The sequence below is a fragment of the Ranitomeya imitator genome, chromosome 7, assembly GCF_032444005.1.
Source record: "Ranitomeya imitator isolate aRanImi1 chromosome 7, aRanImi1.pri, whole genome shotgun sequence".
NCBI lineage: Eukaryota > Metazoa > Chordata > Amphibia > Anura > Dendrobatidae > Ranitomeya > Ranitomeya imitator.
This window is the reverse complement of record NC_091288.1, coordinates 4,615,036-4,857,246: the sequence shown is the minus strand read 5'-3', so window position 1 is coordinate 4,857,246 and position 242,211 is coordinate 4,615,036. Positions and strand designations below refer to the sequence as shown.

Here is a 242,211-nt window from a genome sequence, read left to right as displayed (position 1 = left end):
GCAAACCCCAATACAGTAAACTGCCCCCCACTGTACAATGCAAGCCCCCACTACAGTAAACTGCCCCCCACAGTACAATGCAAGCCCCCAATACAGTAAACTGCCCCCACTGTACAATGCAAACCCCCAATACAGTAAACTGCCCCCCACTGTACAATGCAAGCCCCCACTACAGTAAACTGCCCCCCACAGTACAATGCAAGCCCCCAATACAGTAAACTGCCCCCACTGTACAATGCAAACCCCCAATACAGTAAATTGCCCCCGACTGTACAATGCAAGCCCCCAATACAGTAAACTGCCCCCCACTGTACAGTGCAAGCCCCCAATACAGTAAATTCCCCCCACTGTACAATACAAGCCCCCAATACAGTAAACTGCCCCCCACTGTACAATGCAAGCCCCCAATACAGTAAACTGCCCCACTGTACAGTGCAAGCCCCCAATACAGTAAATTCCCCCCCACTGTACAATACAAGCCCCCAATACAGTAAACTGCCCCCCACTGTACAATGCATCCCCAGTACAGTAAACTGCCCCCACTGTACAATGCAAGCCCCCAATACAGTAAACTGCCCCACTGTACAGTGCAAGCCCCCAATACAGTAAATTCCCCCCCACTGTACAATACAAGCCCCCAATACAGTAAACTGCCCCCCACTGTACAATGCATCCCCAGTACAGTAAACTGCCCCCCACTGTACAATGCAAGCCCCCACTACAGTAAACTGCCCCCCACAGTACAATGCAAGCCCCCAATACAGTAAACTGCCCCCCACTGTACAATGCAAGCCCCCAATACAGTAAACTGCCCCCACTGTACAATGCAAACCCCCAATACAGTAAATTGCCCCCCACTGTACAATGCAAGCCCCCAATACAGTAAACTGCCCCCCACTGTACAGTGCAAGCCCCCAATACAGTAAACTGCCCCCCACTGTACAATGCAAGCCCCCAATACAGTAAACTGCCCCACTGTACAGTGCAAGCCCCCAATACAGTAAATTCCCCCCCACTGTACAATACAAGCCCCCAATACAGTAAACTGCCCCCCACTGTACAATGCATCCCCAGTACAGTAAACTGCCCCCACTGTACAATGCATCCCCAGTACAGTAAACTGCCCCCCACTGTACAATGCAAGCACCCAATACAGTAAACTGCCCCCCACTGTACAATACAAGCCCCCAATACAGTAAACTGCCCCCCACTGTACAATGCATCCCCAGTACAGTAAACTGCCCCCACTGTACAATGCATCCCCAGTACAGTAAACTGCCCCCCACTGTACAATGCAAGCCCCCAATACAGTAAATTCCCCCCCACTGTACAATACAAGCCCCCAATACAGTAAACTGCCCCCCACTGTACAATGCATCCCCAGTACAGTAAACTGCCCCCACTGTACAATGCATCCCCAGTACAGTAAACTGCCCCCCACTGTACAATGCAAGCCCCCAATACAGTAAACTGCCCCCCACTGTACAATACAAGCCCCCAATACAGTGTACTGCCCCCCACTGTACAATGCAAGCCCCCAATACAGTAAACTGCCCCCCACTGTACAATGCAAGCCCCAATACAGTAAACTGCCCCCCCCCCACTGTACAATGCAAGCCCCCAATACAGTAAACTGTCCCCACTGTACAATGCAAGCCCCCAATACAGTGTACTGCCCCCACTGTACAATGCAAGCCCCAATACAGTAAACTGCCCCCCACTGTACAATGCAAGCCCCCAATACAGTAAACTGCCCCCACTGTACAATGCAAGCCCCAATACAGTAAACTGCCACCCACGGTACAATGCAAGCCCCCAATACAGTACACTGCCCCCCACTGTACAATGCAAGCCCCCAATACAGTACACTGCCCCCCCACTGTACAATGCAAGCCCCCAATACAGTAACCTGCCCCCACTGTACAATGCAAGCCCCAATACAGTAAACTGCCCCCCACTGTACAATGCAAGCCCCCAATACAGTAACCTGCCCCCACTGTACAATGCAAGCCCCAATACAGTAAACTGCCCCCACTGTACAATGCAAGCCCCCAATACAGTAACCTGCCCCCACTGTACAATGCAAGCCCCAATACAGTAAATTGTCCCCACTGTACAATGCAAGCCCCCAATACAGTGTACTGCCCCCACTGTACAATGCAAGCCCCCAATACAGTAACCTGCCCCCACTGTACAATGCAAGCCCCAATACAGTAAACTGCCCCCCACTGTAAAATGCAAGCCCCAATACAGTGAACTGCCCCCACTGTACAATGCAAGCCCTCAATACAGTAAATTGTCCCCCACTGTACAATGCAAGCACCCAATACAGTAAACTGCCCCCCACTGTACAATGCAAGCCCCCAATACAGTAAACTGCCCCCCACTGTACAATGCAAGCCCCAATACAGTAACCTGCCCCCACTGTACAATGCAAGCCCCCAATACAGTAATGGCAGGCACGGTACCGCATAGGGAAGGTGCCTCTGACTGCGGAGCCCCTTATGGAAGAAGCTAATAGGAAACACCGTGCAGTGCCAATTCCCCCCTCCCACTACTCCCCCAGGTGATGCACTAATTGGGACGCCCAGCTGACCAACGGGACGAGAGAGGAAGGGGCACCTAGCCACTCCCACAAGGGTTAAATCCAGGTGCCGGGGTCAGTCCCTTCCTCTTTCTCCCCGGCTGACCTTCTGGAAGCAAATGGAGGGAGGGGCGAAGCTTCGTAGCTGCTCATTGGCTAGCCGCCTGTCGGTCGCAGACTGGGCCCACGGCTGTGAGCCCGTTGCGAAATGTAATTTGCCCCTCCCTGCTTATTAATTTAATAAACTGTGACCGACTAGTTCAACCCATCCGAGCCTGTTTGTGTTGTCTTTTCGGGACTGGTGGTAAGGGGGGGAAGGCACTAGTTACGACACACGGGTCTCCGCAGTCACTGCCCCACTGTACAATGCAAGCCCCTAATACAGTGTACTGCCCCCCCCCCCACACTGTACAATGCAAGCCCCAATACAGTAAACTGCCCCACTGTACAATGCAAGCCCCAATACAGTAAACTGCCCCCCACTGTACAATGCAAGCCCCAATACAGTAAATTGCCCCCACTGTACAATGCAAGCCCCCAATACAGTAAACTGCCCCACTGTACAATGCAAGCCCCAATACAGTAAACTGCCCCACTGTACAATGCAAGCCCCAATACAGTAAATTGCCCCCACTGTACAATGCAAGCCCCCAATACAGTAAACTGCCCCACTGTACAATGCAAGCCCCCAATACAGTGTACTGCCCCCCCACTGTACAATGCAAGCCCCAATACAGTAAACTGCCCCACTGTACAATGCAAGCCCCAATACAGTAAACTGCCCCACTGTACAATGCAAGCCCCAATACAGTAAATTGCCCCCACTGTACAATGCAAGCCCCCAATACAGTAAACTGCCCCACTGTACAATGCAAGCCCCCAATACAGTGTACTGCCCCCCCACTGTACAATGCAAGCCCCCAATACAGTAAACTGCCCCACTGTACAATGCAAGCCCCCAATACAGTGTACTGCCCCCCCCCCCACTGTACAATGCAAGCCCCAATACAGTAAACTGCCCCACTGTACAATGCAAGCCCCAATACAGTAAACTGCCCCACTGTACAATGCAAGCCCCCAATACAGTGTACTGCCCCACACTGTACAATGCATCCCCAATACAGTAAACTGCCCCCACTGTACAATGCAAGCCCCCAATACAGTAAACTGCCCCCCACTGTACCATGCAAGCCCCCAATACAGTAAACTGCCCCCCACTGTACAATGCAAGCCCCCAATACAGTAAACTGCTCCCCACTGTTCAATGCAAGCCCCAATACAGTAAACTGCCCCCCACTGTACAATGTAAGCCCCAATACAGTAAACTACCCCCACTGTACTGCCCCCCACTGTACAATGCAAGCCCCAATACAGTAAACTGCCCCACTGTACAATGCAAGCCCCAATACAGTAAACTGCCCCACTGTACAATGCAAGCCCCCAATACAGTAAATTGCCCCCACTGTACAATGCAAGCCCCCAATACAGTAAACTGCCCCACTGTACAATGCAAGCCCCCAATACAGTGTACTGCCCCCCCACTGTACAATGCAAGCCCCAATACAGTAACCTGCCCCCACTGTACAATGCAAGCCCCCAATACAGTAATGGCAGGCACGGTACCGCATAGGGAAGGTGCCTCTGACTGCGGAGCCCCTTATGGAAGAAGCTAATAGGAAACACCGTGCAGTGCCAATTCCCCCCTCCCACTACTCCCCCAGGTGATGCACTAATTGGGACGCCCAGCTGACCAACGGGACGAGAGAGGAAGGGGCACCTAGCCACTCCCACAAGGGTTAAATCCAGGTGCCGGGGTCAGTCCCTTCCTCTTTCTCCCCGGCTGACCTTCTGGAAGCAAATGGAGGGAGGGGCGAAGCTTCGTAGCTGCTCATTGGCTAGCCGCCTGTCGGTCGCAGACTGGGCCCACGGCTGTGAGCCCGTTGCGAAATGTAATTTGCCCCTCCCTGCTTATTAATTTAATAAACTGTGACCGACTAGTTCAACCCATCCGAGCCTGTTTGTGTTGTCTTTTCGGGACTGGTGGTAAGGGGGGGAAGGCACTAGTTACGACACACGGGTCTCCGCAGTCACTGCCCCACTGTACAATGCAAGCCCCTAATACAGTGTACTGCCCCCCCCCCACACTGTACAATGCAAGCCCCAATACAGTAAACTGCCCCACTGTACAATGCAAGCCCCAATACAGTAAACTGCCCCCCACTGTACAATGCAAGCCCCAATACAGTAAATTGCCCCCACTGTACAATGCAAGCCCCCAATACAGTAAACTGCCCCACTGTACAATGCAAGCCCCAATACAGTAAACTGCCCCACTGTACAATGCAAGCCCCAATACAGTAAACTGCCCCACTGTACAATGCAAGCCCCAATACAGTAAATTGCCCCCACTGTACAATGCAAGCCCCCAATACAGTAAACTGCCCCACTGTACAATGCAAGCCCCCAATACAGTGTACTGCCCCCCCACTGTACAATGCAAGCCCCAATACAGTAAACTGCCCCACTGTACAATGCAAGCCCCAATACAGTAAACTGCCCCACTGTACAATGCAAGCCCCAATACAGTAAATTGCCCCCACTGTACAATGCAAGCCCCCAATACAGTAAACTGCCCCACTGTACAATGCAAGCCCCCAATACAGTGTACTGCCCCCCCACTGTACAATGCAAGCCCCCAATACAGTAAACTGCCCCACTGTACAATGCAAGCCCCCAATACAGTGTACTGCCCCCCCCCCCACTGTACAATGCAAGCCCCAATACAGTAAACTGCCCCACTGTACAATGCAAGCCCCAATACAGTAAACTGCCCCACTGTACAATGCAAGCCCCCAATACAGTGTACTGCCCCACACTGTACAATGCATCCCCAATACAGTAAACTGCCCCCACTGTACAATGCAAGCCCCCAATACAGTAAACTGCCCCCCACTGTACCATGCAAGCCCCCAATACAGTAAACTGCCCCCCACTGTACAATGCAAGCCCCCAATACAGTAAACTGCTCCCCACTGTTCAATGCAAGCCCCAATACAGTAAACTGCCCCCCACTGTACAATGTAAGCCCCAATACAGTAAACTACCCCCACTGTACTGCCCCCCACTGTACAATGCAAGCCCCAATACAGTAAACTGCCCCACTGTACAATGCAAGCCCCAATACAGTAAACTGCCCCACTGTACAATGCAAGCCCCCAATACAGTAAATTGCCCCCACTGTACAATGCAAGCCCCCAATACAGTAAACTGCCCCACTGTACAATGCAAGCCCCCAATACAGTGTACTGCCCCCCCACTGTACAATGCAAGCCCCAATACAGTAAACTGCCCCACTGTACAATGCAAGCCCCCAATACAGTGTACTGCCCCACACTGTACAATGCATCCCCAATACAGTAAACTGCCCCACTGTACAATGCAAGCCCCCAATACAGTAAATTGCCCCCACTGTACAATGCAAGCCCCCAATACAGTAAACTGCCCCCCACTGTACAATGCATCCCCAATAGAGTAAACTGCCCCCCACTGTACCATGCAAGCCCCCAATACAGTAAACTGCCCTCCACTGTACAATGCAAGCCCCCAATACAGTAAACTGCTCCCCACTGTTCAATGCAAGCCCCAATACAGTAAACTGCCCCCCACTGTACAATGCAAGCCCCAATACAGTAAACTGCCCCCACTGTACTGCCCCCCACTGTACAATGCAAGCCCCAATACAGTAAACTGCCCCACTGTACAATGCAAGCCCCAATACAGTAAACTGCCCCACTGTACAATGCAAGCTCCCAATACAGTAAATTGCCCCCACTGTACAATGCAAGCCCCCAATACAGTAAACTGCCCCACTGTACAATGCAAGCCCCCAATACAGTGTACTGCCCCCCCACTGTACAATGCAAGCCCCAATACAGTAAACTGCCCCACTGTACAATGCAAGCCCCCAGTAAACTGCCCCACTGTACAATGCAAGCCCCCAATACAGTGTACTGCCCCCTGTTATGACCTGGTGGTTAGGACAATATTGGACCTGGTGGTTAAGAGCACACGGAATGACCTGATAGTTACTAATAATATAGGACGAGCTCTGAGACGTGGGAACTCTGCTGACCGCAATCCCTAATCCTATCACACACACTAGAAATAGCCGTGGAGCGCTCCTAACGCTCCCTATGCAACTCGGCACAGCCTAAGGAACTAGCTAGCCCCGAAGATAGAAAAATAAAGCCTACCTTGCCTCAGAGAAATTCCCCAAAGGAAAAGGCAGCCCCCCACATATAATGACTGTGAGTAAATATGAAAATTACAAACACAGAGATGAAATAGATTTAGCAAAGTGAGGCCCGACTTACTGAACAGACTGAGGATAGGAAAGGCAACTTTGCGGTCAGCACAAAAAACTACAAAAAGACCACGCAGAGGGCGCAAAAAGACCCTCCGCACCGACTCACGGTGCGGAGGCGCTCCCTCTGCGTCCCAGAGCTTCCAGCAAGCAAGACAACAATAAAAATAGCAAGCTGGACAGAAAAACAACAAAGAGAAAAACAAGCAGGAACTTAGCTTCTGCTGGGAAGACAGGTCACAAGAACGATCCAGGAGTGAACAAGACCAATACTGGAACATTGACAGGTGGCATGGAGCAATGATCTAAGTGGAGTTAAATAGAGCAGCCAGCTAACGAATTAACCTCGTCACCTGTGGAAAGAAACTCAGAAGCCGCAGCCCCACTCACAACCACCAGAGGAAGCCCATGGACAGAACCAGCCGAAGTACCATTCACGACCACAGGAGGGAGCTTGACAACAGAATTCACAACAGCCCCCCCCACTGTACAATGCAAGCCCCAATACAGTAAACTGCCCCACTGTACAATGCAAGCCCCAATACAGTAAACTGCCCCACTGTACAATGCAAGCCCCCAATACAGTAAATTGCCCCCACTGTACAATGCAAGCCCCCAATACAGTAAACTGCCCCACTGTAGAATGCAAGCCCCCAATACAGTAAATTGCCCCCACTGTACAATGCAAGCCCCCAATACAGTAAACTGCCCCACTGTACAATGCAAGCCCCCAATACAGTCTACTGCCCCCCCACTGTACAATGCAAGCCCCAATACAGTAAACTGCCCCACTGTACAATGCAAGCCCCAATACAGTAAACTGCCCCACAGTACAATGCAAGCCCCCAATACAGTAAACTGCCCCCCACTGTACAATGCAAGCCCCCAATACAGTAAACTGCCCCCCACTGTACAATGCAAGCCCCAATACAGTAAACTGCCCCCCACTGTACAATGCATCCCCAATACAGTAAACTGCCCCCACTGTACAATGCAAGCCCCCAATACAGTAAACTGCCCCCACTGTACAATGCAAGCCCCCAATACAGTAAACTGCTCCCCACTGTTCAATGCAAGCCCCAATACAGTAAACTTCCCCCCAATGTACAATGCAAGCCCCAATACAGTAAACTGCCCCCACTGTACAATGCAAGCCCCCAATACAGTGTACTGCCCCCCACTGTACAATGCAAGCCCCAATACAGTAACCTGCCCCCACTGTACAATGCAAGCCCCAATACAGTAAACTGCCCCCACTGTACAATGCAAGCCCCCAATACAGTGTACTGCCCCCCACTGTACAATGCAAGCCCCAATACAGTAACCTGCCCCCCACTGTACAATGCAAACCCCCAATACAGTGTACTGCCCCCCACTGTACAATGCAAGCCCCCAATACAGTAAACTGCCCCCACTGTACAATGCAAGCCCCCAATACAGTGTACTGCCCCCCACTGTACAATGCAAGCCCCAATACAGTAAACTGCCCCCACTGTACAATGCAAGCCCCCAATACAGTAAATTGCCCCCACTGTACAATGCAAGTCCCCAATACAGTAAACTGCCCCCCACTGTACAATGCAAGCCCCAATACAGTAAACTGCCCCCCACTGTACAATGCATCCCCAATACAGTAAACTGCCCCCCACTGTACAATGCAAGCCCCAATACAGTAAACTGCCCCCCACTGTACAATGCAAGCCCCAATACAGTAAACTGCCCCCCACTGTACAATGCAAGCCCCCAATACAGTACACTGCCCCACTGTACAATGCAAGCCCCCAATACAGTGTACTGCCCCCCACTGTACAATGCAAGCCCCCAATACAGTAAATTGCCCCTCACTGTACAATGCAAGCCCCAATACAGTAAACTGCCCCACTGTACAATGCAAGCCCCCAATACAGTAAATTGCCCCCCACTGTACAATGCAAGCCCCCAATACAGTGTACTGCCCCCACTGTACAATGCAAGCCCCCAATACAGTAAACTGCCCCCACTGTACAATGCAAGCCCCCAATACAGTAAACTGCCCCCACTGTACAATACAATCCCCCAATACAGTAAACTGCCCCACTGTACAATGCAAGCCCCCAATACAGTAAATTACCCCCCACTGCACAATGCAAGCCCCCAATAGTGTACTGCCCCCACTGTACAATGCAAGCCCCCAATACAGTAAACTACCCCCACTGTACAATACAATCCCCCAATACAGTAAACTACCCCCACTGTACAATACAATCCCCCAATACAGTAAACTGCCCCCACTGTACAATGCAAGCCCCCAATACAGTAAACTGCCCCCACTGTACAATGCAAGCCCCCAATACAGTAAACTGCCCCCACTGTACAATACAATCCCCCAATACAGTAAACTGCCCCACTGTACAATGCAAGCCCCCAATACAGTAAATTACCCCCCACTGTACAATGCAAGCCCCCAATAGTGTACTGCCCCCACTGTACAATGCAAGCCCCCAATACAGTAAACTACCCCCACTGTACAATGCAAGCCCCCAATACAGTAAATTGCCCCCCACTGTACAATGCAAGCCCCCAATACAGTGTACTGCCCCCACTGTACAATGCAAGCCCCCAATACAGTGTACTGCCCCCACTGCACAATGCAAGCCCCCAATACAGTAAACTGCCCCCACTGTACAATACAATCCCCCAATACAGTGATCCTGTGGATCTTGGTAACTTCATCTCATCGGACAGCTGTGACTAATCTGCTACTTTCACACATCAGTTTTTTGCCTTCATGCATAATCCGGCTATTTTTAAAAAAAAGGATCCATTATTTGCTGGATCCGTTTTTCTTCCCCGGGCCTACAGTTTGGACTTCCTGTTCCGGGGAGGGGGAGACTCCAGAATGGAAAACGAAGCTACGGGGCATGCTCAGTGCAAAAATATCGGAATTGGTAGCTGGATCCAGTCAATACACCACACGTTTCATCCGTTTATCGCTGGAACCGTCGCTGTACGCTTTTTCCGTCTGCCGGCAAAGAGCGTATGAAACGTGTGACCATCAGGCGCAATCCGGCGCTAATACAACTCTATGAGAAAAAAACGGATCCGGTGGGAAAAAAAAAGATCCGTTTTTTTTTTTTCAAAAATCGCCGGATTGTGCCCGATGGCAAAAACCTGATGTGTGAAATTAGCTTTAGTGGTTAGGTCCGTAAATAAAGTTGTATGAAAGTATTTGCCCCTTCCTGGTTTCCTATTCTTTTGCATGTTTCTCACACTTAACAGTTCACCAAACAAATGTAAATATTAGACCATGATAACATAAGCAACCGCAAAATACAGTTTATAAACTAGTTTTTATTATGACGGGAAAAAGAAGTCCATACCTACAGGGCTCTGCGTGAACACTGCCCCTAAACCTAATAACTGGTTGGACCGCCCTTAGCAACAACAACTGCAGTCAAGCGTTTGTGATAACTGGCAATGAGTCTTTTCCAACTCTCTGGAGGAATTTTGGCCACTCATGTTTGCAGAATTGTTATAATTCAGCCACATTGAAGGTTTCCGAGCATGAACCGCCTTTCTAAGGTTATTACAGCATCTCAATCAGATTAAGGATGGGACTTTGACTAGGCCACTCCAAAGTCTCAGTTTTGTTTTTCTTAAGCCATTTGGAGGTGGACTTGCTGATGTGTTGTGGAACATTGTTCTGCTGCATAATCCAAGTGCGCTTCAGCTTGAGGTCGTGGACAGACGGCCGGACATTCTCCTTCAGGATTTTGTGATAGACAGCAGAATTCATGGTTCCTTTTAGTTGGTAGGATGTTCCTTTTCGGAAAAGCTGTGTTACTTCTACACCAGATGTAATGGGACATACACCTTCCAAAAAGTTCAACTTTTGTCTCCTCAGTCCACAAAGTATTCTCAGAAAAGTCTTGGGGTCCTCAAGTTGTTTTTTGGCAAAACTGAGACAAGCCTTTGTTCTTATTGCTCAGCAGTGGTTTTCGTCTTGGGACTCTGCCATGCAGGTCATTTTTACTCAGTCTCTTTCTTATGGTGGAGTCGTGATCACCGACCTTAGCTGAGCCAAGTGAGGACTGCAGTTTTTTGAATGTTGTTGTGGGGTCTTTTGTGACCTCTTGAATGAGTCATCGCTGCGCTCTTGGGGTAATTTTGGCCGGCCGGCCACTCCTGGGAAGGTTCACCACTCTTCCTTGTTTTCGCCATTTGTGGATAATGGCTCTCACTGTGAATCACTGGAGTCCCAAAGCTTTAGGCTATGTGCACACGTTGCGGATTTGGCTGTGGATCCACAGCAGTTTTCTATGCAGTGTACAGTACCATGTAAACCTATGGAAAACAAAATCCGCTGTGCACATGGTGCGGAAAATACCACACGGAAACGCAACAGTTTATTTTCCGCAGCATGTCAATTCTTTGTGTGGAATCCTCAGCGTTTTACACCTGCTCCATTATAGAAATCCGCACAAAATCCACAATGGAATCCGCAACATGTGCACATACCCTTAGAAATAGCTTTATAACCTTTTCCAGACTGCTAGATCTCAATTACTTTTTGTTTCTCATTTGTTCCAAAATTTCTTTGGATCGCGGAATGATGTGCAGCTTTCTAGGATCTTTGTGTCTACTTCACTTTGTCAGGCAGGTCCTATTTAAGTGATATATTGATTGAGAACATGTGTAGCAGTAATCAGACCTGGTTGTGGCTAGGGAAGTTAAACTCCGGTTGTGATAAACCACAGTTAATGTTTTCATAAAATCCTAGAATGTTAGAGTTGGAAGGGACCTCCCGGGTCATCGTGACCAACCCCTGCTCAATGCAGGACTCACTAAACCATCACAGATGACTGTGCGGCCTCTGTGTGAAGACTTCCATTGAAGAACTCACCACCTTTTGTGGCCGCCTGTTCCACTCATTGATCACCCTGTCACCCTTCTAATATCTAATCTGTAGCTTCTCCCTTTGTTTTCTTCCATTGATTCTCGGGTTTCCATGTGCTAATGAGAATAAAGATGATCCTTCAACAGTGTGGTGAAATATGTGTATATGTATCTATATGTGTGTAGTGACATATGTCTAGGGTTATATGTGTGACTAGTGATAATGTAACATCTGTCCTGAAGGCAAGTCACACCTAGGTGTTAATAGATACTTGCTTGGGACTAGTAGAAATTGTGTCTCCATATCTCACCAGGAGGTCTAGCTAGAGCCAAGAAGAAGGTAACATTTGGCACCTCTTAGGTCTTGGAGGGGAGATGTTAATTGCGGCCTGAGGGTACCTATTCCTGAGAACGTTTTCACAAGTGAGAAAAATAATATATTCATTAGTAGCCCGGCCGTGGCCAATCAGAAAGCCAACAATTAGGATATTAACCTGAGGGGCCGGTCTAGAAACCTAACCACCAGACCAAAGTTATAAATTTAGGCTGCAGAGAGAATTGTGTTCACATGATGGGGGCAGCCTGAGAAGCTGGTGTGATCCAATCTACATTCGTCCTACCCTCAGGGAGCAGAAAGCAACTACCAGTTAGATAATTTCTGTAAGTTCTCTTTATTTTATACTGTTTTGCATAAGTTGAATGTCTTTATTATCATATTTTTATACCTTTTTCTTATTGTAAGCATTGAACCTTTTGTTATCTACTATATAATTGTATAAGGGTCACTTTCGTCTTTCTGTCTGTCTGTCACGGATATTCATTGGTCGCGGCCTCTGTCTGTCATGGAATCCAAGTCGCTGATTGGTCTCGCCAGCTGCCTGTCATGGGTGCTGCGACCAATCAGCGACGGCCACAGTCCGATTAGTCCCTCCTTACTCCCCTGCAGTCAGTGCCCGGAGCCCGCTCCATACTTCCTGCAGTTACCGCTCATACAGGGTTAATGCCAGCGGTAACGGACTGCGTTATGCCACGGGTAACTCACACCGTTACCGCCGCTATTAACCTTGTTGTGACCAAGTTTTTACTATTGATGCTGCCTATGCAGCATCAATAGTAAAAGGATCTAATGTTAAAAATAATAAAAAAAATAAAAAATCATTATATACTCACCTTTCGCCGCCTTTCCCGCTCCTTGCAACGCTCCGGTAACCGCTCCATGCAAGCGGCAGGTTCCGGTGGCAAGGATGGTATGCGACAAGGACATGCCATGAGGTCACGGTCATGTGACCGCGACTTCATCACAGGTCCTGCGCGAGAAAGACCTGCCACGACGTCACGGTCACGTGACTGCGATGTCATCACGGGTCCTGCGCTACCAACCCATGGACCGGAAGCTGCCGAGTGCACCACACACAGGCGACATGACTACAAGGGCTCCCTCGGAAGGTGAGTATATGTTTATTTTTTAACCTGTGACATACGTGGCTGGGTAATATACTATGTGGCTCTGTGCTGTATACTACATCACTGTGTAATATACTACGTGGCTCTGTGCTGTATACTACATCGCTGTGTAATATACTATGTGGCTCTGTGCTGTATACTACATTGCTGTGTAATATACTACGTGGCTCTGTGCTGTATACTATGTAACTGGGCAATATACTACGTGACTGGGCAATATACTACGTGGCTGGGCAATATACTACGTGGCTGGGCAATATACTACGTGGCTGGGCAATATACTACGTGGCTGGGCAATATACTACGTGGCTGGGCAATATACTACGTGACTGGGCAATATACTACGTGGCTGGGCAATATACTACGTGACTGGGCAATATATTACGTGACTGGCCAATATACTACATGGCTGGGCAATATACTACGTGGACATGCATATTCTAGAATACCCAATGCGTTAGAATCGGGCCACCATCTAGTTAAAGTATAAAACTTCAACAAGTTGAACCTTGAATGTTCTAAAAGAATCCATAGCCTAAAGGTGTGTGAGCCTTATGAGTGATAGACATTATTAGTATTATTAGTCCGGGACTCATCGCCCGTTCGGTGAGTGGTGGCAGCGTGTATGAGCGGGTGTGTGGCCTGGGTCGGTGTGTGATTTATGCTCCCATTACAGCATAGGACAGAGGTTGAATGCTGGACTGAGAGTGGGGAGATAGATTAACCCTTGCAGGCACAACCCCAAGTCACATGTGAGAGCAGGCACGTGACGAATAAGTGACACCACGGAGAAGGGATCCGTGACATACAGTGTGACAGCTCTTTAGATATTTGTAGACCTCTATTAAGTCTCATCTTAGCCTTCCTTTTTGCAGCTAAACATTCCCAAATCCTTTAACCGTTCCTCGTAAGAAATGGTTTGCAGACCGGTCACCAACCTGGTCGTTCTTCTCGGACCCCTTAGTGACAGAGCCAATTTTTACAATTCTGACCACTGTCCCTGAGGTGCTAGCTCTGGAAAGCTTCACCGTATCCCCCTGATTCTGAGACTGAGTTTTCGTGACATATTGTACTTCGTGTTAGTGGTAACATTTCTTTGATATTACTTGAAGCTCATCAAGAGAATGCCAAGAGTGTGCAAAGCAGTCATCAAAGATAAAGGTGGCTACTTTGAAGAACCTAGAATATAAGACATAATTTCAGTTGTTTCACACTTTTTTGTTAAGTATATAATCCCACATGTGTTAATTCATAGTTTTGATGCCTTCAGTGTGAATGTACAATTTTCATACAATTTTCATAGTCATGAAAATACAGAAAAATCTTTACATGAGAAGGTGTGTACAAGCTTTTGGTCTGTACTGTATATATATATATATATATATAAAAAGCCTCCAGTTCATCTGCCTTGTGCTGTAAAATCACTGCAGGAGCCGACAGGATAGAAGAGATGGATGACATACAGTAAATACATATAGAATATGTAGATGTCAGTGACAAATACAATTAGTGCAGTGTTCGTGCAGCTTACTGTACATGTATTTAATTAATAAAAGTTTTTTTCTGAAAAAAATGGCATAGGCTCCCGCGTAATTTTCTTAACCAGCAGAGGGTAAGCCGAAGGTTGGGGGCCAACGTTTATAGCCTGGGAAGGGGGATAATACCCATGGAATTTCCAAGGCTAATAACATCAGCTCACAACTATATACTTAGCCTTTACTGGCTATTAAAATGAGGGACCTAAAAAAAAACAACAAAAAACATAGGGTCCCCCTATAATTACCGTATTTTTCCGACCATAAGACGCACTTTTTTTCCTCCAAATTTGGGAGGAAAGTGTGGGTGCGTCTTAGGGTAGGGATGTAGCATGTGGGGAGGGGGCAGCAGCGAGTGGGATCGCACTGTGATACTGTGATCCCACTTGCAGGAGGCAGAAAAATGTCCCCACTGCTGGAATCCAGTGCTGGGGAAACCACATGGTCCTTATGATTAAAGTGCAGTGAATATTCATTAGCGGCTTCCCTCCCACCTATCAGCTGGGCAGTACATGAATACTCCACTGAAACACACATGGTTTCCCCAGCACCGGATTCCTGCAGGGAGATCTGTGTCCGGAGGAGGAGGGGGCAGCAGCAGGGGCCGGAGGGGACAAGATGGCTGCATACCTGCCTGGCTGTGCTGGATGCTGAGGCATAAGGACCTGTGTGATGTCATGAAGTGAGCGGGCTGGAGCATCACATGGCGGCACAGAGCCCTCCCTCTTCTGATGTCATCACAGGTCCTTCAGACTCCCCACTAGAATCTGCACACTTCCTCTTATGACCTGTGGTGTGGAAAGGCAACAAGAGGGAGAGCTCTGTGTGTGCGGTCATGGGATGCTCCAGCTCACCACAGTGGCTGGCTGGCTGCCAAAATTAAATGGTTAGTCTTTACAACACACAATAGAGAACTCTGCCACTCCTGTGGTGAACTATAACTCCCAGCATTCCATAGGATCTGCAGGACATGCTGGCAGTTATAGTTCTCCCAATGGGATCTTAAAGCAGCACTCCAGTGTTATTTTTCAGTTCTGGAGTGGTGCTTTAAATATAAGCCCTGTGCCCCCATTCTTATACTCACCCTCGAGCGTCTTCATATAGTACTTTACAGATCACAAGCAGTGTTTGCCGCGCTGTCATGCATATGACAGCGTGTCAAACACTGTATTGTCGGCCCCCCATTCAAGTGAATGGGGTTCGGGTCCGCTCTGTTGGATGACAGGCTGTATGGATGCATCATGCAGCCTGCCATCTAGATTTAGACTTTGATGTCACATCCGGCTGTCCTTGACTTTTCTGCAGCAAATACACTGCAAAAAAGTGACCCTGCGTTTTTGCAGTGTTTTTCACCATTCACTCAACTCAATAGGTGAAAAATGCAGAAAGAAGTGACATTCTCTATGTCAAAAAAATGCTGCAAAGCACAAAATCCTGATGAAAAAACCCCAAAACAATGTATGCATGCCTGAGATTTCTGAAATCTCATAGACTTTGCTGGTGCTGTAAAAAGCAGCTGAAAATTAACATAAAAAACGCTGCAAAAACACCCAGTGTGAACTAACCCTTATACAGTGTTTGAGGGCTGAACTATACTGTGTGTGTGCACATGTGGGCTGCATTATACTGTGGGGGGTGCAATATACTGTGTATATGGGGGCTGCATTATACTGTGGGGGGTACAATATACTGTGTATGTGGGGGCTGCATTATACTGTGGGGGTACAATATACTGTGTATGTGGGGGCTGCATTATACTGTGGGGGGTACAATATACTGTGTATGTGGGGGCTGCATTATACTGTGGGGGGTACAATATACTGTGTATGTGGGGGCTGCATTATACTGTGGGGTATACAATATACTGTGTATGTGGGGGCTGCATTATACTGTGGGGGTACAATATACTGTATGTGGGTGCTGCATTATACTGTGGGGGTACAACATACTGTGTATGTGGGGGCTGCATTATACTGTGGGGGTTACAATATACTGTGTATGTGGGGGCTGCATTATACTGTGGGGGCTACAATTTACTGTGTATGTGGGGGCTGCATTATACTGTGGGGGGTACAATATACTGTGTATGTGTGAGCTGCATTATACTGTGGGGGGTACAATATACTGTGTATGTGGGGGCTGCATTATAATGTGGGGGTACAATATGCTGTGTATGTGGGGGCTGCATTATACTGTGGGGTATACAAAATACTGTGTATGTGGGGGCTGCATTATACTGTGGGGTATACAAAATACTGTGTATGTGGGGGCTGCATTATACTGTGGGGTATACAATATACTGTGTATGTGGGGGCTGCATTATACTGTGGGGTATACAATATACTGTGTATGTGGGGGCTGCATTATAATGTGGGGGTACAATATGCTGTGTATGTGGGGGCTGCATTATACTGTGGGATACACAAAATACTGTGTATGTGGGGGCTGCATTATACTGTGGGGTATACAAAATACTGTGTATGTGGGGGCTGCATTATACTGTGGGGTATACAATATACTGTGTATGTGGGGGCTGCATTATACTGTGGGGGTATAATATACTGTGTATGTGGGGGCTGCATTATACTGTGGGGGTACAATATACTGTGTATGTGGGGGCTGCATTATACTGTGGGGGGTACAATATACTGTGTATGTGGGGGCTGCATTATATTGTGGGGTATACAATATACTGTGGGGGTACAATATACTGTATGTGGGTGCTGCATTATACCGTGGGGGTACAACATACTGTGTATGTGGGGTTGCATTATACTGTGGGGGTTACAATATACTGTGTATGTGGGGGCTGCATTATACTGTGGGGGCTACAATTTACTGTGTATGTGGGGGCTGCATTATACTGTGGGGGGTACAATATACTGTGTATGTGTGGGCTGCATTATACTGTGGGGGGTACAATATACTGTGTATGTGGGGGCTGCATTATAATGTGGGGGGTACAATATGCTGTGTATGTGGGGGCTGCATTATACTGAAGGGGTACAATATACTGTATGTGGGGGCTGCATTATACTGTGGGGTATACAAAATACTGTGTATGTGGGGGCTGCATTATACTGTGGGGTATACAAAATACTGTGTATGTGGGGGCTGCATTATACTGTGGGGTATACAATATACTGTGTATGTGGGGGCTGCATTATACTGTGGGGTATACAATATACTGTGTATGTGGGGGCTGCATTATACTGTGGGGGGTATAATATACTGTGTATGTGGGGGCTGCATTATACTGTGTGTGTGGTGATGCATTATTCTCTGATGGGGCTTCATTATATCCTATGAGGGGGCTGCATTACACTATCAAGGACCATGGGGAGTGCATTATACTGTATTGAGGACTATCTGTCCCCATCATTCTTCATCAACCGGTGTAAAGAAACTCGGGGAACAAGTGTCGAACGACTTCAATATTGTCGATCGCTTGTTTAACGGCCTGAACTCAGCGCATGTTAATACAACAGAAATATTTCTGTGTGATGGTGCAATATGTGAGCATTTGGGGCCCCACTTTAAACTTTTGCCCGGGGCGCCACTTTGTCTAAAACTGATCCTCAACCCACAGTCAGGCCGAAGCAAACACTTCCTGCAGCAAATCAACAGGTCCAACCTGTTCTGTATCCTGATAAGTCCATGAGTGACTGACTGAGAACAGATGTAGCAGAGCCAAGAACGGTTGTAGCAGAGCCGAGAACAGATGTAGCAGAGCCGAGAACAGTCCATCATTTAGAAAATCTCATAATATATTCACAAATTGTTATCTGTGGTGTTACATATGACTGCGGGGGGCATCCACTACATTATCTGTGGTATTACATAGGACTGCGGGGGGCATCCACTACATTATCTGTGGTATTACATAGGACTGCAGGGGGCATCCACTACATTATCTGTGGTATTACATAGGACTGCAGGGGGCATCCACTACATTATCTGTGGTATTACATAGGACTGCGAGGGGCATCCACTACATTATCTGTGGTATTACATAGGACTGCGGGGGGATCTACTACATTATCTGTGGTATTACATAGGACTGCGAGGGGCATCCACTACATTATCTGTGGTATTACATAGGACTGCGGGGGGATCTACTACATTATCTGTGGTGTTACATAGGACTGCGAGGGGCATCCACTACATTATCTGTCCCCAGTTATCACTGTGTTATCTGTTGTTACATAGGACTGCAGGGGGATCTACTACATTATCTGTGGTATTACATAGGACTGCGAGGGGCATCCACTACATTATCTGTGATGTTACATAGGACTGCGGGGGGATCTACTACATTATCTGTGGTATTACATAGGACTGCGAGGGGCATCCACTACATTATATGTGGTGTTACATAGGACTGCGGGGGACATCTACATTATTTGTACTCAGGAAGTTATCACTGTTATCTGTGGTGTTACATAGGACTGCAGGTGACATCTACTACATTATCTGTTCTCAGAGATTTATCACTGTGTTATCTGTGGTGTTACATAGGACTGCAGGTGATATCTACATTATCTGTACTCAAGAGAGTTATCACTGTGTTATCTGTGGTGTTACATAGGACTGCAGGTGACATCTACTACATTATCTGTACTCAGAGAGTTATCACTGTTATCTGTGGTGTTACATAGGACTGCAGGTGACATATACCTCTCTGCTCAGACTGGAGCCAGAAAACTATCATGGATCAGACCCCAGACTTTGCCGCAAGCCTTAGGTCCCTGATGAAGGCTGAGGTCGAAAGTTCCCTAAAGACCCTGTTAAAGAAGGGGAAGAAAAGGGCTATGGTGATTCCCCACTGTCGGAGGGAAAATATTGCAGTGAGTCCACACCCTCCTCGGCCAGTGATATAGGGGCAGACCGTGCTTTCCAGCTGAGGATTCGGATAGGCTGGTCAGAGTGGTTAGGTCAACAATGGGCCTGAAGAAGGAAAGAACATCTACAGTCATGGCCAAAAGTATTGACACCCCTGCAATTCTGTCAGATAATACTCAGTTTCTTCCTGAAAATGATTGCAAACACAAATTCTTTGTTATTATTATCTTCATTTAATTTGTCTTAAATCAAAAAACACAAAAAGAATTGTCCTAAAGACAAACTGGATATAATTCCACACCAAACATAAAAAAGGGGGTGGACAAAAGTATTGGCACTGTTGGAAAAATCCTGTGATGCTTCTGTAATTAGTGTAATTAACAGCACCTGTAACTTACCTGTGGCACCTAACAGGTGTTGGCAATAACTAAATCACACTTGCAGCCAGTTGACATGGATTAAAGTTGACTCAACCTCTGTCCTGTGTCCTTGTGTGACCACATTGAGCATGGAGAAAAGAAAGAAGACCAAAGAACTGTCTGAGGACTTGAGAAACCAAATTGTGAGGAAGCATGAGCAATCTCAAGGCTACAAGTCCATCTCCAAAGACCTGAATGTTCCTGTGTCTACCGTGCGCAGTGTCATCAAGAAGTGTAAAGCCCATGGCACTGTGGCTAACCTCCCTAGATGTGGACGGAAAAGAAAAATTGACAAGAGATTTCAACGCAAGATTGTGCGGATGTTGGATAAAGAACCTCGACTAACATCCACACAAGTTCAAGCTGCCCTGCAGTCCGAGGGTACAACAGTGTCAACCCGTATTATCCGTCGGCGTCTGAATGAAAAGGGGCTGTATGGTAGGAGACCCAGGAAGACCCCACTTCTTACCCCGAGACATAAAAAAGCCAGGCTGGAGTTTGCCAAAACTTACCTGAAAAAGCCTAAAACGTTTTGGAAGAATGTTCTCTGGTCAGATGAGACAAAAGTGGAGCTTTTTGGGCAAAAGCATCAACATAGAGTTTGCAGGAGAAAAAAAAGAGGCATTCAAAGAAAAGAACACAGTTCCTACTGTCAAACATGGCGGAGGTTCCCTGATGTTTTGGGATTGCTTTGCTGCCTCTGGCACTGGACTGCTTGACCGTGTGCATGGCATTATGAAGTCTGAAGACTACCAACAAATTTTGCAGCATAATGTAGGGCCCAGTGTGAGAAAGCTGGGTCTCCCTCAGAGGTCATGGGTCTTCCAGCAGGACAATGACCCAAAACACACTTGAAAAAGCATTAGAAAATGGTTTGAGAGAGAGCACTGGAGACTTCTAAGGTGGCCAGCAATGAGTCCAGACCTGAATCCCATAGAACACCTGTGGAGAGATCTAAAAATGGCAGTTTGGAGAAGGCGCCTTCAAATATCAGGGACCTGGAGCAGTTTGCCAAAGAAGAATGGCCTAAAATTCCAGCAGAGCATTGTAAGAAACTCATTGATGGTTACCGGAAGCGGTTGGTCGCAGTTATTTTGGCTAAAGGTTGTGCAACCAAGTATTAGGCTGAGGGTGCCAATACTTTTGTCTGGCCCATTTTTGGAGTTTTGTGTGAAATGATCAATGTTTTGCTTTTTGCTTCATTCTCTTTTGTGTTTTTTCATTTAAGACAAATTAAATGAAGATAATACCAAATAATTTGTGATTGCAATCATTTTCAGGAAGAAAAGGAGTATTATCTGACAGAATTGCAGGGGTGTCAATACTTTTGGCCATCACTGTAAGTCCCTAAAGGATATAATGTTCGGAGGGTTGGAGGACAGGCTAAAGAGCACCTCTCTGGTAGCAAGAGCCAAGCGCTCATAAATAAGGAGTGGAAAAAGTCGGCAAGGTCTGGTACCTTGCAGTCATACTCAAAGAGGACTCTGAAGATTTAACCACTTTATCCCAGATCTCAAAGGTCGGCTCTGCCCTTTTGAGGATTCTGGGGTACTTAGGGATCCACTGGACAAAAAAAGCGGATGGGCTTCTTAAGCACACCTGGGAGGAAGCAGCTGGGGGTCTGAAGCCGGCACCAGCTGGAAACTACTGCCCATTCCCTTATGTTCTGACTGCAACAAATCAAGGAGCAGCTCAAAGGGAACCAGTCACCAGGTTTGGCCGATATGAGTTACGGCCATCACCTTTCAGGGCTTATCGGCAGCATTCTATGCTATATATAAGCCCCTGATCCGTCCTGCAAGAGAAGAAAAATAAGTTTGATTATACTCACCCGGGGGGGCCGTCCAGTCCAATGGGTGTCACAGGTCTTGGTCAAGCGCCTCCCATCATCTTGCGATGCTGTCCTGCTTGCTTCATCGCTCCCCTGCGCAGGCGTACTCTCTCCTGTTGAGGGCAGAGCAAAGTCCGGCAGTGCGCAGGTGTTGGACCTCTCTGACCTTTCCCGGTGCCTGCGCACTGCAGTACTTTGCTCTGCCCTCAACAGGAGAGAGTACGCCTTCGCAGGAGCGCGATTCCGGGGAGCCTGTGTGGATAACGCAGGGTCGCGTCATCCACAAGAAGCAAGCAGGAGGACGACATCGCAAGAAAATAGGAGGCACCGGACTAGGACCTGAGACACCCATCGTACCGGACCGCCCTGAAGGTGAGTATAATAAGTTATTTTTAGGCAGCACGGTGGCTCAGTGGTTAGCACTGCAGCGCTGGAGTCCTGGGTTTAAACCCCACCAAGGACAACATCTGCAGGGAGTTTGTATGTTCTCCCCGTATTTGCGTGGGTTTCTTCCGGGTTCTCTGGTTTCCTCCCACATTCCAAAGACATACTGATAGGGAATGTAGATTGTGAGCCCCATCGGGGACAGTGATGATAATGTGTGCAAACTGTAAAGCGCTGCGGAATATGTTAGCGCTATATAAAATTATTATTTTTCTTCTCTTGCAGGTCAGATCAGGGGCTTATCTACAGCATTATAGAATGCTGTAGATAATCCCTGAAAGGTGGTGGCCGTAAATCATACCGGCCAAACCTGATGACAGGTTCGCTTTAAGGACAAGACCCCCCCAAGGGATAAAATCCTGGCCAATTTGCCCTCCCACTGATGTCAGGTCAGCGGTACTGGGAAGGCTCTCCCTCTTTCTCCCTGCCTGGCTAAACATCTCCCCAAGTCGCTGGGTCTAGAATATTGTAAAGGAGGGTCTGAAGATAGACTTTGTCCATCTGCCTCGTCAGACCTTCATAGTAACATCCCTCAGGAAGTCACCAAGAGAATAACTTGCCCTGGAAGCAGAGATCATGGGACTCTTAGAAAAACAAGTTTTGTGCAAGATCCTGGAGGAAAAAAAGGGAACATTTTATTCCCCACTCTTTTTTTGATAAAAAAAAACCCCAGATGTTTCCTTCAGAACTTTTATCAATCTGAGGAACTCAACCAGTGGATTGCAAATTGCTCCTTCAAGATGAAATCGGTGAACACGGATGTAAAGCTGTTATACCACAATTGTTTTATGTCTGACAGACCGAAGATCCAGTGTCTCCCTCCCCCACACCACCTCCTCACCTCGCCCCGTCTGTCGGTGTTCCCCAGGGCTCAGTTCTAGGACCCCTACTCTTCTCCATCTACACCTTCGGCCTGGGACAGCTCCTAGAATCCCACGGTTTAGTCTCATCTCTATGCCGACGACACGCAGATCTACCTATCCGGACCTGACCTCGCTTCCTTACTGACAAAAATCCCACACTGTCTGTCTGCTATTTCATCCTTTTCTGCTTGCTTTCTAAAACTGAACATGGATAAAACAGAATTCATCATCTTTCCCCCATCTCACTCTACCCCTCCACGAGACCTATCATAGTAACATAGTTAGTAAGGCCGAAAAAAGACATTTGTCCATCCAGTTCAGCCTATATTCCATCATAATAAATCCCCAGATCTACGTCCTTCTACAGAACCTAATAATTGTATGATACAATATTGTTCTGCTCCAGGAAGACATCCAGGCCTCTCTTGAACCCCTCGACTGAGTTCGCCATCACCACCTCCTCAGGCAAGCAATTCCAGATTCTCACTGCCCTAACAGTAAAGAATCCTCTTCTATGTTGGTGGAAAAACCTTCTCTCCTCCAGACGCAAAGAATGCCCCCTTGTGCCCGTCACCTTCCTTGGTATAAACAGATCCTCAGCGAGATATTTGTATTGTCCCCTTATATACTTATACATGGTTATTAGATCGCCCCTCAGTCGTCTTTTTTCTAGACTAAATAATCCTAATTTCGCTAATCTATCTGGGTATTGTAGTTTTCCCATCCCCTTTATTAATTTTGTTGCCCTCCTTTGTACGCTCTCTAGTTCCATTATATCCTTCCTGAGCACCGGTGCCCAAAACTGGACACAGTACTCCATGTGCGGTCTAACTAGGGATTTGTACAGAGGCAGTATAATGCTCTCATCATGTGTATCCAGACCTCTTTTAATGCACCCCATGATCCTGTTTGCCTTGGCAGCTGCTGCCTGGCACTGGCTGCTCCAGGTAAGTTTATCATTAACTAGGATCCCCAAGTCCTTCTCCCTGTCAGATTTACCCAGTGGTTTCCCATTCAGTGTGTAATGGTGACATTGATTCCTTCTTCCCATGTGTATAACCTTACATTTATCATTGTTAAACCTCATCTGCCACCTTTCAGCCCAAGTTTCCAACTTATCCAGATCCATCTGTAGCAGAATACTATCTTCTCTTGTATTAACTGCTTTACATAGTTTTGTATCATCTGCAAATATCGATATTTTACTGTGTAAACCTTCTACCAGATCATTAATGAATATGTTGAAGAGAACAGGTCCCAATACTGACCCCTGTGGTACCCCACTGGTCACAGCGACCCAGTTAGAGACTATACCATTTATAACCACCCTCTGCTTTCTATCACTAAGCCAGGTACTAACCCATTTACACACAATTTCCCCCAGACCAAGCATTCTCATTTTGTGTACCAACCTCTTGTGCGGCACGGTATCAAACGCTTTGGAAAAATCGAGATATACCACGTCCAATGACTCACCGTGGTCCAGTCTATAGCTTACCTCTTCATAAAAACGGATTAGATTGGTTTGACAGGAGCGATTTCTCATAAACCCATGCTGATTAGATTGGTTTGACAGGAGCGATTTCTCATAAACCCATGCTGATATGGAGTTAAACAGTTATTCTCATTGAGATAATCCAGAATAACATCCCTCAGAAACCCTTCAAATATTTTACCAACAATAGAGGTTAGACTTACTGGCCTATAATTTCCAGGTTCACTTTTAGAGCCCTTTTTGAATATTGGCACCACATTTGCTATGCGCCAATCCTGCGGAACAGACCCTGTCGCTATAGAGTCCCTAAAAATAAGAAATAATGGTTTATCTATTACATTACTTAGTTCTCTTAATACTCGTGGGTGTATGCCATCCGGACCCGGAGATTTATCTATTTTAATCTTATTTAGCCGGTTTCGCACCTCTTCTTGGGTTAGATTGGTGACCCTTAATCTAGGGTTTTCATTGTTTCTTGGGATTTCACCTAGCATTTCATTTTCCACCGTGAATACCGTGGAGAAGAAGGTGTTTAATATGTTAGCTTTTTCCTCGTCATCTACAACCATTCTTTCCTCACTATTTTTTAAGGGGCCTACATTTTCAGTTTTTATTCTTTTACTATTGATATAGTTGAAGAACAGTTTGGGATTAGTTTTACTCTCCTTAGCAATGTGCTTCTCTGTTTCCTTTTTGGCAGCTTTAATTAGTTTTTTAGATAAAGTATTTTTCTCCCTATAGTTTTTTAGAGCTTCAATGGTGCCATCCTGCTTTAGTAGTGCAAATGCTTTCTTTTTACTGTTAATTGCCTGTCTTACTTCTTTGTTTGTTATCCATCAATGTCAATGGCTGCTCACTTTCCCCAGTCCCGCATGCTCAGTGCTTCGCGGGGATCCTCAACTCTGCCCTCTCTTTCAAGCCACATATCCAAGCCCTTGCCTCCTCCTGCCGTCTCAAACTCAAAAATATTTCCCAACTCCGTGCATTCCTTGACCACGAAACCACAAAAACACTAGTGCACGCCCTTATCATCTCTCGCCTTGACTACTGCAACCTCCTACTCTCTCGCCTCCTCTCTAGCACTCTGGCACCACTCCAATACATCCTACACTCTGCTCCCCGACTAATCTACCTGCCTCCCCGCTATTCCCCGGCCTCTCCTCCCTGCCATGCCCTTCACTGGCTTCCTATTGCCCAAAGGCTTCAGTTCAAAACCCTTAAGGTACTGTCACACTCAGCAACGAGAACGACAACAATCCGTGACGTTGCAGCGTCCTGGATAGCGATCTCGTTGTGTTTGGCACGCAGCAGCGATCTGGATCCCGCTGTGCCATCGCTGGTCGGAGCTAGAAGTCCAGAACTTTATTTCGTTGCCAGGTCGGCATGTATCGTCATGTTTGACATCAAAAGCAACGACGCCAGCAACGTTTTACATGGAGCTAACAACCAGCGAGAACGAGAAGTGAGTCGCCGTTACGTCACTGGATCGCTCCTGCATCGTTCTGGAGCTGCTGTGTTTGACTTCTCTACAGCGACCTAAACAGCGATCTAGTTTAGGTCGGCTCGTTGTCTATATCGCTGCAGCGTCGCTGAGTGTGATGGTACCTTTACAATGACATACAAAGTCATCCACAACCTATCTCATCCATACATCTGTGACCTTGTCTCCCGGTACTTACCTACACGCAACCTCCGATCCTCACAAGATCTCCTTCTCTAATCCCCTCATCTCTTCTTCCCACAATCGAATTCCGTGCTTCCCCTATACTCTGGAACTCTCTACAACATATCAGACTCTCGCCTACCACGGAAACCTTCAAAAAGAACCTGAAGATTCGCCTCTTCCAACAAGCTTACAGCCTGCAGTGATCCTCAACCTACTGAACCGCCCACGACCAGCTCTACCCTCTCCTAGTGTATCCTCACCCATCCCCTGCAGACTGAATCCTCGCGGGTGTGTGCCTTGTTTTGCTCATGTTTATTGTACTTGTCTGTATTTGCCCCTTTCACATGTAAAGTGCCATGGAATAAATGGCGCTATAAAAATGTATAATACTCAATACTGTGGTGTTACATAGGACTGCAGGTGACATCTAGTAAATTAATCGTACTGTCTTGTGTATGTAGTTACATCTACTAATGAATAAAAAGCAAAGGGCAGATGTAAGCTGTGGGCAGGGGAGTGATCAACTCCACTTCACGTGCTTTCCTCCCATCCATGTCCAGCTCTGCCCCCACAGGGCGGTGATCGCCTCCACGCCAGGTAGTTTCCTCTCCTCCAGCTCCACCCCACAGGGGGTGATTGCCTCCAGTAGACATGGTTTCCTCTCTGCTGACACCTTCAGCTCTGTCCCTGCAGGGCAGTGATCACTACCATTCCATATGGTTTCCTCTCCTCCAACATGTTCAGCTCTGCCCCTGTATGGCGGTGATCGCCTCCACGTGAGGTAGTTTCCTCTACTTCTGCCCCCGCAGAGCAGTGATGGCCTCCACTTCATGAGCTTTCTTCCCATCCATGTTCAGCTCCGCCCCGGCAGGGTGGTGATCGCCTCCACGTCAGGTAGTTTCCTCTACTTCTGCCCCCGCAGAGCAGTGATGGCCTCCACTTCATGAGCTTTCCTCCCATCCATGTTCAGCTTCGCCCCAGCAGGGTGGTGATGGCCTCCACTACACATGGTTTCCTCTCCATGTTCAGCTTCGCCCCGGCAGGGTGGTGATGGGCTCCACTACACATGGTTTCCTCTCCATGTTCAGCTTCGCCCCGGCAGGGTGGTGATGGCCTCCACTACACATGGTTTCCTGTCTGCCAGGCCTCTTAGCCCCATCCCTTATTGTGCCGATTACAAAACACATGGATACGTACAGAATTGATTTTATTCATTAGAAATTATGCGGGTTTGGTCAGGAAATCTGCTGCGGGGTGACAACTTCTAAACAAAACCAACTTCAGCAAAACAGAATAATAAAGAAGCAAACATAAAACGTGTCTGTGCGACAGGACAGCCGGCAGGTGCACGGCGACAAAGAGGGAAAAAATGGGAGACAGTACGACACGGGGTCCTCCATAACATTATATGGACACACCCTCCCTCATTTCTGATTTTAATTAACATTCCTGTCACTCTTCAAGTCTTTAGATTAGTTTTTCATTGGTTTCAATACCACTGCTTGCTTTCTGTGAATCACAAAATACAGATAAAAACCTAGACTAAAACTTCATTTTGACCCAACACTTAGCCTATGTTCGCACAGAGTTTTTGCAGCGATACTTATGCAATTAAGAAGTGCCTTTTACAAAAGCTCTGAGATTTCAGAAGGCGCCTGCACACGTTTTTTCAATGCTTTTTTCCTGACTGAATTTGAGACCAGCAGCGTTATTGAACGCTGCAGCTTGTCAATTCTGTTTGTTTGTTTGTTTTTTCACCCATGGAAAGCAGCGAGAAAGTGCAAAAATATTCATCAGAAAGGGTTTCCTATGTTTTTGGTTAATGAAACCAACTTTATGAGACATGTAGTGTGGTGTGATTACACGTAATCAGCACAAAAATACGCAGCAAAGATGCCACAAAATCTGCATTCTGAACACAGCGGTTTTACTGCCAAGAAAGCAGGTTTTGAATGCAGAAAAATACGCTGTAAGTGAACAGAGCCTTACAGCGATGTAAACTCCAGACTGATACATGGTAGCAGGAAATATGGGCTTCCGATGTCTGCACCTTGCAGAGGACGCGGATACACACTTGGATTAAAACTGCTGGTCCCTTAAGGTAAAGCAAGAGAACCCCACACCGGTCACCGAAATAACCCGAGACCGACAAAAATGATGATTTTCAATGTAAATTTATTAAACAACAACAATAAGAATCAGACTTCGCTTTTCTGCTTGTGAATTTTGGTTCAACAGAAAAATGGAAAAAAAAAACCTAAACTAATGGAAATGTCCTGGACACCAGTGGTGGTTCCCCTAGAGAAGATTGAAATTCACTTGTCCATAGGGACGTGTGAAACTAAGCTTGTAATCAGTCGCCTATTTACAGGGTGAAAAGTAGTCACTGTGCTGTTTGGTATCATGGTGTAAAACACTGACCACGGAGGACGGGAAGCGGAGGAGAGTGGTCTCAGGTGAGAGAGGACATAACAGACGAACAGTAAAGGCGAAGACGTCTCCTACAGTCAGATGTGACTACAGCTGCACAGATTATCCAGAAGGGTAAGGTCTATGGGGCGGTAGGCCACCTCCCTGGACGCAGCCGCAAGAGGAAAACTGGTGATAACACGGATAATATGAATGGGAACCACAGAGCCCAGAACAACTTCCATAGAGATTACAGGAGAACTATGCGGTCAATGTCCATCAGTGTCAGGTCGCACCATCCGGCGCTGTTAGGGCCAAAGTGGACTTCAAGGAAGACAGTCAAGGAGGAAACCACTTTGCAGCATCACATCAGCTGGATGTTCACAGACACAAGAATGAAGCAAAGAACACAACATTGCACCTGTCGAGACACATGGAGGAGTCGGGGACGTTCTGGCTCTGCTGTATCTGACACATGGAGGAGCCGGGGACGTTCTGGCTCTGCTGTATCTGACACATGGAGGAGCCGGGGACATTCTGGCTCTGCTGTATCTGACACATGGAGGAGCCGGGGACGTTCTGGCTCTGCTGCATCTGACACATGGAGGAGCTCAGAGATGTTCTGGCTCTGCTGCATCTGACACATTGAGGAGCTCAGAGATGTTCTCGCTCTGCTGTATCTGACACATGGAGGAGCTCAGAGATGTTCTCGCTCTGCTGCATCTGACTCATGGAGGAGCCGGGGACGGTCTGGCTCTGCTGTATCTGACACATGGAGGAGCTCAGAGATGTTCTGGCTCTGCTGCATCTGACACATGGAGGAGCTCAGAGATGTTCTCGCTCTGCTGTATCTGACACATGGAGGAGCTCAGAGATGTTCTGGCTCTGCTGCATCTGACTCATGGAGGAGCTCAGGGACGTTTTGAGGCAGCTGCATCTGACACATGGAGGAGCTCGGGAACGTTTGGGGGCGGCTGCATCTGACACATGGAGGATCTTGGAGACGTTTTGGGGCAGCTGCATCTGACACATGGAGAAGCTCAGGGACGTTTTGGGGCGGCTGCATCTGACACATGGAGAAGCTCAGGGACGTTTTGGGGCAGCTGCATCTGACACATGGAGGAGCTCAGGGACGTTTTGAGGCAGCTGCATCTGACACATGGAGGAGCTCGGGAACGTTTGTGGGCAGCTGCATCTGACACATGAAGGAGCTTGGAGACGTTTTGGGGCAGCTGCATCTGACACATGGAGGAGCTTGGGGACGTTTTGGGGCGGCTGCATCTGACACATGGAGGAGCTTGGGGATGTTTTGGGGCGGCTGCATCTGACACATGGAGGAGCTTGGGGACGTTTTGGGGCGGCTGCATCTGACCCATGGAGGAGCTTGGGGACGTTTTGGGGCGGCTGCATCTGACACATGGAGGAGCTTGGGGACGTTTTGGGGCGGCTGCATCTGACACATGGAGGAGCTTGGGGACGTTTTGGGGCGGCTGCATCTGACACATGGAGGAGCTTGGGGATGTTTTGGGGCGGCTGCATCTGACACATGGAGGAGCTTGGGGACGTTTTGGGGCGGCTGCATCTGACCCATGGAGGAGCTTGGGGACGTTTTGGGGCGGCTGCATCTGACACATGGAGGAGCTTGGGGATGTTTTGGGGCGGCTGCATCTGACACATGGAGGAGCTTGGGGACGTTTTGGGGCGGCTGCATCTGACCCATGGAGGAGCTAGGGATGTTTTGGAGCAGCTGCATCAGACACAGTACAATGAAATCTCAGGATTGTCTAGTCACTCTGGAGAGAAATGTTCTGCCCAGTGTCAGCAAGTCTGAGCTGCCGGTCATGGTTCCTAGAACAGGAGATTGACCTAAGACGGATAGGAATATTCACGAATGGCTGAGAGCAAAGCATCAAACTCTTCTGAAGATGCTTCTGATGTAAATCCTACAGAACCTCTGTGGACGGAGCCGAGACCTGTGGTCTGAAGATGCCTCCTCACCTGAGATACCTGTAGACAGGGGCAGAAGTGTCACCAAGAGGACCAGAAATCCTCTGTGTGCAGTGATCTCACAACGGCGTGCAACAAAATCTAAAGTTTTGAGACCTTCATTTGTGTCTGAGCTGGGACATTAATTGGTCTGTTGAGCTAAAATTCAGCAGTGAAGTCTGATTCTCATTACTGATATTCAGGAATGGTCATTGATAATCACGTCTGTCAGTGTCCGGTTACTTCGCAGACCATTGTGGGGTTTTCTTACTGGACCAGAAGGGAGCAGCAGTTCTGGTCTCTATACGGTGACAAGGTCGGCAGCTGTTACAAAACCTCTACATGACGTTGGATTTTTAGGTATTTCACTGACCAGAAGCAAAGAGCTTGACTATTGTGATGAACAGAAATACAAGTGTATAGAAAGCAGGAGAACGTTTTGTCCTAATCTTTCACAGAAAACACGTTTAAAGTCAGAGGAAAAGGGGCTGTGGGACACGTGATGCCGCTCATCTCTGGCAGACGTCGGACCATTCATCAGGTGGACTCTGCATCCACAATGTGAGGCCGAGCACAGACAACTAGTGACGGCGTCCCAGACCAGACCCGAAAGACTCCACACAGAACATTAGGGCCGACGCGTTAATCACCACGCACCAGCACAAGGGTCCATCACTTCTAGAAATGACAAAATGTGGGAGAATATTCAGAAATCATCAATATGGCTACTGGAAGACTGATAACGCCGGGCTGGGGTAATACTGTATGGGGGAGGGGAGAAGATGAAGGCGGTGGGTGATTACCACCAATACTGCCATCTGTAACCTCATTCCCCATCGCAGAGGCGAGCCTGCACACGTCCCGTGGTCGGAGCCCACCTTACATCTTAGGATTAGCCCCAGGTCATGAGCGCTGCCATGACCAGTGTAATGGACAAGCGCCTCGCTTTTCTAGAGTCCTGAATGGATCATATATACGACTGTGCAGAAGGACGTTGTTGGATTTACTGTTCAGGACTCTGGAAAAGCTGATGGGATTATTAACTCCAACTTTTTTCTGGTGAGATTATTCCCTGGTTTTAGGGGGAATGGCTCTAATAGCGGTTTAGCGCGAGCAACTGGGTGGGACCCCCGACAGCCCCCAGGGGCCGTCACCACCCGCACATTAAAGCTTCAGACTTAAAGCTCCACAAGGAGAGGTGAAATAATAAGTACCACTAAAGTGGTGAGACAAATGAATATAAAGTGCAGGGGCGCGGGGTCACAGTGTCCCCCTCATACAGCCATCACTATGAGGACTGCCGAAAAGTCACAAGAAACGAGGGTGAGGACCACCAACCTCTGGGCTCCGGCCCCAAACTACAAGACCACCATCATCACAGGGTGTAGCCTCGTAAAATGAAAAGCTCTAACGAGGGCGTCATCTTAGCCAATAGTCAAAAAGGACATGAATGATGCAAATCACACATGACCATTTGTTACAATGTATCAGTCAGGAGTCCATTCTGCACTGACACACTGTGACAACAGCTCTGCGAGAAGCTCTAGAGAAGGGCCGTTCAGTCACTGACAGCAAGCAGAGGTGATCCGAAAGCTGCAGATCTTCCCACTAGACAATGACGAAGCTTAACAGGTGGCTGAGAGTGAACACTGTGCCTCATCACTACCTGGGCCCCCATGATGAGGGTCCGGACCCCCATGACGCGGGCCCTCAGATAGGGATACCCACCGGGTGATTTAGCAATCTGGAAGCCATTTTTAAATGTGGCAGCATTGTATGACCATTCTAATAAGGAGCAATATCAATAACTTACCCATCACAGAGTGATGCAAGTGCTACATTTCGGTTTAAGTGCTTTAGCTGAAATGTCACAATGGACATGGATTACAGAACATCGGGAGCTGCGGTGGCACCGCGAGCGGCCATGAGGAGACACGGGGCTGAACACCGAAAAAGGCGCCCACAAAGACACCGTCCTGACCGGTCTCTAAAGTGCTAAACGTAAAGAGCAACTCCAGCCATGAAATCGCAAAACCTAACAATATCCAGAATGTCCATACACATTGATGATATGAACGGGCAGAGTGTGGGGGAGGGGCAGCGACAATAGATCCACGCCATTCAGATATGGTTGTCAGCCGCAACTTGCCCAAAACAGCAATGAAACAGAAGTATAAGAATGATGCCCGCTACGGCCCGGACTGCGGAGCGGCTGCTGTAAGAGGGCTGAAGTTGCTCTTTATTACTATGCAGTAGCGGGTTTGAACGTAAATAGAAAACACAAAAAGGTGATTGGTAATGGGAACTCGTCACCTCGGGAAACGCAATGGGGCTGATCTGCTGTTAATTAGCGTTACTGCCGCCTGGCAGCAGACTGAGAGGGCAGGCACCGCGGACGGGGCGGCCGCAGGCACCGAGCACGGGACGGCCGCAGGCACCGAGCACGTGGCGGCCGCAGGCACCGAGCACGGGGCGGCCGCAGGCACAGAGCACGGGGCGGCCGCAGGCACAGAGCACGGGGCGGCCGCAGGCACCGAGCACGGGGCGGCCGCAGGCACCGAGCACGGGGCGGCCGCAGGCACAGAGCACGGGGCGGCCGCAGGCACAGAGCACGGGGCGGCCGCAGGCACAGAGCACGGGGCGGCCGCAGGCACCGAGCACGTGGCGGCCGCAGGCACCGAGCACGTGGCGGCCGCAGGCACCGAGCACGTGGCGGCCGCAGGCACCGAGCACGTGGCGGCCGCAGGCACAGAGCACGGGGCGGCCGCAGGCACAGAGCACGGGACGGCCGCAGGCACCGCGCACAGCACTGCTCAATAATCTGTGACTGGCGGGTGTTACCGCACTCTGGGTCTTTGATTGACAGCCGTCTCTGCAGAGTGAGCAGCACAGCAGTCACACAGTACCAAGCTGCGGTCACAGTACATGGAGCAGTACAGTGCGCGGCGTCTGCAGCTGCTCTACAAGTTCCAAAGACGGCGTCTTCCGTCACTAATCAGCTAATTGTCTCCTGGTAGCCGCACTTTCAGTATGGTGGCCAGGCAGCAGATTAACCCTCTAACTGCAGGGACATAGCGTGTTGGGAGGCGATGCCCGTACACGGAGCAGGAGAAGCCTCTGGCCAGCGGTTGGGCCGTCTGCCTCATGTACTACATGTATCAGAAGCTCCTCCACCATAACACTGGAGGATTTCTGATACGACGGTCTTTGGATGCGGATACGAGTGACTAAATAAACTACCATTGTAACAAATAAAAGCTGAAAAACAAACTTTTTTTTTTTTTTCTATAAATCTTATTCCTGCGACTAACATTAAGACATTGCAGAAAAAGCTAAAAACATTTAAAAGGTGCAAGTGGGGACGGGGACTGATCTCTACCGGGATGCAGCCTGCATAATCATCAACACAAAGATTAATGGTGAGCCCATGTCCAGAGCTACAATGTAACAGCTGTCCATACATATAAGTATATATGTATCCATGTATACCGTGCCTGTGCAACAGGTACAACAGCTTCATGGCTCACACAAAACCAGAATCCTCAATCTGTGCACAGGAAAAAATAATAATCCAGAAACAAGAGTATAAATGAAAGGCAAGCGCTTCTCCTCTTCACCTGCAGACTATTGCACCGACATTACACAGGTCTCAGAGCAATGCTCTGCAGATACCAACAGGTGAGAGCGCCGGGAAGATGGGACACCAAAAACATCCCAAACCCTGATGGCTTCCTTCAAAGCTCCATTAACCTGCGAGATCCCAGGTTGTAGAGCTCGCCCTCCTGGCCTTGACCACAACTTGAAATGCTTTCTTTAAAGTGCCATATACGTAACTTTTTAAAGTTTCTTGGGGGTAAAGTCAGCATCTCCAGTGGGCCCCTAAGGGTTAAACACAGCAGAGAGCACAGCAGGACCAAACCCTGCGGTAACCAGGTTCTGTTACTGCCGGGGATGACTGCGGTGCTGTAAGTGCAGCTTCTCTTATCCCATACTGCACGTATCAGGATGCAGAGCGGGGAGAGACAAAGCCAAAGTGACCCCAGAAGAAGGTGCCGGCTGCATCACACAAGACCAGGAGAAGCAGCCAGCGGTACGGACCCCAGAAGAAGGTGCCGGCTGCATCACACAAGACCAGGAGAAGCAGCCAGCGGTACGGACCCCCAGAAGAAGGTGCCGGCTGCATCACACAAGACCAGGAGAAGCAGCCAGCGGCCCGGACCCCAGAAGAAGGTGCCGGCTGCATCACACAAGACCAGGAGAAGCAGCCAGTGGCCCGGACCCCAGAAGAAGGTGCCGGCTGCATCACACAAGACCAGGGGGAGCAGCCAGCGGTACGGACCCCCAGAAGAAGGTGCCGGCTGCATCACACAAGACCAGGAGAAGCAGCCAGCAGCCCGGACCCCCAGAAGAAAGTGCCGGCTGCATCACACAAGACCAGGAGAAGCAGCCAGTGGCCCGGACCCCAGAAGAAGGTGCCGGCTGCATCACACAAGACCAGGAGAAGCAGCCAGCAGCCCGGACCCCCAGAAGAAAGTGCCGGCTGCATCACACAAGACCAGGAGAAGCAGCCAGCAGCCCGGACCCCAGAAGAAGGTGCCGGCTGCATCACACAAGACCAGGAGAAGCAGCCAGCGGCCCGGACCCCAGAAGAAGGTGCCGGCTGCATCACACAAGACCAGGAGAAGCAGCCAGTGGCCCGGACCCCAGAAGAAGGTGCCGGCTGCATCACACAAGACCAGGAGAAGCAGCCAGTGGCCCGGACCCCAGAAGAAGGTGCCGGCTGCATCACACAAGTCCAGGAGAAGCAGCCAGCATCCCGGACCCCCAGAAGAAGGATGCCGGCTGCATCACACAAGACCAGGGAAAGCAGCGAGCGGTACGGACCCCAGAAGAAAGTGCCGGCTGCATCACTCAAGACCAGGAGAAGCAGCCAGCGGCCCGGATCCCCAGAAGAAAGTGCCAGCCGGCTGCATCACACAAGACCAGGAGAAGCAGCCAGCAGCCCGGACCCCCAGAAGAAAGTGCCAGCCGGCTGCATCACACAAGACCAGGAGAAGCAGCCAGCGGCCCGGACCCCAGAAGAAAGTGCCAGCCGGCTGCATTACACGAGATCAGGAGAAGCAGCACTGCCAGCGTCACGGACCCCCTGGAGAAAGCGCCGGTCTGCTGCATTACACAAGATCAGGAGAAGCAGCACTGCCAGCGGCACGGACCCCCTGGAGAAAGCGCCGGTCTGCTGCATTACACAAGATCAGGAGAAGCAGCACTGCCAGCGGCCCGGACCTCCTGGAGAAAGCGCCGGCCTGCTGTATTACACAAGATCAGGAGAAGTAGCACTGCCAGCGTCACGTACCCCCTGGAGAAAGCGCCGGTCTGCTGCATTACACAAGATCAGGAGAAGCAGCACTGCCAGCGGCACGGACCTCCTGGAGAAAGCGCCGGCCTGCTGCATTACACAAGACCAGGAGAAGCAGCACTGCCAGCGTCAAGGACCTCCTGGAGAAAGCGCCGGCCTGCTGCATTACACAAGATCAGGAGAAGCAGCACTGCCAGCAGCCTGGACCCCCTGGAGAAAGCGCCGGCCTGCTGCATTACACAAGATCAGGAGAAGCAGCACTGCCAGCGTCAAGGACCTCCTGGAGAAAGCGCCGGCCTGCTGCATTACACAAGATCAGGAGAAGCAGCACTGCCAGCAGCCTGGACCCCCTGGAGAAAGCGCCGGCCTGCTGCATTACACAAGATCAGGAGAAGCAGCACTGCCAGCGTCAAGGACCTCCTGGAGAAAGCGCCGGCCTGCTGCATTACACAAGACAAGGAGAAGCAGCACTGCCAGCACCCCGGACCTACAGAAGAAAGCGGCGTCTGCTGTAACACTACACGCGGGTGTCTGCTGTGACACAGTGACTTCTTGAAAGACTTGTTATGTTTAGCAATATGCAACAATCCTCTCTGACGGCAAAAGGTGAAGAGAGTGAATTAGCCAAAAGTCTGGCTGGTAGTGGGGCCAGGGGGAGAAGCCATCTGGGTCCTGCTTTCATTAACATTAACCAGGGAAAAGTCTGTAAAATCACTGCTGGTGGCCGGCTGCCGCAGGTTCACCTGTCCGCTGGCAGCACTGAACTGGGGTGATATTCCAGGCCGACTGCCGTGGTACTGTGCCCTAAAGGGCGGCTCGAAAGTATTAAGCTGGTAGGTCTGATGGACACTCTGAGACTCAGTCTTCTTCTGTCCGGTCACTTGATCTATAAAATCCTGCGTGGAAGAGGACGATGCAGGAGATGTGTGGCTACCATCGTCCGCTGTAAAGCTGAAGGCGTTCTGGGAGTCGGCCACGATGAGGCCGAAGTGAGACTTGTCGGGGGACACTCTGAGCGGTGTGCTCAGTCCTGCTCGGAAGGTGCTTATGGGTAGTGTGGCGTAGACTTGTTTGTCCAGCGGTGGGAAGGTAGTTGTGCTGGAGAGGCTCTGGGCGTCAGTGACAAAGTTAAGGCTTGTGTTGTTCAGATAGACGTCATTCTGGCTTGTCCGCTCCAACGCCTGCTGCAAAAACTTACTGTACTCCTGCAGCATGCTGGCCTTGTCAGATTGGGGGACCTGAGTGGAGGACCCTAAAGTATCTGGCTGGCTGGATTCTCCCACCTCTGTAGAGTTTATAGAAATACTGGAGGTGACTTCAGCGTCTCCTACACTGAAAGCCATCTCGTGCTGCCCGTTGGCTTTGTGCGTGTAATGGTCCAGGAGCGTCTGTAACACCTCATCTGGAATCACATTCTTGTCATGGTTTGTCTTAATGTCCACACTCAGTGCCTGGGCATCTATAAGGGCAGCAGTGCCGCTCTCATCTATGACGCTAGCCACTGCTGCCTGGGTGGCAGACGGCTGAGACGCCATGGTGCCCACGTTCAGAGCGTACTCTCGGCTGTTGGTGCTGGCGGCCAGCAGATAGCGCTTTTTCTTGGAGAACTGCATGGCCTCGTCGTAGCTGACGCTGCTGTTGGCTGGTTTGGCGCTTCCTTCTTGGAGCGGATCATTGTGATCCATGTCTGAATTGCTTCCCGAGTCCAGCAGTGCCTGCTTATCTACAAGTTCAAAGGTGTACTTAGCCACTTTGGCATCATCAAAGGCAGCGAGTCCTGTCATGGCCGGGCTCTGCTCCAGGGCTGCCAGCTTCATGCTCTTCTTGCAGTTCACTTTCTTAATCAGCAGCTTTGTAGGACTGATATCTCCCACCACCGCCTCCTGCAAGTGCAAGTCACTGCCCGAAGCGTGCGGCATCTCTACCCCGTACTCGGCCACCATGAATTCATCCTTCACTTTGGTGTTGTCTGGGAAAAGGGGGAGAAAGTCATTCTTCTTCTGCTCGGCTTTCTCTAGAGGGTTTTCCTTAGCGCTCAGGCCCAAGAGCTTCATCTTATCGGCCCTCTGCTTCTTCTTGGGTAATGCCCCATCCTGACACGTGGGAGAGAAGCAGATGTCGCCGTCAGAGGGTAGGAGGGACGATTTGCTGGAGCTTTTGTCCAGTTTCCTCTCACGGTTTTCATGGCACATGCGCTTGTGTTTCAGTACACGGTCGGTCCTGGAGAAATACTGTAAGAACAAAGGTCCGGTGAGAACAGATGCCGAAAACAGGAATTTATCTGCACAAATCCTCAAAAGACTCACACGTTCCCACAGTGGGAAATCAGTAACAAAAACTGATTCACTGAACATATGGTCAAACTACATCGCAAAAATTCTCCACTGTGTGAATGATGTTCAACAAAACTTCATCCGCAATGTTGCTGCTACATTACACAGCTAGCAGGGCTGCTCACCAGCGGGCGGCGTTACGTCATCAGTACGCGGGCGGCAGTACACGGGTGCGGGCGAGCGTCAGTACGCGAGTGGCGCTCGGGCATCAGTACTCGGGTGCGGGCGGGCGTCAGTACGCAGGCAGCGCTCGGGCCTCAGTATGCGTGTGCGGGTGAGCGTCAGTACGTGGGCGGAGCTCAGGCCTCAGTACGCAGGCAGCGCTCGGGCCTCAGTACGCGGGTGGCGCGCGGGCCTCAGTACGCGGGGGCGTCAGTAGGTGAGTGGTGCTCGGGCGTCAGTACTTGGGTGTCGGCGGGCGTCAGTACGTGGGCGGCGCTCGGGCCTCAGTACGCGGGTGTGGGAGGGCGTCAGTACGTGGGCGGCGCTTGGGCCTCAGTACGCGGGTACGGGAGGGCGTCAGTACGTGGGCGGCGCTAGGGCCTCAGTACGCGGGTGGAGCGCGGGCCTCAGTACGCGGGTGGGTGCGGGCGGGCGTAAGTAGGTGGGTGGTGCTCGGGCATCAGTACTCGGATGTGGGCAGGTGTCAGTACGTGGGCGGCGAGCGGGCGTCAGTACGCGGGTGGCGCTCGGGCGTCAGTACTTGGGTTCGGGCGTCAGTACTCGGGTGCGGGCGGTCGTCAGTACTCGGGTGCGGGCGGTCGTCAGTACTCGGGTGCGGGCGGTCGTCAGTACTCGGGTGCGGGCGGTCGTCAGTACTCGGGTGCGGGCGGCATTAGGGCGTCAGTATGCGGGCGTCCATACTCTGGTGCGGGCGTCAGTACTCGGGTGCGGGCGTCAGTACTCGGGTGCGGGTGGCGTGAGGGCGTCCGTACTCGGGTGCGGGCGGGCATCAGTACGTGGGCAGTACTTTGGTGCGGGTGGCATTAGGGCGTCAGTACTCGGGTGCGGGCGGCGTTAGGGCGTCAGTACTCGGGTGCGGGCGGCATTAAGGCGTCAGTGCATTGGCGGCGCTTGGGCCTCAGTACTCGGGTGCGGGCGGCATTAGGGCGTCAGTACAAACCTGTAGGCAGTATTCACACTGGTACGGTTTCTCTCCGCTGTGCGTCCTCTTGTGTCTTTCCATGTGGTATTTCTGAATAAAGCGCATCCCACATTCATCACAGTGGAAAGGTTTCTCTCCTGTGATAGGAGACACTTTCTATTAGTGGAGTGTACACAGTGGCAGGACACAACCCCCGCGCCCTGGTGTCTGCAGGTGCAGCGTGAGAGGAGCACATGATGGCCGCTCACCTGTGTGGATCTTCTCGTGTCTCTGCAGCAGGTACTTCTGAATGAAGCGCATATCACACTGACTGCACTGGAACGGCTTCTCTCCTGCAACGACACAACGCAGCCCATCAGGTAAACGCCGACCTGGTCTGTACTCTGCCATCACTGCGGTGACTGATGGATCACACTGCATTACACCCAGCGGCATCATTTACTGAAATCCGGGGGTGCGAGCAGTGCGACAGAACATGGGGTCCGCTCTGCAAAACATCTGAGAACACAGGCATTACAGTGGCATGTAAAAGTCTGTGCACCCCTGGTCAAAATGACTGTTATTGTGAACAGTGAAGAAAGTTGATGATGAAATGATCCAAAAGTGATAAAGTTACAGATGACACATTTCCTTTGTATTTTAGGGGAAAAAAAGTCATATTTTACATTTTAAAAATTACAAGAACGAAAATAAGCCAATGCAAAAGTTTTGGCACCCTTTGAGGTGTGTGTGCTTAGATAAGTTTGACCAAGGTTCCAGACCTTAAAAAGCCATGTATACCAGGAAGGGGGATATTAGTGTAGAACTGGGGGACATTACCCCTATAACAGTGTCAGCAGACCCCCCCAATAACACTGCATCATTACCACATTTTTTGCTTCAATTTATTTTTCTAATTATCGCCTCTAAAGGCTAGGTGCATCTTATAGTTCAGAAAAATATAGTTCTTACCGATAACGGTATTTCTCTGAGCCCATGACGGCACCACGGAGAGAGGGGATCCGCCCACCAAGGACAGGAAACCTACAGATAAAAAGGGCGGTACCACTCTCCCGCATCAGTTGTTTACTAGACAACGATGGGAGACTATGGAACAGCTTATTAGTTTCAATATTACTTAACTTAATTGAGATACCGCGTGACCTGTCATAAATAAACTATGGCACTATATTAACGTGCACACCCATGAGTGAAGGGAGGGAATGTACGGGTGCCGTCATGGGCTCAGAGAAATACCGTTATCGGTAAGAACTATATTTTTCTCTGTCGCCCATGACGGCACCACGGAGAGATTTGCATAGATAGTACATTCAGGGAGGGACCACCGCTTCCAGAACCCTTTACCGCAAGTAAGGTCCGAAGAGGAGATAAGGTCCAATCTATAGTGCCTATAGAATGTGGAAGGTGATGACCAAATAGCAGCTCTACATATCTGGTCAATCGAAGCTCCGGCCTTCTCCGCCCAAGAAGCTGCCACTGCTCTCGTTGAGTGAGCCTTGACCTCCACTGGAACAGACATTCCACTTGATGAGTATGATAGGCTGATAGCATCTGTGATCCATCTCGCCAGAGTAGCTTTGGAGGCCTTTTTCCCCTTCCAGGGATCCTGAAAGCACATAAAAAGAGAGGCATCCTCCCTACTCTCTCTGGTGGCTTCTAAGTACTGTATGAAGCATCTCCTGACATCTAGTGTATGCAATGATTCCTTCTCCCTATTTTTAGGGTTAAGACAAAAGGAGGGTAGAGATATCTCTTGAGTTCTGTGGAACCGGGATGCCACCTTCGGGAGGTATGCTGGATCTATTTTGAGAGTAACACTATCCTCTAAAAATCGTGTATAAGGAGGGTTAGCAGATAGTGCCTGTATGTTGCTTATTCTACGAGTAGATGAGAGGGCGACGAGCAGGGATGTTTTGAGGGATAGGAGTTTTAATAGGATATCCTCTAAGGGTTCGAAGGCGGTTTAGACAGGGTTTTAAGGACCGAAAATAAATCCCATTGAAGGGAACTTTACTGTAAGTGGCCTCGAACTACCTGCTGCCCTGATGAACCTGGAAACCCACCGATTCATAAAGTGATGTTCTAAGGGACAGATTCCCAGAGAAGCCTCTGACCGGGGTTCAAAAGGAGGTTTGGATAGGGATATAATATCCAAGTTTAAATTCCAAGGAGGAGTAAACCGAGAGGGGATGGGTCTAGACCTGGCCAACGCTTTGATGAACCTGGATATCCCAGATATCCAGCCGGGTCGTAATTGTACAGGGCCCTTAAAGCCAAGACCTGAACTTTTAAAGTATTTGTGGCTAGTCCCTGTTCCAATTCCTTGCAGAAACTCTAAGACAGTTGTTATTGGAAACTCCCTCTTCTAACTTGGAACCTGAAAGCAAGTTCCTGCAGGTATCCCCCCCCCAGCAGTTTGGTGGTTCCTATATGGTCTTCTCTACTCCTGGAAACATTCACGATCAATATTATGGCTAATATTCTGAGGAGTTGCACCAGAGAAGTGTGGGTGACCAGCCTTTTGACCATTGCCACATATTAGGGCTCTGAGTACCGGCCCCCGACCACCTGCTCTATATTTCCACGAGGAGGGGACTTGGAGAAGCAACATGTGCCTGTTCAGACTGGATTACCCAGTCATGCACCGCGACGTCTGCTTGCGTCATAAGGGCGCGTTCTCACCCCGCACGTGCGCACTAGCCTCCGGTCCTGGACTGCGGGAAGATCAAACCAATAACCGTTAGTACATGGATAATGGCAGAGCATTAGGATGTACACACATTACTCATCCAGGAGATGACGTCTATTCCGAATCCTTAGGTGTCTAAACCCTAAACAAGGGTTGGATGTTATTGCAACTAAGGAATACACAATCCGGCAGGTAATATTTCCTAACATCACCAGAGTTGGCCTTCTCATTAGAAATGTTGAAAGGGAAACGTGGATCATCACTCCTATTTTACTGACACTACACGCATATACATATCCTAAGAGGCAAGCTTGTCAGTATTATAGACAGCCATGGAGGGAGTAGCTATACTCTATGGATAGAGAAAAGCAGGATTCTTCCCACCAGAGAGATGCTGATTCGCCACAAGGTGCCAAAGGCAGACATGCCGTCCCTGGTAACCATAATGCAATGTACTTATGGGACAAGAATCTGTCTACTGGATGTTAATCAAGGAAACCAGCCCGATTGTCACATGTGGAATTGGGAAGGATTTTTTCCTTCCACCTCTTGGTATTTTCTGCTCCTAGGACAGTAGTCTGTCTCTTTATAGGTTGAGAAAAACTGTTCCATACGGAAGAACTGCTAATTTACTCAGACAATTAAAGCAAAGCTGCTTGCTAAGCCCTGTTGTAAAGAATGAATCAACAGAAGTTAGAACTGGGTACAAAACCACTAGGACTCTATAAGCCAGGGTTGGGGCCCAAGACAAAAAATGTGAAATGGTAGACCAACGATATGCCTTGTGCGTGGCTGCATGCCTAAATCAGAGCCAACCGAAGTACTAGCATAGGGGCACTGAAGCAATATGATGCAATAAGATGACCGTAAGCACACATTTTGATGCATGGAGGCGCTATTGAGGCAATGTGAAGCAAAAGCACAATGAAGCATCACGATGCAATATGATGCAATACAATGCATAAAGGCAATATGAAGCACTATGATGCGACATGATGTAATATGATGCAACATGATGCACAGAGGCACTGTCAACTATGATGGACAGAGGCAATAAGAAACACTATAACACATGATGCACAGAGGCACTATGATGCAATATGATACACAGAGGCACTCGATATGATGTATAGAGGCACTAAGATGCAACATGATGCACAGAGGCACTCAATATGATGCATAAAAGCACAATGATGCAATATGAAGCAGAGGTACTCAATATGATGCATAAAGGCACTATAATGCAACATGATGCACAGTGGCACTCAATATGATGCATAGAGGCACTTAATATGATGCATAAAGGCACTATGATGCAACATGATGCATAGAGGCTCTCAATATGATGCATAGAGGCACAATAATGCAATATGAAGCACAGAGGCACCCAGCATGATGCATAGATGCACTATGGTACAATATGACACCCAGAGGCACTCAGTACAATGCACAGAGGCACCATGATGCAATACAACGCGCAGAGGCACTCAATACGATGCCTAGAGGTACTATGATGCAACAAGATACATAGAGGCATGCAATATCATGCATAAAAGCACTATGATGCAATATGATGCACAGATATGCCATATAATGCATAGAGGCACCAAGATGCAATATTATGCACAGAGGCACCTAGAATAATGCATAGAGGCACTATGATGCCATAAGACACACAGAGGCACTCGGTAAGATGCACAGAGGCACCATGCTGCAACATGATGCAGAGCACACAACATAAGGCATAGAGGCACCATGATGCAATATGATACGTAGAGGCATGTAATATAATGCATAGAAGCACTATGATGCAATATGATACACAGATATGCCATATAATGCATAGAGGCACCAAGATGCAATATTATGCACAGAGGCACCTAGAATAATGCATAGAGGCACTATGATGCCATAAAACACACAGAGGCACTCGGTAAGATGCACAGAGGCACCATGCTGCAACATGCTGCAGAGCACACAACATAAGGCATAGAGGCACCATGATGCAATATGATACGTAGAGGCATGTAATATAATGCATAGAAGCACTATGATGTGACATGATACAGAGACACTCGATATAATGCATAGAAGCAATATGATACACAGACACGCAATATAATGCATAGAGGCACTGTGGCACACAGGGGCACTCGGTTAGATGCATAGAAGAATCATAATGCAACGTCTTGCACTCAATATAATGCATAAAAGTATCAACATGCCATGTGATGTCCAGCCACACACAATATAAAGCATAGAGCTACAGTCATGCTTGAAGATGTCAAACCGGCCCATAGTTAAAAGCAAAAGAACAATCTCTCAGAGATACTGATAAGCCTCCACTGAATAGTATATCTCATTTGTCCGACTGACCCCACCCGAAGGAGCTAATTAATGAGCCTCAGATGAAGGGCAGTCTTCATGGAGACAAAGTGCTTCATTAACACTATATGTCCTCCCAAGGCATAGAGTAGTTAAGTTGCAAAGAAAAGTGAGACACCTGTTTATATGGAGTCCAATCATAAGGCTCTGCGCAGACAAGACATGCAACTAACTTAAGCCAAATCATGAGATGTAGCCTGGACATATGGCCTTATCATAGCCTAGAGGTCCAAGGTCTGGCTGTGTATATGTGAAAAGATACCTCGCATATGAAGCTCTAGCACAGCTTAGCACAAAGGCATGAGCTATCAACAGAACATTCCGCCATGCACTTACCTGTGCTGGCTCCATATCTGCTAAAAAACAGGGGGAGCTGATAACACCGAGAGCCCATCATGAGGGGAAGCGGCGTCCCATCAGGAATGCTGTATTGCTGTCAATGATTTTCTCTCCCCCATGAGGTCCAGGCATGGCAACCAAAGTAGCGGTGGCTTGCCAGTCGGCGTTGGCGCAGAGTGCCTTCACTGCGGGCGGAAGCGCTCCACCCAGGAGTCTCTTCGCTGGGCTCTGTGGCTGAGGAACTCCCCCCCCGGAGGGTTTCAGCCCTGGGCTCAGCTCCTGTGTTTCTCTGGAGAAGATTCTGGGAGAGGCAGCATGCAGCTTTTTTTTTTTTTTTTTTAAACGCTGCACACCTGGGGCCCCGGCTTTTGCAGATTGCAGGCTTAAGGCCCCGTCACACATAGCGAGATCGCTAGCGAGATCGCTGCTGAGTCACAAGTTTTGTGACGCAACAGCGATCTCATTAGCGATCTCGCTATGTGTGACACGTACCAGCGATCAGGCCCCTGCTGTGAGATCGCTGGTCGTGTCGGAATGGCCTGGGCCATTTTTTGATCGTTGAGGTCCCGCTGACATCGCTGAATCGGCGTGTGTGACGCCGATTCAGCGATGTCTTCGCTGGTAACCAGGGTAAACATCGGGTAACTAAGCGCAGGGCTGCGCTTAGTAACCCGATGTTTACCCTGGTTACCATCCTAAAAGTAAAAAAACAAACGCTACATACTTACCTATCGCTGTCTGTCCTCGGCGCTTTGCTTCTCTGGTCTGGCTGTGAGCGCCGGTCAGCCGGAAAGCAGAGCGGTGACGTCACTGCTCTGCTTTCCGGCCGCTGTGCTCACAGCCAGACCAGAGAAGCAGAGCGCCGAAGACAGACAGCGATAGGTAAGTATGTAGCGTTTTTTTTTTTTTACTTTAACGATGGTAACCAGGGTAAACATCGGGTTACTAAGCGCGGCCCTGCGCTTAGTTACCCGATGTTTACCCTGGTTACCGGGGACCTCGGGATCGTTGGTCGCTGGAGAGCGGTCTGTGTGACAGCTCTCCAGCGACCAAACAGCGACGCTGCAGCGATCCGGATCGTTGTCGGTATCGCTGCAGCGTCGCTATGTGTGACGGGGCCTTTACGCTTCAGGAGGGAGAGCGCCACTCTCCCCGTAACCACAGAGGGACCCCCCTGTATGTTTATCGCTGCTGCGGCATCTCTTTTTTTTTGTGGCTAGTGCTGCGGTTTGCGCTGCGGCCTGTGCTGCGGCTCGCCCTTTAACAACTGATTACTGAAGCAGCCTCTTTTTATGCGGCGGCGATTCCCGCCGCTTGATCCAATTATGCGCCTGCACAGAAGCGCCTCTTCCGGCGCCTGTGCAGGAACGCTGTCTGCCGGCGCCTGCGGAGTGTGCCATTATCGCTCTTTCCACCAGCTCGCGCACGCGCAGTTTGCTCAAGATGGTGCCGCACATGACCCGCTGCCCACTGGAGTTCCCGGTCTCTTTGCAGCCTGCCCTAACGCGCAGTTCCCTGCACGCCGGACGGCTATGCAGTGTGCAGGCTGACGCTTCCAAAGGGAGAGCCACGCTGCTCCTCCCGCAACCACAGAGGGACCCCCCTGGATGTTGCCGCTGCTGCATCTTACCTGGGGAGGTGACCGCGAACTCCATGTCACCTCCCCCACACACCCTAAAGGCCTACTAGCCCCAGCGGTGGTGCCTCGGGTCACCACACCAGCCGAGGCAGAGGGACCCCAGCTGCCTGAGTCGGACAGATTGGCCCCGGAATCCCACGACGATCTTCCTTCTGGTAAGTCTGTAGGTCTCCCATCAAGGACAGGAAACCAACTGATGCGGGAGAGTGGTACCGCCCTTTTTATCTGTAGGTTTCCTGTCCTTGGTGGGCGGATCCCCTCTCTCCGTGGTGCCGTCATGAGCTCAGAGAAAATAAGGTATACATTTCTGCCTAAAATAAAGGAAATGTGTCATCTGTAACTTTATCCCTTTTAGAGAATTTCATCTTCAACTTGCTTCACTGATCACAATAACAGTAATGTTAATGTAGTGCTGAATCTCCTGTGCCCCTACCACACGCGTCTCCTGGGCGCCCCACAGCCCCCGCGTCTCCTGTGCCCCTACCACACGCGTCTCCTGGGCGCCCCACAGCCCCCGCGTCTCCTGGGCGCCCCCCACAGCCCTCGCGTCTCCTGGGCCCCTACCACACTCGTCTCCTGGGCGCCCCACAGCCCCCGCGTCTCCTGTGCCCCTACCACACGCGTCTCCTGGGCGCCCCACAGCCCCCGCGTCTCCTGTGCCCCTACCACACGCGTCTCCTGGGCGCACCACAGCCCCCGCGTCTCCTGGGCGCCCCCCACAGCCCTCGCGTCTCCTGGGCCCCTACCACACGCGTCTCCTGGGCGCCCCACAGCCCGCGTCGCCCCACAGCCCGCGTCTCCTGGGCGCCCCACAGCCCCCGCGTCTCCTGGGCGCCCCACAGCCCCCGCGTCTCCTGGGCGCCCCACAGCCCCCGCGTCTCCTGGGCGCCCCACAGCCCCCGCGTCGCCTGGGCGCCCCACAGCCCCCGCGTCGCCTGGGCCATTACCTGTGTGGATGAAGACGTGTCTCTGCAGGTGATAGTTGGTTCTGAAGGCGGCGTTGCAATGCTCACACACGTGACATTTGGGGATCTTCAACCCCAGCGAGCCGTCCTCATTAATAGTGAGGATCTGAAAGACAACAGCAGTGTGCGGTGACATACGGCGACTGCCTGCTCTGCACCGTCCTTGCGCACCACTGGCTCTGCTTTACCTTGGCTGGGGATCGCTGCTTCCTTTTCTTCTTTTTCTGCAGATCGACCGGCTCCAGCAGCTGCTGGTTATCCATCATCTGAGCCTCCATCTCCTCGGTGAATTTCATCTCCTGCTTCACATGGACCTGATGTTAGGAAGAGGAAAACCCTTGAGGTGCCCTGTGCTCCGCACCAAACCCCAATGATGAGGGTGTAGTACATACACTATACAACTCGGCTGCTGCAGAACCTCATCATACACATCTCAGCCGCTGCACAGCCTCATCATACATACCTCAGCCGCTGCAGAACCTCATCATACACCAACTACTGTAGAGCCTCATCATAAATGCATCAGCAACTGCAAGGCCTCATCATACACATCTCAACCGCTGCATAACCTCATCATACACATCTCAGCCCCTGCATAACCTCATCATACACACCTCAGCCGCTGCACAGCCTCATCATACATACCTCAGCCGCTGCAGAACCTCATCATACACCAACTACTGTAGAGCCTCATCATAAATGCATCAGCAACTGCAAGGCCTCATCATACACATCTCAACCGCTGCATAACCTCATCATACACATCTCAGCCCCTGCATAACCTCATCATACACACCTCAGCCGCTGCATAACCTCATCATACACACCTCAGCCGCTGCATAACCTCATCATACACACCTCAGCCGCTGCATAACCTCATCATACACACGTCAGCCGCTGCATAACCTCATCATACATACCTCAGCCGCTGCATAACCTCATCATACACATCTCAGCCCCTGCATAACCTCATCATACACACCTCAGCCGCTGCATAACCTCATCATACACACCTCAGCCGCTGCATAACCTCATCATACACACCTCAGCCACTGCATAACCTCGTCATACACACCTCAACCACTGCAAAGCCTCATCATACACAACTCAGCCACTGCCAAGCCTCATAATACCTGCCTCAGCTGCTGCAGAACCTCATCATACACACCTCAGCCGCTGCACAGCCTCATAATACACCTCAACTACTGTAGAGCCTCATCATATATTCATCAGCTACTGCCAAGCCTCATAATACCTGCCTCATCATACACACCTCAACCACTGCACAGCCTCATCATACAAGCTTCAGCTGCTGCAGAATGTCATCATACACACCTCAGCTGCTGAAGAACCTCATCATACACACAACACTATTCCTGGCTATGGTATAAAACCTAAATTACAGTTGTACAGCAAAAAAGGCCAGGTGTGTAGAGGATGCGCAGAGGGACAGTACTAACCATGTACTGGAATCCTGGGGGCAGCAGCCTCTCGTGGGGGTCCACATCCTCCTCATCATTTTTCACCGTTTCCTCTTGTACCATCAGCTCATCTTGTGACATCATCTCCTCACGCACCGATAAAGTAGGACCCTCCAAGCCGAGGACGGGGTCTATCCGTGACAGCGCAGAGGAGGAGAGCTGCTCAGTGCCCCCTATTCCCGGCAGAGCCCTGGGAGGACGCTGCAGGACGCCTATGTCCCCACATTTTAGAAAACCATCGATGCCGCTGCTGCTTTCAGTGTTCATAATTCACACAGAGACCTGAGGAAAATACAGAGAAAATGAATGGTCCGATCCTGTGAAGAGAAACCAGGACAGTTAAGAAACAAAGCCCGCAAACATAGACCTGTATCTGTGGGGACCCCAATATCCACGAAGAGGGGCTCCCAGCGTTATGAATGGGAAAATAATGCATCAAAAACCGTAACAAACGGCGCACACAATTTATGCGGCATTCTTCTTTGGTGCAGGAGTATCTACAGTAATGTGTGCACGCGCCCCGAGCCCGGCTTATAGGATATACCGTGCTTTATGTGACCGGGAGATTTAATGCAATAGGTTTTGTGTTATTTTTTTTTATGAAAATATCTGATATTTGATGAGATTTAAGAAAAAAAGCCCTCACAAACCACCTAATTAAAGGACGTCTCCATACCGGCACTTCAGGTCACCATTCTTCCTTTTATTTTGCTAGGATGTTAGAAGTACTGAAATTAAGCAACTATTTTTTTCTACAGATCCTATTTTTTCTGGATCCATTCAGTATTGAAGGGATTTCGAGGGGACGATGTATCGGAAACCCCCCAAAATGATAGAACTTTAAACCTCCCCCCTCGGGAAACTTGGTAACCCTTCAAGCGGGTCACAGGACGCAAGGCAGAGACGAATGAAACATTGCATTGTTTTCTGCGAAAATATTGATTTAGCCACAAATCTTTCACTTCCACAGGGAGTAATAGGAGAAAATGGAGGAGGCCAATGTGAACGATGAGATTTCTCCCACACGTGGTGCTGTCCCACGCCGGACGCTGCCGTGTGGCCGAGCAGGAACCTCTGGAGCACAAACTCCTCTACAATAGTTTATGGGCGACATTTCCGGAGTCTGGAACAAAAGTGACCCCATATTGGAAACGGCCACAGTGACGATTGTGGCCCCAGAGGTATTCTCACTCTGTATCAGCCACTTCAAGCGTTCTTTCTGCAAATCTGCCAGTTTATTGCCCCCATACAGTATAGCATAGTATATACTATACAGTATACTGCCCCCTGTCACGTTAATGTATAAAATGGAGTCTTGCACCAAGAGAACCAGAGAAATGGATTTCTGAAGCGTGTGGAATAGCTAACCCAACACAGACTCATGAGAAAGCTAAATTCAACATAAGATGACTGATGTGTGCCGTTACTCGGCCAGGTTCTCCAGGGAAGATGATGATAAATTAGGCTGACATCTGTAACTGAGGAGAGGGGGGGCGATGGGAACTGAACCCCCTTTAGTGATGTCACAAGCCTGCAAGTATAAGTCACTGCCCTCAGCCCGGCCTTCATTCTTGCACCAAGACCCGCTGATGAATTGGGGCATCTGGCTCTGCCGACCAGCATGGTTCGCTGTATTATTAGCATTGGATGTAAAACTTAACTTTCACTTTCCTATTAAAACGAAAACACAATGTGAAAAACTCAAACCACCTAAGGCTTCTTTCACACTTCCGTCTTCCAAATCCGCACAGGATCCGTCAAGACGTTGAAATGACGGATCCAGTGCAGATTGTGGAAAACGTGTGCACTGGGCCCGTCTGACAGACCCGTCGAGGCTATGTGCACCTGTTGTGTATGCGTCTTCGTAGCGGTTTTCTGCTGCAAAAACGCATACACAACACAAACCAGGTTAAAAATAAAATAAATAATCGCAATATTCTCACCTACCGGCGTTCCCGCGCAGTGTCACCGAATCACCGATGTTCCCGGCAGCTGGCGTTACTTCCTAGTAATACGTCGCGAAATCTCGTGAGAAGTTGCGATCTCACGAGACCGCGACTTCTTGCAAGATTTCGCAATGTATTACTAGGAAGTAACGCCAGCTGCTGGGAGCATCGGTGACGCTGCACGAGAACGCCGGTAGGTGAGGATATCGCGATTTTTAAAAAATTTTTTAATTATTTTTACGATTATATCTTGGTACTATTGATGCTGTATAGGCAGCATCAATAGTAAAAAGAGAAAGAGCGAGAGAATTTCCCTAACTGGAAAGTCTTCCACACATGCTCAGATTGAAAAGGCGGCATCCGTCGCTGGATTCCTGCTTTTCACAGGCAGCGACGCATCCTGCGCCCATAGACTTCCATTGTAGCCAGTGACGGGCAGCGCAGGACCCATCGCTGACCGATTTTCCGACGTGCAGAAAAAACGTTGCTCTGAACCTTCTCTCTGCCCGACGGACCGTTTTTTTATGCAGGATCCAGTGAAAGACGGATGAAACGGATGGCCATCCATCACAATTCGGATACGATTAGAGAACACGGCACTCAGTAAATATGAGGATTGGCGGTGCTCAAGTAGGGTGTCCACCCCGTAGATAATAGATGAATAAAACTTGGCACTCAATTTGAGAAGAAAAGCTTCTTAGTTTATTGATGCATCCAGACAAACAAAAGTGCTAAACGTTTTCGGTCCAACACTGAACCTTCGTCAGAGCGTTTCTTTGACATTGACTATGAAACATATAAATGAATACAGTGTCACATGATGCGGAAATATACGTCATATAATGCAAAAAACGAAAAAGAGATCTAATGGTGAAAAAACAAAAATCTACGTGATGCTCCATCTGGTTCAGGGAGACATGTGCCAGAGAGATGAGTCTATCCAGAACAATAGGTGCTCCGTGCGAGGTGGAGATATAGTCCGTGCTGAGATGCTGGATAAGGGAAGTAACAATAGTGCTGGAGATGGAAGGACGCTGGTAATAGTGCGACCTCAGGCCGAGAGGGTCTAGCTCAGTGAGGAGAGTAAACAAAAGGATACATAGCAGAAATGCACTCTACAGATACTAGAAACGCAGACATGAGATACAGAATACGCCTCCAGTGAAGCTATATGGAATAGCATAGTGGATGGTCTAACGTGAGGACCTTTCCCCTCGGCTTTGGCTTTTTGCAGCATACTGCAGCTCTTGGATTTTCTGTTCTTGCTAACGCTCATCCAGGCTTTTTGGCTTCCTCATCCAGGTAGTATGTTGCTCCCACTTACTCCATTACTCTACCTCTCTTCTGTGTGTAGCTCCAGACGTTCATTTTCCGTTAGGCATCATTTACATCATTCTCCTTTTCCACTTTTCTCTTTCAGGACCCATGTTACCTACGTTTTTTGTTCTCTCTTCCTCATTCATTTTCTTTTTTTTCCCTGTTTTCTGGGATGCCCACTTACATTTATGTGCACAGACTCACGTATCCCTTATTCTTCTAGGTCCTCACGTTAGACCATCCACTATGCTATTCCATATAGCTTCACTGGAGGCGTATTCTGTATCTCATGTCTGCGTTTCTAGTATCTGTAGAGTGCATTTCTGCTATGTATCCTTTTGTTTACTCTCCTCACTGAGCTAGACCCTCTCGGCCTGAGGTCGCACTAACCGAGACATGGTTAGATGAAAGCTATGACTGGGCAGTTAACTTACAGGGTTACAGTCTGTTTAGAAAGGATCGTAAAAATCGGAGAGGAGGAGGGGTTTGTCTCTATGTAAAGTCTTGTCTAAAGTCCACTTTAACCCCTTCCCGACCTTTGACGCCACGTAGGCGTCATGAAAGTCGGTGCCATTCCGACCCATGACGCCTATGCGGCGTCATGGAAAGATCGCGTCCCTGCAGATCGGGTGAAAGGGTTAACTCCCATTTCACCCGATCTGCAGGGACAGGGGGAGTGGTAGTTTAGCCCAGGGGGGGTGGCTTCACCCCCTCGTGGCTACGATCGCTCTGATTGGCAGTTTCACTTTCAACAGCCAATCAGAGCGATTTGTAATATTTCACCCATTATAACGGGTGAAATATTACAATCCAGCCATGGCCGATGCTGCAATATCATCGGCCATGGCTGGAAATACTAGTGTGCCCCCACCCCTCCGATCGCCCCCCCAGCCCTCCGATCTGACCGGTACACTGCTCCGGCTCCCCTCCGTCCAGTGCTCCGCTCCCCCCCGTGCTCTTGTCCGCTCCCCCCGTGCTCCAATCACCCCCCCTGCACTCCGATCCACCCCCCCCCGGTGCTCCGTTCCACCCCCCCCCGTGCTCCATTCCAGCCCCCCCGTGCTCCGTTCCACGCCCCCCGTGCTCCGTTCCACCCCTCCCGCACTCCGATTCCCCCCCCCGTGCTCCGATCCCCCCCCCCCGTGGTCCCCCCCCACCCCATCATACTTACCGATCCAGCCGGGGTCCCGTCCGTCTTCTCCCTGGGCGCCGCCATCTTCCCCCCTTTGTCACCCCCATAGGTAGGGACAATAAAAAAATAAAGAAATTTTTTTTTTCCACTAATGTTAGAATAGGGTTAGGGGTAGGGTTAGGGGTAGGGTTAGGGCTAGGGTTTCGGTATGTGCACACGTATTCTGGTCCTCTGCGGATTTTTCCGCTGCGGATTTGATAAATCCGCAGTGCTAAACCGCTGCGGATTTATGGCGGATTTACCGCGGTTTTTCTGCGCATTTCACTGCGGTTTTACAACTGCGATTTTCTATTTGAGCAGTTGTAAAACCGCTGCGGAATCCGCACAAAGAAGTGACATGCTGCGGAATGTAAACCGCTGCGTTTCCGTGCAGTTTTTCCGCAGCATGTGTACAGCGATTTTTGTTTCCCGTAGGTTTACATTGAACTGTAAACTCATGGGAAACTGCTGCGGATCCGCAGCGTTTTCCGCAGCGTGTGCACATACCTTTAGAATTAGGCTATGTGCACACGGTGCGGATTTGGCTGCGGATTCGCAGCAGTGTTCCATCAGGTTTACAGTACCATGTAAACATATGGAAACCAAATCCGCTGTGCCCATGGTGCAGAAAATACCACGCGGAAACGCTGCGTTGTATTTTCCGCAGCATGTCAATTCTTTGTGCGGATTCCGCAGCGTTTTACACCTGTTCCTCAATAGGAATCCGCAGGTGAAATCCGCACAAAAAACACTGGAAATCCGCGGAAAATCCGCAGGTAAAACGCAGTGCCTTTTACCCGCGGATTTTTCAAAAATGGTGCGAAAATATCTCACACGAATCCGCAACGTGGGCACATAGCCTTAGGGTTAGGGTTGGAATTAGGGTTGTGGTTAGGGTTAGGGGTGTGTTGGAATTAGGGTTGTGGTTAGGGGTGTGTTGCGGTTAGGGTTGTGATTAGGATTATGGCTACAGTTGGGATTAGGGTTAGGGGTGTGTTGGGGTTAGTGTTGGAGGTAGAATTGAGGGGTTACCACTGTTTAGGCACATCAGGGGTCTCCAAACGCAACATGGCGCCACCATTGATTCCAGCCAATCTCGTATTCAAAAAGTCAAATGGTGCTCCCTCACTTCCGAGCCCTGACGTGTGCCCAAACAGTGGTTTACCCCCACATATGGGGTACCAGCATACTCAGGACAAACTGCGCAACAATTACTGGGGTCCAATTTCTCCTGTTACCCTTGTGAATCAAAAAAAATGCTTGCTAAAACATAATTTTTGAGGAAAGAAAAATGATTTTTTATTTTCACAGCTCTGCGTTGTAAACGTCTGTGAAGCACTTGGGGGTTCAAAGTGCTCACCACATATCTAGATAAGTTCCTTGGGGGGTCTAATTTCTAAAATGGGGTCACTTGTGGGGGGTTTCTACTGTTTAGGCACACCAGGGGCTCTGCAAACGCAACGTGACACCCGCAGACCATTCCATCAAAGTCTGCATTTCAAAAGTCACTACTTCCCTTCTGAGCCCCGACGTGTGCCCAAACAGTGGTTTACCCCCACTCATGGGGTATCAGCGTACTCAGGAGAAACTGGACAACAACTTTTGGGGTCCAATTTCTCCTGTAACCCTTGGGAAAATAAAAAAAATTCTGGGCTAAATAATTATTTTTGAGGAAAGAAAACGTATTTATTATTTTCACGGCTCTGCATTATAAACTTCTATGAAGCACTTGGGGGTTCAAAGTGCTCACCACACATCTAGATAAGTTCCTTTCGGGGTCTAGTTTCCAAAATGGGGTCACTTGTGGGGGGTTTCTACTGTTTAGGCACATCAGGGGCTCTGCAAACGCAACGTGACGCCCGCAGAGCATTCCATCAAAGTCTGCATTTCAAAACGTCACTACTTCAATTCCAAGCCCCGGCATGTGCCCAAACAGTAGTTTACCCCCACATATGGGGTATCAGCGTACTCAGGAGAAACTGGACAACAACTTTTGGGGTCCAGTTTCTTCTGTAACCCTTGGGAAAATAAAAAATTCTGGGCTAAATAATAATTTTTGAGGAAAGAAAACGTATTTATTATTTTCACGGCTCTGCATTATAAACTTCTATGAAGCACTTGGGGGTTCAAAGTGCTCACCACACATCTAGATAAGTTCCTTTGGGGGTCTAGTTTCCAAAATGGGGTCACTTGTGGGGGGTTTCTACTGTTTAGCCACATCAGGGGCTCTGCAAACGCAACGTGACGCCCACAGAGCATTCCATCAAAGTCTGCATTTCAAAACGTCACTACTTCACTTCCGAGCCCTGCCGTGCGCCCAAACAGTGATTTACCCCCACATATGGGGTATCAGCGTACTCAGGAGAAACTGGACAACAACTTTTGGGGTCAAATTTCTCCTATTATCCTTGGCAAAATAGGAAATTCCAGGCTAAAAAATCATTTTTGAGGAAAGAAAAATTATTTTTTATTTTCATGGCTCTGCGTTATAAACTTCTGTGAAGCACCTGGGGGTTTAAAGTGCTCAATATGCATCTAGATAAGTTCCTTGGGGGGGTCTAGTTTCCAAAATGGGGTCACTTGTGGGGGAGCTCCAATGTTTAGGCACACAGGGGCTCTCCAAACGCGACATGGTGTCCGCTAACAATTGGAGCTAATTTTCCATTCAAAAAGTCAAATGGCGCGCCTTCCCTTCCGAGCCCTGCCGAGTGCCCAAACAGTGGTTTACCCCCACATATGAGGTATCGACGTACTCGGGAGAAATTGCCCAACAAATTTTATGATCCATTTTACCCTACTGCCCATGTGAAAATGAAAAAATTGAGGCGAAAAGAATTTTTTTGTGAAAAAAAAGTACTTTTTCATTTTTACAGATCAATTTGTGAAGCACCTGAGGGTTTAAAGTGCTCACTATGCATCTAAATAAGTTCCTTGGGGGGTCTAGTTTCCAAAATGGGGTCACTTGTGGGGGAGCTCCAATTTTTAGGCACACGGGGGCTCTCCAAACGTGACATGGTGTCCGCTAAAGAGTGGAGCCAATTTTTGATTCAAAAAGTCAAATGGCGCTCCTTCCCTTCCAAGCCCTGCCGTGCGCCCAAACAGTGGTTTACCCCCACATATGAGGTATCAGCGTACTCAGGACAAATTGGAAAACAACTTTCGTGGTTCAGTTTCTCCTTTTACCATTGGGAAAATAAAAAAATTGTTGCTAAAAGATAATTTTTGTGACTAAAAAGTTAAATGTTCATTTTTTCCTTCCATGTTGCTTCTGCTGCTGTGAAGCACCTGAAGGGTTAATAAACTTCTTGAATGTGGTTTTGAGTACCTTGAGGGGTGCAGTTTTTAGAATGGTGTCACTTTTGGGTATTTTCAGCCATATAGACCCCTCAAACTGACTTCAAATGTGAGGTGGTCCCTAAAAAAAATGGTTTTGTAAATTTCGTTGTAAAAATGACAAATCGCTGGTCAAATTTTAACCCTTATAACTTCCTAACAAAAAAAAATTTTGTTTCCAAAATTGTGCTGATGTAAAGTAAACATGTGGGAAATGTTATTTATTAACTATTTTGTGTCACATATCTCTGGTTTAACAGAATAAAAATTCAAAATGTGAAAATTGCGAACTTGTCAAAATTTTCGCCAAATTTCCGTTTTTATCACAAATAAACGCAGAATTTATTGACCTAAATTTACCACTAACATGAAGCCCAATATGTCACGAAAAAACAATCTCAGAACCGCTAGGATCCGTTGAAGCGTTCCTGAGTTATTACCTCATAAAGGGACACTGGTCAGAATTGCAAAAAACGGCAAGGTCTTTAAGGTCAAAATAGGCTGGGTCATGAAGGGGTTAAGGGAGGATATTAGCGAAGGGAATGAGGATGTCGAGTCCATATGGGTCGAAATTCATGGAGGGAAAAATGGTAACAAAATTCTCATTGGGGTCTGTTACAAACCCCCAAATATAACAGAAACCATGGAAAGTCTACTTCTAAAGCAGATAGATGAAGCTGCAACCCATAATGAGGTCCTGGTTATGGGGGACTTTAACTACCCGGATATTAACTGGGAAACAGAAACCTGTGAAACCCATAAAGGCAACAGGTTTCTGCTAATAACCAAGAAAAATTATCTTTCACAATTGGTGCAGAATCCAACCAGAGGAGCAGCACTTTTAGACCTAATACTATCTAATAGACCTGACAGAATAACAAATCTGCAGGTGGTCGGGCATCTAGGAAATAGCGACCACAATATTGTACAGTGTGATGAGGGAACAGCCGCCATCTTGGAACAGGCATGCTATCAGATTGGCGTGACTCCATTTTGTCTCCTGGACACAGGAGTGCTCCTGGCCCCCACCTTTGCTAATGAATAGAGTTCCTATTAGTATGCTAACGGGCTGAGCTCATTGTAAACTGTAGACGGTAGTTCAAAGCCCCATGAGGAAACCACGCCACCAGGGGGCTTGGAAATGCTTGGGGGCTTAATTAAAACACGCATGCCAAGTGGCCACTGGATACACATCTATTATGGCAGCCCAGCCAAACCGTATCCAACATGGAATTGTGAATTATGGACGCATCGTCCGAGGTACAGGCTCATAAAAAATATTCTCATTACCCTAAAGAAATTGTACATCCAACAGTGTGACTCCCGTGACGGTGGAAGGTCTGAAACCCGAGATATAGGGATCAGCCTCCCACAGGGACCGAATGGGTCCAGGTTTGATCCCAGTACGACCGGCAGAACAAACCACAGGCGCTGGTACTGCCCGTGTGCTGATCCGATCATCCTGAGAGAAGTTATCCCATTTATTAGATATTGGAATAAATCTTGCAGGGAGACAGAGGGGGTGGAGATTGCTAAGCCCACCCAGCTGCAGGCAGGGGGGCTCAGCCAGGTACAAGAAGAAGCTGAGGTCACTGGGAGGGTCTCACTCCACAGAAGAAGATGATGATGATGACGACATCTTAAGGAACAGGGTATGCCAGCCAGAGGGGAGCAAGCACATGCTTTCTGGGGGCTGCCCGGCAACTAAATTTTTGGACCTGCGGAATGCTATGCCCCCCGGCTTCCACAAGCGACCTTCGACCTGGTAAATTGACCTCCAGCTTTATACCTTTAAGCCTTGTATTATTGTTGTTATATTGTACTCTTACTGTAACTCTTGATATATTGTGATTGTATATTTCTTGTAATTATCTAGTGCGCCCTTAAGGAAATTAAATCATAAATTAATTTTGGGCTGATCCTTTTACTCTGATTGCGAATCTTAGAATACCCAGGGTGGGTAACAGGGCAGTCTCCCCGGCGGCCATTTGCTCTAGGTGCAGTCCCTTTACTGACCTGAGAGACAAAGGGGGCGCCGGAGAGCTGGACCTGTGTAGTGACGTCACGGATTGGTGACGTGGGAGGAAGGGGTAATCCTTCACATACAGTTTCACCTGTCTTTCACTAGGGGGACTTGTCAGGGAGTCACAAAAACATTGAACTTTAGGAAGGCAAAGTTTGACCAGCTTAGAGATGCCCTTAATCTGGTAGACTGGGACAATATCCTCAGAAATAAGAATACAGATAATAAATGGAAAATGTTTAACAACATCCTAAATAGGCAGTGTAAGCGGTTTATACCTTGTGGGAATAAAAGGACTAGAAATAGGAAAAACCCAATGTGGCTAAACAAAGAAGTAAGACAGGCAATTAACAGTAAAAAGAAAGCATTTGCACTACTAAAGCAGGATGGCACCATTGAAGCTCTAAAAAACTATAGGGAGAAAAATACTTTATCTAAAAAACTAATTAAAGCTGCCAAAAAGGAAACAGAGAAGCACATTGCTAAGGAGAGTAAAACTAATCCCAAACTGTTCTTCAACTATATCAATAGTAAAAGAATAAAAACTGAAAATGTAGGCCCCTTAAAAAATAGTGAGGAAAGAATGGTTATAGATGACGAGGAAAAAGCTAACACATTAAACACCTTCTTCTCCACGGTATTCACGGTGGAAAATGAAATGCTAGGTGAAATCCCAAGAAACAATGAAAACCCTATATTAAGGGTCACCAATCTAACCCAAGAAGAGGTGCGAAACCGGCTAAATAAGATTAAAATAGATAAATCTCCGGGTCCGGATGGCATACACCCACGAGTACTAAGAGAACTAAGTAATGTAATAGATAAACCATTATTTCTTATTTTTAGTGACTCTATAGCGACAGGATCTGTTCCGCAGGACTGGCGCATAGCAAATGTGGTGCCAATATTCAAAAAGGGCTCTAAAAGTGAACCTGGAAATTATAGGCCAGTAAGTCTAACCTCTATTGTTGGTAAAATATTTGAAGGGTTTCTGAGGGATGTTATTCTGGATTATCTCAATGAGAATAACTGTTTAACTCCATATCAGCATGGGTTTATGAGAAATCGCTCCTGTCACCAATCTAATCAGTTTTTATGAAGAGGTAAGCTATAGGCTGGACCACGGTGAGTCATTGGACGTGGTATATCTCGATTTTTCCAAAGCGTTTGATACCGTGCCGCACAAGAGGTTGGTACACAAAATGAGAATGCTTGGTCTGGGGGAAAATGTGTGTAAATGGGTTAGTAACTGGCTTAGTGATAGAAAGCAGAGGGTGGTTATAAATGGTATAGTCTCTAACTGGGTCGCTGTGACCAGTGGGGTACCGCAGGGGTCAGTATTGGGACCTGTTCTCTTCAACATATTCATTAATGATCTGGTAGAAGGTTTACACAGTAAAATATCGATATTTGCAGATGATACAAAACTATGTAAAGCAGTTAATACAAGAGAAGATAGTATTCTGCTACAGATGGATCTGGATAAGTTGGAAACTTGGGCTGAAAGGTGGCAGATGAGGTTTAACAATGATAAATGTAAGGTTATACACATGGGAAGAGGGAATCAATATCACCATTACACACTGAACGGGAAACCACTGGGTAAATCTGACAGGGAGAAGGACTTGGGGATCCTAGTTAATGATAAACTTACCTGGAGCAGCCAGTGCCAGGCAGCAGCTGCCAAGGCAAACAGGATCATGGGGTGCATTAAAAGAGGTCTGGATACACATGATGAGAGCATTATACTGCCTCTGTACAAATCCCTAGTTAGACCGCACATGGAGTACTGTGTCCAGTTTTGTGCACCAGTGCTCAGGAAGGATATAATGGAACTAGAGAGAGTACAAAGGAGGGCAACAAAATTAATAAAGGGGATGGGAGAACTACAATACCCAGATAGATTAGCGAAATTAGGATTATTTAGTCTAGAAAAAAGACGACTGAGGGACGATCTAATAACCATGTATAAGTATATAAGGGGACAATACAAATATCTCGCTGAGGATCTGTTTATACCAAGGAAGGTGACGGGCACAAGGGGGCATTCTTTGCGTCTGGAGGAGAGAAGGTTTTTCCACCAACATAGAAGAGGATTCTTTACTGTTAGGGCAGTGAGAATCTGGAATTGCTTGCCTGAGGAGGTGGTGATGGCGAACTCAGTCGAGGGGTTCAAGAGAGGCCTGGATGTCTTCCTGGAGCAGAACAATATTGTATCATACAATTAGGTTCTGTAGAAGGACGTAGATCTGGGGATTTATTATGATGGAATATAGGCTGAACTGGATGGACAAATGTCTTTTTTCGGCCTTACTAACTATGTTACTATGTTACTATTACCAGCGTCCTTCCATCTCCAGCACTATTGTTACTTCCCTTATCCAGCATCTCAGCACGGACTATATCTCCACCTCGCACGGAGCACCTATTGTTCTGGATAGACTCATCTCTCTGGCACATGTCTCCCTGAACCAGATGGAGCATCACGTAGATTTTTGTTTTTTCACCATTAGATCTCTTTCGTTTTTTGCATTATATGACGTATATTTCCGCATCATGTGACACTGTATTCATTTATATGTTTCATAGTCAATGTCAAAGAAACGCTCTGACGAAGGTCCGGTGTGGACCGAAAACGTTTAGCACTTTTGTTTGTCTGGATGCATCAATAAACTAAGAAGCTTTTCTTCTCAAATTGAGTGCCAAGTTTTATTTATCTGTCATCCATCACAATCCGTCGCTAATACAAGTCTATAGGAAAATGCAGGATCCTGCATTCTCAAAAAAACGACGGATTGTGACAGGAGCTGAAAGACAAGTGTGACGCCGGCCTAAGTGAGGGAAAACTCATACAATGGACTAACAGGACACGAAAGGAAATATTCAAAGAAAAGCTGATTACAACAGGGGCCTACAATCAGACCGAATAGCACATGTGCTGTATATCCCTCGTCTGCTAGATTTGTGGTGGTATGTATTCCCAATACCAGCCTCAATCTCCAAAGAACCACGAAAAATGCTTGGCCCATTGTAGCCATGAGCTACCACCGAAAGAGCCGGGGACACTTGTTAATGTGTCAGCCCCATAGTAATCAATAGCGTTTAACGGACACGATTGATCAGTGCCGCTTTGTTCCTGTTGCCTTCATAAGTTAGGCTATTGCCATACACCTTCTGCCCAAATAGGTGCTGCACCCTTATGGTGGCCAAGACGAGTTTACTTGTTATTGTCTATCAGCCTATAAACTGCAGCAAATTACAAGAGGCCCAGAAAAAAAAAAATATTCAACCAAAACATTATTGAGCCAGGAATCACACATATATCTCAGGTTTCTGATTCTTCACTTGTAAACGTCCCGTAGAGATTTCTGGCACATTAATATAAGCAGGTCATTATATTGCATTTTATACCAGTTGTTTGCAGTGCGGTTAATTTAACCCCAAAATGTGTTTGGGCAACAACGATATGGTTAGATGTCACCCATTTCCTACAAAGAGTATGTCACGTTACTCTGATCGAAGGGGAAGCGGGCGAAGGGCGTCTAATCCCCGGACCGGCTGCGTTACATATTCCCCGCTCGTGTCCTTTACATCGTAGAGGACCAGAAGTGCGTCAGAGGCCCCTGTGTATGGCCTGCGACTCCCTGCCCGTCCTTGGACCGCACCAAGTGCGCCTGGCAGTGCATGGAGGGCATAACCCCTAGTATTACCACGCAGACGCTTTCATTGTGCCCGTGCAGTGCATGGAGCCCATAACCCCTAGTATTGGCACGCAGACGCTTTCATTGTGCCCGTGCAGTGCATGGAGCCCATATCCCCTAGTATTGGCACGCAGACGCTTTCATAGCTCCTGTGCAGTGCATGGAGCCCATAACCCCTAGTATTGGCACGCAGACGCTTTCATTACTCCTGTGCAGTGCATGGAGCCCATAACCCCTAGTATTGGCACGCAGACGCTTTCATTGCACCTGTGCAGTGCATGGAGCACATAACCCCTAGTATTGGCACGCAGACGCTTTCATTACTCCTGTGCAGTGCATGGAGCCCATATCCCCTAGTATTGGCACGCAGACGCTTTCATTGCTCCTGTGCAGTGCATGGAGCCCATAACCCCTAGTATTGGCACGCAGACGCTTTCATTGCACCTGTGCAGTGCATGGAGCCCATATCCCCTAGTATTGGCACGCAGACGCTTTCATTGCTCCTGTGCAGTGCATGGAGCCCATAACCCCTAGTATTGGCACGCAGACGCTTTCATTGCACCTGTGCAGTGCATGGAGCCCATATCCCCTAGTATTGGCACGCAGACGCTTTCATTGCTCCTGTGCAGTGCATGGAGCCCATAACCCCTAGTATTGGCACGCAGACGCTTTCATTGCACCTGTGCAGTGCATGGAGCCCATAACCCCTAGTATTGGCACGCAGATGCTTTCATTGCTCCTGTGCAGTGCATGGAGCCCATATCCCCTAGTATTGGCACGCAGACGCTTTCATTGCTCCTGTGCAGTGCATGGAGCCCATATCCCCTAGTATTGGCACGCAGACGCTTTCATTGTGCCTGTGCAGTGCATGGAGCCCATAACCCCTAGTATTGGCACGCAGACGCTTTCATTGTGCCCGTGCAGTGCATGGAGCCCATATCCCCTAGTATTGGCACGCAGACGCTTTCATTGCTCCTGTGCAGTGCATGGAGGGCATAACCCCTAGTATTGGCACGCAGACGCTTTCATTGTGCCCGTGCAGTGCATGGAGCCCATATCCCCTAGTATTGGCACGCAGACGCTTTCATTGCTCCTGTGCAGTGCATGGAGGGCATAACCCCTAGTATTGGCACGCAGACGCTTTCATTGCTCCTGTGCAGTGCATGGAGCCCATATCCCCTAGTATTGGCACGCAGACGCTTTCATTGTGCCTGTGCAGTGCATGGAGCCCATAACCCCTAGTATTGGCACGCAGACGCTTTCATTGTGCCTGTGCAGTGCATGGAGCCCATAACCCCTAGTATTGGCACGCAGACGCTTTCATTGTGCCCGTGCAGTGCATGGAGCCCATAACCCCTAGTATTGGCACGCAGACGCTTTCATTGCTCCTGTGCAGTGCATGGAGGGCATAACCCCTAGTATTGGCACGCAGACGCTTTCATTGCTCCTGTGCAGTGCATGGAGGGCATAACCCCTAGTATTGGCACGCAGACGCTTTCATTGTGCCCGTGCAGTCCATGGAGGGCATATCCCCTAGTATTGGCACGCAGACGCTTTCATTGTGCCCGTGCAGTGCATGGAGCCCATATCCCCTAGTATTGGCACGCAGACGCTTTCATTGCTCCTGTGCAGTGCATGGAGGGCATAACCCCTAGTATTGGCACGCAGACGCTTTCATTGTGCCCGTGCAGTCCATGGAGGGCATAACCCCTAGTATTGGCACGCAGACGCTTTCATTGCTCCTGTACAGTGCATGGAGCCCATATCCCCTAGTATTGGCACGCAGACGCTTTCATTGTGCCTGTGCAGTGCATGGAGCCCATAACCCCTAGTATTGGCACGCAGACGCTTTCATTGTGCCCGTGCAGTGCATGGAGCCCATATCCCCTAGTATTGGCACGCAGACGCTTTCATTGCTCCTGTGCAGTGCATGGAGGGCATAACCCCTAGTATTGGCACGCAGACGCTTTCATTGTGCCCGTGCAGTCCATGGAGGGCATATCCCCTAGTATTGGCACGCAGACGCTTTCATTGTGCCCGTGCAGTGCATGGAGCCCATATCCCCTAGTATTGGCACGCAGACGCTTTCATTGCTCCTGTGCAGTGCATGGAGGGCATAACCCCTAGTATTGGCACGCAGACGCTTTCATTGTGCCCGTGCAGTCCATGGAGGGCATAACCCCTAGTATTGGCACGCAGACGCTTTCATTGTGCCCGTGCAGTGCATGGAGCCCATAACCCCTAGTATTGGCACGCAGACGCTTTCATAGCTCCTGTGCAGTGCATGGAGGGCACAACCCCTAGTATTGGCACGCAGACGCTTTCATTGTGCCCGTGCAGTCCATGGAGGGCATATCCCCTAGTATTGGCACGCAGACGCTTTCATTGCTCCTGTGCAGTGCATGGAGCCCATAACCCCTAGTATTGGCACGCAGACGCTTTCATTGCTCCTGTGCAGTGCATGGAGCCCATAACCCCTAGTATTGGCACGCAGACGCTTTCATTGTGCCCGTGCAGTGCATGGAGCCCATAACCCCTAGTATTGGCACGCAGACGCTTTCATTGCTCCTGTGCAGTGCATGGAGGGCATAACCCCTAGTATTGGCACGCAGACGCTTTCATAGCTCCTGTGCAGTGCATGGAGGGCATAACCCCTAGTATTGGCACGCAGACGCTTTCATTGCACCTGTGCAGTGCATGGAGCCCATAACCCCTAGTATTGGCACGCAGACGCTTTCATTGCTCCTGTGCAGTGCATGGAGCCCATAACCCCTAGTATTGGCACGCAGACGCTTTCATTGCTCCTGTGCAGTGCATGGAGGGCATAACCCCTAGTATTGGCACGCAGACGCTTTCATAGCTCCTGTGCAGTGCATGGAGGGCATAACCCCTAGTATTGGCACGCAGACGCTTTCATTGCACCTGTGCAGTGCATGGAGCCCATAACCCCTAGTATTGGCACGCAGACGCTTTCATTGCTCCTGTGCAGTGCATGGAGCCCATAACCCCTAGTATTGGCACGCAGACGCTTTCATTGCACCTGTGCAGTGCATGGAGCCCATAATCCCTAGTATTGGCACGCAGACGCTTTCATTGTGCCCGTGCAGTGCATGGAGCCCATATCCCCTAGTATTGGCACGCAGACGCTTTCATTGCTCCTGTGCAGTGCATGGAGCCCATATCCCCTAGTATTGGCACGCAGACGCTTTCATTGCACCTGTGCAGTGCATGGAGCCCATAACCCCTAGTATTGGCACGCAGACGCTTTCATTGTGCCCGTGCAGTGCATGGAGCCCATAACCCCTAGTATTGGCACGCAGACGCTTCCATTGTGCCCGTGCAGTGCATGGAGCCCATATCCCCTAGTATTGGCACGCAGACGCTTTCATTGCGCCTGTGCAGTGCATGGAGCCCATAACCCCTAGTATTGGCACGCAGACGCTTTCATTGTGCCCGTGCAGTGCATGGAGCCCATATCCCCTAGTATTGGCACGCAGACGCTTTCATTGCTCCTGTGCAGTGCATGGAGGGCATAACCCCTAGTATTGGCACGCAGATGCTTTCATTGTGCCCGTGCAGTGCATGGAGGGCATATCCCCTAGTATTGGCACGCAGACGCTTTCATTGTGCCCGTGCAGTGCATGGAACCCATAACCCCTAGTATTGGCACGCAGACGCTTTCATTGCTCCTGTGCAGTGCATGGAGGGCATAACCCCTAGTATTGGCACGCAGACGCTTTCATTGTGCCCGTGCAGTGCATGGAGCCCATATCCCCTAGTATTGGCACGCAGACGCTTTCATTGTGCCCGTGCAGTGCATGGAGCCCATATCCCCTAGTATTGGCACGCAGACGCTTTCATAGCTCCTGTGCAGTGCATGGAGCCCATAACCCCTAGTATTGGCACGCAGACGCTTTCATAGCTCCTGTGCAGTGCATGGAGCCCATAACCCCTAGTATTGGCACGCAGACGCTTTCATTGTGCCCGTGCAGTGCATGGAGCCCATATCCCCTAGTATTGGCACGCAGACGCTTTCATTGCTCCTGTGCAGTGCATGGAGCCCATAACCCCTAGTATTGGCACGCAGACGCTTTCATTGTGCCCGTGCAGTGCATGGAGCCCATATCCCCTAGTATTGGCACGCAGACGCTTTCATTGCTCCTGTGCAGTGCATGGAGCCCATAATCCCTAGTATTGGCACGCAGACGCTTTCATTGTGCCCGTGCAGTGCATGGAGCCCATAACCCCTAGTATTGGCACGCAGACGCTTTCATTGCTCCTGTGCAGTGCATGGAGCCCATAAACCCTAGTATTGGCACGCAGACGCTTTCATTGCTCCTGTACAGTGCATGGAGCCCATATCCCCTAGTATTGGCACGCAGACGCTTTCATTGCTCCTGTACAGTGCATGGAGCCCATATCCCCTAGTATTGGCACGCAGACGCTTTCATTGCGCCTGTACAGTGCATGGAGCCCATATCCCCTAGTATTGGCACGCAGACGCTTTCATTGCTCCTGTGCAGTGCATGGAGCACATAACCCCTAGTATTGGCACGCAGACGCTTTCATTGCTCCTGTGCAGTGCATGGAGCCCATAACCCCTAGTATTGGCACGCAGACGCTTTCATTGCTCCTGTACAGTGCATGGAGCCCATATCCCCTAGTATTGGCACGCAGACGCTTTCATTGCGCCTGTGCAGTGCATGGAGCCCATAACCCCTAGTATTGGCACGCAGACGCTTTCATTGCTCCTGTGCAGTGCATGGAGCACATAACCCCTAGTATTGGCACGCAGACGCTTTCATTGCTCCTGTACAGTGCATGGAGCCCATATCCCCTAGTATTGGCACGCAGACGCTTTCATTGTGCCCGTGCAGTGCATGGAGCCCATATCCCCTAGTATTGGCACGCAGACGCTTTCATTGCTCCTGTGCAGTGCATGGAGGGCATAACCCCTAGTATTGGCACGCAGACGCTTTCATTGTGCCCGTGCAGTCCATGGAGGGCATAACCCCTAGTATTGGCACGCAGACGCTTTCATTGTGCCCGTGCAGTGCATGGAGCCCATAACCCCTAGTATTGGCACGCAGACGCTTTCATAGCTCCTGTGCAGTGCATGGAGGGCACAACCCCTAGTATTGGCACGCAGACGCTTTCATTGTGCCCGTGCAGTCCATGGAGGGCATATCCCCTAGTATTGGCACGCAGACGCTTTCATTGCTCCTGTGCAGTGCATGGAGCCCATAACCCCTAGTATTGGCACGCAGACGCTTTCATTGCTCCTGTGCAGTGCATGGAGCCCATAACCCCTAGTATTGGCACGCAGACGCTTTCATTGTGCCCGTGCAGTGCATGGAGCCCATAACCCCTAGTATTGGCACGCAGACGCTTTCATTGCTCCTGTGCAGTGCATGGAGGGCATAACCCCTAGTATTGGCACGCAGACGCTTTCATAGCTCCTGTGCAGTGCATGGAGGGCATAACCCCTAGTATTGGCACGCAGACGCTTTCATTGCACCTGTACAGTGCATGGAGCCCATAATCCCTAGTATTGGCACGCAGACGCTTTCATTGCACCTGTGCAGTGCATGGAGCCCATAATCCCTAGTATTGGCACGCAGACGCTTTCATTGTGCCCGTGCAGTGCATGGAGCCCATATCCCCTAGTATTGGCACGCAGACGCTTTCATTGCTCCTGTGCAGTGCATGGAGCACATAACCCCTAGTATTGGCACGCAGACGCTTTCATTGCTCCTGTGCAGTGCATGGAGCCCATATCCCCTAGTATTGGCACGCAGACGCTTTCATTGCACCTGTGCAGTGCATGGAGCCCATAACCCCTAGTATTGGCACGCAGACGCTTTCATTGTGCCCGTGCAGTGCATGGAGCCCATAACCCCTAGTATTGGCACGCAGACGCTTCCATTGTGCCCGTGCAGTGCATGGAGCCCATATCCCCTAGTATTGGCACGCAGACGCTTTCATTGCTCCTGTGCAGTGCATGGAGCACATATCCCCTAGTATTGGCACGCAGACGCTTTCATTGCTCCTGTGCAGTGCATGGAGCCCATATCCCCTAGTATTGGCACGCAGACGCTTTCATTGCACCTGTGCAGTGCATGGAGCCCATAACCCCTAGTATTGGCACGCAGACGCTTTCATTGTGCCCGTGCAGTGCATGGAGCCCATAACCCCTAGTATTGGCACGCAGACGCTTCCATTGTGCCCGTGCAGTGCATGGAGCCCATATCCCCTAGTATTGGCACGCAGACGCTTTCATTGCGCCTGTGCAGTGCATGGAGCCCATAACCCCTAGTATTGGCACGCAGACGCTTTCATTGTGCCCGTGCAGTGCATGGAGCCCATATCCCCTAGTATTGGCACGCAGACGCTTTCATTGCTCCTGTGCAGTGCATGGAGCACATATCCCCTAGTATTGGCACGCAGACGCTTTCATTGCTCCTGTGCAGTGCATGGAGCCCATATCCCCTAGTATTGGCACGCAGACGCTTTCATTGCACCTGTGCAGTGCATGGAGCCCATAACCCCTAGTATTGGCACGCAGACGCTTTCATTGTGCCCGTGCAGTGCATGGAGCCCATAACCCCTAGTATTGGCACGCAGACGCTTCCATTGTGCCCGTGCAGTGCATGGAGCCCATATCCCCTAGTATTGGCACGCAGACGCTTTCATTGCGCCTGTGCAGTGCATGGAGCCCATAACCCCTAGTATTGGCACGCAGACGCTTTCATTGTGCCCGTGCAGTGCATGGAGCCCATATCCCCTAGTATTGGCACGCAGACGCTTTCATTGCTCCTGTGCAGTGCATGGAGGGCATAACCCCTAGTATTGGCACGCAGATGCTTTCATTGTGCCCGTGCAGTGCATGGAGGGCATATCCCCTAGTATTGGCACGCAGACGCTTTCATTGTGCCCGTGCAGTGCATGGAACCCATAACCCCTAGTATTGGCACGCAGACGCTTTCATTGCTCCTGTGCAGTGCATGGAGGGCATAACCCCTAGTATTGGCACGCAGACGCTTTCATTGCTCCTGTGCAGTGCATGGAGCCCATAACCCCTAGTATTGGCACGCAGACGCTTTCATTGTGCCCGTGCAGTGCATGGAGCCCATATCCCCTAGTATTGGCACGCAGACGCTTTCATTGTGCCCGTGCAGTGCATGGAGCCCATATCCCCTAGTATTGGCACGCAGACGCTTTCATAGCTCCTGTGCAGTGCATGGAGCCCATAACCCCTAGTATTGGCACGCAGACGCTTTCATAGCTCCTGTGCAGTGCATGGAGCCCATAACCCCTAGTATTGGCACGCAGACGCTTTCATTGTGCCCGTGCAGTGCATGGAGCCCATATCCCCTAGTATTGGCACGCAGACGCTTTCATTGCTCCTGTGCAGTGCATGGAGCCCATAACCCCTAGTATTGGCACGCAGACGCTTTCATTGTGCCCGTGCAGTGCATGGAGCCCATATCCCCTAGTATTGGCACGCAGACGCTTTCATTGCTCCTGTGCAGTGCATGGAGGGCATAACCCCTAGTATTGGCACGCAGACGCTTTCATTGCTCCTGTGCAGTGCATGGAGCCCATAACCCCTAGTATTGGCACGCAGACGCTTTCATTGTGCCCGTGCAGTGCATGGAGCCCATATCCCCTAGTATTGGCACGCAGACGCTTTCATTGCTCCTGTGCAGTGCATGGAGCCCATATCCCCTAGTATTGGCACGCAGACGCTTTCATTGCTCCTGTGCAGTGCATGGAGCCCATAACCCCTAGTATTGGCACGCAGACGCTTTCATTGCACCTGTGCAGTGCATGGAGCCCATAACCCCTAGTATTGGCACGCAGACGCTTTCATTGCGCCCGTGCAGTGCATGGAGGGCATAACCCCTAGTATTGGCACGTAGACGCTTTCATTGCTCCTGTGCAGTGCATGGAGCCCATAACCCCTAGTATTGGCACGCAGACGCTTTCATTGCACTTGTGCAGTGCATGGAGCCCATAACCCCTAGTATTGGCACGCAGACGCTTTCACTGCTCCTGTGCAGTGCATGGAGGGCATAACCCCTAGTATTGGCACGCAGACGCTTTCATTGCTCCTGTGCAGTGCATGGAGCCCATAACCCCTAGTATTGGCACGCAGACGCTTTCATTGCTCCTTGTGCAGTGCATGGAGCCCATAACCCCTAGTATTGGCACGCAGACGCTTTCATTGCGCCCGTGCAGTGCATGGAGGGCATAACCCCTAGTATTGGCACGTAGACGCTTTCATTGCTCCTGTGCAGTGCATGGAGCCCATAACCCCTAGTATTGGCACGCAGACGCTTTCATTGCTCCTGTACAGTGCATGGAGGGCATAACCCCTAGTATTGGCACGCAGACGCTTTCATTGCGCCCGTGCAGTGCATGGAGCCCATATCCCCTAGTATTGGCACGCAGACGCTTTCATTGCACCTGTGCAGTGCATGGAGCCCATAACCCCTAGTATTGGCACGCAGACGCTTTCATTGCTCCTGTGCAGTGCATGGAGCCCATAACCCCTAGTATTGGCACGCAGACGCTTTCATTGCTCCTGTGCAGTGCATGGAGCCCATAACCCCTAGTATTGGCACGCAGACGCTTTCATTGCTCCTGTGCAGTGCATGGAGCCCATAACCCCTAGTATTGGCACGCAGACGCTTTCATTGCTCCTGTACAGTGCATGGAGCCCATATCCCCTAGTATTGGCACGCAGACGCTTTCATTGCACCTGTGCAGTGCATGGAGCCCATAACCCCTAGTATTGGCACGCAGACGCTTTCATTGCTCCTGTGCAGTGCATGGAGCCCATAACCCCTAGTATTGGCACGCAGACGCTTTCATTGCTCCTGTACAGTGCATGGAGCCCATAACCCCTAGTATTGGCACGCAGACGCTTTCATTGCACCTGTGCAGTGCATGGAGCCCATAATCCCTAGTATTGGCACGCAGACGCTTTCATTGTGCCCGTGTAGTGCATGGAGCCCATAACCCCTAGTATTGGCACGCAGACGCTTTCATTGCGCCTGTGCAGTGCATGGAGCCCATAACCCCTAGTATTGGCACGCAGACGCTTTCATTGCTCCTGTGCAGTGCATGGAGCCCATAACCCCTAGTATTGGCACGCAGACGCTTTCATTGCTCCTGTGCAGTGCATGGAGCACATAACCCCTAGTATTGGCACGCAGACGCTTTCATTGCTCCTGTACAGTGCATGGAGCCCATATCCCCTAGTATTGGCACGCAGACGCTTTCATTGCGCCTGTGCAGTGCATGGAGCCCATAACCCCTAGTATTGGCACGCAGACGCTTTCATTGCTCCTGTACAGTGCATGGAGCCCATATCCCCTAGTATTGGCACGCAGACGCTTTCATTGCTCCTGTGCAGTGCATGGAGCACATAACCCCTAGTATTGGCACGCAGACGCTTTCATTGCTCCTGTGCAGTGCATGGAGCCCATAACCCCTAGTATTGGCACGCAGACGCTTTCATTGCTCCTGTACAGTGCATGGAGCCCATATCCCCTAGTATTGGCACGCAGACGCTTTCATTGCTCCTGTACAGTGCATGGAGCCCATATCCCCTAGTATTGGCACGCAGACGCTTTCATTGCGCCTGTGCAGTGCATGGAGCCCATATCCCCTAGTATTGGCACGCAGACGCTTTCATTGCTCCTGTACAGTGCATGGAGCCCATATCCCCTAGTATTGGCACGCAGACGCTTTCATTGCGCCTGTGCAGTGCATGGAGCCCATAACCCCTAGTATTGGCACGCAGACGCTTTCATTGCTCCTGTGCAGTGCATGGAGCCCATAACCCCTAGTATTGGCACGCAGACGCTTTCATTGTGCCTGTGCAGTGCATGGAGCCCATAACCCCTAGTATTGGCACGCAGACGCTTTCATAGCTCCTGTGCAGTGCATGGAGCCCATAACCCCTAGTATTGGCACGCAGACGCTTTCATTGCTCCTGTACAGTGCATGGAGCCCATATCCCCTAGTATTGGCACGCAGACGCTTTCATTGCGCCTGTGCAGTGCATGGAGCCCATATCCCCTAGTATTGGCACGCAGACGCTTTCATTGCTCCTGTACAGTGCATGGAGCCCATATCCCCTAGTATTGGCACGCAGACGCTTTCATTGCGCCTGTGCAGTGCATGGAGCCCATAACCCCTAGTATTGGCACGCAGACGCTTTCATTGCTCCTGTGCAGTGCATGGAGCCCATATCCCCTAGTATTGGCACGCAGACGCTTTCATTGCTCCTGTACAGTGCATGGAGCCCATAACCCCTAGTATTGGCACGCAGACGCTTTCATTGCTCCTGTACAGTGCATGGAGCCCATATCCCCTAGTATTGGCACGCAGACGCTTTCATTGCGCCTGTGCAGTGCATGGAGCCCATAACCCCTAGTATTGGCACGCAGACGCTTTCATTGCTCCTGTACAGTGCATGGAGCCCATATCCCCTAGTATTGGCACGCAGACGCTTTCATTGTGCCCGTGCAGTGCATGGAGCCCATAACCCCTAGTATTGGCACGCAGACGCTTTCATTGCGCCTGTGCAGTGCATGGAGCCCATATCCCCTAGTATTGGCACGCAGACGCTTTCCTTGCTCCTGTGCAGTGCATGGAGCCCATAACCCCTAGTATTGGCACGTAGACGCTTTCATTGTGCCCGTGCAGTGCATGGAGCCCATAACCCCTAGTATTGGCACGCAGACGCTTTCATTGTGCCCGTGCAGTGCATGGAGCCCATAACCCCTAGTATTGGCACGCAGACGCTTTCCTTGCTCCTGTGCAGTGCATGGAGCCCATAACCCCTAGTATTGGCACGCAGACGCTTTCATTGCACCTGTGCAGTGCATGGAGCCCATAACCCCTAGTATTGGCACGCAGACGCTTTCATTGTGCCCGTGCAGTGCATGGAGCCCATAACCCCTAGTATTGGCACGCAGACGCTTTCATTGCTCCTGTACAGTGCATGGAGCCCATATCCCCTAGTATTGGCACGCAGACGCTTTCATTGCGCCTGTGCAGTGCATGGAGCCCATAACCCCTAGTATTGGCACGCAGACGCTTTCATTGCTCCTGTACAGTGCATGGAGCCCATATCCCCTAGTATTGGCACGCAGACGCTTTCATTGCTCCTGTGCAGTGCATGGAGCCCATATCCCCTAGTATTGGCACGCAGACGCTTTCATTGCTCCTGTACAGTGCATGGAGCCCATATCCCCTAGTATTGGCACGCAGACGCTTTCATTGCTCCTGTACAGTGCATGGAGCCCATAACCCCTAGTATTGGCACGCAGACGCTTTCATTGCTCCTGTGCAGTGCATGGAGCCCATAACCCCTAGTATTGGCACGCAGACGCTTTCATTGCTCCTGTACAGTGCATGGAGCCCATATCCCCTAGTATTGGCACGCAGACGCTTTCATTGCTCCCGTGCAGTGCATGGAGCCCATATCCCCTAGTATTGGCACGCAGACGCTTTCATTGCTCCTTGTACAGTGCATGGAGCCCATATCCCCTAGTATTGGCACGCAGACGCTTTCATTGCGCCCGTGCAGTGCATGGAGGGCATAACCCCTAGTATTGGCACGCAGACGCTTTCATTACTCCTGTGCAGTGCATGGAGCCCATATCCCCTAGTATTGGCACGCAGACGCTTTCATTGCTCCTGTACAGTGCATGGAGCCCATAACCCCTAGTATTGGCACGCAGACGCTTTCATTGCTCCTGTGCAGTGCATGGAGCCCATATCCCCTAGTATTGGCACGCAGACGCTTTCATTACTCCTGTACAGTGCATGGAGCCCATAACCCCTAGTATTGGCACGCAGACGCTTTCATTGCTCCTGTGCAGTGCATGGAGCCCATATCCCCTAGTATTGGCACGCAGACGCTTTCATTGCTCCTTGTACAGTGCATGGAGCCCATATCCCCTAGTATTGGCACGCAGACGCTTTCATTGCGCCCGTGCAGTGCATGGAGGGCATAACCCCTAGTATTGGCACGCAGACGCTTTCATTACTCCTGTGCAGTGCATGGAGCCCATATCCCCTAGTATTGGCACGCAGACGCTTTCATTGCTCCTGTACAGTGCATGGAGCCCATAACCCCTAGTATTGGCACGCAGACGCTTTCATTGCTCCTGTGCAGTGCATGGAGCCCATATCCCCTAGTATTGGCACGCAGACGCTTTCATTACTCCTGTACAGTGCATGGAGCCCATAACCCCTAGTATTGGCACGCAGACGCTTTCATTACTCCTGTGCAGTGCATGGAGCCCATATCCCCTAGTATTGGCACGCAGACGCTTTCATTGCTCCTGTACAGTGCATGGAGCCCATAACCCCTAGTATTGGCACGCAGACGCTTTCATTGCTCCTGTACAGTGCATGGAGCCCATATCCCCTAGTATTGGCACGCAGACGCTTTCATTGCTCCTTGTACAGTGCATGGAGCCCATAACCCCTAGTATTGGCACGCAGACGCTTTCATTGCTCCTGTGCAGTGCATGGAGCCCATATCCCCTAGTATTGGCACGCAGACGCTTTCATTACTCCTGTACAGTGCATGGAGCCCATAACCCCTAGTATTGGCACGCAGACGCTTTCATTGCGCCTGTGCAGTGCATGGAGCCCATAACCCCTAGTATTGGCACGCAGACGCTTTCATTGCGCCTGTGCAGGACTAAACCACATAGTATCCCAGTAAAGGACTTTGAGCCCCATTCATTCACCAGGGACTACAGGTTTTTTAATGCGTTGTGTTCTGATTACCTTAGAATAACAATTAAGCCTATTTGGAAATATATTAATGAGGCATTAAAACTTTATAGGTATACAAGAAAAGAGTTTTGCAGAAGGGCCTGTGAACTTTATAAATAATTATTATTATAATTATTTAGCGCCAACTGAAAACTGCAGTCAGGTATTTATTTATTAACCCTTCAGGTGATTTTCAGGAATTAATAAAAAGTGACATGACAGATGAAAATGTGCATTTTTACCACCTAAATGTCGCTGACTTCTGAACAGATTACTATAGTCGTCAGCCTCTAAGGCCGCTATATGGTCGTGAATTGCCGGCAAACATCAGGACCACCCAATCAGGATCTGAGGGGGCCGATGGGGATAAAGAGGGAGAAGCCACACTCTGTTAACTATTTATATGATGTAGTCACTATTGAGAGCAGCATCTAAGGGGTTAAACAGATATGGACGGTGCAAACCCTGATGGTGGCTGATGCAGCAGGTTGTCAGCTATAGTGGACAGCGACAGCTGCTGGATTGTCACCTGTGTGGGGAGGATATTCTCTAATATCTCAGGTCAGTGAAGAGACACCTGTGATGAAATCCGTCCTGTGGTTGTTGTGTCATCTTTATTTTACTTTCAGTTCAACGTGAATGAGATTCTCGAGCTCCGGGTGGGCTGTGGGCGGAGCTCTGCTTACATGTTCATCTGTATGGCTAATCACAGGTCACGGATCCCTCAGTCACCGCCCCCTATTTTACATACTGAATATAATATGTATTGAAAAAAAAATCATTCAGCAGGAGCATGATCACATCTATAGTATGCATTACATCATTTTATTCAGTGCTATACATTTAATCTGAAAAAAAGTCTCATCACCAGGTATCAGTGTAATCAGTATAACGGCACCGACCTGACACTGTCTGTAGTCACTGAGCACAATCCTGATCACAGGTATCAGTGTAATGGCACCGACCTGACAGTGTCTGTAGTCACTGAGCACAATCCTGATCACAGGTATCAGTGTAATCAGTATAACAGCACCGACCTGACACTGCCTGTAGTCATTGAGCACAATGCTGATTCACAGGTATCAGTGTAATGGCAACGACCTGACAGTGTCTGTAGTCACTGAGCACAATCCTGATCATAGGTATCAGTGTAATCAGTGTAACGGTGCCGACCCGACACTGTCTGTAGTCACTGAGCACAATCCTGATCACAGGTATCAGTGTAATCAGTATAACGGCACCGACCTGACACTGTCTGTAGTCACTGAGCACAATCCTGATCACAGGTATCAGTGTAATCAGTATAACGGCACCGACCTGACACTGTCTGTAGTCACTGAGCACAATCCTGATCACAGGTATCAGTGTAATCAGTATAACAGCACCGACCTGACACTGCCTGTAGTCATTGAGCACAATGCTGATTCACAGGTATCAGTGTAATGGCACCAACCTGAGATTGTCTATAGTCACTGAGCACAATCCTGATCACAGGTCACTTTAACAGAGGCTTCTCCCCTACATTATATAGAGGCTTCTCCCCTGTTATACAGAGGCTCCTCTCCTCCTCCCCCGTTATACAGAGGCTCCTCTGCTCCTCCCCCCCGTTATACAGAGGCTCCTCTCCTCCGTTATACAGAGGCTCCTCTCCTCCGTTATACAGAGGCTCCTCTCCTCCTCCCCCCGTTATACAGAGGCTCCTCTCCTCCTCCCCCCGTTATACAGAGGCTCCTCTCCTCCTCCCCCCGTTATACAGAGGCTCCTCTCCTCCTCCCCCCGTTATACAGAGGCTCCTCTCCTCCTCCCCCCGTTATACAGAGGTTCCTCTCCTCCTCCCCAGTTATACAGAGGCTCCTCTCCTCCTCCTCCCCTCGTTATACAGAGGCTCCTCTCCTCCTCCCCCCGTTATACAGAGGCTCCTCTCCTCCTCCTCCCCCCGTTATACAGAGGCTCCTCTCCTCCTCCTCCCCCCGTTATACAGAGGCTCCTCTCCTCCTCCCCCCGTTATACAGAGGCTCCTCTCCTCCTCCCCCCGTTATACAGAGGCTCCTCTCCTCCTCCCCCCGTTATACAGAGGCTCCTCTCCTCCTCCCCCCGTTATACAGAGGCTCCTCTCCTCCTCCCCCGTTATACAGAGGCTCCTCTCCTCCTCCCCCCGTTATACAGAGGCTCCTCTCCTCCTCCTCCCCCGTTATACAGAGGCTCCTCTCCTCCTCCCCCGTTATACAGAGGCTCCTCCCCCCGTTATACAGAGGCTCCTCTCCTCCTCCCCCGTTATACAGAGGCTCCTCCCCCCGTTATACAGAGGCTCCTCTCCTCCTCCCCCCGTTATACAGAGGCTCCTCTCCTCCTCCCCCGTTATACAGAGGCTCCTCTCCTCCTCCCCCCGTTATACAGAGGCTCCTCTCCTCCTCCTCCCCCGTTATACAGAGGCTCCTCTCCTCCTCCCCCGTTATACAGAGGCTCCTCCCCCCGTTATACAGAGGCTCCTCTCCTCCTCCCCCGTTATACAGAGGCTCCTCCCCCCTTATACAGAGGCTCCTCCCCCCGTTATACAGAGGCTCCTCTCCTCCTCCCCCCGTTATACAGAGGCTCCTCTCCTCCTCCCCCCGTTATACAGAGGCTCCTCTCCTCCTCCCCCCGTTATACAGAGGCTCCTCTCCTCCTCCCCCCGTTATACAGAGGCTCCTCTCCTCCTCCCCCCGTTATACAGAGGCTCCTCTCCTCCTCCCCCCGTTATACAGAGGCTCCTCTCCTCCTCCCCCCGTTATACAGAGGCTCCTCTCCTCCTCCCCCGTTATACAGAGGCTCCTCTCCTCCTCCCCCGTTATACAGAGGCTCCTCTCCTCCTCCCCCCGTTATACAGAGGCTCCTCTCCTCCTCCCCCCGTTATACAGAGGCTCCTCTCCTCCTCCTCCTCCGTTATACAGAGGCTCCTCTCCTCCTCCCCCCGTTATACAGAGGCTCCTCTCCTCCTCCCCCCGTTATACAGAGGCTCCTCTCCTCCTCCTCCCCCCGTTATACAGAGGCTCCTCTCCTCCTCCTCCCCCCGTTATACTTATTATTATTATTATTATTATTTATTGTTATAGCGCCATTTATTCCATGGCGCTTTACATGTGAGGAGGGGTATACATAATGAAAACAAGTACAATAATCTTAAACAATACAGGTCATAACTGGTACAGGAGGAGAGAGGACCCTGCCCGCGAGGGCTCACAATCTACAGAGGCTCCTCTCCTCCTCCTCCTCCCCCCGTTATACAGAGGCTCCTCTCCTCCTCCTCCTCCTCCCCCCGTTATACAGAGGCTCCTCTCCTCCCCCCGTTATACAGAGGCTCCTCTCCTCCTCCTCCCCCCGTTATACAGAGGCTCCTCTCCTCCTCCTCCCCCCGTTATACAGAGGCTCCTCTCCTCCTCCTCCCCCCGTTATACAGAGGCTCCTCTCCTCCTCCTCCTCCTCCCCCCCCGTTATACAGAGGCTCCTCTCCTCCTCCTCCTCCCCCCGTTATACAGAGGCTCCTCTCCTCCTCCTCCCCCCGTTATACAGAGGCTCCTCTCCTCCTCCCCCGTTATACAGAGGCTCCTCTCCTCCTCCTCCCCCCGTTATACAGAGGCTCCTCTCCTCTCCTCCCCCCGTTATACAGAGGCTCCTCTCCTCCTCCTCCCCCCGTTATACAGAGGCTCCTCTCCTCCTCCCCCCGTTATACAGAGGCTCCTCTCCTCCTCCCCCCGTTATACAGAGGCTCCTCTCCTCCTCCCCCCGTTATACAGAGGCTCCTCTCCTCCTCCTCCCCCCGTTATACAGAGGCTCCTCTCCTCTCCTCCTCCCCCCGTTATACAGAGGCTCCTCTCCTCCTCCTCCCCCCGTTATACAGAGGCTCCTCTCCTCTCCTCCTCCCCCCGTTATACAGAGGCTCCTCTCCTCCTCCCCCCGTTATACAGAGGCTCCTCTCCTCCTCCCCCCGTTATACAGAGGCTCCTCTCCTCCTCCCCCCGTTATACAGAGGCTCCTCTCCTCCTCCTCCCCCCGTTATACAGAGGCTCCTCTCCTCTCCTCCTCCCCCCGTTATACAGAGGCTCCTCTCCTCCTCCTCCCCCCGTTATACAGAGGCTCCTCTCCTCCTCCCCCCGTTATACAGAGGCTCCTCTCCTCCTCCCCCGTTATACAGAGGCTCCTCTCCTCCTCCCCCGTTATACAGAGGCTCCTCTCCTCCTCCTCCCGTTATACAGAGGCTCCTCTCCTCCTCCTCCCCCCGTTATACAGAGGCTCCTCTCCTCCTCCTCCCCCCGTTATACAGAGGCTCCTCTCCTCTCCTCCTCCCCCCGTTATACAGAGGCTCCTCTCCTCCTCCCCCGTTATACAGAGGCTCCTCTCCTCCTCCCCCGTTATACAGAGGCTCCTCTCCTCCTCCTCCCCCCGTTATACAGAGGCTCCTCTCCTCCTCCTCCCCCCGTTATACAGAGGTTCCTCTCCTCCTCCTCCCCCCGTTATAGAGGCTCCTCTCCTCCTCCTCCCCCCGTTATACAGAGGCTCCTCTCCTCCTCCTCCCCCCGTTATACAGAGGCTCCTCTCCTCTCCTCCTCCCCCCGTTATACAGAGGCTCCTCTCCTCCTCCCCCGTTATACAGAGGCTCCTCTCCTCCTCCCCCGTTATACAGAGGCTCCTCTCCTCCTCCTCCCCCCGTTATACAGAGGCTCCTCTCCTCCTCCTCCCCCCGTTATACAGAGGCTCCTCTCCTCCTCCTCCCCCCGTTATAGAGGCTCCTCTCCTCCTCCTCCCCCCGTTATACAGAGGCTCCTCTCCTCCTCCTCCCCCCGTTATACAGAGGCTCCTCTCCTCCTCCTCCCCCCCTCCTCCCCCCCTCCTCCCCCCGTTATACAGAGGCTCCTCTCCTCTCCTCCTCCCCCCGTTATACAGAGGCTCCTCTCCTCCTCCTCCCCCCGTTATACAGAGGCTCCTCTCCTCCTCCCCCGTTATACAGAGGCTCCTCTCCTCCTCCCCCCGTTATACAGAGGCTCCTCTCCTCCTCCCCCCGTTATACAGAGGCTCCTCTCCTCCTCCTCCCCCCGTTATACAGAGGCTCCTCTCCTCCTCCTCCCCCCGTTATACAGAGGCTCCTCTCCTCCTCCTCCCCCCGTTATACAGAGGCTCCTCTCCTCCTCCTCCCCCCGTTATACAGAGGCTCCTCTCCTCCTCCTCCCCCCGTTATACAGAGGCTCCTCTCCTCTCCTCCTCCCCCCGTTATACAGAGGCTCCTCTCCTCCTCCCCCGTTATACAGAGGCTCCTCTCCTCCTCCTCCCGTTATACAGAGGCTCCTCTCCTCCTCCCCCCGTTATACAGAGGCTCCTCTCCTCCTCCCCCCGTTATAGAGGCTCCTCTCCTCCTCCTCCCCCCGTTATACAGAGGCTCCTCTCCTCCTCCTCCCCCCGTTATACAGAGGCTCCTCTCCTCCTCCTCCCCCCGTTATACAGAGGCTCCTCTCCTCCTCCTCCCCCCGTTATACAGAGGCTCCTCTCCTCCTCCTCCCCCCGTTATACAGAGGCTCCTCTCCTCCTCCTCCCCCCGTTATACAGAGGCTCCTCTCCTCCTCCTCCCCCCGTTATACAGAGGCTCCTCTCCTCCTCCTCCCGTTATACAGAGGCTCCTCTCCTCCTCCCCCGTTATACAGAGGCTCCTCTCCTCCTCCTCCCCCCGTTATACAGAGGCTCCTCTCCTCCTCCTCCCGTTATACAGAGGCTCCTCTCCTCCTCCCCCGTTATACAGAGGCTCCTCTCCTCCTCCTCCCCCCGTTATACAGAGGCTCCTCTCCTCCTCCCCCCGTTATACAGAGGCTCCTCTCCTCCTCCTCCTCCCCCCGTTATACAGAGGCTCCTCTCCTCCTCCTCCCCCCGTTATACAGAGGCTCCTCTCCTCCTCCCCCCGTTATACAGAGGCTCCTCTCCTCCTCCCCCGTTATACAGAGGCTCCTCTCCTCCTCCTCCCCCCGTTATACAGAGGCTCCTCTCCTCCTCCTCCCCCCGTTATACAGAGGCTCCTCTCCTCCTCCCCCCGTTATACAGAGGCTCCTCTCCTCCTCCCCGGTCTCCGGTGTTTGGCCCCGCCTCTGGCTCCTCCCCCAGCCCCGGTTCCGGTGCTCGCGGCCTGCTTTCCTCAGAGCTCCGGACTTTCCTGAGTTTCCTCCCCGGGCTGAGGCCTCGCAGTTCTCATGCCTGTATTTGGACTCTATTCCTTCACTCACCCGCATTCTCCCGAGTCCCGGGCCGGTCCAACCGGTATCAGCGGCGGTTTCTTCCTCCTCCCCCACCGGAACCGGAGACTGGGCGGCCCCGCGCAATGCATGCCGGGAGAAGAGGGCGGGTGCTTCCTTGTGTGTACGACGTATACCGCAGCCTGTGCTCCTGTACACGGCGGCGCCATCACTGAGCCGGGCCCACACGGTACCGAGCGCAGAACCAGCGGGAAAAATCACCTCACTGAATCACAGCCAATCAGATAGCAGCTTTTATCTCTTCTCTCCGAGTGACGTTATGGAAACGGGGATCTGATTGGCTGCCGTGGGCGGCGCGTGCCCTCAGTGGGGCAGATATAATGGCGGAGTCTCCGGCGCAGAATCAGGTGATTTTATTTTTGGTCACTGAAGGCGCCATGTTCAGATGTCTGACGGGATTGTGCCGTAACCATCACACTGGCTCCACATATATATGGGGGGTCATCGGACGCCGTGATGATACTGGACGGGCGTCACAGCCGGGGCACACGGGGTCATCCGGAAAATCAGACGCCGTGATGATACTGGACGGGCGTCACAGCCGGGGCACACGGGGTCATCCGGAAAATCAGACGCCGTGATGATACTGGACGGATGTCACAGCCGGGGTACACGGGGTCATCCGGAAAATCAGACGCCGTGATGATACTGGACGGATGTCACAGCCGGGGCACACGGGGTCATCCGGAAAATCAGACGCCGTGATGATACTGGACGGATGTCACAGCCGGGGTACACGGGGTCATCCGGAAAATCAGACGCCGTGATGATACTGGACGGGCGTCACAGCCGGGGCACACGGGGTCATCCGGAAAATCAGACGCCGTGATGATACTGGACGGATGTCACAGCCGGGGTACACGGGGTCATCCGGAAAATCAGACGCCGTGATGATACTGGACGGGCGTCACAGCCGGGGCACACGGGGTCATCCGGAAAATCAGACGCCGTGATGATACTGGACGGGCGTCACAGCCGGGGCACACGGGGTCATCCGGAAAATCAGACGCCGTGATGATACTGGACGGGCGTCACAGCCGGGGCACACGGGGTCATCCGGAAAATCAGACGCCGTGATGATACTGGACGGGCGTCACAGCCGGGGCACACGGGGTCATCCGGAAAATCAGACGCCGTGATGATACTGGACGGGCGTCACAGCCGGGGCACACGGGGTCATCCGGAAAATCAGACGCCGTGATGATACTGGACGGGCGTCACAGCCGGGGCACACGGGGTCATCCGGAAAATCAGACGCCGTGATGATACTGGACGGATGTCACAGCCGGGGCACACGGGGTCATCCGGAAAATCAGACGCCGTGATGATACTGGACGGGCGTCACAGCCGGGGCACACGGGGTCATCCGGAAAATCAGACGCCGTGATGATACTGGACGGGCGTCACAGCCAGGGCACACGGGGTCATCCGGAAAATCAGACGCCGTGATGATACTGGACGGGCGTCACAGCCGGGGCACACGGGGTCATCCGGAAAATCAGACGCCGTGATGATACTGGACGGGCGTCACAGCCGGGGCACACGGGGTCATCCGGAAAATCAGACGCCGTGATGATACTGGACGGGCGTCACAGCCGGGGCACACGGGGTCATCCGGAAAATCAGACGCCGTGATGATACTGGACGGGCGTCACAGCCGGGGCACACGGGGTCATCCGGAAAATCAGACGCCGTGATGATACTGGACGGGCGTCACAGCCGGGGCACACGGGGTCATCCGGAAAATCAGACGCCGTGATGATACTGGACGGGCGTCACAGCCGGGGCACACGGGGTCATCCGGAAAATCAGACGCCGTGATGATACTGGACGGGCGTCACAACCGGGGCACACGGGGTCATCCGGAAAATCAGACGCCGTGATGATACTGGACGGGCGTCACAGCCGGGGCACACGGGGTCATCCGGAAAATCAGACGCCGTGATGATACTGGACGGGCGTCACAGCCGGGGCACACGGGGTCATCTGGAAAATCAGACGCCGTGATGATACTGGATGGGCGTCACAGCCGGGGCACACGGGGTCATCCGGAAAATCAGACGCCGTGATGATACTGGACGGATGTCACAGCCGGGGCACACGGGGTCATCCGGAAAATCAGACGCCGTGATGATACTGGATGGGCGTCACAGCCGGGGCACACGGGGTCATCCGGAAAATCAGACGCCGTGATGATACTGGACGGATGTCACAGCCGGGGCACACGGGGTCATCCGGAAAATCAGACGCCGTGATGATACTGGACGGGCGTCACAGCCGGGGCACACGGGGTCATCCGGAAAATCAGACGCCGTGATGATACTGGACGGGCGTCACAGCCGGGGCACACGGGGTCATCCGGAAAATCAGACGCCGTGATGATACTGGACGGGCGTCACAGCCGGGGCACACGGGGTCATCCGGAAAATCAGACGCCGTGATGATACTGGACGGGCGTCACAGCCGGGGCACACGGGGTCATCCGGAAAATCAGACGCCGTGATGATACTGGACGGGCGTCACAGCCGGGGCACACGGGGTCATCCGGAAAATCAGACGCCGTGATGATACTGGACGGGCGTCACAGCCGGGGCACACGGGGTCATCCGGAAAATCAGACGCCGTGATGATACTGGACGGGCGTCACAGCCGGGGCACACGGGGTCATCCGGGAAATCAGACGCCGTGATGATACTGGACGGGCGTCAGCCGGGGCACACTGTGTCATCCGGGAAATCAGACACCGTAATGATACTGGACAGGCGTCACAGCCAGGGCATGTGGGGTCATCTGAGAAATTGGACACTGTGATGAAACTGGACGGGTGTCACAGACGGTGCACATGGGGTCATCTGAGGAATTGGACGGCGTGATGATACTAGAGAGGCGTCACAGCCGTGGCCCATATGGTCATCAGGGAAGTTGGATGCCGTGATGATACTGGACGGGCATCACAACTGGGGCACGTGGAGCCATCGCACGCCGTGATGTAACTGGACGGACGTCACAGCCAGGGCACGTGGGATCATCTGGGAAATCAGACACCGTGATGATACCGGGCAGGTGTCACAGCCGGGGCACGTGGGGTCATCTGAGGCATCAGACACTGTGATGAAACTGGACGGGCGTCACAGCCGGGCCCATAGGGTCATTAGGGAAGTTGGACACCGTGATGATACTGGAAGGGCATTACAATCGGGGCACGTGGAGTCATCCGGACGCCGTGTTTTTTCTGGACGGACGCCACAGCCAGGGCATGCGGGGTCATCTGGGAAATCGGACACCGTGATGATGCTGGACGGGTGCCACAGCTGGATCTCGTGGAGTCATCGGGGAAATCAAACTCCAAGATGAACTGGATGGACAAATGTCTTTTTTCAGCCTTACTATGTTACTATACTGGACAGGCTTCACAACCGTTGCACATGGGGTCATCGGAGAAATCTGACGCCAAGATGATACTGGACGGGTGTCACAGCCGGGGCGCGTGGGGTCATCGGACGCCGTGATGTAAGTGGATGGTCGTCACAGCCAGGGCACATGGGGTCATCTGGGAAATCAGACACCATGATGATACTGGACAGGTACCACAACCAGGGCACGTGGGGTCATCGGGGAAATCGGACACCGTGATGATACTGGACGGGTGTCACAGCCGGGGCACATGGGGTCATCGGACGCCGTGATGTAACTGGATGGTCGTCACAGCCAGGACACATGGGGTCATCTGGGAAATCGGACACCATGATGATATTTGACAGATGCCACAGCCAGGACACCTGGGGAAATCAGACACCTTGATGATACTTTATGAGCGTCACAGCCGGGGCAAGTGGGGTCATCGGACACCATGATGTAACTGGACGTGAGTCACAGCCGGGGCACGTGTGGTCTTCCGGGACATCAGACACCGTGATGATACTGGATAGGCGCCACAGCCGTGGCACATGGGGTCATCGGAGAAATCAAACAATGTGATGATACCGGACAGATGTAACAGCCGGGGCCCATAAGGACATCGGGTATATCAGACGCCATGATGATACTGGACAGGCGTCACCAGCGGGGCACGTTGGGTCATCGGGGAAATTGGACACTGTGATGATGCTGGAAGGGCGTCACAGCCAGGGCCCATAGGGTCATCGGGGAAAATCGGATGCCGTGATTATACTGGATAAGCGTCAAAGCTGGGGCACGTGGGGTCATTGGGGAAATCGGACACCATGATGACACTGGATGGGCGTCGCAGCCAGGGCCCTTAGGGTCATCGGGGAAATCGGACGCCGTGATGATACTGGATAGGCATCACATACCATCAGCTATGGAGGGTTACCATTATTAAAACGTAACCTTTAATGAGGATAACCTAAAATATAAGAACCCAACGAACAAACACATATACAAAAAGTGCCCAAAATAACCAGTGCTCAAAATATAAAAGAATGGAACGGTCTCACCATTCAGGACGGACACTTGGATCTTTCTCAGCCAGTGGGGCTTTGATGAGTAACAGTCCAGGGGAAAAAAAAACAGGCTAGGGCACAAATCCTGTCTACCCTGTAAACCCTGTGTAGCTCCTGTCCTTACAAGGACAGGCCCCAAGTGGACCCTGCTATGGACAATGTGTCCTTCACATTTTGACTGCAAACATAGACAGCCATAACTTGCTGATGGGTACTCAGCCACTGCGGGACCCACTTTGAAATACGGACTCTTTTTTTTGTCTTTTGCTTGGACTTTTGTGCTTTGTAGCACACATATTTGTTCAAACTCCCCTGATGAGTCTCCTACACTGGTGATGAAACGCGTAGGGAGAAGAGGAAATTCATTTACCTACACCCATTCATCTGGTGGTTGTCCATAGCAGGGTCCACTTGGGGCCTGTCCTTGTAAGGACAGGAGCTACACAGGGTTTACAGGGTAGACAGGATTTGTGCCCTAGCCCGTTGTTTTTTTCCCCTGGACTGTTGCTCATCAAAGCCCCACGGACCTGAGACGGACACCGGACCGCAGCGGGACCGCCCCTGGGTGAGTTATCTAACCTCTTTTTCTCCTCTTTCAGGATACATCAGGGTTTTATCTACAGCGTTACAGAATGCATTACACAATGCTGGAGATAAGCCCCTGATGCCGGTGGGCTTAGCTCACCTTCGATTTTGGGGGTGACAGGTTCCCTTTAACATCACCTCTACTATGAATTTTCACAAAAAAAACCATGCAAAGAGCACCTATATATAGATCTAATTCGACTCCTCTCGGTGCAGGTGGTGAACTAAAAAAGGGCTATGAGCGCTAGAAAAAAAAAAGTACTTAGCTATAGCTATTTACTACGCTTACATCGGGCTCCCCCTTCCTTTCCCCTCATCCTCTCTTTCCCAGGACCCCATTCACAAAGAAAAGTGTGAAAAATATATATTTTCATACAAAATAAAGGAATTTAAATGGATGTGGCTATGTGCAGCTCTGTGCGCTGCTCTCTCCCCCATGTGCAGCTCTGTTCTCTGCCGCCCCCATGTGCAGCTCTGTGCGCTGTTCACTGCCCCATGTGCAGCTCTGTTCACTGCCCCTCCGCGTGCAGCTCTGTGCGCTGCTCTCCCCCCGGGTGCAGCTGTTCTCTGCCCCATGTGCAGCTCTGTTCGCTGCCCCCCCCCCCCCCATGTGCAGCTGTTCTCTGCCCCCCCCATGTGCGGCTCTGTTCGCTGCCCCCCCCCCCCATGTGCGGCTCTGTTCTCTGCCCCCCCCCCCCATCTGCAGCTCTGTTCTCTGCCCCCCCCCCATCTGCAGCTCTGTTCTCTGCCCCCCCCCCATCTGCAGCTCTGTTCTCTGCCCCCCCCATGTGCAGCTCTGTTCTCTGCCCCCCCCATGTGCAGCTCTGTTTGCTGCCCCCCCCCCCCAATTGCAGCTCTGTTCTCTGCCCCCCCCCATGTGCGGCTCTGTTCTCTGCCCCCCCCCCCATGTGCAGCTCTGTTCTCTGCCCCCCCCCCCCCCCCCATGTGCAGCTCTGTTCGCTGCCCCCCCCATGTGCAGCTCTGTTCGCTGCCCCCCCCCCCATGTGCAGCTCTGTTCGCTGCCCCCCCCCCCCCCCCCCCATGTGCAGCTCTGTTCCCTGCCCCCACATGTGCAGCTCTGTTCTCGTCCACTTTGGGGCTGCAGCTACCTTCTGCAGGCCATGATTCCGGTCCGTATAGTCGTGACTTGTGCTGCAGTTTTTCTGATGGCTACAATGTGTGATGGAGATGACAAAGAACAGATGAAACGATAATTTATTCATTTGGCACCTGGCATGTAATGAGGGGAAACAGAAGAAAATAGCGAGGCACAGCGCCATGCAGACGGTAACGCGCTGCAACCAGATGTGACCACGTCCTGTGGGAAGAAGGGGTACCGGCCCACCCAGTCCAATGATCCTTACATACAGAGCTCCCGCCATCGGTTGGTTGTCAGTGAAATGTTGTCGGCCATAAACCCCGACCTTGTCCTGCTCACACAGCTGCACACTCCATTCCCGATCTTCTTACCAGCGATAATAACAAACCCTCAGCTGCGTGCACAGGATTAGGGCGACACAGTTTACAGCCTAAGGCCAAAGTTCAGTGAAACGGCTGCAAGCAGAAGTGTGGAATGGTGAGGACTAGGCGTCCAATCGGTCTTCATCTGCACCGGCCCTTTAACATACACCGGTATGAAGTATCTGGAGTCCTGCACGTGGCAGGCGATGTTACAGGACCAGACCCGCGGCTTGTATGAACATTCCTAGAAAAATGGCCTCCACGTGACATCACTAAGTGAGCGGTGATCGCCGTGACCCGGACGCCCTCATGACTTCCCACCTTTATGTACACATCTAAGGACTGAGAGCCGGACTGAGCTTGACCCTTTATTATCTTTTCCAAGTCATCTCTTCGAGCTTAGAAAATGAAAGCCTAACTTATAAGAGGAGGATTCTGCATCAGTTCCATTGGCACCGAGGCCGGAAGAAAGGTCTTGGCCTAAGGCTGACGCCATCCTCTGCGAGTGGCCGCCCTGGTATCACCGTGTCGGATATTCCAGTTGTATGGTCAGGATAGAGGACGCCCACAGCACCGTCTAGCTCCTTGACTCCAGACGCCGGGGGGGTCACATCTTGCTGAAACATTCCTTAGCGTTGGTCCAGACCTGAATGCCCTGTGGACAACAAAGGAAAAGTGGCAGAAAATAAGTATAAAATCCCAACTACTGGACGAGCAGTCCTTGAGCAGACACAGCCAAGGACAGATGTGGGCTGTGGTGCCACTCGTGGTCGTCCCTATGGCACACCTGAGCATGGCTGATCCCTTCCCCACTGCTAATGTTACCCCCGAGGACTGTGGGGGCAATACTGGGGGCATCAGAAATGACCAGGCCTTCACTTAGGGCTGTGAATACTCTGTGCCTGACGTGGACGCTCTCCCCCATCCAGCGCAGCTCCTCACCTTCTTGCACATGCTGATCTGCATTACGGCGTAGTTGATCAGCGCCTCCTTCAGGTCCCGATTCTTCTGATCCTTAAACCGTTCAATCTCTAGCCAGGCGTTCTGCACAAAGTCTCTGAAAAGTAAAATCTGTTATGGTGACATTGTTTCTACGTAAAACATCTCAAAAGTAGTGACAACGGTGGCAGGTGCACGCTCATGGCACTGCGGCCCCAGGTCCCGCACCTGCTGTCTTCATTCTGCACCTTCAGCTGCTCCTCGCCCTCCTCGATCTGCTCTTCCAGCTGCTTGATCTTGGACTCTCTCTGCTCCGGAGTCTCCTGACCAAACAGCTTGCTGGTCATTCCCTTCAGTGAAAAAGTTCTCACCGTCTGAGGGTTTAAGCAGAGATGTGTCAGCGTGAACCAATGGGATATCGAGGTGCGACTATACTGGCCTTACACTCCTTCATAGGTAAACCCATGCTACCTCTCCATTATGGGGGAAGTGCCCTATTTTTTGGACAATTCCACACTGCCATGTTATCTACTGCCATGTTATCTTCTTACCTCTCCTGTTGAACCCGTGTTGGGGGAAACGCGTCGAGAGTCGTCTATGTGCCTGTAGCCGTCCAAGTGTCACCGTATTGGTCTGTCCACTACTGATTTGATTGGAACATAGCAGATAAGTATCGTCTTGTGCATATTGTACATTTTTTGTGCTGCTATGTGGAGTGGTTATATGTGGTGACACATTTGGATATGTGGCGCGGCATGTTTACTTGTTTTGTATTGTATTTGGCTGTTTATGTATTTGTGGTAGGACTGGTTAGGATAGGATCTCTGTTGCACCTGGTACTGTATATAAGGGTAATTTACTAGGTATGCCAAGATTTGATATGTGATATGTGTGTTGTTTTTCTATAAGTACTATCCCTTTTTGCTAACATCACATTGGAGGGGAGGACCGACTGTGTTATTAAATCACATAACACATAGCTTCATTGAACATTATCAGCCACCTGGCCTCTCTTTCCTGCTCTACTCGTTATAGGGAGATAGTAGGAGTTTAGGGTCAGCCATCGCACGAGCGGGGGCGCAATTCTCGTTTCATCTTCTAGGGTGCCAACCTCCGCATCTAGGTAGGTGTACAGTTTCAGGGGTATTTTTTGTAGGGATATTTTCACATATATCCTTGCACCCTTGGTATTTGATGTAGGTCAACACACGTTTGTATCACCAGTATATTGTCAGTATATACATTGGTCCTATTTTATATAGTCTTTCAGCCTACCATTAGACTATCTAGGTGGGAAGGATTTTTTCTCCCGTGGTGGATTGCCCGAGTATTTAGGGCTTTCCTGTCTTTTTTGGGTTTTTTTTCTATGTTTTGTCATTTAATAAAGTATCTTTTTTATGGGGGTTTTTTCTTTTTGTAAGCTGAAGTGCCCTTTAAGGACTGATTACCCTAAGGTGAAGGTACCGCACAGATCCACGGCTCACTCACCCCGGTGGCCAGCTCCTCACACTGCTGCTTCTTGGAGACCAGATCCAGCGCAGACATCTCCAGGTCATACTGCATGAGCTCATGTTTCCGACACACCGCCCTGCAAATAGAGGGAACGCTGAAAACACAGCCCTAGCCCAGGTTATAGTTCACCGAGAACCCAGAGCATTGTTCTCCACTGATCCAATACAATGCAATCCGCTAATATGGCACCAAACTCTACAGAAAGGACCTGTAGCACTGGCTTCTCCAGGACTGAAGAGAACGATGTCTCCACTGCGGCCGGGAGACGTTTATCCATCTCGTGTATTTCTCTACAGCCACCATAAAGGTTTATACACTGAATGGAATGTGTCGTGAAATATGTATAGGTATATATGTGTGTAGTGAAATATGTATAGATATATTGTGTGACTAGCAGTAGTTTAAAGGGAACCTGTCACCTGAATTTGACGGGACCGGTTTTCGGTCATATGGGCGGAGTTTTCGGGTGTTTGATTCACCCTTTCCTTACCTGCTGGCTGCATGCTGGCCGCAATATTGGATTGAAGTTCATTCTATGTCCTCCGTAGTACATGCCTGCACAAGGTGCAATCTTGCCTTGCGCAGACGTGTACTACGGAGGACAGAGAATGAACTTCAATCCAATATTGCGGCCAGCATGCAGCCAGTGGGTAAGGAAAGGGTGAATCAAATACCCGAAAACTCCGCCCATATGACCGAAAACCGGTCCCGCCAAATTCAGGTGACAGGTTCCCTTTAACATCTGTCCTGAGACTGCAGGTCTCACAAAGGTCACAACATATGTATCTTGAGAAGATAGTCTACTGTCTCCAATCTCACCAGGGGGTCTTGCTGGGAACCAGGAAGAAGGGGAAACATTTCACACCTTCTAGCTCATTTGAAGAGAGATGTCAATTACAGCTTGACACTATCTGTGAGAAACTTTAGGCAAAGAGTGTTCAGAAGAAAATAATATATTCATTGGGGTAGTGGCCATGGTCCAATCAAAAACCAGCAATTATAATATTAATCTGAGGGGCTGGTCTAGAAATCTGACCTCCAGGGTGACTATAAATTAGGCTTGTACGCATACAAATTTGCTCACACATTGAGGGCAGCCGAGCTGATGTGTTCCAGTCTATATTCATCCTATCCTCAGGGAGCAGAAAACAGACTACAAAGTTAGCTATTTCTGTAAGTTTTCTCCTGTTTATTTTTGTAACTGTTTTGCATACTTGTATGTCTTTTCATTACCATATTTTTATACCTTTTACTGTAAGCACTGTACCTTTTCTATTAAAGCATAAAACTTTAATTAGTTGAACATTTTATGTTCTAAAGAACCCATAGCCTTAAACTGTGTGAGCCTTATGATTGGCAGACAGTAGTAGAAATATTTCCGGGACTTATCGCCCGTGTATTCGATGAGTGGTGGCAGCGTGTATGAGCGGGTGTGTTGCCTGGGTCGGTGTGTGATTTATGCTCCCATTACAGCATAGGACAGAGGTTGAATGCTGGACTGAGAGGGGAGATAGATTAACCCTTACAGGCGCAACCCCAAGACGCGTGCGGAGAAGCGGCTACACGACAGAATGGCTTCCCCATTCCTCGACTAGATCCCTATGGCTGATACTCTGCAGTGTTACATCATCTCCTCAGTCTATGGCTCCCCATGATAAGAGGCACGAGGCGCAGCAGTACCTTAGAGCTTCAGCATAGAACAAGTATTCTTTCAGCTGATCGGCGTAGTGTTCCTCCTCCTCCAAGATGTCGTCAATGGAGGCAGCGTATCTGCGGACACCATGAAAGCGTTACTACCTTCATGAGCAGTCACTTCCGACCGGCTACAAACCAAACTTCAGAAGACGACTGACCAAAAGATCCGACACCACGACCGAACGTCAGACGTAGAAGCAGGACAAACAATGGCCAGGGGGTCCCATGTTACACTTACACATCCATGTGATGTCCGGCGCTCTGCAGACCGTCCCCCATCTCCTTCTCTATGGCGCTCCACTCACTGCAGACAAACTAACACTGTAAACCACGTCCCGAAAGCCTGGGACACCCCATCACCCCCAGATCCATCACCCCCAGATCCATCACCCCCCAGGTCCATCCCAACTCCCACCTCACTACCCGGACACCTCCCTCATTCATCCTGACCTCACTACCACCTTACTACCTGAACACTCGGCCATAATTCCCATGCACTTTGTACACGCCGTACAGCCGGTCGGCCACTCGCTAGGAGACAAGGAGAAACATCATAAGTATATCAAGGCGATAAAAACATTGAACAATCACTCTCATCATCAAGAACAGTGCGGCGTACAAGAACACCATATACTGAGGAAGCTGAAAATGGTTCCCCCGTCTGGGACAAGTATGGGGTGGGCCATAATCGTCCGATGAATGCAGAACACAGGGGCACAAGCTGCAGCTTTCTGGAGTGGAGCCCGTGCCGCTGTCAGTGTACAGGCGACATGCGAGTGCTCAGTCGTTTCTAGGGACTGTATACAGGCAACATGTAAGAGCCGGGCAGACGCCTCTCCACGGACCGCCGCGAGGACCGCGCTCTGGAGATACGCTGGGACCTGCATCTATATGGGATCGGTGTACGTGACGCTGGCGACACTCACCGCACGGACCCGCAGCAGGTGGGAGATGACGGACTGCAGCTCATCGCTGTAATGCTTCAGCTCCGTGAATCGCCTGCAAAACCGGAACAGCTCATTATCACATGGGAAGAGGCAGAATGCGGATACCTGCAGAAGCCGCGGACTACAACCCCCAGCAAGATGAAACCGCGAGCAGTCAGGCAATATGCGGGCATCTACTTCACGAGCTTATATATCGCCATCATATACTATGGCCCTTTACAGGCAGTATCAGTGGCCTCAGTATTTGAACCTGAGTTCTGGAAAAGTAGATTTCTGCTTCCTGTCCGTGAATAAAATTGCACCTAGAGGCTCAAAAATCCATCGTGATCCAGTTCCTCTCACAGTTGATGGTTTGTTACAGTGTAGACAATGCTCTGTGAGCCAAGCACGAAGCCCTGTCCTGACTCGTCACAATGTATCAGCCTGGATGAATTGTAACAGACCCTCAGCTGTGTGGAGCTTCAGACTCATCACTACAATCCGCGGTCATCTACAGAACTGCATTGAAGGGAAAGTGACGGATATGGGACGACTCTTATGGAGCGTTACTGAGGGGGATGGGGGCGCGGGCGACGCAGGATCCCACGGCCCCAACGCGCGCCATCCTGCTAGAACTCACTTGTCTGGGTTTCTGACACGGAAAGTTGCACTCAGAGACTTCAACCGGGAATCCGCCTAATAAAGAAAAAAAGGAAAAACCAGAACAGTGAAAGCGCCAGAGCGAGGTACGGGAAGTGCGAGGGGCTCGGGCCTGTGCTCATAATGTGGTGGTCGGACCCCGGTATCCGGACTGACTCTGGTTAGAAAGAGCAGTGAACTGGATAGAAATCCCGAGGCATCGACCATACGGACGAGCTGTCACGGGATGACTGTGGTTTTGAGTGACAGCGTTCATTTTGCCATATAGTGCACAAACTGGAAGACAGGAAGACTACCCCAAGAGCGGCAAAACGGAGAAAAAGAAAAGTCCCGAGGCGCCCTGGTTTGTAGGACGTCCATTGAGCAGTAAAGGGTCCCACGCTTCTCCAGGCCACAGTACAGGACGTGCGCTTTCCCATCGATGGAGGTTTGCTTCTTGCGCGGCGGGCTGTCCTTCCTATTGATTGCATTTTGTGGTACTTATGGTGCTTTTACTAATTTCTTTTTTGGAGGGGGGGTGGGGATGCTGGATGTCCACAAAATACCAATTCTAGTGTTTAGATACGGTCATTTTCTTTCCAGCATTTACTGTGCGGGTGAATTAATTTTCAGACTGTTACCGATGCAGTGATGAAGACTTTGCTTCTTTTTTTTATATTTCTTTACTTTTGGATTGGAAAATAAAACCACACTAACCTACTACTACTTATTATTTTACGTCCCCCCCATAGGGGTCTTCAGCCTGCAGTCAGTATTGCTAACGGCCGGGCGTTCCTAGAGTACGAAGATGGCGGCCCCCGATGGGCAGCATGTAGTGTCATGTGGGCGTAATGGGAGCCGGAATCAGGCACGGACAGGATCCATTTGTAGGGTTACCCACTGCAGATGGGGGGCTGTCTACTACTACGTGGCTGCTCAGGCCGCTCTGTGCACATCGGGGGGCTCTCGTATTATCACCGCAGGGTCGCTGTACCTTTCCTTGCAGCCCGGCCTCATTCAGCGCCTCCTTCCATCCGCTCTCCTGGAGACAACACATGTATATGAGGGGGCAGCACACAGGACGAGTTATTACGGCATGTCTACGCAGGGAGCTGCGTACCTGGTTCAGAAAGGAAGTGAAGATCTTGTCATGGCAGAGGACGGGGTGACACGCCACCCGCAGCAGGAAGTTCTCCAGTCCGATCCTCCTCCGCTCCACAAAGTCCGGATCCATGTTATCAGCCGACAGCTTGTGCCACACAAACTCTGCCTGTGAACACAGGGACTAGGTGACGGCCCCCCAAGGTGCAGAGCAGACCCCAACCACAGCGCCAACAACTGGAGATTTCACAGGCAGCCCATCCACAAACGGGAGCGGCAGACCTCTGATACTCCTCAGGGAACCAAACACCTCACAGCAGAGGGTTTGTTACAATGTATTCAGTGCCCTGTACAGGTTTTCATTCTCTTAAGTGTAAATAATGGACCGTCCCATCACTGACAGCAAGCAGAGATCTGATTAAGGCCGGGGTCACAGTACCGTAGAATACGGGCGAGTGCTCTGCGAGAAAACATCCTCGGCCCAGTGTTACTCTATGGGCAGATCACATCACTGGGTATTTTCTCAGCTGTATGAGACGCGTGTGTAAAATCGTAGCACGCCGTGATTGACGCCGAGACTCTCCAATGTAAGCCTATGGGTGCGAGAAAAAATAAATCACAGCACTCGGACCATGGACTGCTGTCTGATCTTTACACACCAGTGTCCTTGGAAAAGTAGCAATTCATCTGCCGAGTACAGGAAAATCACCGCAGGAGCCGACAGGATAGAAGAGATGGATGACACACAGTAAATATCCAAGAAGGATCGATTCTCCTTGTGGAGAGTGACATGATAAGACTGTTGGGGTGAGGAGACTTAAAGCCGCAATGCTCCTCTGGGAAATATGCAAATTGTCTCTTCAGAGAGGAAGAGGACTAGAACTCTAGTGCCACCTATTGGAAGTAGCAATCCTAACAGTCAATGTCGACCCTTTAACGAGCCTCGTCACATGACTTAGGATAGATTCTGGTTTGGCCATTATCTGAAGTCATGTGACGAGGCTCGTTAAAGGGTCGACATTGACTGTTAGGATTGCTACTTCCAATAGGTGGCACTAGAGTTCTAGCCCTCTTCCTCTCTGAAGAGACAATTTGCATAATAAGCACACCGTAAATACACATAGAATAGGTAGATGTATAGATGTCAGTGACAAATACAATCAGTAGTGTGTGTGCAGCTTACTGGACATGGATTTAATTATTTAAAGATTATTTTTCGGAAAAAAAAACGGCATGGGTGCCCGCACAATTTTCTTAACCAGCAAAGGGAAAGCTGAAGATATTTATAGCCAGCTCTCTGCAGAAAAGTCGCATCTCTAAGATGCGCCAATTCTGGCACTTAGCCTCACATGGTGCAAAGTCACATGGCGCAGAGGCGAGTTCACCGCAGTGGAAGTCTCCCGTGATCTCGCCTCTGCACCGTGCGACTTTCACAGTGCTAGCAGGGATCTCACCGAGGTCACCACAGTCCAACCTGCCTCAGTAACGTCACCGCTAGTCACTGAGGCTATGGGGTTAGTAATAGGGGAGTCTTATTAACACCTCTCCATTACTAACTGCTGGGCTTGATGTCACCTGACAATACCAAGGTGACATTAACCCCTTATCACACCACTTGCCACCGCTACAGGGCAAGTGGGAAGAGCGAGGCTAAGTGCCAGAATTGGAACACCTTAGAGATGCGCCTTTTCTGGGGCGGCTGAGTACTGGTGTTTTTAGCCTGGGGGGGAGTGGGGTGCCAATATCCATGGCCCCTTCCTAGGCTATTAATATCAGCCCGTAGCTTTCTGCATAACCTTTGCTGGTAATTATAGGGGGACCCTATGTCCATTTTTTTTTAGGGTCCCCCATTTTAACCCCTTTACCCCCAAGGGTGGTTTGCACGTTATGGATCGGGCCAATTTTTACAATTCTGACCACTGTCCCTTTATGAGGTTATAACTCTGGAACGCTTCAACGGATCCCGGTGATTCTGACACTGTTTTCTCGTGACATATTGTACGTCATGATAGTGGTAAAATTTATTTGATATTACCTGTGTTTATTTGTGAAAAAACGGAAATTTGGCGAAAATTTTGAAAATTTCGCAATTTTCCAACTTTGAATTTTTATGCAATTAAATCACAGAGATATGTCACACAAAATACTTAATAAGTAACATTTCCCACATGTCTACTTTAAATCAGCACAATTTTGGAACCAAAATTTTTTTTTGTTAGGGAGTTCTAAGGGTTAAAAGTTGACCAGCAATTTCTCATTTTTACAACACCATTTTATTTTAGGGACCACATCTCATTTGAAGTCATTTTGAGGGGTCTATATGATAGAAAATACCCAAGTGTGACACCATTCTAAAAACTACACCCCTCAAGGTTCTCAAAACCACATTCAAGAAGTTTATTAACCCTTCAGGTGCTTCACAGGAATTTTTGGAATGTTTATATAAAAATTAACATTTAACTTTTTTTCACAAAAAATTTACTTCAGCTCCAATTTGTTTTATTTTACCAAGGGTTACAGGAGAAAATGGACCCCAAACGTTGTTGTACAATTTGTCCTGAGTACGCTGATACCCCATATGTGGGGGTTAACCACAGTTTGGGCGCATGGCAGAGCTCGGAAGGGAAGGAGCGCCATTTGACTTTTCAATGCAAAATTGACTGGAATTGAGATGGGACGCCATGTTGCGTTTGGAGAGCCACTGATGTGCCTAAACATTGAAACCCCCCACAAGTGACACCATTTTGGAAAGTAGACCCCCTAAGGAACTTATCTAGAGGTGTGGTGAGCACTTTGACCCACCAAGTGCTTCACAGAAGTTTATAATGCAGAACCGTAAAAATAAAAAATCATTTTTTTTTCACAAAAATTATCTTTTCGCCCCCAATTTTTTATTTTCCCAATGGTAAGAGAAGAAATTGGACCACAAAAGTTGTGGCACAATTTGTCCTGAGTACTCTGATACCCCATATGTGGGGGTAAACCACTGTTTGGGCGCATGGGAGAGCTCGGAAGGGAAGGAGCGCCGTTTGACCTTTCAATACAAAATTGACAGGAATTGAGATGGGACGCCATGTTGCGTTTGGAGAGCCACTGATGTACCTAAACATTGAAACCCCCCACAAGTGACACCATTTTGAAAAGTAGACCCCCTAAGGAACTTATCTAGATGTGTGGTGAGCACTTTGACCCAATAAGAGCTTCACAGAAGTTTATAATGCAGAGCCGTAAAAATAAAACAAAAATTTTTTCCCACAAAAATAATTTTTTAGCCCCCAGTTTTGTATTTTCCTGAGGGTAACAGGAGAAATTGGACCCCAAAAGTTGTTGTGCAATTTGTCCTGAGTGCGCTGATACCCCATATGTGGGGGAGAACCAGCGTTTGGGCGCATGGGAGGGCTCGGAAGGGAAGGAGCTCCATTTGGAATGCAGACTTAGATGGAATGGTCTGCAGGCGTCACATTGTGTTTGCAGAGCCCCTAATGTACCTAAACAGTAGAAACCCCCCACAAGTGACCCCATATTGGAAACTAGACCCCCCAAGGAACTCATCTAGATGTGTTGTGAGAACTTTGAGCCCCCAAGTATTTCACTACAGTTTATAACGCAGAGCCGTGAAAATAAAAAAAAAAATTTCCCCTCAAAATTATTTTTTAGCCCCCAGTTTTGTATTTTCTCGAGGGTAAAAGGAGAAATTGGACCCCAAAAGTTGTTGTCCAATTTGTCCTGAGTGCGTTGATACCCCATATGTGGGGGGGAACCAGCGTTTGGGCGCATGGGAGGGCTCGGAAGGGAAGGAGCGCCGTTTGAAATGCAGACTTATATGGAATGGTCTGCAGGCGTCACATTGCGTTTGCAGAGCCCCTAATATACCTAAACAGTAGAAACCCCCACAAGTGACCCCATATTGGAAACTAGACCCCCCACAAACTTATCTAGATGTGTTGTGAGAACTTTGAGCCCCCAAGTGTTTCACTACAGTTTATAACGCAGAGCCGTGAAAATAAAAAATCTCTCTTTTTCCCACAAAAATTATTTTTTAGCCCCCAGTTTTGTATTTTCCCAAGGGTAACAGGAGAAATTGGACCCCAAAAGTTGTTGCCCAATTTGTCCTGAGTACGCTGATACCCCATATGTTGGGGTAAACTCCTGTTTGGGCACATGGTAGAGCTCGGAAGGGAAGGAGCACTGTTTTACTTTTTCAATGCAGAATTGGATGGAATTGAGATCGGTCGCCATGTCGCGTTTGGAGATCCCCCTGATGTGTCTAAACAGTGGAAACCCCCCAATTATAACTGAAACCCTAATCCAAACACACCCCTAACCCTAATCCCAACAGTAACCCTAACCACACCTCTAACCCTGACACACCCCTAACCCTAATCCCAACCCTATTCCCAAACGTAAATGTAATCCTAACCCTAACTTTAGCCCCAACCCTAACCCCAGCCCTAACCCTAGTCCCAACCCTAGCCCTAGCCCTAACCCTAATGGGAAAATGGAAATAAATACATTTTTTTCATTTACTTTTATAGTGGGTTTTTTAGCGGATTTTTATGATTGGCCGCCGTCACACACTGAAAGACGCTTTTTATTGCAAAAAATATTTTTTGCGTTACCACATTTTGAGAGCTATAATTTTTCCATATTTGAGTCCACAGAGTCATGTGAGGTCTTGTTTTTTGCGGGACGAGTTGACGTTTTTATTGGTAACATTTTCGGGCATGTGACATTTTTTGATCGCTTTTTATTCCGATTTTTGTGAGGCAAAATGACCAAAAACCAGCTATTCATGAATTTCTTTTGGGGGAGGCGTTTATACCGTTCCGCGTTTGGTAAAATTGATAAAGCAGTTTTATTCTTCGGTTCAGTACGATTACAGCGACACCTCATTTATATCATTTTTTTTTATGTTTTGGCGCTTTTATACGATAAAAACTATTTTATAGAAAAAAATAATTATTTTTGCATCGCTTTATTCTGAGGACTATACCTTTTTTATTTTTGCTGATGTTGCTGTATGGCGGCTCATTTTTTGCGGGACAAGATGACGTTTTCAGCGGTACCATGGTTATTTATATCCGTCTTTTTGATCGCGTGTTATTCCACTTTTTGTTTGGCGGTATGATAATAAAGCGTTGTTTTTTGCCTCTTTTTTTTTTTTTTTCTTACGGTGTTTACTGAAGGGGTTAACTAGTGGGCCAGTTTTATAGGTCGGGTTGTTACAGACGCGGCGATACTAAATATGTGTACTTTTATTGTTTTTTTTTTTTTATTTAGATAAAGAAATGTATTTATGGGAATATATATATATTTTTTTTCATTATTTAGGTTTTTTTTTTTTTTTACACACTTGGAAATTTTTTTTTTTACTTTTTTACTTTGTCCCAGGGGGGGACAATACAGATCGGTGATCTGCCAGTTTGCACAGCACTCTGACAGATCACCGATCTGTCTGAGAGCAGTGCAGCGTTACCAAGTGCCTGCTCTGAGCAGGCACTTGGTAAGCCACCTCCCTCCCTGTAGGACCCGGATCCGCGGCCATCTTGGATCCGGGACTTACTGCAGGGAGGGAGGTAGGAGACCCCCGGAGCAACGCGATCACATCGCGTTGCTGCGGGGGTCTCAGGGAAGCACGCAGGGAGCCCCCTCCCTGCGCGATGCTTCCCTGCACCGCCGGCACATCGCGATCATCTTTGATCGCGGTGTGCCGGGGGTTAATGTGCCGGGGGCGGTCCGTGACCGCTCCTGGCACATAGTGCCGGATGTCAGCTGCGATAAGCAGCTGACACCCGGCCGCGATCGGCGGCGCTCCCCCCATGAGGGCGGCCGATCGCGCTGGACGTAATATTCCGTCCTTGGGAATTAAGGCCCACCCCACATGGACGGAATATTACGTCCAATGGCAGAAAGGGGTTAATAGCCAGTAAATGCTAATTATACAGCTGTGAGTTGATAATAGCCTGGGAAGCTTCATGGGTGTCACCCCCTTCCGAGGCTATAAACATCTGCCCCCAGCCGTCAGCTTTCCCTCAGCTGGCTACAAAAATTGAGAGCCCATGCCATTTTTTCTGAAAAATAATCTTTTATTAATTAAATACATGTCCAGTAATTTGCACACACTGCACTAATTGTATTTGTCACTGATATCTATATATCCACCTATTCTATGCGTATTTACTGTATGTCATCCATGTCTTCTGTCCTGTCAGGTCCTGCAGTGATTTTACAGAACCCAACAGATGAAGTAATGGCTATTCTTATATGTGTGTCGCTGACATCTATATATCTATGTATTCTACGTGTATATATCTATTCTATCCTGTCAGTGTGATTTCACTGTACGTGGCTTTTCTTCTATCTACAAACTTGGTCAAAATTGTGGGTCCCCCTCGTTTAATGACAGAAAAACCCACAATGGTCACAGAAATAACTGGAATCTGACAAAAGTAATGAGTTTTATTTCTTTTTATTTCTGTGGAAGCATGGCTGAAAAGCAATGTCTGACTTGTTTGTTCATTTTCATAGATCTTTTATTTATGATTAGTTTTATCAGATTCAAGTTATTTCTGTGACCATTGTGGGGTTTTCTGTCATTAACCCCTTAGTAACAGACAATTTTGACACTTCTGACCACTGTCCCTTTATGAGGTTGTAACTCTGGAGCTTCCATGGATCCCGGTGATTCTGACATTGTTTTCTCATAAAATATTGTACTTCATGTTAGTGGTAACATTTCTTTGATATTACTTGCATTTATTTATGAAAAAAACTGAAATATGGCAAAAATTTTGAAAATTTTGCAATTTTCAACTTTGAATTTTTATGCCCTTAAAATCAGAGATATGTCACACAAAATAGTTATTAAACAACATTTCCCACATGTCTACTTTACATCAGCACAATTTTGGAAACAATTTTTTTTTGTTAGGGAGTTTTAAGGGTGAAAAGTTGACCAGCGACTTCTCATTTTTACACCACCATTTTTTTTTTTTAGGGACCACATCTCATTTGAAGTCATTTTGAGGGGTCTATATGATAGAAAATAACCAAGTGTGACCCCATTCTAAAAACTGCCCCCCTCAATTTGCGTAAAACCACATTCAAGTTTATTAACCCTTTACGTCAGGGGTGGGGAACCTCAGGCCCCTGGGCCATTTACGGCCCTCGATGACCTTTTATCAGGCCCCCGGGCAGATTCTCAGGGACCGCATTCGTGTGCAGGGACATGTATTTTGGTTGCCAGCAGCTCATTAATTTCTTCTTGCCCTGTTAGCACACGCAATGCTCACTACTGAACACTGAAGGGCATGCAATGCAAGATTACGTCCTGACACCAGCGCCAGAGTCAGGCTGTACTTTGTGGGCGCAGTTTGTACGGCCCCCGCAGGATGGTAGAAATATCCAAATGGCCATTCGCAGAAAAAAAAATAAAAAGATTCCCCGCCCTGCTCTACGTGCTTCACAGGAACTGAAGCAATATGGAAGGAAAAAATTAACATTTAACTTTTTTCACAAACATTTTACTTCAAAACCCATTTTTAATTTTCATTTTCACAAGTGTAAAAAGAGAAAATGAACCCCAAAAGTTGTTGTACAATTTGTCCTGAGTACCCCGATACCCCATATGTGGGGGTAAACTACTGTTTGGGCGCATGGGAGGGCTCGGAAGGGAAGGAGCGCCGTTTGACTTTTCAATGCAAAATTGAGATCGGACGCCATGTTGCGTTTGGAGAGCCCCTGATGTGCCTAAACAGTGGAAACCCCCCACAGGTGACTCCATTTTGGAAAGAAGACCCCCTAAGGAACTTATCTAGATGAGTAGTGAGCACCTAGAATCTCCAAGTGCTTCAGAAGTTTATAATGTGGAGCCGTGAAAATTTTAAAAATAAATAAATAAATAAATAAATTGCAACACCGGGGTCAGTAAAAACCGATCCGAATCATGTTCTCTGGGGTCTCAGCTACCCCCGCTATCCGAGACCCCGGAGAAATTCCGACTCTGGGGGGCGCTGTAATGTTTAAGTTTAAGTACCCTTAACTGTCACTGTTAAGACTGTGTGCGCACTAGAGTGTGTGTGTGCGCACTAGAGTGTGTGTGTGCGCACTAGAGTGTGTGTGCGCGCACTAGAGTGTGTGTGCGCGCACTAGAGTGTGTGTGTGCGCACTATAGTGTGTGTGCGCGCACTAGAGTGTGTGTGAGCGCACTAGAGTGTGTGCGCGTACGAGAGTGTGTGCGCGTACGAGAGTGTGTGCGCGTACGAGAGTGTGTGCGCGTACGAGAGTGTGTGCGCGTACGAGAGTGTGTGCGCGTACGAGAGTGTGTGCGCGTACGAGAGTGTGTGCGCGTACGAGAGTGTGTGCGCGTACGAGAGTGTGTGCGCGCACGAGAGTGTGTGCGCGCACGAGAGTGTGTGCGCGCACGAGAGTGTGTGCGCGCACGAGAGTGTGTGCGCGCACGAGAGTGTGTGCGTACGAGTGTGAGCGTGCGAGCGTACGAGTGTGTGTGTACAAGTGAGTATATTATGGAGAATATTTCCTCTGTAATCGGTGCGTACATTACAGAGCAATTCTCTATGTATAAGCTCATGTTAAAATCGGATGTTAGGTGTGGAAATTCGGACTGTACTCGCATGACACTGGTGCGCCCCTCGGCGTCGAGACTCAGCCCGGTTTTTCATACGTTGAGTGACCCCGGCCTAATAGTAAGATACGATTCCTAAGAGGCTGTGCCGTCCCTATAACATGCGGCAGAACAGCGCCGTCCGCGCAGCACCTTACCCTCTTCTCTGGTAACGGCGGCACAACCACGAACGGATACGTGACGCACAGATAACTGCGCAGAAGCTCGAACTCGCTGTATCTCCGCCACAGACAGTCCAGAGAGCTGTGTCCCTCACCGTGAGCGTCCAGTAACCTGGAGAAAGCAGAGAGGTCAGCGAGCTCCCACCGCCCCACACCATCATGGCCGCCACGCACCTCACCTGGTCTCGATCAGGTACGCCGTGTACGTCTCCTGCATGTTCATCGCATTCTTCCCTGTTCGCTTCTCGGCCTCGGACACGCTGACCTCAAACTTTTTTAATAAAGATTCCTCCCCCGACATCTGCGAGAGATCAGAGAGCTCATGGGAGATACTGGGGAGAAAAGCGACAGCGGGGCCGGCGCGGAGGAGACAGCGGGGCCGGCGCGGAGGAGACAGCGGGGCCGGCGCGGAGGAGACAGCGGGGCCGGCGCGGAGGAGACAGCGGGGCCGGCGCGGAGGAGACAGCGGGGCCGGCGCGGAGGAGACAGCGGGGCCGGCGCGGAGGAGACAGCGGGGCCGGCGCGGAGGAGACAGCGGGGCCGGCGCGGAGGAGACAGCGGGGCCGGCGCGGAGGAGACAGCGGGGCCGGCGCGGAGGAGACAGCGGGGCCGGCGCGGAGGAGACAGCGGGGCCGGCGCAGAGGAGACAGCGGGGCCGGCGCAGAGGAGACAGCGGGGCCGGCGCAGAGGAGACAGCGGGGCCGGCGCAGAGGAGACAGCGGGGCCGGCGCAGAGGAGACAGCGGGGCCGGCGCAGAGGAGACAGCGGGGCCGGCGCAGAGGAGACAGCGGGGCCGGCGCAGAGGAGACAGCGGGGCCGGCGCAGAGGAGACAGCGGGGCCGGCGCAGAGGAGACAGCGGGGCCGGCGCAGAGGAGACAGCGGGGCCGGCGCAGAGGAGACAGCGGGGCCGGCGCAGAGGAGACAGCGGGGCCGGCGCAGAGGAGACAGCGGGGCCGGCGCAGAGGAGACAGCGGGGCCGGCGCAGAGGAGACAGCGGGGCCGGCGCAGAGGAGACAGCGGGGCCGGCGCAGAGGAGACAGCGGGGCCGGCGCAGAGGAGACAGCGGGGCCGGCGCAGAGGAGACAGCGGGGCCGGCGCAGAGGAGACAGCGGGGCCGGCGCAGAGGAGACAGCGGGGCCGGCGCAGAGGAGACAGCGGGGCCGGCGCAGAGGAGACAGCGGGGCCGGCGCAGAGGAGACAGCGGGGCCGGCGCAGAGGAGACAGCGGGGCCGGCGCAGAGGAGACAGCGGGGCCGGCGCAGAGGAGACAGCGGGGCCGGCGCAGAGGAGACAGCGGGGCCGGCGCAGAGGAGACAGCGGGGCCGGCGCAGAGGAGACAGCGGGGCCGGCGCAGAGGAGACAGCGGGGCCGGCGCAGAGGAGACAGCGGGGCCGGCGCAGAGGAGACAGCGGGGCCGGCGCAGAGGAGACAGCGGGGCCGGCGCAGAGGAGACAGCGGGGCCGGCGCAGAGGAGACAGCGGGGCCGGCGCAGAGGAGACAGCGGGGCCGGCGCAGAGGAGACAGCGGGGCCGGCGCAGAGGAGACAGCGGGGCCGGCGCAGAGGAGACAGCGGGGCCGGCGCAGAGGAGACAGCGGGGCCGGCGCAGAGGAGACAGCGGGGCCGGCGCAGAGGAGACAGCGGGGCCGGCGCAGAGGAGACAGCGGGGCCGGCGCAGAGGAGACAGCGGGGCCGGCGCAGAGGAGACAGCGGGGCCGGCGCAGAGGAGACAGCGGGGCCGGCGCAGAGGAGACAGCGGGGCCGGCGCAGAGGAGACAGCGGGGCCGGCGCAGAGGAGACAGCGGGGCCGGCGCAGAGGAGACAGCGGGGCCGGCGCAGAGGAGACAGCGGGGCCGGCGCAGAGGAGACAGCGGGGCCGGCGCAGAGGAGACAGCGGGGCCGGCGCAGAGGAGACAGCGGGGCCGGCGCAGAGGAGACAGCGGGGCCGGCGCAGAGGAGACAGCGGGGCCGGCGCAGAGGAGACAGCGGGGCCGGCGCAGAGGAGACAGCGGGGCCGGCGCAGAGGAGACAGCGGGGCCGGCGCAGAGGAGACAGCGGGGCCGGCGCAGAGGAGACAGCGGGGCCGGCGCAGAGGAGACAGCGGGGCCGGCGCAGAGGAGACAGCGGGGCCGGCGCAGAGGAGACAGCGGGGCCGGCGCAGAGGAGACAGCGGGGCCGGCGCAGAGGAGACAGCGGGGCCGGCGCAGAGGAGACAGCGGGGCCGGCGCAGAGGAGACAGCGGGGCCGGCGCAGAGGAGACAGCGGGGCCGGCGCAGAGGAGACAGCGGGGCCGGCGCAGAGGAGACAGCGGGGCCGGCGCAGAGGAGACAGCGGGGCCGGCGCGGAGGAGACAGCGGGGCCGGCGCGGAGGACACAGGGGGGCCGGCGCGGAGGAGACAGCGGGGCCGGCGCGGAGGAGACAGCGGGGCCGGCGCGGAGGAGACAGCGGGGCCGGCGCGGAGGAGACAGCGGGGCCGGCGCGGAGGAGACAGCGGGGGGGATACGGAGGAGACAGCGGGGGGGATACGGAGGAGACAGCGGGGGGGGGATACGGAGGAGACAGCGGGGGGGGGATACGGAGGATACAGCGGGGGGGATACGGAGGATACAGCGGGGGGGGATACGGAGGATACAGAGCGGGGAGGGGATACGGAGGATACAGCGGGGGGGATACGGAGGATACAGCGGGGGGGATACGGAGGATACAGCGTGGGGGATACGGAGGAGACAGCGTGGGGGATACGGAGGAGACAGCGGGGGGATACGGAGGAGACAGCGGGGGGATACGGAGGAGACAGCGGGAGGGATACGGAGGAGACAGCGGGGGGGGATACAGAGGAGACAGCGGGGGGGATACGGAGGAGACAGCGGGGGGGGGATACGGAGGAGACAGCGGGGGGGGATACGGAGGAGACAGCGGGGCCGATACGGAGGATACAGCGGGGCCGATACGGAGGATACAGCGGGGCCGATACGGAGGATACAGCGGGGGGGATACGGAGGATACAGCGGGGGGGGGGATACGGAGGAGACAGCGGGGCCGATACGGAGGATACAGCGGGGAGGATACAGCGGGGCCGATACGGAGGAGACAGCGGGGGGGGGGGGGGGATACGGAGGATACAGTGGGGAGGATACGGAGGATACAGCGGGGGGGGGATGCGGAGGATACAGCGGGGCCGATACGGAGGAGACAGCGGGGGGGGATACGGAGGAGACAGCGGGGGGGGGGGGGATACGGAAGAGACAGCGGGGGGGATACGGAAGAGACAGCGGGGCCGATACGGAGGAGACAGCGGGGCCGATACGGAGGAGACAGCGGGGCCGATACGGAGGAGACAGCGGGGCCGATACGGAGGAGACAGCGGGGCCGATACGGAGGAGACAGCGGGGCCGATACGGAGGAGACAGCGGGGCCGATACGGAGGAGACAGCGGGGCCGATACGGAGGAGACAGCGGGGCCGATACGGAGGAGACAGCGGGGCCGATACGGAGGAGACAGCGGGGCCGATACGGAGGAGACAGCGGGGCCGATACGGAGGAGACAGCGGGGCCGATACGGAGGAGACAGCGGGGCCGATACGGAGGAGACAGCGGGGCCGATACGGAGGAGACAGCGGGGCCGATACGGAGGAGACAGCGGGGGCCGATACGGAGGAGACAGCGGGGCCGATACGGAGAATACAGCGGGGCCGATACGGAGAATACAGCGGGGGGGGGGATACGGAGGAGACAGCGGGGGGGGGGGATACGGAGGAGACAGCGGGGCCGATACCGAGGATACGGAGGATACAGCGGGGCCGATACGGAGGATACAGCGGGGCGGATACGGAGGATACAGCGGGGGGATACGGAGGAGACAGCGGGGGGGATACGGAGGAGACAGCGGGGGGGATACGGAGGAGACAGCGGGGGGGATACGGAGGAGACAGCGGGGGGGATACGGAGGAGACAGCGGGGGGGATACGGAGGAGACAGCGGGGGGGATACGGAGGAGACAGCGGGGGGGATACGGAGGAGACAGCGGGGGGGATACGGAGGAGACAGCGGGGGGGATACGGAGGAGACAGCGGGGGGGATACGGAGGAGACAGCGGGGGGGATACGGAGGAGACAGCGGGGGGGATACGGAGGAGACAGCGGGGGGGATACGGAGGAGACAGCGGGGGGGATACGGAGGAGACAGCGGGGGGGATACGGAGGAGACAGCGGGGGGGATACGGAGGAGACAGCGGGGGGGATACGGAGGAGACAGCGGGGGGGATACGGAGGAGACAGCGGGGGGGATACGGAGGAGACAGCGGGGGGGATACGGAGGAGACAGCGGGGGGGATACGGAGGAGACAGCGGGGGGGATACGGAGGAGACAGCGGGGGGGATACGGAGGAGACAGCGGGGGGGATACGGAGGAGACAGCGGGGGGGATACGGAGGAGACAGCGGGGCCGATACGGAGGAGACAGCGGGGCCGATACGGAGGAGACAGCGGGGCCGATACGGAGGAGACAGCGGGGGGGGATACGGAGGATACAGCGGGGAGGATACGGAGGAGACAGCGGGGGGGATACGGAGGATAGAGCGGGGGGGATACGCAGGAGACAGCGGGGGGGGGATACGGAGGAGACAGCGGGGGGGGATACGGAGGAGACAGCGGGGGGGATACGGAGGATACAGCAGGGGGGGGGATACGGAGGAGAAAGCGGGGGGGATACGGAGGATACAGCGGGGGGGGATACGGAGGAGACAGCGGGGGGGGATACGGAGGAGACAGCGGGGGGGATACGGAGGAGACAGCGGGGGGGGATACGGAGGAGACAGCGGGGGGGGATACGGAGGAGACAGCGGGGGGGGATACGGAGAAGACAGCGGGGCCGATACGGAGGATACAGCGGGGGGGGGATACGGAGGAGAAAGCGGGGCTGATACGGAGGAGACAGCGGGGGGGATACAGAGGAGACAGCGGGGGGGGATACAGAGGAGACAGCGGGGGGGATACAGAGGAGACAGCGGGGGGGGATACGGAGGATACAGCGGGGGGAGGATACGGAGGATACAGCGGGGGGGGATACGGAGGAGACAGCGGGGAGGATACGGAGGAGACAGCGGGGAGGATACGGAGGAGACAGCGGGGAGGATACGGAGGAGACAGCGGGGAGGATACGGAGGAGACAGCGGGGAGGATACGGAGGAGAAAGCGGGGAGGATACGGAGGATACAGCGGGGGGGATACGGAGGATACAGCGGGGGGGATACGGAGGATACAGCGGGGGGGATACGGAGGATACAGCGGGGGGGATACGGAGGATACAGCGGGGGGGATACAGAGGATACAGCGGGGGGGATACGGAGGATACAGCGGGGGGGATACGGAGGATACAGCGGGGGGGATACGGAGGATACAGCGGGGAGGATACGGAGGATACAGCGGGGAGGATACGGAGGATACAGCGGGGGGGATACGGAGGATACAGCGGGGGGGATACGGAGGATACAGCGGGGAGGATACGGAGGATACAGCGGGGGGGATACGGAGGATACAGCGGGGGGGATACGGAGGATACAGCGGGGGGGATACGGAGGATACAGCGGGGGGGATACGGAGGATACAGCGGGGGGGATACGGAGGATACAGCGGGGGGGGATACGGAGGATACAGCGGGGGGGATACGGAGGATACAGCGGGGCCGGTACGGAGGATACAGGGGGCCGGTACGGAGGATACAGGGGGCCGGTACGGAGGATACAGCGGGGAGGATACGGAGGATACAGCGGGGGGGATACGGAGGATACAGCGGGGCCGGTACGGAGGATACAGGGGGCCGGTACGGAGGATACAGCGGGGCCGGTACGGAGGATACAGGGGGCCGGTACGGAGGATACAGCGGGGGGGATACGGAGGATACAGCGGGGGGGATACGGGGGATACGGAGGATACAGCGGGGCCGGTACGGAGGATACAGCGGGGAGGATACGGAGGAGACAGCGGGGAGGATACGGAGGATACAAGGGGGAGGATACGGAGGAGACAGTGGGGAGGATACGGAGGAGACAGCGGGGAGGATACGGAGGATACAGCGGGGCCGGTACGGAGGATACAGGGGGCCGGTACGGAGGATACAGGGGGCCGGTACGGAGGATACAGCGGGGAGGATACGGAGGATACAGCGGGGCCGGTACGGAGGATACAGCGGGGCCGGTACGGAGGATACAGGGGGCCGGTACGGAGGATACAGCGGGGCCGGTACGGAGGATACAGATGGCCGGTACGGAGGATACAGCGGGGGGGATACGGAGGATACAGCGGGGGGGATACGGAGGATACGGAGGATACAGCGGGGCCGGTACGGAGGATACAGCGGGGAGGATACGGAGGATACAAGGGGGAGGATACGGAGGAGACAGCGGGGAGGATACGGAGGAGACAGCGGGGAGGATACGGAGGATACAGCGGGGGGGATACGGAGGATACAGCGGGGGGGATACGGAGGAGACAGCGGGGGGGATACGGAGGAGACAGCGGGGAGGATACGGAGGATACAGCGGGGGGGAGACAGTGGGGAGGATACGGAGGAGACAGCGGGGAGGATACGGAGGATACAGCGGGGGGGATACGGAGGAGACAGCGGGGAGGATACGGAGGATACAGCGGGGGGGAGACAGTGGGGAGGATACGGAGGAGACAGCGGGGAGGATACGGAGGATACAGCGGGGAGGATACGGAGGAGACAGCGGGGAGGATACGGAGGATACAGCGGGGGGGATACGGAGGATACAGCGGGGAGGATACGGAGGAGACAGCGGGGAGGATACGGAGGAGACAGCGGGGAGGATACGGAGGATACAGCGGGGAGGATACGGAGGAGACAGCGGGGAGGATACGGAGGAGACAGCGGGGGGGATACGGAGGATACAGCGGGGGGGGATACGGAGGATACAGCGGGGAGGATACGGAGGAGACAGCGGGGAGGATACGGAGGAGACAGCGGGGAGGATACGGAGTAGACAGCGGGGGGGGATACGGAGGATACAGCGGGGAGGATACGGAGGAGACAGCGGGGGGGGGATACGGAGGATACAGCGGGGAGGATACGGAGGAGACAGCGGGGGGGGGGATACGGAGGATACAGCGGGGAGGATACGGAGGAGACAGCGGGGGGGGGGATACGGAGGATACAGCGGGGAGGATACGGAGGAGACAGCGGGGGGGAGGATACGGAGGAGACAGCGGGGAGGATACGGAGGATACAGCGGGGGGATACGGAGGAGACAGCGGGGAGGATACGGAGGAGACAGCGGGGAGGATACGGAGGATACAGTAGCTCCGCTCCGCGGTTCTCACCACTTCCGCCCCCGCGGTGATGGCGCCGGCCGCTCCCTCTTCTCCGGTGTCTTCGCTGTCGAACAGTCCGGTCGGCTCCTCTCCGCCGCTCATCTCTCCGCTGTCTCCCGTTCACACCGCCCCGGCCCCAGACTCACAGCTGACAACTTCCGGTCTCAGGCTACGCCCGGTGTCCATAGAAACCGGAGAAATGATAGCACGGCGCATGCGCAGCGGGACCCCGACCCTCGCCTGGGCGGCCTCAACCGAGGTGTAGAGAGACCTGAGCTGCTGCAGAACCTCGGCGACCCGGAGAAGAATAACGCGGAGGTGTGAGACCCGATCCTGCTACCGACATACGAGAGCCCCCAATATCCCCACAGCGGAGACCCCCAATAATTCCTCCAGTGTTCACTATTTCCGACAGGTCGTGAATAAAATCACCGACTAATTCCAGCAGCGCCCCCGATAACACTGCTCCACAGAGGTCACCCCCCGTCACCTCACGAGCGCCCCCGATAACACTGCTCCACAGAGGTCACCCCCCGTCACCTCACGAGCGCCCCGATAATACTGCTCCACAGAGGTCACCCCCCGTCACCTCACGAGCGCCCCCGATAACACTGCTCCACAGAGGTCACCCCCCGTCACCTCACGAGCGCCCCGATAATACTGCTCCACAGAGGTCACCCCCCGTCACCTCACGAGCGCCCCCGATAACACTGCTCCACAGAGGTCACCACCCGTCACCTCACGAGCGCCCCCGATAACACTGCTCCACAGAGGTCACCACCCGTCACCTCACGAACGCCCCCGATAACACTGCTCCACAGAGGTCACCCCCCGTCACCTCACGAGCGCCCCGATAACACTGCTCCACAGAGGTCACCACCCGTCACCTCACGAGCGCCCCCGATAATACTGCTCCACAGAGGTCACCACCCGTCACCTCACGAGCGCCCCCGATAACACTGCTCCACAGAGGTCACCACCCGTCACCTCACGAGCGCCCCCGATAACACTGCTCCACAGAGGTCACCACCCGTCACCTCACGAGCGCCCCGATAACACTGCTCCACAGAGGTCACCACCCGTCACCTCACGAGCGCCCCCGATAATACTGCTCCACAGAGGTCACCACCCGTCACCTCACGAGCGCCCCCGATAACACTGCTCCACAGAGGTCACCACCCGTCACCTCACGAGCGCCCCCGATAATACTGCTCCACAGAGGTCACCACCCGTCACCTCACGAGCGCCCCGATAACACTGCTCCACAGAGGTCACCACCCGTCACCTCACGAGCGCCCCCGATAATACTGCTCCACAGAGGTCACCCCCCGTCACCTCACGAGCGCCCCCGATAATACTGCTCCACAGAGGTCACCACCCGTCACCTCACGAGCGCCCCGATAATACTGCTCCACAGAGGTCACCCCCCGTCACCTCACGAGCGCCCCGATAACACTGCTCCACAGAGGTCACCCCCCGTCACCTCACGAGCGCCCCCGATAATACTGCTCCACAGAGGTCACCACCCGTCACCTCACGAGCGCCCCGATAACACTGCTCCACAGAGGTCACCACCCGTCACCTCACGAGCGCCCCGATAACACTGCTCCACAGAGGTCACCACCCGTCACCTCACGAGCGCCCCCGATAACACTGCTCCACAGAGGTCACCACCCGTCACCTCACGAGCGCCCCCGATAACACTGCTCCACAGAGGTCACCACCCGTCACCTCACGAGCGCCCCCGATAACACTGCTCCACAGAGGTCACCACCCGTCACCTCACGAGCGCCCCCGATAACACTGCTCCACAGAGGTCACCACCCATCACCTCACGAGCGCCCCCGATAACACTGCTCCACAGAGGTCACCACCCGTCACCTCACGAGCGCCCCCGATAATACTGCTCCACAGAGGTCACCACCCGTCACCTCACGAGCGCCCCCGATAATACTGCTCCACAGAGGTCACCACCCGTCACCTCACGAGCGCCCCGATAACACTGCTCCACAGAGGTCACCACCCGTCACCTCACGAGCGCCCCCGATAATACTGCTCCACAGAGGTCACCACCCGTCACCTCACGAGCGCCCCGATAACACTGCTCCACAGAGGTCACCACCCGTCACCTCACGAGCGCCCCGATAATACTGCTCCACAGAGGTCACCACCCGTCACCTCACGAGCGCCCCCGATAACACTGCTCCACAGAGGACACCACCCGTCACCTCACGAGCGCCCCCGATAACACTGCTCCACAGAGGTCACCCCCCGTCACCTCACGAGCGCCCCCGATAACACTGCTCCACAGAGGTCACCACCCGTCACCTCACGAGCGCCCCGATAACACTGCTCCACAGAGGTCACCCCCCGTCACCTCACGAGCACCCCCGATAACACTGCTCCACAGAGGTCACCCCCCGTCACCTCACGAGCGCCCCCGATAACACTGCTCCACAGAGGTCACCCCCCGTCACCTCACGAGCGCCCCGATAACACTGCTCCACAGAGGTCACCACCCGTCACCTCACGAGCGCCCCGATAACACTGCTCCACAGAGGTCACCACCCGTCACCTCACGAGCGCCCCCGATAATACTGCTCCACAGAGGTCACCACCCGTCACCTCACGAGCGCCCCCGATAATACTGCTCCACAGAGGTCACCACCCGTCACCTCACGAGCGCCCCGATAACACTGCTCCACAGAGGTCACCACCCGTCACCTCACGAGCGCCCCCGATAACACTGCTCCACAGAGGTCACCCCCCGTCACCTCACGAGCGCCCCCGATAACACTGCTCCACAGAGGTCACCACCCGTCACCTCACGAGCGCCCCCGATAACACTGCTCCACAGAGGTCACCACCCGTCACCTCACGAGCGCCCCCGATAACACTGCTCCACAGAGGTCACCACCCGTCACCTCACGAGCGCCCCCGATAATACTGCTCCACAGAGGTCACCACCCGTCACCTCACGAGCGCCCCGATAACACTGCTCCACAGAGGTCACCCCCCGTCACCTCACGAGCGCCCCCGATAACACTGCTCCACAGAGGTCACCACCCGTCACCTCACGAGCGCCCCGATAACACTGCTCCACAGAGGTCACCACCCGTCACCTCACGAGCGCCCCCGATAACACTGCTCCACAGAGGTCACCACCCGTCACCTCACGAGCGCCCCGATAACACTGCTCCACAGAGGTCACCACCCGTCACCTCACGAGCGCACCGATAACACTGCTCCACAGAGGTCACCACCCGTCACCTCACGAGCGCCCCCGATAACACTGCTCCACAGAGGTCACCACCCGTCACCTCACGAGCGCCCCCGATAACACTGCTCCACAGAGGTCACCACCCGTCACCTCACGAGCGCCCCCGATAACACTGCTCCACAGAGGTCACCACCCGTCACCTCACGAGCGCCCCCGATAACACTGCTCCACAGAGGTCACCACCCGTCACCTCACGAGCGCCCCCGATAACACTGCTCCACAGAGGTCACCACCCGTCACCTCACGAGCGCCCCCGATAATACTGCTCCACAGAGGTCACCACCCGTCACCTCACGAGCGCCCCGATAACACTGCTCCAGAGAGGTCACCCCCCGTCACCTCATGAGCGCCCCCGATAATACTGCTCCACAGAGGTCACCACCCGTCACCTCACGAGCGCCCCCGATAACACTGCTCCACAGAGGTCACCACCCGTCACCTCACGAGCGCCCCCGATAACACTGCTCCACAGAGGTCACCACCCGTCACCTCACGAGCGCCCCCGATAACACTGCCCCACAGAGGTCACCCCCCGTCACCTCACGAGCGCCCCCGATAATACTGCTCCACAGAGGTCACCACCCGTCACCTCACGAGCGCCCCGATAACACTGCTCCACAGAGGTCACCACCCGTCACCTCACGAGCGCCCCGATAATACTGCTCCACAGAGGTCACCACCCGTCACCTCACGAGCGCCCCCGATAACACTGCTCCACAGAGGTCACCCCCCGTCACCTCACGAGCGCCCCCGATAACACTGCTCCACAGAGGTCACCACCCGTCACCTCACGAGCGCCCCCGATAATACTGCTCCACAGAGGTCACCACCCGTCACCTCACGAGCGCCCCCGATAACACTGCTCCACAGAGGTCACCACCCGTCACCTCACGAGCGCCCCCGATAACACTGCTCCAGAGAGGTCACCACCCGTCACCTCACGAGCGCCCCGATAACACTGCTCCACAGAGGTCACCACCCGTCACCTCACGAGCGCCCCCGATAACACTGCTCCACAGAGGTCACCACCCGTCACCTCACGAGCGCCCCGATAACACTGCTCCACAGAGGTCACCACCCGTCACCTCACGAGCGCCCCCGATAATACTGCTCCACAGAGGTCACCACCCGTCACCTCACGAGCGCCCCCGATAACACTGCTCCACAGAGGTCACCACCCGTCACCTCACGAGCGCCCCCGATAACACTGCTCCAGAGAGGTCACCACCCGTCACCTCACGAGCGCCCCGATAACACTGCTCCACAGAGGTCACCACCCGTCACCTCACGAGCGCCCCCGATAACACTGCTCCACAGAGGTCACCCCCCGTCACCTCACGAGCGCCCCCGATAACACTGCTCCACAGAGGTCACCACCCGTCACCTCACGAGCGCCCCCGATAATACTGCTCCACAGAGGTCACCACCCGTCACCTCACGAGCGCCCCCGATAACACTGCTCCACAGAGGTCACCACCCGTCACCTCACGAGCGCCCCGATAACACTGCTCCACAGAGGTCACCACCCGTCACCTCACGAGCGCCCCGATAACACTGCTCCACAGAGGTCACCACCCGTCACCTCACGAGCGCCCCGATAATACTGCTCCACAGAGGTCACCACCCGTCACCTCACGAGCGCCCCCGATAACACTGCTCCACAGAGGTCACCACCCGTCACCTCACGAGCGCCCCCGATAACACTGCTCCACAGAGGTCACCACCCGTCACCTCACGAGCGCCCCCGATAACACTGCTCCACAGAGGTCACCACCCGTCACCTCACGAGCGCCCCCGATAATACTGCTCCACAGAGGTCACCACCCGTCACCTCACGAGCGCCCCGATAACACTGCTCCACAGAGGTCACCACCCGTCACCTCACGAGCGCCCCGATAACACTGCTCCACAGAGGTCACCACCCGTCACCTCACGAGCGCCCCCGATAACACTGCTCCAGAGAGGTCACCCCCCGTCACCTCACGAGCGCCCCCGATAATACTGCTCCACAGAGGTCACCACCCGTCACCTCACGAGCGCCCCCGATAACACTGCTCCACAGAGGTCACCACCCGTCACCTCACGAGCGCCCCCGATAACACTGCTCCACAGAGGTCACCACCCGTCACCTCACGAGCGCCCCCGATAACACTGCCCCACAGAGGTCACCTCACGAGCGCCCCCGATAATACTGCTCCACAGAGGTCACCACCCGTCACCTCACGAGCGCCCCGATAACACTGCTCCACAGAGGTCACCACCCGTCACCTCACGAGCGCCCCCGATAACACTGCTCCACAGAGGTCACCACCCGTCACCTCACGAGCGCCCCCGATAACACTGCTCCAGAGAGGTCACCACCCGTCACCTCACGAGCGCCCCGATAACACTGCTCCACAGAGGTCACCACCCGTCACCTCACGAGCGCCCCCGATAACACTGCTCCACAGAGGTCACCACCCGTCACCTCACGAGCGCCCCGATAACACTGCTCCACAGAGGTCACCACCCGTCACCTCACGAGCGCCCCCGATAATACTGCTCCACAGAGGTCACCACCCGTCACCTCACGAGCGCCCCCGATAACACTGCTCCACAGAGGTCACCACCCGTCACCTCACGAGCGCCACCGATAACACTGCTCCAGAGAGGTCACCACCCGTCACCTCACGAGCGCCCCGATAACACTGCTCCACAGAGGTCACCACCCGTCACCTCACGAGCGCCCCCGATAACACTGCTCCACAGAGGTCACCCCCCGTCACCTCACGAGCGCCCCCGATAACACTGCTCCACAGAGGTCACCACCCGTCACCTCACGAGCGCCCCCGATAATACTGCTCCACAGAGGTCACCACCCGTCACCTCACGAGCGCCCCCGATAACACTGCTCCACAGAGGTCACCACCCGTCACCTCACGAGCGCCCCGATAACACTGCTCCACAGAGGTCACCACCCGTCACCTCACGAGCGCCCCGATAATACTGCTCCACAGAGGTCACCACCCGTCACCTCACGAGCGCCCCCGATAACACTGCTCCACAGAGGTCACCACCCGTCACCTCACGAGCGCCCCCGATAACACTGCTCCACAGAGGTCACCACCCGTCACCTCACGAGCGCCCCCGATAACACTGCTCCACAGAGGTCACCACCCGTCACCTCACGAGCGCCCCCGATAATACTGCTCCACAGAGGTCACCACCCGTCACCTCACGAGCGCCCCGATAACACTGCTCCACAGAGGTCACCACCCGTCACCTCACGAGCGCCTCGATAACACTGCTCCACAGAGGTCACCACCCGTCACCTCACGAGCGCCCCCGATAACACTGCTCCAGAGAGGTCACCCCCCGTCACCTCACGAGCGCCCCCGATAATACTGCTCCACAGAGGTCACCCCCCGTCACCTCACGAGCACCCCCGATAACACTGCTCCACAGAGGTCACCACCCGTCACCTCACGAGCGCCCCGATAACACTGCTCCACAGAGGTCACCCCCCGTCACCTCACGAGCGCCCCCGATAACACTGCTCCACAGAGGTCACCACCCGTCACCTCACGAGCGCCCCCGATAACACTGCTCCACAGAGGTCACCACCCGTCACCTCACGAGCGCCCCCGATAACACTGCTCCACAGAGGTCACCACCCGTCACCTCACGAGCGCCCCGATAACACTGCTCCACAGAGGTCACCACCCGTCACCTCACGAGCGCCCCCGATAACACTGCTCCACAGAGGTCACCACCCGTCACCTCACGAGCGCCCCCGATAACACTGCTCCACAGAGGTCACCACCCGTCACCTCACGAGCGCCCCCGATAACACTGCCCCACAGAGGTCACCCCCCGTCACCTCACGAGCGCCCCCGATAATACTGCTCCACAGAGGTCACCACCCGTCACCTCACGAGCGCCCCGATAACACTGCTCCACAGAGGTCACCCCCCGTCACCTCACGAGCGCCCCCGATAACACTGCTCCACAGAGGTCACCACCCGTCACCTCACGAGCGCCCCCGATAACACTGCTCCACAGAGGTCACCACCCGTCACCTGACGAGCGCCCCCGATAATACTGCTCCACAGAGGTCACCACCCGTCACCTCACGAGCGCCCCCGATAACACTGCTCCACAGAGGTCACCACCCGTCACCTCACGAGCGCCCCCGATAATACTGCTCCACAGAGGTCACCACCCGTCACCTCACGAGCGCCCCCGATAACACTGCTCCACAGAGGTCACCACCCGTCACCTCACGAGCGCCCCCGATAATACTGCTCCACAGAGGTCACCACCCGTCACCTCACGAGCGCCCCCGATAACACTGCTCCACAGAGGTCACCACCCGTCACCTCACGAGCGCCCCCGATAATACTGCTCCACAGAGGTCACCACCCGTCACCTCACGAGCGCCCCGATAACACTGCTCCACAGAGGTCACCACCCGTCACCTCACGAGCGCCCCCGATAATACTGCTCCACAGAGGTCACCACCCGTCACCTCACGAGCGCCCCCGATAACACTGCTCCACAGAGGTCACCACCCGTCACCTCACGAGCGCCCCCGATAATATTGCTCCACAGAGGTCACCACCCGTCACCTCACGAGCGCCCCCGATAATACTGCTCCACAGAGGTCACCACCCGTCACCTCACGAGCGCCCCCGATAATACTGCTCCACAGAGGTCACCACCCGTCACCTCACGAGCGCCCCCGATAATACTGCTCCACAGAGGTCACCACCCGTCACCTCACGAGCGCCCCCGATAACACTGCTCCACAGAGGTCACCACCCGTCACCTCACGAGCGCCCCCGATAACACTACTCCACAGAGGTCACCACCCGTCACCTCACGAGCGCCCCCGATAATTAGGCTACTTTCACACTAGCGTCATACGACACACGTCGCAATGAAAAAATGCATCATACAAAGTTGTCCACAGGATGCGCTTCTTCCCCATAGACTGACATTAGCGACGCATTGCGACCGTCGTGTTGTGGCGGACCGTTGGAACAAGAAAACATTAAATGTAACGTTTTATGCGTCGTGTCCGCCCCTCCTCCCCGCAACTCACAATGGGGCAGCGGATGCGCTGTAATAATGCATGCGCTGCCCCCGCTGTGCGGCGTTATCACAGGATGCGTCGGTACGACGGGGTGACGCACTACAACGGGCCGACGCTAGTGTGAAAGTAGCCTAACTGCTCCACAGAGGTCAAAATCCGTCACATCACGAGCGCCCCCCGGAGGAGGGAACCTGTTCCCCCAACACCTCGGTTACTACGGGCGGAACGGTGTCTGCGCAGTGTACTCAGCGTCCTGTGTGCGGGAGCTCGGCCGAACCATAGAGAGTAGGAAGAGGGACAGAGAGCGGCGACACCCAGAGCCTGGGAGAAAGCATTACCGACAGAAAACAAGTGTCTATACCTCCACACCTACACCACAGGGGAGACTGGACTAAGCTTCTTATCACCACTAGGGGGAGCTCCCTGTATACAGAGATACATGATAAGATCCTGTCTGTAGCCACCACTAGGGGGAGCTCCCTGTATACAGAGATACATGATAAGATCCTGTCTGCAGCCACCACTAGGGGGAGCTCCCTGTATACAGAGATACATGATAAGATCCTGTCTGCAGTCACCACTAGGGGGAGCTCCCTGTATACAGAGATACATGATAAGATCCTGTCTGCAGCCACCACTAGGGGGAGCTCCCTGTATACAGAGATACATGATAACATCCTGTCTGCAGCCACCACTAGGGGGAGCTCCCTGTATACAGAGATACATGAAAAGATCCTGTCTGCAGTCACCACTAGGGGGAGCTCCCTGTACACAGAGATACATGATAAGATCCTGTCTGCAGTCACCACTAGGAGGAGCTCCCTGTATACAGAGATACATAAGATCCTGTCTGCAGCCACCACTAGGGGGAGCTCCCTGTATACGGAGATACATGATAAGATCCTGTCTGCAGTCACCACTAGGGGGAGCTCCCTGTATACAGAGATACATGATAAGATCCTGTCTGCAGTCACCACTAGTGGGAGCTCCCTTTATACAGAGATACATGATAAGATCCTGTCTGCAGTCACCACTAGGGGGACCTCCCTGTATACAGAGATACATGATGAGATCCTGTCTGCAGTCACCACTAGGGGGAGCTCCCTGTATACAGAGATACATGATAAGATCCTGTCTGCAGTCACCACTAGGGGGAGCTCCATGTATACAGAGATACGTGATAAGATCCTGTCTGCAGTCACCACTAGGGGGAGCTCCCTGTATACAGAGATACATGATAAGATCCTGTCTGCAGTCACCACTAGGTGGAGCTCCCTGTATACAGAGATACATGATAAGATCCTGTCTGCAGCCACCACTAGGGGGAGCTCCCTGTATACAGAGATACATGATAAGATCCTGTCTGCAGCCACCACTAGGAGGAACTCCCTGTATACAGAGTTACATGATAAGATCCTGTCTGCAGTCACCACTAGGGGGAGCTCCCTGTATACAGAGATACATGAAAAGATCCTGTCTGCAGTCACCACTAGGGGGAGCTCCCTGTATACAGAGATACATGATAAGATCCTGTCTGCAGCCACCACTAGGGGGAGCTCCCTGTATACAGAGATACATGATAACATCCTGTCTGCAGCCACCACTAGGGGGAGCTCCCTGTATACAGAGATACATGAAAAGATCCTGTCTGCAGTCACCACTAGGGGGAGCTCCCTGTACACAGAGATACATGATAAGATCCTGTCTGCAGTCACCACTAGGAGGAGCTCCCTGTATACAGAGATACATAAGATCCTGTCTGCAGCCACCACTAGGGGGAGCTCCCTGTATACAGAGATACGTGATAACATCCTGTCTGCAGCCACCACTAGGGGGAGCTCCCTGTATACAGAGATACATGATAAGATCCTGTCTGCAGTCACCACTAGGTGGAGCTCCCTGTATACAGAGATACATGATAAGATCCTGTCTGCAGCCACCACTAGGGGGAGCTCCCTGTATACAGAGATGCATGATATGATCCTGTCTGCAGCCACCACTAGGAGGAGCTCCCTGTATACAGAGATACATGATAAGATCCTGTCTGCAGCCTCCACTAGGGGGAGCTCCCTGTATACAGAGATACATGATAAGATCCTGTCTGCAGCCACCACTAGGGGGAGCTCCCTGTATACAGAGATACATGATAAGATCCTGTCTGCAGCCATCACTAGGGGGAGCTCCCTGTAAACAGAGATACATGATAAGATCTTGTCTGCAGCCACCACTAGGGGGAGCTCCCTGTATACAGAAGTACATGACAAGATCCTGTCTGCAGCAATCACTAGGGGGAGCTCCCTGTATACAGCGATACATGATAAGAACCTGTCTGCAGCCACCACTAAGGAGAGCTCCCTGTATACAGAGACACATGATAAGATCCTGTCTGCAGCCACCACTAGGGGGAGCTCCCTGTATACAGAGATACATGATAAGATCCTGTCTGCAGTCACCACTAGGGGGAGCTCCCTGTATACAGAGATACATGATGAGATCCTGTCTGCAGCCACCACCTGGGGGAGCTCCCTGTACACAGAGATACATAAGATCCTGTCTGCAGCCACCACTAGTGGGAGCTCCCTGTATACAGAGATACATGATAAGATCCTGTCTGCAGTCACCACTAGGGGGAGCTCCCTGTATACAGAGATACATGATAATGTCCTGTCTGCAGTCACCACTAGGGGGAGCTCCCTGTATACAGAGATACATGATAAGATCCTGTCTGCAGTCACCACTAGGGGGAGCTCCCTGTATACAGAGATACATGATAAGGTCCTGTCTGCAGTCACCACTTGGGGTAGCTCCCTGTATACAGAGATACATGATAAGATCCTGTCTGCAGTCACCACTAGGGGGAGCTCCCTGTATACAGAGATACTTGATAAGATCCTGTCTGCAGTCACCACTAGGGGGAGCTCCCTGTATACAGAGATACATGATAAGGTCCTGTCTGCAGCCACCACTAGGGGGAGCTCCCTGTATACAGAGATACATGATAAGATCCTGTCTGCAGTCACCACTAGGGGGAGCTCCCTGTATACAGAGATACATGAGAAGATCCTGTCTGCAGCCACCACTAGGGGGAGCTCCCTGTATATAGAGATGCATGATAAGATCTGTTGTGAATTCTGTTGTCGAACTCCCTCCTGTGGTCGTGAATGGTACTTCGGCGAGTTCTCTCCATGGACTCCCTCTGGTGGCTGTGAGTGAAGCTGCTGCTTCTGAGGTTCCTTACACAGGTGACGTGGGTTATCCTTTGGTTGGCTGCTCTATTTAACTCCACTCAGATCGTTACTCCATGCCAGCTGTCAATGTTCCTGCATTGGTTCAGTTCGCTCTTGGATCTTTCTGGTGACCTGTCTTCTCTAGCAGAAGCTAAGTTCCTGATAGTTATTATTTGTTCATTGTTTCCTTGTCCAGCTGGTTATCATGATTTTGTCTTGCTAGCTGGAAGCTCTGGGATGCAGAGTGGCACCTCCGCACCGTGAGTCGGTGCGGAGGTCTTTTTGCAGACTCTGCGTGGTCTTTTGTAGTTTTTTGTGCTGACCGCAAAGATACCTTTCCTATCCTCTGTCTGTATAGTAAGTCTGGCCTCCCTTTGCTGAAACCTGTTTCATTTCTGCTTTTTTGACTTTCATCTTTACTCACAGTCAATATATGTGGGGGGCTGCCTTTTCCTTTGGGGAATTTCTCTGAGGCAAGGTAGGCTTTATTTTCTATCTCTAGGGCTAGCTAGCTCTTAGGCTGTGAAGAGGCGTCTAGGGAGTGTCAGGAACGCTCCACGGCTATTTCTAGTTGTTGTGATAGGATTAGGGCCTGCGGTCAGCAGAGCTCCCACATCCCAGAGCTTGTCCTGCGTGAGTTTAACTATCAGGTCGTGCCGGGTGCTCCTAACCACCAGGTCCATAACAAAGATCCTGTCTGCAGTCACCACTAGGGGGAGCTCCCTGTATACAGAGATACATGATGAGATCCTGTCTGCAGCCACCACTAGGGGGAGCTCCCTGTAAACAGAGATACATGATAAGATCCTGTCTGCAGTCATCACTAGGGGGAGCTCCCTGTATACAGAGATACATGATAAGATCCTGTCTGCAGCCACCACTAGGGGGAGCTCCCTGTATACAGAGATACATGATAAGATCCTGTCTGCAGTCACCACTAGGGGTAGCTCCCTGTATACAGATACATGATAAGATCCTGTCTGCAGTCACCACTAGGGGGAGCTCCCTGTATACAGAGATACATGATAAGATCCTGTCTGCAGTCACCACTAGGGGCAGCTCCCTGTATACAGATACATGATAAGATCCTGTCTGCAGCCACCACTAGGGGGAGCTCCCTGTATACAGAGATACATGATAAGATCCTGTCTGCAGTCACCACTAGGGGGAACTCCCTGTATACAGAGATACATGATAAGATCCTGTCTGCAGCCACCACTAGGGGGAGCTCCCTATATACAGAGATACATAAAAAGATTCTGTCTGCAGCCACCACTAGGAGGAGCTCCCTGTATACAGAGATACATGATAAGATCCTGTCTGCAGTCACCACTTATGGGAGCTCCCTGTATACAGAGATACATGATGAGATCTTGTCTGCAGCCACCACTAGGGGGAGCTCTGTCATGATCCCAATGGCAGGGGATCACAAAAGGACAAGCACACAAAAAACAGAACAAGCTCTAGGATGATGGAAACTGAGCTGACCGCGATCCTGAACCTAATTCACAACACTAGCAGTAGCCGGGGAACGTGCCTACGATGATTCTAGACGTCTCGCGCCAGCCGAAGGACTAGCTTCCCCTATTAGAAGAAACAAAGACCTCTCTTGCCTCCAGAGAAACACCCCACAGAAATAGCAGCCCCCCACATGTAATGACGGTGAAATGAGAGGAAAGCACATATGTAGTAATGAAAACAGATTCAGCAAAATGAGGCCCGCTAAAACTAGATAGCAGAGGATACAAAAGTGAACTGCGCGGTCAGCGAAAAACCCTACAAAAAACCATCCTGAAATTACCTGAACTCCTGTGCCAACTCATGGAACATGAGGAGTAATATCAGCCCACTAGAGCAACCAGCAACAAGGAATCACATAACTGCAAGCTGGACTAAAACAAAAATAAAGCAAAACGTGGAACAGGAAAATCAAAAACTTAGCTTGTCCTGAAGATTACTGAAGCGGAAAGCAGAGGTAACAAGACACACTGATTACATTGATCGCCGGCGAGGAAATGACAAGAAAGCCAGGTTAAATAGGAAACTCCCATATCCTGATAGAACAGGTGGACACCAGAGACCGCAGAGAACACAAGTCACCCAGTACCATCTGTAACCACCAGAGGGAGCCCAAAAACAGAATCCACAACAGTACCCCCCCTTGAGGAGGGGTCACCGAACCCTCACGAGAACCACCAGGGCGACCAGGATGAGCCCTATGAAATGCACGGACCAAATCAGCAGCATGAACATCAGAGGCAACCACCCAAGAATTATCCTCCTGACCATAACCCTTCCACTTGACCAAATGCTGAAGTTTCCGTCTGGAAACACGAGAATCCAAGATCTTCTCCACAACATACTCCAATTCTCCCTCCACCAGCACCGGAGCAGGAGGCTCAAGCGAAGGAACAACAGGTACCTCATACTTCCGCAACAACGACCGATGGAACACATTATGAATAGCAAACGATGCCGGGAGATCCAAACGAAACGACACAGGGTTAAGAATTTCCAAGATCCTATAGGGACTGATGAACCGAGGCTTGAACTTAGGAGAAGAGACCTTCATAGGAACAAAACGAGAAGACAACCACACCAAGTCCCCAACACAAAGTCGAGGACCCACACGGCGATTAGCAAACTTCTGAGCCCTCTCCTGGGACAACTTCAAATTGTCCACCACATGACTCCAAATCTGATGCAACCTATCCACCACCATGTCCACTCCAGGACAATCAGAAGGCTCCACCTGACCAGAGGAAAAACGAGGATGAAACCCCGAATTACAAAAGAAAGGAGAAACCAAGGTAGCAGAACTAGCCCGATTATTAAGGGCAAATTCGGCAAGCGGCAAAAAGGTAACCCAGTCATCTTGATCAGCAGAAACAAAACACCTTAAATAAGTTTCCAAGGTCTGATTAGTTCGTTCCGTCTGGCCATTCGTCTGAGGATGGAATGCAGACGAAAAGGACAAATCAATGCCCATCTTAGCACAGAACGTCCGCCAAAATCTAGACACAAACTGGGATCCCCTGTCAGAAACAATGTTCTCCGGAATCCCATGCAAACGAACCACGTTCTGAAAAAACAGAGGGACCAACTCAGAGGAGGAAGGTAACTTAGGCAAGGGTACCAGATGAACCATCTTAGAAAAGCGGTCACACACAACCCAGATGACGGACATTTTTTGAGAGACAGGGAGATCCGAAATAAAGTCCATGGAAATGTGCGTCCAAGGCCTCTTCGGGATAGGCAAAGGTGACAACAATCCACTGGCCCGAGAACAGCAAGGCTTAGCCCGAGCGCAAACTTCACAAGACTGCACAAAAGAACGCACATCCCTCGACAAGGAAGGCCACCAAAAAGACCTGGCCACCAAGTCTCTAGTACCAAATATTCCAGGATGACCTGCCAACGCAGAAGAATGGACCTCGGAGATGACTCTACTGGTCCAATTATCCGGAACAAACAGTCTTTCAGGCGGACAACGATCAGGTTTATCCGCCTGAAACTCCTGCAAAGCACGTCGCAAGTCTGGGAAGACAGCCGACAAAATCACCCCATCCCTAAGGATACCAGTGGGCTCAGAATTTCCAGGGGAATCAGGCACAAAACTCCTAGAAAGAGCATCCGCCTTCACATTCTTTGAACCTGGCAGGTATGAAACCACAAAATCGAAACGGGAGAAAAACAGTGACCAACGAGCCTGTCTAGGATTCAGACGCTTGGCAGACTCAAGGTAAATCAGATTTTTGTGATCAGTCAAGACCACCACACGATGTCTAGCACCCTCAAGCCAATGACGCCACTCCTCAAATGCCCACTTCATGGCCAAAAGCTCCCGATTACCAACATCATAATTCCGCTCAGTGGGCGAAAACTTTCTAGAAAACGCACATGGCTTCATCACCGAGCAATCGGAGCTTCTCTGTGACAAAACCGCCCCCGCTCCAATCTCAGAAGCATCAACCTCAACCTGAAAAGGAAGCGAAACATCTGGCTGACGCAACACAGGAGCAGAAGAAAACCGGCGCTTAAGTTCCTGAAAGGCCTCCACAGCCGCAGGAGACCAATCAGCAACATCAGCACCCTTCTTAGTCAGATCCGTCAAAGGTTTAACAACACTAGAAAAATTAGTTATGAAACGACGATAGAAATTAGCAAAGCCCAAGAACTTCTGTAGACTCTTAAGAGATGTAGGCTGCGTCCAGTCACAAATAGCTTGAACCTTGACGGGATCCATCTCAATAGTAGAAGGGGAAAAAATATACCCCCAAAAAAAATCTTCTGGACTCCAAAGAGACACTTTTACAAACAAAGAATTGGCCCGCAGGACCTGAAACACCTTCCTGACCTGCTGAACATGGGACTCCCAGTCATCAGAAAAAAACAAAACATCATCCAAATACACAATCATAAATTTATCCAGATATTCACGGAAAATATTGTGCATAAAGGACTGGAAGACAGAAGGAGCATTAGAAAGTCCAAAAGGCATCACCAAATACTCAAAATGGCCCTCAGGCGTATTAAATGCGGTTTTCCACTCATCACCCTGCTTAATCCGCACAAGATTATACGCACCCCGAAGATCAATCTTAGTGAACCATTTAGCCCCCTTAATGCGAGCGAACAAATCAGTCAACAATGGCAAAGGATACTGATATTTGACCGTAATCTTATTCAAAAGACTGTAATCTATACAAGGCCTCAAGGAACCATCTTTTTTGGCCACGAAAAAAAAACCTGCTCCCAAAGGAGACGAAGATGGACGGATATGTCCCTTTTCCAAGGACTCCTTAACATAATCCCGCATAGCAGTATGCTCTGGCACTGACAGATTGAACAAACGACCTTTAGGAAATTTACTGCCAGGAATCAAATCTATAGCACAATCGCAATCCCTGTGAGGAGGAAGCGAATTGAGCTTAGGCTCCTCAAAAACATCCCGATAATCAGACAAAAATACAGGAACCTCAGAAGGAGTAGATGAAGCGATAGAAATCGGAGGTGCATCATCATGAACCCCCTGACATCCCCAGCTTAACACAGACATCGTTTTCCAGTCCAAGACTGGGTTATGAGTTTGTAACCATGGCAGACCAAGCACTAAGACATCATGTAAATTATACAGTACCAGGAAGCGAATCACCTCCTGATGAACGGGAGTCATACGTATGGTCACGTGTGTCCAGTACTGAGGTTTATTCATAGCCAAAGGTGTAGAGTCAATTCCTTTCAAAGACTAAACCCACAGCGGTTGGCAAATGACCAATCCATAAGACTCAGGGCAGCGCCTGAATCCACATAGGCATCGACGGAAATGGCTGCTAATGAACAAATCAGAGTCACAGACAGAATGAACTTAGACTGTAAAGTACTAATGGCAACAGACTTATCAACCTTTTTTGTGCGTTTAGAGCATGCTGATATAACATGAGCTGAATCACCACAATAAAAACACAACCCATTTTTCCGCCTATAGTTTTGCCGTTCACTTCTGGACTGAATTCTATCACATTGCATTGTCTCAAGTGCCTGTTCAGAAGACACCGCCAAATGGTGCACAGGTTTGCGCTCCCGTAAACGCCGATCAATCTGAATAGCCATAGTCATAGACTCATTCAGACCTGTAGGCGCAGGGAACCCCACCATAACATCTTTAATGGCCTCAGAAAGGCCATCTCTGAATCTTGCAGCCAGGGCGCACTCATTCCACTCAGTAAGCACCGACCATTTCCGAAATTTCTGACAATATAATTCTGCTTCATCTTGCCCCTGAGAGAGAGCCAATAAAGCTTTTTCAGCCTGAATCTCTAGGTTAGGTTCCTCATAGAGCAAACCCAATGCCAGAAAAAACGCATCCACATTGAGCAACGCAGGATCCCCTGGTGCCAATGCAAATGCCCAACTCTGAGGGTCACCCCGCAGGAAAGATATTACAATCTTGACTTGCTGAGCAGGGTCTCCAGAGGAGCGAGATTTCAAAGAAAAAAAACAACTTGCAATTGTTCCTAAAATTCAGAAAACTAGATCTATCTCCAGAAAAAAACTCTGGGATAGGAATTCTAGGTTCAGACATAGGAGCATGTACAACAAAATCTTGTATATTTTGAACCTTAGCAGCAAGATTATTCAGGCTGGAAGCCAAACTCTGGACGTCCATGATAAACAGCTGAGGTCAGAGCCATTCAAGGATTAAGAGGATGTAAGACGCAGCAAACTCTGAGGGAAGGGAAAAAAAAAAAAAAAAACTTCCTCAGACTACTTTTCCTCCTACTTCAGCCAATATGATTACCACTTTTCGGGCCGGCGATACTGTCATGATCCCAATGGCAGGGGATCACAAAAGGACAAGCACACAAAAAACAGAACAAGCTCTAGGGTGATGGAAACTGAGCTGACCGCGATCCTGAACCTAATTCACAACACTAGCAGTAGCCGGGGAACGTGCCTACAATGATTCTAGACGTCTCGCGCCAGCCGAAGGACTAGCTTCCCCTATTAGAAGAAACAAAGACCTCTCTTGCCTCTAGAGAAAAACCCCACAGAAATAGCAGCCCCCCACATGTAATGACGGTGAAATGAGAGAAAAGCACATACGTAGTAATGAAAACAGATTCAGCAAAATGAGGCCTGCTAAAACTAGATAGCAGAGGATACAAAAGTGAACTGCGCGGTCAGCGAAAAACCCTACAAAAAACCATCCTGAAATTACCTGAACTCATGTGCCAACTCATGGAACATGAGGAGTAATATCAGCCCACTAGAGCAACCAGCAACAAGAAATCACATAACTGCAAGCTGGACTAAAACAAAAATAAAGCAAAACGTGGAACAGGAAAATCAAAAACTTAGCTTGTCCTGAAGATTACTGAAGCGGAAAGCAGAGGTAACAAGACACACTGATTAAATTGATCGCCGGCGAGGAAATGACAAGAAAGCCAGGTTAAATAGGAAACTCCCATATCCTGATAGAACAGGTGGACACCAGAGACCGCAGAGAACACAAGTCACCCAGTACCATCTGTAACCACCAGAGGGAGCCCAGAAACAGAATCCACAACAGAGCTCCCTATATACAGATACATAATAAGATTCTGTCTGCAGCCACCACTAGGGGGAGCTCCCTGTATACAGAGATACATAATAATATTCTGTCTGCAGCCACCACTAGGGGGAGCTCCCTGTATACAGAGATACATAATAAGATCCTGTCTGCAGTCACCACTAGAGGGAGCTCCCTGTATACAGAGATACATAAGATCCTGTCTGCAGCCACCACTAGGGGGAGCTCCCTGTACACAGAGATACATGATGAGATCCTGTCTGCAGTCACCACTAGGGGGAGCTCTCTGTATACAGAGATACATGATGAGATCCTGTCTGCAGTCACCACTAGGGGGAGCTCCCTGTATACAGAGATACATGATAAGATACTGTCTGCAACAACCACTAGGGGGAGCTCCCTGTATACAGAGATACATGATAAGATCCTGACTGCAGTCACCACTAGGGTGAGCTCCCTGTATATAGAGATACATGATAACATCCTGTCTGCAGTCACCACTAGGGGGAGCTCCCTGTATACAGAGATACATGATGAGATCCTGTCTGCAGTCACCACTAGGGGGAGCTCCCTGTATACAGAGATACATGATGAGATCCTGTCTGCAGTCACCACTAGGGGGAGCTCCCTGTATACAGAGATACATGATAACATCCTGTCTGCAGTCACCACTAGGGGGAGCTCCCTGTATACAGAGATACATGATAACATCCTGTCTGCAGTCACCACTAGGGGGAGCTCCCTGTATACAGAGATACATGAGGAGATCCTGTCTGCAGTCACCACTAGGGGGAGCTCCCTGTATACAGAGATACATGATGAGATCCTGTCTGCAGCCACCACTAGGGGGAGCTCCCTGTATACAGAGATACATGATAAGATCCTGTCTGCAGTCACCACTAGGGGGAGCTCCCTGTATACAGAGATACATGATAAGATCCTGTCTGCAGCCACCACTAGGGGGAGCTCCCTGTATACAGACATACATGATAAGATCCTGTCTGCAGCCACCACTAGGGGGAGCTCCCTGTATACAGAGATACACGATAAGATCCTGTCTGCGGTCACCACTAGGGGGAGCTCCCTGTATACAGAGATACATGATAAGATCCTGTCTGCAGCCACCACTAGGGGGAGCTCCCTGTATACAGATACATGATAAGATCCTGCCTGCAGCCACCACTAGGGGGAGCTCCCTGTATATAGAGATACATGATAAGATCCTGTCTGCAGTCACCACTAGGGGGAGCTCCCTGTATACAGAGAAACATGATGAGATCCTGTATGCAGCCACCACTAGGGGGAGCTCCCTGTATACAGAGATACATGATAAGATCCTGTCTGCGGTCACCACTAGGGGGAGCTCCCTGTATACAGAGATACATGATAAGTTTCTGTCTGCAGCCACCACTAGGGGGAACTCCCTGTATACAGAGATACATGATAAGATCCTGTCTGCAGCCACCACTAGGGGGAGCTCCCTATATACAGAGATACATAATAAGATTCTGTCTGCAGCCACCACTAGGAGGAGCTCCCTGTATACAGATACATGATAAGATCCTGTCTGCAGTCACCACTAGGGGGAGCTCCCTGTATACAGAGATACATGATGAGATCTTGTCTGCAGCCACCACTAGGGGGAGCTCCCTATATACAGATACATAATAAGATTCTGTCTGCAGCCACCACTAGGGGGAGCTCCCTGTATACAGAGATACATGATAAGATCCTGTCTGCAGCCACCACTAGGGGGAGCTCCCTGTATACAGAGATACATGATAAGATCCTGTCTGCAGTCACCACTAGGGGCAGCTCCCTGTATACAGAGATACATGATAAGATCCTGTCTGCAGCCACCACTAGGGGGAGCTCCCTGTATACAGAGATAGATGATAAGATCCTGTGTGCAGCCACCACTAGGGGGAGCTCCCTGTATACAGAGATACATGATAAGATCCTGTCTACAGCCACCACTAGGGGGAGCTCCCTGTATACAGAGACACATGATAAGATCCTGTCTGCAGCCACCACTAGGGGGAGCTCCCTGTATACAGAGATACATGATAAGATCCTGTCTGCAGCCACCACTAGGGGGAGCTCCCTGTATACAGAGATACATGATAAGATCCTGTCTGCAGTCACCACTAGGGGCAGCTCCCTGTATACAGAGATACATGATAAGGTCCACTCTGCAGTCACCACTAGGGGGAGCTCACTGTATACAGAGATACATGATAAGATCCTGTCTGCAGTCACCACTAGAGGGAGCTCCCTGTACACAGAGATACATGATGAGATCCTGTCTGCAGTCACCACTAGAGGGAGCTCCCTCTATACAGAGATACATAAGATGCTGTCTGCAGCCACCACTAGGGGGAGCTCCCTGTATACAGAGATACATGACAAGATCCTGTCTGCGGCCACCACTAGGGGGAGCTCCCTGTATACAGAGATACATGATAAGATCCTGTCTGCAGTCACCACTAGGGGGAGCTCCCTGTATACAGAGATACATGATAAGATCCTTTCTGCGGCCACCACTAGGGGGAGTTCCCTGTATACAGAGATACATGATAAGATCCTTTCTGCGGCCACCACTAGGGGGAGCTCCCTGTATACAGAGATACATGACAAGATCCTGTCTGCAGCCACCACTAGGGGGAGCTCCCTGTATACAGAGATACATGATAAGATCCTTTCTGCTGCCACCACTAGGGGGAGTTCCCTGTATACAGAGATACATGATAAGATCCTGTCTACAGCCACCACTAGGGGGAGCTCCCTGTACACAGAGACACATGATAAGATCCTGTCTGCAGCCACCACTAGGGGGAGGTCCCTGTATACAGAGATACATGATAAGATCCTGTCTGCAGCCACCACTAGGGGGAGCTCCCTGTATAGAGATACATGATAAGATCCTGTCTGCAGCCACCACTAGGGGGAGCTCCCTGTATAGAGATACATGATAAGATCCTGTCTGCAGCCACCACTAGGGGGAGCTCCCTGTATACAGAGATACATGATAAGATCCTGTCTGCAGCCACCACTAGGGGGAGCTCCCTGTATACAGAGATACATGATAAGATCCTGTCTGCAGTCACCACTAGGGGGAGCTCCCTGTATACAGAGACACATGATGAGATCCTGTCTGCAGCCACCACTAGGGGGAGCTCCCTGTATACAGAGACACATGATAAGATCCTGTCTGCAACCACCACTAGGGGGAGCTCCCTGTATACAGAGATACATGATAAGATCCTGTCTGCAGTCACCACTAGGGGGAGCTCCCTGTATACAGAGACACATGATAATTTCCTGTCTGCAGCCACCACTTAGAGGAGTTTATGAGAAAACCTGTGGAATAATAAGATTTGAATCCAATAGCTACGAGGTTGCCATGGAGATTACTGAATCTTCTGTTGCCCTAATGTTTCTTTGAGATGTATTTCAAGAAACTGAGACTTTCCAGTCTTGTAGGCGACAATGTGCAGAGTTCTCTGGCTCTGAGCTCCGCCCTCATTGGCCAGGGGATTTTCTCCACAACTGGTCCCTCCTTCTGTCCTCTCAAAGGCTGCAGATGAAGGAGGTGGAAGATTCTGCTCGGAAACCTCCAGGATCAATGATCTGAAACTTCCATCATGTGGGTCTGTGGTGGGACCACTACCCTCATCATGTACTGTAAGTAGTAACTGACCGTCCAGGATCACAGAATACTGGGAGTAACACATCCATACTGTAAGTACACAGTGACTGCACCAGCAGAATAGTGAGTGCAGCTCTGGGGTATAATACAGGAGGTAACTCAGAATCAGTAATGTAATGTATGTACACAGTGACTGCCCCAGCAGAATAGTGAGTGCAGCTCTGGGGTATAATACAGGATGTAACTCAGGACCAGTAATGTAATGTATGTACACAGTGACTGCACCAGCAGAATAGTGAGTGCAGCTCTGGGGTATAATACAGGAGGTAACTCTAACTCAGGATCAGTAATGTAATGTATGTATACAGTGACTGCACCAGCAGAATAGTGAGTGCAGCTCTGGGGTATAATACAGGGTGTAACTCAGGATCAGTAATGTAATGTATGTACACAGTAACTGCACCAGCAGAATAGTGAGTGCAGCTCTGGAATATAATACAGGACGTAACTCAGGATCAGTAATGTAATGTATGTACACAGTGACTGCACAAGCAGGATAGTGGGTGCAGCTCTACATAGTAACATAGTAACATAGTTAGTAATGCCGAAAAAAGACATTTGTCCATCCAGTTCAGCCTATATTCCATTATAATAAATACCCAGATCTACGTCCTTCTACAGAACCTAATAATTGTATGATACAATATTGTTCTGCTCCAGGAAGACATCCAGGCCTCTCTTGAACCCCTCGACTGAGTTCGCCATCACCACCTCCTCAGGCAAGCAATTCCAGATTCTCACTGCCCTAACAGTAAAGAATCCTCTTCTATGTTGGTGGAAAAACCTTCTCTCCTCCAGACGCAAAGAATGCCCCCTTGTGCCCGTCACCTTCCTTGGTATAAACAGATCCTCAGCGAGATATTTGTATTGTCCCCTTATATACTTATACATGGTTATTAGATCGCCCCTCAGTCGTCTTTTTTCTAGACTAAATAATCCTAATTTCGCTAATCTATCTGGGTATTGTAGTTCTCCCATCCCCTTTATTAATTTTGTTGCCCTCCTTTGTACTCTCTCTAGTTCCATTATATCCTTCCTGAGCACCGGTGCCCAAAACTGGACACAGTACTCCATGTGCGGTCTAACTAGGGATTTGTACAGAGGCAGTATAATGCTCTCATCATGTGTATCCAGACCTCTTTTAATGCACCCCATGATCCTGTTTGCCTTGGCAGCTGCTGCCTGGCACTGGCTGCTCCAGGTAAGTTTATCATTAACTAGGATCCCCAAGTCCTTCTCCCTGTCAGATTTACCCAGTGGTTTCCCGTTCAGTGTGTAATGGTGATATTGATTCCCTCTTCCCATGTGTATAACCTTACATTTATCATTGTTAAACCTCATCTGCCACCTTTCAGCCCAAGTTTCCAACTTATCCAGATCCATCTGTAGCAGAATACTATCTTCTCTTGTATTAACTGCTTTACATAGTTTTGTATCATCTGCAAATATCGATATTTTACTGTGTAAACCTTCTACCAGATCATTAATGAATATGTTGAAGAGAACAGGTCCCAATACTGACCCCTGCGGTACCCCACTGGTCACAGCGACCCAGTTAGAGACTATACCATTTATAACCACCCTCTGCTTTCTATCATTAAGCCAGTTACTAACCCATTTACACACATTTTCCCCCAGACCAAGCATTCTCATTTTGTGTACCAACCTCTTGTGCGGCACGGTATCAAACGCTTTGGAAAAATCGAGATATACCACGTCCAATGCCTCACCGTGGTCCAGTCTATAGCTTACCTCTTCATAAAAACTGATTAGATTGGTTTGACAGGAGCGATTTCTCATAAACCCATGCTGATATGGAGTTAAACAGTTATTCTCATTGAGATAATCCAGAATAACATCCCTCAGAAACCCTTCAAATATTTTACCAACAATAGAGGTTAGACTTACTGGCCTATAATTTCCAGGTTCACTTTTAGAGCCCTTTTTGAATATTGGCACCACATTTGCTATGCGCCAGTCCTGCGGAACAGACCCTGTCGCTATAGAGTCACTAAAAATAAGAAATAATGGTTTATCTATTACATTACTTAGTTCTCTTAGTACTCGTGGGTGTATGCCATCCGGACCCGGAGATTTATCTATTTTAATCTTATTTAGCCGGTTTCGCACCTCTTCTTGGGTTAGATTGGTGACCCTTAATATAGGGATTTCATTGTTTCTTGGGATTTCACCTAGCATTTCATTTTCCACCGTGAATACCGTGGAGAAGAAGGTGTTTAATATGTTAGCTTTTTCCTCGTCATCTACAACCATTCTTTCCTCACTATTTTTTAAGGGGCCTACATTTTCAGTTTTTATTCTTTTATTATTGATATAGTTGAAGAACAGTTTGGGATTAGTTTTACTCTCCTTAGCAATGTGCTTCTCTGTTTCCTTTTTGGCAGCTTTAATTAGTTTTTTAGATAAAGTATTTTTCTCCCTATAGTTTTTTAGAGCTTCAATGGTGCCATCCTGCTTTAGTAGTGCAAATGCTTTCTTTTTACTGTTAATTGCCTGTCTTACTTCTTTGTTTAGCCACATTGGGTTTTTCCTATTTCTAGTCCTTTTATTCCCACAAGGTATAAACCGCTTACACTGCCTATTTAGGATGTTCTTAAACATTTCCCATTTATTATCTGTATTCTTATTTCTGAGGATATTGTCCCAGTCTACCAGATTAAGGGCATCTCTAAGCTGGCCAAACTTTGCCTTCCTAAAGTTCAGTGTTTTTGTGACTCCCTGACAAGTCCCCCTAGTGAAAGACAGGTGAAACTGTACAATATTGTGGTCGCTATTTCCTAGATGCCCGACCACCTGCAGATTTGTTATTCTGTCAGGTCTATTAGATAGTATTAGGTCTAAAAGTGCTGCTCCTCTGGTTGGATTCTGCACCAATTGTGAAAGATAATTTTTCTTGGTTATTAGCAGAAACCTGTTGCCTTTATGGGTTTCACAGGTTTCTGTTTCCCAGTTAATATCCGGGTAGTTAAAGTCCCCCATAACCAGGACCTCATTATGGGTTGCAGCTTTAGAAGTAGACTTTCCATGCTTTCTGTTATATTTGGGGGTTTGTAACAGACCCCAATGAGAATTTTGTTACCATTTTTCCCTCCATGAATTTCAACCCATATGGACTCGACATCCTCATTCCCTTCGCTAATATCCTCCCTTAAAGTGGACTTTAGACAAGACTTTACATAGAGACAAACCCCTCCTCCTCTCCGATTTTTACGATCCTTTCTAAACAGACTGTAACCCTGTAAGTTAACTGCCCAGTCATAGCTTTCATCTAACCATGTCTCGGTTATTCCCACTATGTCAAAGTTACCTGTAGATATTTCTGCTTCTAGTTCTTCCATCTTGTTTGTCAGGCTTCTGGCGTTTGCGAGCATGCAGTTCAGAGGATTTTGTTTTGTTCCAATCTCCTCACTGTGGATTGTTTTAGAAATGTTCTTACCTCCCTTCTGAGTATGTTTTCCTGGGTCATCTTTGTTCGAGTCTAATGTTTTTCTTCCCGTCCCCTCTTCTTCTAGTTTAACGCCCTCCTGATGAGTGTAGCGAGTCTTCTGGCGAATGTGTGTTTCCCAGGTTTGTTGAGGTGTAGTCCGTCTCTGGCGAGGCCAGTAATTCACACCGTGGTCCAGGAATCCAAATCCTTGTTGTCTGCACCATCGTCTTAGCCAGTTGTTTGCATCAAGGATCCTGTTCCATCTCCTGGTGCCATGCCCGTCTACTGGAAGGATAGAAGAAAAAACTACCTGTGCATCCAGTTCCTTTACTTTCTTCCCCAACTCTTCAAAGTCCTTGCAGATTGTCGGTAGGTCCTTCCTTGCCGTGTCATTGGTGCCAACATGTATCAGAAGAAATGGGTGGACGTCCTTGGAGTTGAAGAGCTTTGGTATCCTATCGGTCACATCCTTGATCATCGCACCTGGAAGGCAGCATACTTCTCTTGCAGTTATGTCCGGTCTGCAGATGGCTGCTTCTGTGCCTCTCAGTAGTGAGTCTCCCACCACCACCACTCTTCGTTGCTTCTTGGCTGTACTTTTTGCTGTCACTTGTTGCTGTGTGCCCTTTTCTTTTTTGCTTGCTGGTATTGCTTCATTCTTAGGTGTGCCATCTTCATCCTCTACAAAGATTTGATATCGGTTCTTCAGTTGTGTGGTTGGTGATTTCTCCATGGTCTTCTTGCTTCTTTTGGTCACATGCTTCCACTCATCTGCTTTTGGAGGTTCTCTGACACTTTTTTCACCTTCTGTGACCAGTAGAGATGCTTCTGTTCTGTCTAGAAAGTCTTCATTCTCTTTGATGAGTTTCAAAGTTGCTATTCTTTCTTCCAGACCCCGCACCTTTTCTTCTAAAAGGGCCACTAGTCTACACTTCTGACAGGTGAAATTTGATTCTTCTTCTGGTCGATCTGTGAACATGTAGCACATGCTGCAGCTCACCATGTAGGTTGTCACATCTGCCATGTTGCTCCTAGATCCTGCTGACTTGCTGTGTGTTTTCCTTCTTGTGTAATCTACTCAGCCAAGCTCTCTTGCAATAATGTCCTACAGGCAAAAATTCGCGCGCCGTAAGGCGCGCGGTTTGGTGATGCTTTCGAAGCAGCTGGTCCCGGCTGTACCCAACAGCTGAGCTCTGCTCAGCTGCTGCTCATTGTGCTGATTGTGGGTGCAGTCGCTGCTGAACCTGCAGTGTGCTCCTGAGCTCCAGAGAACCACCATCTCTCCACCCGGGGACCTGCTCTCTCTCTTACCCAGGGAGGGAGTGGGTTTCCTGGGATGAATGAAGGAGACAAGTCCCAGGCTTCTGCTTCCCGGACCGGGCTGGCGGGGGGCAGAAGGAACCAGCAACCAGCCTGCACATCAGAGGATTCGGGGGTGAGACGCTCCACCAGGAGTCGCAGCAATGTGGCTCCTACTCCCCCCAGGTCTGCAGAGACCCAGAGAAGCCGCAAGGCTTCCATGGAGGACAAGCCTGCTAGCGTGCAAGATGGCGGCCCTTCCGGAGGAAAGCTGAGTGCTCACGGAGGTGAGGCCGACCTCACTGAGGAGGGTTGGGCGCTGCAGAGACCCCGGGAGTCTGTGTCCACCTATGCCTCCCGGGTCATGAGCCACCTCCGTGAGTATGAAGATGCTAGTAAGACCTTGAGAAGGCTCCGGGAGGAGCTGCGCTGCACAAGCGCTAAAGTTGCAGGCGCCTCCAGACCCAGGACGACGTATTTCCAGGCGGAGGTAAAGATTCTGAAGCTTGAAATTAATGACCTGGAGGTAAGAAAAGCATTTATTCGAGAAAAAAGTGGACCATTTAAAGAAAAGCTTATAAATGAAGACAGATTCAGAGAAATGGCTGATAACAGAGAGCAAAGGCAGATGGGGCTGCAGCCTGAGAGCCAGGTGGATGATGATGATGAGGAGGATGACCAGCAGAAAGCCCCACCTGGCAGCCCTCTTAGTCACTCAGAGGCCACTTGTAGCGAGCTCCCTGCTGGACAGGCGACAATGACATCTCGTCGCAGTTCTGCTGGCTCTGGGGAGGACAGTGACATCGGCCAGGGAGGGGCGCTAATGGCAGAGATCAAGCTGCTGGAGTCCCCAGTGTGCCTTCAGAACTTCCATCTTGGTGATGATTTACCAGAGGAGGCACCTGGGGGCCAGAAGAAAAAGGCAAAGAAAACCACCAAGCCAAAGCTGCAGGAAGCGGTAAGCTATGTATATGCCCCCATCCCTGTACCCCCTGAGTCAGCTGCAGGGTCAGCTCGCTGTATAAGCCCCGTTGCCCAGCCAGGGTTCTGCTGTGGATCCGGTGCAAAGGCGCGGGGAGATTACAAAGCAACGTAATGAGGCGCAGAGCTCCGTCTCTGCTTGTAGTAGCGGGGACGTAGCAGCAGGTGCATCAGCCGAAAGGCTGGACAGTGAGGGCGGCCCGGCGGCGGGCATACGATCAGGCCACGATACTGTGGTCCGCTCCTCAGTGGGAGGGGGGAGCGGCCCGGTGTCGGGGGCAGCTCCGGTAGCCTCGGTGCCCCTGAATACTGTTGCCGCTGATCACTTAGTTGAGGGGTGGCGGCGGTGTGAGGGGGTTACCGGGGCTGGGAGTTCCGGTCTTCCCAAAGTCCTATTTTGTGTTGGTGCCGCTGGTCAACAAGATCCTGATGCTAAGGATCAGCGGTGCCCCACAGCAGCTAAAGATCAACGACGCCTGGTAGCAACCATGAAGCAGCGGAAAATATCAACTGATGATGCGGAGGGCACACAAAAAACCAGGGGTGAGGTCACCTCCAGTTCTGTGGAGGAGACTCAGCCCCTTGTGCCTGATGATGCGGAGGCCAAAGTGTCACCCCCTGTTGTCACTGGTCCAGTAGGAGTGAATGTGGTGGTGGGTATGGATGCAGAAAACTCTGTCTAGTGGTGTGGTTGCTGGTTTGGTAGAGGGTGAGGGGGTTATGGAGGTTGGTATGGATGCTGTTGGTGTGGATGTGGTCACTGGTCCGGTTGCCCCCCCCCGGTGGTGGCAGCGCCTGTCAGGAGTTATGCCGCTGTCACCTCCGGGGGAAATAGGGCATCCTCCTCGGCTCTGGGGACGGCATGTTGCAACGGCGTCTCCTGGAGGCTCTAAAGAGGGGGGAGAGATCACTAATAGTAGAGGGTCGAGAGGTTGATCTATCCTTCTGGATAGAGAGGCATGGCCTCGGGGCCTTCCGAGAGCAAAGAGGGGGTGATACAGTGTGGTCCCTCCCAACAGCCGGGCTGGGTAGTGTGCGTAGGAATGTGGTCCGTCTTCAGTGGAGGGGCAGTGATGCATGTCCTCCAAGGTCTAAAGTTGTGGAGCTCCTGCTGAGGATGGGCTTCAGTGTGATTGACATCTACGCCTTGATACATCCCTATTCCACACCTAATTTTGATGTCAGCTTTGTTCGGCCGGAGGGGCTTGAGCTCTTCTGGTCGAACTATGAGTTGACAAAAAATGAGCCCGGCTGGCGAGACTTTGCCGTTCAGGTGGTGTCTCGCCAAAACCAAGTCAAGAAAGTGACCGTGATGACTTGTAACGAGTCACTTTCTTGTTATGACATCATGACGTGGCTTGGCCGGTATGGAGAGGTGGTAGAAATGCCAAAGAAAAACCGTGACGAGTTTGGTATCTGGTCAGGGGCCTGGACGTTTATGGTAAAACTTAAGCGTTCAGGTGGTACGGTTGCCCACATACCATCATCTGCCTTCCTGGGTAGGGATCGCATCCTGGTCTTCTACCAGGGGCAACCGAAGCTCTGTCACAAGTGCGGCGACCCCACACACTTCAGCGCAAACTGCACTGTGCAGAAGTGTGCATTGTGTGGGGATATCGGCCATCTTGCTGCATCTTGTGTGGAGATTAGGTGTCACCTGTGTGGTGAGTTAGGTCACCCATTCAGCCGTTGTCCTCGCTCCTTCGCTAACGCAGTCGTGACCCCGGTGGGAGAAAGCCGTGAGGCTGATTCTGCTGGGGAAGGGACTAGCAGGGGTGAGGGAGCTGAGGGGCCAAGGAAGAAAAGCAATAAAAAGATGCCTGCACAGCTAAAGCGTCTAGACAAGCGCAGACAGGATAGGGAGCTGGGCGTCGGCGAGCCTCGTGTTACTGGGGCGGCCCCTGTCCTGGACGCCAGTCTTGCTGCTGAGGCCCCAAGGGATGATGAGTTGGATGAGGAGGTCAGGAGGATCCACAGGGAGGAAAGTGCCACTGCCTCAGAGTCCTCCCATTATGAAAGTATGGATGAGGATAATAGGCAGTGGCTAGAGGACAAGCGTAAGCTCGGCACCAAAAAGAAGAGAAAGAAGGGAGATAAAAAATCTCCCGCTCTGACCAAGGTACCCAAGGAAGGAATAACCGACTCCCCTCTGGTTGGTCTTTCTAACCGGTTCCAAGCCCTTGAAAACATCTCTTCCTCTGAGGAGGAAGCTGAGGGTGAGGTTCTGGCTTCGGCAGGGCTCACAGGGGACGCCGAGTCTCCTCCTTCTGGGAATGTAAGATCCTTGGAGGGAGGGACTGGCCCAGAGTCCGGAGACGAGGACGAAAAAAATAAAAAACACGTGGGAATGGATACCTCATTGTCATTAAAGAGGGGGAAGGATTCCTCCTCTGAGGCAGAGGATAAGGGGAGTGGGAAAAAGAAAGCCATTTAACTCAATCACCAATGATGGCGGTACCCACTCTGTTGACGCTGGCGTCCATTAGTGTCGCCAGCATAAAGTCAAATACAACTAGATTTGCGGTCTTTGATTTTCTCAGCCGGGTTGAAGCTGACATTTTCTTTTTGCAAGAGACCAGGCTGCCAAACATGGCAGATGTGTTTAAAGCTAAGAGGGAGTGGAGACTCGGGCCCTCCTATTGGTCTCTTGCGGCCGAGCCGTATAGCGGAGTGGCGGTCCTTTTTACCGCACCGGTGGAATGCCGACGGGTTATTGAGTTAGAAATGGGGAGGTGCCTGATCTTAGATGTCCTCATGAAGGGACAAGAGCTCCGGCTCATCAACATTTATGGTCCCCAATCTAAGTGGGACCGGAAGTGTCTCTTTATGAGGATCAAGCCCTACCTTTTTACAAGTCGGCAGGTTGTCTTTGGAGGGGACTTCAATGCTGTCACGAGGCCCCGAGATAGAGGAGGTTCCAGAGACAAGCTGACTTATGATAGCGTCGCCCTTAATAGTATAGCTAGTGAGGCTCGCCTGGTGGATGTCCACATTCAGCACACCCCAGGCCACGAGGGGTTCACCTATCATAGAGGTAACTGTAGGTCCAGAATAGATAGGTTTTATTTAAAGGAGGAAGCTGTCTCTTCAGCAGTGTCTGTTGTTGAGGTGGAGTTCTCCGACCACTGTTTAATTTTGTTTTCTCTGAATGTTACAGAGACCCTCCGGATGGGAAGAGGCTTTTGGAGGCTCAATTCGTCTCTCTTGGAAGAAGCGGAGATAAGACAGTCCTTTGAGGAATTTCTTCAGGGCCAGGTACCATTACTGGATCTTTGTAGTAGTAAGTCAGAGTGGTGGGAGATGTTTAAGGAAAGGGTGGCGAGATTCTTCCGCCAGCTCTCGAGCCTCAGGAGTCTGAGCAGGTACCGTCTGTATCAGGGTCTGAGGAGGAAACTCGAGCATCTTGTCTCAACTGGAGGTAGCCGCGAGGAGATCTCCAGAGTGAAATCTTTGCTTATGAGGTGTCAGTACGATAGACACACATCTTTGGTTTTTGAGAGGGATTACGGGAAGTACCGCTCGCCCGACCCTTACAGAAACTGCAGGATGTCAGTGAATAGTAAAGTGGTTACAGGACTGGTCGACACTACGGGGTCCCTGAGGCGATCCAGATCAGGGATTCTGGAGGTTGTCAGATCCTTCTACTCACACCTCTTGGGGAAGAGGGATCTTGATTGGGATGAGATGTCGGCTTTCCTGACTGAAGCTGTCCCCGAACCAGGGGTAGACCCCTCTCTTGACGTTTTGACAGAAATGATCAGTGAAGAGGAAGTTCAGTTGGCGATTGAAGGGCTTGCCCCCAAAAAATCGCCTGGTCCAGATGGCTTAACATCTGAATTCTATAAGACCTTTAAGGACGTTTTGGTTCCCCTCTTGACTGAGGTATTCAATGAGTGTCTTTCCTCGGGCATTCTGCCGAAGTCAATGAGGAGGTCTGCTCTGATCATCTTGTCAAAGGGTAAGGACCCGTCTTGCATTGAGAACTGGCGTCCCATAGCGCTTCTCAATGCAGACAGGAAAGTTCTGGCAAAGGTGCTGTTTAATCGGCTGGTGAAATTTGCACCCCGACTCCTTTCGGGGGCCCAGCATTGCTCTGTTCCAGGCCGCAGCACATTTAGTGCTGTGCTCAGTGTCCGAGAGGCAGTGGAGCAGGGTAGGGCTGGTCACTGGAAGAGGTACATGCTGTCACTGGACCAGGCAAAAGCGTTTGATCAGGTTAATCATGAGTACCTCTGGTCCGTCCTTCTGAGATATGGCCTGCCCGGGGGGTTTGTTGATTGGCTTAAGACCTTGTACAGTGGGGCAGAGAGTTTCCCACTTGTGAATGGTTGGATTGGCAGCTCTTTTGAGGTTGGGTCCGGTGTTCGCCAGGGTTGTCCCTTGAGCCCGCTGCTGTACGTGTTTGCGATTGACCCTCTTCTTAGGAGGGTGGAGCGTGGACCGTTGGCCGGGATCGGGATGGACCGGGCAGCACCGGAAGCCACTCTGAGGGTGGTGGCGTATGCCGATGATGTCACTGTGTTTGTTTCCTCTCATGAGGAGGCAGGGTGGCTGATGTCAGAGGTAGATCGCTACCCAAGAAGAGGTGCAAAACCGGCTAAATAAGATTAAAATAGATAAATCTCCGGGTCCGGATGGCATACACCCACGAGTACTAAGAAAACTAAGTAATGTAATAGATAAACCATTATTTCTTATTTTTAGGGACTCTATAGCGACAGGGTCTGTTCCGCAGGACTGGCGCATAGCAAATGTGGTGCCAATATTCAAAAAGGGCTCTAAAAGTGAACCCGGAAATTATAGGCCAGTAAGTCTAACCTCTATTGTTGGTAAAATATTTGAAGGGTTTCTGAGGGATGTTATTCTGGATTATCTCAATGAGAATAACTGTGTAACTCCATATCAGCATGGGTTTATGAGAAATCGCTCCTGTCAAACCAATCTAATCAGTTTTTATGAAGAGGTAAGCTATAGGCTGGACCACGGTGAGTCATTGGACGTGGTATATCTCGATTTTTTCCAAAGCGTTTGATACCGTGCCGCACAAGAGGTTTGTACACAAAATGAGAATGCTTGGTCTGGGGGAAAATGTGTGTAAATGGGTTAGTAACTGGCTTAGTGATAGAAAGCAGAGGGTGGTTATAAATGGTATAGTCTCTAACTGGGTCGCTGTGACCAGTGGGGTACCGCAGGGGTCAGTATTGGGACCTGTTCTCTTCAACATATTCATTAATGATCTGGTAGAAGGTTTACACAGTAAAATATCGATATTTGCAGATGATACAAAACTATGTAAAGCAGTTAATACAAGAGAAGATAGTATTCTGCTACAGATGGATCTGGATAAGTTGGAAACTTGGGCTGAAAGGTGGCAGATGAGGTTTAACAATGATAAATGTAAGGTTATACACATGGGAAGAAGGAATCAATATCACCATTACACACTGAATGGGAAACCACTGGGTAAATCTGACAGGGAGAAGGACTTGGGGATCCTAGTTAATGATAAACTTACCTGGAGCAGCCAGTGCCAGGCAACAGCTGCCAAGGCAAACAGGATCATGGGGTGCATTAAAAGAGGTCTGGATACACATGATGAGAGCATTATACTGCCTCTGTACAAATCCCTAGTTAGACCGCACATGGAGTACTGTGTCCAGTTTTGGGCACCGGTGCTCAGGAAGGATATAATGGAACTAGAGAGAGTACAAAGGAGGGCAACAAAATTAATAAAGGGGATGGGAGAACTACAATACCCAGATAGATTAGCGAAATTAGGATTATTTAGTCTAGAAAAAAGACGACTGAGGGGCGATCTAATAACCATGTATAAGTATATAAGGGGACAATACAAATATCTCGCTGAGGATCTGTTTATACCAAGGAAGGTGACAGGCACAAGGGGGCATTCTTTGCGTCTGGAGGAGAGAAAGTTTTTCCACCAACATAGAAGAGGATTCTTTACTGTTAGGGCAGTGAGAATCTGGAATTGCTTGCCTGAGGAGGTGGTGATGGCGAACTCAGTCGAGGGGTTCAAGAGAGGCCTGGATGTCTTCCTGGAGCAGAACAATATTGTATCATACAATTATTAGGTTCTGTAGAAGGACGTAGATCTGGGGATTTATTATGATGGAATATAGGCTGAACTGGATGGACAAATGTCTTTTTTCGGCCTTACTAACTATGTTACTATGTTACTATGTTACTCGGAGGCATCCGGGTCCAAGATCAACCGGGATAAGTGTGAGAGTCTCTGGCTGGGAGGAGGAGATCCTGGTTTTGATCTCCCGGACACCCTTCCAGGACCCAAAGTCTCTGCAAAAGTCCTTGGCATCGAATTTGGCCAAGGGGATTACCCCAAACAAAATTGGGACAGCAGGCTAGAGATCGCCACTCAGAAGGTGAACCAATGGAAGGGTTGGTCTTTGACCCTAAGGGAAAGGGTAAACCTGATCAAAACTTACCTGCTCCCTTTACTGATTTATCTGGGCAGTGTATGCATCTTGCCGGAATCTCTCTGGACTCGGGTCTACAGTTTGTTCTTCCAACTGTTATGGGGGAATAGACTGAACCTGGTCAAGAGGGAGGTTACTTACCGTACGAGGAGACTAGGAGGGTTGGGTATGGTCAACCCTGTGGTATTCCTTGTGGATAACTTCATTAAGATCAATATCGCAAACCTCTGGAAAGAGAGGGCTCCTCCGTGGGTATTCTCCTGTAGGTGATGGTTTCAGCCTTTCTTCCAGGAATGGGAGACAGGAGGGCAAGTGAAGGATCTTCGCACACCGCATGGACATCTTCTGGCTTACGCTACCTTGGTTCTGAAGGTAATTCGTCGGTGGGGTCTGGGAATGTGGGAGATCAGGTCTCTGCCAAGGAAACTCCTTGACAATAGGGTTCTGTTGACCCATTTCCAGAGGCCTCTGGCGCTCAGGGACTGCCCAAGTCGGGATCTTGGGGTGGGTTTGCATCTTTTGAATTCTATCAGGATCCCCTCGAAGTTTTGGGCCTTGGCTTGGCGCTGCTTCCATGGGAAACTGTGTGTGAGGGACATTCTGAAGTGTAGGAGCTCTGAGGACAGGAATTGTCCTCGGGAGCATTGTGGTACCTTGCTGGAAAGCATGGACCACTTCCTGCTTCATTGTCCCTTCAACACAGAGGTGTACAACAGGGTGGGCGCCTTCATTGGCTGGTCTCGGCTGGCCGGTCTCTCCTATGCGGAATGGGCCTATGGAGCATTCGGAGACCTTGGTGGTCGGGACCGCTGCACCTTATTTCTAGTTAGCGCAGTTTTTAAGTATCACACGTGGAACGCACGGTGCTTAGTATCGACGCAACGAAAAATCCTCCCAGTGGAAGATGTGTTTAGGACCATACTCGGTGACCTGGTGAAGGTGCGCTCTCTGGAGTATGGGAGATTGGGCGCACGGAGGGCCGCTCTCCTCTGGAGGGGCTTTTCTTTTAGTGTGCCCTAGTCTGGTCATCTCCTTTCCTGGTGGTGGGCTGCTGCTGACACTGTAGATTTTTGTTTTGTTTGATCATTATACAGTGATGTAGGGCTGCAGGCGCCGAACTTGGGCTTCGTGATTTGTAATTATTGTGGTGTGTGCTGCTGTATATAATGTATATATTGTATATAGGGATATAGAATTGGGTGTAGCTGTTAGGTTGGGTGGTGGGAAAAGGGGGGAGGTGGGATTATCTTGTGGATCTATGGGACACTGGGTTGTTTGGGGGAAAACTGGCACTGCCTGATCTGGCCTATGGACGTTGGACCTGGACTGAGGCATGAGACGCAGGACCAGCTCTCAGGTCAGTGCGGGGGGTTGGGAATGAAGGATAGCTTAGTATTGTATATATTTGTAGTTATTTTATTTAAAAAAAAAAAAATTATAAAAAAAAAAAAGTTCATGTATATAGTTTTTGTTTGCCATTGTTTATTTTATTTGTTATTATTATTTTTTTGGTGACCGGACCAGAAGGTCAAAGTAGTTATTCTGTATATACTGTATAATATGTGTGAGAGGAGAGAATGAGCGGCTGGACCAGTGTTCAGTATACTGTTTATTTTCTGGCTAATATTTTTGTTATGTTTTCTGCTATTATTATTGTTATGTTTTTCATTTTTATAATAAAAGATCTACAGGATGTAACTCAGGATCAGTAATGTAATGTATGTACACAGTGACTGCACAAGCAGAATAGTGAGTGCAGCTCTGGGGTATAATACAGGATGTAACTCAGGATCAGTAATGTAATGTATGTACACAGTGACTGCACCAGCAGAATAGTGAGTGCAGCTCTGGGGTATAATACAGGATGTAACTCAGGATCAGTAATGTAATGTATGTACACAGTGACTGCACCAGCAGAATAGTGAGTGCAGCTCTGGAGTATAACACAGGATGTAACTCAGGATCAGCAATGTAATGTATGTACACAGTGACTGCACCAGCAGAATAGTGAGTGCAGCTCTGGAGTATAATACAGGACGTAACCCAGGATCAGTAATGTAATGTATGTACACAGTGACTGCACCAGCAGAATAGTGAGTACAGCTCTGGAGTATAATACAGGAGGTAACTCAGGATCAGTAATGTAATGTATGTACACAGTGACTGCACCAGCAGAATAGTGAGTGCAGCTCTGGAGTATAATACAGGATGTAACTCAGGATCAGTAATGTAATGTATGTACACAGTGACTGCACCAGCAGAATAGTGAGTGCAGCTCTGGGGTATAATACAGGATGTAACTCAGGATCAGTAATGTAATGTATGTACACAGTGACTGTAACAGCAGAATAGTGAGTGCAGCTCTGGAGTATAATACAGGATGTAACTCAGGATCAGTAATGTAATGTATGTAACACAGTGACTGCACCAGCAGAATAGTGAGTGCAGCTCTGGGGTATAATACAGGATGTAACTCAGGATCAGTAATGTAATGTATGTACACAGTGACTGCACCAGCAGAATAGTGAGTGCAGCTCTGGAGTATAATACAGGAGGTAACTCAGGATCAGTAATGTAATGTATGTACACAGTGACTGTAACAGCAGAATAGTGAGTGCAGCTCTGGAGTATAATACAGGATGTAACTCAGGATCAGTAATGTAAAGTATGTACACAGTGACTGCACCAGCAGAATAGTGAGTGCAGCTCTGGGGTATAATAGAAGATGCAACTCAGGATCAGTAATGTGATGTATGTACACAGTGACTCCACCAGCAGAATAGTGAGTGCAGCTCTGGAGGATAATACAGGAGGTAACTCAGGATCAGTAATGTATGTACACAGTGACTGCACCAGCAGAATTGTGATTGCAGCTCTGGGGTATAATACAGGATGTAACTCAGGATCAGTAATGTAATGTATGTACACAGTGACTGCACAAGCAGAATAGTGAGTGCAGCTCTGGGGTATAATACAGGATGTAACTCAGGATCAGTAATGTAATGTATGTACACAGTGACTGCACCAGCAGAATAGTGAGTGCAGCTCTGGGGTATAATACAGGATGTAACTCAGGATCAGTAATGTAATGTATGTACACAGTGACTGCACCAGCAGAATAGTGAGTGCAGCTCTGGAGTATAACACAGGATGTAACTCAGGATCAGCAATGTAATGTATGTACACAGTGACTGCACCAGCAGAATAGTGAGTGCAGCTCTGGAGTATAATACAGGACGTAACCCAGGATCAGTAATGTAATGTATGTACACAGTGACTGCACCAGCAGAATAGTGAGTACAGCTCTGGAGTATAATACAGGAGGTAACTCAGGATCAGTAATGTAATGTATGTACACAGTGACTGCACCAGCAGAATAGTGAGTGCAGCTCTGGAGTATAATACAGGATGTAACTCAGGATCAGTAATGTAATGTATGTACACAGTGACTGCACCAGCAGAATAGTGAGTGCAGCTCTGGGGTATAATACAGGATGTAACTCAGGATCAGTAATGTAATGTATGTACACAGTGACTGTAACAGCAGAATAGTGAGTGCAGCTCTGGAGTATAATACAGGATGTAACTCAGGATCAGTAATGTAATGTATGTAACACAGTGACTGCACCAGCAGAATAGTGAGTGCAGCTCTGGGGTATAATACAGGATGTAACTCAGGATCAGTAATGTAATGTATGTACACAGTGACTGCACCAGCAGAATAGTGAGTGCAGCTCTGGAGTATAATACAGGAGGTAACTCAGGATCAGTAATGTAATGTATGTACACAGTGACTGTAACAGCAGAATAGTGAGTGCAGCTCTGGAGTATAATACAGGATGTAACTCAGGATCAGTAATGTAAAGTATGTACACAGTGACTGCACCAGCAGAATAGTGAGTGCAGCTCTGGGGTATAATAGAAGATGCAACTCAGGATCAGTAATGTGATGTATGTACACAGTGACTCCACCAGCAGAATAGTGAGTGCAGCTCTGGAGGATAATACAGGAGGTAACTCAGGATCAGTAATGTATGTACACAGTGACTGCACCAGCAGAATTGTGATTGCAGCTCTGGGGTATAATACAGGATGTAACTCAGGATCAGTAATGTAATGTATGTACACAGTGACTGTACCAGCAGAATAGTGAGTGCAGCTCTGGGATATAATACAGGATGTAACTCAGGATCAGTAATGTATGTACACAGTGACTGCACCAGCAGAATTGTGATTGCAGCTCTGGGGTATAATACAGGATGTAACTCGGCATCAGTAATGTATGTACACAGTGACTGCACCAGCAGAATTGTGATTGCAGCTCTGGGGTATAATACAGGATGTAACTCAGGATCAGTAATGTAATGTATGTACACAGTGACTGCACCAGCAGAATAGTATAGCAAAATCGTTAGAAGCGACACCCATGCACTGACAGAAAAAAATAATAGAAACCTTTTAATATGCATAATAGCAGGGATTTCTCAGGGCATGTGCGACTGGACATCAGTTGGGACAACTGCCAGCATATATATGAAAAAGCTCGCAAGAAACAATGCAGTCAAACAAAGTCCCATAAAACATCAAACTTTATTAGCCACAAATGAATAAAATATCACACATGAACAGACCATTGAACAACAGAGGGGAAATGAAGCACACAATGGCGGTACTCAAATAACCGAAGGACACGAACCCCCATCACTGTAGCACTGGTCATACATATACATAGAAACGGAACCCTTGGCCCTGGACCCATGCTATGAGGATCCATGATCCCTTATAAGGCAACAGTGGCCATAGATACACATCTCTGTAAAAAGAATACTGCCAACTAAAGCATGGCCAAGGAGCACCCAGGTGAAAATAGATTACCTACCAGTGGCACAGTGAGGGGTCACGGGTCCACCCCAACGCGCGTTTCGGAGCAATCCGCTCCTTCCTCAGGGGGCATACAGACACACCGAGCATGCCGCACCATGCTGCACCAGCAGAATAGTGAGTGCTGCTCTGGAGTATAATACAGGATGTAACTCACGATCAGTAATGTATGTGCACAGTGACTGCACCAGCAGAACAGTGAGTGCAGCTCCGGAGTATAATACAGGATGTAACCCAGGATCAGTAATGTAATGTATGTATACAGTGACTGCACCAGCAGAATAGTGAGTGCAGCTCTGGAGTATAATACAGGATGTAACTCATGATCAGTAATGTAATGTATGTACACAGTGACTGCACCAGCAGAATAGTGAGTGCAGCTCTGGAGTATAATACAGGATGTATCTCAGGATCAGTAATGTAATGTATGTACACAGTGACTGCACCAGCAGAATAGTGAGTGCAGCTCTGGAGTATAATACAGGAGGTAACTCAGGATCAGTAATGTAATGTATGTACACAGTGACTGTAACAGCAGAATAGTGAGTGCAGCTCTGGAGTATAATACAGGATGTAACTCAGGATCAGTAATGTAATGTATGTACACAGTGACTGCACCAGCAGAATAGTGAGTGCAGCTCTGGGGTATAATACAGGATGTAACTCAGGATCAGTAATGTAATGTATGTACACAGTGACTGCACCAGCAGAATAGTGAGTGCAGCTCTGGAGTATAATACAGGATGTATCTCAGGATCAGTAATGTAATGTATGTACACAGTGACTGCACCAGCAGAATAGTGAGTGCAGCTCTGGAGTATAATACAGGAGGTAACTCAGGATCAGTAATGTAATGTATGTACACAGTGACTGCACCAGCAGAATAGTGAGTGCAGCTCTGGGGTATAATACAGGAGGTAACTCAGGATCAGTAATGTAATGTATGTACACAGTGACTGCAACAGCAGAATAGTGAGTGCAGCTCTGGGATATAATAGAAGATGTAACTCAGGATCAGTAATGTGATGTATGTACACAGTGACTCCACCAGCAGAATAGTGAGTGCAGCTCTGGGGTATAATACAGGATGTAACTCAGGATCAGTATAGGCTGGTGTTGTGTCTTTTGGTTGCTTTGGGGTTTGTGCAGAGATATTCGGTTTTGGACTTCCAGTCCTGATCTAACCCCAGGAGGGAGGAGAATACTTGAGATTTGCATTTCCTGCAGGAACATTTCTTGGAGCACTGGTATCTGTAACCTGCCAAATCATCTCAGGAAACATCTGGAGGGGTGAAGACTTTTGCTTTGAACTTTATATTTCTGTTTCCTCGTCACATGATACAAATGGTGGATTTTGATTATGGGTTGTTTTCTGCTCAGTGGGTCTGAGATGGTTAATATTTGTTATAAGGAGCCACATCCTCATCAATGCCCTAATTAATGGCAGCTGAGAGCGGAGCCAGATGTTACAAAATACTAACAGGAATCAGCAGAGTCAGAGGGAACGAGTGCTGGATCTCACCCAGAGCTGCACTAGGGCAAGACAGCTTGTAACAGCAGAATAGTGAGTGCAGCTCTGGAGGAAACTGGAGGATAAGACATAATGTAACCGTAGAATAGTGAGTGAGAGCTCTGGAGGTGACTGGAGGATAAGACACAATGTAACAGCAGAATAGTGACTGCAGCTCTGGGGGTGACTGGAGGATAAGACACGATGTAACAGCAGAATAGTGAGCGCAGCTCTGGAAGTGACTGTAGAATAAGACACGATGTAACAGCAGAATAGTGAGTGCTGCTCTGGAGATGACTGGAGGATAAGACACGATGTAACAGCAGAATAGTGAGCACAGCTCTGGAAGTGACTGGAGGATAAGACACGATGTAACAGCAGAATAGTGAGTGCAGCTCTGGAGGTGACTGGAGGATAAGACACGATGAATCAGCAGAATAGTGACTGCAGCTCTGGAGGTGACTGGAAGATAAGACATGATGTAACAACAGAATAGTGACTGCTGCCCTGGAGGTGACAGGAGGATGAGACATGATGTAACAGCAGAATAGTGAGTGCAGCTCTGGGGGTAACTTTGGACAGGTAGGTAAGTGCTCGGCGGTATACGGTGGCTCGGTGGTTGTCAGGAAATAGGAAGAAGTTCTGATTACTTCAATTACACATACAGAGCTCTCACCTGCAGTTTCCTCTGCCTGCCAGCACAGGCTGGAATTCTAAGCCACTCTTCCTCCCTCCCCCTGCTATATAGCTGTAATGTGAGACCAGCTTGCCAGCAGCAATCACTGAAATCGCTGAGGAATTCTTATGGCATTATGCTGGGAAAGCCAGTTTCCTGTCTAAACTCCTCATCCCCCCTCTCGCCTGATACCAGCTATAGCTGGTACAGCAATGTTCAAACCGTATGGAACTGTTTTGTTCTTAAAAAGTGATGTATAATGGCACTGATCAGGGATAGAGATATAAGGGTTACATATTCCGAATGTCCACTGTTATGACCTGGTGGTCAGGACAATAATGGACCTGGTGGTAAAGAGCACACGGAATGACCTGATAATTACTGATAATATAGGACGAGCTCTGAGACGTGGGAACTCTGCTGACCGCAATCCCTAAACCTATCACACACACTAGAAATAGCCGTGGAGCGCTCCTGACGCTCCCTAGGCACCTCGTCACAGCCTAAGGAACTAGCTAGCCCTAAAGATAGAAATATAAAGCCTACCTTGCCTCAGAGAAATTCCCCAAAGGAAAAGGCAGCCCCCCACATATAATGACTGTGAGTAAAGATGAAAATTACAAACACAGAGATGAAATAGATTTAGCAAAGTGAGGCCCGACTTACTGAACAGACAGAGGATAGGAAAGGTAGCTTTGCGGTCAGCACAAAAAAACTACAAAAAGACCACGCAGAGGGCGCAAAAAGACCCTCCGCACCGACTCACGGTGCGGAGGCGCTCCCTCTGCGTCCCAGAGCTTCCTGCAAGCAAGACAACAATCAAAATAGCAAGCTGGACAGAAAAATAGCAAACCAGAGAAAAACAAGCAGGAACTTAGCTTCTGCTGGGAAGACAGGTCACAAGAACGATCCAGGAGTGAACTAGACCAATACTGGAACATTGACAGGTGGCATGGAGCAATGATCTAGGTGGAGTTAAATAGAGCAGCCAGCTAACGAATTAACCTCGTCACCTGTGGAAGGAACCTCAGAAGCCGCAGCCCCACTCACCACCACCAGAGGAAGCCCATGGACCGAACCAGCCGAAGTACCATTCATGACCACAGGAGGGAGCTTGACAACAGAATTCACAACAGTACCCCCCCTTGAGGAGGGGTCACCGAACCCTCACCAGAGCCCCCAGGCTGACCAGGACGAGCCAAATGAAAGGCAGGAACCAGATCGGCAGCATGAACATCGGAGGCAAAGACCCAGGAATTATCTTCCTGACCATAACCCTTCCATTTGACCAGGTACTGGAGTTTCCGTCTCGAAATACGAGAATCCAAAATCTTCTCCACCACATACTCCAACTCCCTCTCAACCAACACCGGGGCAGGAGGATCAACGGATGGAACCACAGGCGCCACGTATCTCCGCAACAATGACCTATGGAATACATTATGGATGGCAAAAGAAGCTGGAAGGGTCAAACGAAACGACACAGGATTGAGAACCTCAGAAATCTTATACGGACCAATGAAACGAGGCTTAAACTTAGGAGAGGAAACCTTCATAGGAAGATAACGAGACGACAACCAAACCAAATCCCCAACACGAAGTCGGGGACCCACACAGCGCCGGCGGTTAGCGAAACATTGAGCCTTCTCCTGGGACAATGTCAAATTGTCCACCACATGAGTCCAAATCTGCTGCAACCTATCCACCACAGTATCTACACCAGGACAGTCTGAAGACTCAACCTGCCCTGAAGAGAAATGAGGATGGAAGCCAGAATTGCAGAAAAAAGGCGAAACCAAAGTAGCCGAGCTGGCCCGATTATTAAGGGCGAACTCAGCTAAAGGCAAAAAGGACACCCAATCATCCTGATCAGCAGAAACAAAGCATCTCAGATATGTTTCCAAAGTCTGATTAGTTTGTTCGGTTTGGCAATTTGTCTGAGGATGGAAAGCTGAGGAAAAAGACAAATCAATGCCCATCCTAGCACAAAAGGCTCGCCAAAACCTCGAAACAAACTGGGAGCCTCTGTCCGAAACGATGTTCTCCGGAATGCCATGTAAACGAACCACATGCTGGAAAAACAATGGCACCAAATCAGAGGAGGAAGGCAATTTAGACAAGAGTACCAAATGGACCATCTTAGAGAAGCGATCACAAACCACCCAAATGACCGACATCTTTTGAGAGACAGGGAGATCCGAAATAAAATCCATAGAAATATGCGTCCAGGGCCTCTTCGGGACCGGCAAGGGCAAAAGCAACCCACTGGCACGAGAACAGCAGGGCTTAGCCCGAGCACAAGTCCCACAGGACTGCACAAAAGAACGCACATCCCGCGACAAAGACGGCCACCAAAAGGATCTAGCCACCAAATCTCTGGTACCAAAGATTCCCAGATGACCAGCCAACACCGAACAATGAACCTCAGAGATAACTCTACTAGTCCATTTATCAGGGACAAACAGTTTCTCTGCTGGGCAACGGTCAGGTCTATCAGCCTGAAATTTTTGCAGCACCCGCCGCAAATCAGGGGAGATGGCAGACAAAATTACCCCCTCTTTGAGAATACCTGCCGGCTCAGGAACACCCGGAGAGTCAGGCACAAAACTCCCTGACAGGGCATCAGCCTTCATATTCTTAGAGCCTGGAAGATACGAAACCACAAAATCAAAACGGGAGAAAAATAGCGACCAACGAGCCTGTCTAGGATTCAACCGTTTGGCAGACTCGAGATAAGTCAAATTCTTGTGATCCGTCAAGACCACCACGCGATGCTTGGCTCCTTCAAGCCAATGACGCCACTCCTCGAATGCCCACTTCATGGCCAACAACTCTCGATTGCCAACATCATAATTGCGCTCAGCAGGCGAAAACTTTCTAGAAAAGAAGGCACATGGTTTCATCACCGAGCCATCAGAACTTCTTTGCGACAAAACAGCCCCCGATCCAATCTCAGAAGCATCAACCTCGACCTGAAACGGAAGCGAAACATCTGGCTGGCACAACACAGGGGCAGAAGAAAAACGACGCTTCAACTCCTGAAAAGCTTCCACAGCCGCAGAAGACCAATTGACCACATCAGCACCCTTCTTGGTCAAATCAGTCAACGGTTTAGCAACACTAGAAAAATTACTGATAAAGCGACGATAAAAATTAGCAAAGCCCAGGAACTTTTGCAGACTCTTCACAGATGTCGGCTGAGTCCAATCATAAATGGCCTGGACTTTAACAGGGTCCATCTCGATAGTAGAAGGGGAAAAAATGAAACCCAAAAATGAAACCTTCTGAACTCCAAAGAGACACTTTGACCCCTTCACAAACAAAGAATTCGCACGAAGGACCTGGAACACCATTCTGACCTGCTTCACGTGAGACTCACAATCATCCGAGAAGACCAAAATATCATCCAAATATACAATCAGGAATTTATCCAGGTACTCTTCGAAGGTGTCATGCATAAAGGACTGAAATACTGATGGAGCATTGGAAAGCCCGAATGGCATAACCAGGTACTCAAAATGGCCCTCGGGCATATTAAATGCTGTTTTCCATTCATCACCCTGTTTAATACGCACAAGATTTTACACACCACGAAGATCTATCTTGGTGAACCAACTAGCTCCCTTAATCCGAGCAAACAAATCAGACAGCAGCGGCAAAGGGTACTGAAATTTGACTGTGATCTTATTAAGAAGGCGGTAATCAATACAAGGTCTCAAAGAACCATCCTTCTTGGCCAAAAAAAAGAACCCTGCTCCCAATGGTGACGACGACGGGCGAATATGACCCTTCTCCAAGGATTCCTTTACATAACTCCGCATAGCGGCGTGCTCTGGCACAGATAAATTGAACAGTCGGCCCTTAGGAAACTTACTACCAGGAATCAAATTGATAGCACAATCGCAATCCCTATGCGGAGGTAGGGCACTGGATTTGGGCTCATCAAATACATCTCGGTAATCCGACAAAAACTCTGGGACTTCAGAAGGGGTGGATGACGAAATAGACAAAAATGGAACATCACCATGTACTCCCTGACAACCCCAGCTGGACACAGACATAGATTTCCAATCCAATACTGGATTATGGACCTGTAGCCATGGCAACCCCAAAACGACCACATCATGCAGATTATGCAACACCAAAAAGCGAATATCCTCCTGATGTGCAGGAGCCATGCACATGGTCAGTTGGGTCCAGTACTGAGGCTTATTCTTGGCCAAAGGCGTAGCATCAATTCCTCTCAATGGAATAGGGTACTGCAAGGGCTCCAAGAAAAAACCACAGCGCCTGGCAAACTCCAAGTCCATCAAATTCAGGGCAGCGCCTGAATCTACAAATGCCATAACAGAATAGGATGACAAAGAGCAGATCAGAGTAACGGACAAAAGAAATTTCGACTGTACCGTACCAATGGTGGCAGACCTAGCGAAACGCTTAGTGCACTTAGGACAATCGGAGATAGCATGAGTGGAATCACCACAGTAAAAACACAGCCCATTCCGACGTCTGTGTTCTTGCCGTTCAGCTCTGGTCAAAGTCCTATCACATTGCATAGGCTCTGGTCTATGCTCAGATAATACCGCCAAATGGTGCACAGCTTTACGCTCACGTAAGCGTCGATCGATCTGAATGGCCAAAGACATAGACTCATTCAGACCAGCAGGCATGGGAAATCCCACCATGACATCCTTAAGGGCTTCAGAGAGACCCTTTCTGAAAATTGCTGCCAGGGCACATTCATTCCACTGAGTGAGTACAGACCACTTCCTAAACTTCTGACAATATATCTCTACCTCATCCTGACCCTGACACAGAGCCAGCAAGATTTTCTCTGCCTGTTCCACTGAATTAGGTTCATCATAAAGCAATTCAAGCGCCAGAAAAAAACGCATCAACATCACGCAATGCCGGATCTCCTGGCGCAAGGGAAAATGCCCAGTCTTGAGGGTCACCACACAACAAAGAAATAATGATTTTCACTTGTTGAACAGGGTCACCTGAGGAGCGAGGTTTCAAAGCAAGAAACAATTTACAATTATTTTTGAAATTCAGAAACTTAGATCTATCACCAAAAAACAAATCAGGAATAGGAATCCTAGGCTCTAACATTGGATTCTGAACCACAAAATCTTGAATGTTTTGTACCCTTGCAGTGAGCTTATCCATACAAGAGGACATACCTTGAATGTCCATATCTACACCTGTATCCTGAACCACCCAGAGGTAAAGGGGAAAAGAGAGACAAAACACACTGCAAAGAAAAAAAAATGGTCTCAGAACTTCTCTTATCCCTCTATTGAGATGCATTAGTACTTTGGGCCACCTGTACTGTTATGACCTGGTGGTCAGGACAATAATGGACCTGGTGGTTAAGAGCACACGGAATGACCTGATAGTTACTGATAATATAGGACGAGCTCTGAGACGTGGGAACTCTGCTGACCGCAATCCCTAAACCTATCACACACACTAGAAATAGCCGTGGAGCGCTCCTGACGCTCCCTAGGCGCCTCGTCACAGCCTAAGGAACTAGCTAGCCCTAAAGATAGAAAAATAAAGCCTACCTTGCCTCAGAGAAATTCCCCAAAGGAAAAGGCAGCCCCCCACATATAATGACTGTGAGTAAAAATGAAAATTACAAACACAGAGATTAAATAGATTTAGCAAAGTGAGGCCCGACTTACTGAACAGACAGAGGATAGGAAAGGTAGCTTTGCGGTCAGCACAAAAAACTACAAAAAGACCACGCAGAGGGCGCAAAAAGACCCTCCGCACCGACTCACGGTGCGGAGGCGCTCCCTCTGCGTCCCAGAGCTTCCAGCAAGCAAGACAACAATCAAAATAGCAAGCTGGACAGAAAAATAGCAAACCAGAGAAAAACAAGCAGGAACTTAGCTTCTGCTGGGAAGACAGGTCACAAGAACGATCCAGGAGTGAACTAGACCAATACTGGAACATTGACAGGTGGCATGGAGCAAAGATCTAAGTGGAGTTAAATAGAGCAGCCAGCTAACGAATTAACCTCGTCACCTGTGGAAGGAACCTCAGAAGCCGCAGCCCCACTCACCACCACCAGAGGAAGCCCATGGACAGAACCAGCCGAAGTCCGATTCATGACCACAGGAGGGAGCTTGACAACAGAATTCACAACAGTCCACCAAGAGATCTATAACCCACGAAATACAACAAACGGATTTCTCCATAAGCGGGTCATATATCTACGCCATCTTTATACTTAAAAGAACCCCCCTGACGTGATGAGCATCATGAGCATGTGCCGTTCTTCTACGAGGATCATACAGCGAGTTATGTATAGAAATGGCTTGTCATAACTCAAAAAAATGGGAGTATTCAGCCTCTGAGTGAGGTCACCACAGGGAGAGTGCCTTGGTTTTGGGCAAGGAGATAAGTGAGTGAGGCATGTCTTCACTAGTTTTTTGTCCCGGATCTAGCTGCGAGACAGTTCTGTAATGCATCTAGATGTGTGCCCCTCCCCCCACAGCACATGGTCTGCCATGAGATGAAATGACATAAGGAACTGTGTTTTTCAACTTTAATCCCATTTTATTTGTAATTGTACTGTACATACGATACTTGTGTACTTTTATAATATCTTCTTATACTTCTGTAAACACTGCCTACCTTTTTGGAATAAAATATGTAAAATTACTACCTTCGTTTCTCCTTGCCCTATAACGTGCCGTTACGTCCTCTGAAGTTAATTACACTACTAATCTGGGTTGGCTCCAGACATGTTATTAATTAAGAAATCTGAGCTGGTGACAGCAGATTTGTCGTGTGCATTTGGGAGACTTTGTAGCGACGGACGGCATTGATAATTATTGTTCCCGCTGGAGTGGGAGTAGGTATATCGCCCTTGCTGCAGTGTGCCCATTAGCCAGTACATATGTTGTGAATTCTGCTCTTGGGCTCCCTCCGGTGGTTGTTGATGGTAATGCAGTTATTCCTGAGCAGCAGTCTTGGACAGGTGTTTCTGCTAATTGCAATTCTGACTGGGGTATTTAGCTGTGCAGGACTCATTAGTCCTTGCCAGCAGTCAATGTTCCTTTGGAAGTGTTGGTCCTCTGCCTGGCCTCTCCTGCTTGCTGCCAATTCAGCTAAGATAAGTGTTTGCTTCATTTTTTAGACACACTGCTGTGTGTTTATTTTCTGTGCATATCTTGTTTCTATTTTGTTCCTGCTAGACTGTGCCTGATGTTTTTCTCAGTCTAGTTGGGCAGATATACTCTCCACACCTTTAGTTAGGTGGTGGAGTTTTTGGATTTTTCTGCTGTGGATATTGTGTAGTGTTTTATGCTGACCGCTTAGCATCCTGTACTATCCTTTCTTATCTAGGTAGAAGTGGCCTCCTTTGCTTATCCCTGTTTTCTGTCTGCATGTGTCTTTTCCTCTCCTACTCACAGTCATTATTTGTGGGGGGCTACCTATCCTTTGGGGGTCTACTCTGAGGCAAGAGAGTTTTCCTATTTCCATCTTTAGGGATATTTAGTCCTTAGGCTGTGTCGAGGTGTCTAGGTCTGGTTAGGCACACCCCACAGCTACTTCTAGTTGCGGTGATAGGATCAGGGTTTGCGGTTAGTAAAGTTACCACTGCTCCATCGAAGGTAATTTCATGCTACTCCAAGACCACCTGATCATAACAACATAGCAGGCAGCCTTTCTGGCGACTAATTATCCTAGGTGCAGTACCCTGTCTGACATGAGGGTAAGGGGGGCGCCAGAGAGCTGCAAGTTCCAAACCGGAACTGGGAAGTGGGATATATATAAATCCCCTTCAGAAGGAACCAGGGGAAACCAAACAACCCCAGCTCATGACAAATTGGTGTGAGCGGTAGGGATGATAAGGATATCCTCCCTGGGATCCGTGACATGTTGGTGGCAGAGCGGTGGGATAATAGCACATTAGTGATCGGGTTTGAGCAATAATTCCTCTTACTGAAAACTTGCACAGTTCTTGAGAGGACTTGGCGCAAAAAAGCTCAGTGTTTACTAGTCCTGAGATGATACCGTGTGTACTTGCGATTATCCCCTCCCTTCTATTCGTTTTTCTATTCTATCTTCTATTTGGCAATGAGGGCCGCAAAAGGATAAGCCTGGAACACCGAGCAGAAGAAGAACGCTCTTGTTGGAATAAGCACGTACCACGGCCTGGACCCCCATGGCAATACCAAGGCCCAAATGGTCACGGAACTGGTGCAGTTTGAAGCGGACCAAGCCCATTCTCAGAGCTCAGCGGACGCAGAAGTCAGCACCAGCTCAGGTGGTGCTGCTGAGGCCCAACCGCTGAATGCCGGCCCTATCTGCAACCAGGGGAGCGTGGACTCCCGCCTGCAGCTGGCTCTGCAACAATGCTCCGCAGATGACACAGAGAGACATCTGCAGCTGGTCTTGCAATTCCAAGAGGCGGAGAGAGCCCAGCGGGAGGCGGAGAGAGCTGAGCGGCAAGCGGAGCCGAGGTCGTCCCAGTCCAGCGGCAAGCCCAACAGCGCTCAGACTCCTAAACCCCGGCCTGAGTACTTTCCTGTGATGGAAAAGGTTGGAGACTTGGACACTTTTCTGCGGGAATTTGAGAAAGCCTACAGACAATACCGGCTGTCTGGGAACCAATGGGCCCGATAGGCCTGGATGTCTTCCTGGAGCAGAACAATATTGTATCATACAATTATTAGGTTCTGTAGAAGGACGTAGATCTGGGGATTTATTATGATGGAATACAGGCTGAACTGGATGGACAAATGTCTTTTTTCGGCCTTACTAACTATGTTACTATGTTACTATGATACCTGACCCCCGGGCTAAAAGGCAAAGCTCTGGAGGTGTTTGCTGCTCTCCCTCAAGATCAAGATGACAACTATGAGGCCATCAAGCAGGCCCTGATAAAGAAGTACCAGCTTACTCCTGAGGTTTACCGTAAAAAGTTCTGGAACCTCCAACGTGGCCCACACGACAGTTATAGCGATGTGGTGCATGAACTTGGGACCCACTTTGACCAGTGGACCCAAGGACTGTCAGTGACCACCTTTGCACAGCTGCGGGACCTGATGATCAAAGACCAGTTCTTTCATCTTTGCCCAGCTGAGGTTCGACAGTTCGTGATGGACAGAGCCCAAAGACGTGACGAAAGCAGCGCAGATTGCCGATGCCTATGAGGCCAACCGTAGATCGGAAGGGCGGAAGCCAGTCACCACCAGCTGGAGAGGGGGTAAGCCTGCAACCAATGCCAGTACCCCTGCCAGCCAGCACACCAGAGGTCCTGTCCCCGTTGCCAACAGCAACAGACCTACCCCCGAGTCCCGCAGTGTTTCCTGCAAGCGGCTTGGTCATATAAATCACCACTGTCCAGACAAGCCGAAGAACACCCCAGCCAAGGCCCCAGGGCCTAATGCAGCAGTTCTTTTGGTGGATGGGGCGATTGGGAGGGTGTGTGACAACGTACAGCACGTCACTGTGGGAGGCCATGTTGCTACAGGCCTCAAGGACACCGGGGCTGAACGAACTCTCATCCGACCCGAACTGGCGGCCCCTGAAGAAATCATTCCGGGGAAAACCCTGACTGTCACCGGGATTGGGGGCATCGGCTGTCCCCTGCCAATGTCCTGACTGTATATAGATTTGGGTGCCGGGAGCCGGGTGAAGGAAGTGGGGCTGTCTGATAACTTGCCCACTGATGATTTATTGGGGACTGATTTGGGGAGGATGGTTGCATACTACGTTCCTGACTCCCCTGCCTGATCGAATGCTGATGATAGCGATGGGAAATTGCATGTGTTACCTGTCAATGCTTTACCGATTAATTATGTACCTGATAACCATTTTTGTGAAAATGCCGAGGGTAATACTGCTGAGGGTATGTGCACACGGTGCGGATTCCATGCTGTTTTCCATGCGTTGTACAGTACCATGTAAACCTATGGAAAACCAAATCCGCTGTGCCCATGGTGTGGAAAATGCCGCACGGAAACACTGCGTTGTATTTTCCGCAGCATGTCAATTCTTTGTGCGGATTCTGCAGTGTTTTACACCTGCTTCTCAATAGGAATCCGCAGGTGTAAAACTGCAGGTGAAATCCGCACAAAAACTGCAGGAATTCCGCAGTGCATTTTACCTGTGGATTTTGCAAAAACGGTATGGGAAAATCCGCACACGAATCCGCAACGTGGGCACATAGCCTGATCATGCTGATGATGAAAATATGCATGTTTTTACCTGCTTATTTCTTAAGGATGATGTGTTCACAGGTGCAGGAGTGCTCAGCCACGTCACTCCGCGGGGTGGGATGGCTGAGGAACCCCTAACAGGAGCAAGCGATGGTGCTCAGGGAAATAGGGAGATGCATGGGAACCGTGAGGAAGGTGATACTGTGCAACTGACCAGTGCCACAGAGGAAGGTAACTGCCCCATAAGTAGCACTGCTCCTGGGATGTTGGGGGTGGATGGGGAGGTAGTACCCATAGCAACGCCGGTTGATGGGTCTGTGGAAATCCCCGGGGAGACAGCCTACGTAGCTGCTGTCACCCGCAGTCAGAGTGCCCGGAACGCAGATAATGTTCTGCCTTCTGGACCCTCCTCAGTCACGGGCGTGACTGAACCAGAGATAGACCCAGAGCAGGTCCCAAGAGGGTTCCCGTGGGGAAGGGATCATGATGTCGCTTCTGGCTGCCACTAGCCAGCAGTTCCCGGCCACTCTGCAATCAGATGCGAGCCTGGAGGATTTGAGACACCTCGTTGAGACTCCTGCCTCCGTGACTGATAAGGAGAGGGTGTTCTGGGAACAAGGGAGGTTGTACCGGGAAACAGTACCCGGAACATCCCAAAAGGAGTGATGGAGGGTGTCACAGATCACACTGTGCTGCCAACAATATGTCACGGATCCCGGGGAAGATACCTTTATCATCCCCACCACTCACACCAATTTGTCATGAACCGGGGTTGTTTGATTACCCCTGTTTCTTTCTGAAGGGGATTTATCTATATCCCAGTTCCGGTTTGGAGCTGACAGCTCTCTGGCGCCCCCAGAGGATCCAGAGGATCGTGGTGGACATTGTGGGCCCGCTGGCTGTCCCCAGCAGCTCTGGAAATAATAATAATAATAATAATCTTTATTTATATAGCGCCAACATATTCCGCAGCGCTTTACAGTTTAACAGTTTCAAACACAAAAGTCATAAGTAACAACGTTAACAATACAATAATTAAAGCAAAATAAGCCGCCCCTGCTCGTGAGAGCTTACAATCTACAATGAGGTGGGGGAGATGCAAAGTACAGGTGTGTATTTACAATGATGTATTTACAATTATGGTCCAGCCATCTTCAGGGGTTGGGGAATAGATGGGGATAGTGAATGGGCTACACACACACAAACATAACATAACTTTGATTAGTGAACGTGATAGGCCGCTCTGAACAAATGTGTTTTGAGCGAGCGCCTAAAACTATGCAAATTATGGATGGTCCTAATATCTTGGGGTAGAGCATTCCAGAGGATTGGCGCAGCACGGGAGAAGTCTTGGAGTCGGGAGTGGGAGGTACGGATTAGTGCAGAGGTTAGCCGAAAGTCATTTGCAGAGCGCAGTGGTCTGTTAGGCTGATAGACAGAAATGAGGGAGGAGATGTAAGGGGGTGCCGCACTGTGGAGAGCTTTGTGGGTGAGAACAAGTACTTTGAATTGTATCCTGTAATGAATGGGCAGCCAGTGTAACGACTGGCGAAGAGCGGACGCGTCCGAGTAACGATTAGCCAGATGGACGACCCTGGCTGCTGCATTAAGGATGGACTGGAGAGGGGAAAGTCGAGTGAGGGGGAGGCCAATTAATAGAGCGTTACAGTAGTCCAGGCGGGAGTGGATCAGGGCGACCGTGAGGGTTTTAGCTGTCTCCATGGTGAGAAAAGGGTGGATTCTAGAGATGTTCTTTAGGTGTAAGCGGCACGAGCGGGCAAGAGATTGTATATGGGAGGTGAAGGAGAGATCGGAGTCAGACATAACACCAGACAGCGCGCCTGCTGCCGGGGTGTTATTATGGTGCCACCCACGGAGAGGGAATTGTCAGATTTAGGGAGGTTAGTAGATGGTGGGAGCAGAAGAAGTTCAGTTTTGGAGAGGTTGAGTTTCAGATAGAGAGCGGACATGATGTTGGAAACTGCGGACAGACAGTCAGTGGCATTCTGTAGTACAGCGGGGGTAAGGTCAGGGGATGACGTATATAGTTGTGTGTCGTCGGCATAAAGATGGTACTGAAAGCCAAATCTGCTGATGGTCTGTCCAATTGGGGCCGTGTAGAGAGAGAACAGAAGGGGGCCAAGGACTGAGCCCTGAGGGACCCCAACAGTGAGAGGAAGAGGAGATGAAGTGGAGCCAGAGAACAGAACACTGAAGGAGCGGTCGGAAAGATAGGAGGAGAACCAGGAGAGAGCAGTGTCCTTAATGCCTAGTGACTGGAGCCTAGAGAGCAGGAGAGGGTGGTCAACAGTGTCAAAAGCTGCAGAAAGGTCGAGAAGAATGAGCAGAGAGTGGTCACCATTACGTTTTGCTGTCAGAAGGTCATTGGTCACTTTGATGAGTGCAGTTTCTGTCGAATGTAGGGGGCGGAAACCGGACTGTGAAGGGTCTAGGAGGGAGTGAGTGGAGAGGTAACGGGTAAGGCGGGAGTATATCAGGCGCTCCAAGAGCTTAGAGATGAAGGGGAGATTGGAGACCGGTCTGTAGTTGTTTGTGCAGGATGGGTCGAGGGTGGGTTTCTTTAGTAATGGAGTAATGATAGAGTGTTTGAAGGAGGAGGGGAAAATGCCAGAGGAGAGGGAGAGATTAAAGATTGTAGTTAGGTGACTTGTGACAACTGGAGAGAGAGACTGGAGGAGATGTGAGGGAATGGGGTCGGTAGTGCATGTAGTCGGACTAGAAGAGGAGAGGAGCTTGGAGACTTCTTCTTCTGTGATGGGATCGAATGTGGAGAGTGAGCCAGGGGCAATGAGGGGAGGGATGGGAGTCACTGAACTTAGTTGTTGGGAGCGGATTTCCTGATGGATATTGTCTATTTTCTCTATAAAGTGGGAGGCCAGGTCACCAGCACAAATATCTGTGATAGGGGCTTGTGCTTTTGGCCTGAGGAGGGAGTGAAAGGTGTCAAAAAGTTTCTTGGGGTTGTTAAATAGTGAGGAGATCAGAGTGGTAAAGTAGGTCTGTTTAGCGAAGTGAAGGGCAAAGTTATAGGTCCTTAACATAAATTTGAAGTGTATGAAGTCTTCTGGTGTGCGTGTTTTCCTCCATAAGCGTTCAGCACACCTAGAGGATCGCTGGAGAAATTGGGTTTGCAATGTGAGCCAGGGCTGTTTTATTCTGTTTTTGGAGGTCCTGAGGGTGAGGGGAGCTACTTGGTCAAGGGTGCTTCTAAGAGTGTCATTGAAGTGATGTACCGCCAGATCAGGACAGGAAAAGGAAGAGATTGGGGACAATGATAAGCGTAGGGAGTCTGAAAGTGTAAGAGGGTTAATGGCTTGTAGATTTCTGACTGAATGGTGTGTAGGAGGGTGCTGGGGTGAGCGAGGATATGTGAGTGTGAAGGAGAGAATGTTGTGGTCAGAGAGGGGAAGCGGTGAGTTATCTATGTAGGAGATTGAGCAGAGCCGGGCAAAAACCAGGTCCAGGGTGTTACCGTCCTTGTGTGTCTCAGAGGTTGAGAGCTGTGAGAGGCCGAGAGAAGTGGTTAGTGACAGAAGCTGGGATGCAGATGTGGAAGTGGGGCTGTTAATGGGGATGTTGAAGTCTCCCAGGATAAGGGTTGGTAGTTCTGAGGACATGAAGTGCGGCAGCCAGGCAGAGAAATGGTCCAGGAAGCGGGTGGGTGAGCCTGGGGGCCGGTATATGACCGCTACTCTGAGGGAGAGGGGGCGAAAGAGCCTGATGGTGTGGACCTCAAAAGAAGGGAATGAGAGTGATGGAACTGAGGGGATGACCTGGAAAGTGCATTGTGGGGACAGGAGTATGCCAACTCCACCACCAGGTCTGTTTGTTGGTCTCGGGGAATGGGAGAATTGTAAGCCACCATGGGTAATGGCAGCAGGAGAGACAGTGTCAGAATCCTGAATCCAGGTTTCCGTGAGGGCCAGCAGATTCAGAGAGTTTTTCAGAAAGTAATTGTGTAGGAAAGGAAGCTTGTTACATACAGACCGTGGATTCCAAAGGGCACAATTAAAAGAAGGAGGGGATGAAGGAGTGCAATTAATATTAGTAAGATTAGTAAGGTTTCGATGTGAGGTAGGGTAGGGGTTGAGGTTGGTGGATGGTGGACCGGGGTTTGGGGAGATGTCTCCTGATATCAGCAGGAGTAGGAAGATAAAAAGCAAGTAGCTTTTGGGATTGTATGAAGTTTTTTTATGCAGTCTGTTTGGGTAAGATGGACTGAGGTTTTTCAGGAAGGTGAGAAGTGCATGGGAGCTGTACATGGGAGAGGGAAGGAGAGAGGAGCTGATGTATATGAGTCGTGATGGAGGGGGGATTGGGCGGTGAATGTGGATTGCAAGGGAGCATAGGAGGATAGGAATAAAGCACATGGATAGACGGGAGAGCAGAGTGTGGGTTACCTGACTAACTGCCATGGAATAACTGCGGTATCACGACGCTTATCTTCTGTGACGCTTTGCTTATGGGACGCTAGCGTGCACCCCCACTTGCGTGCACCCCTAAGGAAGGTTCTAAATTTATAGCCCAGAAGAGATGGATTGTGGGAACTGGTTGAGGATAATTTGGCAGCTGGCTAGCACACCAGGGTTTTTTTTGTTTCTTTTTCTTTGAAAAGATGATCAAAGACACTCAGCCTGGTAAAATCTACTTTCACACCTTCCACCAGATAAGATCTACACTGATCCCAGTCATGGATAGTAAGAAAGCAATATGGAAAGCAATATGTCCTCACTGTGGTAGACTACGCTACCCGGTACTCAGAGGCAGTGGCTCTGTCCTCAACCAGGGCAGGTAAGGTGGCGGATGCACTGTTGGCCATCTTTTCACAGGTAGGATTTCCCAGGGAGATGCTGACCGATCAAGGGACCCAATTCATGTCTCACCTAATGGAAGCTCTCTGTAAGAGAATGCAGGTGAAGCGTCTAGTATCGAGTTCATATCACCCACAGACCAATGGCTTGTGTGAGCGCTTCAACTGTACCCTCAAACAGATGCTATGCATGCTGGTTGAGACCCAAGGATGTGAAGGAGATCGATGAGATGTTACAGCTGGGGGTGATTCAATGGTCAAAGAGTGTGTGGGCCTCACCTGTAGTTCTCGTGCCAAAGAAGGATCGGACCACCCGGTTCTGCGTGGACTACAGAGGACTCAACGCCATCACAGCCTCTGACGCGCACCCCATGCTGCGCATCGAGGAGCTGCTTGAGCGGTTAGCTGGCACCAAATATCTATCCATAATGGATCTGGGTCGGGGATACTGGCAGATTCCCCTGAGCCCCGAGGCGCAGGAGAAGTCCACCTTTATCACACCCTTTGGACTGTACGAGTCCACGGTCATGCCCTTCGGCATGAAGAATGCCCCTGCCACTTTCCAGCGGATGGTCAACAACCAGCTTCAGGGACTGGAGAAGTACGCGGTGGCGTACTTGGATGGCATTGCCATCTTCAGTTCCTCCTGGGATGAACACCTGCAGCTACTTCAAGAAAAGCTCAGGCGAATTCACCAATCAGGTCTGACCATCAAGCCGGGAAAGTGCCAGATGGGCATGATAGAGGTCCACTACCTGGGGCACTGGGTAGGCGGGGCTCCATGAAGCCAGAGCATGGCAATGCAAACAAGTTGTCCTGCCGGGGCAAACCTGCCGAGATGCGCATGGAGGAGTACCGAGACGTCCTGCCTCCATAGCACAGTCCAAAAGGGGGAGATGTCACAATAATGTGAATATGCCATGTTTGAGTATCTACCTAGAAGTTCCATGGCTTTCCAGATGCATGCTGTGGTCCTTTCTGACCCCCCTCTTCCCCTTCTTTTCTCTGTGTGTGTAATCCTTTACCCCTCATTTCCCCCTCCCTTTTCCCCCCTCAAGAATTTATATGGCTCCGTGCTGCGCAGACAAACCTCTCTACCTTACTAATTCCCCCCTCCCACCTGGTAATGGTTAAAACTGGTATACAAAGCATGAGCTTCTATCGTTCTTTGAAGGTTATATATATTGGCACCGATCAGGGCTAGAGATATAAAAATTATATGTTCCGGATGTCCATCGAAGGATCTATAACTCCTTGAAATAGCTAGAAGCTAAACCCAACAAGTGCAAAGAGCGGGTTTCTCCATAAGCGGGTCATGTAATTACAGTGTGTTTACACTTAAAAGAATCCCCCTGACGTGGTGCATATCTTGATCAATGTATCTTTCATATACGAGATTCATACAACGAGCTAGGCATAAAAATAGTTACCATAACTCTACGTAAAGGGGAGGTTTCAGCCTCTAAGTTACGTCACCACAGGGGGAGTGCCTAGCTTTTAGGCTAGGAAATAAGTGAGTGAAGCTGCAGTCTTCACGTGTCTTTGTCTGGGGTATTGCTGAGAGACAGGGGTGATGCATCTGTATATATGCTCGTCTTTCCCCCACTTCACACGGTCAGCCATCAGATGATATGACATAATGCAATGTAAGTGTTTTTCAACTTTAATCCCATTTTATTTGTAATTGTACTGTTCATACGATACTGGTCTTCTTTATAATATCTTTTTATACTTCTGTAAACACTGCCTGCCTTTTTGGAGTATAATATAAAATTACTAGCTTGTCTCTCCTTGCTCTATAACGTACGGTCACGTCCTCTGAAGTGAATTACGCTACTAATCTGGGTTGGCTCCGGACCAGTTAATAAATAAGAAATCGGAACAGGGGATTTGTCCTGTGCATTTGGGAGACTTTGTAGCGACGGACGGCATTGATAATTATTGTTCTCGGCTGAGTGGGAGTAGTTATATCGCCCTCGCTGCAGCGTGCCCAATAGCCAGTACATAGCAGGCAGCCTTTCTGGCGACTAATTACCCTAGGTGCAGTAGTCTGACTGAACTGAGAGTAAGGGGGATGCCAGAGAGCTGCAAGTTCCAAACCGGAACTGGGAAGTTGGATATAGATAAGAAAGAACTAGGGGCAACCTATCAACCCCGATTCATGACAAATTGGTGTGAGTGGTGGGGATGATAAAGGTATCCTCCCTGTGAACCGTGACAATGGTTGCTCGGCTGTATATGGTGGCTCGGTGGCATATGGTGGCTCGGCGGTATACAGTGGCTCAGTGGTATACGGTTGCTCGGCTGTATATGGTGGCTCGGCGGTATACGGTTGCTCACTGGTATATGGTTGCTCAATGGTATACGGTGGCTTAGGGGTATATGGTGGCTTAGCGGTATATGGCGGCTCAGTGGTTTATGTCGGCTTGGCGGTATATGGTGGCTCGGTGGTATATGGTGGCTCGGCGGTATATGGTGGCTCAGTAGTATATGGCGGCTCAGCGGTATATGGTGGCTCGATGGTATATGGTGTTTCGGTCGTATATGGTGGCTCAGTGGTATACGGCATCTCGGCGGTATACGGTGGCTCCACGGTATATGGTGGCTCGTTGGTAAATGGTGGCTCGGCGGTATATGTGTCTTGAGAAGGCAGTCTACTGTCTCTGATGTCACCAGTGGGTCGTGTGTTGTGAATTCTGCTCTTGGGTTCCCTCCAATGGTTGTAGGTGGGAATGCAGTTGTCTCTGAGTCACAGACCTGGCCAGGTGTATCGGATGATTACAATTCTGACTGGGATATTTAGGTGTGCAGGATCCTTTAGCCCTTGCCAGTTGTTCAATGTTCCTTGTGAAGTGTTGGATCACTTTCTGGCTTCTCCTGCTTGCTGCCAAATTCAGCAAAGATAAGTGTTTTGTTTCTGTGGCACACTGCAGTGTGCTTGTTTCAGTTTTATTCCTGCTCTGATTGTAGGATTCACTGGAGTTGCAGATTTACGCTCCTACATCTTTTAGTAAGATGTAGGAAGTTTTTGTATATTCTGCTGTGGATGTTTTGAAGGGTTTTTATACTGACCGCACAGAACTCTGTCCTATCCTGTCCTATCTAGCTAGAGTGGCCTCCTGTGCTAATCCTGTTTTTCTGCCTGTGTATGTTTTTTCCTCTCCGACTCACCACCAATATTTGTGGGGGGCTGTCTATCCTTTGGGGATTTTCTCTGAGGCAAGATAGTATTCCTATTTCCATCTTTAGGGGTATTTAGTTCTCCGGCTGTGACGAGGTGTCTAGGTGTGTTAGGTACACTCCCCGGCTACTTCTAGTTGCAGTGTTAAGTTCAGGATTGCGGTCAGTAAAGTGGCCACTTTCTCCAGTGAAAGTTCTCATGCAGCTCCTAGGTCACCGGATCATAACAGTCGTGCTGGGAACCAAGAAAAAAGGGAACATTTGACTTCTCCTAGCTGTTTGAAGGGAGATGTCAATTACAGCCTGACTATCTATTGTGGGAAGCTTTACACAAAGAATATCAGAGAAAATAATATATCCATTAAGGGCGTGGCCGTGGTCCAATCAAAAACAAGCAATTCGAATATCAGCTTGAGGGGCTGGTCTAGAAATCTGACCTCCAGGGTGACTCTGTAAATTTGGCTTGTACACATTCAAAATTGTTCACATGTGAGGGCAGCCTGGGAAGCTGATGTGATCCAGTCTATATTCATCCTACCCTCAGGGAGCAGAAGCAGACTACAAGTTAGCTATTTCTGTAAGTTTTCTCCTGTTTATTTTATACTGTTTGGCATAAGTTGTATGTCTTTATATTACCATATTGTTAGACCTTTTTTCTTTACTGTAAGCACTGAACCTTTTTTGTATTAAAGCATAAAACTTTAACAGTTGAACCTTGTATGTTCTAAAGAATCCATAGCCTGAGGTGTGTGAGCCTTATGAGTAGTAGACAGTATTAGTAATATTTCCAGGACTCGTGTGGCCTGGGTCAATGTGTGATTTATGCTTCCATTAAAGCATAGGACAGAGGTTGAATGCTGGACTGAGAGTGGGAAGATAGATTAACCCTTGCAGGCACAACCCCATGTCACGTGCTGAGAGCGGATACGTGATGAATTAGCAGCAGCATGGAGAGGGATCCGTGACAGTGGTATATGGTGGTTCATTGGTATATGGCGGCTTGGTGGTATACGATGGGGATATGTGATGTAGCAGGCACCGGAGGATATGGTGTCTTGTGATAATCCGTTTTCCTGTCTTTCCTGCAGTGTCTTTGGCCACCGCTCATCGCAACACTCGGACCAATCTGTGTAAATGGTGCGATAATTCCCATCCGGTCTGTGAGGGAGGAATCTGCTACACGAACTGCAGCCTGAGCTCCTACTGCGAGACGGCCGAGGAGATCTGCGTCACCATCTGGTGAGGAGCCGCTTCTCTCATCCTCCTGTGCTCTTCCCCATCATCTGCCCCAGCTCTAGGGCAATCACCTACCAACCTGGAACATGTCCGCACATTCACACCAAATCTGCTGTTACATCGTGTCTTATCCTCCAGTCACCTCCAGAGCTGCAGACACTATTCTGCTGTTACATCGTGTCTTATCCTCAAGTCACCTTCAGAACTGCAGTCACTATTCTGCTGTTACATTGTGTCTTGTCCTCCAGTCACCACAAGAGCTGCACTCACTATTCTGCTGTTACATCGGGTCTTATCCTCCAGTTACCTGCAGAGCTGCAGTCACTACTCTGCTGTTACATCATGTCTTGTCCTCCAGTCATCACAAGAGCTGCACTCACTATTCTGCTGTTACATTGTGTCTTATCCTCCAAAGCTGCGTTCACTATTCTGCTGTTACATCATGGATGTGACTATAGTATAAAACATGATTTGACTGCAGCTCTGGATGTGACTTGTGATCAGAGGTGGCCGCAATTCTGTCTTGTCGTGATGTCTGGTCGGGGATGATGTGTGTCAGGAACGTATAAATTATTTTCCATTGTTTCTGTAGGACCAAATCCTACTCTCTCTCTGTGAATTTCCACTCCCTCCTTTCAGGCAATTTTCCGTTTGGAATGTGAGTTTTTATTGCCTGTCAGCTAGCAGAGCTGAATGTGTTTTCCCTCCAAAGATTCCTTAGTCTTATAAGCAAAATACTCAGTCAAATTCAATAAGACACATTAATCCCAGAAACATGAAAATTAGATTTCCTGGATCTGGGCACTTGGGGTTAACGCACGGCAGCATTTTGCGGCATTTAGGGCCATCAGAAACCTGGGAAATGAATTTCTGCCCACCAGCAAATCACAGACATACCGTTCTTGGACTCTAAAGAATGGTAAATTTGCAGTGGTAAAAAATAATGTCAATATTGTTGGCATGTGAGCTTCCAGGCCAAAGATATGAAGAAAATTGGATATCCATAACTTTCCAAGCTTTGTGCACCTCCGAGAAAACATCCCATATCTGAGGTCAGCAAAGTGGGAAGCCTTAGCTTTATGGCCAAAGCATAAAACAAGAACGTCCATCTTTGGCATGCATTCAGAGCCAGGAGAGACAGCTGAACACCATGCTGTGGTACTGGATCATTTCTGTGGGATCTCAACTCCCGTTTATCGACAAGTCATACCTGTGACTGAGATTTAGTAAGTTTCTGTATTTTCATCCCTTTTATTTCATAACTGTTTGTACATTACTTGTATTTTGTCTTTTTTTGTAACATCATTTGTATCTTTTGTAAACACTGCCGATTCTTCTGGAGTAAACTTAAAAATTTGCTAGCTTTGTTCTCCTTGTTCTATGAGCGATCCATCATGTACTCCACGCAAATTCACGTTACCAACGGGTGCCCGATCCCTCTATAAGAGGTTGGTGGTGGCAGCATATATTTATGTGGTGTTGGGGACTTGATGGTGACTGGATCGGGGTATATATATGTTCCTACCAGGAACCGGTGGTATATACATCCCGTCACATCACGTGCCGCTCACTTTCTTATCCTCTGTCAATACCCTTATTGGCCAGCAGGGTAAGGTGGCGCCAGAGAGCTTCAAGTTCCTGAGTTAGGCTGCCATCACACTATCAGTATTTGGTCAGTATTTTACATCAGTATTTGTAACCAAAACCAGGAGTGGAACAAATAGAGGAAAAGTATAATAGAAACATCTGCACCACTTCTGCATTTATCACCCACTCCTGGTTTTGGCTTCCAAATACTGATGTAAAATACTGACCACATACTGCTAGTGTGACGGCAGCCTAAAAGTGAAGTTTTCTTGACAATGTGACTCTTGTCTTGCAGGAAGCAGCACAATGACAGCGTGCAAGTGACGACCCTCTGCCATCATCCTCAGCTGCCCCTGGAGAACATCCTGCTGCCCAGGTACAACACGGCGCGGTGCGTGATGCAGGCGATGGCGGCCGAGTCCCAACTCTTCTTTATCTGTGGCTGCGTGGAGGAGCAGGAGTGCAACGACAAACTCATCTTCTACAACCAGAGCGATGGTGAGGGGGAGACAGCGCAGCCCCTGGTGTACCCCGACCAGTGCACAGGATCATGGGAGGAGACAGCGCGGCCCCTGGTGTACCCCGACCAGTGCACAGGATCATGGGAGGAGATAGCGTGGCCCCTGGTGTACCCCGACCAGTGTACAGGATCATGGGAGGAGACAGCGCAGCCCTTGGTGCACAGGATCATGGGAGGAGATAGCGTGGCCCCTGGTGTACCCCGACCAGTGCACAGGGTCATGAGAGGAGATAGCGTGGCCCCTGGTGCACAGGATCATGGGAGGAGACAGCGCGGCCCCTGGTGTACCCCAACCAGTGCACAGGATCATGGGAGGAGACAGCGCGGCCCCTGGTGTACCCCAACCAGTGCACAGGATCATGGGAGGAGACAGCGCGGCCCCTGGTGTACCCCAACCAGTGCACAGGATCATGGGAGGAGACAGCGCAGCCCCTGGTGCACAGGATCATGGGAGGAGACAGCGTGGCCCCTGGTGTACCCCAACCAGTGCACAGGATTATGGGAGGAGACAGCGCGGCCCCTGGTGTACCCCAACCAGTGCACAGGATCATGGGAGGAGATATCGTGGCCCCTGGTGTACCCCGACCAGTGCACAGGATCATGGGCGGAGACAGCGCAGCCCCTGATGTACCCCAACCAGTGCACATGATCATAAGGGTAGACAGTGCAGCCCCCGGTGTACCCCGACCAGTGCACAGTATCATGGGAGGAGACAGCGCGGTTCAGGTTTCAGCTCCTGACCCATCACGTGCCCGATCCCAACAGCTCCTGATCCAGCACGTACCCGATTCCAATAGCTCCCTGTGTATACTGTGTATCCGGAGAGCGTGCAGATACTGTGTATCCGGAGAGCGTGCAGATACTGTGTATCCGGAGAGCGTGCAGATACTGTGTATCCGGAGAGCGTGCAGATACTGTGAATCCGGAGAGCGTGCAGATACTGTGTATCCGGAGAGCGTGCAGATACTGTGTATCCGGAGAGCGTGCAGATACTGTGTATCCGGAGAGCGTGCAGATACTGTGTATCAGGAGAGCGTGCAGATACTGTGTATCCGGAGAGCGTGCAGATACTGTGTATCCGGAGAGCGTGCAGATACTGTGTATCCGGAGAGCGTGCAGATACTGTGTATCCGGAGAGCGTGCAGATAATGTGTATCCGGAGAGCGTGCAGATACTGTGTATCCGGAGAGCGTGCAGATACTGTGTATCCGGAGAGCGTGCAGATACTGTGAATCCGGAGAGCGTGCAGATACTGTGTATCCGGAGAGCGTGCAGATACTGTGTATCAGGAGAGCGTGCAGATACTGTGTATCCAGAGAGCGTGCAGATACTGTGTATCCGGAGAGCGTGCAGATACTGTGTATCCGGAGAGCGTGCAGATAATGTGTATCCGGAGAGCGTGCTGATACTGTGTATCCGGAGAGCGTGCAGATACTGTGTATCCGGAGAGCGTGCAGATAATGTGTATCCGGAGAGCGTGCATATAATGTGTATCCGGAGATCGTGCAGATACTGTGTATCCGGAGAGCGTGCATATAATGTGTATCCGGAGAGCGTGCAGATACTGTGTATCCGGAGAGCGTGCAGATACTGTGTATCCGGAGAGCGTGCTGATACTGTGTATCCGGAGAGCGTGCAGATACTGTGTATCCGGAGAGCGTGCAGATACTGTGTATCCGGAGAGCGTGCAGATACTGTGTATCCGGAGAGCGTGCAGATACTGTGTATCCGGAGAGCGTGCAGATACTGTGTATCCGGAGAGCGTGCAGATACTGTGTATCCGGAGAGCGTACAGATACTGTGTATCCGGAGAGCGTGCAGATACTGTGTATCCGGAGAGCGTGCAGATACTGTGTATCCGGAGAGCGTGCTGATACTGTGTATCCGGAGAGAGTGCAGATACTGTGTATCCGGAGAGCGTACAGATACTGTGTATCCGGAGAGCGTGCAGATACTGTGTATCCGGAGAGCGTGCTGATACTGTGTATCCGGAGAGAGTGCAGATACTGTGTATCCGGAGAGCGTACAGATACTGTGTATCCGGAGAGCGTGCAGATACTGTGTATCCGGAGAGCGTGCACATAATGTGTATCCGGAGAGCGTGCAGATACTGTGTATCCGGAGAGCGTGCAGATACTGTGTATCCGGAGAGCGTGCAGATACTGTGTATCCGGAGAGCGTGCAGATACTGTGTATCCGGAGAGCGTGCAGATACTGTGTATCCGTAGAGCGTGCAGATACTGTGTATCCGGAGAGCGTGCAGATACTGTGTATCCGGAGAGCGTGCAGATACTGAGTATCCGGAGAGCGTGCTGATACTGTGTATCCGGAGAGCGTGCAGATACTGTGTATCCGGAGAGCGTGCAGATATTGTGTATCCGGAGAGCGTGCAGATACTGTGTATCCGGAGAGCGTACAGATACTGTGTATCCGGAGAGCGTGCAGATACTGTGTATCCGGAGAGCGTGCAGATAATGTGTATCCGGAGAGCGTGCTGATACTGTGTATCCGGAGAGCGTGCAGATACTGTGTATCCGGAGAGCGTGCAGATACTGTGTATCCGGAGAGCGTGCAGATACTGTGTATCCGGAGAGCGTGCAGATACTGTGTATCCGGAGAGCGTGCAGATACTGTGTATCCGGAGAGAGTGCAGATACTGTGTATCCGCACATTAAGCGCTGCGGAATATGTTGGCGCTATATAAATAAAAATTATTATTATTATTATTATTTATATCCGGAGAGCGTGCAGATACTGTGTATCCGGAGAGCGTGCAGATACTGTGTATCCGGAGAGAGTGCAGATAATGTGTATCCGGAGAGCGTGCAGATACTGTGTATCCGGAGAGCGTGCAGATACTGAGTATCCGGAGAGCGTGCAGATACTGTGTATCCGGAGAGCGTGCAGATACTGTGAATCCGGAGAGCGTGCAGATACTGTGTATCCGGAGAGCGTGCAGATACTGTGTATCCGGAGAGCGTGCAGATAATGTGTATCCGGAGAGCGTGCAGATACTGTGTATCCGGAGAGAGTGCAGATAATGTGTATCCGGAGAGCGTGCAGATACTGTGTATCCGGAGAGCGTGCAGATACTGAGTATCCGGAGAGCGTGCAGATACTGTGTATCCGGAGAGCGTGCAGATACTGTGAATCCGGAGAGCGTGCAGATACTGTGTATCCGGAGAGCGTGCAGATACTGTGTATCCGGAGAGCGTGCAGATACTGTGTATCCGGAGAGAGTGCAGATACTGTGTATCCGGAGAGAGTGCAGATACTGTGTATCCGTAGAGCGTGCAGATACTGTGTATCCGGAGAGAGTGCAGATACTGTGTATCCGGAGAGCGTGCAGATACTGTGTATCCGTAGAGCGTGCAGATACTGTGTATCCGGAGAGCGTGCAGATACTGTGTATCCGGAGAGCGTGCAGATACTGTGTATCCGGAGAGCGTGCAGATACTGTGTATCCGGATCCGGAGAGCGTGCTGATACTGAGTATCCGGAGATCGTGCTGATACTGTGTATCCGGAGAGCGTGCAGATACTGTGTATCCGGAGAGCGTGCAGATACTGTGTATCCGGAGAGCGTGCAGATACTGTGTATCCGGAGAGCGTGCAGATACTGTGTATCCGGAGAGCGTGCTGATACTGAGTATCCGGAGAGCGTGCTTATACTGTGTATCCGGAGAGCGTGCTGATACTGTGTATCCGTAGAGCGTGCAGATACTGTGTATCCGGAGAGCGTGCAGATACTGTGTATCCGTAGAGCGTGTAGATACTGTGTATCCGGAGAGCGTGCAGATACTGTGTATCCGGAGAGCGTGCTGATACTGAGTATCCGGAGAGCGTGCAGATACTGTGTATCCGGAGAGCGTGCTGATACTGAGTATCCGGAGAGCGTGCTGATACTGTGTATCCGGAGAGCGTGCAGATACTGTGTATCCGGAGAGCGTGCAGATACTGTGTATCCGGAGAGCGTGCTGATACTGAGTATCCGGAGAGCGTGCTGATACTGTGTATCCGTAGAGCGTGCAGATACTGTGTATCCGGAGAGCGTGCAGATACTGTGTATCCGGAGAGCGTGCAGATAATGTGTATCCGGAGAGCGTGCAGATACTGTGTATCCGGAGAGCGTGCTGATACTGTGTATCCGTAGAGCGTGCAGATACTGTGTATCCGGAGAGCGTGCAGATACTGTGTATCCGGAGAGCGTGCAGATAATGTGTATCCGGAGAGCGTGCAGATACTGTGTATCCGGAGAGCGTGCTGATACTGAGTATCCGGAGAGCGTGCAGATACTGTGTATCCGTAGAGCGTGCAGATACTGTGTATCCGTAGAGCGTGCAGATACTGTGTATCCGGAGAGCGTGCATGGAGATATCTCTTTCCGTAGTGCCCGGATCTGAACCTGACCAAGGATGAACACGACTGGCGACGCTGCAGTGACTGCACAGAATCCCTAAACTGTGAGAATGTGACGATGTAGAGACTGTGTGAGAAATGGCGCGATGGCGGGAGGGTCGGCGCAGTGCGATAGTTTCGGGTTGTTTACTTCTTGCTTTCTCACGTTTTCCATCTTTCTCCAGGCTACTCGCTGCTCCACAGCCGGGAGGCCGTGCCGGTGGCTGCCATCAGTTTGCTTCCTCCTTTCCTGTTGGCGATTTCCGTCACCGGCCTCTTCTACCTTTACCGTATCCATAGGCTGAGGAAGAGGCCGAAGTCATGGCCAAAGAGAGCAGCGCACAGTAGCGTCACATTACGCAGCCGGAGGCCCGGACAGCATTCCTGCCAACTGTCCTCTTCTCTGATGTCCTCCTCCCAGTGTAATATTAGCACCGCCTGCGCCAACAGCATCAACCACAACACCGAACTGCTCCCCATACAGCTCGACCACCGCGTAGGGAAGGGGCGCTTTGCCGAGGTGTGGAGAGCCAAGCTGAAGCACGCTGAGTCTGGGCACTACGAGATGGTGGCCGTGAAGATCTTCCCTGCCCAAGAATTCGCCTCCTGGATGAACGAGAGCAACATCTTCACCGACGCCAACCTGAAACATGAGAACGTGCTCCAGTTCATCACCATGGAGGAGCATATCAGCGGCACAGACAAGGAATACTGGATCATCACCGCGTACCATGCCAGGGGCAGCCTCAAGGACTACTTGAGCCGCCACCGCCTTAGCTGGAAATCTCTGCTGGACATGGCTGGCTCCATTGTAAGCGGCGTGGCCCATCTACACAGCGACTACACCCCGTGTGGCACCTCTAAGGTGGCCATAGCTCACCGCGACATCAAGAGCAGCAACATCCTGGTGAAGAACAACTCCGAGTGCGCACTCTGCGACTTTGGCATCGCGCTCCGGTTGGACCCGGTGCTTACAGCTGATGACTTTGCCAATAGCGGACAGGTGAGACATGAAGTCAACTGCCAGGAGAGCGTGCACGGCGGCGCACCTGCTCCTGACCTGAGCCTGGTGTGGTGATGTCATAATATGAGGCGTGTGGTGATGTCACAGTACACAACCCTCAATATTGAATTACCAAGAAGGCGACACAGTGAATGACAGAAATCACCTGACATCACCAATCTGCAAATAGTGAAGAACCTCTGGATTCTCCAGTGCGGAGTCTGAGCCTCGTGCAGAAATCCCGACACCTCCGACCTCGGCTGCGGTCATTAATGGTCGTCTGAGGAAGCTTCTGCCGCTGATTGTATAGATCATCAGGATTCTCTGCTGGCCGCTCCCGTGTAATCCCCAACCAATGACGTCCCCGATGTGCTCGATATAGAGAGGCCCAGAGATGCTGCAGTCAGCTCCTGTGTAATCACCGACCAATGACGTCCCCTATGTGCTCGATGGAGAGAAGTCTGGAGATGCTGCGGGCAGCTCCTGAGTAATCATCAACCAATGACCTCCCTAATGTGCTCGATGCAGACAAGTCCGTATACGCTGCCAGCAGCTCCTGTGTAATCACCAACCAGTGACGTCCCCTATGTGCTCGATGGAGAGAAGTCTGGAGATGCTGCGGGCAGCTCCTGAGTAATCACCAACCAATGACCTCCCCAATGTGCTCGACAGAGAGAAGTCTGGAGGCACTGCAGTTAGCTCCTGTGTAATCACCGACCAATGACGTCCCCGATGTGCTTGATAGAGAGAGGCCCAGAGACGCTGCAGGCAACTAATCACCGACCGATGACGTCCAGAATATGCTGGATGGAGACAAGTCCGAAGATGCTGCTGGCAGCTCCTGTGTAATCACCGACCAATGACATGCCAAATGTGCTCGATGGAGACAATGGTTCCTGGGACACTTTGTAGAAATGGAGGCACCACTGGGATCACCACCAGATCAATTTAACCCCAAGCTGTTAGTGACCGGGAATGAAGACTAGAGGTGTCCGGCTACCGCACATTATGCCCATAAGCCCTGGATTAGGACCTCGTGAAGGCCTCTTCAATTACCTGAGACCACTGCTCTCAAAGGAAATTATGGTGCAGATCAAGATGGCAATAGAGGTTGCAATTTAGGTCTGTCTTCTTCAGTGATGAGTTCGGCTTTTGTCTTGGATGCAGTGATAGCTGCGGATCGGTCTGGAGACGACAACGCCTCATTCTTGGGATGACCATTAGTGACCTCAGCCGAGGCCGGAGGAGTCAGGATTTCTGCACAAGGCTCAGACTCTGGACTGGAGAATCCAGAGGTTGTCATAATGTTCATGTTTCCACTATGTGCAGATTAGTGTCGTCCGGTGATCTCCATCATCCACCACTTCTCCTCCTCGGTGCTTTGATTTCAGTACTAAGTATCTGAGGGTATAAAGGAAGTGAGGTCTCCTTATATACAGAATGCTCACCTGCTACCTCTATATCGGGCCGCGGCTCATGTAGACCCTCTATGTTCTATACAGGTGGGGACGGCCCGCTATATGGCCCCTGAGGTCCTCGAATCCCGAGTGAACCTGGAGGATTTGGAATCGTTCAAGCAGATGGATGTTTACTCCTTGGCTCTGGTGTTGTGGGAGATGGCGTCCCGGTGTGAAGCTATAGGTGAGGCTGTCTGTGAGGCTGTAGCTGAAACTGTAGGTGAGGCTGTCGGTGAGCCTGTAGGGGAGGTTGTAGGGAGAGCTATAGGTGAGGCTGTCGGTGATTCTGTAGGGGAGGTTGTAGGGAGAACTATATGTGAGGCTGTCGGTGATTCTGTCGGTGAGGTTGTAGGGAGAGCTATAGGTGAGGTTGTCGGTGAAGCTGTAGGGAGAGCTATAGGTGAGGCTGTCGGTGAGCCTGCAGGGGAGGTTGTAGGGAGAGCTATAGGTTAGGCGATCGGTGAGCCTGTAGGGAATGTTTTAGGGAGAACCGGGGGTTGTTTGGTTGCCCCTGGTTCTTTCTGAAGGGGATTTATCTATATCCCACTTCTGGTTTGGAACTTGCAGCTCTCTGGCGCCCCCCTTTCCTCAGGTCAGACCAGGTACTGCATATAGGATAATTAGTCGCCAGAAAGGCTGCCTTACTTTGTACTGACAAATGGACACACTGCAGCAAGGGTGATATAACTACTCCCACTCAGGTGGGAACAATAATTATCAACGCCGCCTTCGCTACAACCTCCCAAATGCATAGGACCAATCTGCTGCCACCAGCTTCGATTTAATTATTAACAGGTCCGGAGCCAACCCAAATTAGTAGCGTCATTCACTTCAGAGGACGTGACAGTACGTTATAAAGCAAGGAGAGACACAGCTAGTAATTTTATATTTTACTCCAAAAAAGGTAGGCAGTGTTTACAGAGGTATAAAAAGATCTTATGAAGAAGACAAGTATCGTATGTACAGTACAATTACAAATAAAATGGGATTAAAGTTCAAAGAACACTTACATTTCGTTCAGATCATTTCATCTTATGGCGGACCGTGTACTGTGGGGGAAGGGCGAGCATATATCCAGATGCATCACCCCTGTATAGTAGCTAGACCCCGGACAAAAGACACATGAAGACTGCTGTTTCACTCACTTATTTCCCAGCCTAAAACCAAGGCACTGCCCCTGTCTTGACCTCACTTAGAGGCTGAATCTTCCCCTTTTCTTAGAGTTATGGCAACCATTTTTATACATATCTCGCTGTATGAACCTCGTATACGAAAGACTCCATGATCAGGAGGTGCACCACGTCGGGGTGATTCTTTTAAGTGTTAACACAGCATAGTTACATGACCCGCTTGCGGAGAAACACGCTCCTTGCACTCTTTGGGTTTAGTTCCTAGCGATTTCAGGGGGTTTAGATCTCTCGATCGACATTTGGAATATATAATCCTTATATCTCTAGCCCTGATTGTTGCCAATATACATAAACTTAAACAAACAATAGAATTCCATGCTTTCTGTACCAGTTTTAGCCAGTATCAGGTGGGAGGGGGGAATGAGGAGTGTAGGGAGACCTGTCTGTCGCAGCACAGAGCCATATAAATTCCTGAGGGAGGGTGAAGAAGTATAGGATTACACACACAGGCAGAGGGAGAAAGAGTGGCTTAGAATTCCAGCCTTGTGTTGGCAGGCAGAGGAAACTGCAGCTGAGAGCCCTGTATGTCTAAGTGAAGTAGTCAGAACGTCTTCCTTTTTCCTGACAGGAGGTTGTAGGGAGAGCTATAGGAGAGGCTGTCGGTGAGGCTGTAGGGAGAACTATAGGTGAGGGTGTCGGTGAGCCTGTAGGGGAGGTTGTAGGGAGAGCTACAGGTGAGGCTGTCGGTGAGCCTGTAGGGGAGGTTGTAGGGAGAGCTATAGGTGAGGCTGTCGGTGAGCCTGCAGGGGAGTTTGTAGGGAGAGCTATAGGTGAGGCTGTCGATGAGGCTGTAGGGGAGGTTGTAGGGAGAGCTATAGGTGAGGCTGTCGGTGAGCCTGTAGGGGAGGTTGTAGGGAGAGCTATAGGTGAGGCTGTCGGTGAGCCTGTAGGGGAGGTTGTAGAAAGAGCTATAGGTGAGGCAGTAGGGAGAGCTATAGGTGAGGCTGTCGGTGAGCCTGTAGGGGAGGTTGTAGGGAGAGCTATAGGTGATGCTGTTGATGAGGCTGTAGGGGAGGTTGTAGAAAGAGCTATAGGTGAGGCTGTAGGGAGAGCTATAGGTGAGGCTGTAGGGGAGGTTGTAGAGAGAGCTATAGGTGAGGCTGTCGGGGATGTTGTAGGGAGAGCTATAGGTGAGGCTGTCAGTGAGGCTATAGGGGAAGTTGTAGGGAGAGCTATAGGTGAGGCTGTAGGGGAGGTTGTAGAAAGAGCTATAGGTGAGGCTATAGGGGAGGTTGTAGGGAGAGCTATAGGTGAGGCTGTAGGGGAGGTTGTAGAAAGAGCTATAGGTGAGGCTGTAGGGGAGGTTGTAGGGAGAGCTATAGGTGAGGCTGTAGGGGAGGTTGTAGGGAGAGCTATAGGTGAGGCTGTAGGGGAGGTTGTAGGGAGAGCTATAGGTGAGGCTGTAGGGGAGGTTGTAGGGAGAGCTATAGGTGAGGCTGTCGGGGATGTTGCAGGGAGAGCTATAGGTGAGGCTGTAGGGAGAGCTATAGGTGAGGTTGTTGGTGAGGCTATAGGGGAGGTTGTAGGGAGAGCTATAGGTGAGGCTGTCGGTGAGGCTATAGGGGAGGTTGTAGGGAGAGCTACAGGTGAGGCTGTCGGGGAGGTTGTAGGGAGAGCTATAGGTGAGGCTGTCGATGAGGCTGTAGGGGAGATTGTAGGGAGAGCTATAGGTGAGGCTGTAGGGAGAGCTATAAGTGAGGCTGTCGGGGAGGTTGTAGGGAGAGCTATAGGTGAGGCTGTAGGGAGAGCTATAAGTGAGGTTGTAGGGAGAGCTATAGGTGAGGCTGTCGGTGAGGCTATAGGGGAGGTTGTAGGGGAGGTTGTAGGGAAAGTTATAGGTGAGGCTGTCGGTGAGGCTGCAGGGGAGGTTGTAGGGAGAGCTATAGGTGAGGCTGTAGGGAGAGCTATAGGTAAGGCTGCCGGTGAGGCTGTAGGGAGAGCTATAGGTGAGGCTGTAGGGAGAGCCATAGGTGAGGCTGTTGGGAGAGCTATAGGTGAGGCTGTCAGTGAGGCTATAGGGGAGGTTGTAGGGAGAGCTATAGGTGAGGCTGTAGGGAGAGCTATAGGTGAGGCTGTAGGGAGAGCTATAGGTGAGGCTGTCGGTGAGGTTGTAGGGAGAGCTATAGGTGAGGCTGTAGGGAGAGCTATAGGTGAGGTTGTAGGGAGAGCTATAGGTGAGGCTGTAGGGAGAGCTATAGGTGAGGCTGTAGGGAGAGCTATAGGTGAGGCTGTAGGGAGAGCTATAGGTGAGGCTGTAGGGAGAGCTATAGGTAAGGCTGCCGGTGAGGTTGTAGGGAGAGCTATAGGTGAGGCTGTCGGTGAGGCTGTAGGGAGCTATAGGTGAGGCTGTCGGTGAGGTTGTAGGGAGAGCTATAAGTGAGGCTGTAGGGAGAGCTATAGGTAAGGCTGCCGGTGAGGTTGTAGGGAGAACTATAGGTGAGGCTGCCGGTGAGGTTGTAGGGAGAGCTATAGGTGAGGCTGTAGGGAGAGCTATAGGTGAGGCTGCCGGTGAGGCTGTAGGGAGAGCTATAGGTGAGGCTGTAGGGAGAGCCATAGGTGAGGCTGTTGGGAGAGCTATAGGTGAGGCTGTCAGTGAGGCTATAGGGGAGGTTGTAGGGAGAGCTATAGGTGAGGCTGTCGGTGAGGTTGTAGGGAGAGCTATAGGTGAGGCTGTAGGGAGAGCTATAGGTGAGGCTGTAGGGAGAGCTATAGGTGAGGCTGTAGGGAGAGCTATAGGTGAGGCTGTAGGGAGAGCTATAGGTGAGGCTGTAGGGAGAGCTATATGTAAGGCTGCCGGTGAGGTTGTAGGGAGAGCTATAGGTGAGGCTGTCGGTGAGGCTGTAGGGAGCTATAGGTGAGGCTGTCGGTGAGGTTGTAGGGAGAGCTATAAGTGAGGCTGTAGGGAGAGCTATAGGTGAGGCTGTCGGTGAGGTTGTAGGGAGAGCTATAGGTGAGGCTGTAGGGAGAGCTATAGGTGAGGTTGTAGGGAGAGCTATAGGTAAGGCTGTAGGGAGAGCTATAGGTGAGGCTGTAGGGAGAGCTATAGGTGAGGCTGTAGGGAGAGCTATAGGTAAGGCTGCCGGTGAGGTTGTAGGGAGAGCTATAGGTGAGGCTGTCGGTGAGGCTGTAGGGAGCTATAGGTGAGGCTGTCGGTGAGGTTGTAGGGAGAGCTATAAGTGAGGCTGTAGGGAGAGCTATAGGTAAGGCTGCCGGTGAGGTTGTAGGGAGAACTATAGGTGAGGCTGCCGGTGAGGTTGTAGGGAGAGCTATAGGTGAGGCTGTAGGGAGAGCTATAGGTGAGGCTGCCGGTGAGGCTGTAGGGAGAGCTATAGGTGAGGCTGTAGGGAGAGCCATAGGTGAGGCTGTTGGGAGAGCTATAGGTGAGGCTGTCAGTGAGGCTATAGGGGAGGTTGTAGGGAGAGCTATAGGTGACGCTGTCGGTGAGGTTGTAGGGAGAGCTATAGGTGAGGCTGTAGGGAGAGCTATAGGTGAGGCTGTAGGGAGAGCTATAGGTGAGGCTGTAGGGAGAGCTATAGGTGAGGCTGTAGGGAGAGCTATAGGTGAGGCTGTAGGGAGAGCTATATGTAAGGCTGCCGGTGAGGTTGTAGGGAGAGCTATAGGTGAGGCTGTCGGTGAGGCTGTAGGGAGCTATAGGTGAGGCTGTCGGTGAGGTTGTAGGGAGAGCTATAAGTGAGGCTGTAGGGAGAGCTATAGGTAAGGCTGCCGGTGAGGTTGTAGGGAGAACTATAGGTAAGGCTGCCGGTGAGGTTGTAGGGAGAGCTATAGGTGAGGTTGTAGGGAGAGCTATAGGTGAGGCTGTAGGGAGAGCTATAGGTGAGGCTGTAGGGAGAGCTATAGGTGAGGCTGTAGGGAGAGCTATAGGTAAGGCTGCCGGTGAGGTTGTAGGGAGAGCTATAGGTGAGGTTGTAGGGAGAGCTATAGCTATAGGTGAGGCTGTAGGGAGAGCTATAGCTATAGGTGAGGTTGTAGGGAGAGCTATAGGTGAGGCTGTAGGGAGCTATAGGTGAGGCTGTAGGGAGAGCTATAGGTAAGGCTGCCGGTGAGGTTGTAGGGAGAGCTATAGGTGAGGTTGCAGGGAGAGCTATAGGTGAGGCTGTAGGGAGAGCTATAGGTGAGGCTGTAGGTGAGGCTTTGGGGACTCCTGCTAGTTTTACCATAAGCACTGGCTCTCTTGTTTCTCAGCGGATCGTACATTGTAATGCAGGGGTTGCAGTTTTCATCTGGAGCAGCGTTCTCCTGCCTGCGACTTTCTAGATGTCTCCTTGATATGCTGGGATTTGTAGTCTTTTCAGCAGCAAGTAAGTCCCTATGAGGGACAAGGGAGACTCCATTTTGTATTTACTAATTCAGGCCCAAAATATTGTCTAGAGATCTCCCTCCACTCCTTAAGTGGCCCACACCCAAGGGATACGTACACAATTCCCAAAAGAACAGAACTTTACCATATGGCCAGAGAATTAGAGGCCATGTGTTAATGAAGGCAAAGAGGAGCAGCAGCAGCAGCAGCCAGACTACTGTGTCTGTGCAGGAGGAACACTGATGCCTCTGCCAGTCATAGAATTCATAGAATGTTAGAGTTGGGACCCTCAGGGTCATCGGGACCTCCAGGGTCATCGTGTCCAACCCCTGCTCAATACAGGATTCACTAAACCATCACAGACAGATGACTGTGCGGCCTCTGTGTGAAGACTTCCATTGAAGAACTCACCACCTCTCGTGGCCGCCTGCTCCACTCATTGATCACCCTCACTGTCACCCTTCTAATATCTAATCTGTATCTTCTCACTTTCAGTTTCATCCCAAATGAGAATAATGATGATGCTTCTACACTGTGACGACCCGTCTCAGATATGTGTAGACAACTATTAAGTCTCCTCTTCTTTTTTGCAGCAAAACATTCCCAGATCCTTTAACCCTTCCTCGTAGGACATACTTTGCAGACCGCTCACCATCCTGGTAGCTCTTCTCTGAACTTGCTCCAGTTTTTCAATGTATTTTATATAATGTGGTGCCCCAATACTGGACCCACTATTCCAGATGAGGTCTGACCAAGGAGGAGTAGAGGGGGAGAATTACTTCACGTGATCTAGACTCTGTGCTTCTGTTAATACATCCTAGAACTGTGTTGGCCTTTTTTTTTGCTGCTGCATCACACTGTTGACTCCTGTGCAGTCTGTGATGTAATTTCCATTTCTCTTGCTCTGATGTAGAATCCTACATTTCTCCGTTAAATAAAATTCTATTAGTCGCTGCCCATTGTTCAAGCTTATCTAGATTCTAGACAGCCTTTGTGGTACCCACTTGTAACACGGGGGCCAGGACAGAGCCTTGTGGTACCCCACTTGTAACACTTTCTGAACCTCCAGCCTGGTCTCCTAGGTTTCTCACATGCTGCTGCTGTTCTCTGGCGTGCGCTACCCCAGATAAGCAGGGTAATCCTGTGTCCAATACTCCCTCTTTTTAGACAGGTTGATCGCCTCACTAGACTGTCCTGCCCTCTTTACCACGTCCACGATTGCTCAGGACCTGACGCCTTCCCCAGCTGGTGGAGCTGCCACTGACTGACGGACCTGTTGCCGACTGACGGAGCTGCTGGTGATGGAGCTGTTGCCGACTGATGGAGCTGCTTATGGCAGAGCTGTTGCTGACTGAGCTGCCGCTGACTGACAGAGCTGCTTACAACGGACCTGCTGCTTACCGAGCCGCCGGTGGCGGAGCTGCCCGTCAGCCTCTCCTGTGGACATTGACTCCACTGCAGCTTTCAGACTTGTTAGTGAGCAGCGTATATGCATCCTCATGAGATCAGTCATGTTGATGGTTTCCATTTTTTCCCATACTGCCGGTATAAACGATGATGAGGGTGAATGAGAAGTGTGGGGTCTGCGAGGCAGCGACTTGCAGGCGGAGACCCCTTTACTTACTGATGTCTTTGCCCTCACAGAGGTGAAGAATTACGAGTTGCCCTTTGGGTCCATGGTCCAGGAGCCGCCGTGTGTGGAGACCATGCGGGACGTTGTGTTACATGGACGGGGGCGGCCGGACATTCCCACCAGCTGGAGGGGACACGCGGTGAGGCTGCGGAGGGTCACTGGAGATTCGGGGCGAGCACCATCTCCACCCCCTCACGACACTGACCTCTGACCTTCCTTCCAGGGTCTGGACATCCTGTGTGACACCATCAGCGAGTGCTGGGACCACGACCCCGAGGCGCGTCTGACCGCTCACTGCGTGGCCGAGCGCTTTATCCTGATGAGACAGATGGACGCCGAGGGCAGAACCGCGAGCTCCGACCATCACTACAGCCAATGTTAGCGCTCTGATCCCGGCTGCTACAGACACCGTGCAGGAAAGGGTTAAACCTGGCCTGGAACATGTCATTATAGGTCACGGAGGCCTCAGCCACAATCCCCTGCTCCTGGGGGGGTTATTATAGCTGCTCATCCTGAGCCCCCTAGTTCATGAAGAGAATGCCAGAACAGCGGTATACACCGACATCGAACACAGCTGCAGCATGAGGCCGACACGAGGGCTGCAGCCGCTGCCGACAATGGCAACCCGATGTGTCTCCACGGTTACAGACTAGACACAGATCCAGCAGATGGAACACGACTGCACGATGAGGCCAGTCTGTAACCATGGAAACCCGTCGATTGTCAGGGGAGCTGCAGACGAATGCTGCATCAAACATCTGTTCACACGGCGCTGTTCTCATTATAACCGCGTCTGAGCAATAAACTTATTGAAAAAGTAAACACGCCCTATAAATGGACTGGACCATCAGCATCGGGGGTCGACGACGGCAGCTCCGCTAGGACACAAGGCCGACATGTTACACCACGCAATAGCAACCGGCAGCTCTGGAGGTGACTGGAGGATAAGACACAATGTAACAGCAGAATAGTGAGTGCAGCTCTGGAGGTGACTGGAGGATAAGATGCAATGTAACAGCAGAATAGTGAGTGCAGCTCTGGAGGTGACTGGAGGACAAATCACAATGTAACAGGAGAATAGTGAGTGCAGCTCTGGACGATAAGTCACAATGTAACAGCAGAATAGTGACTGCAGCTCTGGAGGAGACTGGAGGACAAATCACAATGTAACAGCAGAATAGCGAGTGCAGCTCTGGGAGACAAGATGCAATGTTACAGCAGAATAGTGACTGCAGCTCTGGAGGTGACTGGAGGACAAATCACAATGTAACAGGAGAATAGTGAGTGCAGCTCTGGAGGAGACTGGAGGATAAGTCACAATGTAACAGCAGAATAGTGAGTGCAGCTCTGGACGATAAGTCACAATGTAACAGCAGAATAGTGAGTGCAGCTCTGGAGGAGACTGGAGGATAAGTCACAATGTAACAGCAGAATAGTGAGTGCAGCTCTGGAGGAGACTGGAGGATAAGTCACAATGTAACAGCAGAATAGTGAGTGCAGCTCTGGAAGAGACTGGAGCTATAAGAAGTCTTGTCAGACATTATATTGTGAATGTACAGACCCACGGACGCTCTTTTTGCCCCCTCCTCCCAGACGATCTGAAGAAATGACTCTGCTTGAGACAATTCACAATTTATTCTCATTCCTCAGCCGCTGCTCTGAAGCCGCCGTCCAGAGGGGGGCGCTCACACAAGAGCAGACACACAGATTGGAAGACAACAATCAGTAGAGATAAGGCACCACTCGTACTGTACAGAGAAAGCTGCATCCTCCAGTCACTGCGCAAGCTGCATCCCGCCAGATATATGATCAGTCAGTCCATGGCAAAAGAGGGGTTAAAATCACGGCCTCCTGCTCGTCTCTCACAGTCCACCCCGGGGGTTCACAGGCAGCATGTGCAGGGAAAGGGTTAACCCTGAGCAGCAGCAGCAGCAGACGGCGGCGGACCCTCCAACCACGGCCGAGGCCACTTTCTGATCCACAGAAGGCCCGTGCAGGCAGGGGCCCCGGGGTACGTCTGCTCAGGGGCCGCGTAATACTGAATGAGAGCAGGAGACCCTCCATCCTAGAAGGTGGGGAGCGGTTATAAGGGGGTGCAGAGGCGCGGCCCCGCGGGGGAGGGGCCAGTACACACCATTGTGGGGACACAGTCCTCGGTGGGTGCGGGTCCTGCCCGGACCCCCGTCTATAATCCGGAGCTGCCGCTCTTCCACAGCGGCCGGTTGTAGATCCAGCCGTCACCCTGCAAGAAAAAAAAAACAGATCACAGGGGGCAGTGAGGGGCCACACAGCAAACATGGCGGCGGGACGAGACCTACAGGACCCCCACCCCAACACTAGCAGAACCCCATAAAAAGCCCAGAGGAAAAAGGGGCAGCCAGCAGCACAGAGGGTTTCAGGGCAGGTCACAGAGCAACCACACAGGACATATAGGGGAGAGTTCTATCTACAGCATGCATTATCCTCCAGTCACCTCCAGAGCTGCAATCACATCAGGTCTTATCCTCTAAACAGATGTATAAGATGTGATGTATCGGCAGAATAGTGACCGCAGCTCTGGAGATGACTGGAGGATAAGACAGATTGTACAGCAGAATAGTGAGCGCAGCTCTGGAGGTGACTGGAGGATAAGACACGATGTAACAGCAGAATAGTGAGCACAGCTCTGGAGGTGACTGGAGGATAAGACAGAATGTACAGCAGAATAGTGAGTGCAGCTCTGGAGGTGACTGGAAAATAAGACATGATGTAACAGCAGAATAGTGAGCACAGCTCTGGAGGTGACTGGAGGATGAGACACGATGTAACAGCAGAATAGTGAGCGCAGCTCTGGAGGTGACTGGAGGATAAGACACGATGTAACAGCAGAATAGTGAGCACAGCTCTGGAGGTGACTGGAGGATAAGACAGAATGTACAGCAGAATAGTGAGTGCAGCTCTGGAGGTGACTGGAAAATAAGACATGATGTAACAGCAGAATAGTGAGCACAGCTCTGGAGGTGACTGGAGGATGAGACACGATGTAACAGCAGAATAGTGAGCGCAGCTCTGGAGGTGACTGGAGGATAAGACACGATGTAACAGCAGAATAGTGAGTGCAGCTCTGGGGGTGACTGGAAAATAAGACATGATGTAACAGCAGAATAGTGAGTGCAGCTCTGGAGGTGACTGGAGGATAAGACATGATGTAACAGCAGAATAGTGAGCGCAGCTCTGGAGGTGATTAGGGCCTCGGTCCCGTACAGCGGGTCGCGGTTCTTTGGCCGCACTCACCTCCTTGGAGAAGTACTTGGTCTTCCATGGCGTCTCGGTGTCGGCCCGGTGCCGCTCCTCCGCCCGCTGCCGCTCCTCCAGCGCTCTCTTGTGCTCCGTGGCCTTGTCTATGTCCTTCGCTGTCAGGGCCTCGGTCACGTGGCACCACAGCTTCCTGGACGCGAAAAATAAGAGTCATGAGGGCGGGAACGCGGCGTTCTATACGGCGCTAGGGGTGGAGCGTCAGTACCGGGGAGCGCAGAGCCGCTGCCCCCTCGTCCTCCGCCCGGACTGTTACATGTACGCGGCCTCTTCGGCTCTTTTCCAACCATGCATGTATTGCGCTTGCTCTGGCGTTGTCATGGTAACATTCATATTCCCGCTCAGCACACATTTCCTGTCATGTGACCTTTACTGATAACAGATTCAATAAATAGATGGTCACGTGACAGGAAGGAAATCTACGCACAGATTTTATTAATGTTGCTATGACAACCTCAGAGCAAGCACAAGTCCCAGCATGCTCTGTTCTCGGCACAGTCACCTGGACTCGAACGCTCCCTGCTTCTCCACGGGCCGCACGCGCTTCCTGGTCACCGGCAGCCGGGTCAGTTCCACACACCGGGCGTCTCCGCTGCTGGCCGTGAACTCCAGGACGCTGTTCCACTCGCCCTGAATCTTACACACCACCGTGTTGGTCGGGTTGTGCTTCACCTCCCCGGTCACCCTGAAAACACACAGGAGGCCGCCATGACACCGAGCAGAGCCCCCGCACCCCCTCCCCAGCCGATTCTCGGACCCCTCACCTATGTAACTTCCCCCCATAGAAAGGCTTGGTGTGGAAGGTGATGGCTGCGGAGTAGCCGGTCCGGGAGCAGTTCACCGTCACTTTCCCTCCTAGCTCCACCCAAGGAACGGTGAGGATGGAGCGGGCGTAGGCGCAGGGCAGCGTGAAGGCGTACTCCTCGTCATACTCCAGGAGGTGCAGGACCCCTGCAAGAGGACGCGGCACTGAGAACGGAGCAAGACAGCACAGCACCAAGGGTCCGACGCAGACCCCCGGGACACATTCACAGCAATAACTACAGCTATCCTGACACCTCAACTCCCCCCAAATATGCCAGGTCTCCTGCCAGGGGGGAAGGGTGAAGGGAAAAGAGACCCAACCACACATATCATCCTGCATCATGCCCCAGAGCTGCGCTCACTATTCTGCTGGTGCAGTCACTGTGTACATACATTACTGATCCTGAGTTACATCCTGTATTATACCCCAGAGCTGCACTCACTATTCTGCTGGTGCAGTCACTGTGTACATACATTACATTACATTACTGATCATGAGTTACATCCTGTATTATACCTCAGAGCTGCACTCACTATTCTGCTGGTGCAGTCACTATGTACATACATTACATTACTGATCCTGAGTTACATCTTGTATTATACCCCAGAGCTGCACTCACTATTCTGCTGGTGCAGTCACTGTGTACATACATTACATTACTGATCCTGAGTTACATCCTGTATTATATCCCAGAGCTGCACTCACTATTCTGCTGGTGCAGTCACTGTGTACATACATTACTGATCCTGAGTTACCTCCTGTATTATACTCCAGAGCTGCACTCACTATTCTGCTGGTGCAGTCACTGTGTACATACATTACATTACTGATCCTGAGTTACATCCTGTATTATACCCCAGAGCTGCACTCACTATTCTGCTGGTGCAGTCACTGTGTACATACATTACTGATCCTGAGTTACATCTTGTATTATACTCCAGAGCTGCACTCACTATTCTGCTGGTGCAGTCACTGTGTACATACATTATATTACTGATCCTGAGTTACATCCTGTATTATACCTCAGAGCTGCACTCACTGTTCTGCTGGTGCAGTCACTGTGTACATACATTACATTACTGATCCTGAGTTACATCCTGTATTATACCTCAGAGCTGCACTCACTGTTCTGCTGGTGCAGTCACTGTGTACATACATACATTACTGACCCTGAGTTACCTCCTGTATTATACTCCAGAGCTGCACTCACTATTCTGCTGGTGCAGTCGCTGTGTACATACATTATATTACTGACCCTGAGTTACATCCTGTATTATACCTCAGAGCTGCACTCACTGTTCTGCTGGTGCAGTCACTGTGTACATACATTACATTACTGATCCTGAGTTACATCCTGTATTATACCTCAGAGCTGCACTCACTGTTCTGCTGGTGCAGTCACTGTGTACATACATACATTACTGACCCTGAGTTACCTCCTGTATTATACTCCAGAGCTGCACTCACTATTCTGCTGGTGCAGTCACTGTGTACATACATTACTGATCCTGAGTTACATCCTGTATTACGGTATATCCCAGAGCTGCACTCACTATTCTGCTGGTGCAGTCACTGTGTACATACATTACATTACTGATCCTGAGTTACCTCCTGTATTATACTCCAGAGCTGCACTCACTATTCTGCTGGTGCAGTCACTGTGTACATACATTACATTACTGATCCTGAGTTACCTCCTGTATTATACCCCAGAGCTGCACTCACTATTCTGCCGGTGCAGTCACAGTGTACATACATTACATTACTGATCCTGAGTTACATCCTGTATTATACCCCAGAGCTGCACTCACTATTCTGCTGGTGCAGTCACTGTGTACATACATTACATTACTGATCCTGAGTTACATGCTGTATTATACTCCAGAGCTGCACTCACTATTCTGCTGGTGCAGTCACTGTGTACATACATTACTGATCCTGAGTTACATCCTGTGTTATACCCTAGAGCTGCACTCACTATTCTGCTGGTGCAGTCACTGTGTACATACATTACATTACTGATCCTGAGTTACATCCTGTATTATACCCCAGAGCTGTACTCACTACTCTGCTGGTGCAGTCACTGTGTACATACATTACTGATCCTGAGTTACATCCTGTATTATACCCCAGAGCTGCACTCACTATTCTGCTGGTGCAGTCACTGTGTACATACATTACATTACTGATCCTGAGTTACATCCTGTGTTATACCCTAGAGCTGCACTCACTATTCTGCTGGTGCAGTCACTGTGTACATACATTACATTACTGATCCTGAGTTACATCCTGTATTATACTCCAGAGCTGCACTCACTATTCTGCTGGTGCAGTCACTGTGTACATACATTACATTACTGATCCTGGGTTACGTCCTGTATTATACTCCAGAGCTGCACTCACTATTCTGCTGGTGCAGTCACTGTGTACATACATTACTGATCCTGAGTTACATCCTGTATTATACTCCAGAGCTGCACTCACTATTCTGCTGGTGCAGTCACTGTGTACATACATTACATTACTGATCCTGAGTTACATCCTGTATTATATCCCAGAGCTGCACTCACTATTCTGCTGGTGCAGTCACTGTGTACATACATTACATTACTGATCCTGGGTTACGTCCTGTATTATACTCCAGAGCTGCACTCACTATTCTGCTGGTGCAGTCACTGTATACATACATTACATTACTGATCCTGAGTTACATCCTGTATTATATTCCAGAGCTGCACTCACTATTCTGCTGGTGCAGTCACTGTGTACATACATTACTGATCTTGACCAGACCTTGACTGGTGTCGTCTCAGCCATATGTGAAGCTTACAGTGAAGCACGGCGGGGGCTTGGCGAGATCTACAGTGGAGCATGGTGGTGGCTCGGTGAGGTTTATAGGGACCTGCGGATACTGTGAGGGACCAGCGGATACTGTGAGGGACCTGCGGATACTGTGAGGGACCTGCGGATACTGTGAGGAACATGACATCATGCCCGCTGACACAGGTTTGCATCGGTAACGCACGCTGGGTGGAGGCGCAGGCCCGTGAGCCTCTGCTGGAGACATCTCTCAGGTATATCTCTATGGTTCCACCTTTTGGACATCATGTTTGCACCATTATTCTCCGGCCGATCTCCCCCGGATCACCTCTCCTTTGGTGATTATATATATATATATATATATACACACACACACCCCGATACCTGGGAATACAGCGGATTTCTCGTCATAACTACATACAGGAGATTCTCACTATATGAGAAAATCATCAAAAAGTGAATCTCCTGTATTACATGGAGCCATTACACAGAGTGATCTATTTCACGTGGTTATTTCTGTTAATGTTGATGATTATGGCTTACAGCCAATGACAACCCAAAAGTCATTATCTCAGTAAATTAGAATACTTTATAACACCAGTTGAAAAATTGCTTTAACCCCTTAATGACCGCCGATAAGCCTTTTAACAACGACAATTAAGGGGTCTTATTCCTCAGCGCTACTTTTTAATGGACCGCCCCCCAGCGTTGGAAAATCTCCGGAGAACATGATTCGGGTCGGTTTTTATCGTCCCCATTGTTGTGATCGCTGTTTTTCACCAAATAACAGCAACAATCCAATTTCCCATTTATGTCTCTCTCCTCTGATATGATGTAGCATACCAGAGAAGAGAAATGGGGTCCCCTGAGCTCCCCCGGGACCTTCGTCTCCGTCCCCGGCTCTCCACGTCACTTTCCAGGAAGAAATTGGAGGGTGCATGCGCAGTGGTGCTGTTGGGGTTAGGGCTGAGATTACAGTTAGGCTTGGGATTAGGAGTGTGTGGGGGTAAGGCCTTTGTTTAGGTTGGAGTTAGAATTGGGGGCTTTCCACTGTACATCAGGGGCTCTCCAAACCCAACATGGTGCCACCATTGATTCCAGACAATTTTGTGTTCAAAAGGTCAAATGGTGCTCCTTCCCTTCTGAGCGCTGCCATGCACCCAAACAGTGGTTTACCCCCACATATGGGGTATGTACTCAGGAGAAATTGTACAACAAATGTGGTCCATTTTCTCCTGATACCCTTGTGAAAAAAAATAAAATAAATTGGTTCCAAAGTAATTATTTTTTCACCTGATAGGTTAATTAGCTTCTTGAATGTGGTTTTGCACACCTCGAGGGGTGCAGTTTTTAGAATGGGGTCACTTTTGGGTATTTTCTGTTATACTGACCCCCCAAACTCACCTCAAAAGTGAGATGGTCCCTAAAAAACGGTTTTGTAAATTTTGTTGGAAAAATGAGAAATCGCTGGTCAAGTTTTAACACCTAATAACTTCCAAACAAAATAAGTTTGTTTCCAAAATTGTATTGATGTAAAGTAGACAAGTGGGAAATGGTATCTATTAACTATATTGTGAAATGTGACTCTCTGATTTAAGGGCACAAAAATTAAAATTTTGAAAATTGAAAAAATGTTCAGCATTTTTGCCAAACTTCGTTTTTTTTTTGTTGTTTTTTTTTACAAATAACCGCAAGTTATATCGAAGAAAAATTAACAATAAAATGAAGTACAATATATCACGAGAAAACAATCTCAGAATCACCGGGATATGAAAGTGACAGCGGTCAGAATTGTAAAAATTGGCTTGATCATTAAAGGGAATCTGTCACCCCCAAAATGGAAGATGAGCGAAGCCCCCGACATCAGGGGGTATATATACAGCATTGTGTAATGCATTCTGTAATGCTGTAGATAAGTCCCCGATGTATCCTGCAAGATAAGAAAGACAGGTTAGATTATACTCACCCAGGGGCGGTCCGGTCCGGCGCCTCCCATCTTCATACGATGACGTCCTCTTCTTTGCTTCTGTCACGGCTCCGGCGCAGGCGTACTGATCTGTCCTGTAGAGGGGAGAGTAATGTACTGCAGTGCGCATGCGCTGGGCCTCCCTGACCACTGCAGTACATTACTCTGCCCTCTACAGGACAGAACAGTACACCTGCGCCGGAGCCGTGACAGAAGCAAAGAAGAGGACGTCATCGTATGAAGATGGGAGGCGCCGGACCGGACCGCCCCTGGGTGAGTATAATATAACCTTTATTTCTCATCTTTCAGGATAGATCGGGGGCTTATCTACAGCGTTACAGAATACATTACACAATGCTGGAGATAAGCCCCTGATGCCGGTGGCCGCAGCTTATAGGCCATTTTTGGGGTGACAGGGGCACAATAAGTGACAAAAAGAATATAGAGAATTAAAGGAAGTAGGTAGTGAGGAGGCATTAAATAAATACAGAAAATTAAATAAATTCTGTAAAAAGCAAATCAAGGCAGCAAAGATTGAGACAGAGAGACTCATTGCCAGAGAGAGTAAAAATAATCCTAAAATATTCTTTAACTACATAAATAGTAAGAAACTAACAAATGATAGTGTTGGCCCCTTAAAAATAGTCTGGGTGAGATGGTGGATGAGGATGAGGAAAAAGCCAATATGCTAAATGACTTTTTTTCATCAGTATTTACACAAGAAAATCCCATGGCGGATAAAATGACTAGTGATAAAAATTCCCCATTAAATGTCACCTGCTTAACCCAGCAGGAAGTGCGGCGGCGTCTAAAAATCACTAAAATTGACAAATCTCCGGGCCCGGATGGGATACACCCCGTACTGCAGGAATTAAGTACAGTCATTGATAGACCATTATTATTAATCTTTAACCCCTTTACCCCCAAGGGTGGTTTGCACGTTAATGACCAGGCCAATTTTTACAATTCTGACCACTGTCCCTTTATGAGGTTATAACTCCGAAACGCTTCAACGGATCCTGGTGATTCTGACATTGTTTTCTCGTGACATATTGTACGTCATGACAATGGTAAAATTTCTTTGATAGTACCTGCGTTTATTTGTGAAAAAAACGGAAATTTGGCGAAAATTTTGAAAATTTCGCAATTTTCAAACTTTGAATTTTTATGCAATTAAATCACAGAGATATGTCACACAAAATACTTAATAAGTAACATTTCCCACATGTCTCCTTTACATCAGCATAATTTTGGAACCAATTTTTTTTTTGTTAGGGAGTTATAAGGGTTAAAAGTTGACCAGCAATTTCTTATTTTTACAACACCATTTTATTTTAGGGACCACGTCTCATTTGAAGTCATTTTGAGGGGTCTATATGATAGAAAATGCCCAAGTGTGACACCATTCTAAAAACTACACCCCTCAAGGTGCTCAAAACCACATTCAAGAAGTTTATTAACCCTTCAGGTGTTTAATAGGAATTTTTGGAATGTTTAAATAAAAATGAACATTTAACTTTTTTACACAAAAAATTTACTTCAGCTCCAATTTGTTTTATTTTACCAAGGGTAACAGGAGAAATTGGACCCAAAAAGTTGTTGTCCAATTTGTCCTGAGTACGCTGATACTCCATATGTGGCAGTAAACCACTGTTTGGGCGCATGGGAGAGCTCGGAAGGGAAGGAGCGCTATTTGACTTTTCAATGCAAAATTGACAGGAATTGAGATGGGACGCCATGTTGCGTTTGGAGAGCCACTGATGTGCCTAAACATTGAAACCCCCCACAAGTGACACCATTTTGGAAAGTAGACCCCCTAAGGAACTTTTCTACATGTGTGGTGAGCACTTTGACCCACCAAGTGCTTCACAGAAGTTTATAATGCAGAACCGTAAAAATAAAAAATCATATTTTTTCACAAAAATTATATTTTTGCCCCCAATTTTTTATTTTTCCAAGGGTAAGAGAAGAAATTGGACCTCAAAAGTTGTTGTCCAATTTGTCCTGAGTACGCTGATACCCCATATGTGGCAGTAAACCACTGTTTGGGCGCATGGGAGAGCTCGGAAGGGAAGGAGCGCAGTTTGACTTTTCAATGCAAAATTGACAGAAATTGAGATGGGACGCCATGTTGCGTTTGGAGAGCCACTGATGTGCCTAAACATTGAAACCCCCCACAAGTGACACCATTTTGGAAAGTAGACCCCCTAAGGAACTTATCTAGAGGTGTGGTGAGCACTTTGACCCACCAAGTGCTTCACAGAAGTTTATAATGCAGAACCGTAAAAATAAAAAATCATATTTTTTCACAAAAATTATATTTTTGCCCCCAATTTTTTATTTTTCCAAGGGTAAGAGAAGAAATTGGACCTCAAAAGTTGTTGTCCAATTTGTCCCGAGTACGCTGATACCCCATATGTGGCAGTAAACCACTGTTTGGGCGCGTGGGAGAGCTCGGAAGGGAAGGAGCGCCGTTTGACTTTTCAATGCAAAATTGACAGGAATTGAGATGGGACGCCATGTTGCGTTTGGAGAGCCACTGATGTGCCTAAACATTGAAACCCCCCACAAGTGACACCATTTTGGAAAGTAGACCCCCTAAGGAACTTATCTGGATGTGTGGTGAGCACTTTGACCCACCAAGGGCTTCACAGAAGTTTATAATGCAGAGCCATAAAAATAAAACAAAATTTTTTTCCCACAAAAATTATTTTTTAGCCCCTAGTTTTGTATTTTCCCTAGGGTAACAGGAGAAATTGGACCCCAAAAGTTGTTGTCCAATTTGTCCTGAGTACGCTGATACCCCATATGTGGGGGGGAACCACCGTTTGGGCGCATGGGAGGGCTCGGAAGGGAAGGAGCGCCATTTGGAATGCAGACTTAGATGGAATGGTCTGCAGGCGTCACATTGCGTTTGCAGAGCCCCTAATGTACCTAAACAGTAGAAACCCCCCACAAGTGACACCATTTTGGAAAGTAGACCCCCTAAGGAACTCATCTTGATGTGTTGTGAGAGCTTTGAACCCCCAAGTATTTCACTACAGTTTATAACGCAGAGCCATGCAAATAAAAAATATTTTTTTTCCACAAAAATTATATTTTAGCCCCCAGTTTTGTATTTTTCCAAGGTTAGCAGGAGAAATTGGACCCTAAATGTTGTTGTCCAATTTATCCTGAGTACGCTGATACCCGATATGTGGGGGGGAACCACCGTTTGGGCGCATGGGAGGGCTCGGAAGGGAAGGAGCATCATTTGGAATGCAGACTTAGATGGATTGGTCTGCAGGCGTCACATTGCGTTTGCAGAGCCCCTAATGTACCTAAACAGTAGAAACCCCCCACAAGTGACCCCATATTGGAAACTAGACCCCTCAATGAACTTATCTAGATGTGTTGTGAGAACTTTGAACCCCCAAGTGTTTCACTACAGTTTATAACGCAGAGCCGTGAAAATAAAAAATCTTTTTGTTTTCCCACAAAAATTATTTTTTAGCCCCCAGTTTTGTATTTTCCCAAGGGTAACAGGAGAAATTGGTCCACAAAAGTTGTTGTCCAATTTGTCCTGAGTACGCTGATATCCCATATGTTGGGGTAAACCCCTGTTTGGGCACACAGGAGAGCTCGGAAGGGAAGGAGCACTGTTTTACTTTTTCAACGCAGAATTGGCTGGAATTGAGATCGGACGCCATGTCGTGTTTGGAGAGCCCCTGATGTGTCTAAACAGTGGAAACCCCCCAATTATAACTGAAACCCTAATCTAAACACACCCCTAACCCTAATTCCAACGGTAACCCTAACCACACCTCTAACCCTGACACACCCCTAACCCTAATCCCAACCCTATTCCCAACTGTAAATGTAATCTAAACCCTAACCCTAACTTTAGCCCCAACCCTAACTGTAGCCCCAACCCTAACCCTAACCCTAGCCCTAACCCTAGCCCTAACCCTAGCCCTAACCCTAACCCTAGCCCTAACCCTAAACCTAGCCCTAACCCTAGCCCTAACCCTAGCCCTAACCCTAGCCCTAACCCTAGCCCTAGCCCTAACCCTAGCCCTAACCCTAATGGGAAAATGGAAATAAATACATTTTTTTTTATTTTTCCCTAACTAAGGGGGTGATGAAGGGGGGTTTGATTTACTTTTATAGCGAGTTTTTTAGCGGATTTTTATGATTGGCAGCCGTCACACACTGAAAGACCCTTTTTATTGCAAAAAATATTTTTTGCAATACCACATTTTGAGAGCTATAATTTTTCCATATTTTGGTCCACAGAGTCATGTGAGGTCTTGTTTTTTGCGGGACGAGTTGACGTTTTTATTGAAAACATTTTTGGGCACGTGACATTTTTTGATCGCTTTTTATTCCGATTTTTGTGAGGAAGAATGACCAAAAGCCAGCTATTCATGAATTTCTATTGGGGGAGGCGTTTATACCGTTCCGCGTTTGGTAAAATTGATAAATCAGTTTTATTCTTCGGGTCAGTACGATTACAGCGATACCTCATTTATATCATTTTTTTATGGTTTGGCGCTTTTATACGATAAAAACTATTTTACAGAAAAAATAATTATTTTTGCATCGCTTTATTCTCAGGACTATAACTTTTTTATTTTTTTGCTGATGATGCTGTATGGCGGCTCTTTTTTTGCGGGACAATATGACGCTTTCAGCGGCACCATGGTTATTTATATCTGTCCTTTTGATCGCGTGTTATTCCACTTTTTGTTCGGCGGTATGATAATAAAGCGTTGTTTTTTGCCTCGTTTTTTTTTTTTTTTCTTACGGTGTTTACTGAAGGGGTTAACTAGTGGGACAGTTTTATAGGTCGGGTCGTTACGGACGCGGCGATACTAAATATGTGTACTTTTATTGGTTTTTTTTTTTTTATTTAGATGAAGAAATGTATTTATGGGAATAATATATTTTTTTTTTTTCATTATTTTGGAATATTTTTTTTTATTTTTTTTACACATTTGGAAAATTTTTTTTTTACTTTTTTACTTTGTCCCAGGGGGGGACATCACAGATCAGTGATCTGACAGTTTGCACAGCACTCTGTCAGATCACTGATCTGACATGCAGCGCTGCAGCCTTCACAGTGCCTGCTCTGAGCAGGCTCTGTGAAGCCACCTCCCTCCCTGCAGGACCCGGATCCGCGGCCATCTTGGATCCGGGGCTGGAGGGAGCAGGGAGGGAGGTGAGACCCTCGCAGCAACGCGATCACATCGCGTTGCTGCGGGGGGCTCAGGGAAGCCCGCAGGGAGCCCCCTCCCTGCGCGGTGCTTCCCTGCACCGCCGGCACATCGCGATCATCTTTGATCGCGGTGTGCCAGGGGTTAATGTGCCGGGGGCGGTCCGTGACCGCTCCTGGCACATAGTGCCGGATGTCAGCTGCGATAAGCAGCTGACACCCGGCCGCGATCGGCCGCGCTCCCCCCGTGAGCGCGGCCGATCGGCTATGACGTACTATCCCGTCCAGGGTCAGATAAGCCCAGGGCACCTCGACGGGATAGTACGTCTAAGGTCACAGAGGGGTTAAAGACTCCATAATAACAGGGTCTGTACCACAGGACTGGCGTATAGCAAGTGTGGGGCCAATATTCAAAAAGGGGACAAAAACTGAACTCGGAAATTATCGGCCAGTAAGCTTAACCTCTACTGTGGGTAAAATCCTGGAGGGCATTTTAAGGGACGCTATACTGGAGTATCTGAAGAGGAAGAACCTCATGACCCAGTATCAGCACGGGTTTACTAGGGACCGTTCATGTCAGACTAATCTGATCAGTTTCTATGAAGAGGTAAGTTCCGGATTGGACCAAGGGAACCCAGTGGACGTAGTGTATATGGACTTTTCAAAAGCTTTTGATACGGTGCCACACAAAAGGTTGATACATAAAATGAGAATAATGGGGATAGGGGAAAATATGTGTAAGTGGGTTGAGAGCTGGCTCAGGGATAGGAAACAAAGGGTGGTTATTAATGGAGCACACTCGGACTGGGTAGCGGTTAGCAGTGGGGTACCACAGGGGTCAGTATTGGGCCCTCTTCTTTTTAACATATTTATTAATGACCTTGTAGGGGGCATTCAGAGTAGAATTTCAATATTTGCAGATGACACTAAACTCTGCAGGGTAATCAATACAGAGGAGGACAATTTTATATTACAGGATGATTTATGTAAACTAGAAGCTTGGGCTGATAAATGGCAAATGAGCTTTAATGGGGATAAATGTAAGGTCATGCACTTGGGTAGAAGAAATAAGATGTATAATTATGTGCTTAATTCTAAAACCGTCAATGAAAAAGACCTGGGTGTATGGGTGGATGACAAACTCATGTTCAGTGGCCAGTGTCAGGCAGCTGCTACAAAGGCAAATAAAATAATGGGATGCAGTAAAAGAGGCATAGATGCTCATGAGGAGAACATAATTTTACCTCTATACAAGTCACTGGTTCGACCACACTTAGAATACTGTGCACAGTTCTGGTCTCCGGTGTATAAGAAAGACATAGCTGAACTGGAGCGGGTGCAGAGAAGAGCGACCAAGGCTATTAGAGGACTGGGGGGTCTGCAATACCAAGATAGGTTATTACACTTGGGGCTATTTAGTTTGGAAAAACGAAGACTAAGGGGTGATCTTATGTTAATGTATAAATATATGAGGGGACAGTACAAAGACCTTTCTGATGATCTTTTTAATCATAGACCTGAAACAGGGACAAGGGGGCATCCTCTACGTCTGGAGGAAAAAAGGTTTAAGCATAATAACAGACGTGGATTCTTTACTGTAAGAGCAGTGAGACTATGGAACTCTCTGCCGTATGATGTTGTAATGAGTGATTCATTACTTAAATTTAAGAGGGGATTGGATACCTTTCTGGAAAAGCATATTGTTACAGGGTATATATACTAGATTCCTTGATAGGGCGTTGATCCAGGGAACTAGTCTGATTGCCGTATGTGGAGTCGGGAAGGAATTTTTTTCCCCAATGTGGAGCTTACTCTTTGCCACATGGGTTTTTTTGCCTTGATCTGGATCAACATGTCAGGGCATGTTAGGTTAGGCTATGGGTTGGACTAGATGGACTAAAAGTCTTCCTTCAACTTTAATAACTATGTTACTATGCATGTTAGATTCCCTTTAAGGGGTTAAAATTGGAAATGTTCCCTACTGAAATGTCTGTTCAGTAAATGCCCTCAATACTTGGTTGCGGCTCCTTTTGCATCAATTACTGCATCAATGCGGCGTGGCATGGAGGCGATCAGCCTGTGGCACTGCTGAGGGGTTATGGAGGCCCAGGTTGCTTTGATAGCAGCCTTCAGCTCCTCTGCATTGTTGGGTCTGGTGTCTCTCATCTTCCTCTTCACAATACTCCATAGATTCTCTATAAGGTTTAGGTCAGGTGAGTTTGCTGCCAATCAAGCCCAGTGATACTGTTGTTTTTACACCAGGTATTGGTACTTTTGGCAGTGTGGACAGGGGCCAAGTCCTGCTGGAGAATGACATTTCCATCTCCAAAAGCTTGTCGGCAGAGGGAAGCATGAAGTGCTTTAAAAGACTTTGGTCTTGATATAACACAGTGGACCTACACCAGCAGATGACATGGCCCCCAAACCATCACTGATTGTGGAGACTTCACACTAGACCTCCAGCAGCTCGGATTGTGGACTCTCCACTCTTCCTCCAGATTCTGGGACCTTGGACCACCGACTACAGTCCGGTTCTTGTTCTCCTTGGCCCAGGTAAGACGCTTCTGACCTTGTCTCTTGGTCATGAGTGGCCGGACACAAGGAATGTGACACTTGTAGCCCATGTCCTGGAGACGTCTGTGTGTGGTGGAGCAATGACTTCAGCAGCATCCGCTCCTTGTGAATCTCCTCCACATTACTGAATGGCCTTTTGTTAACAATCCTTTCCAGGCTGCGGTTATCCCGGTTGCTTGTGCGCCTTTTTCTACCACACTTTTTCCTTCCACTCCACCTTCCATTAATATTCTTGGATACAGCACTCTGAACAGCGGCTTCTTTACCGATGACCTTTTGTGGCTTCCCCTCCTTGTGGAGTGTGCCTTCTGGACATTTGTCAGATCAGCAGTCTTCCCCATGATTGTGGACCTACTGAAACAGACTAAAGGTACCGTCACATTTAGCGACACTGCAGCGATATAGACAACAGTCGTTGTGTGGTCGCTGGAGAGCTGTCACACAGACCGGTCTCCAGCGACCAACGATGCCGAAGTCCCCGGATAACCAGGGTAAACATCGGGTTACTAAGCTCAGGGCCGTGCTTAGTTACCCGATGTTTACCCTGGTTACCATTGTAAAAGTTAAAAAAAACAAACACTACATATTTACATTCCGGTGTCTGTCACGTCCCCCGGCGTCAGCTTCCCTGCACTGTGTCAGCGCCGGCCAGCCGTAAAGCAGAGCACAGTGGTGACGTCACCGCTCTGCTTTACGGCCGGCGCTCACAGTCAGTGCGGGAAGCTGAAGGCGAGGGACGTGACCAGACACCGGAATGTAAGTATGAAGTTTTTTGGTTTTTTTTACATTTACAATGGTAACCAGGGTAAACATCGGGTAACTAAGCGCGGCCGTGCGCTTAGTAACCCGATGTTTACCCTGGTTACCCGGGGACTTCGGCATCGTTGGTCGCTGGAGAGATGTCTGTGTGACAGCTCTCCAGCGACCAAACAGCAACGCTGCAGCGATTCGGATCGTTGTCTATATCGCTGCAGCGTCGCTTAATGTGACGGTACCTTAAGTCTGTAATAGTGACTGTACATAGGGTGTGTTAAGCTTTGCTTATTGATGTGTGCTTATATGCTAATAGATCCCATCACCATTGGTTACCTTATCTTGATGTTGGACTGAAGGACCCTGAGTAACTCTAAAAATAGCTTACAAGCCTTGGGTATAAAAAGACTCAGACATCACATCCTGGGAGACGGAAGTAACACAGAGCTACCAGTAAAGGTACCGTCACACTAAACGATATCGCTAGCGATCCGTGACGTTGCAGCGTCCTGGCTAGCGATATCGTCCAGTGTGACACGCAGCAGCGATCAGAATCCTGCTGTGATGTCGTTGGTCGGGGCAGAAAGTCCAGCACTTTGTTTCGTCGTTGGACTTCCTGCTGACATCGCTGAATCGGCGTGTGTGACGCCGATTCAGCGATGTCTTCGCTGGTAACCAGGGTAAACATCGGGTTACTAAGCGCAGGGCCGCGCTTAGTAACCCGATGTTTACCCTGGTTACCATCGTTAAAGTAAAAAAAACAACCGCTACATACTTACCTACCGCTGTCTGTCCTCCAGCGCTGTGCTTTCCTGCACTCACTGTGAGTGCCGGGCAGCCGGAAAGCAGAGCGGTGACGTCACCGCTCTGCTTTCCGACCGCTGTGCTCACAGTGAGGGCAGGAAAGCAGAGCGCCGGAGGACAGACACCGGAAGGTAAGTATGTAGTGGTTGTTTTTTTACTTTAACGATGGTAACCAGGGTAAACATCGGGTTACTAAGCGCGGCCCTGCGCTTAGTAACCCGATGTTTACCCTGGTTACCGGCATCGTTGGTCGCTGGAGAGCGGTCTGTGTGACAGCTCTCCAGCGACCAAACAGCGACGCTGCAGCGATCCGGATCGTTGTCGGTATCGCTGCAGCGTCGCTTAGTGTGACGGTACCTTAAGACATTCTGCAAACCACCCCAACAGACAAGAGAACGGACTGCAGCCAATTCATCATGGCACCATCACGAGGGACACTGGTCTAGGATTCTATAGGAAACAACCTAGGGATTTTCGGCTCCGGTTGGAAGGACACAGATCTGATCCAGTGACCATCTCTGAACCATGGATATGTTTGGAGAAAGCCAGGTTTGGGACCCGCTGGTCGTCTGGTTCCATGGAGATGGTCAGATAAGCCAGGTGGTGACTCCCGTGTCAACTGGCTTTGGACCTTGTATGGACTCTATGGACAGTTCTTGGTCATCTCCCTACGCTTGTCGTTACCTCTTCTCTGTGTATCACAGGTGGAATAGCGACCCTGGGAGCTCTGACATCATGTCAACTGGCTTTTGACCTTGTAGAGACTCTTCAGGATCTTAGCCGAGGGTTTGTCGGACCCGGCTGAAGAACACAGGACTGTTCTTGGATATCTACCTACGCTTGTCGTTATCTCCTCTCTGCATGCATACCACAGATGGGAGTAGCGAACCTGGGAGCTCTAATATAACATCTACCATTATCTCGGCGAGTCAGTGGAAGGGTGAGGCCCAGTAATGTGCACCATCTTGGAGAAATTGCTGGGATTGTTCTGTTTGCTATTGTGTGTTGTGGCTCAATTAAGAACTGCCACACTGATTTACCTTAACCCTGTGTTGTCTGTGTAGTGTATGGCCCACCGGGAAATAGAGCGGGCGTTCACTGGTATGAGCCCTGGTCCATGCAGTCTTGCTACAGGCAGCCGGGCCGGCGGACAAGAGCACCCACTGACCCCGTTCCTTCACAATTGTTAATTATAATTTACTGAGATAATGATGTGGTGAAATATGTGTATATATATATATATATCTATATGTGTGTAGTGACATATGTCTAGGGTTATATGTGTGACTAGTGATAATGTAACATCTGTCCTAAAGGCAAGTCGCACCTAGGTGTTAATAGGTACTTCCTTGGGACTAGTAGAAATTGTGTCTCCATATCTCACCAGGAGGTCTAGCTAGGGCCAACAGGAAGGTAACATTTGGCACCTCCTAGGTCTTGGAGGGGAGATGCTAATTGCGGCCCGAGGTTATCTATTCCTGAGACCCTTTTCACAAGTGTCTCAAGAGAAACATAATATATTCATTAGTAGCGCGGCCGTGGCCAATCAAAAAGCCAGCAATTATGATATTAACCTGAGGGGCCGGTCTAGAAACCTGACCTCCAGACCAAAGTTATAAATTTAGGCTGCAGACAGAGAATTGTGTTCACGTGATGGGGGCAGCTTGAAAAGCTGGTGTGATCCAATCTACATTCGTCCTACCCTCAGAGAGAAGAAGCAACTACCATCTCCTCTTTATTTTATACTGTTTTGCATAAGTTGTATGTCTTTTTATCATCATATTTTTATACCTTTTTCTTATTGTAAGCATTGAACCTTTTGTTATTAAAGTATAAAACTTTAACAAGTTGAACCTTTAATGTTCTAAAAGAATCCATAGCCTAAGGTGTGATAGACATTATTAGTATTATTATTTCCGGGACTCATCGCCCGTGTATTCGATGAGTGGTGGCAGCATGTATGAGTGGGTGTGTGGCCTGGGTCGGTGTGTGATTTATGCTCCCATTACAGCATAGGACAGAGGTTGAATGCTAGACAGAGTGGGGAGATAGTGCAGGCACAACCCCAAGTCACGTGTGAGAGAAGGCACGTGACGAATAAGTGACACCACGGAGAAGGGATCCATGACAAATGACTTTTGGATTTTCATTGGCTGTAAGCCATAATCATCAACATTAACAGAAATAAACCCGTGAAATAGATCACTCTGTGTGTAATGACTCTATAGAATATAGGAGTTTCACTTTTTGATGATATTCTAAGTTTGTGAGAAGCTCCTGTATATTCGGATGCTGGGTTTACAGCCGACATCTGACACCATATTATATGCTCTGACTTTGCATCACTGTATTGTGGGTTGTCAGCTCCTCGCCCTGTGTGGCCCTTCCACATCCTGAGCTATTTCTCCTCGTTTTCCCATGACTCTTGTACTATTTAATAAAATGTTACATCTTTTCTACTCTATATGGGAGTCTCTGATCTTTGTTTTCTCCCACCACTTGTTCATATGCTGTACAGGAGATGGACACAGCGCGCGAGACCTGGACACAGCGCGCGAGACCTGGACACAGCGCGCGAGACCTGGACACAGCGCGCGAGACCTGGACACAGCGCGCGAGACCTGGACACAGCGCGCGAGACCTGGACACAGCGCGCGAGACCTGGACACAGCGCGCGAGACCTGGACACAGCGCGCGAGACCTGGACACAGCGCGCGAGACCTGGACACAGCGCGCGAGACCTGGACACAGCGCGCGAGACCTGGACACAGCGCGCGAGACCTGGACACAGCGCGCGAGACCTGGACACAGCGCGCGAGACCTGGACACAGCGCGCGAGACCTGGACACAGCGCGCGAGACCTGGACACAGCGCGCGAGACCTGGACACAGCGCGCGAGACCTGGACACAGCGCGCGAGACCTGGACACAGCGCGCGAGACCTGGACACAGCGCGCGAGACCTGGACACAGCGCGCGAGACCTGGACACAGCGCGCGAGACCTGGACACAGCGCGCGAGACCTGGACACAGCGCGCGAGACCTGGACACAGCGCGCGAGACCTGGACACAGCGCGCGAGACCTGGACACAGCGCGCGAGACCTGGACACAGCGCGCGAGACCTGGACACAGCGCGCGAGACCTGGACACAGCGCGCGAGACCTGGACACAGCGCGCGAGACCTGGACACAGCGCGCGAGACCTGGACACAGCGCGCGAGACCTGGACACAGCGCGCGAGACCTGGACACAGCGCGCGAGACCTGGACACAGCGCGCGAGACCTGGACACAGCGCGCGAGACCTGGACACAGCGCGCGAGACCTGGACACAGCGCGCGAGACCTGGACACAGCGCGCGAGACCTGGACACAGCGCGCGAGACCTGGACACAGCGCGCGAGACCTGGACACAGCGCGCGAGACCTGGACACAGCGCGCGAGACCTGGACACAGCGCGCGAGACCTGGACACAGCGCGCGAGACCTGGACACAGCGCGCGAGACCTGGACACAGCGCGCGAGACCTGGACACAGCGCGCGAGACCTGGACACAGCGCGCGAGACCTGGACACAGCGCGCGAGACCTGGACACAGCGCGCGAGACCTGGACACAGCGCGCGAGACCTGGACACAGCGCGCGAGACCTGGACACAGCGCGCGAGACCTGGACACAGCGCGCGAGACCTGGACACAGCGCGCGAGACCTGGACACAGCGCGCGAGACCTGGACACAGCGCGCGAGACCTGGACACAGCGCGCGAGACCTGGACACAGCGCGCGAGACCTGGACACAGCGCGCGAGACCTGGACACAGCGCGCGAGACCTGGACACAGCGCGCGAGACCTGGACACAGCGCGCGAGACCTGGACACAGCGCGCGAGACCTGGACACAGCGCGCGAGACCTGGACACAGCGCGCGAGACCTGGACACAGCGCGCGAGACCTGGACACAGCGCGCGAGACCTGGACACAGCGCGCGAGACCTGGACACAGCGCGCGAGACCTGGACACAGCGCGCGAGACCTGGACACAGCGCGCGAGACCTGGACACAGCGCGCGAGACCTGGACACAGCGCGCGAGACCTGGACACAGCGCGCGAGACCTGGACACAGCGCGCGAGACCTGGACACAGCGCGCGAGACCTGGACACAGCGCGCGAGACCTGGACACAGCGCGCGAGACCTGGACACAGCGCGCGAGACCTGGACACAGCGCGCGAGACCTGGACACAGCGCGCGAGACCTGGACACAGCGCGCGAGACCTGGACACAGCGCGCGAGACCTGGACACAGCGCGCGAGACCTGGACACAGCGCGCGAGACCTGGACACAGCGCGCGAGACCTGGACACAGCGCGCGAGACCTGGACACAGCGCGCGAGACCTGGACACAGCGCGCGAGACCTGGACACAGCGCGCGAGACCTGGACACAGCGCGCGAGACCTGGACACAGCGCGCGAGACCTGGACACAGCGCGCGAGACCTGGACACAGCGCGCGAGACCTGGACACAGCGCGCGAGACCTGGACACAGCGCGCGAGACCTGGACACAGCGCGCGAGACCTGGACACAGCGCGCGAGACCTGGACACAGCGCGCGAGACCTGGACACAGCGCGCGAGACCTGGACACAGCGCGCGAGACCTGGACACAGCGCGCGAGACCTGGACACAGCGCGCGAGACCTGGACACAGCGCGCGAGACCTGGACACAGCGCGCGAGACCTGGACACAGCGCGCGAGACCTGGACACAGCGCGCGAGACCTGGACACAGCGCGCGAGACCTGGACACAGCGCGCGAGACCTGGACACAGCGCGCGAGACCTGGACACAGCGCGCGAGACCTGGACACAGCGCGCGAGACCTGGTCACAGCGCGCGAGACCTGGACACAGCGCGCGAGACCTGGACACAGCGCGCGAGACCTGGACACAGCGCGCGAGACCTGGACACAGCGCGCGAGACCTGGACACAGCGCGCGAGACCTGGACACAGCGCGCGAGACCTGGACACAGCGCGCGAGACCTGGACACAGCGCGCGAGACCTGGACACAGCGCGCGAGACCTGGACACAGCGCGCGAGACCTGGACACAGCGCGCGAGACCTGGACACAGCGCGCGAGACATGGACACAGCGCGCGAGACCTGGACACAGCGCGCGAGACCTGGACACAGCGCGCGAGACCTGGACACAGCGCGCGAGACCTGGACACAGCGCGCGAGACCTGGACACAGCGCGCGAGACCTGGACACAGCGCGCGAGACCTGGACACAGCGCGCGAGACCTGGACACAGCGCGCGAGACCTGGACACAGCGCGCGAGACCTGGACACAGCGCGCGAGACCTGGACACAGCGCGCGAGACCTGGACACAGCGCGCGAGACCTGGACACAGCGCGCGAGACCTGGACACAGCGCGCGAGACCTGGACACAGCGCGCGAGACCTGGACACAGCGCGCGAGACCTGGACACAGCGCGCGAGACCTGGACACACCGCGCGAGACCTGCATACACAGTACACTGCACGGGACCTACATACACCGTACGAGACCTGCATACACCGCACGGAACCTGCATACACCGTACAAGACCTTCATACACCGCACGGGACCTACATACACTGTACACCTCACTGGACCTGCATACACCGCACGGGACCTGTATACACTGTATTGGACGCCCACACACTGTAGAGCACCTGCATACACTGTATGGCACAGTTACAGATTTGCGAAGCCGCGTTGCAGAGCCTGTGGCCTCCACTCACCTTCTCCCACCATGGTGACCCCGATGGACATCCCCATGAACTTGCTCTTGGTCCACACGTGGGCATTGACACACATTTTGCGCTCAGGACACTCGGCGTAGAATCCGGATACCGGAGGGTGGTGAGAAACCTGCTCAGCCACAAACCTGACCGAGTAGTAGTTCTGGCTGGCCGTGGCGTCCTCCGGCCTCGGATCCTGCTCATCCTCCGGAGTCTCTGAGGTTTGGGGGACCAGCATGCTCTCCTTGGGGACCCGCCAGGAGCAGTGGAAGGTCTCTCCGATGATGGGGTTGTACGGCTTCTTGGCCAGGGCGCCCTTGCGTCCTTCATGGAAGGAGGTCAGGTAATATTCCACAAAGAGCAGCATACGAGCCTCCGGGGTGAGCCCCCCGCTGATGGCCAGGAATAGGTCGGGGTGGGACAGGAAGTCTGCGTACATCTCCAGGAGTGACCGCTTCTCCAGGATGAAGGTGGGGAGGACGACCTGGAAGGAACAGACAGTGAGAATATGGAGGACTCAGGGCAGCCTCTGTCAGGTCAGGTACATGGACTATATAGGAACCCTGCTTGCTGTCAGGGGAGTGCACTGACCCGTGTGAGATCCATGCCGAGCTTCAGCTGCGACAGGAGGTGCAGGATGACGCTGCGCTGCTCCTCCACCGCCCCCAGGTCGTCCTCCGGCAGCTCGCACGAATCCTCCTCCTCCTCCTCCGGGTTTATAGCCACAGGTTCCTGTGGAGACAAGAGGAAGGTGGTCAAAACACAGGTAGGGTGACGAGGACCCCCAATACAAGAATATAGGGCGACAGCACTCCCCAAAACTACAGGCATGAGTGCGGGACAAGGAGGCGGACCCCCGTGTGATGATGACAAGGCCAGATAATGGGGGGATACGCCTATGGAAAACTGATCAGAGATTAAACCCCGACCCATTGCCATGGGGACAGTCAGGCGGCCCCCGCAGATATCAGCCCCCGACACATGACTGCACTCTCCGACAACCAGGAGAAAGGCGCTGCCATTAATCCTCAACACGACCCAGAAATGCCGACTGTTCGTAACGCTGCGGCTCAGCAAACACAGGAACCTTTCTGTCTGTTCCCCCCATATGTCCCTTGGGCGTGTCTATGCCCCCCAGTGTATGACCCCCCCCCTTCGTGCATATGTCCCCCCGTCGTGTCTATGCCCCAGCAATGTATGCCCCCCATCGTGTCTATGCCCTCCACTATGTCCCCCCGTCGTGCATATGTCCCCCGCAGTGTATGTCCCCCCACCTCCAGTGTATGTCCCCCCGTCATGTCTATGCCCCCGCAGTGTATGTCCCCCCGTCGTGCCTATGCCCCCGCAGTGTATGTCCCCCACCTCCAGTGTATGTCCCCTCGTCATGTCTATGCCCCGCAGTGTATGTCCCCCCGTCGTGCCTATGCCCCCGCAGTGTATGTCCCCCACCTCCAGTGTATGTCCCCTCGTCATGTCTATGCCCCGCAGTGTATGAACCCCCTTCGTGCATATGTCCCCCGTCGTATCTACGCCCCCCCAGTGTATGACCCCCCGCTGTGTGTATGTCCTCACCCCCAGTGTATTTTCCCCAGGGCAGGTGTATGTCCCCACCCCCAGTTTTATGTCCCCAGGGCGTGCATATGTCCCCCTCACATATTCTGGTCCGGCCGCATCATTCTCCCCATAAGTCTCTGCATCTTACCCAAACAAACATGACGAAGCATCAGCCCGGACCTCATGTCCCCCCATACGTCCCCCAGGAAACCCTTCCCCTTCCTCATCTATTCCTCAAGTCTGACCCTGCACGGTTCATCACCCCATGTGCTTTCGTTACCACATTGTATATACAGTGGATAAAAAGTCTACATGTCCCTGATGACGAGGCCTTTTCTTCAAACGAAAAATCAACCAGGTCCGGATAATGGTTACCAAACCCTCCATGTCGGTCAGAAACTAGAAACATACATATTCAGTCTGACGAGACCGAGGGGGAAACAGTGTAGCCGCTATTCCACAAGGCACAAATCTGACACCGGTCACCAGAAGATCATCATCCCCACAGTGAGGCATGGTGGGGGCAGCATTGTTCTCTGTGGCTTAGACTTTGTCAAGGGGGAGGGGATTACGGACAGTTCAAAATATGAGACAATTTTACATCAGAACCTTTCAGCCGCTGCTAAAAAGCTGGAAACAGCTTCTCCAGAAGATGGAGGTTCTGGAGTGGCCAAGCCCAGACCTGAACCAAGGGGACAATCTGTGGTGACCTGAAGAGGACACTGTACACAGGAGATGTCCCCGCAATCTGTGGTGACCTGAAGAGAGCGCTGTACACAGGAGATGTCCCCGCAATCTGTGGTGACCTGGAGAGGACGCTGTACACAGGAGATGTCCCCGCAATCTGTGGTGACCTGAAGAGGGCGCTCTACACAGGAGATGCCCCCGCAATCTGTGGTGACCTGAAGAGGGCGCTGTACACAGGAGATGCCCCAGCAATCTGTGGTGTCTGAAGAGGACGCTGTACACAGGAGATGTCCCCGCAATCTGTGGTGACCTGAAGAGAGCGCTGTACACAGGAGATGTCCCCGCAATCTGTGGTGACCTGAAGAGGACTCTGTACACAGGAGATGTCCCCGCAATCTGTGGTGACCTGAAGAGGGCGCTGTACACAGGAGATGCCCCCGCAATCTGTGGTGACCTGAAGAGGATGCTGTACACAGGAGATGTCCCCGCAATCTGTGGTGACCTGAAGAGGGCGCTGTACACAGGAGATGCCCCCGCAATCTGTGGTGACCTGAAGAGGGCGCTGTACACAGGAGATGTCCCCGCAATCTGTGGTGACCTGAAGAGGGCGCTGTACACAGGAGATGCCCCCGCAATCTGTGGTGACCTGAAGAGGGCGCTGTACACAGGAGATGTCCCCGCAATCTGTGGTGACCTGAAGAGGGCGCTGTACACAGGAGATGCCCCCGCAATCTGTGGTGACCTGAAGAGGATGCTGTACACAGGAGATGTCCCCGCAATCTGTGGTGACCTGAAGAGGACGCCGTACACAGGAGATGTCCCCGCAATCTGTGGTGTCTGAAGAGGGCACTGTACACAGGAGATGTCCCCGCAATCTGTGGTGACCTGAAGAGGGCGCTGTACACAGGAGATGTCCCCGCAATCTGTGGTGACCTGAAGAGGCCGCTGTACACAGGAGATGTCCCCGCAGATGTGGAGCTGCTCCACGAAGGATTCGGGAAAGATCATCAATCCTAGATGTGCCGCACTGATAAATCCCGACCCAAAAAGACTGAACGCTGCCAGAAATTCAAAGGGACTGCGGCAAAGTATTAGTGGAAGGGTGTGCAGATTTATGCAACCACGTGATTTTACTTTCTTGGTAAGATTACTTACATGAAAAAAAAACAAGCACACACCCACTGGCGTGTAGACTTTGAAACCAGGGTGTGTGTCTAGTTCTATATCATGCCGTGGGTTTCCTCCGTATTGTGCACATAGTAGATCAGTCTGAAGGCAGCAAAACCAATAAGAAAAGAAGGGACAGATATGGAAACAACACGACCTAGAAGGTTTAACCCCTCAGATTCCTCATGTGCCCCATTACTGTTGGCGGCCCTACACCCCTCAGCTCTCTCCACAGTTCCAGCTTCTCAGTCAGTTCAGGTGCGCAGCGCTTGTCGGTCGCTTTGCTTTTCCGCCCACCTCATCTCAGACATCTCCATTGCTTGAGGTCAGTGAATGAGGGGCTGTTCACTCTGACGCAGCCCCCATCCCTCTGACGTCGGCCTTATTTACCCTGGACATGTTTTATGGTCGTTGTCCTCTTACACAGATGATGATCCCAGTAAGCGCAGACCAGATGGGATTGTGGTGGCTGCAGAACGCTGAGGGAGCCATGCTGGGAATAAATCTCCCCCAGAGTCACCAGCAGAGCTCCGACCCTCACAACTCCCCCATGCTTCACGGTGGGCACGACACATGTACAGACCAACCGCTCACCCCTGCTGCATCTCACAGTGACATGGCGTAGAATGTAAGCCCACGGGGGCCGGGTCCTCGCCCTTCTGTACCAGTCTGTCAATCTATATTTGTTTACTGTAAACGATATCCATCACCCTGTACGTAACCCCTTCTCATGTACAGCACCATGGAATTAATGGTGCTATATAAATAAATAATAATAATAATGGCGTCTGGTCGCAGACACCTCAGAGCACAGCACACATCTCAACTCCGGTCTTGCTGCTCAGTCCATAGAAGTCTATACTGGTTTGCCGTTATGGCTACCTAATGTCTGTGCATCATTTCAAACGGCTGTAACTGTGATGAACTTATCCTCTGCAGCAGAGGTCTTTTGTGGTCTCTCATTGCCTGGTGCAGTACTCATCAGAGCCAGTTTCCTCATAGTGATTGATGGATTTCCTGACTGCACTTGAGGACACCTTCAAGGTTCTAGCAGTTTTCCAGATCACAGACTGTCATGTGTTGCAGTAATGATGGACTGTGGCTTTCTTGTCATATTATGGGTTAGAGCAGTTGTGGAATCGGCTCAGCGCTGTGTGGAGCTGTGCACGGACACTGCACAACACCTAACGAGCAGAAACCCTGATAGACGGACAATGATCTCTGGACAAAGCGACAGTCATTGGAGCCATTTCAGACGACGACCTGATAAAGCTGCGGACAGAAGTCATCGGGGTGTAAAGCCATCATCAGTGTAATGGGGGCGCATGAGAAGTCTGAGGGGTGACACAATCTGGGTTGTGTCTAAAATATATATTTGTAGGCGATGTATGACCGGCAGTAAATCAGCATCTTTTCTTAGGCTGCAGCTCATCACAAAGGTCATAACCTTGAGCAAAGGTATCTTTCCTGGTCTCCGGGTCTCAGACCCCAGGGGGCCTTCCTGAGAACACACAGAATTGGAAACATTTCACACCTCTGATGTCTTTTACACTCCAAATGGGACCTAGTGCAGCCTGACAATTTCTATTTACTACGGGAAAGAAAAGCCAAGACCAGAACCTTTAGAAAAATACTGTATTCATGGGTAAAGTAGTCACGGTCCAGTCACAAACCAGGAATTAGAATATTAACATGAGGCTGGTGCAGAAATCTGATCTCCAGGCTGAATCTAGAACGTGGACAATACACAAAGAAAGTTGTTCACAGATTGAGGGGCAGCCAAGCTGATGTGATCCAGTCCATATTCCCCCCTCTCAAGGAGCAGAACCATCGGCCTGAATCTACATAGTGCACAATACAATAACCGAGAATGCCGCTGCATGCCATGTGAGGGGGAAGGTCTAACTTCTACACTACATGATCACACTTGTTGGGACCTGTAGTTCCCTCATGTCACAGTTTGGATAGCTGGATCACACGCGTTCATTAATTCTCTTTATCACAGGAGCTGACACTGCACATGTGTAATGATATCAGTCTCTGTAGGTTTTAGGCCATTTTGCAGCTCTGTACTGATACCGGTCCTGATGTTACAGGTGCTGGTGGTGTGAGATAATGGACCCAGTGGATACAGAGCAGTCATCAAATTCCTTTACTGGAAGGCCGCACACCAAAGGTGACATTGATGAGATGAAAGAGGTTTATGGTGATGATTCCCATCATATCATGTAGTCAAGAACCGGCATTAATTCACATTGGTGGTCGGACTCCGGTGCAAACACTCCAATTCCAGGGCGACCCCACTCTGCTATTGATGTGTGATCTCTGTATGATTGCTTGTACCTGACCAAATATAAGCTGATTGCGCGCGTAGAGGCCAAGAATGTATCAGATACACAGATACAGATACACACTCCTCTCTCAGCCAAAGAGGGTGCACAACTGAACTTTATTTTCAGAACAAAGGAAGATGCTACAAGCAGCAAATGGGGAGGTCGCACAACGTCTGAACAGCTGGTCACTTTATAATTGGTTCATGTCCAACTTCATTTCCAAATATGGTGTCTTGGTGTATTCCATTGCCTTCACTCCTGCATTCTAAAGATTCCTTCCAGGACAGTTGAAAGGACACAATCGCCATCTTGCTCCACCATATCTGAGCTGACTTATATAAGATTTAATAATTGATTTCATTAGCCATTCTCTCCTTCACAGATGAACACACCATCCAGCAAGTGGAGGTCGCCATTATGGAAATTCACTGCGTAACCATTCGCCACCTGGCCCAAAACCTCAAGATTAGTGTGGGGTCCATTCAAAAATTCCTCCAAGACCATCTTCACCTGCATAAGGTATCTGTTCGCTGGGTTCCCCGGCTGCTCACACCTTTCCAGAAGCAGGAACGAGTCGGATACTCTCAGGCTCGATTGACGATGGAGACCACAGACCGATCACACAGGATGAAAGCCGGGTCCATCACTGTGATCCTGAGACTAAAGTCCAGTCCATGCAATGGAAGCATCAAGGCTCATCTTCTCCAAAGAAAGCACGTGCCCAACCCTCGGCTGCAGGCAAGGTCACGCTCACAGTATTTCGGGACCATAACGGAGTAGTACTGATGCATTTCTTAGCAAAGGGTACTATGATCACTGGGGCATACTATGCTTCACTGCGACAGAAATTGGGGGAGGCCATCAGAACCAAGAGTCGTGGCATGCTCCCTCCCCAAAGACGATGCACCAGTTCACAACTCACTTGTTGCCTGAATATCAGCATGCTCCGGTGGCTGTGACACTCCACCGCGTCCCCTTATTCCCCCGACCTCGCACCATCAGACTTCCACCTCTTTCCAACAATGAAGTTATTTGTGAAGGGAAGCATTATTCTAAATGATGAGACTCAGATTTCCAGCATCACAGTGCGGCTTTTGGAGCAACCTGTCGACTTCTACAAGTGAGGTGTTTACAGTTAAGACATGGGAGACGTGCGCGTCCCCAGGTGGCTCCTATGTAGAGAGGGACTCTCCGTCCACAGGACGTGGGGCAGCGGGGTCTTTACTGAACGCCCCTCGTATATCGCTTATTAGGGCTTGGATCACATCCCTTTGTCACTGGTCTCCTGTATTCTGGAAATCCCCGTTCCTGTTGTGAAGAACCCTGCCACCTCTTACTCATTCTGGACTGAGAGCGCCATCTTCAGGAGGGTGTTCAGGCAGTGGCCATGTGTGCGTCCCCGGAAAACTCGTCACTAAGTGGATGGTCCTGCTATGTGTCGGGGTTACAGGGACGGGCACTGATGTGTGCGGATCTACGGAGGCAGCACAGGGGAAGAGGCACCTCGCACCCCGTCACCTCGCATCCCCTCACCTCGCCCCGTGGTTCGGCTTTTCCTATGTACTAGTAACGGACACTAGTAAATGACACTTAAGATAAATCCCCTTTTAATAATCCAGTTCTTTTTCTTGTTACCCGACACCCAAAACTCAGCAGATTCCAAACTGTGAACCCCGAAATGTCAGAGCAGCGCCCTCATATTGTTGGGGTGTGGGGAGTGCCCTATTATGGGATCCGCATCACAGTCTATGGAGAGACACAGCGTAGTGCAGACCCTGGGACACCATGTGTCTCGGTGCGTGGGGGTCTCTGTATGTCCGTTATCGCCACTCTCTACGGAGCCGCCCTGGACCAATATCAGCGGAGGCAGAAAGAGATGGCTCGGCCCTTACATGAGGCGCACCCTGTACCCCACATTGGTGGCATTCACCCCATTACATACCATGTGTCTGTGGCGTTACACCCGGGCGGGCGTCATGGTGGCACTTACCCTGCACAGCTGGCTGCTCTCAGGCTCCCCGTCCGCATCAATCAGCAAGTCCTGCTCCTTACTCTCCTCAACCGGGAAGCAGGGGGCCGCACCATTTTCCAGGGGCTCGGGCAGGAGGCTCTTTGGTTCCAGCCAGTTTATCGTCACCCCTGAGGGAAAAGGAATTTTGCACTTAGAGTCACTCATCATCCAGGCCGGGCACATAGACGGGCAAAGTCCTACAGTGAGCACCAGTCATGTGACATGGCGAGCGTAGTCTGAGCCCCGATAATCCGGGCAGTGTAGGAGAAGCCGCTGCCTCTCACAGCGGCGGGATGTGATCTCCGGCTCCGCAGCGCACACAGCACAATGCCCTCCCAGCAGGATTACCTGTCCAGATACTGAGAGAACCCGATACTGACGGGTAACGCGACACCACAGCCGAGCTACTCCATCGGAAACACAGACTGGAAAGTTGTATGGCTGCAGAAGATGGACACCAGCCCAGCACCGAGGGACCGAGGGTGCACATGGCCGGCGCACAGAAGATGTACACGGCTGAGCGCACCGAGGGTGTACACGGCCAGGCACACCGAGGGATAGGGGGTGCACACGGCCGGCGCACAGAAGATGTACACGGCTGAACGCACCGAGGGTGTACACGGCCAGGCACACCGGGGGACAGGGGATGCACACGGCCGGCGCACAGAAGATGTACACGGCTGAACGCACCGAGGGTGTACACGGCCAGGCACACCGAGGGACAGGGGATGCACACGGCCGGCGCACCGAAGATGTACACGGCTGAGCGCACCGAGGGTGTACACGGCCAGGCACACCGAGGGACTGGGGGTGCACACGGCCGGCGCACAGAAGATGTACACGGCCGGCGCACAGAAGATGTACACGGCTGAGCGCACCGAGGGTGTACACGGCCAGGCACACCGAGGGATAGGGGGTCCACACGGCCGGCGCACAGAAGATATACACGGCTGAGCGCACCGAGGGTGTACACGGCCAGGCACACCGGGGGACCGAGGATGCACACGGCCGGCGCACAGAAGATGTACATGGCTGAGGGCACCGAGGGTGTACACGGCCAGGCACACCGAGGGACTGGGGGTGCACACGGCCGGCGCACAGAAGATGTACACGGCTGAGCGCACCAAGGGTGTACATGGCCAGGCACACCGAGGGATAGGGGGTCCACACGGCCGGCGCACAGAAGATGTACACGGCTGAACGCACCGAGGGTGTACACGGCCAGGCACACCGGGGGACAGGGGATGCACACGGCCGGCGCACAGAAGATGTACACGGCCAGGCACACCGAGTGTACACGGCCGGGCGCACCGAGGGTGATTGTGTGTGCGCACTGGTCGGGGGGCAGAGATAATAAAGTGATTGTGTGGAGACACAGCATTGAATCTTAATTAACCAGACGTCTTTAACAAGCTAGGAAGAATAGACTGATCGATATTTTGACTTTTGAATTGATGTGTTTCTCTCTGGTTGGTCAAGAAAACTGATGTTTGCTTGTGTAAGCCTGAAATATTGCCATCTAAGTTGGCAATTTGTGGTGACAGACTGTGCTCTTATTCTGGATGACTAGTGATGTTTGATGATATGTTGATTACACATTGCCTAGGCCAGCTAGTTTGTTGACTTTCAAAAATGACTTGGTGAGAGTTAGGCCGGCGTCACACATGCGAGTTTTACGGACGTAAGAGCGCAGAAACTACGTCCGTAAAACTCGCAATAAATACGGCACAATTATTCTCTATGCCCCTGCTCCTATCTGCCGTATTTTACTGATCAGTATTATACGGCTTTCTACGGCCGTACAAATTCGCAGCATGCTGCGTTTGTCACCGTACTGCGCAAGAAATACGCCAATAAAAGTCTATGGAAGCGTGAAAAATACGGATTACACACGGACAAGTAGTGTGACTTGCGAGAAATACGCAGCGCTGTTAGAGAGAAAAGCCGGCAATTCAGTGCGGTGTACAGTAAAATCACACTGACAGCTTACAGTAGAATAGGTAGAATAAATGTGTACACATAGAATAGGTATATATATATATATATATATGTCAGTGAGACACATATATGTATATATATTAATATTTATTCCAGCGCTATACAGCTTGAAAGCCGGTAATTGAATTACCGGCTTTTTCTTTCTCCTTCCTAAAACCAGACATGATTTGAGACATGGTTACATACAGTAAACCATGTATTCTCTCCATTTTTTTTGCAGATTCCACACTACTAATGTCAGTAGTGTGTATCTGCAAAATTTGGCCGTTCTAGCTCTTAAAATAAAGTGTTAAATGGCGGAAAAAATTGGAGTGGGCTCCCGCGCAATTTTCTCCGCCAGAGTAGTAAAGCCAGTGACTGAGGGCAGATATTAATAGCCTGGAGAGGGTCCACGGTTATTGGCCCCCCCCTGGCTAAAAATATCTGCCCCCAGCCACCCCAGAAAAGGCACATCTGGAAGATGCGCCTATTCTGGCACTTGGCCACTCTCTTCCCATTCCCATGTAGCGGTGGGATATGGGGTAATGAAGGGTTAATGCCACCTTGCTATTGTAAGCTCCCAGGCTTTCTAGGAAAGTTCCCACGATCTATGAACAGCCAGCAGAGGGCGCCTCACCGCAAATGAAGCTAAATATAGATCATTGATCTATATTTAGACTCATTCCCCGGGGTTTTGCAGCGAGGAGTAGCATTGCATTAGCAAAGCTCCTTGCTGCAAAATGTTTTAACCCCTTCAGAAGGATTTACATCGTTGGACGTTACAGATCTGCGGAGGGTAAGTATATTGTTGGTTTATTATGTTTTTTCTTTCACAGAACGAGGGTCTTCAGTGACTGGATTGGGCGTAGAATAAAATACTCCAACAACCATTGTTTTTATTTCATTAAAATAATTTTAAATAATGTGTTTGTGTTTTATTTAACCCTTTACTACAATTGGATTAATAATGGATAGGTGTCATAATTGACGCCTCTTCATTAATAATTAGGCTTAATGTCACCTTACAATAGCAAGGTGGCATTAACCCTTCATTACCCCATATCCCACCGCTACACGGGAATGGGAAGAGAGTGGCCAAGTGCCAGAATAGGCGCATCTTCCAGATGTGCCTTTTCTGGGGTGGCTGGGGGCAGATATTTTTAGCCGGGGGGGGCCAATAACCATGGACCCTCTCCAGGCTATTAATATCTGCCCTCAGTCACTGGCTTTACTACTCTGGCGGAGAAAATTGCGCGGGAGCCCACACCAATTTTTTCCGCCACTTAACCCTTTATTTTAAGAGCTAGAACGGCCAAATTTTGCAGATACACACTACTGACATTAGTAGTGTGGAATCTGCAAAAAAAATGGAGAGAAGACATGGTTTACTGTATGTAAACCATGTCTCAAATCATGTCGGGTTTTAGGAAGGAGAAAGAAAAAGCCGGTAATTCAATTACCGGCTTTCAAGCTGTATAGCGCTGGAAAAAATATTAATATATATACATATATGTGTCCACTGACATATATATATATATATATATATATATATATATATATATATATATATATATATATATATATATAGACAGTATATATATACAGTGGGGCAAAAAAGTATTTAGTCAGTCAGCAATAGTGCAAGTTCCACCACTTAAAAAGATGAGAGGCGTCTGTAATTTACATCATAGGTAGACCTCAACTATGGGAGACAAACAGAAAAAAAATCCAGAAAATCACATTGTCTGTTTTTTTAACATTTTATTTGCATATTATGGTGGAAAATAAGTATTTGGTCAGAAACAAAATTTCATCTCAATACTTTGTAATATATCCTTTGTTGGCAATGACGGAGGTCAAACGTTTTCTGTAAGTCTTCACAAGGTTGCCACACACTGTTGTTGGTATGTTGGCCCATTCCTCCATGCAGATCTCCTCTAGAGCAGTGATGTTTTTGGCTTTTCGCTTGGCAACACGGACTTTCAACTCCCTCCAAAGGTTTTCTATAGGGTTGAGATCTGGAGACTGGCTAGGCCACTCCAGGACCTTGAAATGCTTCTTACGAAGCCACTCCTTCATTGCCCTGGCGGTGTGCTTTGGATCATTGTCATGTTGAAAGACCCAGCCACGTTTCATCTTCAATGCCCTTGCTGATGGAAGGAGGTTTGCACTCAAAATCTCACGATACATGGCCCCATTCATTCTTTCATGTACCCGGATCAGTCATCCTGGCCCCTTTGCAGAGAAACAGCCCCAAAGCATGATGTTTCCACCACCATGCTTTACAGTAGGTATGGTGTTTGATGGATGCAACTCAGTATTCTTTTTCCTCCAAATACGACAAGTTGTGTTTCTACCAAACAGTTCCAGTTTGGTTTCATCAGACCATAGGACATTCTCCCAAAACACCTCTGGATCATCCAAAGGCTCTCTAGAAAACTTCAGACGGGCCCGGACATGTACTGGCTTAAGCAGTGGGACACGTCTGGCACTGCAGGATCTGAGTCCATGGTGGCGTAGTGTGTTACTTATGGTAGGCCTTGTTACATTGGTCCCAGCTCTCTGCAGTTCATTCACTAGGTCCTCCCGTGTAGTTCTGGGATTTTTGCTCACCGTTCTTGTGATCATTCTGACCCCACGGGGTGGGATTTTGCGTGGAGCCCCAGATCGAGGGAGATTATCAGTGGTCTTGTATGTCTTCCATTTTCTAATTATTGGTCCCACTGTTGATTTCTTCACTCCAAGCTGGTTGGCTATTGCAGATTCAGTCTTCCCAGCCTGGTGCAGGGCTACAATTTTGTTTCTGGTGTCCTTTGACAGCTCTTTGGTCTTCACCATAGTGGAGTTTGGAGTCAGACTGTTTGAGGGTGTGCACAGGTGTCTTTTTATACTGATAACAAGTTTAAACAGGTGCCATTACTACAGGTAATGAGTGGAGGAAAGAGGAGACTCTTAAAGAAGAAGTTACAGGTCTGTGAGAGCCAGAAATCTTGATTGTTTGTTTCTGACCAAATACTTATTCTCCACCATAATATGCAAATAAAATGTTAAAAAAACAGACAATGTGATTTTCTGGATTTTTTTTTCTCAGTTTGTCTCCCATAGTTGAGGTCTACCTATGATGTAAATTACAGACACCTCTCATCTTTTTAAGTGGTGGAACTTGCACTATTGCTGACTGACTAAATACTTTTTTGCCCCACTGTATATATTTTTTTTTCTTTTTGGGACACATGGATCATTTCTATAGCGGTATGTTGGTTTTGCAAGCCTGCGAGAAAACCACGCAGTACGGATGCCATACGGATTACATACGGAGGATGCCATGCGCAAAAAACGCTGACACACCCTGCCTACGGAGGAGCTACGGACCACTATTTTCGGGACTTTTCAGCGTATTACGGCCGTAATATACGGACCGTATTGTTTTACGCTGTGTGTGACGCCGGCCTTAGACAGAAATTCAGCCAAGACATCCAAAAAACCACAGACAGGACAGCAGCTAAGACATCATGGTTCCATCATGAGGGACACGGATTTATGATTCTACAGGATGCCGTCTTAGGGAACTTCAGCCCCAGCTGGAAGAATACAGATCTGCTCCATTGACCATCACAAATCCATGAATACATTTGGAGAAAGCCAGGATTGGGACCCTCCGGTCACCTGGCCTTGTACCTTGTGTGGACTGTCATCTCCCTATGCTTGTCGTTACCTCCTCTCTCTGTGTATCACAGGTGGGGCAGTCGGCCTTGGGAGCTCTGATGTAACAGCTGCCATTATCCCGGCGGGTCAGCCGAAGGGTGAAACTGTAATCTGCACCATCTTGGGGTAATTACTGGGATTGTTCTATGTGTTATCTGATTTGTGGTTCTTATTATTTCCACACTGTTTTACCCTCACCCTGTGTTGTCGCAGTAGCATTATACCCGCAGTAAAAAGAAAGTGGGCATGCGGTGGAAAAATCCCTAGGCCACGCGGTTTCGGCTAGCGGACTGGGACACTCACCGACGCCCCATTTCTCCCCAGGGTGCAATGGTCGGGGGCAGAGATGACGCAGCTCACACGATCAGCGATGCCAAGGTGAGTGGTTCGGAGCGTGTCACCCAGGGGCGGCAGTGACCTGTCCTCACCCTCGGCTTTGGTTACAGTCAGGCGGCTGCGAGCTCTCGGGATAAATTATTCACACGTCTCATTCTTATGTTTGAGGCCTAAGAGCCGCGGCCGCTCCCGTTAACAATTCATGGCGGGGCTCGCTGAAAATACCAGGAGGCCGCACATGGGGCGACGGGCACTGATGCCAGGACAGAGGGCACAGTACGGCAGTGATGACCGCTGCACATTATACCATTACACTATCTGATCACGACAGCCCGCCATGAAATAGACCGGCGGGCGTCACAACCCCCCATCCTGCCACAGTTTTGCCCATTTTGGAAGGTGGCATAAAAACGATAAAAATCAAAGCTTTTTTGTGTTGCGCAAACATTTTGCAAATGTTTTAAATGATTTATGCCAAAGTTCTGGGTTTTCACTCTGATGAATCGGACCAGTGGTCTGTGAAGACGGTGGGCACTCACCAGGGTGCAGAATGCTCTTCTGCAGAGCTGCGTGCTGCTGGTACAACATGTGTAAACAGTCGTTCAGGCAGTTCATGGTTGCCATTGACGTGGCCTTCAGCATGAGCAGATCCTGGTCCAGAGCGCTGAAGTGACCGCTGGATGGAAGTCCTTCAATACTGCGCATTAACTCCCTCTGCTGAGTCTCCGCCCGGGACATCATCTACGGAAACAGAAAGGGGCGAACAAGTGTGTGGCCCCAGAGACATCGCATTACTTATCCTGTATTATCCCCCGGAGCTGCACTCACTATTCTGCTGGTGCAGTCACTGTGTACATACATTACATTACTGATCCGGAGTTACCTCCTGTATTATACTCCAGAGCTGTACTCACTATTCTGCTGGTGCAGTCACTGTGTACATACATTACATTACTGATCCTGAGTTACCTCCTGTATTATACCCCAGAGCTGCACTCACTATTCTGCTGGTGCAGTCACTGTGTACATACATTACATTACTGATCCTGAGTTACCTCCTGTATTATACTCCAGAGCTGCACTCACTATTCTGCTGGTGCAGTCACTGTGTACATACATTACTGATCCTGAGTTACCTCCTGTATTATACCCCAGAGCTGTACTCACTATTCTGCTGGTGCAGTCACTGTGTACATACATTACATTACTGATCCTGAGTTACCTCCTGTATTATACTCCAGAGCTGTACTCACTATTCTGCTGGTGCAGTCACTGTGTACATACATTACATTACTGATCCTGAGTTACATCCTGTATTATACCCCAGAGCTGCACTCACTATTCTGCTGGTGCAGTCACTGTGTACATACATTACATTACTGATCCTGAGTTACATCCTGTATTATACCCCAGAGCTGCACTCACTATTCTGCTGGTGCAGTCACTGTGTACATACATTACATTACTGATCCTGAGTTACCTCCTGTATTATACCCCAGAGCTGCACTCACTATTCTGCTGGTGCAGTCACTGTATACATACATTACTGATCCTGAGTTACATCCTGTATTATACCCCAGAGCTGCACTCACTATTCTGCTGGTGCAGTCACTGTGTACATACATTACATTACTGATCCTGAGTTACCTCCTGTATTATACCCCAGAGCTGCACTCACTATTCTGCTGGTGCAGTCACTGTGTACATACATTACATTACTGATCCTGAGTTACCCCCTGTATTATACCCAAGAGCTGCACTCACTATTCTGCTGGTGCAGTCACTGTGTACATACATTACATTACTGATCCTGAGTTACCTCCTGTATTATACCCCAGAGCTGCACTCACTATTCTGCTGGTGCAGTCACTGTGTACATACATTACATTACTGATCCTGAGTTACCTCCTGTATTATACTCCAGAGCTGCACTCACTATTCTGCTGGTGCAGTCACTGTGTACATACATTACTGATCCTGAGTTACATCCTGTATTATACCCCAGAGCTGCACTCACTATTCTGCTGGTGCAGTCACTGTGTACATACATTACATTACTGATCCTGAGTTACCTCCTGTATTATACCCCAGAGCTGCACTCACTATTCTGCTGGTGCAGTCACTGTGTACATACATTACATTACTGATCCTGAGTTACCTCCTGTATTATACTCCAGAGCTGCACTCACTATTCTGCTGGTGCAGTCACTGTGTACATACATTACTGATCCTGAGTTACCTCCTGTATTATACCCCAGAGCTGTACTCACTATTCTGCTGGTGCAGTCACTGTGTACATACATTACATTACTGATCCTGAGTTACCTCCTGTATTATACTCCAGAGCTGTACTCACTATTCTGCTGGTGCAGTCACTGTGTACATACATTACATTACTGATCCTGAGTTACATCCTGTATTATACCCCAGAGCTGCACTCACTATTCTGCTGGTGCAGTCACTGTGTACATACATTACATTACTGATCCTGAGTTACATCCTGTATTATACCCCAGAGCTGCACTCACTATTCTGCTGGTGCAGTCACTGTGTACATACATTACATTACTGATCCTGAGTTACCTCCTGTATTATACCCCAGAGCTGCACTCACTATTCTGCTGGTGCAGTCACTGTATACATACATTACTGATCCTGAGTTACATCCTGTATTATACCCCAGAGCTGCACTCACTATTCTGCTGGTGCAGTCACTGTGTACATACATTACATTACTGATCCTGAGTTACCTCCTGTATTATACCCCAGAGCTGCACTCACTATTCTGCTGGTGCAGTCACTGTGTACATACATTACATTACTGAGGAACAAAATAGAAGAGAAAATCCAGCTTCCAAAAATATCCAATTTATTAAAGTTAAAATCCAAGGTCCAAAAACATGGTTCACAGGAGAGGAGATAGCAGCATGCTACGCGTTTCGAACACTAGGTTCTTTTTCAAAGCTGCCTACTATGCACCAGAATGAGGTTTAAATAGCAACTGTGACCAATCACAGTGAATTAATCCACACCTGATACATCAGTAATTATATACAATAAAAACGCAATAATATTGCAAAAGAGAAAAACAAAGAAAATATATAATACAGACATATAAAAAACATATAATATAACTAAACAGCATTGATCTCTCAGTAATGAAACATGATTTCCTTGCGAGCATTTAAACCCATGGGATAGCAAGTGTTAAGGCAAAACATCCAGTAGGCTTCACGCGTCATTAAGCGTCTTTTCAGATCTCCTCCTCTGGCTGTTATCAGAAGCTTTTCAATGCCGACAACCCGAAGGAATGCAGTATCTCTTTGATGACTGATAATAAAATGCTTAGAGGCGTGAGACATAGAGCGATTATTATTAGTAGAAACAACAATGTCAGTGATATGTTCAGAAATACGCGTCTTTAACATGCGAGTAGTGCAACCTATATAACTTAAATTACATTTAATGCATGTTATCATATAAACTACATTCTTACTATTGCAGTTAATAAATTGCTGAATGTTGTGTTCTTGTCTGTTACTACTATCAGTAAAGGAATGCATAACAATGGAATGCGCACATGTGCGACATTTAGAAGCACCACAATGATAAAAGCCTTTATGATGTAACCATGTGTGGGAGACCTTGCTAGATTTAAATAGGCTGGGTGAAAGAATATCAGACAAAGTGGTAGCCTTTTTTGCAATCACCTGACAGCCTGAAGACAGAATTTTGGAGAGAATCTCATCCTCATAAAGAATAGGAATGTTTTTCAAAATAAGAGATTTGATGTTATTGTATTGAGGACTGTATTTAATGGAGCAGAAATTTTTTTGGTTTTGATGCAATTTACTCTTATTTTTAGATAACAGCATGTCACTGCGTTTTTTATGTTGTACTATATTTTTGGCTCTATCCAGAGACCAATTAGAGTAGCCTCTTTTTTCTAATTTTTTACAACACAAATCAGTCTCTTGCTTTAAAATGCTAGCATCACTACAATTTCTGGTTATTCTAGTCAGCTCACCCACTGGTATAGACTTTATTGTATGTCCAGGATGACTGCTGGACGCATGTAAAATACTATTACCAGATAAAGCTTTATGAAATGTGGAAGTGGCAATACCAGAGCCAACAGTACTATGCAGCATCAAGTCCAAAAAGGAAATCATGTGTGAATTATGGCTGCATGTAAAACAAAGATTAAATTCATTAGAATTGAGATAACTGAGGAACTCCGGTATGGTAGATTCATCGCCACTCCATATGAGGAGCAAATCATCGATATATCTACCATACCAGAATATGTCCATCAAAAATGGGTTACGATCCGAATAAAGAAATAATATATGTCCAGCAAGAAACTCACAAAGGTAATTTAAATTGGAAGCAGCGCAGAGCTCTCCATGAAATTAAAAAAATGGACGAGATCACTATAAAAAAGGCAGACAAAGGTGGCCTAATTGTGGTGATGGACACATTGGTCTACAAAGAACAAATGAATGATCTCCTAAATGACAGCACCACGTATAGAAAATTACTCTCAGATCCTACATCTTCTTACAAAAAGGAATTGTTCAGTTTGATTGATGATGGTGCAGCTCTGGGTGTTCTTACTAGAACACATGCTGAATACCTAAAGGTTGATTGCCCCATTATACCTACAATATATGGCTTACCCAAGGTACATAAAGGTGTTACACCTCCACCAATGCGCCCTATATTATCAGGGATGGGCTCTCTAACAGAACATCTTAGTCAATGGGTAGATTCCCTCTTACAGCCATTGGTTACGAGAGTTCCAGGATTCTTGAGAGATTCGAGAGATGTTTTACATCAGCTCTCTAATATTGTATGGTGTGATGGATTTCAATGGATAAGTTGTGATGTCATCTCTCTGTACACCTGCATTCCACAAAATATTGTTATTCAAGCACTTGAATTTCATTTGCATAAGTACAGTAATTACACCATTGATTTGTGCAATTATATCTTGCAGGTTATTGTTTTTTTAATGACTCACAATTATTTTTTCTTTGATCAGCAGTTTTTTCTCCAATGTAAAGGAGTTTCTATGGGAGGCAAACATTCACCATCCGTTGCTAATTTGGTAATGTCATATTGGGAGGAATTATTTCTTTATTCGGATCGTAATCCATTTTTGATGGACATATTCTGGTATGGTAGATATATCGATGATTTGCTCCTCATATGGAGTGGCGATGAATCTACCATACCGGAGTTCCTCAGTTATCTCAATTCTAATGAATTTAATCTTTGTTTTACATGCAGCCATAATTCACACATGATTTCCTTTTTGGACTTGATGCTGCATAGTACTGTTGGCTCTGGTATTGCCACTTCCACATTTCATAAAGCTTTATCTGGTAATAGTATTTTACATGCGTCCAGCAGTCATCCTGGACATACAATAAAGTCTATACCAGTGGGTGAGCTGACTAGAATAACCAGAAATTGTAGTGATGCTAGCATTTTAAAGCAAGAGACTGATTTGTGTTGTAAAAAATTAGAAAAAAGAGGCTACTCTAATTGGTCTCTGGATAGAGCCAAAAATATAGTACAACATAAAAAACGCAGTGACATGCTGTTATCTAAAAATAAGAGTAAATTGCATCAAAACCAAAAAAATTTCTGCTCCATTAAATACAGTCCTCAATACAATAACATCAAATCTCTTATTTTGAAAAACATTCCTATTCTTTATGAGGATGAGATTCTCTCCAAAATTCTGTCTTCAGGCTGTCAGGTGATTGCAAAAAAGGCTACCACTTTGTCTGATATTCTTTCACCCAGCCTATTTAAATCTAGCAAGGTCTCCCACACATGGTTACATCATAAAGGCTTTTATCATTGTGGTGCTTCTAAATGTCGCACATGTGCGCATTCCATTGTTATGCATTCCTTTACTGATAGTAGTAACAGACAAGAACACAACATTCAGCAATTTATTAACTGCAATAGTAAGAATGTAGTTTATATGATAACATGCATTAAATGTAATTTAAGTTATATAGGTTGCACTACTCGCATGTTAAAGACGCGTATTTCTGAACATATCACTGACATTGTTGTTTCTACTAATAATAATCGCTCTATGTCTCACGCCTCTAAGCATTTTATTATCAGTCATCAAAGAGATACTGCATTCCTTCGGGTTGTCGGCATTGAAAAGCTTCTGATAACAGCCAGAGGAGGAGATCTGAAAAGACGCTTAATGACGCGTGAAGCCTACTGGATGTTTTGCCTTAACACTTGCTATCCCATGGGTTTAAATGCTCGCAAGGAAATCATGTTTCATTACTGAGAGATCAATGCTGTTTAGTTATATTATATGTTTTTTATATGTCTGTATTATATATTTTCTTTGTTTTTCTCTTTTGCAATATTATTGCGTTTTTATTGTATATAATTACTGATGTATCAGGTGTGGATTAATTCACTGTGATTGGTCACAGTTGCTATTTAAACCTCATTCTGGTGCATAGTAGGCAGCTTTGAAAAAGAACCTAGTGTTCGAAACGCGTAGCATGCTGCTATCTCCTCTCTTGTGAACCATGTTTTTGGACCTTGGATTTTAACTTTAATAAATTGGATATTTTTGGAAGCTGGATTTTCTCTTCTATTTTGTTCTATTGTTTCACGTGAAGACTGCACGGCATCCGGGCTTCCCCCACAACAAATGCCTAGTAGGTGAGCTGGTTTCTCTCCATTTTTTTTTTTTTTCCTTTTGTATTACATTACTGATCCTGAGTTACCTCCTGTGTTATACCCCAGAGCTGCACTCACTATTCTGCTGGTGCAGTCACTGTGTACATACATTACATTACTGATCCTGAGTTACATCCTGTATTATACCCCAGAGCTGCACTCACTATTCTGCTGGTGCAGTCACTGTGTACATACATTACTGATCCTGAGTTACCTCCTGTATTATACTCCAGAGCTGCACTCACTATTCTGCTGGTGCAGTCACTGTGTACATACATTACTGATCCTGAGTTACATCCTGTATTATACCCCAGAGCTGCACTCACTATTCTGCTGGTACAGTCACTGTGTACATACATTACATTACTGATCCTGAGTTACCTCCTGTATTATACTCCAGAGCTGCACTCACTATTCTGCTGGTGCAGTCACTGTGTACATACATTACTGATCCTGAGTTACATCCTGTATTATACCCCAGAGCTGCGCTCACTATTCTGCTGGTGCAGTCACTGTGTACATACTTTACTGATCCTGAGTTACATCCTGTATTATACCCCAGAGCTGCACTCACTATTCTGCTGGTGCAGTCACTGTGTACATACATTACATTACTGTTCCTGAGTTACATCCTGTATTATACTCCAGAGCTGGACTCACTATTCTGCTGGTGCAGTCACTGTGTACATACATTACATTACTGATCCTGAGTTACATCCTGTATTATACTCCAGAGCTGCACTCACTATTCTGCTGGTGCAGTCACTGTGTACATACATTACATTACTGATCCTGAGTTACATCCTGTATTATACCCCAGAGCTGCACTCATTATTCTGCTGGTGCAGTCACTGTGTACATACATTACATTACTGATCCTGAGTTACATCCTGTATTATACTCCAGAGCTGCACTCACTATTCTGCTGGTGCAGTCACTGTGTACATACATTACATTACTGATCCTGAGTTACATCCTGTATTATACCCCAGAGCTGCACTCATTATTCTGCTGGTGCAGTCACTGTGTACATACATTACATTACTGATCCTGAGTTACATCCTGTATTATACTCCAGAGCTGCACTCACTATTCTGCTGGTGCAGTCACTGTGTACATACATTACATTACTGATCCTGAGTTACATCCTGTATTATACTCCAGAGCTGCACTCACTATTCTGCTGGTGCAGTCACTGTGTACATACATTACATTACTGATCCTGAGTTACATCCTGTATTATACCCCAGAGCTGCACTCACTATTCTGCTGGTGCAGTCACTGTGTACATACATTACTGATCCTGAGTTACATCCTGTATTATACCCCAGAGCTGCACTCATTATTCTGCTGGTGCAGTCACTGTGTACATACATTACTGATCCTGAGTTACCTCCTGTATTATACCCCAGAGCTGCACTCACTATTCTGCTGGTGCAGTCACTGTGTACATATATTACATTACTGATCCTGAGTTACATCCTGTATTATACCCCAGAGCTGCACTCACTATTCTGCTGGTGCAGTCACTGTGTACATACATTACTGATCCTGAGTTACATCCTGTATTATACCCCAGAGCTGCACTCATTATTCTGCTGGTGCAGTCACTGTGGACATACATTACATTACTGATCCTGAGTAACCTCCTGTATTATACCCCAGAGCTGCACTCAATATTCTGCTGGTGCAGTCACTGTGTACATACATTACATTACTGATCCTGAGTTACCTCCTGTATTATACTCCAGAGCTGCACTCACTATTCTGCTGGTGCAGTCACAGTGTACATACATTACATTACTGATCCTGAGTTACATCCTGTATTATACCCCAGAGCTGCACTCACTATTCTGCTGGTGCAGTCACTGTGTACATACATTACTGATCCTGAGTTACATCCTGTATTATACCCCAGAGCTGCAGTCACTATTCTGCTGATGCAGTCACTGTGTACATACATTACATTACTGATCCTGAGTTACATCCTGTATTATACTCCAGAGCTGCACTCACTATTCTGCTGGTGCAGTCACTGTGTACATACATTACATTACTGATCCTGAGTTACATCCTGTATTATACCCCAGAGCTGCACTCACTATTCTGCTGGTGCACTCACTGTGTACATACATTACATTACTGATCCTGAGTTACATCCTGTATTATACCCCAGAGCTGCACTCACTATTCTGCTGGTGCAGTCACTGTGTGCATACATTACTGATCCTGAGTTACATCCTGTATTATACCCCAGAGCTGCACTCACTATTCTGCTGGTGCAGTCACTGTGTACATACATTACTGATCCTGTACTTCAGAGCTGGAATCACACAGCAGTCTCGGCATCTTATGAGGTGTCCTGTACAGCAGCCTCTTCTCCCACATGACAGGAGCTGATGCTTGCTGACCGTTTCCATTAACCCCTAGCAGTGTGGTGTGTCACACTGGACCCGGTGTTGCTCTTCGCACGGGGCGAGCTCGGGGTCACTCCTGTGTATTTCCGGTCACAGTGAGGCCTCTGTAGGACGCAGCCGCCGGCACCTGCCGCACGCTTCTAGGTCAGCACGGGCAGTGTCAGGTTACGGCATCACTCAGCGCGGCCGCGGGCATCGGCCCCATCACTTCTACATTACACATTTTCCGTGCACTTTGTAAAGTATCTGCCGACGAGATACTGTGACGGCGCTCCGGCTACAGGAAGGGGACGCCAGGGGGGATTCATCACCGGCCGAGACCCCTCTCCTGCTGCCATGGCCCCCCATGAAGTCTTAAAGGGACAGCGTACTATACTTTTGGTTTTAACTAATCGCAGTCGTTTTTTATAAGAAGTTTTGTATCATTTGTCTCCTCCGGCCTCTGTACCAATAGCTGCAGAGTGAGTCACCTGAGAACCTGTCAGCGAGCTCGGTCTGACGAGGACTTGGCGACCACGAGGGTCCGGGTCTCCTCTGGTGTCACATCCCGAGGGCCCAGGAGGCCGGGTCACACCAGTGGAGACTATGGCTGGACGTGTCTATAACGTGGTCAGGAGAAACGCGGTCAGTCCGGGGACTGTGGTCTGTACACAGACGTGAAATACGCTAGTGTGAACGCGGCCAGAGGCACGGAGATAACATAGAAGCTCCCATAAGACTGCGCTCACCGACCGTTCTCAGTGTCCTCGTTCTGCAGACAGCAATGAGCAGAAGGCTGTAAAGCCACAGAGAAAGGCGTCTGCATGGTCTAACTACTGATCCCCCACAGGTCAGACCACCACTCCGCACCAGTCAGACCACCGCTCCGCACCGGTCAGACCACCGCTCCCCACAGGTCAGACCACCACTCCGCACCAGTCAGACCACCGCTCCGCACCGGTCAGACCACCGCTCCCCACAGGTCAGACCACCGCTCCCCACAGGTCAGACCACCGCTCCGCACCGGTCAGACCACCACTCCCCACAGGTCAGACCACCGCTCCCCACAGGTCAGACCACCGCTCCGCACCGGTCAGACCACCGCACCCCACAGGTCAGACCACCGCTCCGCACAGGTCAGACCACCGCTCCACACACGTCAGACCACCGCTCCCCACAGGTCAGACCACCGCTCCGCAGCGGTCAGACCACCGCTCAGACCTCCGCTCCGCACAGGGACCCCAAGCCCTCAGCCCCCCCGGACAATCACTGTGGCTGCACACTCACCTCCCGCACTTCCCCCAGGTGGTCCGGTGGGAGCATCGCAGCTTTCCTGCTGGCAGGCACTGCGCGGTGGTGGCCAATGCTGAAGAACGACGACGCATTTTGGCTGGGCCGGCGCTGAGTCCCGGGGGAGCTGCCACTGCCCTGAGACGCCAGCGAGAAGCTGCGAGACTTCAGCGGAGGATTGTTCTGCAGAAGAGGGAAAATGGGGCGTGACCAGACGGGGCATGACCGGAGGGGGTGCCCCCAGGTACGACTCCACCCCCACGTCATACCGCCCTCCACAGGTATGACCCCACCCTGACCTCACTCTGCCCCCAGGTATAACCCCGCCCTGACCTCACACTGTCCCAGGTATGACCCCACTCTCACCTCACACTGCCCCAGGTATGACCCCACTCTCACCTCACACTGCCCCCAGGTATAACCCCGCCCCCAGGTATGACCCCGCCCTGACCTCACACTGCCCCCAGGTATAACCCCGCCCCCAGGTATGACCCCACCCTGACCTCACACTGCCCCAGGTATAACCCCGCCCTGACCTCACACTGTCCCAGGTATGACCCCACCCTGCCCCCGGGTATAACCCCGCCCTGACCTCACACTGCCCCCAGGTATAACCCCGCCCCCAGGTACGACCCCACCCTGACCTCACACTGCCCCCAGGTATAACCCCGCCGCCAGGTATGACCCCACCCTGACCTCACACTGCCCCAGGTATAACCCCGCCCTGACCTCACACTGTCTCAGGTATGACCCCGCCCTGGCCTCACATTGCCCCCAGGTATGACCCCGCCCTGACCTCACACTGCCCCCAGGTATAACCACGCCCCCAGGTATGACCCCACCCCAACCTCATACCGCCCCCAGGTATGACCCCGCCTCACCTTGCCGATGGCTTCGGTGTGGTGCTGGGTGCAGATCTGCAGGCGGCTCACCCAGTGCTGACGCTCTTTGGTGTCGGAGGCTGGCAGAACACAATGCACAGGAGGGTAAGGAGGACGCTCTGCGGGCACAGGCTCCTGCTATGCCCCCCACATTCACCCCTCACCTCTCAGCTTGTACAGCTCTCCACTAGCAGCATTGACGCTGAAGGTGTGGGAGTCTTCGTCACTGGGGGAGATGACGGCCCCCGCCAGCTGCACCGTCCCCCGCGGCTTCTGGGTTTTCGATTGCTCATTCACAAAGTATTCCAGCAGGCCGGCCTCATTGTTCAGGACAAAGAACCTGCAGACGGGAGAAGAGGAGCGACACCTTGAGGCGAGGAGGACGGCACCGCCCAGAGGCGGGACAGAGTCATTACAGGTGTCCTCACGGCCACCACCTACCTGAACTGCCAGCCGGTCACCAGGTTGGTGTACTTCATCAGGTAGCCGCAGATGTTCTCCATGTGGTCGCTGTGGGGAGAGCAGAGGACGCGAGTCACAGCTATGACCCCAACATTCCCCGACACCATGGACAAGGCCCAGCGACTAGCCCACCAGGGCCCCCGCCTGCACCGAGCATTGGCCCCTATAGCCATCGCCTCAATACTGGGGTCATCATTCCTCCAGACAGACATGTGTGCTGCACAGGGGGCGCCGCGGCCAGTCCGGACCCACAGTCCCGTCACAGTGATCGACTTGTCACCAGCCACTTTCTTGGCCAATGATGGGGCAACACTGGGGCAATAACCCACCTGACTGTGAGGAGATGTATGGCGGTGCCCACCTCTACAACACGCGGAACTAATACTGGTGCTCCCCAGTGACCCACCATACCCCTACAGACCCACGGTCTCCATCCTGAGTCCTATAGGTGCTGTGTGGCCGGAGATCAGATGGTCACGACTCGGAGCCACCTGTAGGACCCTCCGCTAACAGGACGATCCCCCTCGTATTCCCGCAGTCATGGCCGCCGGATGTCTCACTTCAGGACTTTGCGGAACGTCACACTATTACTCCGCAGCTCTGGCCCTCATGGACAATGAAACCTACAATTATATATTTCTGCAGCTCATGACAAACGTGCGACAATTTATAGGATCGGGAGAGAAAAAGAGAAAGGAAAAAAGAGAAAGGAAAGTCGCTAAAAACAACCACAAACTACACGGCCGGAATCCACGCAGTGGTCTCCAACGTGTCACCGTTCTTATGGACCAACCTTGTCCTGCTCACAGCTGAGGGTCTGCTGCAATTGCATCCAGATAACAGTGACCAGCAATTGTCAGCTTTTGTAAGCCAAGCCCCCGATAACGTCACAGACCCTCAACACTGTGGTGATGGGCAAGAGCACAAGGCGAGCAGACACAGGCGGACCCCTCACAGCCGCACGCTCTATCTGCCCCGATACACTGTAACAACCCTGCATGTAAACATCCCCATGTTCTTGGGTGACCCCGGCACTTCCCGAGCAGAAGTTTCCAACAAACGCCGAGAACATTCGGAGAATCCACATTCACTTCCCCTTCAGAGAAAGTTAAATATTAACCCTGCGTCGGCCTCGCTCCCGGGGTCACACAATGCACCTCCAGTCTGTAAACCACGGACAACAGCGACAAGTCACGCGACCATACTAAAGGTCATGTGACTGCGGCCCGGCATTCAGGAGCGTTACCTATGACTGCGGTGAGGAGCGCGCTGCGAGGTCACTTGTGAACGGGAAGTGGGTCACTCCGAGCGTCCACGCCGTGCCTATACATCGCTCCGAGCGTCCACGCCGTGCCTATACATCGCTCCGAGCGTCCACGCCGCGCCTATACATCGCTCCGAGCATCCACGCCGCGCCTATACATCGCTCCGAGCATCCACGCCGCGCCTATACATCGCTCCGAGCATCCACGCCGTGCCTATACATCGCTCCGAGCATCCACGCCGTGCCTATACATCGCTCCGAGCATCCACGCCGTGCCTATACATCGCTCCGAGCGTCCACGCCGCGCCTATACATCGCTTCGAGCGTCCACGCCGCGCCTATACATCGCTCCGAGCATCCACGCCGTGCCTATACATTGCTCCGAGCATCCACGCCGCGCCTATACATCGCTTCGAGCGTCCACGCCGCGCCTATACATCGCTCCGAGCGTCCACGCCGCGCCTATACATCGCTCCGAGCATCCACGCCGCGCCTATACATCGCTTCGAGTGTCCATGCCGCGCTGCGCCTATATATCGCTTAGAGCATCCACCCCGCGCCTATACATCGCTGAGCGTCCATGCCGCGCCTATACATGGCTGACCGTCCACGCCGTGCCTATACATCGCTCAGAGTGTCCACGCCGTGCTGCGCCTATATATCGCTTAGAGCATCCACGCCGTGCCTATACATCGCTCCGAGCGTCCATGCCGTGCCTATACATCGCTCCAAGCATCCAAGCCGCGCTCATAACTGGCAGAAGGTGCGGGCCTGGGACAGAGCACTCGTCACCATCAGAAGGCGCGGGGCTGGGACAGAGCACTCGTCACCAGCAGAAGGCGCGGGGCTGGGACGGAGCACTGGTCACCAGCAGAAAGCGCGGGGCTGGGACGGAGCACTGGTCACCAGCAGAAGGCACGGGGCTGGGACAGAGCGTTCATAACTGGCACAGCTGAACAGTTACGTCCTGGGAAGTGACGCCGCCCCGACACTCACCTGTACTGCCACACTTTACTGCTCACCCCCCGGGGCGGCGCTCGGTGGTTGTGGGGGCTCGGGGTCAGGTCCAGCTTGCCATCGCTATCAGGGACTCTCATGGGCGGAGGGTCTCCCTGCATCCTGGAGCTGTCACTTGTCTCATGCGCAGTGTACGAGATGTCTGATGATAGAGAGCAGCAGCTGGCTCAGCTCCTGAATGTCTTGTGGTTGTCGAGACGTCTCTCGGGGTTGTTGGGACGTCTCTTTCTCTCTCGGTTGTCGGGACGTCTCTTTCTCTCCCGGTTGTCGGGACGTCTCTCTCTGTTGTCGGGACGTCTCTCTCTCCCGGTTGTCGGGACGTCTCTCTCTCTCCCGGTTGTCGGGACGTCTCTCTCTCTCCCGGTTGTCGGGACGTTTCTCTCTCTCCCGGTTGTCGGGACGTTTCTCTCTCTCGGTTGTCGGGACGTTTCTCTCTCTCGGTTGTCGGGACGTTTCTCTCTCTCGGTTGTCGGGACGTTTCTCTCTCTCCCGGTTGTCGGGACGTTTCTCTCTCTCCCGGTTGTCGGGACGTTTCTCTCTCTCCCGGTTGTCGGGACGTTTCTCTCTCTCCCGGTTGTCGGGACGACTCTCTCTCCCGGTTGTCGGGACGTTTCTCTCTCTCGGTTGTCGGGACGTCTCTCTCTCCCGGTTGTCGGGACGTTTCTCTCTCTCGGTTGTCGGGACGTTTCTCTCTCTCTCGGTTGTCGGGGCGTTTCTCTCTCTCGGTTGTCGGGGCGTCTCTCTCTCTCGGTTGTCGGTACGTCTCTCTCTCTTGGTTGTCGGGACGTCTCTCTCTCCCGGTTGTTGGGACGTCACTTTCTTGGTTGTTGGGACGTCTCTCTTGGTTGTCGGGACGTCTCTCGGTTGTCGGGACGTCACTCTCGGTTGTCGGGACGTCTCTCTCTCTCCCAGGACGTCTCTCTCTCTTGGTTGTCGGGACGTTTCTCTCTCCCGGTTGTTGGGACGTCACTTTCTTGGTTGTTGGGACGTCTCTCTTGGTTGTCGGGACGTCTCTCGGTTGTCGGGACGTCACTCTCGGTTGTCGGGACGTCACTCTCTCTCCCGGTACGTCTCTCTCTCTTGGTTGTCGGGACGTTTCTCTCTCCCGGTTGTCAGGACGTCACTTTCTTGGTTGTTGGGACGTCACTCTCGGTTGTCAGGACGTCTCCCGGTACGTCTCTCTCTCTTGGTTGTCAGGACGTCACTCTCGGTTGTCAGGACGTCACTCTCGGTTGTCGGGACGTCACTCTCGGTTGTCGGGACGTCTCTCTCTCTTGGTTGTCGGGACGTCTCTCTCTCTTGGTTGTCGGGACGTCACTTTCTTGGTTGTCAGGACGTCTCTCGGTTGTCGGGACGTCTCTCGGTTGTCGGGACGTCTCCCCGTACAGGGGCAGCAGTTTTCTATCCGGGTGGGGTCCGTAGATTACAGGGGCGGCAGCTCCTGCGCGTTATACCGGGTGGCCGGGCTGTACACAGGCAGCAGGACCGTATGTGAGGTCACATGACAGCTGGAGGCGGCTCTGCTCGTCACTCAGGCCGCTAGGACCTACAGGCGGCTCCGCTCTCCGTCACCAGCTCCCGGCGCTGTGCCCCGCTTTCTCCATGACGCCCCCGCAGTTTTCCCTCTGCAGGGCGAGAAGCCTTCCGTCACTTCCGGGTTACGACAGACGTCCTCACGCACACTTCCGGGAGCGCCATTTTGCTTCCTGGAAACTGTCTGAAAGGGGGCGGATCACGTGACCAGATCTTTGCCTCTGATTTGTGCTACGTCATTGCCGGGGGCTTTATATGGAGGAGGCTCCGGTCCCCTGGCCACACGGGCGGTCACTGCCGGCACAGGGCGGACGTCCTTGTTGCGCCTCTCATGTTGCCCCCTTACTTTCCCCAATATCGTTGTTCCAGGTTTCTGCCCCTTGATGACGTCCTCACAGCGTCCATGGTGGATCTGATGCCTGCAGAGGTTTTTGTCCCTTCTGACAACTTTCCACAGTGAGATCCTTGGCTGTGTTGTCAGCTGTTTATGGACCAGGAAATGTCAGGACACTTTCTCTGGGGCTAATCAGGAGCACTGACTACTGTGTAACATGGGGGAGCTGTGATCGGCCGATTCTGCGCACAACCACAGCCCTGATTATAGGGGTGTGCACACTTATGCAACCGCAGTATTGTCGGTTTGTTTCCTCCTCAGTGAT

The 242,211-nt window shown here is 50.6% G+C and overlaps 4 protein-coding genes and 2 long non-coding RNA genes across 8 annotated transcripts; 2 read left to right on the top strand and 4 right to left on the bottom strand.

The window, feature by feature from the left end:
* Positions 1 to 34,061: 34,061 nt before the first annotated feature.
* On the bottom strand, positions 34,062 to 81,690 carry ZNF148 (zinc finger protein 148). Its single transcript, XM_069732585.1, has 7 exons — positions 81,609 to 81,690; positions 49,048 to 49,350; positions 47,776 to 47,901; positions 47,570 to 47,693; positions 39,819 to 39,902; positions 39,589 to 39,707; positions 34,062 to 38,363 (listed from the first exon to the last, which is right to left on the bottom strand). The coding sequence occupies exons 2-7, from the start codon at positions 49,333 to 49,335 to the stop codon at positions 36,753 to 36,755; spliced, it is 2,352 nt and encodes a 783-aa protein (XP_069588686.1). The 5' UTR covers positions 49,336 to 49,350; positions 81,609 to 81,690; the 3' UTR covers positions 34,062 to 36,752.
* Positions 51,694 to 52,222, bottom strand: LOC138645782 (uncharacterized). Its single transcript, XR_011314755.1, has 2 exons — positions 52,114 to 52,222; positions 51,694 to 51,998 (listed from the first exon to the last, which is right to left on the bottom strand). It is a non-coding gene; the product is annotated as an uncharacterized lncRNA (long non-coding RNA).
* On the top strand, positions 61,200 to 61,553 carry LOC138645781 (uncharacterized). The gene is made up of 2 exons (XR_011314754.1): positions 61,200 to 61,345; positions 61,448 to 61,553. It is a non-coding gene; the product is annotated as an uncharacterized lncRNA (long non-coding RNA).
* Positions 81,691 to 87,883: 6,193 nt separating the features above from the next.
* Positions 87,884 to 111,270, bottom strand: SNX4 (sorting nexin 4). Its single transcript, XM_069732584.1, has 14 exons — positions 111,101 to 111,270; positions 103,944 to 104,065; positions 103,741 to 103,876; positions 94,979 to 95,128; positions 94,853 to 94,900; positions 93,860 to 93,915; positions 93,220 to 93,292; positions 92,763 to 92,824; positions 92,532 to 92,597; positions 92,279 to 92,368; positions 90,575 to 90,674; positions 89,315 to 89,460; positions 89,090 to 89,204; positions 87,884 to 88,802 (listed from the first exon to the last, which is right to left on the bottom strand). Exons 1-14 carry the CDS (start codon positions 111,191 to 111,193, stop codon positions 88,755 to 88,757), a joined length of 1,305 nt encoding a protein of 434 aa, XP_069588685.1. The 5' UTR covers positions 111,194 to 111,270; the 3' UTR covers positions 87,884 to 88,754.
* Positions 111,271 to 111,311: 41 nt separating this feature from the next.
* On the top strand, positions 111,312 to 189,058 carry LOC138644327 (TGF-beta receptor type-2-like). 3 transcript variants are annotated; one of them, XM_069732582.1, is made up of 7 exons: positions 111,312 to 111,409; positions 171,984 to 172,134; positions 174,014 to 174,216; positions 178,821 to 179,638; positions 181,141 to 181,279; positions 188,248 to 188,375; positions 188,460 to 189,058. In XM_069732582.1, exons 3-7 carry the CDS (start codon positions 174,117 to 174,119, stop codon positions 188,616 to 188,618), a joined length of 1,344 nt encoding a protein of 447 aa, XP_069588683.1. In that variant the 5' UTR covers positions 111,312 to 111,409; positions 171,984 to 172,134; positions 174,014 to 174,116; the 3' UTR covers positions 188,619 to 189,058. The 3 variants fall into 3 exon arrangements, with proteins under 3 accessions (XP_069588683.1, XP_069588681.1, XP_069588682.1); XM_069732580.1 differs by lacking the exon at positions 111,312 to 111,409 and adding an exon at positions 133,312 to 133,428; XM_069732581.1 differs by lacking the exons at positions 111,312 to 111,409; positions 188,248 to 188,375; positions 188,460 to 189,058 and adding exons at positions 133,320 to 133,428; positions 187,197 to 187,359.
* A 794-nt stretch (positions 189,059 to 189,852) lies between these two features.
* On the bottom strand, positions 189,853 to 241,678 carry OSBPL11 (oxysterol binding protein like 11). Its single transcript, XM_069732579.1, has 13 exons — positions 239,999 to 241,678; positions 237,718 to 237,786; positions 237,441 to 237,616; positions 237,277 to 237,356; positions 236,393 to 236,578; positions 226,520 to 226,721; positions 219,942 to 220,090; positions 212,802 to 212,942; positions 212,211 to 212,694; positions 192,295 to 192,481; positions 192,033 to 192,215; positions 191,510 to 191,663; positions 189,853 to 190,478 (listed from the first exon to the last, which is right to left on the bottom strand). Exons 1-13 carry the CDS (start codon positions 240,118 to 240,120, stop codon positions 190,422 to 190,424), a joined length of 2,190 nt encoding a protein of 729 aa, XP_069588680.1. The 5' UTR covers positions 240,121 to 241,678; the 3' UTR covers positions 189,853 to 190,421.
* Positions 241,679 to 242,211: the final 533 nt, after the last annotated feature.

What these genes read in the sequence shown, in the direction of transcription:
- ZNF148 (XM_069732585.1), bottom strand. Translation starts at nt 49,335, where the DNA reads ATGAACACTGAAAGCAGCAGCGGCATCGATGGTTTTCTAAAATGTGGG. An exon ending in AGCAGCGATCCCCAGCCAAG is followed by an intron (nt 47,694 to 47,775) that starts GTAAAGCAGAGC and finishes GTTGTCTTTCAG; the next exon opens with ATCCTCACTATTAATGAGGA. An exon ending in ACACGAGAAGATCCACACAG is followed by an intron (nt 39,708 to 39,818) that starts GTGAGCGGCCAT and finishes CTCCTATCACAG; the next exon opens with GAGAGAAACCTTTCCACTGT.
- SNX4 (XM_069732584.1), bottom strand. Translation starts at nt 111,193, where the DNA reads ATGAGCGGCGGAGAGGAGCCGACCGGACTGTTCGACAGCGAAGACACC. An exon ending in CGCCGTTACCAGAGAAGAGG is followed by an intron (nt 95,129 to 103,740) that starts GTAAGGTGCTGC and finishes CTGTGTTCACAG; the next exon opens with GCAGAGTTTGTGTGGCACAA. An exon ending in TTCTATGCTGAAGCTCTAAG is followed by an intron (nt 90,675 to 92,278) that starts GTACTGCTGCGC and finishes CTCTATTTGCAG; the next exon opens with GGCGGTGTGTCGGAAACATG.
- LOC138644327 (XM_069732580.1), top strand. Translation starts at nt 133,389, where the DNA reads ATGTGGGTCTGTGGTGGGACCACTACCCTCATCATGTACT. An exon ending in CACTACCCTCATCATGTACT is followed by an intron (nt 133,429 to 171,983) that starts GTAAGTAGTAAC and finishes TCTTTCCTGCAG; the next exon opens with TGTCTTTGGCCACCGCTCAT. An exon ending in GTCCCGGTGTGAAGCTATAG is followed by an intron (nt 181,280 to 188,247) that starts GTGAGGCTGTCT and finishes TTGCCCTCACAG; the next exon opens with AGGTGAAGAATTACGAGTTG.
- OSBPL11 (XM_069732579.1), bottom strand. Translation starts at nt 240,120, where the DNA reads ATGCAGGGAGACCCTCCGCCCATGAGAGTCCCTGATAGCGATGGCAAG. An exon ending in AGAGCTGTACAAGCTGAGAG is followed by an intron (nt 237,357 to 237,440) that starts GTGAGGGGTGAA and finishes GTGTTCTGCCAG; the next exon opens with CCTCCGACACCAAAGAGCGT. An exon ending in GGTCACCATGGTGGGAGAAG is followed by an intron (nt 192,482 to 212,210) that starts GTGAGTGGAGGC and finishes GTCCTCTTGCAG; the next exon opens with GGGTCCTGCACCTCCTGGAG.